At 45.6% G+C, this 288358-nt stretch overlaps 1 pseudogene; it reads left to right on the top strand.

Moving 5' to 3' along the window:
* Positions 1-105117: 105117 nt before the first annotated feature.
* On the top strand, positions 105118-286561 carry LOC125930367 (transcription factor BTF3 homolog 4-like; annotated as a pseudogene).
* Positions 286562-288358: the final 1797 nt, after the last annotated feature.

Genomic DNA, 288358 nt, shown 5'->3' with positions numbered 1-288358 from the left:
AGAGAGTTGGCTAACGATGCCTGGAACTATTTGAAGATAAGCTCCCTCCCTGTGCTTCGCTCGCTCTCCTGAGAAAACCTCCTTGCCATAGGGTAGAAAATGCCCAGCAAAGCAATACTTACAAAGTGCAGAAATCATGCTTTGGAAATAGCCCTTCAAACCTGGATTCCATGGCTAATTGCATTGTTTCATCCAGATTTTGTTAGCACTCATTCTTGGGGGCACTTGGCAGCTCAGTGATCCATCTTGGTTTCCTCCTTACAGTGTCCCTCTGACTGCCTGTTCACCCTCCATGGCTAGGCCCCTCCAGAGAACTAATGTTTATGGTTTGGTAAATAGGTTCCCATTTGCATGACATCTCTGATCGATTGGTGGTGTCTGCCAGAGAGCTATGTGGGGAAGGATTCTGCTGCCTTGACTGGGCTTAGTGGGGAAGAGCCATGTGATTGATTAATGATGCCTGCCACAGGTATAGAACTGGAGAGTAGTGGGGTGCGTGCCATCTATTTGCAATCCTGGCCGGTGAGGTCATCTGGCAATGCATTTCAGATACGACACGGGAGTGTGGCTTGATCTGCCAGTCAATCGCTGTTTTTGTTTGTTTGTTTCCTGTTCCAGTAGTCCAATAGTGTAGGGTAGAGTTTGAGACAGTAGAGGGAGTTGCGGTTATATAAGGGCCCTTTTAAGCGTTAGATGGAGGTGCTATCCCCTATTTTCCCCTATGGTACCACACAGCTTCAGCTACCAGGTCCACAGTGGCTCCTACTCTGAAATCTCAAGCTTGTCTTCCTACCTTGTTTCTACTGCAAATTTCATACAATGGCCAGTGAGGCGCAGTAAGATGGTGAGGTCAGTTTCAGGGATTTAAAGAGAGTAGTGACTTTGAAGGTCCCTAAAGGTGTGGTTCCAGATGTGGAAGAATGGTGGGGGCGTGGGTGGGAGGGGATGGAAGAGCCACTATGATGCCAGAGACTTTACTCATTAGTTCATCTTCCCCTTTAAAGGATTCTGCGACATAGTTAGGTTTCATCAGTCTCCATTTTCCAGACATAGAAACGGGAGCTCAGAGAGGTTGAGTTAGTTTTCTGCATTACGCAGCTGGTAGTATTTGCTGGAGCTGGGAGTCACGCCTAGGTCTGGGTGATCTCCAAATCTGGGCTCTCTCCTTTCTGAGTCACCCAGCGCTACTCCAACCTCCAGGATTCCAGTCTCCAGGGAGTGGTGGCCGATAGCATCCAAAGCCCCAAAGCTAAAGAAATCAGTAGCAGGTGATTTCTTGCCCTACCCAACCTCTTCATCTGCCCTAGCCTGGCCCTGCATGGATACTGGTCCATCCCACCTCCCTCAGGAGTGTGCAGCTGTCTCCCTTGCTGCTTTCTGGGGGGGGGGGGGGGGGGGGTGATTTCCAGGGTATGGCACCGTGTTATGTAAAAGGCACCGTTTTAGAGCTCTAATAAATAGCTATTCCATTCAGTCAGCCAAATTGGGGAAGAATCACTCCAAGAATATCTGCTCCCTGCTGAGCTGATTTGAGTGCAACTATCTGGCTTCATGGAAACCAGGCTGAGGGAAGGGAGGAGTTGCCGAGACAGTAGAGGATTCTCCTTCTAAAGAGGCCTCGGGGATTAAATTAGTCACTTCTGAGGTCTGCTGTCGGACGAGTGATAGAATTTCATCTCCTTGTCACTGGAGCTAGCAGAACATGATGTGCTAGATATCTTCCTGCTGTTCCCCTGCAGAGAGAAAGAGAGAATAGAAGATGCCTCCTTCATACCCTTAGGAGACTGGGGAGGGCAGGGGTAGCCCTCTGAGCCACTCTTTCCTTTCTTCTAGAGTTGTGGCACACAGTCTAACTGCTGTCAGTAAATCCTCCAACAAAGGCCCTGGGACTCCCCAGCTTGTTCTTCTTGGAGCAAGGAGAAGGACATAGCCTGCTCCCACCTCCTACTATTGTGTCAGCCAAGAAAGGCTCTTGACTCCAACAAATAACCCCAGTCTCAGTAGCTTTAATGTGCAAAAGTCTTACTTCTCGCCCAGCTCACAGTCCAGTGCTAGTCAGCATGGTGCTAGGAAGTGGGGCTCTGTTCCACTCACTCAGGGACCCAGCCTCTTTCCATTCTTTGTTCTTCCCCCCGCTTAGGGTCCTTCTGTGAACTGTCTGGCTGATGATGGAAGACAGCATGAAGAAACACGCAGGAGGTCTAGCACGGGCCAGCCCTGGAAGGGATGTCTGTCACTGCTATCCACATTCCAGGGACCAGATGTCAGTCACATGGTCCCATCTCTCTGCGGGGGATACTGGGAAGTGCAGTCTAGCTGTGCCTCAAGAAGAAAAGGAGATGAGATTTGGTAAAGTCATAACATTATTGTCTCAGTTTCCCTTGAAAAGGGCCAAATCCCTATGTCAAGAAAACCAACAGATCCATAACAAAGGGACTAGCACCAGCACCTATATATATGTGTATATATATATATATAATATTTTATATATACATATATAGGTACATATTACATATACATATACATGTATATGTGTGTGTGTGTGTGTGTGTGTGTATGTGTATTTTATAGGGATTTTACAACTCTAGAATCTAGGTCATTGCTTCCGAAAAAAGAGGTATGCATTCAGTGTCCTGAACGTATGTGATGGGTGCTTTGGAACACATGTATGCACCAGGGGCAACACCATGTAGGTGTAGCAATTTTACTTGGAGTTTAAGGGAATTGAAGTTGTTGAATTTTGGCTTTCGTTAAAGGTTTCAGCCCAAAGTGTACCCACGGGAAGCCAGGAGTTCTCAGTGTTCCCCAGGATGGTGGCCTTACATATGTTAAATCTCCTCTTGTGGCCCCTGGGGATGTTCCTGCTCTTTTCTTACCTTTAGGGGAAGTCTGGGAAACTGTGAAACATTTGACTCCAGATGTGTTTTCACCATCCTTTCCTCAGTTCTCAGCCACAGGCATTCCAGACCCAAGGGGGAAAGTGAGCTGGGAATTTACCCAGATCTGATGATACCAGCAGTATGTTCTGAACCAACGATGAGTCAGACACACTGCCTAGGGCTTCCACGTGCTCTGGTTGTCTGTTGCTGAATTGCAAACTGCTCTGAAACTTAGTGGCTAAAACAACCATTTCATCATCTTGTGATTTTTGTGGGCTAGAAATTCAGGCAGGGCTCAGCTGGGTGATTGTTATGCTCTACAAGACATCAGCTGAGGTCACTTGGTGGCATTGAACTGACAGGCTAGTCTGATGGTTTCATGATGGCTTTACTCCAATGTCTGGCACTTTGGCACAGACAACCGGAAGACTGGGCTCAGCCAGATGCCTCTCCGGTTTAGGTGGCAGTTCACGGCTCCAAGAGCAAGTGTTCTAAGAGGGGTGAGCAGAAGCTGCAAGGCTTCATATAATCTAGCCTCACAAGTCCTGAAACATTACTTCTGCCACATTCTATTGGTCAGGCGGGTCACTAAAGTCCCCCAGATTCAAGGGATGGGAATTAGACTCACTCTCAAAGAGAAAAGTCCAAAGAATTTGTGGCCATCTTTCACCTGCCATCCTGTGGATTATCTCATTTAATCTATACAGCATTACCTTTATTTCCATTTTGCAGTTCAATAAACTTTATTTGGTCACTTATTCACAGTATCTAATAATCCACATACTATCTAAATAGAGTTAGTACTTTCAAAAGCTTAATCTAAAGAGAAGGGTCCACTTATAAAAAGTTCCTTAATCTTCTAAGTAATTTAGAATTTAAGATGATGGTACTAGCATTTGTGATAGCCAACTTCTGGAATTTTCAGTGTGCCCCTTACCTTCCATCCTCATAGCAGTCCTGTATGTCAGTGTGCTAACGTGTTATTATTAAAAACATTGACCCTTCTTCCATGTGGGAGGGTTATGTTTCCCACCCTATGGCATCAGTCTTGGCCATGTGACAAGTTTGGGGCTCTCAAGCATGAACAGAAGTGATGTGAGCCACTTCCAAGCAGAAGCTTTCACAATCATCATGTCATTCTGCCAGGATCTCTTTCCCGCTCCCATGAGGTCAGCAGAATCCAAAATATAGGCTGCTGTGTTGGCTACATCGTGAAGTGAAGACTATCGAACCAGGCCACAGCCAACCCACAATGGACACAGGACTCAAGCACGTGTTGTGGCAAGCCAACGAGATTTGGGGATTGTTTGTTACTGTAGCATAACTTAACCTAAGCTGACGGGTACTATTAGGTTTCCCATTTTATAGATGTTGAAAGAAGTATGGAACACTTAAACAACTCACTCAGAGTCAAGGACTTAACCCTAGGCTGTTTGATTCTTGATCTTGGCTCCTATTCTACTACGTAATGGTGAAAATAAAGACCCAGGCAAGAGACGCCATGTGCTTGTGTTACGTTTGGCCACTGTCTTAGTCGTTTTTGGCTGCTATAACTAAAATACTACAGACCAGGTGCCTTAAACAATAAACATTTATTCCTCACAGTTCAGGAGGCTGGAAGGTCTAAGATCAAAGTGTCTGCAAATGTGTTGTCTGGTGATGACCCACCTCCTGGCTTGTAGACAGCTTGCCCTTACATGGATAAGAGAGAGGGAAAGAGAGAGAGAGAGAGAGAGAAGCAAGCTCTCTCTTGTCTCTCCTTTAACAGCACTAATCCTATCATGAAGTCTCCACCCTCATGATCTAATTACTTCCCTGAGGCCCAACCTCCAAATGCCATCCCCTTAGGTATTCAGGCTTCAACATATGAATTTGGGGCTGGCAGAAACATGCAGTCCATAACAGCTACGTAATGCATAGACATCATTCTGCAGCTGGTGCACTAAAGGCGCCTCTGACTTTGGAGAGAGCTACTGAGATGTTGCATGGCCTGGGGATGCAGCTGAGGGGTTTATTTCATCACGAGAGGGCAAAACTGTATAAATATTTTTTGAGCATCCTATAGTATTTTACAGTATTTATGAGATAGACATCACTTGGGATGATTTAGCCTTTCCTAGCCTGACTGCTTCTCTTCTATGTAACAAGAAAAAGGAGAAAGTAAAACAGAAGCATGGCTGGCTTGTGAATTATAAGGTGTCGAGGGGTTATCTGGAGATCCCTTCTTTCTCACGGCTGTGCAAAGAATCACCGCTTCTTTGTAGTTTCTGGCTTTACTGGGCCACAGTGGCATGAAACGAGGAGGGGAAGTCACACCACAGTTAGGATGAGGGACTTCATTTGGGTTTGGAGGAGTGTCCTAGCTTGTCACCTGTGTGTTGGGTTTCTGGAGCCCGGGCTGCTGTGGGCATCTCTTCTTTGTCTTGGAGTATGTCCCTTTGCCTCCTACTGATGTGTATTATGTAATTTAAAAACAATTTTGGCTACAAGTAACATATAGTGACTCCATGACATGGAAGACCCACGGTGTTTCCATCTTTTTGAGTCATCATCCTGTCTTCTTAGGTTGGTTCCTCTCAAGGTCCCCTGCTATAGTTCCACATGCAGAAAGTAATGTCTTCTACTGAAAAAGGAAACTTGCTCCTCATAGGTTGGCTTAGAGCATTTCCCTAGCATGCAAATTGGCACCCAGGGAGGTTAAAGGCCAGTGCCCCCAGGAACAGTGACTGTTGGGGAGTGATGGGCAGGATGGGCCAGAAGGAGGAATCAGCCAGCATGCAGTTGCATCAGAGGCCTCAGCTGACCCCCACGGGGCACTCTGGAGCTGGCTGAATCTTAACGGGTTCCCAAGTTGAGGCAAGAGGCCAGCCCTCTGTGCCTCTGCATTGCCCTGTCACTGGATGTGGGCTGACCCTGAGGAGGGGGCATAACCTTGGACAAGGCCGTCCTGGAAGCTATGAGAATGAGTGCCTCTGTCCTGAAGAGGAATCTGGGTGTTATACCCAACATCTACTATGCATATGTCTTTTCATGAGCACAGACATGTTTCCTATATTTCCCCTTCTGTCCCCCTGGCCAACATTGTGTTTCATATCCATTTCTAAACCATTTACTGGTAAAGATAATGGAGTTACCATGGTTGATTTTGACTGAAAATGGGTCACACTCTGGGGATAGCTTGGGTTTCTCTTGAAGGATACGGCTGTTCTGAACAAGGTGAATAAAATCCAGTTATGTTAGCAAGCAAGATGGAGGGTGGGATGGCCATTCGGTGGCAACAGAACCTGGTCCATGTAATTCTGACGATCTCTCTGATCTATTACTGGAGAACACAGTGAAGGGAATCCCAGATGAAAGGTGCATAGAGATGCCTGCCTCTCTCAGTGCTTACAGGCAAAGCATACAAGGAGATAAAGGGCTGCCTCCCATGGTAAGTGTCAAGCTGCAGTTGCAGGGGAAATACGGGAGGCAAGCTTGTTCTCTTCTCCATATAAGCTTTATTCAAAGTGGTTCTCCTGGAGGTTGCCTGCTGGCCCCATTGACCTGGTTCCCGTGGAATCCAGATGGCTCTTAGAACATCTTACATATCTCTGCTGTGTGCAGACATGTTTTGTTCCTCATTATGTTACTCTGCATCATAGTTTGAGGTACCCCTGGGACAGACTTTGAGACATAGACTCAAGTATGAGCCATTTGTATGGGAAATGGAGGTAGGGATATGACACAGGAAAGGGATGGCAGAAATGTTGCCAGGTGAAATACAGGATGCCAGTTAAATCTGCATTTCAGATAAACAATGAGTAATTTTTTAATAGAAGCATGTCCTATGCCATGTTTTTCAGATAAATAATTTTTTTGTATGTATCCCAAATAATGCCTGGGGCATTCGCACACTAAGAAAAAATATATCAGTTTTATCTGAAATTCAAATTTAACTGGGGTCTGGTGATTTTCATTTGTTAAATCTGATAACTCGAGCTGGCAGCCCACATTGGTTCCATGATCAAGTCAGCTGCTACCTGGGGTGACTAGAGTTTTACCCCACTGGGGACTCCGGGAGCCAGGGTAGAATGCACATACCCAGGAAGCAAGGGAGCTGTGGCATTTGTACACCCACTCTAGTAGTCTTTAGTTGGGAGTTAGGGGTGGGGTTGGGGTTCAGTGCTGGTCCTGGATGGTGATCTCCTGGTGCTGCTGACTTCTCTGAGCATAGAGCAGCATCTCTTGAGTGGTTTCCCAGAAAGCCCCGAGGCAAAGAGATGAAGGTTCTGACAGGGGGCAGTTGGCTGATGCCCAATGAAGTGGTAAGGCCCCAATGGTATGAGCAGGATACCTGCTCCCCAACAGGGACTTGGGGCCTCAGTTACAGAACAGATGGCCTGGTACTAGAAATCGGTGGAAGCATAGGCTTTGGAGTCAAAAGATCTGGGTTAGAATTTTAGTTTTATCACCGAATGTGTGACTTTGAACATACTACTTTTTGGCCCCTTATTGTCAGTAAATCGGGGCTAATGATACATACTTCATAGGATTATGATGAGAATTAAAAGCAAAAAAGAAAAAAAAAAGCATATACAATGGCTGGCACCCAGCACGTGTGCAAAACACATCTGGTCATGACGATGTTAAAATGTGTGGGCGCTGAGATCAGACAGACTTGAGCTTGAGTTCTAATGCTATCATCTACCAGCTGGTGGCCTTGGATAAGCCACTTTACCTCTCTCAGTTTCCTTTTCTGGAACTAGATGATACCCACCTTCCGGGCTCCTGTGAGAGAGGAGAGGTCTGAGGTGTGGTAGGTGCCCAGTGCCTGGCACAGAGCAGTCGGTGAGATCCACATGGGTGTTTGTACTGTTCATTATTCCTTCCAGGAGGTGTGAGCAGGAGGTAAGTTCCCCACTAAATTGTTCATGTCTGACCTGGGATTCAACTCTGCTCGGGTCTATTCCAAGACTTGATGAAATTCATAGATTGGATGTATTAAGGATAGGGCTGGGACTTCTAGGGTGGGGGGATCTGGGTAGTCATTAGGAGCTACACATCCTCACCCTTGAAGTCAGGCTCGAGTACGTGACTTGCTTTGGCCAATAAAATTTGAGCGAGGTGGGCCACACCACTGGGTGGAAGCTTTAGGAGCCCACGCACACCCAGCATGTGCACTGCATGTGCAACACCTATGCTCCTCTCTGTGCTGGTCAGTGAAGGTTGAAGAAGTGGACGCAGAGACCCTAGGAAGGGCTTTCCGCCAACCCAGAATGGATGCACTGTGTGTGCATGAAATGATGTCTTTGTATTCTATGTTGGGGGTTGTTTTCATAGTATGATCTTGCCCAGGGTGGCCAAGTAATGTCAGCCAAATGGCTGGAGCACCACCACACCCATTCATTCACACCTCGAGTATGCCTGCTTTCACACTACAAAGGTCTAGCTGAGTGGTCGTGTCAGAGGTCATCTGGTCCTCAAAACCTACTATATTTACTATGCAGCCCTTCACACAGAGAGTTTGCCAGCCCTACCCCAGTCCATCCTGAATGACATGGGGGTTCTTCATTTTCTACTGTGTCTCAGAGCGGGGTCTACGTGGGGCCAGAGATCCCACATGTATTTTTTTTTAAGTTTATGTTTTTATTTTGAGAGAAAGAGAGAGCAGGGGAAGGGCAGAGAGATGGGGGAGAGAGGATCCCAAGCAGGTTCCATGCTTTCAGCGAGCCCAGTGTGGGGCTCAGTCCCACGAACCTTGAAATCATGACCTGAGCCGACATCAAGAGTCAGACTTTTAGGGGCACCTGGCTGGCTCAGTGGGTCAAGCATCCGACTTGGGCTTGAGTCACGATCTCGTGGTTCATTAGTTCGATCCCTGCATCCGGCTCTGTGCTGACAGCTCAGAGCCTGGAGCCTGCTTCAGATTCTGTGTCTCCCTCTCTCTCTCTGCCCCTCTCCCGCTCATGCTCTGTCTCTGTCCCTCAAAAATAAATAAATGTAAAAAAAGAAAAACTTAAGAAAAAAAAAGAGACATTTAACTGACTGAGCCACCCAGGTGCCCTGAGTTCCTGCATTTTTAATTGGTTCCGAGGGATGTCACTGCTGCTGGTCCATGGGCCATCCTGTGAATAGCAGCCTCCAGAGCAGGGTTTCTTATCCTCAGCACTATTGATATTTTGGGTTGGATAACTCTGGGTTGTGGGGCTGTCCTGTGCACTGCAGGATGTTTAGCATCATCCCTGGCCTGCATTCATAGATGCCAATAGTTCCCCTCAAAATGTGACATCCAAAAACGTCTCCAGACATTGCCAAATGTCCCTTGGGGGACAAATCACCCCTAGCTGGGAGCCACTGCTCTAGGGTGTCTAGGGTGTGTCCAACAGGCTCGCAGTTATCTGGGGTCCTGATAACCAGCTCTTGGGCAACAGAGCTGGTATCTCTCTTGCCTGTTTGGTCCCAAGAATGATGGCAAATTGTAGAAGATGAGGACCATCTCAGGCAGGACAGGCCAGGTACTAGGGAAACGCAGAGGATGCCAGGCAGGAAAAGAGTGAAGTTAGACTTTCTGCTCTGCCTAGAAAATGTGGATTTTTAGAATGTTCTGCTGAAAAACCTGAATAAGACAAGCAGGTAAGTGTGACTGCTGAGAAATTTCAGAATTGAAAATAACAAGCGTAATTTGCGAGTTATTCACCGATAGCTAAGAGCCTTGTCAGATGTCTCTGCTTAATGGACAGAAGTTTGGTCATTCTGGCGCCTGCTGCCCCCTTCTCCAAACTGCCCCTTCTCTTTCCCCACTGCACGTGCACGGCGGGGCTGACTGTCATCTTCACCGGACCCTCCAGTTTCGGGGAGAGTCAGGGAGCAACACCACCCTTCCCCCGCTTGTAGCTCAGTCCCAGGGGAATGCCAACTTGCATTTGCCGCGAGAGCAAACCTCATACTGGATCTATCAGAGGTGGATGGCCACTGTGCACTTGCAGAAAGAAACAGCACGAGCGAGGGTGCTTGGAATTCAGAGAGTGAGAATTATCAACACATCTCAATTTTTACCATTTGCATCTGACCACGAGAATAACTCCTTGACAATGTGTTTTAATATTTTCTGCAGGCCCTGTGACATGTAATATGGTTGATTATTTGTTTTTCTGGCTCATCTAAAATTACTAAAGCCATACAATTTGAAACTTGAAGCAGCACAGAAGTGGGTGGACTTCTCAGGGAAGGTCTTGACACTTCCGGGCAATTCTGCTCCACAGGATGAACCACAGTAACAGTTTGGGGATGATCCTGCTGGATCTTTCTATACATTTAGCCCACATGTTAGTGTTCACAAGTATTTGGGATGATCCTGTTTTATTGTCTTCATAAGGGCCTTCTATCAGGGCCAGGATAGGGTGAGATGAATGCGACAGCTAAGGTGCAAAATTGAAGGAGAGACTCACCCTGAGGAATTTGCTGGTACAGGGTCAGCACTTGTTACCTGGGAGAATGAGTGCCTCCTTCAATTTTGCACCCCAGACATCTCACTTAAACAAAGACTTCTTCTCAGGGTCCTGTAAGTGTGCCTTAGACTGGCTTCCTCTCTTCTTGTTACAGAGATCTTTCTGTTTCTGTTCAAGCAGCTCTGCCTCACCTTTTTTCATAGAACAGCTTAAATGGTAAGCAGTTAGGGGCTCCTGGGTGGCTCAGTTGGTTAAGCGTCCAACTTCGACTCAGGTCATGATCTCTCAGTTTGTGGGTTCGAGCCCCGCATCGGGCTCTGTGCTGACAGCTCAGAGCCTGGAGCCTGTTTCGGATTCTGTGTCTCCCTCACTCTCTGCCCCTCCCCTACTCTCTCTCTCTCTCAAAAATAAACATTAAAAAAAAAAAGAAGTGGTAAGAGCAGATATTAAAAAAAAAAATGGTAACTGGTTCCTCGATTTTACTGATTTTATTTCTACTTACCCAGCCAGTGTATCACAGGAGCAAAACTACTTGGATACAACTTTTGGGATCAGCTTGCCTCCATCATCTTCTAGAAACTTCTATGCTGGTGTTGCTGGGCTCCTGAATCCCTGTTCTGAGCTGCCCAGGTTAACGGGTGGGAGGAGAATGTTGAGAAGCTCAGAGAGACAAAGTAGATTTGTATCAGACAAGACTCAAAGCTACTTGGGAAAAAGGCAGTGAAGAGGGAAGAGAAAAGGGCAGAGAGAGTCTTTAGGAAGAGGCGGAAAAGGGGAATTTGGGAGGACAGCTGCCTCTGTAAGTGAACATTTAGGAAGGGAAATGTCTTCAGAGGAAATTTAGCATATGTGACATATGGTGATTCAGTCTTTACTACCCTTTCAAGTCTTCTTGGAAGAGCCATACATTATTCCTTTAAGTTTTCTGGAGGTGACTTTGTGTTGTTTGGGGTACATCATGGCCTAGAACCCAGCTCCACTTGGCCATAATTGCGTTACATGTATCTCTTTGGTCAAGTTGACGTGGGATCACTGGGGTCTGGGAAGGTTGCTTATTTTGCAAATAATCACCACTCCTACTAATAGGGAGCAATTAAGATACGGGTCATAGACCACTTTGGGAAGCTGTGAACCAACTCAGAACAGTGCAGGTGAATAGATACACACACAATTTTGCCAGCAGTATTCAGGGGATCCTTGAACCCCAGAAGCCCATGCTAGGACCCTCTGTCAAGCACACTGGGGACACTTCTGCCTAATGGTGCAGTCCCAGCCACCTGTAGATCCAATCATGTTGAAAATTTGCCAATTCAGTGAGCTTCACAGTCTCCAAGAGGACCTGGTGGAGACAGATATGAACTTGAAACCTGAGTATTTTGGTCTCTCCCACTTGACCAGAGGAATACTCAGCAGTTTGGCAGACATTTCTGACCCAGAAATCTTACAATGGGAGTTTGTCTCTGAAATCCCAGTGGAGACCATTAGTGGAACTATTGGCAGCCCCTTGCTCTGCTAGGTGTGCCAAGAGCTGTTCTGTTTTTAGAAGGCAGCCATCCAGGACTGGGAAGGGGCACGTTAGAATATTCTAAACCCCACGGAGGGGTCCCCAGTGGAAGATGAAGAAAAATGAAGATGTAAATCCCTGGTGTCTGGGAGGAGCCTGAAAGACTGGAGGTTAGGATCGGTCTTGAAAAGACGTAACAGGACGCTGCAAATGGGGGTTGCTCTCATTGTTCCAGAATAGCCGCCAATGGCCCAGAGTTAGGGAGAAAAGGCATTAGCTATGCCCTGCTTTCTGATATCTGTACTGCATGTGAATGGGGAGCCAGCACACTGTCCTCAATCCTCACTGAGCTTTCAGAATTGGCCGTAATCATCACTACTGCCTTTCTACTCTCCAACAGTTTATAAGAACAAGACGAGAGAGAAGAATTCTGTGGTTTTATAGGGACTCTAGTTCCTTTTCTCCCTCCTCCCCCACCCCCTTCCTTGTCCTCCTGTACTCCCCCAAGGCCTACTCCTCCTTCTCTTTGCCTTCCCTCTTCTTCTTCTTCCTCGCCCCTTCTTTAAAATCTATGTCCTCCTTACTAGGGACAGGAAGGGACATTTTCCCTTTCTAAGGCCAAGTGAGGGGGGTTGCAAGAAAATCATGGGTTGTTTTAGTTTGAGTTCCTCTAGATACAAGTCCTAAGACCAGAATATTATGCCACATAGTTTATTTGGGAGGGGATTCCAGGAAATACTGGTAGAGGAATGGGGAAATGAGTCAGGGAAGGGAAGGCAGCCTCCAAAAGGCTGTGTTACAGAGTGAGATGTCACTGTGGGCAATGAGAACCTAATTCTCATGGAGGTCTGTGAATGTCAGTTGAATGTGCCCTCAGAGGTATTCCAAATAAGGGGCTGGGCTATTTATTCACCAGCTCTGAAAGGCCATTGATTAAGGGCTGGTCCTGGCAGGTGTTAATTCCCTGGCAATTTCAGCCTCCTGAATGCTAGGCCCGGTGGATCCTAGCAGTCAGTGAAAGCCTTGAGGCAAGGAGATTCAGGTGCTGGCTATTGGAAGTCAGGCTCTTGTATCCTAAAATAGTAACAGCTGAAGAGATGCACAGGGCACCACAACTTCTACTCTATTTGTGAATGTCAGAAGAGCACACAAGCAGCAGAGACTGGCCTCATGTTCCCCAGTTGCTTGTCTGCTGAGATCACCCCTGGTGTCACCACTGAAGAGGAGTGTGCCGAGAGAGTTGTTGCAAGAGCTCAGGAGTTGGGGGTGAACTTTAACAAGGAACCCTATGACTACTTCTGGACTGTAGATGGCCCTGTGACCAGGGCTTGAAGGGGCCGTGGTGTATTGCAGTTGGAGAAAGGTTAATTCCAGGACAAGGCTGTGGAAATTAACAAAGGGAAGCCTCACGAGAATTGGAATTGGGAGTTTGGGTGGGGGAGCTCTCACGCTCTGCCTCTCATTACTAATTGCAGACCCAATAGGAAGAAGGAACCTTGCAGGTGGATACTACTTTAGTACTCCAGCAGGAGGAGGAAAGGCTTTCCTCCTCCCCCAGCAACAGCCCAGCCAATGAGAAGCCACTTTACTTCCAACCCCCAGTTTACTCCAGTGGACTTTTTGCTTACAACAGCCTTCTCAGCCGAATCCCCTTCCTCTGTGAGAGAGCCTTACTCACCTTTGCTCCTTGGACTTGTCTATGGTTTTTGCCATAGCTGTGTTGTTCCGGATTGTAACTCTCAGCTATTCTCGAACAAACCTATCTTTTGCTGGTAAAATAACTGGCAGTTTTATTTTTAAGGTTAATAAGCCCTGTTCTCCACTGCAGCTGGAGAGTGCAGATGACGACCCAGCAGTTCCGGTAGCTCTGCACCAAGAAGCAGCGAGGTCCGAGTCTGGGAAGGAACTGTGCGTAGGGCTCACCCACGTGGCTCCTGGACCCCGTGATGGGATGTCTGACATGGACTAGTGCTTTCAGCTCCAGTTCCTGTTGGTGCTAACGGAGTCATGGCTTCTCCTCAGGAAGAAATCCTCGTTACTGCAAAGGGACCTGGAAAAGCTCACCTCAGCCCCGTTGTGGTGTCACTTGTTGCAACAGGGGCGGTGGGTATCACGGGAGCCCAGGGTACCAGTGATGCCACGGACACTCCAGCAGCACTGAACATGGGCACTCAGGTAAGGAGACCACTGCCTTTCTTCTTCCCTTTCTCAGGTCCCAAAAGTTCACAGCTAAGGGTGCAGGGAGGAGATCTTCTTCTTTTTACCTTTTTTTTTGGGGGGGGGAGGGGTGTATTGAGATATATTTAACATGTAACATTGCCTCAGTTTAAGGTGTACAACATAATGATATATGTGTGTGTTGTGAACTGATTAGCAGAATAAGTGTAATTAATGTCCATCACCGTACATAGTTAGAAAATGTTTTCTCCCTGGAGATGAGAAATTTTAAGATCACCTGGCTTAGCAATTTTCCTATACACAATTCAGTATTGTTGGCTCTAGCGATCATGTTGTATACATCCTGAGGACCTACTTATCTTGTACCTGAAAGTTTGACCACCTTTATCTAATCCCCACACCTCACTTCCCCTCCTCTGGCAACCACAAATCTGATCTCTGTTTCAGTAAGCTTGGTTTTATAGATTCTACATATAAATGAGATAGACGGCACTTGTCTTTTTCTGATTTGTTTCACTTAGCATAATGCCCTCGAGGTCCACCGTGTTGTCACAAATGGCAGGATTTCCTTATTTTTTTTTTTAAATGGCTGAATAGTATTCCTTCGTGTAAATATATGCCATATTTTCTTTACCCATTCATTCCTCAATGGACACTTAGGTTGTATCCATGTCTTGGCTATTGTAAATGATGCTGCAGTGAACTAGGGGCACAGATTTCTTTTCAGGACAATGATTTCATTTCTTTTGGATGTGTACTGGAAGTGGCATTGCCAGATTGTATGGTAGTCTTACTTTAAATTTTTTTGAAGAACCTCCATAATGTTATGCTGCACCAGTTTACATCCCCTGTGACAGTTCACAGGGTTCCCTATTCTCCACATCCTTGTCAGCCAGCACTTGTCTCTTGTCCTTTTGCTGGCAGCCAACCTAACAGGTGTGAAGTGATTTCTCCGTGTGTTTTTTTTATTTAATGTTTGTTTATTTATTTATTTGAGGGAGAGAGAAAGAGCGCAAGCAGGGGAGGGGCAGAGAAAGAGGGAGAGAGAATCCCAAGCAGGCTCCACACTGTCAGCATGGTGCCCGATGCAGGACATGAACTCACAAACCATGAGATCATGAGCTGAGCTGAAATCAAGTCAGATGCTGAAGGGACTGAGCCACCTAAGCGCTCCCCTCACTGTGTTTTTGATTTGCGTCTCTCTGATGATCAGTGATGTTGAGCACCTTTTGAATTACTTATTGACCATGTAAATACCTTCTTTGGAAAAATGTCTATTCAAGTACTTTGCTTAATTTAGAATTGGATTATTTGTATTTCTGCTATTAAGTCCTTATATTTTTTATTAATTCTTTATCAGATGTGTGGTTTGCAAACATTTTCTCCCATTCCATTGGTTGTCTTCATTTTGTTGATGGTGTCCTTTGCTGTGCGGAAACTTTTTAGTTTGATGTTGTTAATTTGTTTATTTTTGATTTTGTTGTTTGTGCTTTGGGTGTTGTAGCCAAAAAATCATTGCCAAGACCCGTGTTAGGAAACTTTTTCCCTATGTTTTCTTGTAGGAGTTTTGTGGTTTCAGTTGTTACATTTAAATGTTTAACCCATTTTGAGTTAATTTTTGGGAGTGGTATAAGATAGGGGTCCTGTTTCAGTCTTTGACATGCTTATGTCCCAATTTTCCCAACCGCATTTATTGAAGAGACTGTCTTTTCTCTACTGAGTGTTCTTGGCTCCGTTGTCCGATATTGACTGTATTTGTGAGGGTTTATTTGTGGGCTCTCTGTCCTGTTTTGTTAATCTTTGTGTCTGTTTTTATGCCAGTACCATACTGTATTGATTATTAGGGCTTTGTGATTGAGTTTGAAATCAGGAAGTGTGATGCCTCCAGCTTTGTTGTTCTCTGTCAGGATTGCTTTGGCTATCTGGGGTCTCTTGTGGTTCCATAAAAATTTCAGGCCTTTTTTTTTCTATTTCTTTTAAAAATGCCATGGGAACCTTGATAGTGATTGCACTGACTCTATAGATGACTTTGGGTAGTGTGGATGTTTTAACATTAATTATTCCATTCCATGAACAGAGATACTGTTCCATTTATTTTTGAGTCATCTTCAATTTCTTTTACCAGTTTTGTCTAGTTCTCAGTGTGGAGATCTTTCAAATCTTTTGTTAAATTTATTCCTAAGTACCTTATTGCTTTTGATGCTATTGTAAATGGGATTGCAGTCTTCTTGAAGTATGTTAGTTTTCCTTCCCCACCCCTGTTCCATTCCCAGCTTTAAGCAAGTGAGAGCCACCATGCTGGCTTGCACCAAATGTCTGCACTGTGTCTGAGACGGAAATGTTTTAAAATCGAGAATGAATCGAGTAGAACCATATAATGGAATGTTACATGGCAGTAAGACTGAACAAACTGTTACAACATGCCTAAGTCTCATAAACAAAATGTTCAGTGGGTGAACATGAGTATACGCATTATTAGATTCCATTCACATGAAATTCCAAAAGAAGCAAGACAAAAAGACTTCTGGTGTCAGAGGTCAAGGTAGTGGTTACCTTATAAGTGGCAGAGATCATAGGAAAAGGGCCCAAAGAGGTTTTGAAGATTTTGATGTTGTTTTGTTTCTTGATCTGAAGAGAGTTTACACCGATGTGTTCATTTTATGCAGAGTCGTTGAACTGTATGTTTGTGATGTGTGTACTTCTCTATATACCTTTTGTACTTGAATATATTTACACAAATTCACACAAAAGTACTAAGTCTTATACCTCAGAATGAGCTCTTCTAGTAACTAAAAGCAGCTGAAAATTCCTGGGATTGGCCCAAGATGACACCAAGGGAGCCATTACCCAAAAGAAAGTGGGAATTCAGCCAAGTGGAGATGGATACAGCAGTATACAGACATGACACGTGACCTTTTACTTCAACAAAAACTTTGAAGAATCAAAAACAAAGAAAGGAAATGGATAAGAAGTCCATTCTGATATTATACCCTTCAACAGCCTTCGATATTTTCCACAGACCAGTTGCAAATGTTTGGCAACAGCTTTGCCAAGACTTCCCTGTGAGAAAAGATTCCAAATGAGTAGGACATTTTCCAGTAAGTCCCCTGTCTCCAGGCTCTGGAGAGACTTGCGGCCGCTGGCCATGATGCTGCCCAACACGTATGAGAGACCCATTGGCTTCTTCAAGCTTCCTGCAGAGTGTTGTGATTAACCACGCTGTGGCTGCATTTAGATCAAATAAAAGCAACATGTGAAAAGAATAGCAGTGGGAGGTCATGTGCATATCATGAATGAACAAGTTACAAATGCAGTCTTTCCGTGGACCTGATGAAGAAGTGTCACACAGAATCGAGATGAAGGTAGAGTCTGCTGGTTTAAGGATTCACCCTGAGTTTGCCAGGATTGGAGAAGGGGCATGAGAATGGAAATACCCATGCAGCAGGTTATATCAGTCCCATTTATTACTGAAGATGCTGAGGTCCTAAGCAGTTCAGGAGAATTGATAAAGGTTCACCAGTTAACTAGTGCTTGGGTCTGCCTGTATCCAAAGTCCTGCTGCTTTATAATTTGTATTTATTTATTTTTAAATAAAGTACAGGGGCACCTGGGTGGCTCAGGCTCAGGTCATGATCTCACAGTTTGTGGGTTCAAGCTCTGCATCAGGGTCTGTGCTGACAGTGCAGAGCCTGCTTCAGATTCTCTCTCTCTCCCTCTCTCTCTCTGCCCTTCCTGCGTGCACTGTCTCTTTGTCTCTCTCAAAATATATAAACTTTAAAAAAAATCAAGTACAATTTACATACAGGAAATCACATGCATCTTAAGAGCAGTGGATGAATTATTACATGCATGTACACCCATGCAAACACCATCCATATCAAGATACGGCACATTCCCATCATTCTGGAGTGTTTCTTTGTGCCTCTTCCCAGTTACTATCGCCTGCAAAGTAAAGGCTGTTCTGATTTCTATTACTGTAGATTAGTTTTGCCTATTCTTGAACTGCATGAATGGCATGATGTAATGTGTGCTGTTTTTTGTCTAGCTTCTTTCACTCCTAATGTTTCTGAGATTGACCCATGTGTATACTGCTTGAATCAGTAGTTGTTTCATTTTTTATTGCTTAGTAGTATTTCATTGTATGAATATACTATACACTGCTGTTTCATTCTTTCTGATAGATACTTGGCTTGTTGCCAGTTTTTAAGGCCAAGTGCTTTTAACACAAATACTTCACTGCAGATGGTTCAAGGCAGCTGGGTTAATTGTCATAGCAGAGAGGACACTAACATGAAAAAGAAGAGGGTTTCAGAGGTCGAGACAGTGAGCACTCAGGCTAAGAAGAAAATGGAAGCTGAACTGGTCCCTCTTACCCTTGGATTTCTGTGGGCTCCCTTTCTGGCTTCCTTCCTTCAGACCTCTGGTCAGATGTCACATCTGCAGAGGGACCACCCTGTTTAAAAGGGCACCTCCCACTAGGCTAGATGACAGCACAGGGGTCCAATCAACAAAATCCCAGACTGTGAGAAATTCGATAGGCAAATGACCTGGTCATTTCAACAACAACAACAAAAATCTGTAAAAAACAAAAACAAAGAAAGGAAATAGATGGGCAACCTAGAGACTGAAAGATGTATTTCCTCAGTATCGAAATAAGGTTTGCACCATGCAAGCAAACAAAATACATAAGACAATGAGGATGTGTGAGTCTTCATTGGCTATTGGAGCCTGTTAGGAAATCCTTGTTAATGTCTTAAGTGTGATAATGGCGTCAGGGTTATGTTTTCTAAAAACTCTATTTTAGGTTTGAAATAAATGACACCCCTCCACTCTTACAGTCTGTCTTTCTCATTCTGCTTAATGATACTTAGCAGCACTTAACCTCCCCCTGACATTATTCCTTTCTCATTTTTGAATAGAAGTTTCATAAAGGCAGGGACTTTGTCTTGTTCATAGCAATTTATACCAGCACCTCAAACAGCACCTGGCGTACTGAAGGTACTCCATACATATGTGTTGAATGAGTGCATGAAGTGTTTGAGCAGGGTCCCCCTGCAAATAAAAATGTCAAAGAATTGAGGAACAGAGGAGAACGATGAGGCTAAGGGACATGGTTTCTGCAATCAGAGCATCTTGCTGTGATAATGGCTTGTTGCAAAGTGGCAGGTTTGTTACCAGTACTGATGAAAATCTCACCTGTGCTTGACCAGAGGGGAGACAAAAATCACCCTCCCCAGAGGATCCTTGCAGTTGGGTTGTGGGCTGTTTTGTTTTGTTTTGTTTTCAGCAGCTGGGATCCACAGGGCCAAACGGTGACAAGGGCGGGCCACAGCTTTTGAAGACATGCTCTGTTATTATTTAGCTAAGTCATCTTGGGCATGCCTTCTCTGAGCCTGTTTTTTACTCTTGTTAAAAGGGTTTCAATTGTACAGCCACCACACAGGGATTTTAAGAGAAGCAAACAAGGATATTCATGTGTGGTGGGCCCTAAGGACACCCATTGGATAAGCCTCATTCTTCCCATTGCCCAGTAACTTGGAGTAGGTGTCCCTGGGACCACCTTTGGAGAAATGACACAGATCCAACTCACTTGATACACAGAGAGGAAGTTCTTTTTTTTTAAATTTCTTTTAATGTTTGTTTATTTTTGAGAGAAACAGAGCATGAGCAGGGGAGTGGCAGAGAGAGAGGGAGACACAGAATCCAAAGCAGGCTCCAAGCTCTGAGCTGTCTGCACGGACCTGGATGCAGGGCTCGAACTCATAAGCCATGAGATCGTGACCTGAGCCGAAGTCAGATGCTTAACTGACTAAGCCACCCAGGTGCCTCTACAGAGGGGAGGTTCTAATGTTTTCCTCAAAGAAACTGCTAATAGGAAGAATTGCCTTTGAAAATTCTTTGGGAAGGTGCCCGATTGGAGGGGACAGCCATGTATCCATGAGTGGCACAGATTTTCTGTGTCCTAGATGAGCTCTTAACGAAGGAGGTAGACCCCAGGCTTGCCCTCTGTCTTAGGGGGGCCCTCACTGAGGAAAGCACAGAGAAGCTAGGTCTGGCTGGGGAACATGTAGTCATTGGCACGGGCAGGATCTGAACCCAGGGCACTCGGCCCCAGAGGCTGGGTTCCTAATCACCCTGCTACGTAGCCTCTAGCGGAAGACCTCCAGCGTCCTCTCTGGACGCAGTAGTGCCCGGCACAAAGTGGATTCAGCACACAGGCTGACCTGAGGATGGGGAGGGGAGAGGTGTGGACACAGTAGTGATGACCACTGAAATACAGGTGATGGGGAGGTTTGAGGCCTTGTCACTGGTCCCAAAGGGCAGGAGTAACTCAGGTCAGCCTTGGTTAGAACTGGGCTCAGCCACCAGTTCTGGTCCCAGCTGCTTGCACGTCAGAGGGGTTCGCTGCTTGGAGTTTCTCGTTCGTTTCTTTTCTTTTCCTTCTTGGGTGTAGGTGTTAAGAGGTGAAACAGCTCTCACCAAGACCTTGGAATGAATAAAGGGTGTGGATTTATCTTGACTTGAAACTCAACAAGGGGCTGCCTGCCATGGGTCAGCAGGGACTCCCCCAGACATGTACGCATGTCCTTGGGGGGCTTGGGAAGAGGCTGCACGGGATTCCTGGTTCCCCTCCAGATGCTCTAACCACTTACCCTCCCCCCTCCTAGTAAATTTCCATGTCTTTCCAAACATTCTGTCTTTGTAAAGGCAGCAACACTCTGTTTCTGCTTTGGCTATTACCTCTGAGAAACCAGGAGCAAACTGCCAGATAGCTCCTGGTGGCTCTGAGCCTGGACTCCAGCCTACCCCTTGGATGAGTCATCTCCTCTAGGAAGGGCCCTCCCTCCCAAGACCCCAGAGCTGCTTCAAAAAGGGCCATAAAAGCTTGCATTGGCATTGAGCTTGTCTTTTTACCCTTGCCCTGACCTTTCCACTCCTCATCTCGCTGTCCTCTGTCTATCCTTCACCTGGATTCCAGTTCATTCATCCATATAGTCTCCCTCAGACGCAGATGGTGCCCTGCCCGTGTCCGCTTCCTTTCAGGCCTGGGCACGCAGATCTGACGCAGTAGCTTCCTATTCCCACCATTGCCAGAAGGCTTTCTCTGGCTACCCCAGGCAGCTCAGCCCCAGTTCAGGACAGGCTAGAAATTGCAGGGCGTAGATGCCCCCCAGGCCACTAGTAGCCCTCTGCAGCTCTCAGCCAATGTGTGGTGGGGGTTAGTGGATAAATGCCCAGCTTCCTCGCCTTCTATTGGGGTAACCTTAAAGTGTGTTCTAAACCGTGTGCCCAGGTCCCGCACAGTAGTCCTATGCAGGACATATCCTACGCAGCTCCCTCTCTTCCCTTTCTTACTTTTCTTCCCTCTTAGTTAACTTCCCAACCTAACTACATGCACAGGCATCCTTGTCAATGGCACCTCCCCCTTGGTCAGCATTTCAGATGTGACACACAGTGCAGTACCTGGTGCCTTCTTGGCCCTGACTTAGGCAGTGGAGGTATGACAGCAAACGGACCGGCCTGACTCCAGACATCATGGAGAGTATACTTGAACAGGTATGAGAGTTGCCGAAGCACTATTAACAGATTTGCTAATTCATTAAAAAAATTTTTGAGTTCCTACCATATGGCAAGCCCTGGGCCAAGCCCTGGGGATGTGGGGATGGGCAAGTTAGATAAGGACCCTTCCTTTACTGGGGAGTACACGTCAGCATCACAATGGAATGAGAAACCGTCTCCGTTGTAAGTGTTACGCTGCATGTAATGTAGCTACTTTAAATTGGGTGCTCAGGGAAGGTGGTGCTGAGGCTGTGGTGTGAATTACAAAAGGAGGCAGGTGGATAAAGATCAGGCAGAAGGAAGTCACAGGTCGAGGGGGGAAAACAAGCCAAAGCAAAATAGATGGGAAAGCATGTCTGAGTATTAACAGTGAAGTGGTTCCCTATAAGTGAGGCGGTGACTAAGGGTAGTGCCCCTTACAGAGTTCAGTCTTAACCAAGGGAGCCGAGCTGGTCTGGGAATTAGGGCAGCCTTCTCTGAGAAAGTAAGAGGGAAACATAAATCTGTACAATCAGAAGGAGAAATAGAGGATTGGGAAGAAAAAGATGCTTCCAAGCAGAGAGAGCATCATGTGCAAAGGGCCTGGAGATTCATGCTCCATTCAGCATGGTTGAGTAGGAAATCAAGGGCAGAGGGCTCAAGACAAGGCTGGAAGGGTCATGTGATTGTGTTGTGGTTGAACAAACATTCACTCTCCTGCCTGCCCCTTCAGGGATAAGCATACTTCTTCCCCCATTGACTTGGGGGTTAGTGTGGTAGCTTGCTTTAACCAATGGGATGTGAGCAACCATGACATGAGCAGAGACTTAAATGTGTTTGAGCAGTTGCATTGACGTCTAGCATTCCTGGATGCACGAGACCATGAGGAGCTTATGTAGGAAGTCCTTCTGCCTACTCAGGCTGGTGCGTTGGGTAGGGAGGCCACTTCTCTGTAGTTGTCTTACAAAGGTGACATGATAAAGATGGATAGATGATTAATGGGAAGCTTAAAAGTTGCTTTTTTGGTAAGAGAGTGGGGCCAGGCTGCTGGGGTATGCTTTCATAGGGCATGAATCCTGAGCTCGTCCTCACTCGTCAGTCCCTGGGGATTCCCAGGTAAACAGTCCGTGTGCATGGCATAAGGTGTTTGTTTGGTGGGAGATCACGTCCAGACTCTCATTGCCACAGTGGACTCCTTGCAGGCAAAGACTTGAGCATGGGCATAAGTGAAGGCACGCCTCATGGCAAACAAAGAGAAAAGCAGCCAAGCAGAGGCGTACAAAACTCAGGAAATAAAATGTTACACCTTTCCGCACGATGGTAGAGGGCTGGCCTCCATCTTGGCTCTCCGCAAAGGGTCTGCTGCCTCTTGGGGTACATGCCCCAGCCGGATCAGTGGCCCTGCAGTGGGAGAGCCTGTTCAGGAATCTTTGGTGTGGGAGAGAGATTGGATAGCTTAGGAATAACCAGAAAGGAAAGTGTCTGGGGGAAGCTGTTTGAAACCAATGTCAACAAATCCAGACTTGGTCTGGTTTGGAGGCTGCGTCAGAAAGGAGGAGAGAGTGTTAGGAGGCTTATGTGCTCATAAGCCAGGGCTCTTAGGAGGGCATTTCAGCAAACGTTACAGCTTTCCCTCATCAGCTCTTGGAAGAACTAGATTTCCGTCATCATCTTAGAAAAATGCTTCTAGTCAACTAATATCAATTGAAATAGTAAAGCCATCTAGTTTTTGCCAAAATCTTGCTTTCATTGCAGCCCTGAGCCTTGGGCCTAGAGTGGCTTCATGGAGCTTAGGGATCTTGTGAAGTCATACTGGGTCCTTTGTAGCCAGGACAGAGGCGGGAGAGGGAAAGGATGAAACTGGTGGGGTATATATACAACCTCTCCCCTCACTGGGGATGGAGAAGCTCTTTCTCTTGCCAACATGTACTTGCAAAGAAGTCCTCCCAAGGGGGGGCGGTATAAAAGCCTGACTTCCGTTTCAAGAAGGTTCTTCTGTCTCTTGTGCGGCCACTTAGGGCCAAAGAATGTTTTCACCTCCGAAGACTGGACCCCCATTTTATGTCTCCAGGGCAGCCCCCAACTCACCTTGCTAATCTTAGTATTGCGCTGTTCTGTGTCTTGATTATAGAATTCGAGAGTATTGAGGCACAGATGCTCTTTGGCGCAGGTGAGTTGCCTGGTCTCATGTACTCAGCTTGGCAGAGGTTCAGAGCATTAATCAGTTACTCCTTTTATTCATGTAACAAATATTTATTGACATTCTATGTGCCAGTCACTGGAGCTACAGAAGTTAGTGCACATTCTGGTGGGTGAGAACATTGCCGTTGAAATTTTTGATGCCTTGCCACATAGTAAGAATGATCATTTTATGTGATACATTCTGAGATGCTCTCATGCAAATACAGTCTCTTCTCTTTTTTTGGCTTTACCAAAAACCCTATTCTATTATCTTTGTTTGGTTCAGATCATGGTCCCCAAAGAGCATATTCATATGCTAGAATCTATAAAGGGGGTCACCATGTAAATAGTTAGAAATTTGAAATAATCTGAATGTCCCTTTTAACAGAAACAGATTCTGAGACAAATACTTGAGTATATTTTTCTGAAGGGGGGTGTGGAGACAATACTGGAAGGGAATGGAGAAGTGATCTAGGGAAGAGCAGGCAGCTAATGAAATATGGGTCACTAAGTCAAGTACCACTGTGGTGGGCAGCTGGAGCTTGTTTCCAATGGGAAAGTTCTGGGACCTAGTGTAGAGCACACACCTCAGAGTTGCCCCACCCAGTGGTCAAGGCAGCTGGAGTATTTATATGCTAACCCCCTCACCTCCATTAATGGCCGAGAGCTGTTCCTGACAGGTGTTCATTCTCAGTACTTGCCCCCACTGCATTCTGCAGGACTGGAGTAAGACTTCCAGTCCAGAAATGCTTATGTCCACAGTGGCATTTGGCTGGAGCATACAGAAATGTTAGGGGCATAGATGGCTGGGACCCTGGCAGAGATTGCTGGACCCATCAAGAAGGGGTCGGGAAAAAATTTTGTAACACATGATTTCAGGCAACAGATAATGTAGAACTATGTTCAGCAACACAAAAATGCTCAGGAACATATTGTCAAATGAACAAAAGCTGCTTACAGAACGTGAAGTAGAATTAGACCCTCATGTGACGCATGTGCGGGAAGACAAGGCCAAATCTAGCCTAAGGCAAAGAGGTACTTGCAGATTCTATGGAGGCATCAAGAAAAATCAGTAATCAAGACAAATAATTTATCCATGCAATATTTTTAAAATATGAAAATTAATGCAAAATGTTATGATGAGCAAAATATCAACATTAAATTTTTTTAATGTTTATTTTTGGGAGAGAAAAAGAGAGAGAGAGCAGGGGAGAGGCAGAGAGAGAGGGAGACACAGAATCTGAAGCAGGCTCCAGGCTCTGAGCTGTCAGCACAGAACCTGACATGGGGCTGGAACTCATGAACCACAAGATCATGACCTGAGCTGAAGTTGGACACTTAACTGACTGAGCCACCCAGCTGCCCCCAAATATCAACATTTTAAATAAAGTCAGGTTCTGGCCCTGTATTTGCACAACTTGGCATCATTCATACTTCGTCTTCCCCTGCCCCTGTTGGATTCTGGCTTCTTAAAATTTGGATCACTTGAGGTGGAGAGAGAGAGGGGGAGGTGCCCTAGTACGCTCTCTTCCAGCCCTCCGACCTCTTGTAATGGCTCCCTTGGCCAGTCCCTGCCACCGCTGACTTTGGAGCCTGAGAAACCCAACCCGCAGGGGGCAGTCTCTCCTCCTGTGTCCTCCCCTTCCCTGTTGCTGGCTCAGCCCTGGGGCTTCCCTTCCCAGCAGGGAAGCTGATGGGCAAGGAATGTATATGAGATTCGAAGACCCAGGCCCAGTACAGTTCCCTCAGGAACAGGATGATTTGTAGGCCAAAGGAACTGGTTCCAGAGCAGGCCAACAAAAGCCCTAGCAGCTGAGGCTTTTGTCTTCCAGGCCTGGTCAGCAGTGGCCAGTTAGTTATTTCACAGTCCTCTGGGGCGACAACCTGGGGTCAGGCTGACCTGGCCAGGCTGAGGGCTGAGAGCACACAGCCAAACGTCAAGTAATCAGAGCCAGCTTGTTAAAACCAAGCCATCCTGACCCCTTGCTCCCAGACAGTCGGTCCAGTGCCAAGAGCTTTCTGATGCTTGCTCCTTGGGGAGTCTGCGTACTGCATGCATGTGCAGCCAGCCCCTTCCTAAGTGAGGACCTCAGTTAATCAGGGATCAAGGGCATGGTGTATGCATCTTCTCTCCTGTAGCTCAGTGTGGTGCTCACCACTTCCTCTTGTGAGAGAATGGAGAACCATGAGTTCTGCCAGGTCTTTGCAAGGCAATGAACAGAAGGACCAGAGTAGCTTTGAGGAGTGTAAACTGAAGGACAGGATGAAATTCTCTGTCATTCGAACATTCCGTTGATCCTCAGTAGTGTTCTTTTGGGGGGAATGTTGGCCCACACCAGTGCGAACAAACTAATGTTTCCGTCTTGAGTGAGTCATTTGGCCAGAGTATCAACTTCATAGCCAACATTCAGACTGATGCACATGACCTTTAGTTTTCTTCCACAGAAAACTGAAGCATTATGACTTGTTTTCAGGTCCTTGGCAACTGGCGGTGGTGGGCTTTCTTTGTCTTGTTGTACACAGTGGCTTCCTTTCCCCTCTACCTGATGTATCTGTAATGAATGTGTGGGGGTGTCTTGAAGTCAGAAGAGTAGAGAAAGGAGGTGGGGGGGTTGCAATATTATCCAACCAGTATCAGTACCTTGTTGAAAACAGAAAAAAAATCAGAGAAATGCTGTTTCCCAGGATAATTGAATGTTGATCCTGTGGTCCAGGGGGCCAGAGAGGAAGAATTTGATCTATGAGTTTTCATCATATTTCAGAGCCCAGCGTGTTGGCAGTTGTGGCTCCGGAGCATGGGCTCTGAGTTCGAATCCTGACTATCTCACTTAGCTGTGCTGTATATCTTTGCACAGGTGACTTAACTTCTCTGAGACTCAGTTTATTCATCCATAAAATGAAATACAATAGTACCTACCATAGAGTGTCATGGCAACTGAATTCACCCATGCCTTTGATCACAGTATCTGACAAAGAGCAAGCATTTAATAAATGCTGTTTTTTATTATTACTACCAGAAAAGGACCATCTGGAAGTTCCATATTAAACGCCTGCTCCATTTTCTCCAGTGAACCCATAACTCTGGGTCTTACTAAAATGCTTGCAGTCAACATTTACAAGTTTGATATATGTATTGCATGTCACAACCTAAGAAGGATGGAGGGAGACCCCAAGATGAATAACTATTTATCTGGAATCCCAGCCTGCTTTGCCATTCTTCACCCTGCTCTGTTCATCTTCTTACACTTATCCTCTTCCACCCTCCGTGTAACACCAGGTCCACAGAGGAAAGCACCAAATACTGTCTTGCACACAGTAGGTATTAAATAATGGTATCCATTAGTCTTTGGTTGGGTCCGCCGTCCCCACCACCACCCCTATCCTGAGACAAAGCATTGAGTGTCAGTACTCTTTTTGGGAGTTGAGCCCAGGAAGCACTGGTAACAAGCTGAAATGAGGGAGGGAAGGGAAGTACATAAACAAGCAGGTCACTGCTGTGGGTCAACTGCTCTGAGCTCCGTGGGCAACCGCTCTAGGCTCTATCCCACCGGTAACTTGGGTGAGGCACTGTGCAACATGCCTCAGGGTTATCTCATCCCAGGAGGGAGGAAGCTGGGGATTTAGCCACCAACTCCCATCCATTGGCTGTGTTCTGCTTCCAGGGGTGTGCCCCTATGGCAGAGCCACAGGTGGCTGTGAGAAAGCCATCAGGAGTAGGGAAGCCGGTCCCAGAGAGACATGGGCAGGGCACTGGTAGCTTCAGCTACGCCATTGTAGCATTGCTGGTGTTCCATTTAACCCTTTGCATTTGCCTCAGGATATGTACCGCATCCTAAATAATTGTCATATCTGATGGGATGATTTCATGTCCTTGTAATTCCCCTGGGGGCGTGGGTCTTGGTCTTAGGGCAGTGTGATGTCTGCTACATGGACACAGCTACCTGCTAATAAATCTGCCTTAAATGGATTGTCTTTTCTTGAAGAGAGCTACAGAGGCCAAGATCCAGTGCTCACTTTCTGAGTTATCCGTAGAATAAGCCAGCATCTGGAGCCTCAGGTTTCCATTTGATAAGCCCTGAGCGGAGCAGTGAATTTCCTTAAGAGTTCACCAAGAACCATAGCTTTTGGTCAAGGTGACCTGATAGGGCTGGGCTGACAACTAAAGAGTAAACCATTGAAGTAAAGTCTGTCGACATGGGGATGTCATGACTGTGGTCTCCAAGACTGTTTTTGGGGCTTTTCTACATTTCCTGGTTCTTGCAACGTAACAATAGCTATCATTCATTGAGCTATTTTTATATGCCAGGCTCTGAGCCAAGCACTTCTCACATTTATTATGTCAAGAGGCAAGTAAAAATGTTAGTCCTGTTTCACAGATGAGGAAATAGAGACAATAAGAAATTAAGTAACTTGCTCAAGGTTACAGAATCAATAAGGGACAGTAGATCTCAGACTTTACAACCATAGTGTTAACTACTACACTATAGTTTATTAGTGTACAGGTTTTCCCTATATTTTTTTACTTAAAAATTTTTTTATTAAAAAATTTTTTTCATTAAAGATTTTTTAAAAAAAATATTTATTTATTTTGGGGCACCTGGGTGGCTCACTCGGTTAAACATCTGACGTCGGCTTTTTAAAAAATTTATTTTGAGGGAGACTGAGCGAGCATGAGCAGGTAGTGGGCAGAGAGAGAAGGATACAGAGAATCCCAAGCAGGCTCCATGCTGTCAGCACAGAGCCTTATGTGGCCGCGCTCGAACCCACAAACTATAAGATGATGACCCGAGCGGAAACCAAGAGTTGAGAGTCTGACGCTTAACCAACTGAGCCACCCAGGTGCCTCAGTTTTTCCCTTTTTAATCCTGAAATGCTATTCCCAGTAGTACAGTAGTAAACAGGTTCCAAGAAGTAGAATTGAGCAGGTAAGGTGGAGGGAAGGTAGGAGGTACAGAGACTAGCCCTGATTTATAGCATCTGCCAATTTCTGTGGTGTAAATACTCCTACTATGGTCACTTTCAAGTTCCCAAGGGTTTAAGAACCAATTTACAAAAGTTGGAAATACTTAACATTTGGCTTGCACAAGCCCATTTGCACCAGCTCCAACACACCACTGTTGATACATTCCCAAAGGTCTTCATTACCAAGATTTCTAGAGACTATCGTCAAAATAGCTTCTTTCCTTAACAATTCCACTCCTAAATCTTGCCGTGGAGCTCTAAGATTATAAATAAGATACCAGTATTCATTCATTCGACAAATGGAATAAAGTGTTGAAGAGGCACGAGGGGCACAGAGGTGTTGGAGAGTCCAAGTCTCCCTGAGGTTGAGTTTCCCAGAAGCAGAGCTCGAGGCAAGGATTTGAGTGACTAGGAAGTGTCACAGGAGGAAACCGATAGGGTGGTGGGGAAGTGGTGTGGTAGGAAGCCAGATCCTGTAGAGGGTGTGTTTGTCTCAGTCCTGTTGGGCGAGTTCTGGAAAGAAAGCAGGGTACACTCAGTGTCTTGATGGGGGAGGAAGAGGGCTGAAGTTTTTAAAACTTGCTACCCTCAACTGTTAGTCATTGGTTAAGGGCTGTCCCCAGAAGGACATAGATTTTCCAGGTGCTTCTCTCTCTGCATGGTACAGGCTAAAGCTGGCTCTAGCACCCCCACCCAAGAAGCACAGCTGCAGATTGGTGGGGGCCACAGCACATCTGGGGTTCATGCGCCTGATAACGGTAGAGGGATCTGAGGGTTTAGATGTAGCGTTCTGAGAGTATCTGCTTTCCAGCCATTCATATAACCAGTGTTTACTGAGTAGCTACTGTATGCCAGGCACTGTCCTTGACTCAGAGGATAGAAGGATGAGTGCAAACAGCCAGTGTCCTGTTCTCCTGGAGTGCATGGTGTGAGGTGGAGGGAAGTCTGAATAATCCACACTGCCAAAAGATCATTACCAATTGGGATAAATGCCATAAGGAAGAGTTTGGGGTCATGGGAAAGCATAGAAGAAGACAGACCCTGGATTGGGGAGGGGTGGGGTTGGGGAGGTACCCTTCCCAGTTTGACAGGGAAACCACTGGTTTTCACTCAGGATCTTGAAATAGTGTACAGGACAGTAGTTCATCATTCCCTGTCTTTGAGCTTGTTCAGGTAGTGGAAAACCCTGTGCAAAAACACAACAGGTCCACCACAACCACAGGTTACTTACAGTGCTTGATGATTCGTGGTACCTAAATCAGCTACTCCAAATGATGTTATAATTATTCCTAACTAAAGCCCTATACATTACTCTAGTCATTTATAACTACTCAGTGTGCATTTATTCATAGAAATCTTGGGACATCTGTACTTTGGACCACTCTAAACCCTCCAGACTCTAGAATCAGAGTGCCTGCGTTCAAAACTTGCTGGATCACCTGATGAGCTGTGTATCCTTGGGCAAGTAGCTTACCCTCTCTGTATTGGTTTCTTCATATGTAGAATGGGAGAAATAGTACCTAACTCTCACAAGTTCTTTTGTGAAGAGTAAAAGGAAATGAGATGTATGCCAACTGCTTAGCACAGTCTCTGAGCACATTCTAAGCACTTACTAAGAGGTAAGTATTATTTATATTATCAGATACTAGCTTTGGTATGAAAAGATATCCTTGATGCTTTTCAAGTGAAAAAATAATTTACACATAAAATAGTTTGAGTAGATGTTGTCAGAAATCTTTATACCTTTAAAACTACAGGATCCCCAAAACCTGTTTTTAAACTGTGATTTTAAGATATTTATTAATTCATTAAAATAATAAAAACAAAACAATTACATGTTCACACATTGTCTTAGTTTGGCTGGTATAACAAAGTATCGTAGGAGCACCTGGGTGGCTCACTTGGGCAAGCATCTGACTTTACTTTGTCTCAGGTCATGATCTCGTGGTTCATGAGTTCAAGCCCCATGTCGGGCTCTGTGCTGACAGCTCAGAGCCTGGAACCTGATTCAGATTCTGTGTGTCTCTCTCTCTGCCCCTCCCCTGCTCATGCTCTGTCTGTCTGTCTGTCTCTCAAAAATCAGTAAACATTAGCAATTAAACACACACACACACACACACACACACACACACACACACAAAACAAAGTATTGTAGAAGAGGCAGCCTATAGATAAGAAATTTACTCTGATGGTTGTGAAGTTTGGAACTCCTAGATCCAGGTGCCTCAGTGTTGGAGTCTTGGGAGGGCCTTTTCCAGGCTGCAGACTGCTGACTTCACATGGTCCTTTGACGTGGCAGAGGGCGCAAGAGCTCTCTGGGGTCTCTTCTCCTTAGGCACTGGTCACATTTGTGAGGGCTTCCCCCTCACAAGCTCCTAAAGGCTCCACCACCTAATGACTCTTATACTGGGGATTAGGATTTTAATTTAGGAATTTGGGGGAGGACACAAACATTCAGTCCACAATACATTTTTATGGAATCTATTTTTATGGAAAATATCAATATTTTTAAGACAAAATCTAGTTTAAGAAATTTGATTGTTTTACACCTTTGGAACTCTTTTCTGTGCCTATATTAATTGAAAATAGCCAGATTTTCATGTCTGTTCTGCATTCCATCTGTTGTGATGTGTTGTTTTGGTTGAAATCTATGAAAAAAAATCTAGCTTCACACAGTTGGAAAAGGAAAGAAAATTTTAATAGCCTTTTTCAGATAATTGTGATAATTTGATACCACATGAAAATACACCACGTGGTAGTTTTTTAAAGGTTAGTTGCAGTATGAAATCTAAAACCTGATCAGTGAACTTCTTATACCATATTATATTAAAATCAATTGGTCTATGTTGTGTTTTAAATGGATCTTTTACCCATGCATGATTTTGTAAAATCATTTGGAAAATACTGGTTCACTGAGTTGTGGAGATCTTTCAAATGTTGACACATTTCATTATACAATATCAAAATGTCACATTTGTTAATATCAACACTGATCTCATCAGAAAAGTCTTTAAACACAGGAAATCTGTCAAGCACATAGTAAAGGATCCAAGTTTTTCAAAATTCCAAATTTTGCTTGAAAGCTCAATTTTTTTTTTCATTGGCAACAAATATTGTCAGTTGCTTTCCTTGAAATGACAGGCCACTGTGTAAATTTTGTAAAAAAATTTTCTGCCACATTTCCAAGAATGCAATAACCAAAGTCTGACAGTCCTATTTTTAAGTAGAAATGGTGTTCCATGAAAAATGTGGCTAGTTGAGCTGGCAACGCAAATATTCCACAAATGCTTTTCTTTGAGACACTATCATACACGATGTGCAACAGAAGTGCTTTGTGCGTTCTTGCTGTTCCATCACCAAAATATTGGGAAAAATGTGTTCTCAAGGGTAGGGATTTAATAAAATTAATAGCTTGTAATGCTCCTGCAAGAAAAATCTTTAGAAAAACCCAGTTTGACTGGAAATGTGTGGAATAAAGAACCCGATGACTGACAAGGACAATAACTATTGGTGCTGTGCCTTGATTGGGGATAAGGTGCTAGTTTTAACTCCCACTGCTTTTGTACCATCAATGCAAATAACACAGTGAAAAGGCAAATAATGTTCTAGTACTATTATGAAAATAACTTTGCCCCGAGAAGTCTCTGAACAGGTCGCAGGGCCTTCAGAGTCTGCAAATCACATTATGAGAAATGCTGGCTTAGAAAAATGTACACCAAACTGCTGAAGCATTTATTTTGAGGAAGAAGCATATGACACTAGGGGCCTTGGAGTAGGTGGTAGATTTTTACTTCTGTATTCATTTCAGTTTTTCCAGTGATCATATGTTGTCAGAAATAAAACATATTCCCAGTTTAGAAAAAGTATGAAAGAGACTTTCTTTCTGGCCTTAGGTCTTGGTTTCCCATCTGAGAAATGGGCATCCTTCCATCCTCCTTCAGGGGGCCATGAGAACTTAGGTCCCAAGCATTGGAAGGAGTGCTAGATTTGTCTCTTCTAGGCAGAGTGGTGGGCAAGGTCAGTGGAGGTGATGAAGACCGAACCCTAATGGACTCCCCAGGTCCTTTGATTACTCTTTGTGGTATACTTCCTAGATTTGTAATCTCAGCTCCAGCCTTTCCTAGCTGTGGCCTTGGGAAAGTTACCTAACCTTTCCATCCATCATTTCTTTTTTGGCAATAATATTTTCTTTATCTTGTAAGGTGGTGAGGACTGAATACCTGAAAAGTATCTGATACACAATTCATGCTAATAAGTGTCAGCCTTTATGAGGATGATCACTCTAGCAGTCAATGTGGTTTTTTGTTTTTTTGCTGCAAGTTTCCAACATGGCCAACAATTCCACGTTTTCTTCCCTGCTGGAATCAATGGGAAAAGTCTCTGTAGAGATGGGTCCTGGCCATTGAACAAGAGCTCACTTAGGGCTATATATGGAAGTGTCTTCTCTGGGCCTTTAGGGTCTAAAGGGGTTGAGCAGAAGTGTGGTCTATATTCCCTTTGCCTCCAGAACCAGGCTCTGAGGACACCCCAGAGAACTGGGCCCTGGTTGAGACCACCTGGCCTTATTTGACAGTTCAGATCTGGTTAGGGCAAAGAGACGTCATGATCTCTCCACCCAACCTGAATATCACCTAAGCTTGAAGCTTCCCTCCCATGACCTCTCCTGCTCATTGTCCCTACCTTGTATCAGAGGTCCTTGTTCTCACGAGGGTTCAGCGGGGCCCTTCTGCAAGTGAGTTGACAATTTATTAGCTTTTGTGAGTGACCAGTTGTTTTCTGTTAACTTCTTTCCATAGAGTGTGGGCAAGGTCATTATTTTTGCCTCCAACCACTTCTAGTTTCAAATGACATTGTCCGCTTCTCTGTGACATGGTATGTTTGTTCCCATGAGCAGTTAAAGACAGGATAGGGAACCGTGTGTCATCACCTACTGAATAGCTCTTGAATCAGTCTGCTTCTCTTCCTTCCATCTGCCACAACTTACCTGGAAGTCATTATTTTCTTTGCTGGGATTTTGGCAACAGCCCGGCAGCTGGTCTGTAAGTCTCTGCTGATATACTCCCCTTACCAGCCAAGAAGCAAATGTGCAATAGCCCTGCCCCTGATATTTTCTGGGGCCTTGAGAATGGTATAAATGGAGGCCCAGCCCTGCCCCCTTCCCACCTCCAGCTCCACATGTATTTGGACACCCCAAATCTGCATGTCCAAGCATTGCCCCCTGTACACACACAGCTTCCTCTTAGACCAGCTCTCTGTCCCAGAGCTGTGGACAAGGCCACAGAAGCCTCCCTGGAGAAGGAAGAGAGACCAGAGACAGAGGCTTGCAGAGACCCTAGAGGTAGGTTTGGGGTCTTGGGGGCAGGAAATTCCGAGTTATGGGTACTAAGAACATAGTCTGGGAAGGAGCACAGGCTCCAGGTCGTGTGTCCTGTGGCACCACGAACTCCTTGACCCGTGGGGAGGGGACAGAGAAGGCCAAGGGTGGGCTCTTAGAAGCATACTCTGAGAAAAGATGTGGGGACCCCTGTGTGAGGGCAGGATAGTCTGGAAATGGAGCACAGGCCTGCAATGCTTACCTCTACCAAAGCCCTTCAGTGGCTCTTCTCCAGCCCCAAGCTGCAGCCCTTGGTCTCCCAGCCCGCTCCCAGTCTGGCTCCTGCCCACTTCTTAATTGACCTTGCCCTTGACCATTCTAGCTCTAGCCTTACCCTTCCAGTGGCGGTCCCCACATCCCATGCTTTCTCACAGGCAGAGACTTTGCAGGATGTTGTGTCCTCTGGATCTTCCCCTGCACCCCTGGTGATGTCTTATCTTTGCTGTTTCCTGCACAGGAACAGTTGTTGCCTGACACCCTGTTCCCTCAACCTCCCAGTCTAGGTCGGGTCCTATTCTTCAGCCTTCATAACTTTTGTCTTCTGACTCTCTGTCCTCTATCAAGAATCACAGCATGGCAGTTACCATTAGGAAGCGTTTACTGTATTTATGCCCATTTCACGGGTAAGAGAACTGAGGCCAAAAGTGGGAGCTAATTTTGTCAAATGACTAACCAAGTAGGAACAGAACCAGGCTCTGAGTTTAGACACCAAGCTTTTGACCACTGTGACAGGAATTTTTTTATTTTATTTTAATTTTTGATTTAAAACAAAACACACCTATTGCGTTACAGTTCTAGGGGTCATGGATCCAGTGCAGGCCTCATAGGGCTAAAATCAACGTCTGGTTTGGTGGGGCTGTATTCCTTGGTGTCAGCTCTAGGGGAGAATATACCTCCTTGCCTTTTCCAGCTTGTAGAGGCTGCTTGCATTCCTTGACTTGTGGTTCTTCCATTTTCAAAACCAGCAGTGGCTGGTTGAGTATTCTTAGAGCATTCTGGTACTAACTCTTTTGTCTCCTCCTTTGCCATGAAAGGATTCTTGTGATGACCCTGGCCCACATGGATAGTCTAGGGTAATGTCCTTATCTTAAGGTCAGATGATAAGCCTCTGAGTCTTGATTCTTAAGTTTTTGAGTACAACAAAATCACTGGTGGTGATGGGGGTAAGGGGAGGAGCCTTGTGGAAAATACAGATTCGTGGGCCACCACTCCAGTGATTCTGAACCTATGGATAGAGGGTAGGGCCCAGGAATCTGCATTGTTATAAGCTTTCCAGGAGATTGTGATGCAGGGGCAGTTCGGGTGAATCACATGATTTACTGCCTAACTGCAGGGCCTAAACTGCACCCTGCTAAATGTGGGGCTCAGTGGGGCCCAGAGGTGGGGGAAAAAGGTAGAAGATACTGCCTGCATCCAGCCAGTTCTCCATGCCCTCTAGGACAGTGGTTGGCATAGGGTGCCCTCCTCTGGGCAAGAGGTACCCTACAGTCCTAGTTGTACCGTATAGTATAGATGCCACACCAGAGCCATTGGCTCCCCCCTGTCACATCCTGTCTCTTCCAGGAGAAGAGAAAGAACCACATTTTAGAGATAGTGTTCAGATCTGGCTTGGCCTTAATTACCTGGACCCTGCTCTGTCTGGTCACTTGCCCCCACCCAGGCCCACCAGCTCTGCTGTTCATGGGAATCCAGTGATCAAATGGAGAAAGTGGGTTGAGAACGTAATTATGGAGTAGTCAGGCTGTGGCTGTTGGCGCCCATTCCAGACCAGCCCACAGGAGCAGTTTTGTAACCTCTTCTACTTGTCCATCTCTTCTCTGAGGCTTGGAGACACCTAAGCAGTTGAGCAGCGGTCCCGCATAAGTGCCATAAAGCCCACGCACATGTGTACTTGCACGTGGGAGTGTGCGTGTGAGAGAGAATGTGTGTTTGTGTGTGCGTGTGTGTGCACGTGTGTGTGTGTGTGTGTGTGTGTGTGTGTGTGAAGGGGGAGGCAGAAACGATCAAGGCACTGTGTGGTGACCTCATCAGGTGGGCCTCACTCAGACTTGACACAGACCTTCCCTGCAAGAAGGCTCCACCAGGAAGAACGGAGTGATAGGACCCCTCCTTGCAGAGGAGAGGAGACATGCCCCCAACTCAGGGGACCCCCAGGACAATCAGGGAGACACCAGGCTTTTCTTCTGTCTGATCATTTCCTCCACTATGAATGTTACCTGCCCTTCAATCCCTTTGTCAATTCTGGATAATCCTCCCAGCCCACTTCACCTTCTGGGAGAGCTTGTTCCTAGAGCTGCTGCATAGCACTCCATACCCTTGACTCCTGCGCCCTCATTCACAGGCTGGTGACCACCTGGCCCAGACGGGGCCAATCAGATTTCCCTCCTGGTTACCTGGCATTAGAACTCAGATGTGAAGCAAATAGCTCCACAGAGTAAACTTTTAAGGTGCGTAGATTCTGGCTGGGACTGCCCATGCAGGACCAGCTCTGGCTGTGGTCTGAATGTTTGTGTCCCCCCAGATTTATACGTGGAATCCTACCCCAAGGTGATGGTATTAGGAGGTGGGGTCTTGGGGAAGTGATTGGGTCACGAGGGCAGAACCTTCAGGAATAATGTTAGTTTTTTTTTCTTTTTTAAGTCTATTTATTTTGAGAGACACAGAGATAGCAAAAGCCAGGCAGAGGCAGAGAGAGAGAGAGAGAGAGAGAGAGAGAGAGAGAAAGAGAGAGAAAGAGAGAGAAAGGGAGAGACAGAATCCCAAGCAGGCTCCCACTGTCGGTGCAAAGCCCGACACGGCGCTCGAACTCCCAACCTTGAGATCATGACCTGAGCCGAAACCAAGAGTTGGGCACGTAACCAACTGAGTCACCCGGTGCCCCTAGAATTAGTACTTTTAAAGAGATCCCTTGCCGCTTCTGCCTGTGAAAACCGTGAGACGCTGGCCATCTGCAGCTAGGAGGAGGGCCCTTACCAGAAGCTGACCACGCCAGTACCCTGGTCTTGGACTTGTGCCTCCAGAGCTGTTTCTCAGCTCCCAGGCTGTGGTATTTTGTTGTGGCAGCCGGAGCAGACCCGGACAGCCATGCTGGCAGCCATGTTGGAGCCCCGAGGTGTGAGGAAGGAATAAGAGCTGGAGGGCTTTTCTGAAGCAGGAAGGGGGAGAACGAAGCGGAGGAAGAGGAAAGTGTTCCCCAGGGACCCGAGGAGAAAGAGCCGATTTGGTTCCTGCCAGTTTTCCAATTCCCAGTACCAGTCTCTTGTGAAGCATTTCTCGTCTTAAATGAGTGGGTACCCAAATGAATTCTTGCCCTTGGGGCCCACTAGATAACCTCACTCCTCATAATTGCTTTCCCTTTATTTAAGTTAGCTCAAGTGAGTTTGTTTTTGCCAAGCAAATGATCCCTGATTAAGACAGCCCTTCCGGGAGAGGTGAGGCCTGGCCTGACGCTCTGGAAAGTTAACGCAGGCTGTCTGAGCCTGGATGTGTGCCAGGCAGTAGGCTGCAGATGCAGGTCTCAGCTGTCTCTCCTACAGTGAGAGAGGAGTCTGTGGTGCAGGGGAGCAAGGAGGGTGCTTCGTGAGCAGGGAAGGGCATTGGGAGCAGAGAGGGGGCACACGTTTGAGAAGCCGCCCTTTGGTTTGATCTGTTGTGTACTGGCCAAAATGTAAGGCAGAAAGTTCCTGGGTCAGCGTCAGAATGCCCTGGACACATTTCTTAGACCTTAGAGACCTCAGTTCTCTAAGTTGTACATAGTGATGGTAACTCCAAGAGGGCGCTTGACTTCAAACAGTGCCTGGTGTGTAGGAAGTGTTCAGTTATTTGTCAGCTTTGGTTTTTTACTGGGCTGGGGGAGGGACTGATAAGGACCAAAATGTTAGCAGGGCCATGTCGCTGAAGGTTTGATAGACCCAGCAAAGCAGTTGGGATTTTGTCCAGAGAAACGATGAGAAACTTGAAGAATGTTAAGCAAGCAAGTGGTCTGATCTAATTTTATACCCTCCCCCTGAAACACACATATCCAGGGGACATTTGACAATGGGTGTGTGAAGGCGCTGTTGGTTGTTTCAACTGGGGTGGGGGTGCTATGGGCCTTTAGTGGGTAGGGGCCAGGGATGCCCCTCAACATCCTGCAACGCATAGAACAGTCCCACGCAACAAAGCATGATCTGCCCCAAATGTCCACAGTGCCAGGCTTGAAGAAGCCTGGATTCATGTATTGTGAAGAAGGGAAATTAATCATGTCCCATGGTGGGGACTCAGTTTCCCATCTTTCAGAAGGTGAACTTGGAAGGACTTGGAAGAATTGGCTGACTTGTTCCTTCCACAGGAATCTGCGTGTATTGTGACTGACCCTGTAGCCTAGAACCGGTGACCTGGACCCCTCTTACACCAGCTCTGGTACTTTAAGCCTCTCTTTAGAGATAATCCTGACAGAGCCAGAGAGTTTGTAAAGAATCCAGGCTCAGGATCCCGGCCACCCAAGGGATGAAATCCTGGCCCCACCCCTTGCCAGCTACAAGACCTGAAACAATTTTCTTTGCCTCTTGGAACCTCAGTTGCCTATCCATAGAAAGGGAGTGACAATAGCACCTTGCTTGTAGCAGAGTTGAGTGTTTGAAAGCTTTTAGCTGAATACCTAGCCCATAAGACGTGGTCCATCCATGTGAGCCACAGGGGTACTGACTGCCCCACCTGTAAGGGTATGAGATGGATAAACACAGGAAATTTGTGAGAAATTCGGACAGGGCTCTCTGTGGATGCCTGTGATAACCCCCTCAGAGGAAACTAAAGGCACACATACTCCTTTGAGTATTTGCTGAACTAATCACAAAGGCAGGAAAGAGCAGGAAAGGAAAGGAAAAAGGAGCCATCAGCGTAGTGCAGAGCTCGCAAACCCAGTGCCTCAGGGGCTAGGGGGGTGATGGCAGACTGCAGGGTTAATCAGTCAATTAATTACTTGACCGAAGGTAGCAGAGACATGGAAATAAGAAATTATTATCCCAGACGTGCTGGATGGCAGATCTGGGAGCCTAAGTGGTGGGTTCAACTCCCATTTTAGCCTCAAACTATCTGTGGGAAATTAGGCAAGTTATTTTACCTCTCCATGCCTCAGTTTCCCCAACTATAGAAATAGAGGTCTAGAAATAATAATAATAGCTACCTCAAAGGGTTCTGTAAATGAAATATGTGTGTGTGTCTATGTGTGTGTGTGTGTGTGTGTGTGTGTGTGTGTGTATAATATATATATATAAAATAGACATGAAAGCACAAATGCCTGTGCCTGGCACAGCATGAGTACTAGGGATGTTGATTGCTGTTACCTTTCTCACTCAGCCTGGGATTGAAGCAGCGTGGTCTGCAGACCAGTCCATCAGCATCACTGGAGAGCTTCTTAGAAAGAGGATTACTCAGACTTCACCCCAGAACTACCCAGTCAGGAATTCTGCTCTCAGGTCTCCAGTGTGACATTAGTCTTCTGTCAATTTCTAGACTGTGCCAAGCTTTGTTCTGCCCCAGGGCCTTTGCATGTACTGTTCCTTCAGCCTAGAATGCCTGTTCCTTGGCTCTCCCCATAGCTGACCCCTGCTATCTATCAGGCTTCAGCTTAAATGTTGCCTCATCAGAGAAGTCTTCTCTTACCACCCTCCATCCCATCCCTTGTTATTCCGTGTCTCTATGTGATATATTTCTTTCCTGGTGCTAATCCTGGTCTACAGTTCTCTTGTTTCTGAGTCTGCTTATTTGCTTCTTGTTGTCTTCTCTCTAAGTACATAAGCCCCAATAGGGCAAGGATTGGTTCTCTGTGCTCATTGTTTGACACAGGGTGAGTAAACATTCATAGAAATCCATGGAAGCAATGACTGTGTCATATAATGATAATGGATATAGAGTGCCCATCACACTGCTAGGCACATGGTGAAAGTCCCATTAGAAAAATAGTATTACAATAGTTTGAGAACAAAATGGGCTTCCATGCAGGCCTGGGCTTCTTGTGATTACGGACTGTGGCTTTTGCAAACGGCTCTCCGAGCAGCGCAGAGGCCAGCAGGCCTTTCTGTCACTCAGCCAGCACCTGGGTGTCTCTCCTGCTCAATCATGTAATGGGGCCACACTGAAGATGCTGTCTCATTCAAATATGGAAATGGCTGTCGTATTGCCATCACCCACCCCAAGCCATCAAGCACTGCAAATTGGTTTTTGCCTTTTTATTCGGCACAACATACATTTGTTAACTTTTCAAACAGTAAACACCACCTGCAAAGTGCCTTTAATATTTAATATAACCATAAATTGTTTTGAAAATAAATCCATCCATGTGGAAAAGCAGCAGAAGAGACAGGACGGAAATCCAGGAACCTGCTCTGGGAGGGGCAGAGCTGGTGAGGCCAGCCCTCGGCATGACCCTGGTGAGCTCCTGGCCAAACCAGCTTTTGACCCCCCCGACCAGCGACACTGGCCATTATCATGGGGAGCGTGCTGTGTCTTGTGCCCAGTGTTGAACTTGTTCACCAAGTACTGTTTTTACTCCTTCGTGTCTCTTTCTGACCCTTCTCACACACGGGTGTAGGGCCTCAGAACTAAGTTACTTACTTCTTTTTGTCTTACTCACCTTAGATGTAAAATTGGGTTGCTAATAATGTCTGCCTTGCTGCATTGCTGTAGATCTGAATGGGTGAGTGTATGTAAAGATGTTCGAGCAGTGCCTGGCAGACAGGGCAGTTTATGAATGTTCACTGTGGTTGTGCTGCTGGGCCTGACAGGCATTGTGCAGCCAGCTCCCCATGGCTCTCTACACCTGTTCCAGCTACACCCACCTCTTTCTGTTCCTGCTCCCTCCCACCACTGGGCCTTTGCACCAGGTGGTCTTCTGCTGAGAGCACCTTTTCTTCTTTGTTTGCCTGGCTGCCTCTTGTTTATCCTTCAGCTGTCAGCTCCATGGGCTAAAATGTTGAGCTTTTGTGGAAAGGCAAGCTACTCCTCTTGGTGTCACAGGTGCTCAGTGAATGCCTGGGGCTGGGAAGGTGGGAGTTCTTGGATTGGCCTCCGTGGCTTCTCTGCTCACTTGTCACTGAGGCCAGAGCACTAGTATCAACAGCCCTGTCAAAAGCCCTGTGCTGGCGCTGAGGGGCTTGGCCGAAGAAGGGAGCTGCCATTCTTGGCAGAAAAACTGTCATTGTCCGTCACAATGGGATCTGTGTCCTAGGACAGGCCCCCTGGGGACCACATGAGGAGGGGTTAGGCAGCTTTTGGTTTGGTTGAGGTAGAAGGATGAGGGCTGATCATCTGGAAGACCTTTCAGAGAAATGAATGAATGAGAGGGGAGGGAAAGAGGAGAATTCTGCGGCTTCTGAGCGCATGGTAGTACCTGGAAAGGGAATGCCTATATCCATGTCTTACCAGTGACCGTATGTGATGTGGGTAATGATGTAGGATATCTGAGACATGTACCCAGCTCAGACAAGGGGACTGCTGTGAGAGCAAAGAGGGAGCCCAGAGGGACTCATCTCGCACCATTTAAGTAGACAGATAAATAGAATGCTGGTACTGACTTTGCTACTTAGTAAAGGGGTATTAAAGCCACCCTAGTCATTGCTTGGCCCTTCTGGCTGAATTCAAGCTAAGTCTCACTAAGTCATCTTGTTTGCTTCGTGATCTTCCCAAGAACAGTGAAGGTTCCCGTGCTAAGTACATCTCATCGTCTGTCCCCTTGGTTCTTGACTCTCCCAATAATCATGCTCCTTTGTCTGAGCCCGTTGGGTCCCTTAATGAACGGTACTGTAATAGCTGCTGAGTTATCTAAATGGCATATGGATGCAAATGGACCTGTGGATGGGAAGATGTTCTTGGTTCTGCTTGTCTGTGGCCATCAGACGTCTCAAAATAGCATGCCCAGAGAAGACTTCTTCACTTTCCTTCCCAAACGTGACCTTCTCGTGTCAGCACATGGCATCACCATCCACCACGTCTTCAAGCCAAAAGCTAATAAATCCTCTTGGCTCTGACTCTAAAATCTGTCCCAGTGTCTCCCTGTCCAGAATAATCCCCACCACCCCGACTCCTTTCTAGTGCAGGGGTTGGCAAACTTTTTCTGTAAAGGGTCACATAGTCAATATTTTCAGCCTTAAGGGCCTTAAGGGCCATATGATCTCTGTTGCAATCACTCAACTTACCTTTAGTGCAAAAGCAGCCATAGACAATAGTAAACACAGGCATGACTGTGTTCTAATAAAACCTTATTTACAAAGATAGTGGCCCACAGGCCATAGTTTGCCAATGGCTGTTCAACTCTAAGTCCCCACTATGTCTGGACCAATACAAAACCTCCTAACCGGTTTCCCTGCTTCCACTCCTACATCTCCTACGCATGATCCCATGGCAGCCAAAGCAATGTTTAAAAAGTAGTCAGATGGTATCTCTCATTGCCTTAAAATCATCCAGAAGCTCCCCACTTCTCTTCAGTGAAAATCCAGATTCTTTCTCTATTTTCTCTTTGCCCTCCATGCTCCTGCCTTCTCTCTGACCTCTCCTCCTGTCCCCATCTTTGTGCACAGTGCACCTCACTCACTGGTTTCCTTTCTGATCTGCTTCCCTCTGTCACCCACTGGAACATTCTTCCCCTAATCTCCTCCTCATTCAGTTCCTGACTCTCCTACCTCCTCCCCAAAGAGAACACCTGTGATGGTTACCAAATGCTGCCCATCCCTTCATCGTCCCCCCTTTGAATCTGTGTTATTTGTGGATTTGTTGAGTGTTTGTTCCTCCTGTGACACAGAAGCTTCTTGAAAGCAGGGACCTGGTCTTTCTCTTCACCAGTAATCGCGGCTCACAACATGTAGGAAGTCCTCAAATACTTGCTCACTGAATAAAGAGAGGTTCCGAGCTGTATTTCCAGCCAATGGCTGTACCACTGTCTCTTCACCCTCCATTTTTCCACCTTTTACCCAGCCCTTCTTTGCTGGCCCAGGAAAGGCTTACTAGTAGCTCATTCAGTGCATGTGATAAAGCAAGAAAAAACACTGCTTGCCCGAGTCACTGTGCTTGTCCCGGGACCCCTGTGCAAACTTCTGTGTCCTCCCACGACAAGCCAGGAGAGGGGCTGCTCTTCTGATGACTGAGCTCCACTTGGGGGCCTCTTTACCAACAGCTGTCATGCCCTGGAAGGGCAGTGGGGGCCCTTCATCCTATGGAGGCTCTGGTTCAGGAATCTGCCCTCTCTTCCCGGTGCTCCCTGATGTGTACTACAGGGTTACTTGAGCTTAATTTCCCTGTTTCTAAAGTGTTCTGTCTCAGGTGTTCCTGTGTCTCTCCCACCCCCTCCCACCTACTCTTTTCATTACTGATGCTGGAAGCCAGGGACTGCTAGTTGCCACCAAATATCTTTTCTTCCCTATTCCTTGGTCACAGGACCCCAATTTTATTGGGAGTGGCAACGAATCCAGAAAAAGACTACCTTTGTCTCTTTTGCAGTTAGGTTTGGCTGCGTGAATATGCCTGGTTAATGGGATAGAAACAGAAGCTCGGATGGAATTTCTAGGAAGGGTGGTAAGAGGGTGCAGAGTCAGCTGTGTCTTACTCTGCTCAGGCTGCCATAACAAATACATAACCAATACTGTAGACTGGGGGCGGGGGGGCATAGACATTTTCTCACGGTTCTAGAGGCTGGGAGTCTAAGGTCAAGGCTGGCCAACTTGGTTTTCTGGTACTGACTCTTCCTGGCTTACAGCTGGCTGTCTTCTCAGTGTGTCTTCACATGGTGGAAAGAAAAGACCTCTCTCTGTTCAGAAGGCCACCAATCCTATCAGATTAGGACCCCACCCTTCTGACCTCATTTAACCTTCCTTACGTCCTAAAAGCCTCACGTCCACCTACAGTCATGATGGAAATTAGGGCTTCAACTTGTAAACTTGGGAGGGGCACAGTTCAACCCATAGCAGCTAGGCATGACATCATTTGGCTTTTTCCTTTCTTCCTGCCTCCTTCCTCCCACTTAGAATGCAGATATGATGGCTGGAGCTTCAGCAGCTATCTTGGACCGTGTGGTGACATTGAGAATAAGTGCCAGATGCTGATGATGGAAGTGTAGAAAAAAGGAAAGGATCTGGGTTGACTTTGTGGAGCCACATTCTCATCCCTGGAATGATGTTGGGATTTGCTTTATGTTAGAGCCCTGGTTTCCAACTGCAGCCGTACACTGCAATAACCTGGGGAGATCTGAAAAATACTGGTGCTTAGGTGTCACCCCCAGAAATGCTGATGTAATTGGTCTTTTTAGGGTACAGCCTAGGCATGAGGAGGTTTTTTTTTTTTTTTTTGAAGTTTCTCTGGTGATTCTCATGTGTTAAGGTTGAGAACACTGTGTTAAAGAATAAACCCTTGCATAAGAGAATAAACTATATTTTAAACTATGGTATTTTAGTTTTGTTATATGAGACTAACACAACTCCTAACAATCAGCAGTCTAATTTGGGGAGATGAATCACTTCCGTCTTCTGAGATTTTTCAGAGCAAGAACCAACCACAGCCGGCAGAAGCACTGGACACATCCTACCGTTTAAGAGCATGGACTGGCAAACCTCAATTGAAGCTGAATGGTGACAGAGCTGTGAAATATTAACTACTATTTTCTGTCCCTCCACCCACATGAATAAAACAGTGTGCACAACTAAAAATAAACTTCAGGATTAAAATAAACATTCAAATTAAAAATAGTCAGATGTGACACTTTTGTCACTACTTCCCCCCCCCAAACCCCGGAAGTGACATCCGCTGGTAAGGATCATGAGAGGCCAGTGAACTCTTCCTTTCTGTGACCCAAATGACTGCCTGTCTGTCCCTGTCCTGAGTGAGAAGAGACGAAGGGTAGGAGGTCTGCCAGCTGGTGACAGAGCTGGTTTAAAATAAACTGGTGCCTGGGGCGTCTGGGTGGCTCAGTCGGTTAAGCATCCGACTTCAGCTCAGGTCACGATCTCGCGGTCCTTGAGTTCGAGCCCCGCATCGGGCTCTGGGCTAATGGCTCAGAGCCTGGAGCCTGCTTCCGATTCTGTGTCTCCCTCTCTCTCTGCCCCTCCCCCGTTCATGGTCTGTCTCTGTCTCAAAAATAAATAAACGTTAAAAAAAAAAATTAAAATAAACAGGTGCCTGAGTTCAAACCCCAGCCGTGCCACTTAGAAGCTGAGTGCTGGGAGTGCTTCTGATGCCCTCTGCACAAAACAGGGTGACGGTTCCACCCAGGACCTAGGAGAGTGGTGACGATGACACAAGAGCGTGCAGGAAAAGTATTTTGCCTCGTGCCTGACTGTAGTGACTGTTCAGGAAGTGTCAGCTGTCACTCCTAGCTATGGCCGGCTGTGCTTCCTCACCTACCTGTCCCTGCTAGGAGTGGGGATGCGCTTCCCCTTCACTTCTGGGAAACGGTGCCAAAATAGGGCTGCTTTTATGAATCGGGTGCTAAATGAGCAAACACGTGTCTGGAAATAAAGGTAATTCATCCCTGGGGAGATAGCATCTCCCAGGTTCAGGGGTTAATGGGCTCGGAGGATCCGTAACAAACGGTGCCCGAGACAAATTGGCTGAGCAGCTATTGTTTGTCAGACGGCCCTTCAGCTGTGTCCCATTTATTAGCATGGCTGCCCGAGAAACAAATTAAAAGGCAGGCCCCCTCAAAGATAACAGAAACCGAGCACGAGGGGCAGAACGCCCTGCAAGTTTGAGCCGGCGGCAGGGAGGCTGTGCTGCTTCTTGTGCTGCCAGCCTGCAAGGCTGTCGTCGCTCAGTATGGACGCGGCCAAGAACTGAGCCCGCGCGAAAGCACTTAACGGATGAGAGGGGAGCCCATGGCGAGCGTGGTTCTCTGCGATCGTAAAACGCAACATGGAGGAAGGCAAGAGGAAACAGACCATTCTCTTTAGGACCATCCATCTGGAAGCGTGCGGTCAGGAGCCTTACTGCTAATGAATGTGTCCAGCCCAGCAACGTCTGGGAGTAAGCGGGTGTTTTCATCCCCCTGGAACACGTGGAAGAGCTCCTTACACAAACAGAGGTCTTGAAAAGCCCCAACAGGTGCCCCACCCCACGCCTGTGGACTGGTTCAGCCCGTTTTCCAGGGAAGGACAATGCGTGGCGAGGGCTTAAGATTCTAGAAGCTTTTGAGTGGGAGTGGGGGTCTGGGAGAGAGACAGGAGTCCTTGCAGACCGGTGGGAAATGTGGCCTCTGTGGGTAATTGGCTTCTCTAGGGTTCCTCAGACTTGGGCCCTGAACCGTCTTTCATCCTGGAGTACTGGCTACTCATATGGATTCCTGTGCCCTACTCCAGACCTCCAGGATTCCACCCTTTGGGAGTGAGTGCAGCAATCCTGCATTTTAATACAGCTTTTTGAAACATTCCTATGCATACCAAAGTAGTCTTTTCCCAGCTTGAGCCTGCATCAGAATCACCCACAGAGCTCGTTAAACACAGAGTGCCGTGCCCCGTCTCAGCGACCGCTCCTGATTCAGTAGATCTGGAGCAGCACCTGCGGACTTGTATTTCCAACAAGTTCCCCCTAATGCTGCTGTGCATGGTCTGGGGACCACACTTTGAGTAGCTTAGTGCTAAAGATGAGAAGCCGCTGGAGTACAGCGTTTGCACTGTGACTGAGCAAATCCTCTTTGTCAAGAAACGTAAATGGAGCTCAGGCATCAGGCTCTCGGGGCCAAAGCTTTACTCCCAGGCCCCCAAGGGAGTCTGAAGATGTCCCTCGAATTAATAATGACTCCAGGAAGACTTTGTGCTGGGGCTTCCTTTGTGGAGACAAAGGGCCTAGACAGTGGTTCTGAGCTGAGTGAGATTTTAAAAACATTCAAGTTCCTGACAAGAACATTAACCCAATTCATTTAGAGTCTCTGGGGGTGGGACTCAGGCATCATCAGGGTTTTTAACGTTGCCCTGGGGAGTCCATTGTGCAGCTGGGGCAGAAAACCATGTACAAATGTTATTAACCCTGACTACTGTTCAAACCGCCCAGGGAGTGATGAAAAGACCTCACCGCTGTGCCCCACCCTGCCCCGAGATTCCAATGTCCTGATTTGGGGTGGAGCCTGGACACTGGCATTAAAACAAAGCCTGCGCAGGGTTCCCAGTGCAACCAGATGCCGGGCTGCACACCTGCTGGCCTAGTGGGAAGAGACTTGGGAGCAGCAGATGTGGGGAAGGATTAAGGGGTGGGATGGGCCAGGGACTAGGCCGGGTTCCTTTGGGTCCCAACAAGCCGTGAAGTTGGTAAAGCAGATCACAACAGCGGAAAGCAGATCACAATAGTGGAAAGCAGTTCTGTGAAGTGTGATCAAAACAGACTTCTGGACCTGATACCACAAACAAGTGCGAAGTGTGCCCTCCTCCGTGGCTGGGGTAGGCATTTGTGGGTGGGGTGGGGAGGAGAGGACAGGAACTTCCTCTGAGGCTTCAGGCCTGCTTGGGATGCACAGAGAGGGGAATGTGCCGGCCAAGCATCAAGCCCATGCGGCTGGATTTCCACGGCGTTTCAGGGGCCAAGGAGGAAGTTCTGCTAGAATTGCTTTCTCGCCGATATTATTATTATTTTTTTATCAACATGCTGATTCCCTGGGTGCCATTTCAGCCTTGTAAACTTGGGGGGGGGGGCCCGGAGCCTGCATTTTAAACAGATATTCTGGGTGATTCTAATGTGTATTGTAATCACAGAACCGCTTGCGTGAAGGTTTTAGCTCTCTGAGGAAAGGGGAATTTTAGAGAAGAGGCCAGAGAACAGAAGGGGTAGTTGGTTGCCGATTTTGGTTTACCCAAGGTCTCTGCTGGGCCCAGGATCTCTAGAAAAACCTTTCCCCCAAAGATAAGAGCCTGACCTTTTAACATGATTAACATCTGGGCCCAGTAAATGGAGCTGACTTTTTTACCCATTGAGCCTGGATGTCATAGTCAGCTGTCTTTGTTCTGATGTGTTTTTAAGGCCTCTCTAATAGGATGAGCTAGATTTCTGGGAAAGAAGTGGGTTTCTCTTCCCTGTGGAGAATTCTAGATCTCCCCACTAGAGATTTAGGCCTCCCTTCCCAACAGTGACGAATGTTTAACGGCCCAGCTTTGGCCGATGGTCCTGGCCTGCTGTGTCTGCCCATGACACATGTTCCTTTGTGATTTGCTCACTCTGGGGTCACCCAGGATTTCAAATGGAGAGCGGGGTTGGGGGGAACTGTCTGAAGTCCGCTCTGACCTTGGTATTCACAAACCAACTGAAGCATCCAAAGGTCTGTGACCCACAACCATTGGACGAGGCACAAATTGGGACAGTGTGTGTCCTGGGGTCACTGAAGGTGAGTGGGTCATGTAGCTGCAGCGGGGGCAGGGATGACCACCAGCACCTTAGCTTTGCGGACTTGCAACGTGGTGCAGCTTTTGTTTCCTGGTAAAGATGGCCATGTGGTCGGACAGAGAATTTCAGAGAATAGAAATCATCATCAGCTTGCAGTACAGAGAGCACAGGGTGCTCACGAGTCTGAAAGGCGCGTGATTGTGACAAAGCCAGGGATCTGTGTCATCATCTCTAGCACTCTCAATCCAGGATTCCTGGAGCTCTCAGAATCCACCCTCCCAAATATCTGTGGTCTACTGTGTGCAGGGTCATAGGGGAGGGAACAGTAACCAGAACTCAGATTCGAGTGCTTATTGTATGCCAGGAAAAGTGCCGAGAGCTTAGCACCTATCATCTCATTTAATCCTCATAGCAACCCTAGAGGTGCATACTTTTGGGATCCCGCTTTCTAGATGAGGCACAGAGAGGTTAGTACAGTTCCAACAAAGCCCCCACAGCCGGACAGTGGCAGAGCTGGAATTCGAACTGGCAGATTCTCTCTGACTGATTTCCTGGACTTGTGCAGCTCAGTCTTCGCAAAGAATCCTGCTGAGTCATGGAGAGAGAATCTTCCCCCATCCTTGATATGTGATCACCCTTAATATCTGGTTAATGTAGTCCATCTTTGATGTGTAAGTCCTTGACCTGCCCTTAGCAAGAATCCTGCAAAGTCAGTTAGCCAAAAATCCTGCCCCTATTCTTGACATCCCTCTTTGTAATTTTCCCTCATCCACCGATCCCCTCTCTCTGCTTATTGGCTATATATTTTTTAAAATTTTTTAATGCTTATTTATTTCTGAGACAGAGAGAGACAGAGCATGAGTGGGGAAGGGGCAGAGAGAGAGGGAGACACAGAATCGGAAGCAGGCTCCAGGCTCCGAGCTGTCAGCACAGAGCCCAACGTGGGGCTCGAACCTACAAACCGTGAGATCATGACCTGAGCCGAAGTCGGATGCCCAACCGACTGAGCCACCCAGGCGCCCCTCTGCTTATTGCCTATAAATTCTTGTTTGTCCTGCTGTATTCTACGTTGAGCCTCATCTCTCTCCCCTGTTGCACTTGTCTTGAATAAAGTCTTTCTTACTATCTTAACAAGTATCCAATAATTTTTTCTTTAACAGAATACAGGCAGCTGGACTCTGGTCCCTGCATTTTTAATCTTTACGCTGTCCCTGCAGACCACTGGTGTCGGATGCAACTATAACGCCAGCCACATTATCACTGAAAATTTTCTGGTGCCACATTAAAAAAGAGCAAAAGAAACAGGTGAAATTAATTTTTAAAATATTTTTCTTACTGAATCTTTCTGAAATATTTCAACATGGAATGGATACCAAAAAAAGGATTGGGATATTTTACATTCTTCTGTTTTGACTAAGTCTTTGCAACCCAGTGTGTATTTTGCATTCACATCTCAGTCTGGACGAGCACACTTCAAGTGCTCCGTCATCACAGGTGGTGAGTGGCTACGGTACTGGGCAGACCCCAGCAGGATACTTGAGTTGGAGGGTTTGTTTGTGCAGGAGGCTGGGGCGGTTGGGGGGGGGTGGGTACTGCAGAGAAGGAGAGAAGGAGAATAAAGAGACAAGGAACTAGCTGAACAAAGGCACTACCGACACCTGCTAACCACGGGAGGTTGGGCCTAGGCTGTGGAGTGTGCCTGGGATGGAGATAAAAATCTGACCCAGATTAGGAAGTGAGAACAGGGGGTGGTGAGCAGGCAGGAGGAGCTGGCTCCAAAGCTGGACCAGGGAAGGCCTTGTGTGGTTGGGAAGGGCAGGCTGGTGATGAATGAGGACAGTGTCCTTGCACTTGTAATGTGCACTCGTATCACCTGGGATCCTATTCAAATGCACATTCGGACTTGGTTGATCTGGGATGAAGCCTAAGAGTCTGCATTTATTTTATTTATTTTTAAGAGAGAGAGAGAGAGCACAAGTAGGGAGGGGCACAGAGAGAGGCAGACACAGAATCCGAAGCAGGCTGCAGACGTTGAGCACAGAGCCCGACATGGGGCTTGAACTCACAAACCTAAGATCATGACCTGAGCCTAAGTCGGACGTTTAACCGACTGAGCCACCCAGGTGCCCCAAGAGTCTGCATTTCTAAAGAATGCTAAGGCATGCTGATGTTGCTGGTATGTGGACCACACTTTGAGTAGCAAGGACTAGAGCACATATTCATGCTTTGAATGGTTGACATGCAACACAGGAGGGGATGAAGTTGAAACTCTTTTAAGCCACAGAGAGCTTTTGGCTCAAGTTCCTTCTAAGGTGTGGCAGTAATTACAGCTCGTGCCTATTGAGCGCCTACTATGAGCCAGGCAGTCTGTTCTGTGCTTTATACTAGGGGTCAGCCAACTATGGGTGTTGGGCCAGATCTGGTCACTTCCTGTTTTGGTGAATAAAGTATTATTGGAATCCAGCCACACCCGTATGTTTACATATTGTCACAGCTGCCTTCATGGTACAATGGCAGAGCTGAATAGTTGCAACAGAGACCATATGGTGTGTGAAACCTAAAATACTTACCATCTGGACCTTTATAGAAACATTTTCCCATCCCTTCACGTGTTGTCTTCTTCACTTCTCATCATACTGCACAGTGAGGTAAAGACAGTTATTGTCCCTTTTTACAGATGAACAAACAGAGGCTTAGAGGCATCAAGGTGCTTACCCACCAACTCACAGCTAATAAGAGAAACAGGGCTGGTCCCAGTGACCAGGCTGACTTGTGCCAAAGGGGCTGCAGCCCCAGCTCTCCACTTTGCTAGTCTCGTCGGAATAGGAGTGGCTTCTCCAAAGTAAAAATGTCTATGCGGAGCAGCAGAAGTCAGAGTGGGAACAGGTGGGAACCTACGGACACACATATTCCGTGGGCACCACCTCTGTGTCCACACAGGCTGGGTGTTTTCCGTTATAGCTCCTCCCCTCCCCCTTCCTCCCCCCTTGCCTGTCTCTGCCTTACCTGCAGCAGTGATGGCCTCTTACCTCAAACTGGCATCTCTGTCCCTGAGGCCTCTCTCTCTGCTGTGGGATTTATTGGCATTTATTAGATAAATACCCCAACTTTGTGTCCCTTGCTGGAACAAATCAGAGGCGTGGTCTACAAGCTTCTTTGAGGTGTCCATGGTGGCGACCTGCTCACTCTTGACTCCCCCCACCCCCCCCCCCTCCCCGCCAACCGTCTGTGCCTGCACATCACCTGCCTAGTCCCTGACTTGTGCTTCTGGGGATTAGCTCCCAAGGAAACTGCCTGCACCCAGACCCCATGTCAGGCTCTGCTCTTAGGGAAACCCAAACTAAGACCCATAGCTGGTCAGTTAGATACCATGATAATTGTGTAGGTGTTTGCACAGCCTCACTTTACAGGTGAGGAAATGAGGTGCTCTCGAGGCGAGGAGGTAGCTTGTCTTGCTTGCAGGGCTTCAGAGCCAGGTCTGTCTGACTCACTCCCTGATGAGTCACACTGCCTGCTCTTTGATGATGATGGTGATGGTGTTGATTGCTGAATGCTTGCTGTGAACCGATGAGGAGTCAGGGGCTCGGAGCAGTTAGGAAACTTGCCCAGGTTTTGTGCACACGTGAAGAGATTTGACCCAAGGAAGCCTGCAGTAGCAGAGAGGGAGACCCATGCACCAAGGCCACTATGGGCGTGGCGTTGTCTCCTCCGGGGGGCGCCCTCATTCGGCATTGGCGTCTCTCAGCCCTGCCTGCTGGGTGGGATGAGCATCTTCTTCAATGACTGCTCCTAGGGCCAGTTGCCATGGTTACCATGGAGGTCGGTGATGGTAACTGCAGCCACATCACCACCTCTGTTTGACATTCCCCCCCAACTCCCCAATTCCTAGTGCAGCTGAAGCTGGGGAGTGGGCAGGGAGCAGCCTGGTTGCCATGAGAACCCAGGGGAGCAGCTCTCATGATCTCATCTCTAGACACTCGGTGAACTTCATTACAGCGCCTGGGAGTTACTGTTGCTGTCCCCTACCCTTGCTTTACTTTTCCCGTGACCTGGACCTAAGCAGGAGCCCCCCTGCCACCTGCGGATAGCGCTCCTCCTCCCACCCTCTGAAAAATGCGGTCTTATAACAGCTACAAACCCAGTGCTGCGTTAGGAGAGAGGCTTGCCGGAGTCCTGGATTCCCCCTCCGGAGGCTCTGAGCATTGCAGTGACTATCCCAGTCTTCTCATCTGTAGAATGGGGATGCCGGCTGCCGTGAGGATTAAACTAGGGACAATGGCAGGAAAGTTAAGAGCCCGATCCTTCAATTGACCTGCCTTTGAATCCTGGCTCCACTGCTGTGTGCTCCCGTAGGCCAGAATTTTCTGAGCCTCTGCTTCCTCTTGTATACAGTGGGGATCACAGCTGTGCCCACCTTCCCTGGATTTGCTGTGCTGATGGTTCTAAAGCATGGAGCACAGGACCTGTCTGCTTGTCTTGGTTCCCTTGACTGCCTGCCAGTGACCCTGTTAGGCCTTGAGTCTGCTAAAGGCAGTGACTTTCTCATTCTAAACCAAGCACAGTGACACAAGACTGTGCCCTTTGTTGAGAGGGAGCCACTCGCCTTCCAGCTGGATGCAGGGAAGAGAGATAACACACCTCGGTCTCCTCCCCTGACTCACTGTGCCTGTCACCCTCATCAGATAAGAGCACCAGGTGGGTGGGACCCTGTGGCTCCAGAGGGAGATGAAGAGTTTGGAGCTGATATGGACACAGAACTTCTGGAAGCACCCTTCATCACTCTCTGGCATGGGGCCAGGGTGGCGGAGGCCGAGGGGGAAATGGGAAAGATCTGTACAATTCCTTTCCCCAAAGTATACTGATTCTTCCTTCCCTCCTTCCACCAGCCTTCAAGATGCTCTGATAGTGCAGGAGGGAAGAAGGGGGACAGGGGCCCCTTCAAAATCCACGACGGGATTTGGGGTGTCTTTGAAGTCTCCAGAAATTTCAGGACAGTTTTGCAAAGATGTGCATTTTGCCAGGGAGAGAGGGAGCAGAGTATTCCTGCAATTCTCATAAACAGGGTTTTTCAACTCTGGTTCCTGTGGCAATGTGTTGGGGCCACACTCCCAAGAGCCAGTTGTTACACTTTCAGGGATTTTGAGAGCTGGTTGTTAAATAAGAACATTAAATATTAAACGACAGGGGGGCCTGGGTGGCTGAGTGCGTTGAGCGCCCAACTTCGGCTCAAGTCATGATCTTGTAGTTTGTGGGTTTGAGCCCCACGTCGGGCTCTGTGCTGACAGCTCGGAGCCTGGAACCTGCTTCAGATTCTGTGTCTCCCCCTCTCTCTGCCCCTCCCCTGCTCTCAGTCTGTCTCTGTCACTCAAAAATAAATAAAAAATGTTACAAAAATAAAAGATAGTAAACGACAAAAGCTCACAGTGAAATAAGCATATTGAAAGCAAAGGTAATAAATACCTAATACTCATCCCTTCCTGTTACCCTTCTCTCCATCCTGGAGCTGTGCACGTCCTTCTATCTGTAGCACCGTGTAGCAGTGTGTTGCTGAACGTCTCCCAGCTCTGCATCAGCGATGTCACGTGGATAGCCTGATGTTGGCCAGGGTGGGAGTATTCCTAGCAAGTGCTACAAACCAGCCCTTCCCCATGCCCCACACTCGTGCTAAGCATTGACCAGTGCACCACAGTGCCTGCAGCGGCCACCACAGAATTGTCTGAGGTCTTCTGTTACAGATAGAGATCCTGGAGCTCCTCTCCAGACCCATGGAATCCTTAGGTTGGGGGTCTCAGAGTCTGTGTTTTTAGGGAGTGCCACAGAAGATTCATGAATGCTTTGTAGACACTGAGAGCTTGGAAGGGATTAAGGAGGGGAAGGAGATGTATAGGGAAAGTGAACATGAAGGGGAAAAAAAAGGTTCTCAGGATCAGCCGTAGGATGATTTTAAAGTGGTTGAAGACTGAATTCCAGCATATTACCCTTTTGTTATTATTAGTATATTAGAGATAGCTGTTGAGCACTTGCTATGGTTCAGGCATGGTGCTAAGCGCCTTACATGTATGTTGCGTCTAGATCTCACCTCGACGTAAGTCATTTATTGTATCCATTCTACAGATGAGCAAACTGAGCCTCAGGCTAAAGCGCCTTGCCCAAAGCCCAACGTAGTAAGAGGCAGAGACAAAATGCAAACAACAGGAGTGACAACAGAGCTGGTGATTTTATTCCAACTCCTGTGGCTGGCATATAGTAGGGCCTTGGTGTATGTCAGTGGCTAGACTTATCCAGAAGTTACCACCTGGCCAGAGGAGCATTTACTCTGGACTGGGTCTAATGGCTCAAGGTGGTTCCTTGAATGCCATCTCACATAAGGAAGGAGAGGTACACATCCTCCCGAGACATGAATGGTCCGGACGGAGCGCCGCCCTGCAGGGGTCAGGCACGGGCAACATGCCCCACGTTGTGTTTCACGAGGCAGACGGCTCTTCACTGGCTCACTCTCCTCAGCTCCTTTGCTGGGCTAAAGAGCTACACTTGAAACATGCTGGCGGGACTGAACATAAAGATGGCAGTAAGAACAGAGCTCCCAACCTGGTCTGGCATATTCAAATTAAATGACACGAAAAATTAAAGACTGCAGGAGGGGCGCCTGGGTGGCTCGGTCGGTTGAGCATCGGACTGTTGATTTCAGCTCAGGTCATGATCCCGGGGTTGTGGGATCGAGCCCCATGTCAGGCTCTGGGCCGAGCATGGAGCTTGCTTGAGATTCTCTCCCTCTGCCCCTGTCCCACTCATACTCACGTACGTGCTCTCTCTCTAAAAAAATATTGAGTAAATAATCCAAAACACTGCAGGAGTCAAACAGGAAACCAAGTTGTTCCTTTAGTTTACAAGCATATTAAGTTCGGGAGACAGCAGGCAATCTGGTGGGGGGGGGGGGGCACAGGAGGACCAAAGTGGAGCAGCGAAAGATTGAAATGCAGAGCTGGGTTGGTGTCACATGGGGGGAAAGGTGAGTCAGGAATGCTGACTCTGGAAGTCAGGGATGCATGTTGTGGTTTCTAAGAGCGGAAAGAAGTTTGAAAGGGCTGTCCTTGGGAGGCCCACAGGGGGCCCTGGAGTTCTGGGGCACTCTACAGTGAGCATCCAAGTGGGGCCAGGAGGCCATGGTGGGTGGAGACCCCCCTGGAAGGCCTGGCACCCAGGCTGGCTGGCTTCCCCCGGGGTTTCAGAGGACTCCAGGATACAGCTTTCATTTGAGGCTGAGGGAGAAACCCTTTCCTGCTCTACTCTCCCACCATGCACCCTTAAGGGTGCTATTACCCAAAACTGGAATCTTTGGGAATTCTGGGAAAAGAGAGACTCCTGGGGTAGGTTCGGGAACTGCTATAGATCATATCCTTTACCATAGAGATGATAATGATCACATTATAGGTTCTGAAAAAGTCTGCAGACCACAAACATGTTTAGCTTTGTGAATCATTTCGAATTGCAGATAGCAAACACTTGCAGGCTCCACCCAGATCCCTCAGATCCCTGGTTCCTGTTTCTGTCCCACATCTCATGCTGTCACTTCTAATGGCACCCTAGGATTTTCTTCAGAGAATTCCCCTCTGGCTATAAGACCTAATGATGCCTTGGACTTTACTTGCCCCAGGGCAGCCCTTAACCAATGACCAATATGCCGTCCTAGTTGGGGCAGCTCTGAGGCTAATTTACAGCCCAGAGCTTCCCTGTGGGACCAGCCCAGAGCTCCCCTGTGGGACTTTGCTTTATGGGTTGTCCCAGGAGCATGCCCTTAATCGCTCTCTCCATTCAGGGTCAACCTCTGGGGAACTAGACCGGCAAGACCTCGTTTCTGTGACATCAGGACTGTTTGTTTCTGAAACCCCTATCAGTATGGTTTGGATCGCAAATTCTTCTATGGTGTGTGTTTTGATAAACTCCACCCTGGAGAATATCCTTCATGCCACGGAATTGATTTTCTGGAGAGGAAGAACCCCGACTTGATGAGAAAGGAAGGCATCCATCGGGGCCTGTTTCTTGCTCAGTCCCTTGTTTCTGAAGCCTTCCTTTGCTGTTTTCAAACCCCAGCAGGGTTTCTGCAAGGGCTCTGAAAACAGATTTCCTGTCTCCATGACCAGCCTGGTCGGGATTTCAGGAACAGAACCTGGGGGATTCAGCAGATTGGGTCACACGGACTGGATTTCCAAGGCAAGCGTAATTCAGCTCTGTCACAGGGTACTTTTATTTTTGGAGAGTGGGTCCCCAAAAGCTACACCTTTCTTGTCATCTTGAATCCATGTCTCCCTTTGTGGCCTGAGATTTGCTTGCATAAGCAGTCAAATGCGTGCCTGGGCCAGACAGGTAATGAAGGGCGAGTCAGGGACTGGGAGTGACAGGGCCTGGGACAGAATGGGGAGAGTGCATTCCATCTGAGGGGCCAGGTGCCCGCGGCTCCAAGCTAGCTGTTGCTGTGTAGGAATTGGACTTATAGTCCAGGAATTTTTTTGAGAAGCCAGAGATCCAGATTTTTTTGAAATCCCTTAACTTCCGTATATCAGCAAATAGTTCCAGTGTTCTAAAACATTGTGGTACCAAATAGTACAGCTGTGCAGGCTCAGTGAGAGACACCAGGTATGATCTTGGTCTTGATTATCTACCGAAGGGCACAGGTCTATGGGGAGAGACACAGCTGTGGATTCAGAGGGCTCTGCAGGTTGACCCCCCTCTCAGATGCTTTTCACTCGCTTTGCATGTGCTGGTCCCTCTGCCTGAAACACTTGTCCTCCAACTCTTTACCTAGCTGATTCCTTCTCATCAGCTGACCCCAGTTGACCCCAGTCAACTGACCCCAGTTTTCAGAGTTGGCCTTGCCTCCCTGCAAGAGCTCCCATTGCATCACAGCTTTACCTTTCCTAAGATTGATCCCATTTATAACTACCTGTTGAAAGTCCCGTCTTCCCCACCATTCTGCTAGTTTGACAGAGGCCAGAGCTGTGTCTGCCTTGTTCTCTGTTACATTCCCAGGGCAAGACACACACCTGACCCATAGTTGGTGCTTAGAAGGTTTCTTTTCAAGGAATGGAAGAGCAGAGCATCGAAGAAGTTTCCCTAAGGAGTAACAAAGATCCCACACTCAGCACAGAGGATTTTGCTCTGGTCCTTGAAAACCGCGTCCACCTGGACGGTGGCAGGCACTCCCTGTGATTGTTCTTGTTTTTCCAGAATTGGGGCCCCAAGGACACCAAGGAGAGCCACAGCTTAGGACTGGGCATGATGGGCTTTGTGAATAGTGTCTCCTAGAGTGAGGGGTGAGGGGTGACAAACTGTATCCTTGAGCCAAATCTACTCACCATTTGTTTTGGTAAATAAAGTTTCCTTGAAACATAGCAACACCCATTCATCTACATATTGTTTGAGGCTGCTTTTGTGCTACAGCAGCAGATTTGTATAGTTGAGACAGAGTCCATGTGGTCCTCAAAGCCTAAAATATTTACTATTACAGTAACAACTTGTAGACCTGTCTGCCCTAGAGTGGTGCAGTGTGCAATCTGTACAGCCGTACATGGCAGCCGTGGTGCTAAGTGCACCTCAACCCAAATTCTGAGAGCCACCAGCTAACTGAGACCACGCAGGGCTTGTGAGTAGTCCTGTTTTGGCAGAGCCCTCACTATCATCAGCGCCCTTTCTCCCTTCTCATCCATGGGTGGGAAAGAGAACAGGAGGTAGTAATTTGGGGGCCATAGCTGTATGTGGAACAGCAACCACATCCACCTCTTACGCGATGGAAAGTGTGGAACAAGTCAGAGACTAGTGATGGTCCTTTTGGCTGAGAGTTGTCAGGCTCTAGGCAAGGGGGTCCTGAAGGGGCAGGAAGGAACCAGAAGAGGTGGGATAGTAACTTTTAGGAGAAAGGTAGGGTGGTCTTCAGGCCCGCTCTTCAGCCTAACCAAGATAAGTCAGTCTCCCATGGTTCTGTGGATTCACTCTTGGCATCACTTCCCCCCACCTGCTCCCCCAGCTCATATAGTGAAATTCCAACCCCCAAGGTGATGGCCTCTGGGAGGTGATTAGGTTATGAAGGCGGAGCCCTCATGGATGGGATTTGCGTTGTTATAACCAAATCTTCCAGCACCTTGATCTCAGAACCCCCAGCCTCTGGAACAATTTCTGTTGTGGATAAGCCACCCAGTCTGTGGTGATTTGCCAAAGCAGCCCACACAGACTAGGACACATGGGGCAGTGGCTACCAGTGACAGTAGCTGGCTGCTCCCACCAGGACGGTCGCCCTCTGGGCACAGAGATCTCAGCCACAAGAAGCTCTGAGACAGATGGCCCAAAGCAGAACCTGGGAGTATGGGAAGGAGGATGGGAGCCGGAGCCGGATCTCCTATGGCGAGAGTCTGTATAGCAGGGACGTCCCCACTGGGCTCTGCAGAGACCCAGTGACTGTTGCTGTAGTTTTCTAATGCCGTATAACAGACCGCCCCATGACCGGAAAGCTGACCAAAACACCAAGATTTCTTTTACTTATGAATTTATGGTTTGGGTGGCTCTCAGCAAGGACAGCTGGTTTCTGATCTACTCATTCTCAGCGAGAGGGCCTCCTGGGCGGGGGCTGGAATCACCTGACACCTTCTTTGCGGGCCCGTGTGGTGATGGGTGCCGCCTGAAGGCTGGAACCTTCCAGCTGGTCCACCTCCACGGGGTGTCCCCCTCAGCTGCTGGCTTTCCTCACAGTGCGGTGTCTGGTCCCGGGGCAAGTGCCCCTGTGAGAGAGCTGGATGGAATCTGGAGTGCATGCTCTACCCTAGCTTGGAAGTTGCACGGTAAAATTCCTGCAGCATTCTTTTTCTTAGAAATAAGTCACAAGGGCTGGCCTTTAAGGAGAGGGCAACAGGAGAAACTGCGGGCATGTTTGAAAACCTCCACCGATAACGCTTTACCAAGAATGAGTCTTTGGAATCATCCTACAGAAAACCCAGAAACACTGAAGCAGGAGAAGGCTGCAAGCTCAGCCCCAGCTGCTGAAGGAAAAGGAAAAGGAAGCCTTTTTTCCTTCTCCCTCCATCCCTGGGGACTTGTGTGGGAGGTGGTGGTGGGGGAGGGAGGGGTGGCAGGGAGGGGAGGGAAGGGACAACTTCTGTGATCACACACAGTCCCAGGACACTACTCTCAGTCCATCCTTCCTGGAGAAGTAGGCAAGTTTTTCAATCGAATGTTAGATTCAAGCTTTAAAATGAATAGGGCTGGGGTCACCTGGGTGGCTCAGTGAGTTAGGCGTCTGACTTCAGCTCAGGTCATGATATCATAGTTTGTGGGTTCAAGCCCCGCGTCGGGCTCTGTGCTGACAGCTCAGAGCCTGGAGCCTGCTTCGGATTCTGGGTCTCCCCCTCTCTCTCCCCCTCCCCTGCTCATGCTCTTTCTTTCTGTCTCTCTCTCTCTCAAAAACAAACAAACAAACAAACAAAATTAAAATGAATAGGGCTAAGCCTTAAGATCCACAGTGAGACAGCTTTCATAATCAGAAGGGATGGCAGAGTTCTGGAATGAGATGAAAAGTCAGTGAATCCTTTACCACTTGGGGCAGCCGGGATGAAGTTGGGGTCGGGCGGACAGGTGTCCACAAGGCAGTGTTGGTAGCAGTGACTACAAAAGTAAAAATGGCCCATATTTACACCCCAGCACAGATGCACTGTGACTCTTCTCCTAACTGTTTTCTTTGAAAGGCCTTGCGCAGTGGTCTGGTTCCCTGAAGTTTGCTTTTCAGGCCCTGCATTTCGGGAGAATTGGATAAATTGATCTCTAGGGGCCCTTCAAGGACTAACCCTCCCTGATTGTCTTGCTAACAGGGGCTGGGTGCTGACAGTTTACTTACTAGGAAATGGTGGCTAAGAATGTATTTAGTGCATTAAGGCATCTCTCCGTACAGAAATCACAGTAGTAGTGGGAGAAATTAACTTTGTTCTCTGATTTCACTGGAAGAGAAGTAGTTACATATGGTCTTTCCCTGTCTTCCTCTCTGGAAATGGCTGTCTCACATACCCCCTGGAGTGTGATTTGACCGGAGGGTTTCACAAACTTGCAGCAGTGGAACCAAACTTTGGAGGCAGACTTCTTGACGACTAGGAGTCAGTTTTACAACCCTTGGTCTTTGGAGCTTTACAACTCAAGATGTGGCCGGGAAGCCATCAGCATTACCTGGGAGCTTATTAGAGATTTAGGCTCCCAAGCTCTGCCCCAGACCCCCAGGATCAGAATCTGCATTTTAACAACATCCACAGTAGAGGGTGGGGGTGTCGGAAGGGGATTCAAATCTACTTGAAAGTATGAGAAGCCAATCCTTGCCTTGCTCTTATTCTTGTTTTGTCTCTTTCAAGACACCTGGAAGTAGAAGGTTCTCAGAGGTAAATTTCTTCCATTTTTGATCCCTGGAGTCCCTGGCCACCCCCTTTCTGGCTGGCTCTTCAACGGTGGCTGGAGAATCTAGGCGTAGCTTGCTGTAAATCAATAGCTAACAAGAATCAAGCCGCACTACCAGGGCGTGAATTTAAAATGCTCTTTTGTACTGTGTAACTGGAGAACGCTAGGTAGAAATACTAAATGGTAAACGTTTATATTCAAGTGGCCGTGTTGTGGAAAACAATTGTAATTTTTTTTTTTTTTAATCCAGTCTGATTCTGGAGCTGCTATAGCAAGGTTTCCCAACACCCAGAGCCATTTCCAGACTCATTTGCAACTGTGTATCTCACTCTTTAGTTAATGTCAAATGGCTTGTCCTGTTGCAAATCTCAGAAACTTTTCTGTTACAAGGTGGCTTGCCTATAGCTATTTGTCTAAGAAGCTAAATGAGCATTGGAAAGGTACAATAAAAATCCTCTCTGTACTAGAAACATCACACCATTGTGTTGGGCTGTTGGCATACTTTTGCCATCGCCCACCCCCCCAAACTGAGAGCATAAAAACCAACAGGGAGGGGTTTATAAGTTAGACACCCACAGCTCTATATACATTTAGGAGGGGAAAATGCTCTCATCTGACCTGACGAAATTCTGCAAGCATTTCCATTTTCATTTCCAGGCATTTCCATTTTGAACAGATTTCTGGCTTCATCAAGGGACAACAGTCTACAGGTGGACTTGGTCCATTTTTAGGCCAAAATGGCATCTTACTAAAAGCCTATCAAACCCCTTGGGCACCAGCTAGCTCTCTGAGATATCCCACCTTAGAAACAAGGTTTCCCAGTGCCCGTGAACTGTAGACCTCAGATGAATAAAGGTAACAGTGGACATTTTTAAAATGCCTGCTTGGCATTTGCTAAGCTTGGTTGTAATTTTATTTTTTAAAGTTTATTTATTTATTTTTGAGAGAGAGCACATAAATGATGTAGGGGCAGAGAGAAAGAGAGAGAGGGAGAGAGAGAGAATCCCAAGCGGGCTCTGCACTGTCAGTGCAGAGCCTGATGTGGGGCTTGAACTCATGAACCGTGAGATCATGACGTGAACCAAAGTCATACGCTGAACCAAGTGCACCACCCAGGTGCCCCATGATTTTAAATTTTCATAGGGACTGAAGCAAGAGTTTGGATTCAGGGGATTTACTTGAGAGGTAGTCCTGGGAAGCAGGAGTGAGGGCAGGGACTGGGGAGGGTGATATGGAGGAGACCAGGCCAATGTAAGGGGGCTTCCCAGGTTCACTGCAGTTTGTCCAGGCCCTTGAGAAACAGAGAACACCTCTCAGAAAAGCACCCTGAGGCTCAAGAAGTTGGGAGCACTCAGGCACTGCTCTCAAACCTAGCTGATAGAAGTTTGCACCCAGGGGCAGTGAGCCCTCCACTGTTCGGGCCTGTGCATTAGCACGAGCCTTGCAAGTTCCTGCAGCATAAAAGCCCCGGAGCCTAATGCAGAATGATCCTTGGCTTTGCATGGGTGAAGTGTGGGCAGATAGAACCGCTGCTCACTGTGAGCACATCCGAGGCTGTTACCCGTCTCGCCATATCTGTATGAGGCAACTCTTGTCACCTCCGTGGTAGGCTTTAGGAACGCGAAGCTCAGAGAGGTTAAACAGTGTGCCCTACTGTGCACTAGGGGCTTGGGGGTCCTAGCACCAGCTCCCCGACTCCAGAGGCTCTTCTCAGAACCTCCTACACTGCCCTGCAGAGGACTGGAAGGAGACCAACCCTCCCGTTTGTCCAGTACTGTCCCAGTTTTAACCCCACAAGTGGCCCATCCGGGAAACCCTCGATCCCAGGCAGATTGAGAGGGGTGGAGGCCCCTGATGCGTTTCTGGATGCCTGTAGCTCCTGGCTTCCTCCCTGGGCTCCCTCCTGAGCAACAACACACAAATGGGTTCCAGACGGTCTTTCTCGCATCTCTTGCTCCACTTCTGCATTCCGGTGAGGCAGTTTCCAAGTAAAACCCAGATAAATTTGGATTTCATATGGTGGTTTCCCCTGAGTGAACCTTTATGTAGAAAGTGGGAGACCAGAAAGTTTTGATTTTTTTTTTTTTCTTTTAAAGGAGGCCCTTTATTCTCATGGTTGTAGGGGAGTGTGATGGATGGCTACAAATGAAATTTTATTTATTTTCTAAGTGTCCATTATTGTTTTGTTGTTTTACTAGGGAGTTTTTTTATTTTAATGGAAAAAAATGTGTGTGAATGTGTGTATGCATGTAGGCACACACATCATAAGTCTGCGAATATAGCTTCCTAGGGCTGCTGCATCGAAGTGCCACAGACTGGGTGGGTAATACAATAGAAATTTATTGTCTTGTGGTTCCTGAGGCTGGAATTTCAAGGTCACGGTATTGTTAGGGTTGGCTGTGAGAGAGAATCTGGTGCAGGCTTCTCTCCTTAGCTAATAATTATCACTCTTCCTCCTGTGTCTCCACATCATCTTTCCTTATGGCTGTTTCTCCTTTTTATTTATTTATTTAAACAGTTTTTTTAATGTTGATTTGTTTTTGAGATAGAGAGAGACAGAGCATGAGACGGGGAGGGCCAGAGAGAGAGGGAGACCCAGGATCCCAAGCAGGCTCCAGGCCCTGAGCTGTCAGCACAGAGCCCGACGCGGGGCTCAAAGTCACAAACCGCGAGATCACGACCTGAGCCGAAATCGGACGCTCAACAACCGACTGGGCCACCCAGGTGCCCCTGTTTCTCCCTTTTAAAAGGACAGCAGTCATACTGGATGGATTAGGGCCCACCCTAATGAGCTCATTTTGACTTGATTGTCTCTGTAGGGAATTGTCTCCAGATACAGTCCCATTCTGAGATACTGGGGCTGGGACTTCAACATATGAATATGGGGGTGGGTGGTAGAGACACATAATTCAATCCATAACACCGTGGTCCAGAATAAGTAGGAGGGTGTCCGCAAAACTGAGACGTATCCGTGCCCCCCCTCCCTTCCTCTCTCCCCATCACCTTTGACGCTCCTCTGTAAGCCTGTCTTGGAGAATCCCACTGACTCAGCTCTGTCCCCTGTCCGAATAGCTCAAGCAGAGAATCCTCAGGTGTTCCTGAGGAATGACGTTCTTCCATTCACTGACTTACACCTTCAACAACCATGCACCGAGCACCTGCTGGGTGCCATGCAATGGAGTAGGTGCTGGAGGACAGGTAGAGATGAGCAGGACTCAAGCCCTGCCCTGGCTAAGCTCACACAGGGTTGTGGGAAGACCAGCCCTTGGAGCCCAAGGACCTTTGGTTCGAATTCTGCTTTTATTTTTACCCAACTTTTGGTGGCCTTGCCATGTGAGGTCTCTGAGCCTCACTTCTGTTTTTGGTGGTAGTCGTCGTGGGGGCGGGTGATGAAAGCACTCAGCCTGCAGGGTTGTTGGGAGGCATAAGACACAGTCTAATTAAGTGCCCAGCACAGCGCCTGGCACATGGTAGCTATTTACTCAATAACTGTTCAGTGAATGAAAAGTATGTCCTCAAATAATAGAACCTTGTGATTGTTTGGAATAGCAAATTGTATAAACAGGTAAAGGGAAATATGAACCGGTAGGTGCTACCCTAGGCTGTGGGGGTCTCTGGCAGTATAACTTTGGTCTGTTCAGCATTTTTCTTTGCGTATCCCCTCCCAAGTGCTAAGCTGATCTGAAGTTCCCTGAATCCTCAGTGCAAAGTTAGGCCCATGATCTGAGGTGGCCAGTGACTGAAAAGTTTATCTTCCCTACCACAATATTGGGTTCATTGATGGGCAGGGGAACAGTGATGCCAATGATATCTCCCTGGGAGAGCCATCTTTGTGTTGAGAGAGAGGATCCTGTTTTCCACCTGGCTTGCTAAACTGGGATTATATGTAGGTGGCAGTCATTGCCCCACCCTGTATACAAGTGGACATATGGGAAAGGACAGAACTAAGAAATGGGGAGACGGAGAAGGAGAGAGGAAACTAACGAAACTGACCCAATTGTCTGGGACCCTGGATCCAGCCATGCCTGAAGCTAGACCATTCTTGAACATCAGCTGCTAGAATCTGGCAGTTCTCTACACCCTCCTAATATGAACTGGGCTTGGGCATTTGTATCTGAAGGATCTCTGCCTAACAGTGATTGGGATGAACAAAGTGATTGGGAACCCAGAGGCTGTTGTTCCCACTAATCCTGATGAAGGGAATCAACTTAGGTTTCTTGAAGGGCGTGACACGCGGGCCTTCTTCAAAGATAAGTCAGTTCTCACCCAGCAGAGTAGCCCAGGGGCATTGGAAGAAGTGGGGTGTTTGCAAAGACTGATATGTGGGAGGGCAGGGTGTGTTTAGGGCTGGAGAGGAGCCAACTGTGGTTGGAGCTGGGCTGTGTTATTGGGGATGGAAGACATGGTCGGATCACAGAGGGCCTTGAACGCCAAGGCAACATGTCTTTTTACATTCAAGTCAGGATCCTCTGTTCTTTTCTCTCCCTCCCCTTGGGAGTAAGACAAGGAGCTGAGGGGAGCTGTTTGAAAGGGGGAGCAGTCTTGTCTCTAGACTGTCAAATGTCAGACGAGGTGCCCATTTCCTCTCCCCCCCATTTCTCCCATGTCTGAGCACCCAACCTGAAGACAATAAACGAATGAGAGGAACCAGTTCATTAGGATGTGAGGGACCCCATTCTGTTGAGGGCCCGTGGTTCCTGTGCTAAAAATACTAACAAATACAGAGGGCAAAGGCCCAGAAAGAGGACTTGACACTGAGTGAAAACCTTGTAATGCTTTATCACAGTTTGTCTTCAAATGGAAATGTGGGAGCCCGAAAGAGCAGGTAGGCAGGTATTGTAGCCAGACCTCCCGTAGAGGTCCACGTGGAATCCCCAGGACCTGTGGCTACCTTACCTTCCATGGCATAGGGACTTTGTAGGTGTGATTGAGTGAAGGATCTTGAGTTGAGAAGATTATCCTGTGGGCCCAGTGTAATCTCAAGAGAGAGGCTGGAGGGTCAGAGCCAGAAAAGGAGGTGTGGTCATGGAAGCTGATGCCACAGTGATTTCACTGCTGGAAGGGGCCATGAGCTAAGAAGTAGTGAGTGATCCAATCTCATGGGAAGGTCTAGGTTAGAAGTGGGTGTTAGAATTTTATCCCCCTCCCCGTCCACCCAACATACCAAATCAAACTCATGGATCAGGGTGGTAAACTATTTCGGTGAAGGCCACTGAATCAGGCAGGGGCCATGTTGAAAACAAGAATACACGGTATTTTAGCAGAGGGAACATAACGTCGAGCAATGGTTGTTAAAGTGGGGTCCCCAGGCCAGCCGTGTCTGCATCTCCTGGGAACTGGATAGAAAAGCACATTCTCAGGCCTTGCCCCAGGCCTACTGAATCCGAAACTCTGTAAGACTGTGCAAGCAGGAAAAGGCAAGGAATAGAGTCTCCCCTAGAGCCTCCGGAAGGAACACAGCTCTGCAGACATGTTAATTTTAGTCCATAAGATCTATTTTTGGACTTAGAATTGCAGAACTGGAAGATAAAAAACTAGCATTGTTTTAAATCCCCAAGTTTGTGTTAATTTGTTACAGCAGCCATAGGAAACAAAGTATAAAAGAAGCAGCAGAGTCACAGTTACAAAACAGTAGAGTGAAAGTGCATGGGTTCCAGGGCCCCCCTAACCTGGCGTGACAAGCCAGCTCTGCCCCCGTCCAGCTTGCAGGGTAACTCGAGCTCTCTGGGCCTCAGTTTCCTCCACTATCACGTGCCATTTCCTGATACCCACTTCTTATGAGAGCTGGAAAAAAATTAAATGAGGTAATGTACACAATCACAGTGCCTTTTATGTGGTAGAGGATTAAGGAATAATAGCCATTTCCCTTTCACTTTTTAAATCAGGATGTGCAGAAAAATTTTAAAAATAGGATGGGTAGCATTCAGTGTTAAAAATAAAAGACACTTTTTCTTGTTCCTCTCCTTTTAAACGTTTATCTTCCAAATCCTTTTTCCTGGGGTGTTTAGGGGTGTCATATGTAACATAAAACAAGAGAACTCTGAAGAAGCTTTTATGAACACTTTTAATAACAATTTTTACATTCATATGGTGTTTCATGGGCTGTGCCTAAACACATAAACTGATAGGAAAAAAGAAAGCCAGCGCAAGACCGAGTTATGTTAAACACAGTCAAACCACAGCTTACTTTTTACAACAGTTGGTTATAAAACATTTCACTTGACTGGATAAAGGTAATTGGTTGTTTCAAATTATTTACCGTTTGATGCAGAAATAAGGACTGTTTGCATTTTTAAAGCACTGCATGGTGTCCCACGCACTTTCCCAGACATGTTCCCATTTTACCCAGCGGGGAACTGAGTGTTTCAAGGATTCATGTACTTGGTCCCACGTTGGAGTGCGTGAAGGCTTTGTCCTTAGCGCCCACCCCCTTCCGTCCCTCTCTATCTCCTCTTTCATTTGTATCTTCCACAGGTGATTTTATCTAGTTCACTGATTTTAAATGTCATCATGTGCTCAAGAATCCAAAAAATACGCATCTAGCCGTGACCCTATGCTTGTACACCAGACGCGTATGTATTAACTGCCTGTGCGACATCTCCATTTGGGTGCCTGCTTGGCATTGCTGACTCATCCTAAAAAGAACTCCTGATTTTTTTCCTTCATTGGTTCGCTCCTCCCCCAGCCAGTCCCCTCTCAGTTAGTGGCGCCCCCATCCAAAATTCTGGGGCCTTTCTGACAACTGGTATTGTTGGCTATATATCCGCAGTATGACTCAAGTTTGTCCTTATCTTAGCATCTCTATTTTTATCCCCTTTACCTAGACGCCTTCAGCTGTCCCTTAAAGTCCTGCAGTTTTCTCCCATCTAATCTCCCAGCTTGATGCTTGCTTCACTACAGTCTGTCCTACACAGTAGCCATGGAGAACTTTGAAAACCACAGATTTGATCTGGTCACTCTCATGTTCAAAACCCCATAGTGGCTTCTCATTGTGCAAACTACAGCCTTTACCGTGGCCTGTGGGGCCTCCATAAGTAAGTTCTCAAAGGGCATAAAAGAGCGTGTTCTGGCTGAGATGATGTGGAAGGGGAGGTGCAGAAACGGTCTCAAGGTCTGCTTCAGGGGAACCCAAACTAAGACATCTTAACCAAGCTGTCTGTAGAAGGGGAAAATCAAGTCCCTAATCAGGAATTGACAACATGCTCTATTCTCTTCCTAATTTCTGCTGTATTCTTTTTCTGTAGGAATAACAGTTCAGATTTGTATTGTGCATGTGACTGGCATAAAGACTAAATTTCCCAATCTCTCTTGCCACCAAGTGTGGTTATGTGAGTAAGTTTTGGACAGTGCAATATAAAAGTTTGTGTGTACACTTCTGGAAAGTATCCTTTACAGGAGAGGGCGTGATCTTCAATCCTTTCCTTACTCTTGCTAGCTGCGATGCAGATGTAATGTCTGGAGCCCTGGCAACCATTTTGAACCATGAGGTGACCCTGGAACAGAAGCCACACCAGAGAACATAAGAATGAAGAAGGCTGGGTTTCTGGCAATTGGAGGAATGTCATACCACCCCTGAATTGCTAATCCCCACATTTCTCTACACTTTTATCTTGAGTTTGTCTGTTACAGCAGAAACAAATGCTAACTACTGTGGGGGAGGGGCATGACCGGACTAGAAGCTGGGAAAACAGTTTTGAGGTGCTACAGCTCACCAAGTAAAAGGCCTGAGTGGGCTGGTGGAGATGGAGAGATGTGGAAAACATTGAGGAAGGAGTAGGATGCAGAAACCTTGATAATAAGTTAGAAGTAGAGTGCGAGCCCATGAAGGACAAGTGTCAAGGACGTTCCCCACTTTTCTGGCTTGAACAACCACATGGTTACGAGTGCTAGTTACTGAATCAGGGACCCAGAGAGCACACGACTAGCATTTCTGTGCAAGAGCTTTGTGATGCTGTTTATCTCTGGCATTTTGTCATCTGAATCACTGTTTAATGTCACACATTTGCAGTGAAATGACCCACTGTTTAAATCGATGCATATGATAGTGCTGTTGTATACATTCCGCTGCTTTTCCAAATATCTTTAATTGCCATTTCTCATGAAGAGAAATGCCCTTGTTAGAGTCTGTTTTTAGGGGTTCCTTCTCAGGCCTCGGTGTTATTCTCCCTTTGAGCTCTGGGTCAGTACAATATACACCACACACTCATTGAACCCTGGGCTCTGGGTGAGTGAGAGAAATGCCATGAAAGATAATCTCCCAGGCCCTTATCCACAGGCCTTCCTTGTGTTAGATTTATGATTTGGTGGGGGCAGGGGTGGTTCTCAAATGTGCTTGGCGCTTGAACTCATTCGGCCTTCCCACTTATTTGGGTTGGCAGAGTCATCTTGTCTCTAAAGGCTTGGCTCCTTGAGGATGGTATTTTATATTTTTTATGTTAAGCTGGAATTTCCGGATTGGGTTCTGCAGCATATGGCTCTATTTTTACTAGGTTCTGGTGGGCTGACAAAGGAATTTTCCCTCTTTTGTTTATTTCGTGCTGGGGTTTAGGATCTGATCCCCACAGAGGAGGAAGGGAAGCATCGGCAGTGGAGAGATTGTCTATCCAAACACACGGTGATCCAGCCCGATTCACATTTTGGTTCCAGCTCTGGAGATCTGGTTATCCTCAGACCCCCAGCCAGAGTCCTAAGCACAAATAAAATGAACTCTACCAAGGTCCTTCTTTGCACAGAACAATTGGGCTACATGTTAAACTGTTAACGCTAAGACTTCTAGTTGTGGACCCACTAAATGTTAGGACAGGGAGTCCCTGACTCCACTCGGTAGAACTATCATTCAGTCATTTTCTTAAAGACTTCCAAAAGAGTTGGCTGCTTTAGGAGAAAGTGGTACTCCATAGCCAGCCTCTGAAATGGCCCTTGGCATGCCCCACCTCCTGATATTTATGCCCTCAAGTCAACTGCTTCTACTTTGAATAGGGCTGACTTGTGTAACCAGTAAAATTCTACAGCCACGTGTCCGGAGAACATTCAGGCAGTCCTGTAAGGAAGTCGATGTGCGAGGAGCTGAGGCTCCAGCAGTGGGAACAAGCCATCTCGGAGGCTTCCGTCTGCTGTAGCCCCCCACATGCTGACTCTCATGAGACCCTAAGCCAGAACCATCCAACTAAGCTGCTCCCAAATTCCTGACCCACAGAAACTGTGAGATAGTAAACGTTTATTGTTTTAAGCCACCAAGTTTTGGGAATCGCAATTGATAACTGATACAGGTGTACTTCCAAAGATGTGATGGTACAACTTGAGAATCTTACTCATTTCATCTTGAAATAAAATAGCAAATTAATGCTTCTAATAGGAACCATCTTCTATATTTTTCCCCTTCTTAAAGTATTAAAAGCTTTTTTTTGTTTTCTTTTCTATCCTTGTGAGTCCATGAGGTAACTGTCTGCCATTTGTATTTCTTCATCCTCAATTACTTTCATCTCATAGCCATTCAAATTCCTGTTAGGAAAAAAGTCTGAGAGAGTGTGGATGTAGGATGTGGAAAGGAGGAGGCCACCATCTCTCATTTGCATCAGACCTTCAGTTGTCACCTCCAGTGGGCAACTGGGCTCAATGTCACTGAGGACCTTCCGGGAAGGAACGCACTTCACATTTCTTTCTGAAGGGCAAGGGAGCTGGATTGTTGATCTTGCAGACTCTGTCCCTTGTTGGTTAAGGGTGGCCCCTGGCCAGGGAGAGGAGAAGTCTGCTGATAGGTGAAACTCTGAGTAACTTCTGGCATAGGACAAGGGATTAAAGGTATGCATTGACTACAGCTTCTGCAGAGGGTAGTTCATGGTGACTGCTTCCTGCTGGGGAGGCCAGTTGGTGGACAAGGAGGGGGAGACGTGAGAGAGAGGGTGTAAGACCTCAGCCGGTTACCCAGGCACTTTCTCTGCATACTTTAAGTCCCAAGCAGTACAAGAAGAGGGACAGCTCTCATGGAGTTAAAAGCATTTGGATCCGACTCTTGTAGGTTCTGGTCTACAGCTCTCCTTCCTGCTTCCTTGATCCTTGTCTGTCCCAAACCTACTCCCCATCATTCATGGAGGTCTCCTGTAAATTCCACAAGCCTTGGACATCCTTTCAAAAAGTTCCTCTGCCTAGGTTGGCCAGAGTTGTGTTCTGTTGCCCACCACAAAGAAGTCTAACTGAGACAACAATGGGTCTCCCTGAGATTAATAGTAAAGTTCACAGTTTTCCAACCCAAATCCCAGCGGGATAGAATAGATTTAAGAACTTGCTAAATGGAGTCTAAAGGTCATCTATATGTGCAAGATATTCAAGAAGGCTTTGAAAAAGAAATGTGAGGCTACAAAGATCTATGGTGGCATTAAGTGGGGACTGCAGTTTATAGAACCACTGGTTTAAAGATAAAGGGCCGCTGGCTGGTCTCATTTGGCAGACAAAAATTTCATTATCTAGAGCACATAGGCCTCCCCCTCTGTTGGACAAGGGATGAGATCCTGTCTCTAAAAGCTTGCTCTCAGTTTCAAAGGTCACCACTCAAAGCGTGTACATCTCCCACCCTCTTAGTGAAGACCAAAGACTGGGTAGAAATGACTTGATATTTAATCATGACCTGCCTGTCTAGACCTTTTCATTCTCTCGCTCTCTCTCTTGCTACCACTTACACTCCAGCACCTGTGGACCTCATAGATGCAGAACTTTTATTAGCTCATCCGAAAAGGATGAGGAAAGGCTGCTTGCATTGAGTATATCTGAGAGTCCTCAGCAATAATGCTGGTCATTTTCATCAGGTGTAGACCAGCTACTAATCTCTTTCTGCCAGTTTATTTGGTGCTGGTAGAGTGGGGGGTGGGGAGGACCCGTTTCTGAAAACATATGATTGACCTGCTGAAGGTGTGGGCCTGGTGAGGTTAGACTGATCATCGCACCCTAGCATCGTGATTCAAATCAGAGTTGGTGCTTAAACAGCCTGGGTTCACTTCCTGCCTTGTTATTTTCTGGTTATGTGATTTGGAATTTTTCTAGATCTGGAAGTCATCTTCCATAAGGTGGAATAGTAACACCCACTTCATGGAATCCTTGGGGAGGAGGATTAAATGAAACAGCGCTTACCTAGCTTATAGTAAATGTTGCATAAACCCTGTATCGTTTATATCAGTGAGGGTCACAGCAGGAAGCAAGTGGTAGGCTCAGAATGAGTACCTTGGGGAGAATTTAGTAAAAGGACAGTTTACAAAGTGTGAGCAGGGTATAGGGACATCAAAAGGGAGACTATAGTCACCTAGGGCTGTTACCACCTTCCCCCGCACCGCCCCACTCCCCCTCACCGGCAGGGAAAGAGCGAGGGGAGAGGGGCTCACTGGAACCCTGACTCTGAGAGTGTTTTGTAGAGAGGATCGCTTGACTAAGCGGTAATGAGGGGCGCTGCCACATGGTGGACCTTGAGGAGAAGGGAGGGGAAATCACCCTCCTTATTGCCTTCTCTCCCCTCCTTCTAGTATCCTCTTGTTGGTGCTCTCAGGTGGTTGACCCAACAAGAAGCCAGAGAACAAGGAAATCTGGGAGAAGATCCCAACAGGGCCCAGAGCAAGATAGGAAAGGGTACAGAATGGATCTGGAAGGGACAACAAGAAGTGTCCAGGCTACGACTCTTGCCGGTGTTTTTGGGAGACCTAAAAGAAACTTATAGGAAATCCAGGGGCTTCCAATCAATGTGTCTATGGAATGGCCATGAAATTCTTCTCTTCTGAAAAGTCTCCATTGCCTGAAGGTATTCTGTGTTAAGCTTTCTTGGTTTAAAATTATTAGGGTTCCTCTTTTTCCAACCTCTTTCCCTTACTTTAGAAGAAGGCTAGATTGGTTGAAGCAACTTCTCCCCTTCTTTGCTCATCTCTTTCTAGAAGTTTCTAAATCCTGGCAAATTTCCCATCACCAGCTTCCCATTGAGCTTGTGGATGCAAGTTCGGTTATAGTGGCTACAAGTTTAATACAGTGTCCCCTGGTGACAGCTACATGAGGTGGAAGCTTGATAGGTAGACTGAGGACACACAGATACCACAGTTGGGCCCTGAGTAGCCAGCTTTTCCTGGCATGCCATGGCAGCCAGCCAAACTTTCAGGGTTGGGTGAAGTTTGTAGGTATGGCTTACCCAGTTGGTAGCACTTAATAGTTATTATATCCTCTTGTATTTATCCTTTGGTTGGATTCTTGTGCGATTTAAATAACCACCTGTTTGAAAATATACTGGCTTGTTTATAATGATTTAAAATATTTCTATTTTCAATTTATATAATTAATTAGTAAACTAGTCTTTATTCAAAAGATTTACTAAAATCTTAAGCTCTACCTAAATATTCGAAGACAAGGTACATCTTTTGACTTTAGCAAACTACTTTGAAATGCCCTCATTGAGTCTCCAATTTAAAAAGTTTAGAGAGAAATGTTTGCTGACAACTAGAAATTCTGAGTCTCAGCTCTTTGGAAACAGCCAGGCCTTTATATCCCTCATGTTGATCAGACTTAGATGTGCTCCCTCCCTCAAGGGCTTTCTGCAGCTGAGGCTGTGCCTCAGGGCTGACCAGTTTTCCACCGACTGCCAATAGCACTTCTGAGCACTTGGGCACCAAGGCCTTTCTCGAAGAGGGATTTAGCAAGAGCATCACCGTGTCCTTCACAAAGACCTTGAGGGAAGATGTGATTTTATGCCCATCTTGTAGATGGGAGACCTGAGATTTAAGGAGCTGAAAGATCTTACTCAAGATCATACAACCATAAATCCATAAGCCAGTATCTGACATTTTCAGGAAAAGAGTTTTATATTCAAAATTTTCTCTTTTAGAAAGGAAATTAAGTGCATCCACTGTATATTATGCTGTATCTCTGTGTTAGTTTCTGTTGCTTCTGTAACCAATAAGCACAAACTTAATGGCTTATTGCAACACATATTCACTATCTGACGGTTCTGGAGGTCAGAAAGCCTGACATCAAAGTGTTGGCAGGCATGCCTTTCCTCTGGAGGCTCTAGGGGAAATCTGCCTCCTTGCCTTCTCCAGCTCTAGGGACCACCTGCATTCTTTGGTTTGAGCTCCTTTCTCTGGCTTCAAACCAGAAGCATAGCCTCTTTGAATCTACTCTCTCCCTTTGACCTCTGCTACTTTCATCTTGGCTCTTGTATCTCTGAGCCCTCCACCTCCCTCCTGGAAGGACCCCTGTATTCACACTGAGCCCACATGGGTAATGCAGCTTACCTTCCTATCTCAGGGTCCTTCATTCAATTAGATCTGCACAGTCCATTTTGCCATGTAAGGTCGTGTCTTTGCAGGTTTCAGGAATTAGGACATAGACATCATAGACGTATTTGGAGGCCATTATTCTATCTATCACAACCCCAGAGGTGTTCAGAAGAGCAGTCATAATCAGAATCAGTAATATTTCTGCAGCAAAATGTGTATATATTCATGCCAAATCGTACACATCGGTGGTTAGCAAACTATAGCTTGTAGGCCAAATTCTACCTGTTTGATAAATCTGTTGTATTACAACACAGCCCTCCTCACCTGTTATGGCTGCTTTTGTGCTACAGTGGCAAAGCTGCGTAGTTGTGACCTGCAAAGACTGAAATACTTACGGTCTGGCCCTTTAAAGAAAACAAAATATGCTGACCCCTGGTATAAATAATATCGCTGGATAGTTCAGATAGAAACAAGACTACCTGTTAGTGAGTGAGCAGAGCGCTCAATCCCAGGTTGCCATGAAGCCCTTGGTTTTAACGCAAACCGTCCTTGACCTCGTTTCCTTTGTATTTGAGGCAAGAGTGTGATGTGTCTCATTCTGGACCCATTTTAGGATCTCAGACACCCAGAGGCTTAAAGCAGAATGTGGCCCTGGGCACCACCCAGTCCATGGCTCTGATGATAATAGTCCAAAGTCTGCTTCAGACCAGAGGTGTGTTAGCTAGATCAGTGATTTAACAGCCATGCACCTGAGAGCATTCGGCCAGGAGCATGAGCACTGATCAGCTGGGTCACCAGAGTACCCTGCCTTTCTTGCTGCCTCACCCAAGCTCCTTCATGCGTTGACAGTCCCAGTTTGGTCCCTGAAGGCCCTGGAGATTTAACTGCTGACCTCTTCTCCTCCTTCCCATCCTATAGAGGAAGAAAACAAGATCCGGAGAAGCTTCTAACCTAAGGTCTCAGAGAAAAGAAGTGACAGAGCTGGGACCAGAACCCCGTTGCCCAGTTTTCCTTTACTTCGCTATCAGGTACTTGGTCTTGGCCCAGGGCCAGCTGTGATTCATACACACAGCCTTTACTGGCTTGTTCTCCCTGCCACGTCAGTCCCCTCCTCTGCTTGACTTTGTTTTCCCCGCAGGTCACCAGTAAATCACTTGCCTAAACAATCATCACCTTCAAATGTACAGCAGTGGTCCCAGATGTTGTAATCTCTCTTGGCTTCCTTTGGTGCTCTGGAGAGAAGTTTCCTTGGAGATCTTCCAGATTCAGGGCTGAGAACTTGTTATCACATGAATTTCTGACTATGCCAGGCTTGGGCTTTCAAAATCATCACAGCTCACCTTTCCCCTAAGTCAGGGTTGAGTTGTGGCCTGAGGACAGAGGCACCCGAGTCTGGGTGGGTCCGTTCTAGATGGGGTCTTGTTGTTAGAAGGAAGAATTTTTGGCCCTGGGATGATGATCCACTGACATCATTCTCCCTGAGGTCATTCCTGAAGGGATTCCAGAAAGAAAGAAAAAAAAAGAAATCCACCTTAATGAGAAAGGGTATAAAATCTCTTCCAGCTGTTGGACTCTTCTTAAGGACGATAAAGTTCACTTATTGAGTACTCCTCCTCTGGTTTGAACTTAGCCAAACTTCCTCCATAAAGTATCCACCATAGGGAAACAAATCACTTTTTGATTAGAATCCTCAACGATAAGTTCAGGGTTAGGGCCAAGAACACCCTGGTATGCTCCATTACATCTTCCTCTTGAGAGGCATTGCAGAGAGCTGGATGTTTCTAGAAGCTGAATATCTGTTTTCTCTGCATTTGTACGTAGGTATTATTTTCGTTATTATTTAGTTCCTTCAAAAAGTATATGGTCATTGACTGAACTTTGTATCTGGAAGAGGTTTGGTACAGGGAGGAAATTAAATTCCCCCATAATTTCCGTCAACTAACCTTCTTGCAAGCCATTCCAAACGAACATGTAAAGTGATCAAAAATAAGGAGCTTCTCTGCATATGTACTTCCATGCCAAGGCCTCAGGCTATTTCCTTCCCTTCCCCCATATTGTCCCCAAGCATCTCTGGAGGGAAATTGTACAGAGCCCCTGGCTGGAATTCGGGCAATCTTCTTGAAACTTTATTTGCTACTTGGATAATTACTGTTATAATCTCCCCCATTTGATAAAATAGCATTTTTCTGGAATACATGCAGAGATGTTTTTCCATAGCCCCAAACTGAGGGAGCCCTGTAATGTATAGTCGCCCCCCGGTATTTCCTCTGGGCTACCCATGTTGGTGGGCATTCCATCACATCAGGCCTTCACTGGGTTAGCCCAAAGTTTCGGTGCGGCTCTTGTGTATATTATTTGACGTCTTCATTTATTCTCCAAGTGTGCTTGTATACCTACTGAGTGTCCTAGGTTCTGTGAGGATTCTTCTACTGCCTCTACTATAGGTATTACGAGTATATAAACAAATACTGGATTTCCTCCTACACCCCAGGCACTGTTGTAGGTACTTTCTCTGTTAACTCATTTAATCTTCCCGAGAATCCTATAAAGTAGGTACTATGGTGTTATTGTTCACATTTTACAGAAGAGGAAACCGAATCAAGGAAAGGTTAGGTAACTTGCCAAAAATCACACAGCTAATGAGCCTCAGCATTAACCAGGACCTTAAGTGGTTTGGACCAGAGTCCATGCTTTGTAACCATCACACTCTTTGAAGGTTAAGAGGGGATGCTTTCCACCCTTGAAGTTATTATAGCAGGGCTGCAAATGCAAATGCTGGCAGGGAGCAGGCAGGAAACGGAAAGGAGTGAAATAGGCCAGTGGGCATTGTGGGGAAATGCGGCCCCTTGCTGGGGGAGGGGGAGCGGCTGCTTCATAGACCCAGCCCGTCATAGCTCCATCAGCCCAGGATGGCCTGGGCTTACCATAACATGCTTTCAGAGAAGCCAGAAACACAGAGGTTTGGAATCTGAACTCTCTTGCTAAAATAATAATAACAATAATATAATAATAATAATAATAATAATAATAATAAATTCAGGTTTAGCAAGCATCTGTAAACTGAGTTGAGTTGTAGGTTGTCATTTTGCTAATCTAAGTTAGATAACACACGTATGCTGGTACCCGTCTGGTGATAAGGCAGTGCTGCGCCCTAACTGGGGCCCTTGAGGGAATTGCTGTGGGAATTCAGAATGATAGGGAAAGGTGACTTCTATATGGCACTCTGTAGAAAAAGTGGCAATTAGGATGGGCTGTGGAAAGGAGCCAGATTTGTAAATACAGAGAGGCATGTAAAGGGCATGTAAGGGGAATAATAAGTTCTGTTTGGCCCCAGGGTGCTCTGGTAGTCATCAAGTGTTGAAATGTGCTGTCCTGGTTGGTAGACAGCCGTTCCTCCCTCGGGTGTCCTGCACCAGACCTTTCCCAGAACCAGAAACTAAGGGGTCAGTGGTGAGCACCAGTGACGTCTAGTCCGGTGGGTGTCTGTGGCTCCTTGTCAGGTATTTCAGTGCCACTTCCCTTGACTGTAGAAAGGGTAACGGAGTCAAGGCTGGCCAGGGAAGCCAGGCCAGTCATAGTGACCCTGTGCACGAAGCCTGGGTGTGTGGACCTTGACTCTGAGGAGCCACGTAAGGTTTTCGCACAGGCGCCGACCTGGCCAGTATCGGGTCTTTCACTTCTGGGTCAGGTTATTGGGGAGGCAGGAGACTAGTCGGGAGGTGGAGGATGGGAGACCTGTTGACAGGAATTAGGGCAGAGGCAGTAGGAATGAAGTGGGAGGGCCCAGGCAGAGGAGGGTTCAGGCTAGCGAGGGGTGAATGTTGTGCACAAGGGTCACTTCCTGATTTATGCCCAGGTGTGTGGTGGCATTCCTAGGTACCTGGAACTGGGCGTGGGGGAATATGGATAATTTTCAGGACAATTTGGTCACTCATATGAGGGCTTTAAGAGACCAAACAGATGAACATAAGGGATGGGAAACAAAAATAATATAAAAACAGGGAGGGGGACAAAAGAGAATAGACTCCTAAATATGGAGAACAAACTGAGGGTTCCTGGAGGGGTTGTGGGAGGGGGGCATGGGCTAAATGGGTAAGGGGCATTAAGAAGTATACTCCTGAAATCATTGTTTCACTATATGATAACTAATTTGGATGTAAATTTTAAAAAATAAAAAATAAAATTAAAAAAAACATATCACAGCTTTGAGGAAATGGAGCATGGGACTGCAAGTTCTACTTCAGAAGATAAAACATTATGTTTGGGAACTTTTAAAAAAATGTTTATTTATTTATTTTGAGAGAGAGAAAGAGAGAGAGAGAGCGAGCAGAGAGGGGCAGAGAGAGAAGGAGAGAGAATCCCAAGCAGGCTCTGTGCCGTCAGCACCCAATGCGGGGCTCAAACTCACGAACTGTGAGATCATGACCTGAGCTGAAAGCAAGAGTCCCACGCTTAACCTTCTAAGCCACCCAGCCCTGCTCCCACATTTGGAAACTTTTTGATAAAAAGTCCAGGTAGGCATTGTTTCTTGATAAAAAGTCCAGGACTGAAGGAGGTAACGTTTATTGAATATCTGCTCTGTCCCAGGCACAAGGCAAGGCTTTATGCAGATTATCTCATTTGATATTCAGAGCAGAATGACCCTGTGAGCTAGCTACTCTGATTATTCCCATTTTAGTAAATGTTTTTCACTATTCCTCATTTCGAAGATGAGAAATGAGGAAACTGAGGCCCAGAAATGTTAGGTCATTTGTGGGAATCGTCCAAAGGAAAGACAAGGACTTACAAGGCAGACTCGACTCACTTCACGTTGTGTTTCGGAGGTTGCCCTAATTCCAGGCGACACTGTGAATCCAGCATTTCTACGTGTGTCTCAGAACCACGACTTTTCATGAGACCACAGCACTGGTGGTGTGTGATCTTCGAGTCTTGTTGATACAGGAAGCACGTGGCTTTTCTTAGAGTTTAAGGCGCCTTCCTTCAAATTTTACATAATATTCAGAGAACTTCCATATTAAGGGATATTTTTATTTGGTATGAAATCATGTTGGGGTCACCCCTTAATGACACTGTGGCTTCTACGCGTGGGATAAAGTTGAAAAGCATGGACTTTGTCTTTTGTTTTGTTTTGTTTTGTTTTTGGAAAGCATGGACTTTGTAGTCAGACAGACCTGAGTACCCATCCCAGGTCCATTACTTACCATCCATGTGACCTTGAGCAAGTCATTGAAGCCTTCTATGCCTCAGTCTCCTCATATTTCGTGCCATCCTCACTGGATTGCTAGGAGGGTGATGCAGTGTTTTAAATATATGCTCTCCCCCCTTATTGTCTCCTATAATTCTCTTACATTTTTCTCATATTTTCTCCTATATTCTCTTTTTTCCACTCATATTCCCTTTTGGATGTAATCTAGACCAGGATCAGCGAACTTTTTCTTAAAGGACCACATAAGAAACAATCTTAGGTTTGGAGGCCCTACAGTCTCTGTTACAACTACTCCACTCACTTTTGTAGAAGAAAAGCAGTCGTAGACAAAGGATTCATAGGTGGGTGTAGCTGTGTTCCGATAAAACTTTATTCATAAAACCAGCCAGCATCTGATGTGGTCCATGGGCTGTAGTTAAACAACCCCTAATCTAGACTAGTGGTTGTGGGAACCACCCTGGCAGTTTAGGGAATGAACAGTGCTCTGCTGGCCAGAAGCACAGATTTCCTGATGGAGGGGGAGGATTCTAAGGAGCTGCATTTTCTAACATCCCTCGTGAACATGACGGGAACTCTGTTTCTAAGGAAATACACAAAAAGGCCTTAGGGATTTCTGAAACAGCTTCTAGAAGATGAGATTTTAATCACTTTTAATGGTTCTCAGATTAATCTGATCAGATTTACTTTCAAAGAGGTGCTTGTTAAAACAAACAACAAAACAAAACCATAGAGCATTGGGATTTCTGCTGCACTGAGAATGTGCTCTGCCTTACAACTCACAGAGAATGGGGGTGGGGGACGGGAGGAGTATTGCCTCCAAATGGGCTTTGCTCACTGCCTGGTTTTCTCCCACTGACCAGAATACTCTGTTGCAGGACATTCAATGCCACAAATGTCTCTGGTCCCTGGGGTCTGATTCCCCTGGCTCTTGCGCATTTTTTTTTTTTTTTGAGTGCCATATAGATCTTCTGAGGCTCAAACTCAAACAGGTACCACGAAGCATCTCAATTCTCTGAATATGTGGGGGGTTCTTTAATAATACATGTGGTGGCCATGAGTGTGAGGCATTGTAACTGGTCAGTGACCCTGTGTCCTAGGCTCTGAGATCCATCCCTGTGTTTATGCCAAGGCCTTGCTTCCCACAGATTGCTCCCAGCCAGTGACTGAGCGAGGATACTGAGGCAGACTTACTCCTGAGACATATGGACTCCTTTGATGCTGACTTTCGCTCTAAGCCTTCTTCAACTTTGCTTAGTCTGTACACATTCTAGGATGCTTTTATCTACGCTTCCATCCTTCTTTCCTTCACTCGGGGTCAGATGGGCCCCTGTGGTCTGAAGGCTCTCTCTGCTTTTTCGGCCTCGTCTGTTTTCTCTCATGAGTGTTTTCCATAATAAAAATCTTGCATATCTAATCCCATCTTGGCATTTGCTCCTCAGAGGACCTGGACTAACACAATTATATACTTCAAAAATTACATGAATTCCCAACACCAGGGTAAGGAGGCCCTCTCTGTGATAGCACCTTTTAAAAAAAAAACCAATTCTTTTTTTTTTTTTTTTTTTAAGTTTATTCATTCACTTTTAGCGAGTGCACTGGAAGGGCAGAGAGAGAGAGAGAGAGAGAGAGAGAGAGAGAGAAAGAGAGAAGGAGAGAGAGAATCCCCGGCAGGTTCTGCAGTGTCAGCGAGGAGCCTGATGTGGGGCTCGAACTCACAAACAATTTGCTCATGGCCTGAGCCAAAATGAAGAGTCAGACATTTGACTGAGCCACCCAGGTGCCCCATGATAGCAGCCACCTCTTACAGACAGAGCATTTTGAGTCCCCAGCATCCCTGCCCTTAGTTTGGGTCCCCCTTGAAGACCCCAAAGACTGGGGCTTGACTGTAGTAGTTCCTTTGGAAGACAGCTGCAGGAGTCAGCAGCAGGAGAGGGGCAAGTGAGACAGGGAGAACCAAGAAGCCAGTAAAGGGTGTGTTAAAGTCACCATCATGGGCAGCTAAATGGAGTCCTAGGGGGACCCCTGGGAGACAGTGCAGAATCCCCTCTGAGTTGCATCATTAATGGAGGGGTGGGCGAGGAAGCTGGTGTATTTGCCATCCATTCCTGTGTGCGATTGGTTGAGGGCTGTTCCTGGGGGTATTGATTCCCTGACACTTCTGCCCTCTCTGAGCATGGGTGGAGCATGCTCCCCTGTCTAGTGGAAGGTGCTTAAACTAGGTGCTTCCTCTAGGAAGCCATGGGTGTAGGAATGGTGAGTGCCAGAACTTATGGTTGGCGCCCTGATAGACCTTGCCCCAATCCACATTTTCAGGTTTTGAGGTTCGAATGGCACTGATCCAAGGAGTGGTCCCATGACTCAGGTACTGTCACCTCCCAGTCACAGTGATGGGTTTGGGGCCCCAACTCGAACTGGACCAATCACAGTCCTCCCTGGAACTTTTGCTGGCACTATCTGGAAGGAGGTGCTTGCTTCTGAGATTAAGAGGTAGGTCTGTCCACCACCAAGTGGCAGCAGCTGGCAGTCCTATGGCCCTGACCATGGAACGGCCACCCTGAGAAGGAAATTAAAGTGAAGGGAGGGAGAGAGGCAGAGAGGGGCTGATAACTATTGGTGACATCACTGAAACATCTGGATCCTGCTGTGTCTGAAGGCAAAGCATTTCTGGACTTGTTGATGTCAGGGTGATTAATTCTATTTCTTGCTGAAGCCAGTTTGGATGGGGTCTTCATCATTTGAAAACAACAGGATTCTGCCTGATATGAGTAGACCCTATCTCCCTCCAAGGGTATTAATGCAGGATCTTGATGCATTGATTTGAGAAAAAGAGAACTGTTTCTTAGTGTAGAATCTTAGATTTCATTGAGAAGACTTGCCTACAAGATGTGATGGTCTACCCGGAAGATGGAAATGGCCCTGCCTCATTTGTGAGGGTATAACAGGAGCCAGGAGCCCTTAGAGGACATCACAAGCCACAGATATTTGAAGGATGCCTTCCTAGACCCTGTTCTTCTCAAATGAAAACTTGATGGAATGACATTATGGAAGTTCTTAAATTTTATCATTTAAAGCTTTTCAGTAATCATAAAGTAAATGAGCACCTCAGGGCTAGATTTCCAGGTAGTCATGCCACAGGTGTGTGCTGAAAAACTATTGGAGTGTTCACCAACTTGTCATTCCATTTATTGTGAGTTTTTTTAATGTTTATTTATTTCTGAGTCAGAGACAGAGCATGAGTGGGGGAGGGGCAGAGAGAGAGGGAGACACAGAATCCGAAGCAGGCTCCAGGCTCTGAGCTGTCTGCACAGAGCCTGACGCGGGGCTTGAACTCACAAACCATGAGATCATGACCTGAGGTGAAGTCAGTCGCTCAACCGACTGAGCCACCCAGGCGCCCCTATTGTTTTTTTGTTTTTAAAGTTTATTTATTTATCTTTGAGAAATAGAGAGCATGAGCAGGGGAGAGGCAGAGAGAGAGAGAGAGAGAGAGAGAGAGACAGAGAGAGAGAGAGGGAGAGAGAGAGAGAGAGAGAGAGAGAGAGAATCCCAAGCAGGCTCTGCACCATCAGGACAGAGCCTGATATGGGGCTTGAACGCACTAACCGTGAGATCATGACCTGAGCCTAAACCAACAGTCAGATGTTTTATCCACTGAGCCACCCAGGTGCCCCTCATTCTACTCATGTCAAAGAATTCTCTGAACTTGACTTTTTTGCTGCTGGTCCCCATCTCCTAAAATTACTTCTGTGGCTGAGGCCCGTGGTTACATGCTTTTCAGCCAAAGTCCTTGAGTTGCGTGAAAAAGTACACAGCAGTTTGCCCTTTCTGCAAGGCTCACACAGCCATTAAGTAGACCTTGCAATGAAGGATTTTGCCACCCCCGTTCGTATGTTAAGGCCCTAACCCTCAGTGTGATATATTTGGAGATGTGTCCTGTGCATAGCTGTTAGGTTTAGAAGAGGTCATGAGAATGGAACCCTCATAATAGTATCAGTGCCCTTACAGGAGGACACACAGCTTGCTTGCTCTCTTTCTGCACATGTATGCACAAAGGAGAGGTCATATGAGCCCACAGAGGGGTGATGGTGGTCTATAACCAGCGTGATGATGGCCTTCACCAGGAACCAAAACAGGAAAAACCCTGATCTTGGACTTTTCAGATCTCAGAACTATTGAGAAAATAGATTTTTTTTTGTTTAAGCCACTGAGTCTATGGTGTTTTGTCATGGCACCTGGAAATGTCCCTACCATGGTTTCTCAACAGGGTTAATAAGGGTATTTGGGGCGGGACAGTTCTTTGAGGCAGGGTTGTCACATGTATTATGAGATTTTAGTGGCCCTTGCCCACTAAATGTCAATAGGGCCTCCCAACCACTGGGACAATGAGAACTACCTCCACACATTTACAAACACCTCCAGGGTAAGGTAGCCCTGCTCCTAATAACTACCAACTGGAACACCTAGGTTCTAAGTTTTCAATCACCTTGCTTTATTACCAGTCTAATACTTGACATATTAAAGCTTTCCCCGTGGTCAGAGCTGCCCAGTGGGTTCTGGGGGAGAGCATTTCATTCCTTTGGGATCTGGTGAGAAGGTATCCTTGTGCTGTAAGATTTCCAGGGCTAATCAGAGATAGTAACATCTGTCTCTCCAGGGAGAGGCAGAATGGCATGTGTCCAATGGGCATGCAGTCAATATTGTACCTTGAGAAATTATTTCATTGATTTCTTGCCTCCAGACAGAAACAAACTTATAGAGAATGTCACCTTTTTCCCTGGCTGACCCTTTCCCATATGTCTTAGTCTCTGATCTCAGGAATACCTTCATGAAGGAGTCCTGCTGCAATTTAGACCACCTTCTACTTACCTAGGCACCCGAGTCTTATCACTCTCAGAGACGTTGTAACACACAGTGGTCTAGAGATTGATCTCTGGAGTTAGATCATAGGTTCAAATCCTTATTAATTGCGTAACTGTGAATTGTAACTTATTAATTGTGTAACTGTCCTTATTTGTGTAACTATTAGTTGTGCAAGTAAGGGCAATATATATATTTTCAGTCTATAAAGCAGGGGTGGTGATAATAGCTCCTACCTCATTGGGCTGCCAGGAGGATAAAATAAAATTCCTGGCATTCATGGGACAAAAAAGCAACAGTGACCTAAAAGTCTCCTTGCACAGAACATTCTGTGGTTTTACCAAGACGCAAGGAATTCTCAAAATTCTGTGTCATTCTTGGGCTAAGTTATTTAAAGCTCCAGTTTAAAATGCAAATATTGAGGGGCATCTGGGTGGCTCAGTCGGGTGAGCGTCCGACTTCGGCTCAGGTCACGATCTCGCGGTTTGTGAGTTCGAGCCCTGCGTCGGGCTCTGTGCTGATGGCTCAGAGCCCGGAGCCTGCTTCGGATTCTGTGTCTCCTTCTCTCTCTGCCCCTCCCCTGCTCATGCTCTGTCTCTCTCTCTGTCAAAAATAAATAAACATTAAAAATAATTCTTTAAAAAAAATAAAATGCAAATATTGGGAAACTCTTGGAGCACAGAGGTGGTGTGTTATTTATCTTTGTATTCTTTGCATGGAACCCATAGAAGGTGGGCACCGACTGTTGAATGAGCAGTGTCCAGAGGCTTTGTTAGGCCATTGTGATGGTAACGATAACAGCAGCTAACCTTGAAGGAGCACTCACTAAGTGTCCCACTATGTTCTCGGTGTTTTACATATATATTGAGTTATTTAATCCTTATAAGGTAGACAGTTTTATCATTTCCATTTTTTTTCAGGGAGGAAACTGAAACAACGGAGAGATTGATTTGCCCAAGTTCACACAATTGGTAAATGTGACCTTGGAAAAAGACAAAGCAGCTTGGGAGGGGATGCTAAGCTCTGTCCCAAGAACCCTTGCCTGATGGCAGCTCCCCAGGCCTGAGTGAGTGGGTGGGTGGGTGGGTGCTGAATGGCAGAGCGAATGGTAGAGGCGGTGGGTGGTGGCTTTTCTCCAAAGACTGATCGCACAGGATGTCATCTGTTCTCAATTTCCACTCTGGTTGTCCTCCGTGGCAGCCCTCCAGCCCAGCACACGTGCTCAGGCTGTCGGCCAGAAGCTAAATTTATTTGCAAGCTCAGGGTTCAAACAGGTACATAAATTACACACACGCACACCCTCATTCCTCAGTTTAGCCTGACACCGCTGAGTACCCATAAAGGTTTCACAGGCTCTGTACTCCCAGGCCTAAGCCCTTGTCACACTGCCTCCAGCTGCACCTGCCTCCTGCCGCCGCCGTCCCCTGCCACCTCACCCACAGCAGGCACCTTTATGGCTGACAACTCTGGCACATTTCCACCCTGTCCACAGTCTTCCATCTGAAGTCTGCCCAACTTAATCCTTGTGTCCTGCTTCATCACGCCCTTACCTCCTCTGACCTTGTGAATCGTCCAAGTCGGGCTTCTTCATGCTTTTCTGTTGCTCCTAAATCAGAGGGTACCCCGTTCAAGAAATTTACAAAGCCCTTTGCCCTGTGGTTCTTGCCCACCTCCCCAGGCCACCACCAGTGGCCTCTCTGCACCTCCCTGACCTTCCTTGGTTTTTTACGCATAAGCAGGATGTTTTGTTGTGACAAAGTCACTTTTCCTTAACTATTAGGGAATGGTCTTCTAGTGATGGAAAAGTCTGTGTCCACCAATATGTTTTTCTTTTTATTGTATTTATTTTTTTGGTTGGAACCGGAGGAATACCAGCAAACCGCTCACGGTGTAAATCACATTCTTGTTAAGTCTAGTCAGCCACTGAGTCGGTCCCTGCTTCTGTGTTTACTTCAGTCACATCATATGTATGGCTTTCCGAGGGCATTTTAGGGAGGTCCACAAGACAGAAATTTCAGGTGCTCCTTAAACATTTGAGAAAAGACCTCGTCTCCCCCAGCTACAGTTGTTGGTGTTGTTTTGTTTTGTGTTTTCTTTTCGGGAGGTTGAAGAGTCCAGTAGCTGAACTGCCTTGAGAACAGGGCCTTAGTTTGGGGATCTTTTGCCGAATTAGGCATTTGCTGAAGTGCATGGAAAGGGGTGGAGGCTGGTTAGGACCTTTTAGAGGATAAGGAGGAAATCCTGGTTAACATTTGTGGCAGCTCGAACCTGCCGCAAGTGCTTTACATTAGACCCATTAATCCTCAACACAGTTCTCTGAGGACATAATATTATCCCCATTTTGTGAAGAAGGAGGCAGACCCAGAGAAGGTAAGCGAGTTGACTAGGGCCATACAGCTGGTCGTGGGCAGTGGCAAATGCACAACTCAGGTCTTATTTTCCTTCTGGGGTGCCGAATTCCTGTTCAAGTTAGTTAAAGCATCACCCCCTTTTCCAAACCTCTAGTGAGGGCCTCTTGATATCCCAAAACCCTACAACTCACTCCAGTTTCAAGTTTTGTCAGAATTCTGAAATTTTGGAAAGCAGGCGGATCGGCAGATTTTTAAGACGGAGTTCCGGTCGTAGTCAGTGTTCGGAAGTCACTATGTGAACATTCAGGACAGTGTCAGAAACCTAGCTGAGTAATTTACCGAAGTTTCATTCAAATGTGCCTTTAACGTGAAATTTCAGTCTTTTTGCTTTTTTAATTATGGGAAATACTTGGGTTGAACTATTTCTAACAGGGAGCATGTATTTATTTATTTTTAAGGGAGCTTCATTTTTGTTAGGTCCCGAAATACCTTTGGGGGCTCTAATTGCTGCAGATATGGAAATAGGACCACTTGGGTTACATGTTACCAGTTGCCAGTCTCACTCGCGCTTCAACAATCTGTCTCCCTTCAAAGTATGACAGCTGGCAGAGATTCTTGGGCATACGAGACTGTGATTGTTTCCCGACATTAAAAATCAGCCTTCAGATCATTGTTCCCGCATTCCAGCTCCGTCCCCCGCTTGCCTTTTCCACACAGCTGTAGCTCATCGGCATTATCGCTCACAGAGGAGACCCCCTTGTGTGTGCACACTGGGGGCGTCGGGTTTGATGCTCCCTACCTTCGCTCTGGGGTGGCTAACGGCTGCGATCCCCTCATGTAGAGAATCCATCAGCTGCCTGGAGAAGGCAATGGAGCATGTGAGACCCGGGAACTAACTCTATTTCCTAGCAACCAGGAAAAACCATTTCTCCTCTGTCAGCAGGAATGCTCAGATTTATGTAAGCTACAAACGCCCGTTATCACTATAATAAACCATATATTTGCAGGCGGTATTTACAGCCAGCTAATCGTGGCACTCCATCCTGGCAGCCCCCAAGCTTGAGGGTCTCCCATTTGGAGCCCCCCAAAACACGATTAGGTGGATGCTGAGTACTAATTTAGTTAACAGCGGTGCCTGACAAAGCTACTAACCACCTAATTATGAAGGAAGATTACTGATACCATTAATTGAATGGTTGTAAAACTCCGGGTAAAGTCAGATGGTAGTAAAGTCCATTTTCAATTTACTAGGCTATTAAAAGTATTTCCGGCTATAAAATAAACAGACACAAAGCATACTAAACGGGCTAATATGGAAACATAAAAAGAGAAGGGAGAAGCTTGTCGTAGCAATTAGTGGTCGTGATTAGCTGCGCCACAGACCTGGCAGTGGAAATTAAAGATTAATTTATGACAGTGCTCTGGCGAAGGAGATCTGCTGGTGACTTTGCGGCCTACAGGTGAGCTGGGTGCTGTCATTTTGATTGCCAGAACCATCCTTTCTGGCTTAGGCAGTGCTTCAGACTTCCTTGGGACTCTTGTGTCTGTTACCTGTCACTGAACGCTGCTTAATTGATAGTTTCTCATTCGGAGCCTCAGTTTCCCTACAGGAATGTGCTGGTTTAGAGGCATTGCAGCTGTAGGAGACCCTAAGATGACCTGTTCCTGCCCCATGCTACCAGCCTGCATCCTTACTGACCCTTAAATACAGCTCACCTGTTCATGGTGTTCCCACCCGGATGCTCCTCTCTTTCCACTCTTGGGGAAGCTAGCTCTTTTTGGTTTCCATAGTTTGGGGAGTTCTTTTAGAGAACCTAGTCTCACTCACCATTTGCCAGCATTGCCTCTTCCTGCCCATATTTTCAGTTCACCCAGCTGGTAAGTTCCGGGGGTGGGGTAGGGCTCAGTAAAAATGTGTGGATTGATTGAGGGGAGAACATTCCAGGGCCATGAAGCATGTCACATCTTGGTCTTTTTCACCTGGAAGGTGTGGGAAAGTCGAGCCAAGGTTACGTAAGAAGCTGTTAGTTTGCAGAGATACCAGGAACAATACTTGGTGTGGAATTTTGCTATCAAAACACCTTTCATGCTCTGATGTTCACAAGCAGTGATAAAATAGGCTGTGATAATCATGGGCATTACGCCATTCTGGCTACTGAGAGGATCGACGCTCAGATAGGAGTGTTGACCTCTTTCCAGGCCTCAGAGACAGCAAATGACAGAGCTAGGAATAGAAGCCACGTCTCTGGCCCAGGCTCAGGTGGGTTGGGCATAATAAGAACTCCTCTGGGGGTTAGTATTAAACCCTACAAATGCACAGAGGTCCTTGTCTACAGAATGCAGGGAGCACTGTGAAGGAACTTTTCAGACTCCATGTAGAGACTGTGTTACCTATAGCTTAATCCAGTGTGGAAGTGGGACTTGTTATGTTCCCCAGAAGCTTGGGCACGTTGCCTTTTTTTCCAACATCTTGGACTAGACAACTGGGGATCGCTTCGCCACAATTTTAGCTACCCCATCACCTTCTTATTTCTCCAGCCTAGATCTGGGCTACTCAAAATGTGGTCCCTGGGCCAGCAGAATCAGCATTCCCTGGGAGGAAGGGAGAAATGTAAATTCTTGGGTCCTACCCAAGACTGACCGAATCAGAATCGCTTCCCTAACAGGATCCCACGTGTTTCCTGGGGGTGTTTAGTGCACCTTAAAGCTTGAGAAATGCCACTCCAAATGGTTTCTCCTCAATTGTCCTGGGATAAGAATCACCTGAGGTGCTTGTTGAACACACGGCCTCCTTGGCCCCTCTCTGAAGATTCCCCACAACCCTGCTCTAGATGGGTCCTGCGTGTCTGTGCGGGTAATACCTTTGGGGGTTCCTTTTCCTGAGCACAAGTCAGGATTCTCTGCTCTAACCCTGTGGTTCTCAGTCCCAGCTGTCCATTGGGATTACCTGGCAAGCTTTCCAAAACTACTGAAGCCAGCAATTCCACTCCACTGGGTGTGGGTGGGGCCCAGGTACTTTCATGGTGATTTTGATTTAAAACCTTTGTTCATAGCCACTCTCTCGATCATTCGTTCTCCAAAGGTGGTCCGTAGACCAGTAGTACAAACATGACCTGGGAACTTGTTAGAAATGCAAGTTTCGGGGGGGAGGGGGGCCCACCTCCCAAACCTACTGAATCAGAAAGTCTGGAGGTGGGCCCAGTTTTCTGTGTTTTAATAAGTTCTCCAGACAAGACTGGCTACATAATTTGTGGGGCCCAATGCCAAAGGAAAACACAGGGTCCCTTGTTCAGAAATTATTAAGAATTTCAAGAAGGTGACAGCAAAGCATTAAACAAAACGTGGAGCCTTCTAAGCACCCATGAAGTCAGCCCTGCCTCCCAGTGATTCTGCTGCCTGCTAAAGTTTCAGAATCACTAGTCCACATTCTTCTCCAGGTTACAGCTTGTGTCCATGGGTGACTCTTGGAACTCACCAGCCATTGTTGCTGGGATGATGCTGATAGCAGTACTATTCATTGATCATTTGTGAGGTACCAAGCTTAGCACGTGTCACACATTATTTCATCCAGATAGCACCGCAACCCTGGGAAGCAGGTTCTGTTCCCATTGTACAGACGGGAAAACCGAGCAACAATGCCAGGGGCCATTGGTTGGTTGACTATGCTTGATATCAACTGCCTGCCCCCCCTCGTTACCCTTCTTCCTGCTATAGTAATTACCAGCCCTAAAACAGTCTTTAATCCTAACTCCATGGGTGAGGAGAGATTGGAACAGGAGGGTTGAAAGGCTTTGCTTTGATAGGATAGAAGGGTTTATAATCACAACTTTTCTACTGAACATTTTGCCCATAGGGAGCTGGAGGCTCAGACAGGGGGCAGAGCTAGAAAGTGACAGTCAGGATTTGAATCCAGAACCTTATAATCTCAAATTCCTCCCACTGTTCGAGGGTGCCAGAGTCCTAAACACTCATTTACAGGATGGATAATTTTCCTCCTCTTGTAGTTCTGAAAGGGAGAGGATGAGTAACAAACCCAGAAAAGAAATTAAGTTTCCAGGGAGGTGGAAAAAGAGAGCAGGGAATAGCAAATTACACTAGAGAAGAAAGAGAACTCTCAAGTGAAGTGGTCTGGTCATTGTTGGCTAGGCATCCCTGAGCAGATGACTTCAGCTGAGTCTGATTCCTCTCCTGCAATATGAATATAATAATGCCCACCTTTATCAGGTTATTGTGACAATTCAATGAGATTATATAAGTGCTTAATGTGGTATGTGCTCCATAAAAGGTGGCCTTTTTTGTTATCATTGAGGAGGCCTTTGCTCCAGGCCAGTGGAACTATGAGTACAAGTCTTTGCCCTATCTCTGTCCCCAGCCCTCCCACCCATTTCTGCCTTCCTCACAGTGGAGTTAAGTAAATGAGAAAATTCAGGACAGAGCTGGGAGATCTGGGTTTCTGTCTCAACTCCACCACTGTCAGTTAGACTCAGGACTTGTCTCTCCCCAATTCTGGGCCTTGGTTTTGTCAGCTGACAATGACAGGCTTGAACCCATGACCTGCAGGTGTCTCCAGTGCCCCGCTCTCCTCTGAGCATCACAGAATCCATTTGCACTCGAAGCCTCATTCCTGAGCACTTGTTTTTTTGAAAAACGTGTGAGGGGAAAGCTGGGAAGGGAGAAATTCCAGAGGCAAGTTGGCTTGAGGTTTGAATCTGGTCTCACCCAGCTATTAACTGGAAGAAGCTTGGGAAAGTGGAAATCGCTGCCTCCACGTGCCGACCCCTGGGGACCTGGTTTCAAGGGTTTTCCTGGCATTTCCATGAAGACCATCAGGATCCCTGAATCTCTGTGAGTCCCAGATCTGAATTCTGAATACCAAAAATTGTGATGCAGCTCATTTTTTCCCTGTCTTCCTTTTGCCTGTTGGGTTCCCCCAGAAGCGACTCTGCGGTGGAGATTGGTGGGTAGGAGGCAACATCCCTGGAAGGGAAGGGAAGGGAATGAGAGGGAGAGGGAAGGGGAGGGGAGGAGAAGGAGGGGGGTGAATTGGGCAGAGGGAGAAGTAGAACTGCAGTGCAGTTTTCCCAGGGAATTGTCCCCTGGGAGCGCCCTTTAGAGTCATGTCAGTTGGAGCTGGAGTGGGGCGGGGGGCGGGAGGGGGTCAGGCCTATGCACCCCCATATCTGTCAGTCATTGGATGCAGCCCTGTGGAGGGGGACAGGGGTTTGGAGAGGAGGGAGGTAGCCCTCTCTGGCCAAAACAGTCCCTTACAGCACTGACCGCTGAGGGCCAGCTGCTGGCAGCTCCCAGCACCCAGGGACCTAAGTGCCTCCTTCCTTAAGGGGGATTTTGATGGCTCGTTGCCACACCCACCACTCCTTATTCCTACTAGTGCTCCTTGGAAATAGACACCTCCTTGATCTTAGCCTTTGCAAATGCTAATTGGGGGGAGATTATACAGCCTCCTAGTTTTTTACCAATTTGGCCTTTTCCTCTTGAAAATAGATCACAATGTAGAAGAGACTCTTAAAAACTGAGAACAAACTGAGGGTTGATGGGGGGTGGGTGATGGGTATTGAGGAAGGCACCTTTTGGGATAAGCACTGGGTGTTGTGTGGAACCAATTTGACAATAAATTTCATATTTAAAAAAAATAAATAAATAAAAGAAAAAAATAAAATAGATCACAATGGGGAGTCAAAGCTGGGTAAGAGGATGAGCAGAGGCAGTGATGTGGGATGATCCTGTCCCAATAATGTTATTAAGAGCTGTTAGTTGCTCTCAGTTACTGAATGCTAACTGTATTCCAGGCTTAGGATACCTCTCATTTTCTTTTAAAGTCCTTTCTCATATCTAGTGTGATATTGTGAGCGCTCAATCTATACTTGGTAGTGCTAATAAGAGCAGCCTGATCAAGAATGCGTCGTCCAAGAAGGGCCAGAGAGGCTCGTGCTAGCGAGGGCTGCTACAAGCCCTTTGGTTTCCCACATCTTGTGTGACAACCAAAGCTTTCCTCCTTAGCATCCATACTGTTGGAAATGACGTTGTGTGTGTGTGTGTATAAATTTGAGCCTTTGACCAGCCTCATGAATATCAGAAATGTGCTCTCTTTGGTGAAACTAAAGGCATTCACAGTATATGGATTGGCTTAAATGCCTTCACAGCGTGTGTTCTACAGGGTGTAAGAATTCAGGGAGGTCTGTAAACTTGGCCTTAAGAAAATCGCTATGCACAATCACTAAATGCTTCTGTAAACGTTCATGCCAAGGTATGGTTGCGACAAAATAGATCACATGAACTGTTTTGTGCTCAGTTGTTAATAAAATAATAGTTTGATTACTCTCCTTATGCGTAAGAAGAAAGTCCCTTTCTTTAAAACTCAGAAACAGGGTCGCCTGAGTGGCTCAGGCAGTTAAGCATCAGACTCTTGATTTTGGCTCAGGTCATGATCTCGCGGTTAAGTTCATGGGATCAAGCTCTGCATCAGGCTCTATGCTGACAGCTTGGGATGCTCTCGCCCTCTCTCTGCCCCTCCCCCGCTCACATGCATGCATGTGCGCTTTCTCTCTGTCAAAATAAATAAAATTAAACTTAAAAACCCTCAGAAACAAAGTTGTGCAGGGCATGGCTAAACCTTGGTACCTCAAGGTTTATCAGTGGCTGCAGTCTATATAATATTGTGAAGGGACATAGCACTTGTCCCCCAGCCACACTGTCTCTGGTCCGTTGGCACCTGGGTACTAGGCCAACCACTGTCTGCATGTACTTCATTTAATATCCACTGCATCGTGAGGAGGTGGGCTCTGTTGTTTATATTTACTTGATTAGTGAGAAAACCAGACCTCAGGGTGATGCGCCACCCTAGCCCAAGTTCCTTAACAGTGAATAAGCAGGATTTGGACCCCTGCCTATTTCCCAAGCCTGTGTTCTTTACTTGTGGCCCATGCTGCCTGCCAGAGGGTTATCTTGGAAGGAAAGAGGGAAAATGAAGTGGGTCTCGTGCTGTTTGGCTGGTGGTTCTCTGTTCCCATGTCACTCTGTGCTAAAATAATTTTAGGCAAGTGGCCATTCATGTACATCTGTGTGACACGTTTCTAAAGGATTTCTGCCAGCCCCTGTGTCTCAAATTTCACCAGTTCCAGCCAGGAGAGCTTATTTCTGTTATTTGTCAGGCTGGTCAACAGGTCAGTATTTTCACCAGAATAAATGAATTAATTAATTAATTTTAAAAACCTCATTTCGGACTCTGTAAAAGCAAAGGCCTGCACCTGCCTACCTCTCCATCACCAGCCATCCATGTGACCCTGAGCAAGTTTCTTTAACCTTACCAAGTTTGTTTACTTCTTCCCAAATGGAAATTGTTCCTCCTGCAGATTTATGTTTGCGATATGTGTGTTTATGTATTAAGAAGTATAAAGTAGGATACTGAGGTGCTGGAACTAATCATGGGAATATTCAAAACTGGCAAAAATACCCATAGAAGATGCATCTCCTGCCCAGACATAAGTAGCACTGGCCTGTGGTGTGATAGAAAGAGGAGTGGCTTTGGAATCAGGTGTCAAAGACAATGTCAGCCCCTTGCCCCAGCCCCCAGCCCTTTGACACTCACCATTGCTATGTGCAAACTCCTATCTGGAGCCTTCTCTGGCCACAGGAGTGCGCTTAGCTTACACGTGGGCATGGTTGGATGTGCCGAGGGGTGAGACCCTTGACCGCAGCCCCAACCAAAGATGAGTAGGGGTTGGTGCATAATCACCCCAGCTTCCTTGCCCCGGAAGCATATTCTACATAGTCTTCCTATGGTCCCCGGCAGGACTGTGCCCCACTTGCCCACAGAGGTACCCTGTGCACTATTGCATTCCACTGGCCTCTTCCCTTGTTTCACTTCCTCATTCCCCTCCAGTGCTCCCTGGGACCACCTCCCAGATGAGCTATTTGCTGTCGGATATTTGTTTCAGGGTCTGCTTCCATGGGAAGATATGTGGTTTAAACCACCAAGATATGTGGTTTAAATCCCTTCTGTTCCACTAACCAGTTGTTGGTCTTTGGGTATATTACTCCAGCATCCTCACCTAGAATAGTGAGTGATGATTCCAGAAAACATCCTGGGTGGATAGTTTAGAACAGCTTCTGGCATATGGTAGGCACTCAATAAATGCTACCATTGTTGTTGTTGTTGTTGTTTTTTTATTATTGTTGTTTTTATTACAAATGATAGCTCCTGAAATTCCCTTGGCTGAATCTGAATCCATTCTGAGTGCTCTGAGCCCTCAAACCTCAGACTTACTGTGGCTGAATCTCCCTGGTTATTTCGGGGAATTTAACTCATGTATTCATTTAACATATCTTTAGCAAATATTGACTTAACACCTATTATGTTGAAGACACAGTCCTACGGTGGATATGAAGAATAAGATGAGGTCACTGTCTCCAGGGAGATAAGACATAGCCACACATAGCTCTGGTCTAAGATAAATTGTGATAAGTGCTCTAGTCTACGTGCCAATAAAGTAGAAAGTGAGTTCAGAGGAAAGTGAAGATGATTCTATCTGGTGTAAAAGAAGAAATGGTATTGGAGGTGGGTTTGAAAGTTGGGTAGCATTTCAGCGGAGCAGAGGGAGGGAAGAGAATGTGATAAAAAGTGGGAGGAGTCTGGTACTCTGAAGAGACCTCATCACGTCTTACAGGAGCACCAAGAGACCGGTGACTCTCCATCTCTCAGCTAAGGAGACAGCAGATTCTCCAAATTATGATAGTAACAATAATAATACCTTACACTTACATAGTACTTACTGTGTGCCAGCAGCCAGCGTCAATGTGCTTTCTACGTTAACTCCTTTAATCCTCACCTTCAAGATCATTTCAACTATCGGCTCCATTTTACAGATGAGGAAACTGAGGCACAGTGACTTGCCAGTGTCTTGCCCAAGCTCACTCAAATACTGAGTGGAAGGCTGACATATAAACCCCGGGGTAGTTTGGCCCGAGGGTTCACTCTCTGCACTGCGTCTCAAGAATGGCACCTTTTCAGAACTTTCAGGGAGTATGTTCCTGGGATGTTGACAATAGAGTACAGAGTGTGAAAGAAAACCTTTGAGCTCCATAGAAGAGGTCTCCAAGGGATGGAGATGGTTCTGGAAATTGCAGTTACCATGACAACGCTCCCCTCAGCCCAGCCACACCCCCAGGCTCACTCTTACTTCCCAACTCTGGCTCTGCCCCTGTGCAGAGTCCTCTTTCCTGCTGGGCCCACTGGGGAAGTATCCATGGCTTGTGGTGGCTGCGGTTTGGCGCTTGGGACCCGTATGTAAGAGGAGCTCCCTGGGGTAGAGGCATGCATTTGTCTCCAGAACTCGAGCCCTAGAGTGCCTCAAATAGGTGGTAACATCACTGGCTTGATCCAAGTCAAAACAGCGCAGGATTTTCCTGTTTGTTTTCTTTTCCTCCAGCGGGGAGAGGAAGGAATGTGCAGAGGCTGCTAATTGGATAGTGAAGTGACCGATTTATTATTTTCTTATCCATGCTGAGCAGAGTTGCAGGAAATCTCTAGGGCGAGGAAGGACCCAGTGGGGAGTCTCTGGGTCTCTCTGAGACAGAGTTCACAGTCTGGACCAAAGCTGTCAGCTGACATGTTTTATTTGGCCTGTCCGGTGTGTAAAAAATGTTTTTAAATAGATGCTGACGTTTAAAAATGAGGGAGATTATACATAAAACTCTGCGTTCCTGGCTTATATTGAGATATTGGAAGATCTGAGGCTAAACCCCCCAACTCAACAACCGAGGCTGCTCAGCTGGGACTGCCCGTTTAGACAGAAGGCCAGAGTCCCCACTGCCAGTTTCACTCACCTGCTTTACCTCTCTGGCGCCTCAGCGTTGGAGTCTGTGACCCCCGAAGAAAGAAAGCCCTTCTTCCTAGGACACCAACCAATCTCAGGACAAACGCTACCGTGCAACTGTCATGGTTCAGCAAGCAGACCAATGGCCAAGGCATCTGGCGGAGTCCGGCAGTGAGGGGTGCTTCTAGAGTCAGTTTAATGGCAGATTAAGTTGCCCATTACGAAGCCATTAGAACGCAGCGTGATGCATCACTGGGTAAACGAGAGGGGCTGAAGTCAGAGACAGGTTCCTGGAGTGCTCCATCCAATTTAATTCTCTCTCTCTCTCTTTTTTTTTTCCTCCAACCCGAGGCAGATGAGACTAGAGACTGTAAATCACTCTCTATGCAATGGCTCATCATAAAGGATATGGAGAGAAATTAGAGGAGGCAAGAGAAGGAAAAGCAGTGATGAACAAGGCAGGGTTGTTACAGTGTGATTGAAGACAGGCAGACGGCACGTGTGAAGCTGCTGGAAATCCAGCTTGGTCTCCTGGCCAGGTTTTGGCCATCCTGAACTAACTGGAAAAACCTCCAGCCCAGCCTACTGCTTTGCCTCAGCAAGTGTGATGTGGGAAATACGAGGGCCGAGAAAGTCCTGAGATGGTGCCTGACAATGCCAGCTACGTGGAATGTTTCTTAATCCTGGTTCTGTCACTTGGGGCTCTGTGACTTTGGATAAGTTACTTAAACTCTCTGAGCCACTTTTTCCTCATCTGTTAGTTGGAGTAAACATCATAGATGCAAACGGTGGTGCCAGAAGTCATTGCAGGCACTTACTAGGTGATGCTTTCTTCAAGGTAATGTAAAAGCTATAAATTGAGCAGTCTCTAGATGAAGGTCGAGTTCATGACCCCCTATTTCAGGGGGCAGTCATTTGAACAGGGACCTCAGCAGGCTCTGTTTTGTTCCTCCTGTGGAACGGTGGGAAGGCTTTCCCTTGCAAGGTTCTCTGAGTTTCCTGAGTGGTCATGGGCTTGCCATGAGGTACATGTGGGCAGTGTTTGAGTGGGACAGCTGGCTGCCCTAGGCTTGCTGTACTTCTCCGGGACTCCCCATCCCTGGGCACGGGCCATGCTTGGATGGGCATGCTGGTCCCCCCCATCCAGGGTTCCATACCGTGTCCCCCTGCTCGGTGCCCTGGGACACCGACCCCAGTAGTGCACCACCCTCTGGCTTTGTTTGGGCTTCCCCCAAAGCAGAGCCTTAGATGAGGACCGGGGGACTTGTCTGCCAGTTTCACAGAGGTCAGCGAACACGGACCTGCCATTCTGGTCCCCCTTCAAGGAAGGACCGAGTGCCCCAGCAGTCACCTCCTTCAGCATCTGGCTCAACTGCAGAGAGCACCGCTGTACCGCCTGAGGTCAGGCCCTCCTTTCTGGGGGCTGCTAGCATCCTCTTCTGTACCCACACCCAGAGACTGAGTGAGGTGGGGGTGGAAAGGCCTGGCCATTCTGCCCAAGAGGCTGGCTCCAAACTCCGCCCCCCACCCGCATCCCCAGGCTGCCAGAGGCTTTGTCGACCTTGTGTCACTTCTCAGCTTTTCTCTCTGCCCAAGCCTGCTTCCTTCCCTAACTTTCACAGGTGTTGGTTTCCTAATAGACATCTTGCACCCTTAATTCTGCCTGAGAGTCCCCCTCCAGAGAAACCAGGCTGTGGCAGAGCTGGTCCCAGGAATCAGGAGATGGGGAGCAGAGGAGCAGGGACAGGCAACATAAAGGTGTGTTGTGCAAGGGTCTGCTGGGGGACACCTGGGTGGCTCAGTCCGTTGGGTGTCTGACTGTGGCTCAGGTCATGATCTCGGCGGTTTGTGGGTTCAAGCCCTACGTCGGTCTCTGTGTTGACAGCTCGCTCTGCCTCAGATTCTGTGTCTCCCCCACCCTCCTCTCCCCTGCTCATGATCGGTCTCTCTCTCAAAAATAAATAAACATAAAACATAGATACACAAACACACACACACACACACACACACACACACACACACACACACACAAAGGGCCTGCTAGGATCTTCGAGGAGGACCCCAGACTTCCTGGCAGTTGTCTCTTGAGGGGGTATTTGCCTTTGTCCATGAGGTGTCCATGGGGGCTCTAACAGCCCCATGTTCCTGGGCATCACTGTGCATTGGCTGAGGGCACTCCCCACCTTCAGAGAGGACCCTGAGCAGCAGGTGGGTATGCTGGAAATAGGATGCTGTCAGCATGAGTCTGAGCTTATATGAATCTCACTGTGGCTGAAGTCAGCAGAGGGTCCAGGGGAGCATGGTACAGGACACCCCAAGTTATGGGACCCCTTCTGCCGGGGTCCAGCAGAAGGACCATCAGGAGTTCAGAGGGCGAGAGAAGAGGATGGGGTGGTCATTTCTGCCCTGCTCCTTGCTATCTGCACAGCAGCGCTCGGGCAGTAGCTCAGCTTACACAGCCCCTGGGTGCCAGCTCTCCCTGCGGTCAGAGACCCCAGCCCCCCTCACCCCTTCGGGCTGAGGAACGGAAGGGCTTCCCTGAAATGCTGGTCTTGGGGTGTCTCCAGCCGCTTCCTGCTTCCTGCTTCCTTTCACCCTGCCCCCACCTCTGTCAATGGTGTCCTCAAGAAAGGATCTTCAGTTGGGCACTCTGTGCGGACCCTGATTGACATGGTGGACAGGCTACCTCTTGAGGATGAAAGCCTTGTCTTTGAGTGACCCGCCAGACCCTGTCAGCACCCCAACCCCAGCTCCTCGGTGTCTCCTCCTTGCCTGCCAGTATGGGTCCCCCCACAGTGTCTGCTTGCTTTTGAATCTATTTCTTGGAGATAAATTTACGCCCTCCTCCTTCACGGCTTTGCCTTTTGATTTGGAGGAGGAAAAAACCCATTTCTATAAAGCTATTAAATGTTTTCCTTTCACAGACACCAGTTCTGTACATCAGAAGCCTTGCCTTTCATGACTATTGAATTCTCGGAAATGGGCTTCAAGTGCCTATTTCGGGAGTTAAAATCTGAACATCAGCTCTTTTTCCCTCTGTGCATTCCTGCCACGCAATCCTAATCCTCTCCGTGATGGATCCCTCTAGCTGGGTAGAAGGAGGATCATTTAAAGGAAATGTGAGAAAGAAAAGAAGAGTACTCCATTTCAAGAGATTTTTTTTTTTCTCCCAGTAGTTATTTTCCACAGGTGAGAATGGCAGCAGGTTTTTCAGTAAATATGTAACCCCTGGTCCCCAACACATACATTCTCCAGAAATGCTGGCATACCCTGTTCATGCATGCATTTAACATGTATTGAGTGCCAACTGCATGCCAGATAGCCAGGTGAACAAAGTGTGTGATTCTGTTCCCCTACCACGGAGTCCATAATCCATGTTGTATGTTTGAGGCGAATCGAGTGATTCGCAAAGCGTCACATGGCAGTTTTGTATTTGGTCTGGCTCTTCCCTCTGCCCGGAATGCTTTCCCCTCAGGTATATGCATGGCTTGCTCCACATCTCCAGGGTTGGTTTTTGTTTGTTTGGTGGTTTGGTTGTTTTTGTTTTTCCCAGTCATCACCCTTCCTGGAGGATCTCCGTGGCTACCCAACATCCCTGTTCTCTTTTCTCTTTGTTTCCTTGCGGATGGTCACTCTATCCCAGAATGTAAGGGTTGTGACAATAGAGATTTTTCTCTTTTTCTCTCTCTCTATTTTTTGTTGTTCTCTTCAGTATTCTCAGAGCCTAGGATAGTACATGGCACATAGGAGGTGCTGAAATAAAGCTGAATGAATGAATGAACTGCACCAAGTACTAAGAAGTGTGGGGCTAAGATGAGCTGGAGGAGAAAGGCTTCTCAGGGGCAGTACCAGTCAGGCTGATCTAAGAAGCATCCGGAGCAGTAACCATGCCTTAAGAGGAAAGGACTGATTGCATGCAGGAAGCACAAGCCTGTGGGGGGGGGGGGGGGGGGGGGGGGGGGGGGGGGTGGGGGGGGGGGGGGGGGGAGGCTGGACTGAATGGGAGCTGGGGGCTTCAGGAGCTAAAAGGAGTTCAGTGAGGTCAAGAGCAGAGGGTGGGGCAGAGATGTGATGGAATTGTAGTGACAGCTGGCATAGTGACACTGCTCATGCAGTGTTGGGAATGACTCCAGTCTTCACACACTAGAGAGGAAGGCGAGATACTTATCCCCATTTTAAAGGTGAGAAAATCAAGGCTCAAGCAGTTAAGGTAACTTGTGCGAATCACAGACCTAATAATCGGCAACAGAGTTTGAATTCAAACCCAGGTAATTGGACTCCAGAGTCTGTGGTCATCTCCCCTCTGGGCTTTGGTCCCTGTGGAAGGAGAAGAATTAGCTAGTATCTTTGGTGCCATGGCATGACACAGAATCTGGCGTGGGGGCTGCAGAGGGGTGGGCAGATACAGGTTGAGTGTCCCCTGGAGGAATTCTCATAGCCTTTCCAGCTCTGCATGCCTCACCCCTGCCCGCCTCCCCCCCCTTCCATCCTGGCTCTCCAGAGCCACATCAGCTCTAATTGGATAGACTGTCAAAAACTTGTTTCCCATTTCTAGTCTGGATGGGCAAAATCATCCTAAACCCCCTAAAGGTTTGGCTGTGTACCAATAAGATCCCTTCAGAAATTATTATAAAGCCAGTGCTCTGTTCTCCGGGATGAGGAGTTATTTTAAAAAGCATTAACTAGGTCATTTGCAGTGCAGTGTGGGTGGTTCTCAACCTTGGCTGTCCACTAAAATCACCTGGGGAGCTTTTTAAGCATGTCTGTGTCTAGCCACCTGCGCCCCCTCCCCGTGACCATTTGTATCAGAATCTCTAGGGGTCGGACCCAGGCGGCAATATTTTTAAAGCTCTCCAGGGAAGCCCGGTGTGCAATCAAGTTTGGGAACCACAGCTCCTTGCTGATCAAAGGGTAGACCAGTAGCCAGTATCATCAGTGTTGCTGGGAGCTTGTTAGAAATGCAGAGGGGCACCTGGCTGGCTCCCTTGGCAGGGCATGTGACTCTTGATCTCAGGGTTGTAAGTTCGAGCCCCATGAGGGGTGTAGAGATTACTTGAAAAAATAAAATCTTCAAAAAGAAAAAGAAAAAAGGCAGACTCTCAGACCCTCATTCCAGACTTCTTAATTTAATATCTGCATTTTAATAAGATGATTCCTGCCCATACTGAAGTCGGAAAAGCATTGCTCTAGAGCCACACTGTGCAGTACTTTGGCCACTAACCACATGTGGGTATTTGGATTTAAATGAAATAAAAAAATGCAGCTCCTCAGTCGCACTAGCTACATGACATGTGCAATTGCCACATGTGACCAGTGACCACCATATTGGACAGTGCAGATATAGACTATTTTGATGATTGCAGTAAATTCTGTTGGAGAGCATTGCTCTAGAACATTCTGGAAAGGGGTGGTAATTAGCCACCGTCTGTTTCCTTTGGCTGCTACGGGCATACAGGCAGCAGACGATGCTCCTCGCTTGGGTGGACAAAATTGAGATACGTGCACCTTGGCACATGGGGCATATATCTAGGTTATTTTCCATTCATATCTTCCCAAGCCCCAGATAAGTGCAGTTTGTGTGGCAGTGGGGTGGAGGAGAGAGGGGGCACTGGGAGAAGTAAGACCATTTCAAGTGCTAGAACAGAATGCAAGACTGTTCCCCTGGTCCCCAGCCTCCCCTTCAGTCCGCACCCAGGCAGCAGGAACACACTCCGATAATCACCATGCAGAAAAGCACTCGGCAACCAGATGTGACTGATTGGTGACTCCAGGCTCCAGGTGCAAATAGGAAAAGTGGGCATTTTGTCAGCTGAATAATAGCCAGGCAACAGTGTGACGAGGCTGGGGGGCTTAGGTGGTTTTCCTTCGCAGAGGAGAGTTTTCCTTTTTGGGAGGGAGTTCAATCCCTTCAGCAGAACCCTTCCTTTTTAATTTTTTTTTTTTTTTTTTTTTTTTTTTAAAAAGGCCAGGCAGTGTTTCTCCTGGAGACCTTTGGTTGCTGATGGCAGGCTGCATAATGCGGCAGGAGCTGAACAGTATGATAATGGCAGCCCACGCCGGCAGTGGAAAGTGACGTGCATTTTCCTGAGAGAAAGCTGCTCTCCACTTAGAGGGCCACTTTACCAGCTGGCAGGCAGAGAGGGGCAGCGCTCAGCAAGCACATCATTTATTTACTTACAGTCTTTTGGGTGCTCATCCCCCAAATTACTGTGGGGCGGGGGAGCACGATGAGAGAATGTAGCGCCAGCACGTACCCCTCTGAGTAACCATGTATGCCATTGGGTGCGGTGTAAATCTTTACAAAATGTCAACCTCACGACTCCGTTAATATTGGTAAACAGTAATGCTTTGCATTTTGAAGTTGTTGTGTGATCGTTTATGAGGTCGGTCCTCAGGACCACCTCAGGAGGAAGTCAGAACAAGTTTCACCATCCCCTTTAACAAAGCCCTTGGTGGCCCAGTGATTTTTCTAAAGTCACACAGCTACTGGGGAGTTGAAAACTCAAAGCAATCATTTATTTATTCATAACTATTTATTGAGAATCCTACTAAGTACCTGGCTCTGGGGAATGCTTTTGGATAGTTTCAATATTCATGGAGCTTGGATTCTAAAGAGGCAGATAGATAAAAGGGGGTGGAGGGGAGCAAATTAGCCAGTGATTATAAATTATGGTAAATGCTATAAGGGGAAAACAGACAAACAAAAACAAACCAAATGGCTGAAGGTGGAAGGATTGGGAGAGGGGTGGGCTAAGTCAGTAAGTGGATTTGCAAAGGCTTCTCTGAAGGGGAGACGTTTGTGCTGAGGCTTGAGCGATGGCCAGTAACCAGCCAAGGCAGGAGAGTTTGGGGGGGGGTGGGGACGCTGCAGGTGGAGGGGACTGTGGAAAGGAAGGAAGGCTGTAAGGAGGGAAAGTGTGTGCCTCTGGGGGGAATGCCTGAGGAAGACCAGGAGACAGAGAGTATGGTGTGAGATGGGCCACTAGCTGCCCCCGACTGTCCCTCATACCACTGCACCTGTAGCCAAGGGGGATTCTCTCTCCCCTGGCTCAGTTCCTCCTCCTGGAGGTCTTCTCCTGAGAGGCAGATCTGCACCCGTTCCAAGATTTGGTGCTATAGCATCAGGAGCATGGTGGAGAGAGATGGGTCTGGAAAGGTAGATGGAAAGGCATTAGGGCTTCAAAGACCCTGAAGCCTGGATGGAGGAGCAGAAGGTTGAGAATGAAGAATCAAGAGAGTCAGAGGGCAGAGTTTCCAGAGCAGTAGTCGGCTGTGGGGAGAGGGGCAGAGAGACTGCAGCAGGCTGGGAGCGGAAGCCTCTTCAATCTCATCTGAAAGGTCACTTTTGGCTGTGTCTTTCTGTTTCTGCGGACAGACTATTGCCCAGAGACTGGATTACATAGGTTTATGGGGGTTATTCTAAAATATGATTAATCAAGGCTTGACTCCCAACTGAGAGCCCTGCAGAGTCTCTCAAAAGACAGTCATAAAGATGGGCTCCTGCACACAGAGATACGAGCCAGAGCCATTCAGCAAATAACAGAGTGTTTTTCTTCTCTATGCTTATGCCGGTTGGCCCAGCACGGTATCTCCAGTGACTGCTGTATCTGGGAATCCTAACTTAGGGGATGGAGCTGTAAAGCATTGTGAGGTTGGCCCTTGTTGAGTCAGTAGAGGAGTAGAAGGGCTAATAAATACTAGTTCATTTCTTGAACTCTCTCTAATGGCACCATTCTCAGCCTATTACATGCGTTGATTTATTTTAATCCATGTAACAACCTCGCAGAATCGAGATATATGTGATCGACACCCCCATTTTACAGAAGAGGAAACCAAGGTACAAGTTCTTAAGAGTTAGTAGGTGGCACAGCCAGAACTTGAACTCGCTGTGACTCCAGAGCTCTTGCTCTTTAGCCCTGTAGAGGTGATGTAAGAGATCCCTAAGGTCTCACCTGACCACAAATACCACTCTCTTGGCTACAGTTCCTGACCAAATGTGACAATCACTTCTAGAAAACTTATTAAGGGCAACATTATGTAACTAATATTAGTGGAAGCTCTCTTCTCCCTCACAAATATGATACATATGGAATTTATTGGGAAGGGCAATTGGTAGGGAAAGGGTAGCTTACAGGTACGGAATGACAAACAACCAAAGGTTTAGAAAATTTGAGTTTCTGCCAACATATTTGCAAAATACATTGCAATGCAATAAACATTAAATATTTTCTAAAAGAACAAGTGAGAAAAATAAATGACCACCATGTGGATTCAACAAGCCACTGTCTGTTACCTCCTCTGCCTAAGGCATCGCGTGAGACACTTAATGTTCTGGTTTGGGTTGCTGTGACAAAGTGCCACCAACTGGGGTGCTTAAAGTAACAGAGGCTTTATTCTCTCCCTGTTCTGGAGGCTTGAAGTCTGAAATCAACGTGTTGGCAGGACCACACTCCCTCTGAGGGTCCTAGAGGAGAATCTGTTCCAGGCCTCTCTTCTAGCCTCTGGGATTGCCAGCAACCCTTGACATTCCTTGACTTGTAGATGCATTGTTCCAGTCTCTGTCTCTGTGGTCACCTGTTGTTCTCCCTGTGCATCTTCCTTCTATGCACGTTTGTTTCTGTGTCTCTTCTCCTTACAAGGACACCAGTCATATTGGATTAGAGCCCACCTCAATGACCTCATCCTAACTTGATTATACCTGCAAAGACCCCATATCCAGATAAGGTCAAAGTCACAGGTACCAAGGGTTAGGACTTCAACAGCTTTTGGTGGGACACACTTCAGCCATAGCCCTTAGAGTTAGTTAAGATGAATCGGATTCTTTCTGGACCATGGTAATTAGAGACCTGGGCATATCTAACAGTAACCCATGTGGTAAGCAAAAGTGTAATTTGGGAATGCGTCATGGGCAAAGTGGCAATGTCACTGGCCTTCAAAGGATGAGTAGAATTTTGGTGGTTGGAAGAGAGGAGGCAGAAGAACCTGAGTGAGTAAAGACAAACAGACTAGAAAGCAGAGGGACTGTTGAGGGCTGAGGAATGGCTCTGTGGCTGAGTAGGAGGGAAGATCTGTAGCCAGGGTAGAGGTGTACTGATTGCTAGTCTAAGGAATGTGCCCTAGACTCTTGGCACAGGAACTATAACTGCCCTACATGTATCCTTCACCTCTCTTTACCATTTCCACACCTGAGGTCAGGTGAAGGTGGGGGTATTGGGATCTGGCAGGAACTTCTGGGTGAGGCGGCACTGTCTTTGCCCAAGGGCAACACTCTGGAGAAGGTTGCAGGCAGCAGCTGGGAAATGGGAAACAGAAGGACCCTGTGGGATGTGGGCGGGCACCCCAGCCTCCGCTACACTAGGGAGAATTCAGGTGCCAAGGTCCTGGCAGCAGGTGGAACCAAGGCAGTGGAGATTTGGTACCAAGTCTGGGCTAAAGATGTGAGCTTGGGATTCATCCACACATGGGATACCTGGGAATGAGTGAGGTCACCTAGCAGACATGAAGAGTTCAGAGAAAGGGGGCCAGAAGACAGAGATGGAGAGAATCCTGAATTAAGGAAATCAGTGTGCCTGCACTTGTTTAATTAGGCAGCTTCAGGTGCTAGATTACTGCCAGCCAGGGTGAAAGCTAGTGCCTTGGGAGTTTCAGAAGAACTAATCCCCAACATTCTTAAGGGACTGAAAACAAGTCACGCTTCTACATGGCTGAGGCTTTTTTTAAAACGGACCTTTGAGAGACACAGGTCTTTATTCAAAAGTGACCTGTGTTAGTTCAGAACTCAGGCTCTGGGATTTGACTCTTGGATTTGGATTTTGACTCTATCGCTTATTTAACTGAGCGACCGTGTGGAAATTACTTACTTTTTTGAGCTTCCACTCCCTATCTGTCAAATGGGAAGAGTAACATTACTGCCCTAGAAGAGCTGTCAAGAAGATCATGAGATACTGCATGTAAAGTGCATGGCACAATGCTGTGCCTATAAGAGGAGCTCTATAAGTGAGTGTCACATTTAGTCAGGCCCTGTGGCCGCACTCTTCAGAGGTTCAGTTGCAAGTCTAGGTTGTCACCTATGCCTCTAACCTACCTGCTATTGACTGGAGAGGTTCCAATGACCCTCTCCTTGGGTTGAATTAATTTGCTAGAGTGGCTCACAGAACTCAGAGAAGCACTTTGCTTACTAGATTACCAGTGTATTATAGAAGGATAGAACTCAGAAACAGCTAGATGGAAGAGATGCATAGGGAAGGTATAGGGAAGGGAGGTGGAGTTTCCATGCCCTCTCTGAGCAAACATGACGCTTTCCCCAAATCTCCACGTGCTCCCCAACGTGGAAGCTCTTGATCCCCTCCTTTCAGGTTTTTATGGAGGCTTTACCACACAGGCACGGCCGATTAAATCATTGGCCTCTGGTGATTGTACTGGATCTCCAGCCCCTCTCCCCCCCACCCCCCAAGAGGGGGAGGGGTGGGGTAGGACTCAGAGTTCCAACCCTTGAATCACAAGAATCACATGGTATGTTCTCCTTGCAACCAGCCCCTATCCTTAGGTGCTGTCCAAATGTCACATTATTAAAATAACAAAAGACACCTTTATCACTCTCATCACTTAGGAAATTCCAAGGGTTTTAGGAGCTCCAAGCCAGAAATGGGAGGGGGACCAAATGCACATTTCTTATTATAAATCACAATATCACACCATCCCTTGAGGGAGAGGGGAGAGGTGGCACTGAGTTAACTCTTGAGCCACAGAAAAGCTGGGTTGATATCAGAAGCTGGGGGAAAGATCGCGAAAGGGCAGAAATAACAGACGTCTGCTTGGGGGATTGTGAAATACTGCCTGGTCCTAACAAGCCTAGATTAGACAGCAGTGTGGTGTGGGTACTAAGACTCCTGGGTGTGTGGACAGAGAAAAAAAGGACAAAAGATCATCAGCCATTTTACTGTGCTGTTTGGGGAGAAGGCTGTTTCTCTTGATAATGAAGAATAGTAAGAAAGATAGGGCTCTGTAGTCTGATAAGTATAAATTCAGCACCAAGCTCTACCAGTTACTAGCGCCGAACCTCTCTGACCTTCAGTTTCTTCATCTGCAAAATTGGAGTAATGATACTCACCCTATAGGATTATCACCAAGATTTGGTGAGGTTGTGCATGTAAAGTAGCCAACAGAGCATTAACATATGTAGCTACAAGATGAGAATAGGAGGAGAAGTATAAGGGCTGAAGGATACTTCCTTTTTCTGGAGAGGGAGGACATTTCTCCACTCCAAATGTGTTCTATTCTTATATCACCTTATTCAAGGTTAATATCCCCAGGAGAGATCCTGAGATTGGTCAACCTCGAATGATGGGGTGGCCCAGGTGAGGCCAGCACACCTTGCTTGACCAACCCACCAAGATTGTCCAAAATGGGTGTGGAGGGTTCCGCAGAAGAAAATTGGGATGCTGCTAGGAGAAGAGAGGGTTTGAATGCTGGGTAGGAAGAGCACCAATGTGCACTGCAGACATTCTCCAGTGTAGGGTCCCAGAAAGCCCTGTGATACTTTGGCCCCTGCCTACATACCTCCTTGTGCCAGTTTTCTCTACTGGTGGAACCCAGAGAGGAGGAGGTGTGAGTGATTGTGGCTGACACTGTCAGTAGCCTCCCCTAAGGACCTTTCTCCACCTTCCACGTAGTTGGCAGGACCTTGGTTAAATTCAAGAGTTCACTGTCCCATATTACGAGGGGAAATTTGTTGGCTCTCATTTGATTGTGGTAGGTTCACCACCCTTGCTAACAACTGTGGGCATGTGGCTATCATAGCCAGTGGGTTTTAAGGGGATATCTGCTAGGAGGCTCTTGGAGAGACATTCCTCCTGGATAAAAAAAAAAAAACCAAAAACACATGGAGGAAAACCCTCCGCTCCTTCCGGTACATGTTAATGAGTTCCTGTGGCAGCCTCCTTGTAATTATGAAGAGCAACGTGTACATGACGGCGATGGCAGGACAGAAGGATGGCAAGAGGCTGATTCTTCATCACGCCATCATTTGCTGATATGCTTCTTGCAATGCCTGTCATCCAAACTATATTTGGACAGGATTTCTGTTACTTGTGGGCAAAGCGTCTGAATGATACATGCCCTTCCACTTCTAAATCTCTAACAACAAGGAAGACTTTGAGATCAGTGGTTCTCCAGCTATGGTCCCTGGACCAGGAGTATGAGTAGTCCCTAGAAACTTAGAAAAACCAATTCTCAGGCCCATCCTGTCTTCCTGGATCAGAAAGGAGGAGTGGAAGCAGCAGTTAGCTGTGTTTTAATAAGCCCTCCAGGTGATCGTGATTCAGGATGGAGTTTGCTGATCCCTGCTTTATACACCACTCTGTTGTCATACTTGTATTAGAACTAACCACTGGTAGTGATTTCACACATTATTCCTTCCAGTGCACCCTGTCCTGTTATTGCTTCATTTGATTCCACCACTATCCCTAAAATTAAAAAAAGAAAAAGAAAAAAGAAAGAAAAAAAAAGTATTTGAAAACTGTTGGCCAAATAAACTTTGTGCCCATCATTTGAGTTTGCTTATTTGAGGTCCTCACCTCCTTCCAGACAGTACATTTAATTTCTTAGGAAGTCTACAATAGCTAGAATGTGGCAGATATTTACAAAAGGTTTTAAAATGCTAATAATCTGGGGTGCCCAGGTGGCTCAGTCGGTTAAGCATCCGACTTCGACTCAGGTCACGATCTCGCGGTCCGTGAGTTCAAGCCCTGCGTCGGGCTCTGGGCTGATGGCTCGGAGCCTGGAGCCTGCTTCCAATTCTGTGTCTCCCTCTCTCTCTGCCCCAACACTGTTCATGCTCTGTCTCTCTCTGTCTCAAAAATAAATAAACGTGGGGCGCCTGGGTGGCTCAGTCGGTTAAGCCTCCAACTTCGGCTCAAGTCACGATCTCATAGTTGGTGAGTTCGAGCCCCGCGTTGGGCTCTGTGCTGACAGCTCAGAGCCTGGAGCCTGCTTCACATTCTGTGTCTCCCTCTCTCTCTGCCCCTTCCCTGCTCTTGCTGTGTCTTTCTCTGTCTCAAAAATAAATAAACATTAAAAATAAATAAATAAACGTTAAAAAATTTTAAAAAAATAAAATGCTAATAATCTTTATTAATAATGGTCCATGGAAGTATCCACTGAGCTTTGGGAAGTAAATTTAGTAAGGAAGGTTGGGGATTTATACAAGGCGCGAGGTAAGCAAATAGAAATCAGAGGAGCAAAAGAACTCTTAGAATCATAGATGAGGAAAAGAATGAAGTTACTCCAAAAAAGAAAAAAAGAAAAGAAAAAAGAAAATTAGTCTGGTTAGGACACTAGATGAAGATCATTTGTTTTCTGGGACTCAATGCATTTAAACAAACGGGTTCGGGGGGAGGGGCGTGTCTGGGGAGGTGATCCAGTTTGGGGAGTGCTATGAACAAGGCATCAGGGAAGGAGGGCATGAGATGAGTCTGGAAAAGCAGGCAGCCATGGATAGAACAGTCCACAGGATGCCCTGTGTGGGATTGAGTACCACAGCAAGACTGACCTCTGGCACCACTACCTACTAACTGTGGTCTTGGACTGCTTCCCTAGCTTCTCTAAGCCTTAGTTTTCTCAATAGTCACCAGGCTCAATAATACAGGCTTGGTGGGTGGCTTACATGAACCAACATACTATGGACTGAATTGTGTCCCTCCTACCCCCATTCACATGTTGAAGCCCTAACCCTCAGTGTGATGGCATTTGGCATAGGGGGCGTGTGGGAGATAATTAGGGTTACCTAGGGTCATGAGAGTGGCTTTATAAGAAGAAGAGAGCAAGATCCTGCTCTGTTTCTTCACCATGTGAGGACACAGTGAGAAGGCGGTGGTCTGCAAGCCAGGAAAGGTCTCTCTAGAAACTGAGTTGGCCTGCACTTTGCTATTGGACTTCCAGCCTCTAGAACCATGAGAAAATAAGTATCTGTTGTCGAAGCCACCCAGTCTATGGTATTTTGTTATGGCAGCCTGAGCAGACTAATACACAGCATATGTTAGGGACCTTGCAAGATGTTTGGCTCAGTGTGAGTGCTCAATAAATAAATAAGATTCATGACAATAAACACATTAATAGGCAGTAAGTTTGGAGGATGAGATTGGTAAAATCTTTGAATGCTAAACTAAGTATATAATTTATTCTGTAGACAATGGGAAGTTTGTGAGCAGGAAACCAAAAGAGGAAGCATATGTGTGCTGAATCCGAGGTCACTATGACAATGGAGCATTATATAAGGCAGGATTGGGCAAACTTTAGCATCAGAATCACCTCGAGGGCTTGTTAAAACACAGATCTATGCTGCCCTCACTCTCCCTTTCAGATTCAGTGGGTCTGGGACAGCGTCCAAGCATTTGCATTTCAAATAAGTTCCTAGGCGGTGCAGATGCTGCTAGACCAGAGACCCCACTTCCAGGGAGGGGGTAAGAGAAAGAGATCAAAACTGTCGTGACCTCTGGCGTGACTTGCTGCCTGGAATGGCAGCAGAATGCTTGCTCTGCAAATGTTGTCCACCCTGTGGTAGATGATGGATAATGTAGGTGGTTCGTGGAGCTGCCGGGAGAAATTGCTACAAGTACGGCAAGCAATTACGGCATTGGGTTTCTGTTTGTGTTTTACGGGTAAACCACTATAATTATAAAACTTGCAAAACCCTGACTTATGAAGTGAGTCGATACTGGAATTGGAGAAACACTGCTTTCTGGCCTTCTCCAAGTTAGGGATTTCTGTTCAGGGCTGGCAGTCTGGCGCCAACTGCTAAAATGACACACCAGTTGCAGGCTAATGTCATAAATAATGCCGGTGAAGTTAGTTGAACGGCAGCATCATTAAGATGTTTGTTTGCACGTGGGATGGTAGGCGTGAGACCGTCCTTCGCGTTATATTTTGTGCGACCCTGAGGTGAATGGTGGCTGTTTCGTCTTCTTTCATTGCTTCATAATATATCTGCAACCTCCCCTCATCTTTCCTGGGAAAACGCTTGTCACCACGAGCTGCACGTGGCCCTGATCAGGCTGCCATACTCTGTGGTTCTCCCTCCTGGCCACAGGATGGTCACGAGATTGAGGTCTGACCAATCACAGAGCCCCATCCCTCCTGCCCCAGTGATTGGGCTGAGGAGGCACGTGACCCAGCGCAGCCTATCAGAATCCTTCCTTGGGGATTCGTCCGTGACTGGCAGGGAGAGAGCCTTCTTCCTCTGAAGGCACGAAGCTGAGGTGATGTGAGTAAAGTTCGTGCCACTCACCCAACCGCCCCGACATGATGGAGTTCTCTTGTTATAGGAGGGAATGAGGCCAACCCTTAAAGAAAAGCAAGCCTGACACTCGGAGAGATCTTTATCATTTGCATCACTTGAATCCCAAGGCCAATACTACAGGCAGATTTTCATTTGTGTGAGTCAGAAACTTTGTGCCTTTTACTTAAGCTTTGAGTTGGTTGCTGGCACTTCTCTCTTTCTTTCTTTCTTTCTTTCTTTCTTTCTTTTCTTTCTTTCTTTTCTTTCTTTCTTTCTTTCTTTCTTTCTTTCTTTCTTTCTTTCTTTCTTTCATGTTTATTTTTGAGAGAGAGAGCGCGCACAAGCAGGGGAGGGGCAGAAAGAGAGAGAGACAGAGGACTAGAATTGGGCTCTGCTCTGACAAAAGACTCCAACTCACAAACCTGAGCCAAAGTCCGGTGCTTAAGGGACTGAGCCACCTAGGTGCCCTGGTACCTGGCGCTTTTAATTAAGAGTCTGAACCCCAAAGTTCGTGCATCTACCTGTGACCCTGTAGCTTCTAGAAATCAAGTTGTGCCCGAGACACTGCATATTCCGTATTCAAATGCCTACATCAGCATAGGAAGGAGTCGTTTGGAGGTGTCTGAAATTTCAGGGCATTGTCCCCCCCAGGTAGCTTGGAGCATTCCCTTTGGAAATGCTAATGAGAGAGAGGGAAAAAGAGAGAAAAGGCTTACCAGTCTTCAGATGCCCGAGTTGGTTTGTTTAGGAGAGAAAGGCGGTGGAGGACCTTGGTAGTGTTTTTAGCCGATGAGAAAATGACGGGTGTTTATTATCAGGTAGTGGAAAATCCAGCGTCAGGTCCTTTTCCTACAAAAAGCACCCTTGTACTTCTCATGTTGGTAGTGGGGACGGGCACTCCCGGGGCTGTCCGTCAGGGTAAAGTTACATAACCTACATTTTTGGCTCAAGTGAATTCACCTCCATGTCCTCAACAGAGCGAGCAAGAAAAGGGGGTGCCAGTGCAGCAGTGGACGGCCGGTCCTCCCTCCCGCCTCACCTGACGGACATGTGGATGGTGAGTTCCTGCCTCGCACAGTTGAGCATCTTGCTGGACTTGTGGGCATTTGTGGGGCTTTCCCCAAAGCTCACTGTAGCTAATTTTCATTTTTTGTAAGAATTGGGAACCCGACTCCACAAGATGAGATATCCCTACAGGAAGCCCCATATTTCAAGTTTTTAATGAAGCATGTTCCGAGGGCTTGGGGGGCGAGCCTCTGTGTGTGTGTGTTTCTCAAACATATATCTGCGGCTTAGTTGAGGCTCGGTATTAATAAGCCATATAATTACTGGGTTCAGTAGTGTTTGGAATCACAATCACTTTTCGATTCCGCTCCTCCTGTGGGCCGTTGTAAATGATAAGCACATCAAAATGCTTTGTGACGGCTGTGTGGGAAAAGAGTCCTCTCAGTGCAAATTACCAGGCACCTTTTATCCTGTTGAATAAACTCCGGGCAGTGACTCTGCCATCAACAACACGTAGGAAAGGCTGAACTCTGTGGTTGATCTGTTTTGTGTGAGGTGGGCCCTTGCTGTTCTATTTGCCCGGTGGCGCTTTTTAATTGGAATGATTTTTATTTGGTCTGATTTCCTGAAATAGAATACATTGCCTGCTAACTCCAGAACACCTATCCGCGTGGGGAGCAAACTGTCCTGGGCTCTTGGCTTAACTCTTTGGGGAGGAGGCATGGCCTTGGGGGTGGGGGAGTTGCAGCATATTCAGATCTGATATTGAAACAGTTGGTGTGTGTTTAGGGAGTAACCACAAAATTTGACATGCCATCTCCACCCAAACCCCAAACCCCAAACCCCAAACCCCAAACTGGTTCCATTCCAATAGCCAAGCCTGCTCCAGGCCGTGGTCTCAAACCTTCTTTTGAGTAGTTTATTTCTTCCTATTTACAACTCCCAAAGTGAGCTGTTTTTTAAGGGAAAATCAGTTTCTATTAATGTCTAGGACCCCGAGCGGGTCTTTGCCTCTAATTTGTCCTGCTTTGTTTAGGGCAAAGAACACGCCGAACCGGTAACCAGGCGAGCAGGGGCCTGTGACAGGCACAATCACCTGAAGTTGATTTATGCACAGGGATTCAAGGAGCAATCATATTTTAAATAAGGCTAATCAAGCTGTCTTTTTGTGAAAGCCCCCCAGACCGCACACAAACCTCACCCTTGGTGTGTTCTCATTTCCACCGAGTAAAAGCAAAGGGGAGAGGCTTATTAGGAACCTGACGCTGGCACGTAGAATCAAGCAAATGCCACCCAGTTGTGTGCACAGCAGAATTCTTGTTGGAGGGAGGATGACAAGGAAGCAACGTGGTTCCTGCAAATTGAGGGGCTTTATGCACCACTCCACGTGCGATTTTTCTGTTTCAGTTGAGCCCACTTTGGGTTTCTTTCCTTTCTTTTGGTTGACTTTTTCCTTCATTCTGTTTTTGCTCCTTATTTGCCCTGGCTCCAGGCTTCCAAGGCAGCGTACCAAGATCAAGTTTACTTTTCAAGTTCTGTCCTCTCCTGTTCATTCATTCCTCACCTTGTCTCACTTCCCTCCTAGCACTTCCCGCAACCACTTCTGAAACACTAACCACCTCCATGTGGCACTGGTTTTGTAACCCACCGAAGCCTGTCTTTTTTTTTTTCCAAACTACTACTTACTTAGTTTTTCCTCTGTCCCAAGGATCAGCAAACTTTTTCTGTTAAGGGCCACAGTCAATAGCTTCAGCTTTGCAGATCATATTCTCTCTGTTGCAACTACTCCACTCTTGTTACTGTATAATGAAAGTAGCCTGGCCATCAACAATACGTAAACAGGTGTGCCTGTGTCTCAATAAAACTTTATTTACAGATGGAAGCAATACGCCACATTTGGCCGGAGGGCCAGATGGAGTGAATCCCTGTGACGTATATAGGAGACCTACCAGACTTTTGAGAGGATTCTATCAGCAGAAATACCATCAGCCAGACAGAAATGGACAGAGAGAACAAAGTGAAAGAAGACTGTCAAACCCTCAGAACTCTACAAGCAGGAAACAGGCTGATAAAACTACTCAGCTGCAAACAAATGCTACCCATCACAAAAAAGGAAGGAGAGAGCCAATCCCTGGGCTCAGGGCAGAGCTGGGAGCCAGGCCTTGAAACCTAATGGAGTTTGCCCAGTTGGAGTTAGAAATTGCTTGGGACCAGTGACTTCTTTTTTCCTTTCATTTTTCTCCCTTTTTGACCAGAAATGTCTGTAATCATTATCCTGGTGGGATCTGCTCCAGGAGGGACCGATAACTTGTTTGCTAGTTTCGCACGTCCATAGATGTTGAGGAATTGTGCCCCTAGATGGGTCATACCAAGAGTCTTGCTTGCACCTCCTTTAAATTATTTAGGGGATGAGATCTGAGACTTTTGAGCTAATTGAGACCTAGATGAGATTCTGGACTTGAGTTATGCTGTTAGGGGTTGAGAGTTTTGGGGAACTTGGAATGGGGTGCATATGAGGGAGACATGAAGTTTTAGGGACAGGTAATGGATTGCTATAGGTTGAATAGTGCCCCCCCCCCCCAGAGATGTCCACATCCTAATCCCTAGAACCTGTGAATATGTTATCTTACATGGTAAAAGGGACTTTGTAGATGATTAAGTCAAGGATCTTGGGATGAGGAGATTATCCCGGTGGGGCCAATATAATCGCAAGGGTCCTTGGGTGGGGGAGGGAAGGTGGCACAGGAGCATCGGAATTTTGCTGCGGTGATTGTCAACAGTGGGTGACTTTGTCCCCCAGAGGATATTTGGAGGTGTTTTGGGTTGTCACAACTGGTAGAGAAGGTCACTGGCCCCTTCTTTTAGGTAGAGGCCAAGGATGTTGCTAAACACAGAACATCCCCTACAAGAAAGAATTATCAGACAAAAAAGTCAACAGTGTTAAGGTTGAGAAATCATGTCTTATCAGTCCTGTTAGGGTAGGTGTGGTTATGATGCATGGTTCATAAATGACAAGATAAGAGAGGCTGAATTACGGAAGGGGGGTAGGAGATCCAATAGGTGGTATGTAGGAGAGCTGGAGTAGAAGTCCTTGTCTCCAGGCCTCCAGTGCACTGCTGTTTCTTCATACCCACTTTTCCTACTAAGCCTGGCTGGAGGCACATTGATTTCAACCTAGAGTCAATAGATGAGATGTCTCAGCCCACAGGTAGGACCGTAATGGCGGATATTTCAGGCACTGGAGCAGGGAGGACAGAATTGTTTCAGGCAAAGGTATTTTCAGTGTCCATTGGTAGGTGGGTAGGAATAAGGCTGATAGGCATATTCCACCAGTATCCATGCCTTTCAGCTTCAAGTGCAGATTGATTTCCACCATGGAACTGAGCCCCTGTACGTAAGCCTGTGTGTGTGTGTGTGTGTGTGTGTGTGTGTGTGGTGGGGATTGTAAAATATTCCCTACTTCTAAGGAATTTGTTACCTAGAAGAGGAGGTGGAGTCAATAGCAGGTAACTAAAATATAAGTAAAAGTGAGAACACATGTTTCAAATGGTTTCACACCCCCACACTTCCCCAGGAAAGAGAGAGAGAAAGGTTCTTGGGGGTGGGTTGATAGACATCTGGAAAGTCTACAGGGAACAGGTGCCACTTGAGCAGAGGCTTAAGTTGCAAGCAGAACAGAAGGCCAATGTCCCAGTCAAACAATAGATTCACTTCTTGAAAGCGGTTTCTGCCTCCAGATGCTGAAAGAAAAACTTCCTCATTTGACTTTCAGCCAGCCCTCAGTGACGAGCTTTGGGACTCCATGCATGTTCTGATTATTGCTCTCTTTTCTCCATTCATAATTGAAGAGCCAAGCAATCTAAGTTCTGTAAGCTTCTGATCGGGGCTGAAGATTTGCCGTATTTGGCATGCCTTGCGATTTCCATTGTCATCATGGTTATACTAAGTTTATGAGACAAGCCTCTTACCACTGCCATCAGCACTTTTGTCTTCCCATTTTCTGCTCATTTTTCCAAAATAATAAGAGCCAACTGCTCTTAAAACAGTCAGATAATCACACTAACTAACACTCTCCTGGGCACTGATAGTGGCAAGGTAGAAAGGGAGACCACACACTCTTGATACCATCCATTCAACTACTCATGCACAGAAACCTGATTTCTATGAGTGAGGGATGATTTGAAGCTCTCAAAGCAGAAAGCATGAATGTGCAGATAATATACATTCATTTATTCATTCCTCTATAGATATTTAGTAGATACCCTCTCTGTGCCAGGCACTATTTTAGGAACTAGGGATGCAGCCACAAGACTCTACATACAGGGTCCCGGCCAGAGCTTCCAGAGTAGATGGGGGAGACCGACAATAGCAAGCAAGCAAACCCATAAACAAGGGAGACTCAAATTGTGACAAGTAGGGTTGTCAGATCACAAAATTGCCCTCCTGCCTTGCCCAGTGCTGAGTCAGCTGCCTTTTAAAGCTCCGGGCTCCAAGCCCCACTGGTTATACAAAGTCAGGGAATTCAGCCCCTCTGGTTTGCAAAGCCAGAGTCGTGGGGATTTGTCTTCCCGTGTGGGCTCCCTGGTGCTGTCCCCTCTCCGTGCCTGCCACTCCTTCCCTTCTCCCCTTCTTAACTGCTCAGATGTTGCTGCTTCTCTATATTTTCATTGTGAACTTTATTCTGCCAGTCTTCAAAGTTTTCTCCAGGTTATTTACATGGATGTGAGTGATATCTACTCCTACATGTGGGCCAACACGAGCTTAGGGTCCTCCTACTCGGCCACGTTCTGCTCTTCTCCAAGGTTGCCAGGTCAAATACAGGAGGTCCAGTTAAATTTAAATATCAGATTTTTATAAACCAGTTTTTGAAGATGTATTTACCCAAATTGGATCTCGCTTTTTTTATTTCCTAAGTCAGGCAATGTTAGTACTGAAGAACTACGTGGAGCACCTGGGATGGTGTATCTTTCAGGGTTCCACCAGAGGAAGAGAACCAGTGGGATTCTGTTCTGAGATTACTGCAGGGAGTTGGCTTAAGCAATTATGGGAGCTGGATGGGCAAATCCAAAGCCTGTAGGGCAGTCTGTGAGGAATGGTAGGCTGGAACAGGGCATATCCTGAAGCTGCTTTCCACTGGCAGAATTTTTTTTTTCAGGGAAGCCTGAGCTTTGCTCTTAACACCTTTCAACTGATTGGATCAGGCCCACCCAGATTATGGGAGATAAACTGATCATAGACTTAATCATATCTATAAAATACCTCCCCAGCAACAGCTAGACTAGTGTTTCATTGACTCAATGGGGACTTTAGCCAAGTTGACCATCACAGATAGAAAGGGGAAGGGTGTCCACAGTCATTAGGGAAGCTTCTTTGAGGTAGGGTCATTGCACCTGAGACTTGAACATTGAGACATTGAACGTTGAACTGCATCTAAGAGCCAGGACATCAGAACATTCTAGATGACAAGAATAGCAGGGGCAAAAGCCCTAAGGTAGGAAAGAGCCAGTTTTGTTTTAGAAACAACAAAAAAAATCGATATGGTTGGCAAGGAGTGATCAAGGGGAGAGTGGTACCTGGTTGGGTGGGAGAGGAAGGCAGTGTCTGGGTCACACAGAATTGTGTGTGAGAGTCAAGTTTATAAAAACTCCAGGTCTATGACTATTTGCAAAAAGATATTGCCAGGTAGGGAAAAGAGAGCATGCCTTTGAAAAACATCTGTCTGAAGTATTTCTGGGTATCTGGTTGGTATTTGTTTGCTTAAAAAAAATTCCTAGGGGTCATTTAGGCATGGGACTTCCCCAAACTGATGTTATCTGGGACTCTACAAAGTAATACCAACACTTATTTCTGAAAAGGAATCTTTGCAAGAGGTGAAGGAGCAGCCCAGTAGGTAGGCAACCACCGTAGGGCATCTCCAATTTATAGGTTTCTCCTCAACCAGTCTTTGTATTCAAGAATCTTCCTTTTGAAGACTGGAATAGTCACGTGGTAAGCCAGGTGTTTTCAAGAAATAGCTGGATATGAGTCAACACTTTCTGTCTGAGTCTCAGAACTTTATGATTTGTTTAAGGAAAGATTCTAACAATTTTCCTTAAGCAGAAAAATCAGTTTTACATATCAATCCTATATTGGACTTCCACTGGTAGTTTGATCTCTTAGCAATTGTAAATATATCTGTGAACCTTCAGTGTTGATGCAGAAAAATCACTGCCTGGACTTTTGGAGTTTCCTGGAATCCATGATTCCTCCAAATTTGCCTGTTGCCTCCAAGTCCGACCAGGATCCTTCCAAAATGGATGTGATGTCTTCGGGGAAATCACCTCTTTTCTCTTGAATATAAGTTTTTCTATCTATTATTTATTTATTTTTCTACCATTTTTTTAATGAAGATTTTTCTACTCTGAATTTTTTTTCAGCTCAAAAACTCTGGTTCCATGAGAATTCTCTGTATTTTAAATTTTCTCCAGTGTCTCACCTTGGTTTGGTAGAGAATAAGAAAAGAAATATTGGTCTCTGTTGTATGTCATGTGTGAAAGCACTTCCACTCCCTGAAATCTTTATGGTGAATTCTTCCTGTTTGTCTCTCCATCCCCACTAATAATCAGATAGTATGTAGCCGTCTTGGTTGTCTAATTGCTGGGTAACACATTACCTCTGAAATTCAGTGGCCTAAAACAGCAAGCATTTACTATCTCACAACTTCTGTGGGTCAGGAATTTGGGAATGACTTAGCTGGATTCTGGTTCAGGGTGTCTTGTAATTGCAGTCAAGATGTCAGGTGATGATGGGGCACCTGGGTGGCTCAGTCGGTTAAGTGTCCAACTTCAGCTCAGCTCATGATCTCATGGTTCGTGAGTTCAAGCCCCATGTCGGGCTCTGTGCTGACAGCTCAGAGCCTGGAGGCTGTTTCGGATTCTGTGTCTCCCTCTCTGTCTGCCCCTTCCCTGTTCGTGCTGTCTCTCTCTCTCTCTCTCAAAAATAAATAAACCTTAAAAAAAATTTAAAAAAATATGTCAGCTGAGGCTGTGGTCATCTAAAGGTTTTGCTAGGACTGGAGGATCACGTGGCTATTGGTAGCAAGCCTCAACTGTTCCTCACCATGTGGGCCCCTCCATAGACTGATGTGTCCCCCATGACATGGCAGCTGGCTTCCCCCTGCATGAGTGACCCTAGCAAGAAAGGAGGCAGCCACAGTGCCTTTGACCATCTAGTCTTGGAGGTTGCACATCATTAATTCCAACCGTATCTGTTTGTTAGAAATGAATCACTACTTCTAGTCCCACACTCCACAGGGGGGAAATTAGGTTCTGCTTTTTAAGAGAACAGTGTCAAAAACGTGTGGACATATTTTTAACTATCACAGTTGTGTCTTGTGTGTATGCATGCTGGAGACATTTCACTCCCTAAGATCTTATGTTATCCTTCCAGCTCTACCTGTCTGCTCTTATCCTCACTAGCAATTAAATTGTATATAGTCTATAACTTATCTATCCTTCTGTCTTCTATAACTTCTTCCAAGCACAGTGCAACCTGGCTTAAGAAAGCCTGAACATCACAAACATTGTTGCTTTGCTCCTTTCAAGTATTACTTAACTGTCAGGATAGTAACTGACAAATCTTCCTTTCCCCCAATCCTTTGGTAGTCCATTGCTTGGGGACAGATAGAAGGGAAAGCAGAGGTAAAAGAAGGTATTTTTTTCCCTGTAACTCCCTTAGATAGATGAGCCATTTTATGCACCACTGCATCCCATGACAGATTGTGCAGAAATATTCAAGAGCCAGGATTGGCGGAAGATGGCCTTCTCAAGAAGCAGCAAGCTGTGTGGCTGGGACAGCAGGAATTAGCTGCCCATGGGCGACTCCCACCTCAGGCTGAGCTCCCCTAGACATACACATGAGACAGGATTTGTGTGCAAGTTGTTTATTTGGGAGATCTCAGAAACATTGGTAGGAAGTAGAGACTTGAAGCAGGAAGCCATGGGTTATGACGCTGTTTACCCTATGGGTGACTGGAGCCAAATCCCACTGAAAAAATCCTGGAAACAGGTTTCTCCAAGCCCACATGTCAGAGTTTCTCCTACTAAGGGAAGCAAGAGAACTGGACTATTTATCTACCAGATCCCATTAGACTTTGGTTGAGAGTTGCTCCTGATTAATTCCGTAGCCTTCCTGTCTGAGGTTACTAGGGCTGCATAGCAAAGACCCACAAAGTGAATGGCTTAACATAACATCTGTGGTCTCACAGTTCTGGAGGCCAGAAATATGAAAGCAAGGTGTTGGCAGGGAGGGCCCTGCTTTCACTCAAGGTGCTAGGGAAGAATCTGTTCCAGGCTCCTTTCTTAGCTTCTGGTGTCCTCTGTTGTTCCTTGACTTGAACACATGCCATTTTATCCTCTGTCTTCACGTGGTGTTCTCCCTATGTGTCCTCACATCATCTTCCCTCTGTGTACGTCTGTCTTTGCGTTCCAGTTCCCCCTTTTCTATAAGGACGTCAGTCTTAATTGATTAGGGATCACCCTAATAATCTCATTTTGTTACCACTGTAAACAACCTGTTTCTAAATAAGGTCACAGTCTAAGGTGTTGGAGGTTAGGATGCTGTGGCAGGGTGGGGGGTGGGCAGCCACAGTTAAACTCAGAACACTGCACATTCAGAGCTTGGGTCCGTTGTTGGGAGCAAGAAGATGTGTCCAATAGAGATCCTGGCTCAGGATCTTTGGGGTTGGCTTCTAGACGTGGAGCTCTCTGGTTACTGTTGGAATAGCCAAGGGTTCAAGCGCAGCAAGACACAACATAGGAGGTGGAAAGTCTCAGCTGCATGAAACCTTATGGTCTAGGTGCTCAAGGAATGAACCTCAGAGTCATCCCCGATCCTCTTTTCATTTACCTACTACTTCCAGTCCACAGCGGATATACCAGTTCTGCCCCAAACTGTATCTGGAATCCATCCTGGCTCTCTGTCAGCACGTCTGCCTGCTCCAGGCCATCTTCACCTCATCTCAGTTACAGCTGTAGCCGCTTACCTCGCCTCCCAGCATCTGATTGGACCTGCCTGGGAATCCAGGATTCTGGTAGAAGTTGTTATGGGATGCTTTGTATCCCCTCAAAAGTTAAATGCTGAAACCCTGCCTCATTCTGTTTTTTAAAAGGATGCACCAAATTTGCTTTTCAATCTTTAATTCAGTTTTACTTTCTTTTTTCTAATCCTTATCCCCTCTCCCTCTCTCTTCTCCACTTCCCTGTCTCTCATTTCCTCTGAATGCATAATAGCACTCTGAAAAGATTGAAATGTCAGAGGCATGGAATGTTTCCACAGAGTGACGTTAATATAAATATTCTAGAGAGAAAACCGACCCAAACACACAGACCCATCTGACGTTGATTTCGGCAAAATGAGGTCCCAAACTTCCAGACTATCATTCCCTCTCCTGCTGGCTTTTCCCGTCACTGCTAAGACACATTTTCTGCTGTCCTTAATGTTGCACCACGATGTCCCTTCCAGAACTATATGTATATAATCATATATGCCTTCTCCTGGGATAGATTATTTCCCCCTGAAGTTATGTCTGCCCCCAGAACAGAGATAGCAAGGAAGTAATCAAAATCGAAGCATTTAAAACAGGTGTTTTGAGCTGCGGTGTGTGTGTGTGTGTGTGTGTGTGTGTGTGCGCGCACGCGCGCGCCCCACCAGGCTTGGCCTGTCACGCACGCACGGGATAGGAGATGGATAGGATCCCAACATTCCCACAGAGCCTGACTTTACAGCTGAGCCTTCCAGCCACCGTCAGAAACCATCATGAAGCCATCAGAGAGGGATGTGGGGTCATGTCTTTCTAGGGATCCATCCAAAGGCATCTGTGGGTCAGGGTCTAGGACAACTCACCATATGGGTCCATGAGCCCATGACGTAGCTCATTCCAGTTTTTCAATACTAGTGATACCTGGTTAAAACTGAGCAGCAGATATGACTTTAGAAGAATTCAAGAGCTAGGAATTAAAGGATATGGTGAAGTGGGCATGGATCTAGTGTATCATGTCAGTTGCTGCCAGGGCTTCACCTTTACCACTCTCCCTTACCAGTTCAGTGTATACTAATCTGCCTTCCATCTGCCACCACCTCTATTTCTTTGCTTGGGAGCTTTCTCTTGCTGCTGGAATCTCCTCTGAGGTGCACTCAACTCATTACTGATAGGAGTTGATTGATAAATAAGAAATAAAATCCCAGCTCTCTCACCCCTGGGGCAAGGTAGCTCAGAAGCACCTGCTCTACACTGGGCTGCTAGAGTACAAGATACGGGAGATAAGGCCTATATCTTAAGGACTTTAAAATCTAGGTGGCTGTGCACCTGGGTGGCTCAGTTGGTTAAATCTCTGACTCTTGATTTCAGCTCAGGTCATGATCTTTCGGTTTGTGAGTTTGAGCCCCGCATTGGGCTCTGTGCTCACAGTGCAGAGCCTCCTTGGGATTCTGTCTCCCTCTCTCTCTGCCCCACCCCGACTTGCTCTCTATCTCTGTCTCAAATAAATTTAAAAAAGGAATAAACTTTAAAATCAGGTGGCAAAGTTTTAAACCAATGATAAATGTTAGGACCTCTATCAGATGGCCCCTTTGTTACACTGAACGAGAGAGAGAGGAAGGAAGAGAAAAGGAGTCCGGTTAACTCAACAAGAACCTCAGGGCAAGGAGTAACTTTTTGCATCACCCGAATCTTCATCTTTGTACACCCAGATACCTCTGGGGGGTGTGCATCCTGAGTTGACCCAGCTTGGAGAGTGACTCACATTAACTAAGTCTCCAAGAGTCTTGGGTGTAGATCAGAATGCCAAGTTGTGAACTAAGAGTAAGTGAGTTTTTGCCAATTGCCAGGCAGACTCAGGAATAGTACTAGAGGCTCAGTAGTGCTTCTCCTCCTCCACAAGAAGCTTCCCAGCTGAAGCCAACTTGCAATCCAGAAGTCATGAGGCTGTTGGGGAAGCCATGAAGCAGAGCCAAAGTCAAGGCCTAACAAAGATGCACAGAGATTTTCAGACTGAGAAGAGACCATCTGAAGTCATTCATGAGTGATGGTTTTGAATTTCCCTTAAAAAGGGGCGGGAGAAGGAATTTTCAGAAGGTCTAGTTGGTGAGGCTGGAGTTCAAGAACAGCAAAATGTATAGCAGCCATTGTGAGGAAGACCATGCAGACTGAATAAATCAGAATGGCAGGATTTTTGAGCAGGAATAAGTGTTTCTTGCAGCCACCACACATATGCTAAAACTACTCGAATTTGAATGTGGTCAGATTGTGGGCTTGCCAATCAGGTAGATCTAGGATTTATTCTCACTTTACCAGAAATGGACTGTGTGTGGGCAGTAGTCTCTGACCCTCATCTGTAAAATGGATATAATAATGCACCAGGCTCCTCAAGTAGATGAAGATTCAGTGAGATTATGCATGAGAACTGCTGAGCGTGGAGCCTGGCTCATTGTAAGTGCTCAATGAATACTAGCCAGGCTATGGGTTTCATTTGTTACTGTTTTTCAATTTCCACTCACTTGGCTTTCTGCAGTATGGGGACAGTAGCAGATAACACAGGTGTCAACTATTCTTGGCAGTAGCCAAAAGTTCAATAGTTGGGCAAGGGATCCAGGTAACAAGGGAGCCCAGGTTTGAAGTGAAAGTCAAATGCAACCCCAAGAGGGAGGGGAAGTGAGAGGGGTCTAGAACAGTTTGCTTCTTAGGCTTCACTCTGCATACAAATCACTTGTGGAACTTGTTGAAATGCAGATTCTCATCTGGAAGGTCAGGGCTGGAGCCTTAGATTCTTCATTTCTAACAAGCTCCCTGATGACATCAGTGCTGCTGGCCCTCAGCCCATTCACAGAGTTGCAGTATCTAATATCAAGCCCAGAAGAAAATAAGGATTGGAGGTTGGAGTACAAAACCCACATGTGGTCAAGGAAAGCCAATGGTATGCTTGGAGTTACATTTTCTATCATTCATCTGGATCCGTGCTGTCCAATATGGTAGCCACTAGCCCCATGTGGCTATTGGCACTTAACCCTGATTGAGATGTGCAGGATGTGTAAAATAAACACTAGACTTTGAAGACTGGGTGCAAAGAAAATATCTCAGTACTCTTTTATGTTGATTACATGTTGAAATGATAATGTTTTAGATATAATATTAAATAAAATATATTAAAATTAATTTCACTTTTTTTCTTACTTTTTTTTTTTTTTAATGTGGCCGCTAGACATTTTTAAATTACATTTGTGGCTTACGTTAAATTACTACTGGACAGCACTGGTCTAGAAAGAGCCTCTTTCTCCCACCCAGCTCTGAGCTCCTGCCCAAAAATCCATCCTCGGCAATTCTCTGGGTACCTTGGGGAAAGCCTGAGACTAGAGAGGTTCATTGCTCTGAAAGGGAGACAGGCAGGCCCACGCAGGGGAGCTGTTTGGGAGGAACAAGACAGAAACATGCCAAGTCATTCTCCGCAACAGCAGAGCTATTGCCATGGGGCCGGCTGGGCGGCCTGGATCCCGGAGATGCCAGCCTGCCACGCTCCAGTGCCTTCTGTCTGGGCCTCTTCAGTTCTCTCTCAAGTTCCCTCCCCATCCTGGGCGACAGGTAATTAGCAGGGCCAGCTGGCAGGCTCCACTGGGCACTGCCGCCAGAGAGCCGGCAGCCGGCCTGCAATTACTGTAATCCTGGCGTGGCCTTGCAAAGAGAGCTCTGTTCAGCTCTCGCTCTGCAGCTTGGCTCTCGGGTGCCAGGGCTTGTAACCTCTACATTCTCAGGGTGTCTCTTGGCAGCGAAAGACCCACAGAAGAAAGTCTCCCCTGTGTGTACCTGCCGCAGACTTCCCTTGGTAAATAACTGGGCAGTCGGGCACACATCGCTGCCTGCTGGTGGTATTTGAAATGTCTGAAACGAGCCATATATTCCTCAGACAGTTTGTTTTACATATTCCCAGTATCTCCTCTTTCAGGAAAGCGCTTCCCGGGATTAGCAGCTAGTCCTTCCAACTCCAGGAGGCTTGTCCAGGGCAGATCCCAGGTACCTCAGAAAGTCATTAAGAATGATGTTTGAAAATCCATGAATCTTAGGTTCCGTGAAGCTAGAAGGGAATGAGAAGTAAGGCTGTTTTACTGAGTGGGATCTCTAGGCAGAGCTGGGTCTGCACAGAGGCAGCAGATAGAGCCTCACAGTCAGAGGCTAACTTTTGAATTTCTCAAGCCTCAGTCCCCTTATGTGTAAAATGGACATAGTAATACCATGTACCGTGTAGGGGCTGTTGTGGGGCTTAAATGAGAGGGTCCCTGCAAAGGGCTTAGTATGGCAAGTACTCAAATGTGAGCATTAAAAACTAAGTAAAAGAATAGGGAATGAAATCTAAGAAGCTGGACAGATGAAATACATGTAGGTCTCACCCATCAGAATGTTCCAGATTGGAGCCCTGAGATTTAAATAGGGAGGAGCTTCTTTTAAAGGAGTGGTCTCTCCCTCTGGGTCAGGAGTGAGAAAAGATTGTCTTGGAGGCATAATGAGTATAGGAGCTCTCTCCACCCCATCACCAGAAAAGTTCACACTAAATCATTTGTGAGGTTCAGCATAAGATGAAAATGCAGGGTCTCTTGTTAAAAAAGGTGCCATTGAGGGGTGTCTGGGTGGCTCAGTCGGTTGAGCATCAGACTTCAGCTCAGGACATGATCTCACAGTTCGTGGGTTCAAGCCCTGCACCGGGTTCTGTGCTGACAGCTCAGAGCCTGGAGCCTGCTTCAGATTCTGTGTCTCCCTCTCTCTGCCCCTCCCCCACTCATGCTTTGTCTCTCTCTGTCACTCAAAAATGAATAAATGTTAAAAAAAAAAGGTGCCATTGAAGATACTAAAATAGAAAACTTTTTCCATTCTTCTCCTTTTCGTCTTTCTTTGTCTCTCTGGCTCTCTCCCCCGATGTTTCTGTTTGCTATGTGATGTCCCACTCCCTCTGGCAGGGGGATTCCCACTTGGCCAATGCAGAGCATCACAGGCACCTGGGACCCTGCAGCTCAGCACTCCCCACTCCCATCCCTCCTCTTCCAGCAGCCATCAGACTGAAGCCCCCCGTGCCCCAACCAGGGCTGGAGAAGTCAGTCCCCAACCCACAGAGGACAGGTAACCCCTGACTCTTTGGGTGCTGACTCCCAGGCCAGTCAGGTGAGGCTGGAATAAATTGCTGGTGAGCACCTGGAGTCTAGGTGGTGGGGATGGCTGCAGCCATGGGCAGTGGCAGGGTGGGGGAGGCCAAGTAGGGTTCTTAGGGTGCCAGAGGGTACAGGAGCAAGCAGCAGAGAACTCATCCTGGAGAGACAGAGGTGGAACTGCAGCAGGAGGTGGCAGTGCAGATGCCCTGCTGTCCCACTGGAACTGACCTCTGAAACCCCAAATCAAATGTACAGTTGTTGGGAATTTCAAGATGGCAGCTGTAGAGCATTAGCGCCCCAAGTGCAGGGCCCCTCTGAGCACGGGCCCCGGGTGACACCTACTAAGGCTGAGACACCTAGTAAGCAGCCCTGGATGGAGATAACTAGTGTCTTGTAATTCCACACCTTGTTTCCCATCCCAGGTAGAGACTGGGATCCAGATCCCAGCTTGGCCGCTCACTAGTTTTGTGGCCTTGGGCAAATTGTTTAACGCCCCCAAGCCTCAGTGTCTGTATCTGTAATATGGGAAAAAATGATAGAACCCAACTCATAAAGTTGTTGTAAGGATTAAAGGAGATCATGCAAGTTGGGTTTAGCTACTTTTAAAGGGAAGCACCCTTCTCCTGGTTTATCTCTTGGAGAAGCAATCTTTCACACTTTTTTGAAGCTCAGTCAGGGATCCTGTGTTTCCCTTCTTAACAGTACCTGGTGAGTAGCTGAATGAAACAAATCAATGGGAAGGGTTCCATTAACACAGATAAGAAAGTGGATATATTTAGTCCCACCCAAGCTTATTTGCTGGCAAGCACTGCTCCTATCACAGTTTCAACTTGGTCCCATTTGCTAAGAGAAAAGTGGAGAAGTTATCATATAGCTTCTATCTAACCTTACCTGTTCTTTTTTTTTTTTAATATTTTTTAATGTTCATTTTTGAGAGAGAGACAGACAGACAGAATGTCAGTGGGGGAGGGTCAGAGAGAGAGGGAGACACAGAATCCAAAGCAAGCTTTGGGCTCCAAACTGTCAGCACAGAGCTCGATGCAGGGCAGGAACTCACAAACCCTGAGATCATGACCTGAGCTGAAGTCAGTTACTAGCTCAGCTAGTAACTGAGCCACCCAGTTGCCCCACCTGTTCCTTCTTAAAGCTGATTTCATTCTCCATTTTCCTAAAAAGCCCTGCTCTAAACTCCTCATCAGAACCCACAATCTGCTACACCTGTATGATCTTGAGTGACCACACGTAGTAGCTTCTGTCATGTGTTTAGCAACAGTCTGTTTACTAGAAGGTAAGCTACCCAAGGACAAGATCTATGTCTGGTTTTGCCTAGGAATGAATACCCTAGCATGATCCCTGACTTGTGGGAGACACTCAATAAATGTTTGTCAAAGTAAGGGAATACTAGATGGAAGGATGGATGGATGGATGGATGGATAGACGGATAGATGGAAGGAAGGAAGGAAGAAAGGAAGGAAGGATAAATGGACAGATAGAAGGAGGAGAGGTTATATTTTATGACCTCAGAAGTCATTCCCAGCTCTGACAATCTATTCTGTAAGTCTACTGCATTTTCTCAACTTCTTCCCTTGAAGGATGAAGTTGAAAGCTTCAGAGCCTTCTCTTCACATGATGGACCATGCAAGGAGGAAAGTAAATCAAAAGTGTAGGGTGGGTTGTTTGGATGTCCATGACTTGGTGAGGGATTGAGAGCCAGGTATACTAGTGCCATTTTGGTCCCAGTGGAGCTTTTCATCCAGGTCACATTGTCTCTTTAGGTATCTATGGCCCTTACTGCATTCCGAGGGGCTGGACTCACAAGAGTAGTGAGTGGATGATCAGATGGGGACTGAGGCAAATTCTTTGAGCACAGAAGAGCTGCATTCCTCCCGTATGAGTGGCTGGCGATATGTCCATGAGCATTCCCCAGCAGATGGCCATAAGAAGGGCAGCTGAGCACTGACTGGGCTGTCATGTGGCTCCCTGGCACTGGAATGGATGGCATCACTCCCTGAGACCTGGACTCTCTTGATCTCACTTAGCTTCTGTCTCCATGGTCCTTCTTCTCTCTCTCAGAGGTGGATTCCTTTAATTTATCTGGCAGTGGGGAAAAATGTGTTCCATAAATATGCATGCAAATATTTCTGCCTTGAATTAACATTAGTGGGTTTTATTTTTAACTCAATAAATTGGAATTTGTAACTCCCCCTACCTGCTCCACCCCCCCCCCCCCCATGGTGACTGCTTTCCCGCAAACCAGTGGGTGACTCAGTCTAGCTGTCTGGGCTAAGGAGAAAGACCCCTAGGCTAGGGATTGCTTCTCAAACTTTAATGTGCATATCCATACCCAGGAGATCTTGTTCAACTGCAGTTTCTGATTCTGTATGTCTGGAGCAGACTGTACGGTTCCAGCAAACTCTCAGATGACGCTTTTGCGGATGGTCTAACAAGCTCACATTGAGTAGCAAGGCTCTATGGAAAAAAAGAAAAGTTCTAGGATGAAAGAGAAGAGAACAGGCACATCTATCTAATATTTCACAACATTCTTGTACCACACAGAAACAAGTTCTAGGAACAAGACTGAGAGGAAGGGAGAGAGAAGGAGGGTGGGAGGTGTGGAGAGAGAGAGAGAGAGAGGGAGCGATTGAGAGTGATGAGTGCAGCCAACTGGTCTACTTCTCTTTTATTGCTCCAAATTGAGGCTGAAAACCAGATGGTGAAGAATTTGTTGTCACCAGTCCATTTTCACAGGCTGGGGAGGTCATAGTGGCCAAGGGAGAAACAGAGGCACCATAGCAGGGCAGCATTTCCTCATGTCCTCCAGAGACTGCCCTTCTAAGACAGGATGGGAGCTGCCTGTGTTCACCACCCTAGGCCCTCCTCGAGACTGAAATCAAATGCTGGCCCTCTTCCCGTCCATCTGCCCACCGGCTGGAAGGCACTTTGCTTGCCCTGCTGCTGGTCTCTCGCACACAGCTTCCACAAATGCTCTGGGCTAATTGGATCTGAGACAGGGAGATGGCTTTGGGCTTGAAGTGGCATTTTCCTCCTGCTTCTTGGCCAGGCTCCAAGGCCACGGGATCATTTAGGACCACAGAAGAGAAAGGCGTGAGGGCCCTTGAGTGGCCAGCACTCACACTTCTGAGTGTCTAGTGGGCTTGGACTTTGAGCCCACTGGAGGGATGGATGGAAGCTTTCATAGGCTTCATGTTGTCCTTTATTTTATATAGCAGGGAGGCAGTGACAGTCCCATATGGATTAGACGTTCAAGAGCCCTTATGGGCCACTTCTCCTTCATCCATTTCAAAGACCCACAAGTGTCCTTCCATATTCCCTTTCAAGCCAAACTCCAGCCAGCCCTCTAAATCTTTCCAAAGAAACGCTGAGTAGGGCTTAGGAAAAGACTGCCCACTCAGCTAACGAATGAGGATCTTGGCCTGCCTTCATAGGTGAAGGTCAGAATTGAGGTTGTGCTGGACTCTGCAGCTCATCAATCTAGGATTCAGGATTGCAAACCCAAATGCTTACAGGGGCCTGGCGGGAAATATACATGAGCAAAGACAGTTGGACAGGAGAAAATCTGAAGAGAGCCTCAGATGATTGTTATCATATGAATCTGTGGGCCCAGCTTTCCCCAGGTCCTAGGCTTTATGGGGAGATTCTAGCAGTCTTTTGAAAATAATAACAAAAGGCTTTGTGAAGTATGTACAACATGCCAGGCACTTCTCTTAGTACTTTAGATATTTTACCTTATTTTATTCTCACAGTAACTTTATGATGAAGGTACTATTACCACCATTTCACAGATGAAGAAACTGAGGCCCGGGGGGATTGACTCACTTACCCAAGGTCTTCCAGCTCAGAAAGTGGCAGAACTGGGATGTGAATCTAGGAAGTGTGGTTCCCAAGTTCCTAACCACCATGTTCTACTGGTAGCCAGAAAAGAAACTTCTAGATTCTTATGTTCACATTGTATTAATTTTCTATTGCTGGGTAACAAATTACCACAAACTTTGTAGCTTAACCCAGCACCCATTTATTAGCTCATAGTTCTATAGCTTTGGAGTTGGAATGGGCTCATCTGGGATCTGGGCTTAGGATCTTACAAGGCCAAAATTAAGGTGTTAGCTGAGCTGGGCCCTACTCTGGAAGCTCTGAGGAAGAATCAGCTTCCCAGCTCATTCTTGTTGGCAGAATTCAGTTCCTTGTGGGAGTGTGACTGCGTGCCCATTTCCCTGCTGGCTGTAGGCCCAGGGTTGATGTCAGCCTCTAGAGGCTGTTCTTGGGTCCTTCCCTGAGACCCACTCCATCCTGTGGAGATCCTTGTGTCAGATCCTTCTTGTGTTGTCAGTCCCTTTGACTTCCCTTCTGCTACCCAAGGGGGACAACTCTCTGCTTTTAAAGGACTTGCCTGATTGGGTCAGACCCACCCAGATAATCTCAATTAGGATGATTGACTTGGAACTTTAATTTCATTTGCAAAATCGCTTCATGGCTGTGCTCGGATTCCTGTTTGAGAGAAGAACGGGATGGGAATCTTGGGGGACCATGTTTAGAATTCGGCTTACCATAGCACTTAACTTTAATAGGTATTAAAATCCTGTTTATGACAAACAAGACATCTACAGGAAGGGGGCTGAGGGCTTCTGACATTTGGACTTTTATTCTGTTTATTCAACAAATCTTTTCTGAGTGCCCACTGGCTGTCCACACCATGCTAGGCTCTGGGAATATAGCAGCAAACAAGACCCACCACCCCTGGCCTTGGTCTTCCAGGTACCATGTCACTAGGGCATCTGTGGGAGTCCATTTGGTGAGGTGGCAGCCATGATCCCTGGGCTGTGTTCCTGTTACTCTGCTTGAGTATTTATTTGTCTTCAGTTACATGCCCCACAAACCCTGTTTGTTTTTCTCTCCTTCCTGAATATTCATGACCACGAACTGCTCAGATTCCCTAATCAGTCTCCCATGTGAGCTACATTCAAACAGGGACCACATCTAACACCTCTGTTCTGTTGTTCTGGCCAAAGCAAATAGAATTACGAGTGTACAGGAGCCAGCTAAATTCCTGGTCCCATGAGACAGCTTTCTATAGGCAGGGCGACTGGGAGTCCCAGAAGCAAGACAGCAGATGCTGGCTGGCACTGGGAAGGCAGGAAGAGAGGCAGTAATTTCCCGACTGCCAGTTTGTGAGTCCTGCCTGTGGTTTGAGGGATTGGTAGCCTTGTAAAAGAAGGGAATTTCTCCCTCTGTTTTAGGCTTAATATCTGTTAGAGCTTGAGCTGTTAGCCTCCTAAAGAAGGGAGTTTCTCTCTCCATTTTGGGCTTAATATTCCTGAGAGCTTGAGCTGTTACCTGCTGCTAAAATATGGTTATGCACAGTCAAATGGTCTGATCCAATATGCACAGCCTTATGGTTTAATATTCTCATTAGTTCAATTTCATTAGTATTTACTGAGCCCCTTGAGTTAGATGCTTTCAAAATTCAAGTAGTTTCCTCACCCCCACCCTGTCTACCCTTCTCTGCACATACTCTACCTACATGCCACATCCTGTACAGCCTAGCAATTGATCTGTGTATCTAAAAAGATATATCCATATGCCAGTGTCCCTCAGAGTGTGACATCCAGGAAGAAATGGAGTAATGCAGATGTGGTCTAAGCATGCCCCTTTTCGTCAGAATTAATCTCTCCTTCCTGCACACTTCTCTTCACACTGACTCCTGAATGCTGGGATCATTGTGGGATGAAACCAGACCCTGAGAGTGTACTTGCACTTGACTGAGCATTATCTGCCCTCTCTTGCTTCCTGGATAAATGTACCAGGCTCTGGGCAGGATCCTGCCTTGGGACTGCAGCATGCGTAGGAATTACAGGCAGGCCACCAAGGCTTTTTTGCATAAAGATTTCATAACCTATTGAGAGGGTGGGTCACCAGTACTGAGTGAGACTCAATGGACCAAAACGATAAGCAGAGAAAGAGTGAGGGGCTTAAGCCCCACACTCTACCCCCAGGATGGAAGTTTTGACATGCACTGTGCTCGGCGTGTGCCTTTATTATCTCATTTAATCCTCACAATAACCTCCAGAGGTTGGTCCTGTTATTACCAGCACTTTAAAGATGAAGATACGGAGTTTTGAGGAGTTAGGCATCCATGTGATGTAGCGAGTGTCAGTGCCAGGGAGAGAGAATCAGGACACTCCCGATACAGTCTAAGACCTTGGTTTCAATCAGCTGGGGAAGATCATCTGTAGAGAACACTGCAGAGCAATGCTCGTCTCCTTCACCAGTCCAGCCTGCCAGTCTAATGAGAGAGGGATAGAGATCTGCAATACTGAAAAAAAAGCCGGGGGGGGGGTGCTTTTTAAAACAAATTTCAATATTAGCATTGAGAGGGCTGGCTGGGAACAGACAGAGAAATGAGTTTTGGGTTTCTCCCGGGAGAGAGTGCTCATGGTTTTACTTTGTTTTAATTTTCTCTCCTGATGAAAAATTTGCCATGGTTAGAGAGGCATCGAATAAACAGAACTGTGACTGATGTTTTCCAAGTTCCTTAGCGGATTCCACATATTTTTTAGAGTTCCATCAATATTTCAACAGTTTCGACATGGTTCCCCACTGGGAGACTGGGGTGGAAGGAGGAGTCCCTGACATCTCCTTTCCCACCACAGTGGCCAATGCTGGGCTTGTGTCTAGGGCCCTGGGGTTCAGGAATTTTTTGGAATAGGGGCAGGCAGTATTGGGGACCCACTGTATGCCCTTGGCACTCATCTTCATCTATGAAGGCAGCTACCCCCTGCTGCTGGGACTCTGCTTAGGGGCATTCTCCTCCTAGGGCAGATCCTCCAGGCAGGGCAGAGAATGACTGTGTGGAAGCAGTCTGTTATAGACTGAATATCTGTGTTCCCCAAGTTCATAATGTTGAAATCCTAGCCCTCAAGGTGATGATATTAGAAGAGGCCTCTGGGAGGTATAGCCTCATGAATGTGTATAGTGCCCTTATAAAAGAGACCCCACAGAGCTCCCTTGCCCCTTCCACCATGGGAGAACATGTGAGCTAGGAAGCAGGCTGTCATCAGACTGAATCCTTCAGTCCCTCAGTCTTGAACTTCCCAGTCTCCAGAACCATGAGAAATAATGTTCTGTCATTTATAAGTCTCCCCTTCTATGGCATTTTTTATAGGACAGCCCAAATGGATTAAGACACCCCCTTAGCCAATATGATGGATGGACAAGACCCAGCCCTGCATCTTCAGGTGTAGAAGTCTGAGGCCCAGTCTGTATAGTCTTCCCAGAGCTCCCCAAAAGGGGGCTCAATGGAACCTTGCTTAATAATAATGCCCTCTACTGGCTTCTTTCCCCTTCCCCCACTCACTTCCCCATCCTCTCACTTATGCTTCCTCCCAAATGCACTCAAATCTATGCCTAAGACAGGGGAGAGGGTTCCACACCAGAGAGGGACACCTGGGAGATCCAAATCAAAAAGCAAGAACTGGAAACGTAGGAAAGTGTTGTCTGTTAGAACAAATGTCTCGATTCTCATACTGTCATAGGCTTGAGGGCACTTCTCAGAGGTCCACCTGCCATCTGCCTTTGTTTTCCTTGGCCTCTTTTAGTGGATGGACAAGACTGCCAGAAAGCAGGGCTGGGCTGAGGTTGACATACCCACGGATGATGGGTGTGTGTGTGTCCATGCGCACAGGGGTGGGGGCTAACCTGACACAAGAAAATCTCCAAGGATTAGCCTCAGCTTCCCAGGCAGGGCACAATTGGAGTAATATGGGCAGAGAGCCCATCCGGGCAGCAGAGACAGATGTAGAGTTTGAGAAGAGTTACTGGCAAGATTGTTCCACTTGATCACGCTTGGCGTAGCACACTCAAAGTCTTATTATTCCTTTCCTTCTGAGTCAGAATGACCCAGAATCATTCCTGGGAGCTGGGCCCTTCCCCCTCCACTTGCAGATCCAAGCTCCCCCAACTCTCCAGATCCATTCTCTGTCCCTGGCTTTCTCCTCTTCCAGATCTCTCTGGGATAGAGCCATATCAGTCAGGAATCATTAAGTGGTGAGCCCTGTGGTAAGTAGCTTAAATGATGATCAGATTAAATTCTGTTAAAAATCTTGTTTACTTCCATTTCATAACTGAGAACACTGAAGCACAGAGAGGTTGAATAATAGGCCCAATGTCACACAGCCAATGTGGCCCATCTAGGATTTGACACCAGGGCTGGTTGCCTCTGGAACTTGGATTCTTAACCACTTTGCTCTTTTGCCTCCTAAAGGTTTGTTCAGTTATAGGTATAAATATGTGAAGCAGATAGTAATTCTAATTAGACGTTGGATTTTTATAGCACTTTGTAATTTATAGGCAGGACAGAGAATGACTGTCTGGGAGCGGTCTGTTATACACTGAATATCTGTGTTCCCCAGGTTCAGAATGTTGAAATCCCAGTCATCAAGGTGATGGTGTTAGGGTCGTGTGGGGCAAGAATCATTAGGGTGTAGTTCTTAGCACATAAATGGTAGCAACTAGTCATGAGAACATCTCCCTCCTTTTACAAGTGAGGAAACAGTCTCAGTTCAAGTGACATGGCAGAGAACCCCAATAAATAAAGAGCCATGTCTTGTGAACTTGCACACAGCTCCCCTGTCACTCTTTCTCTTTGCACACTCAGCGATGGGCCTGGTACATTCTACCCATGTGTTCTTGGATCCAGCTCTCTTTTTCAGAGCCTGCTGACTGATTTTCTCTGGTATGCACGGGGTTTTCAAAGAAGTGTTTATTCTGTCCGTACTGTAAACCTAGCACAGACATCAGAAACAGGATGTCAGAAACACAAACGGCTCAGGTTGCAATGCTTCTGGAATGCAAAATGAAGGAACTTTCCCTTCTTGAGAGGTGTAGTGGGACGGCTGGAAATTAACTTGGACTTTTCTGGGGCCTGGGAAGGAGAGGGAAGCACAGACACAGTTTGCAGGGACCTGCTTTGATTGGAAAACAGGCGCCCCACCCATTCCAGGAGGACACAGGTGGGGAGGGAGAAGAAGGGAGGTCTGGTGATTTTATAGTCCATGCTTCCCATCTTTACAATGAAACATGAGTGTACAGAAGACAGTGGCTCTCACGTGAAGGTAATTTTGTCCCCCAAGGGATGGATATTTTTGGTTGTCAGAGGTAGGGGGAGGAGGTAGGCAGAATAGTTCCAGCCTCTAGTGAGTAGAGGCCAGAGATGCTGCGAAACATTCTATAATGCACAGGACAGATGATCTGAGCAAACTTCCGTCCATAGTGCTCACATTTAGAGGCCTTTTGCGAAGACATCTTGAGCATTCCTTCTGAATTAACCCTTGTCAGCAGAGAGCAGCTGAAGAGAAAAGGCATGCCCTGAGGGTGCAAAGGGCATATTTCATTGAAGCGTTTTATCTGAAAATTTCCAAATATTACTGTGAAATTGTGACTTAGAGTAAGAAAAATATTTTGGTCTTTGTCCCATATCTGGCACAGAGCTCCTAAAACTCTTGGAATTTCCTGTGAAGAGAGCAATAAAGATGTCTTCTGTAATGTTAATGCAGGGACTTTGGGGCCACACCTAGGGCAAAAGGCTGGTTGCCAGGAGAACAAACTGTGTGATTAGAAAGTTGGAGCTCTTGGTCCCACCCCGAATCTTCTGGGAGGGAAGAGGGGCTGGAGATTGAGTTCAGTCTTCGGTGGCCACTTGATTTCTTCAGTCATGCCTGTGAATGAAGCCTCCATAAAAACCTAAAAGGAGGGGATTTGGAGAGCTTCCAGGTTGGTGAACATATGGAGACTTGGGGAGAGTGGCATGCCTGGAGAGGACATGGAGGCACTTTGTGTAATAAACCAGCAATCTAGCTAGTAACATGTTTCTTTGAGTTCTGTGAGCTGCTCTAGCAAATTAATCAAACCCTGGGAGGGGAACATTGGAACCTCCCATCTATTGCCTGTTGTTCAGAAGCACAGGTGACAGTCTGGACTTTCAGACAGCTCCTAAAAGGAATCAGGAGGGCAGTCTTGAGGGACTGAAGCCCTTAACCTGTGGGCTCTGATGCCATTATCAGTTAGTGTCAGAACTAAGTTAAACTGTAGTACAGCCAGCTGTTATCTCAGAATTGCTTGGTGGCGTTGGAAAAAAAACCATGAATCACAGTTGTTGTCACAATCTTAATTACGTCATACCCCAACCACAACTCACTCACCACCTGCTTATTCTCAGCCTCTTGGATGATTTCAGTTTAGCATTTGCACAATTCATGATTATTTTAGTTATTGTGTGTCACCTATGTGGTGGGTCATTTCCATAAGGACAAGGGCCGTGCTTGTCTAGTGGTAGCCCAGTTCCTTGCTCTGAGCTGTGTTTTAAATGTAAGACCTTATTATCCCATTTTACAGTTGAGAAAACTGAGGCAATATTTTCATTTATTTGGTAAATGAATGAACAAAACTGAGATCCCCTCCCCTAAAAAAGGCTGTAGTTATGCAGCAGGTTAATATATACCGGCTGATCTCATGTTCCTAGGAGGCACAGCGTCCTCTGAGAAGTTTAGAGAAAGGAACATGCTGAGGATCTGGTGCGGGACTGCAGCTCCCTCAGGAACTGTTTGATCTTCTGTAAGTCAAGTCCTCATTCTGAGCCTCAGTGCATTGGTGTGCCAAAAAGAAACCAAAACAGGACTGGATTAGGTCCACTTTCTTAAAGCATACCCCTTAGAATCCTGACTCCAGGAAATGTGACTCGATTTTCCTCCAAAAAACATAGAGTCCCCTCATTGAATAAATGTGGGAAATGTTTTAACTAAACAAAGATTTTGAAATGCAGGACTTTTCAGAGCCTTTCATACCACTGTATGATGTGAATGCCCAAGAGGAATATGTCTTTTTCATTGTTTCCCAAGCAAATCTGTTCAAGGAAACCGGTTTTGGAGAAGGATATTGTAGGACTTGAGTCCTGTAGCATACGCCTTGGGCAATTTTGGATGGCACAAAAGCTAGGAACCCCCTTACTCTTACATTTAGAAACTCTCCAGTGAATATAGGTAGGTAAGTGTCTGTTATTATCAGCTGGGACCCAGTATTTGTGTCAGAGCCTCTTGCTGTCTGTGATACCAGAGGTCCCCTCTCCTGCCCTGGCACATTGTTAGCAAGCATCTCTCACCTGCCTTACCTCTAGGGGCGGTGTTTGTGCCTAGTCCTGGCCCATGGGAAGAAAACAGGAGACCTAGCCTTGGGAAACTGCCCCTCTCCCCAACTCAGGTCCTTGGCTCCATACTCTGCACCCCCTCTTCCACATCAATTCCCAGTCAGATGCTAGGATCCAGAAAGGTGTCCCAATAGCTGAGGCTGCCTAACAGTGCTTATTCTGGAAAGCATTCCTTTTTTTTTTTTTCCACCTTTTTAAAGTTTATTTATTTACTCTGAGAGAGTAGGGGCAGAGAGATGAGAAAGAGAATTCCATGCAGGCTTGACACTTTCAGGGCAGAACCCGATGTGGGGCTCGAATTCAGTAACTGTGAGACCCTGACCTGAGGTGAAGTCAAGAATCGAATATTTAACCACCTGAGCCACCCAGTGACCCCTATTCAGGGAAGCATTCATGCACAGCTTGTACCACTCCTATTAAAAGGGAGTGGGAGAGGGGCGCCTGGGTGGCTCAGTCGGTTGGGTGTCCGACTTCGGCTCAGGTCATGATCTCGCGGTCCGTGAGTTCAAGCCCCATGTCAGACTCTGTGCTGACAGCTCAGAGCCTGGAGCCTTCTTCTGCTTCTGTGTCTCCCTCTCTCTCTGCCCCTAACCCACTCGCATTCTGCCTCTGTCTCTCTCAAAAATAAATAAACATTAAAACAAAAAAAGGAGTGGGAGAATGTACAGATGATTTCGCCTTTTCCACTCCTAGTGTCTCTGACCGCGAGGCGACTGCTGACATTAACAGGTGCCTTGTATTCATTTCCCAGTGTCAGTCACCAGAGGCATGGAAAGACACCTGAGGAGGATACCACTACGGGTCTGAGGTGGTAGGCCCTTTAATAGCAATGACCAATGCTCACAGGGACACTCTCCTACCTTCCTTCCTTTAATTCAGGACCAAAAACAGGATGAAAAAGAAATCCTCAGAAATCTGTGAGCTGCAGTAGCCCAAGCTTCCGTTTGCTGTTGTCAGTTTCCCGAGGATAGAGGACCTCTTGACACCTGTCAAGACCCTGACACTTCCCACCCGCCTATGGTTGCATGGGAGGGCACTGCAGGGATTTGGTCTCCGCTGGCTGCCTGGCCCTGAGATGCCCGGGGCTGCTGTGGGCCTGCAGAGTCCCCTGCTCAGCACCCGCACACGCTGTGCCCTGCCACAGGAAGAGGCAGAGTCCTCGCCGCCTCTGCCAGCAGCCTGCGTGTCTGGTATTTGGCACCAGGCAGTCTCAGGGAGCAGGAGGCGGACCAGGCCAGGCTGGGTTCAGTTCCATCTGTCTCCGGCTTCTGTTTGGCATCTTGGCTGTGCTGATAGGAGCCCTCTGCAGTGCCCTGCCTTTCTCAGTAGCTGTTCAACAGGACACAGGAAAATTGCTCTCCTTTCCCCTGCACAGATCTAGGGAGGAGGCATCCCCAGGAAGCCTTGGGCCAGAAGCAGCCCCTGTGGCCAAGACAGAGAGAGGCCAGACCAGGCACACATTGGAAACTTCACACCGAGTCGTGTGTTTATTCCTTCCCCATCCAGCGTGGCCGTTCCAGGCTGAGATATTAGCTCAGCTAAACTCAACCTGGAAATCATAATCCAGCAAGTCATGGCCATTCTTGTCAATTCTCTTAAAGGTTAATCTGCTTTTCTCCTTATTAATGAAGGCCCTCGGAAATGCAGCCAGGCCTCTCCCATGTTTTGGTAGATTTGGGCTAATAGGCTGTTTTATTTCCATGGTAACAGCTTCCAGTGTTACAGGAAGATAATTTTCCAGACAAAAGATGTGTGGGTCTTATTATTCTGTAGCGATCTGACTGTGAAGGCTGAGAAAGTGGGTTCAAGGGCTGCCCGAGATTGCAAGTTTGACCCATTCTGGAGCACCTGTTTGCCTCTGGCTTCTGGGTCTCAAGGCTTATTAGAGGGATGCATTGTAGGAAATTGGCAGGGACTGAATAGGAAATTGGCAGGGACTGAATAAAGATACTCTTTGAGAGACAATGCTGTAAATTCATTCTCTTATCAGCCAATGGGATTTGAGGGAGAAGTGGCTCAAATTATAGTGATCGCCAACACACCAGGAGCTTCTGCCCTGTGGAGTGAGCTAGGAGCCAGCCTTCCTACAGTGAGGGTCTCTTGGGGAGGTGCCTCTCAGGCGTCATCACCCTCCTCACCTCCCAAGTCTCAGGGCAGACAGGCAGAATTTGCTCAAGGGCTCAGTACATATATTCTGCAACTACCTCATACCAGTCAAGTGACAGGGAGACAGAGGACCAGACAAACAGGCATGGCCCCCTCTCTGAAGGAGCTTAGAGTTTACTGGTGTGTTAGGGAATGGGTGGGTTGAATAGAAGAAACCGGACAATGGCAGTACTTTGTTGTACATGTGATAGCAGGGACATCCAGACTCTGGAGGCACATAGTAGGGCCAGAAAAGGCACACAGGGAAAGAACTCTTTTAGAAGGACTTGAGAGTTTTGTAGGAGTGAAAGCTGCTCAGACATTCACTAAATGACCATTATGACCAAGCACTATCATAGGTCCTGGGGGATTCAAACAAACAAAACCAGACAGGTTTTCTATTTATACCCTGGCAAAAAGATAATTGATCAGCATTGCAATTTATAATTGCAACTGTAATCTGTACTACCAAGGGAAAGTCCTTAATGCCCCGAGAACTAGTGAGATGGGAATTTGACCAAGACATGTATCAGGACACTTGTGTATGGTTGAGTAGGCTGTGCACTGCACAACGCTAGGGAGAGCCCTTCATCATAAATTTGAAAATTTATTAGGATAGTTTTCTGGAAGATGGCATCTAAAGTGTCTTAAGAAAGGGGTACCTTTTCCTAAATTTCACAAAAATAATTCTGCAGCCTGATGAAACTTCTGTCAGGGAAGGAAGGAAGGAGAGTCTTCCCCAAGTAAGTGACACTGTCTAGGAACTAGACGGTAGGAGCTCAGTGGGTAAAGAAAGGTAAGGAAGGGTGTCCTGGGAACAGGCAACAACAGGCACTCCTTAGGAGTAGTTGCATCCCAAAGTCTGAAAAGAGGCCAGGAAGCTAGGGCAAATGAAGTAAGGGTAGTGCAGTACTGGCTGCATGGGTCAGGAGAGAGGGCCAGCTCAGAATTTCACATCCCCGCCTTGAGCTGCCAGTGATGCTGGACATTTGGCACTCTGGGCCTTTAGATGGAAATAGGTGGGTATTGTAGATGCAGCTGTGGGAAGGGGACTTTGGTTAGTTAAGAAAATAAGGCAGACTTGCCAGCCCCCTCGTCACACCAGTGAATCTGTGAGTCTGGTCCATGGATCACCCACTTCAGAATCACCAGAGATACATGTGCCTCTACAGCCGTGTAAGTCCCACCCGAGACCTATCAAAACCAAATCTCTGGAACAAGGCCCAGAAACCTGCATTTTATCCAGCAGGCCATGTAACTTTGTTGGGACCTAGGTTTGAACGTGGTGGGTTATGCTTGTGCCTGGGGCAGTGACATTCTGCTCGTTAGTCTGCCTTAGCTGAAGTACCAGGCTTCCTTTGGATCTATTGCTTTATTGCCAACGAGTTCCATAACATCTGTCCTTTCTTCCCAGAGGATGGTGTGCTCATTCTTCCCCCATGTTCACTGAGGAACTACTACGTCAAGTTGGCAAAACAGTTGCATTTCATGTGTAATATCCAGTTCCTCGGGGAGTAGCTGCAGAGAGAACAGTGTCAAGAAGGATTCTGCAGCTGGATGCAGATGGGTTACGAGTGTCTGTCATAAGCATTGGAAGGGAGATGGTGGCACATCACTTCTCATGCTAGGGCTGTCTTGGATGAGATGCTACACCCTCAGAGTAGCTTTCCCTGACCCCATCGAGTAGCCCTGATCACCTCCCTCACATCGCTAACACAGCCCATGTGATTTCCATCAGAGCCTTCATTACCATACATATCTCTCCATTTATTTCTTTTTCTCCCATCTTTTTCACTTCATTGACTGTAAGATCTGTGAAGGCAGGATTATGCCTCTGTGTCACTTTCTCCCTCCCTTTTGGCACAAAGTGGGTCCTGAGTAAGCATGTGTTGAGTACATGGACAAAGGCATCGGGGAATTGCCATCCTGGAACTCAGTGTGTGACACTTCAGGAAGTGCAGAAGATAGGGGCACCTCGGTGGCTCAGTCGGTCAAGCATCTGACTCTTGATTTCTGTTCAGTTTGTGAGACGGACCCCCAGTCAGTCTCTGCACTAGCAGCACGGAGCCTGCTCCGGATTCTCTCTCTCTGTCTCTGCCCCTCCCCTGTTCACATTCTCTCCTCCCTCTCAAAATAATTTTTTTTTTTTTTTTTTAAAGAAAGCACAGAAGATACAGTGACACTTGACAGAGACCAACATTCAGACAGGGAGGCAAGACCTGCTTGGAAGGAAACTAACACTTGAGCCAAACAAAGGAAGCTAAAGGGTGTTGTGGGACTACGGGGCGGGGGAGGGAGAGGAAACACTTAAAAACACAAGGAAATATCTCTTCAATGAGAATGTTCTTGAAATATATAAAAAGCTATCAATGTCCATTTACTCTGAATGGTCAAAAATGCTTTACAAACACCCGAGATGGTAAGGTCAGCATCAGTGAGGTCTCAGTAGGGAGGTCATATAAGTGAAGGTACAGATATGGGTGGGTCAGAGTACAAAGTTAACCAAAGTTTCAGGGCATCTATTTTGTGTGAAAACTTTCGTTCACAAAAAAACCTGTACACAGATGTTTGTAGCAGCTTGACTGGAAAGAAGCCTGACATCCTGCAAGGGGTAAATAGTTAACCAAAGTGTGGTGCAAACATACCATTGAATACTACTCACTAATAAGAGGGAAGAAACCACTGATACAGGAAACAACTGTATGAATCCCCAGGGAATTACCCTGCGTGAAAAAAGCCAATGCAAAAAGTGGCATAACATTCTTGAAATGACAAAATTATAGAAATGGAGAACAAGTTAGTGGTTGACAGGGTTAGGGAGGAGGGAAAATGAGCTTGTCAGGAGGAAGGTGGGTGGGGTTATAATTAGGCAACTGGGTGAATCCTTGTGGGAGTGGAATTGTTCTTTATCTCCGTTGTGGTGGTGGATATGCTGACTTACACATGTGATGAAACTGCATAGAACTAAATACACAGATGCACATTCAAATGAATCCAAGTAAAACCAGGGCAATCAGAGTAAAGTGTGTGGATTGTATCCATCTGGAGAACCTGGTCCTGATAGTCTGCTAAAGTTTTGCAAAATGTTACCATTGGGAGAGACCGGGGACTGCTGTACCTGGGATCTCTGTGTATTACTTTCTACACTTTCATGGGAAACTAATTATCTGACAATAAAAAAGTTTAAGTGGAAAAAATCAAATTTTATATCTTCCCACCTGGTTGAAAGTTGAAAGATTTCCCAGAGTACATTTCAGCTCTGCAAATGCCAGGCCACGGCCCCCGGCCCCCTGCCACAATGGGATCAAATTGTTTACAGTCCGTTCTCTCAGAGCTTCTTGGCATTTCACATAAGCAGCACAATCTGTTATAGGCTATAGCTCCAGCAAAGCTTTCTGGAAGACAGCATTGAAACTCTGAGTGTCCAGTGTGGATACAAAGCTAGTTTACTGGCTTCCACAGTGGCCACATCTGAGGACATTTGGGTATCGCTCCTATCGCAACTGTACTTCCGCGCTGATGAGATTAACATCTTTGATTCTCAGTGCTCGCTCCCTGCCAGGCTTCCCTGCTAGAGTGTAAGCATCTTGAGGACAGAGATTGGTGTATGTTCCTGCTATGAGCCCTGGTCCATGATGCCGGTCACATAGATATCTCCATAGTAGCCATTTGTCATTTCTGCTTGTCTAGCATCCTTTTGTTCTGTTTCTGCCAGTAGTTCCTTGTTTTTCCCTTGAGGAATCACCTCTCCCCCACTGCAGACAGTCTTGGGGAGACTTTGAAATAGGTTGACCTGTTTTTGCTCCTTCTCTGGCTAAGGAGAGGCAGGAGACCCAGGCCAGAGCCATCAGAGTTCAGTGATGAGCCCTAGATTTTCACAAAAACTATTTTAAAAGACAAGCTCTCTCCTTCCCCTAAGATAATTGTTCTGATAGGATGTCCATTGGGAGCTACTGGGGCCGTCTCGCTACCCTCCCTTGGAAGAGTTTATCTGCAGTGGAATCGACACAGTGGAAAGCAGAACTGAGAAATGGAGAGACAACAACTCCTGATGCATCGCTCAAACACCTGGATATAGCCATGCCTGAAACGAACACATAGACTTTTCAATCACGTGGGTTACCAGCATGTCTTTTTGCTCGAGTCAATTTGATTTGGCTTTCTGTCACTTGCAGTCAAGACTCCTAAATCATCCAAGTAGTTAGTATTCGACAAATGAATGCATGAGCAAATGCAATTCTGCAAATATGTATTGAGTGTCTCCTGTTTGGCAGGCATTATTTTACGTCCTGCAGAAGGAAGCAGAGGAGCAGCAAAAATGACTGGCTCCCTTGAAAGCCAAGTATGTGGCCTGACAAGCTAGAATTTGGGTCAAACCATCCAATTACGGTGGCTGCTTAGAAAAAGCCCTTTTCCTCTCAGCCTCTCCCTTTCTTCTCCCACCAATGGAACTATGGCTTCTGTCAGTTCTAAGACATGGCCCACGAATACACTAACACCAACATTCACATTCACTCTTGTGGCCAAGTGACTTGGTTCTGTCTGGTTATCAGATGCAAACTTTGTCACAGCAGGGACTTAGACTAGACATTAGGAGAATAGTGTGGTACCAGATGGTGTTTCTGAAGAAGGTTGTCCTATTTTTGCAGTTCTAGGATTTGACAATAAATCTGCCTGGCAGGCCTCGGATGTGATTTGGCCTCAGAATGGTCTCTGTTAATCCTTAATGCTGTGTGTAATCTGTTCGGGTCCAACCAGGAAAACAGAACCCGCTTTAAGTATGTAGGCAAAACGAATGTAATACAAAAAACTGTTTACTCAGATGAAGGAAGGGGCTGTTAGCAAGGGACAGGGAACTGACAGGCAACCCAGAGCTGTGCACCAGTGGGAAGATGTTACTACTACCAGGCTAGAGAGAGGAAGGGAGCAAGTGGTGTTACCTTTGTCCTGGAGCCACCCGGCAGAGGCTAGAGCTGGGCCGCTCTGTGAGGTGGAAGCTGATGCCAAGAAAAGACATATGGTCACTGCAAGAGACACAGAACGAGGAGGAGACAGAGCCTGCCTTATCCATTTCTCCCACCTTCTAAACTCACAGAAACTTCCTCCCAGTGGCCACACCCAACCCAGCACCTCCCAGTGGCCACACCAAACTCAGCACCTTCTAGTGGCCACACCCAGCAAGGATATTTGAGGCAGGGAGCCTCCTGTGATAACCAGCAGAGCAGGGGTGGGCTACAATGGGTTGGAGGGCCAGCAGACCCGCCTGCACACTTCTGTCACCCCACAGCTGCCATTGCTGGGTTCCCACCTGCATCACTCCCTTTCCCACCTGGGAAGAAAAGGATCTTTGGGAAACAAAGATGTCCCCAAGTCTCTGTCAGAAATGGGGATCAAGTTCTAAGACTCTCATAGGCTGCTGATGGGAGTATAAAATGGCACAACCACTTTTAGAGAACTTTTTAGCAATTTCTGCTCAAACATACGTCCACCCTAATGACATAGAGATTCCATTCCTAGGTACTTGCTCAAGATCAGTGAAAATATTGCATGAAACAAACTATACAAGAATGTTTATTATATTATTTTTTTAATGTTTATTTTTGAGAGAGAGAGAAACAGAACACGATCTGGGGAAGATGCAGAGAGAGAGGGAGACACAGAATTTGAAGCAGGCTCCAGGCTCTGAGCTGTCAGCACAGAGCCTGACGTGGGGCTTGAACCCACAAACTGCGAGATCATGGCCTGAGCTGACGTCAGATACTCAACCAAATGAGCCGCCCAGGCACCCCTCCGTTATTTTTATAATAGCCAAAACTTGGAAACAACATAAAGGTCTTTCTGTAGGAGAATGGGTGAACGCAATTATCATATGGTCATAGGGTGGAATCCTACTCAGTAATAAAGAGGAACACACTACTGCTACACTCTACAATGTGGGATGGACCTTAAAACATTGTAAGTAAAAGGGCCAGACACATGCTGTCTCGTTCCATTTGTGTAGACACTAAGAAGAGACAAGAGCCTAGTGCACGGCAGTAGAAATCAGATAGTGGTTGTGGAGTGGAGGCCAGGGATTGACTTGGAAGGGACGTGAGGAAACTTTATAGTGTGATGAAAATGTCCCATAGCTTGTTTGGGGCAATGGCTCCCCAGGTGTATTTAATTATCAAAACATTAAACTGAAACCTAAGATTTGTGCATCTCCTATACATTATTTATAGGTCACATTAATCATAACAGCAAAAACAAAACCAACAACCAATAATCCATTTTTAAGATAAAGGAAAAAAAAATCCATGCTAATTTACTTGGTCTGTACTCTCAAGAAGGAACACATTCTTACATCCTGGCAGATTTCTTATTCTATTTTCCATTCTGTGGGATGTCACCCAGGGGGATGTTGAGGGCACTCTGTTTCTTAAACCAGCTAATATGACTGACAGACCAGGAGTCAGATGCAGCCCTAATGCCCCACCATCCACATGACTCACGAGCATCAGGTGAATGTGTACTTTACCTTACACTAAATGACCATAAATGTTTAATCACATGACCACTCCTTTTAAATAAATCACTGATGACTGTGCATTTCTTTTGGAAATGGTGCTCATCCGGCTTCATCCAGATACTCAGTAAGGATCACTGAGAAAAGATACTGATGCAAGAAACATGTTACTTCTCCAGAAGTCACTTCCTGTTTTCCTATGCCCACTGCCATTTTGTACTAAGGGTCCACGTGGTTCTAGGGAAGCTGCCTCTCCCCACGGGCCTCTGATCCCACCAGTCCTAGGCTTGTAGCACATGACCTAGACTGAGCCAATCACTGCATGCCAACCCTACCATCTCCTTTCACCACAGAGATTGGGTGAAGGTGGACCTTTGACCTAAACCGGTCCAGTCATATGGGATCTCAGTACTTTGGTTTACAAGGACTCTGTTCCTCAAGATAGCTGTAGTTTGGAAGTGTGAGGCACTGCTGTAGCTATTTCTGCTTCCAAGGGGAGAGCTATGATGGGGATATAGCAGAAAGAGATGAGAGAGAGATTGGAGCTTCACCCTGCTGACATCATGATATGTCGGAGATCTACCTTCTGTCTGTCTCATCTTTTTGGTTACACTGGAGCCAGTAAACCCTCCATATTGTTTAGGTCAGTTAGAGACGTATATTATTTGCAACCCATGGCATCATATTGTTTGACAAACAGAACATGAGACTCATTTGGGCAGCAGGCCAGAATCTATGAGGGGTCAGACTAGTTCTGGTGCTGGTGGGTCACCGCTGAGCTGTATAACCATGGGCAAGTTCATTTAACCTGGAAGGATCATATTTAGTCCTCTGTACAATGAGGCAATTAGGGAGCAGGGTCTCCAAGTCCTTTTGCATTAATAGGAGTGAGAGCATTGATAATAATTATAATAATAACTTATTAAGGGCTTGCCGTGTGCCTTGTGCCGTGCTCATTGCTTTGGATTCATTATTTTATTTGATCCTTTTAAATGTTGATTTTTGAGAGAGAGAGAGAGCAAGCAGGGGAGGGGCAGGGAAAGAGGGGGACAGAGGATCTGAAGCAGGCTCTGTGCTGACAGCACAGAGCCCAACACGCAGGTGGAACTCATGAACCGCAAGATCATGACCTGAGTCAAAGTCAGACGTTCAACCAACTGAGCCACCCAGGTGCCCCATTTCATTTGATTCTTATATCACTTGGGGTTTAAACGGGAAAGCACCACCACCGTGAATACTGTGGAATAAAGGATTTATTTGAAGAAAAGGAACCTCACAAAAGTGTGGGAGACACTGAAAACTAAAAGGAGGAGTTGGAGGATCAGAGTAAAGTTGACAACCAGTTCTCCAGCCAGTCCCCCTGAAGTGCTGGTGCAGGGGGAAATAGTTTGCATGGGAGTCCAGGAGATCCGGTATGTCCCGCTGTCACAGGGGGTGGCGGTGGGAGGCAGCAAAGGAGAACCTGGTGGGAAGTCTCCCAAAGTCAGAGTCTGGTGGGAGAGCTGGGGTCCTTGTTGGTACATAGGACTGGCAGTCAGGAAGAGGAGGTGGAGGTCAGGTAGGAAAAGGGGAAGTCAGGCTGGAAATACCCATATCTCTCCATCCATCTCTGAATGCGTCAAGCATAATGACCCAAGAGTAATGGTTGTTGCGTCACTGCTCCCTTCCAAATATATGCTTTTTTTAAAAAAAAAAAAGATTTTGAAAAGCTAAACAATTTGTCCAAAGTTGCCCATCTGCCTAGGACTAGAACCAAGAGTCAGACCTAGGACTTTTTTCTTCTTACCCCTTTGTCTCTTGTACTTGATCACTTGTTCCCCAAGTTTGTCTTTGTAAATTTTAGCCATGAAATGTTGATCTTGATCTTCTAGGTTAAGATGGCAGAGAAGTAGGGGGACCCTGGACTTTCCTCATCCCTCGAACACAGCTATATTGAGGTCAGATCCCTTGGAACACCCAACTGATCCCAGTTGATCTGGACTAACAGAAGGATCTCCCCTGTTGGAGGGAGACAGCGTGGCACGTGCGATGTTTATTTTAACAAATTAAAGCACACATGATCAAAGGTCCAAACACTCCACCAGTGCAAGCAAGGAGGGGCTTTGCAGAGGACTGACCAGTGGGAAAGAGCAGCCAAAACACAGCAGCAGAGTGCACACAGCATGCAGCAGAAACATTTCCTGGAGTGCCAGGCCCTGGGCAGCGTATGAACGTTTTTTAATACAGTGGCACTCTGACGTGCAGGGCACATAACAAGCTTTGAAAACACACAAAAGACAGGAACTTAGCCAAAATGACAAGATGGAGGAATTCTCCCTAAAAGAGAGGTCAAGAAGAAATTGCAGCCAGGGACGTGCTCAAAACAGATGTAAGCAATATATCTGAACAGGAATTTAGAAACGTTGATTTTATTCATTCCTCTTTTCTGTCATTTTCCTCTTCCCTGATTGATTTCATCATGACTTTGGTTCTTGCTTCTTTCACTTCACTGTCCTTAGCTTGCTGATCCTGAGTCTCACAGCCTCGTGGCCACAAGATGTCTGTTGCAGTGCTAGGCACCATAAGGGACATGACAGCAAACTGCTGAAGGAGAGACAGGGGTGTTCTCGAGATTCTTAATATGGGCCAGGAGCCTCTTTCCCAGAAGCCCCCATCCCTTGGACCTGGGTCAGTTGCAAAGGAGGCCAAATAAGCAAGTACCCAGATTTTAGCCTCCATCTTGGGAAGTCACTTGGCTAGAACACTCTTAGAGGGGGAACTATCAGGCAGACATCCATGACTGTGTCTGCCGTAGCTTCATCAGTTCCTTCTTTATTAACCTTAGCTTTCAGTCAGCAAGACTAAATGGTTTTTTGTCTGTGTTTGATTTACAGGGTAGAAAGATCCCTTTTCTAGTTGGAAATCCCTAAAATTGTGCACCTTAACATCCCTGTGTAAAGGATCTGAAAACAAACCCCCCAAAGCACGATGCCCTCCCAGAAGGGTGTATGAACACTACACCAAATATATAGGTCAGTGTTTCCCAATAGTTTTTTATTATCATCCTGTCCAAGTAGCTGTTGTAGCATTTTTTTTCTGATCAGCCTCCTATGAAAGTTTAAGGTGTATGTCTGTCTCTGTGCTGTATGAGTATTTGTGCTTTAAACCTAGAAACAGGAAGATGTTTTTCTATCTGAAATTCAGTTTTCTCCTTTTTGGCTGTCATATGGTTCCCATTGGGAAGGCATGATCTAGATGCCACCTTGAGCCCTTTCACACAGTTCATATTTTCCAAGGACATGGATGTTAGTATTTGTCCACAGTATTCAGATGTGTCGACCCAGCCCTGAAGAGAAGTTGAATATTTGCTTCCGTTTCTGACTTTCCATCTCTTTTTTTACCAAAACTCTAACGCATTTACCTTAGTTTATGAGCCTTCCCATGTGGACCTTTAGTAAAGTATAATTAAAAGGTCAAGGAAGGGGGCTCGGTAAAATGAAGGAGACCTAATCACACTGTAAGAAAAAACACATTTATTAGTTGAGACTCTTGGTTTGCTGGATACTGGAAGAGTTACTTTGGGCAGTGTTGCATCCACACAACTCCTGAAACAGAATGCTACGGGCACCAGTGACAGTCACAACAAAGTTTATTGCAATGAGAGGCAAGGCCAACCAATTGGGACCGACACTCTTAATTTTTTTTTCTTTAAACGTTTATTTGTTTTTGAGACAGAGAGAGACAGAGCATGAACGGGGGAGGGGCAGAGAGAGAGGGAGACACAGAATCGGAAGCAGGCTCCAGGCTCTGAGCCGTCAGCCCAGAGCCTGATGCGGGGCTCGAACTCACGGACCGCGAGATCGTGACCTGAGTTGAAGTCGGACTCTTAACTGACTGAGCCACCCAGGCGCCCCGGGACTGACACTCTTGACCAGAGTGTGGTCTCGAACAGCCAGGGTACAGAGTTTTTATAGCCAACCACATCGTCTTATCATCACCTGGGAACAGAACAAAGAAATGGTTCCCAGATGGGAGTGGAAACAGTTCAGACATGCCCTTGCCCCAATCCAATCAAACACTAATCCACTTGATTTTCCTTGAACTTTTTGTTCCCTTGATTGATAGGACAAGGCTGTTATCTCTTAATCTATAGTGTTAAAACAAAGCTGTTATTTCTAAAGGCTACAGGTTAGCCCTACACTACAATTTAAACCTTACAGGCAGGGGGTGGAGACTTTCCCTGTCAGGATACTGTATTGGGCTATTCTGGCTGCCATCAAAAAGGAAGGCAGACTGGGTGGCTTGAACAACAGAAATTGACTATCTCACCGATCTGGAGGCTACATGTCTTATCAAGGTGTCGGTAAGGTTGATTTCTTCTGAGGTCTCTCTGCTTAGCCTGAGGATGGCCACCTTCTTGCTCTGTCTTTACATGTCCTTTTCTCTGTGCATGTGTATCCCTAGTAACTCCTGCTCAGACGCAGTCATATGGATTAGGGCCCACCCTAATTACTTTATATAGCCTTGATTACGTCTTCAAGACCCTGTCAATAAATACAGTCACCTTCTGAGGTACTTCAACATATGAATACAGTGGGGATGGGTGGGACAGCCCATGACAGATATAGGATCCTATGTGGACTTCATCAATAAGATAAATAAACAGGCTGCAACAGAGTAGATACCAAAGCTGTTCCACCCGCTATTTGAGATCTCTGGTTCTAGAGGAAAAACCTCCAACTGAAATGCTTCCTAGCACTAGGAGGTGGGATAAATGAGGGAGGCAGTACTAAATGGTGTGGTGGGGACTGTGGATGATGGGAGAGCCAATGCCCCATCTGAAGAGGGTGCTACCAAACTCCAGCTGATCACTGCTTTCTAGGAGCACAGGCCCATGTGGCCAGAATGTCCGTGTTTGTTTATTTTTGAGAGTGAGGCTGAGCAAGGGAGGGGTAGAGGCGAGGGGGACAGAGGATCCAAAGCAGGCTCTGTGCTGACAGCAGACAGCCCAAGGTGAGGCTCTAACCCACCAGTGGTGAGACACTAATCTGAATGAGCCACCCAGGCACCCCAGATTGTCCAGTTTTCTAAGAGATACTGAAAATCTTTTCTTTTTTTTTTTTTTTTTTTTTTGGGGGGGGGGTAAAGTTTCCTTTTTTTTTTTTTTTAAACCTGCTAGCCAAATGAGATGTCTGCCAGCTGGATTTGCCCTGCCTGTCATTCCTTCTTCAGTGCTTTGCTGGGATGTGACCCAGCTCTGTTCTGTGTGGATAGGTTCTGACTCGCTGAACTGTGGTCAGGTGTTCCTGGGAAGGATAACTCAGCTAAACTGTTGCTAGTGGTGGGGAGTGTGACAGAGAGGGTGGTACCCAAGAGTAGGGTCTTGTCAGAAATCCCCTAATGGGGAGGGGTCAAGGTAAAACTAGTTACAGCTGCTCAATGTCTTTGGGAGTTGTATCCTCAGTTGGAAGCAACTTTCCAGAGCTCCCAGAAAAGTAAGATCAAGATCGAATAGGCTTAAACTGGAACACAAGTAATTTAAGTCAGGCTTTTGGGAAAACTTGTGAAGGAGTTGTAAGGCTCTGAGGATCTACCATGGTGTCTCAGGTACTATCCAGTGGGGTCCAAACAGGCCTGCCTTGGCTGGTCTCCTGGAAGACCTTGTCAACCCTCAGTCTTTGTCTCTCCTTGCTCTCCCCTGACCCAAATCCCATTCACTGCCATCACCCAGAACAGTGGGGGGCCATTTTGTATCTCACCAACTTGCAGATCAAAGTGTGATTTGGGCCCTGAGAGCCAGTGTCTCCTCCCCTATTTTTTGTCTTCCCATCCATTGAACTACTGATAGCCCCAGTGAACCCTTTGATGTTGCTGATTCTGTATTTAGGTGATGTCTTCATTTGAGAAAAAAAAAAAAAGAAAAAGAAAGAAACCTCTCACTGTGATAGGCTGACGCCTGTGGGAGAACTGGCATTGTCAACTGTTATTAAGGAAGAGGATGTGTGGAGGGTGATGATAAATTCCATGCATAATTAGTTATTAAGAAACAGGTTGGCACCCCTGTTCATTTACTCTGACATGTCTTTTCCCATCTATTAACTTGTGGCTCTTTGAAGGTTTCATATGCAAAACAGAGCCAGAGATATCAGTGGGGGGCACAGCTGTTTGGGGGAAACAAATTAAATCACATCCACTGAACTATTTTGCTGTTTAAATCCATTCTAAAGATATCCGAAGACCAACGAGGGTTCTTTCTTTCTTAGTCAATCAAACCCAGCTCAGGCTCCAGAACATTCATTCTGATGGTAGTACTGTCCAACATTCAGAGGACAGCAGCTGCAGAAGGGGAAATTATAGCATCGGAAACTTCCCAGCTGCTAGATTCTGTGCAGATCTGTTTCCGGTGACTTTTCTCTCTTTTATTACTTTTATAATTAATTCGCATAATGCTTTACAGTCAACAGAGTTGACAGGATGCTTTCCAACCTTCATTTGTTAGAATCAGTTCATAGGGTGCCTGCCCTGTGCCAGGTTCCATTGTCATGGTGACAGGGAGAGGCAGAAAAACAAGTAAATAAACGAGCAAGATCATGGACGTTGGAGGTGGGACTTAAACAATAAGAAGGAGCTATGTCCCTATGTCCGGGAAGATCTAGGGAATGCATGTTCTAGACCAGTGGTTCTCAATCAGGGATGATTTCCCCACCCCCTGCCAGGGCTCATTTTGCAATATCTGGAGACATTTTGGGTTGTCACAACTGGGGAGAGGGAGGAGTTACTGGTATATAGTGGGTAGAGGCCAGGGATGCTGCTTAACATCCTACAAGGCATAACACAGTTTCCACAGCCAGTATCCAGCCCCACATGTCAATAGTGCCAGGTTGAGAAATTCTGTTCCAGATAAAGAATAGCTTCAAATAGAACAACAAAAAAATTGCAGGAACCAAAAAGAAAACTGAGAACCCGAGTAATTAATCAGCTCTTGTAGTAATAATGCTATGGCGTTACCACGAAAACTCAATGGCTTATAACTGCAAGCATGTCATTTATTTTTGTTGCTCTGGGGTCTTTGGAGATGGTTCTGCTTCAGACCACTTATCTAGGCTTGGCTCTAACCTATAGATTGGGCTCAAATCTGCTACACAGTTTCACTCACTGTCCTTGAACAAGTAGCCACCTGGGGCACGTTCTTCTCCTGAGAAACCACAGAAGTGCAGGAGGCTGTGCCAGACTGTATACACTAAGTGCAAGGCTCTTCCCATGTCATAAACGTTAATAGGTTAGTGGCCAAAGCAAACCTGATGTCCAAGCCCCAAGTTCAGGGGTGGAAAAGTCTATCATGGAAAGGCAGGGCTCTCAGGGAAGGTTAAGAATGGAATGCAAGATCAATCTCCATCTCACTGGGCATGGCAGAGAGGGAGGTAGAGCTGGAGAAACAGGCTGGGGCAAGCAAGATCAGAGAGGTGCCGACTGTGGATTTTATCCTAAATGCACTGCAGTGCCGTTGGATGGATTTAATCTAAGGAGTTATGCATAATGACATTGAACAATTTTAAATGGCTGCTTCATGAAGCACAGATTGTAGGAAGCATGGGGAAGGAGGGGAGAGTAGGCAGGATGCCCTTTCAGTAGAGGAGGGGAGACACAGGAGTATGCTGGTCTAGGATCCAGGCAATGGAGAAAAACCACAGTGCACACATTTGGAATGTGTTTCAGAAACAGAATAATCTGGGCATATTGATAGATTTGGGATTTGCGGAACGGAAAAATATCAGGGATGACTAAGCCATTTGTCTAGAGTGACTGTATTGGATGGGAGGCAGTGCCATGTATGGAGCTAGAAAACTAGGGAATGAGCAGGTATAGGGAAAATCAATCTTCATCCTGTTGAATTTATTTGTCTCAACAACTCTCTCTAGAGGTGCTTTAATCATCTCCTCTTCCTAGAAGAGGAAAGAGGGACTTAGAAAACTAAAGTGAGTTGTCCCAGACTGCAACCTGTCAGTGGCAGAGCCAGAATTTGACTATAGTTAGTCAGTACTCAGACTATACAACTATACACTTCTTTCTGCCCCCGAAGGAGGAGACTTGATGGTTTGAGGCTGCTGAGAAGCTTGACTGCTTCTGAATCTATTTTTTTCCAGACCGTACGTTCCAGAATTAGTCATCTGTGTGTCGGGGTAGTAGGAAGCACGTATGGGATTGGAGCAGCGAGGCCTGGCCTCATGTCTTAGCTCATCCGTATTCAAGCTTGTGTATAAAGAATGCAGTTCTTAGAAGAAGCATGAGGACCAGACTCCTTCTGTGACCCTGAGCCATCTGACCCTGCTCTCTCTGCGGTCACCACAGTCCTGTTCTCCCTCCCTCCCCTGCCCCAGCCACAGGGATTCTTCTTGATCCCCAGGAAGGGCTGAGTTCTTTCTCACCAGGTGGCTTTGTGCCTCCCAACCACTCTGTCAGGGTCCTTGTTCACAGCCCTTCCACAGTCACTCTGTCTCCTCCATAGTGCTTAGAGCTGTGAGGTTTCCAAAATGGTTCTTTTCCCCCATTGCCATTCCAGGAGCCTGAAGCTATTTTGTCCCTACTTTCACTGTGAGGTCCTGGCAAGGTCCCTGGAGATAAAACTCACAAAAGGATGGGACTCCCTTGGAATTTCTAACTCTCAGGCTGGTCCATGTGGAGCCCCCAGCAATTCTTCAACCAGAGTTTGACATGTTCCTACCCACTGGATGCAGTCATGGGCCCTTCTGCTCTTGGTAAGCTGTGATACGTCGTGTCCACCTGCCCGTCCCTCCGGTTCTGGGGGAGAGGTTTTCCCAGTGATCTCACTTCTCCCATGCATCTTAGATCTGCTTACTTTCATTTTTTTCAGCCTTTTTCTTGTAGTGATGGTAAAAGTGATAGCTTCTGCTCCTTAATGTTACCCAGAAACCAACGATGTTTTTTATTTTTTATTTTTTTAATGTTTATTTTTGAGAGAGAGAGAGAGAGAGCATGAGTGGGGGAGGGACAGAGAGAGGGAGACAAAGAATCTGAAGCAGGCTCCAGGCTCTGGGCTGTCAGCACAGAGCCCGAGGTGGGGCTTGAACTCAAAAACCACGAGATCATGACCTGAGCCGAAGTCAGATGCTTAACCTGCTAAGCCACCCAGGTTATTAGGATGTTTTGTCTGTCTCTCCACTTGACAGAGACTTTCTCCATTTTATTTACTTTGTTTCCTTGAGATCCTAGAGTACAGGTTTGTACATCATAAGTGCTCAAAATTCTAGGTTCGTTGATAGGTAGGAGAACCTGGGTTCATCACTTCTGGTCAAAATTTTTAGCTAAGAGTTGAAGTACATAAGCTGTCAGAAATCCCTTCTAGTATATGCATGCTAGGATAATGAAGCAAGGGGAATTTCCTTGCAAAATGTGACCTGAAGGATCATTTATCAAGCCATGAAGTCTATTAATATAAATGAAATCGTCCAGTTTGCTAGCCAGTCTCCTTTCGAAATTTTGTATATGCATAAGGACCTCAACTACCAAATGGGGATTCCCCCAGCTCCTAGGGGAGCCTGGCTGGCTCAGTCAGTAGAGCATGCAACTCTTGATCTCAGGGTTGTGAGTTTGAGCCCTATGTGGGTGTAGAGATGACTTAAAAATAAAAATCTTAAAAAAATGTTTATTATGATTATTATTTGAGAGAGAGAGAGATGGGGGAGCAGGGGGAGAAGGAGGGAGAAAGAGCCCCATGGAGGCTTCACACTGTCACACTGTCAGTGCAGAGCCTGAAGCAGGGCTCACGCTCACAAACCATGAGATCATGACCTGAGCCAAAACCAAGAGTCGGATAACTGAGCCATGAGGGTTCCCCTAAAAATAAAACTCCTTTTTTTTTTTTTTTTTTTTTTTTTTTTTTTAAAGAACAGAAGGGACTAAAAGCTCTTTTTTTATATTTGGGAGAACCATTGGAAAGGGTATGTTTCCCTATTGTTAAGTGAACTAAATAATGCCATTTATTAATTTTTAAAGTGTAAGAAAAGAACTAATTACTTCTGACTACATGCTGTTTTGTTTGGATGACATGATATTTCAAAACACAAAACAAGGGGTTATAATGAGGAAGAATATTAGAGAGCTTCTTGGTGATTTAAAATGGGGGCCAGTCTAGGCGCCTGGGTGGCGCAGTCGGTTAAGCGTCCGACTTCAGCCAGGTCACGATCTCGCGGTCCGTGAGTTCGAGCCCCGCGTCGGGCTCTGGGCTGATGGCTCGGAGCCTGGAACCTGTTTCCGATTCTGTGTCTCCCTCTCTCTCTGCCCCTCCCCCGTTCATGCTCTGTCTCTCTCTGTCCCAAAAATAAATAAAAAACATTGAAAAAAAAAATAAAAAAAAAAAAAATGGGGGCCAGTCTGGAACACTCAGAAAATGGAATTTCAGGTTCCTTTAGCATTAAACTCCTGTGACCCCCACCCTCCACCAAAGTGAACCTACATCATGTTTCCCTGAACTGTGTTTGCCTCTGTTTAGGGACCCACATGCTGTGGACACCCAGTGATTTGACCTGGTACTGATCCTTACAGCAATGACCTGGTAATAGGCATCCCGATTATTCATCAGGAGTCCATCCTTCCTCTTCCCCCAGACCATGGAGAATTAGCTCCAGGCCTTTTGCCTCCCTGATGAGTAGGTGGCCAGATCTGGTCAATGGGTATATTGCAACCCAGGGAAGGAAATGTGGCCGGCCGTGAACAATGAGAGTCAGACTCAGGATTTTAAATGGAACTGTTTAGGGGTGCCTGGGTGGCCCGTTCGGTTAAGCGTCCCGACTTCGGCTCAGGTCATGATCTCATGGTTGGTGGGTTTAAGCCCTACATCGGGCTCTGTGCTGACAGCTTAGAGTCTGGAGCCTGCTTCAGATTCTGTGTGTGTGTGTCTCTCTGCCACTCCCCTGCTTGCTTTCTTAATCTCTCTCTCTCAAAAATAAGTAAACATTAAAAACAAAATTTTAAATGGAACTGTTTACAAGAAAGTTCTCTCTGTATTGGATCCGAAACTGGCAGGGCACAAACCTACAGTTGTTTGCAGCCATTTTGCTACTATGTAACTAGGGTTGACTTAGACTGGGCCCCCCAAGAAGAAGATTCGGGCAGAATTTTATGTTCAAGAGGTTTATTTTGCAGGTGATCTTGAAAGGCATGGGTGGAAGAATGGGGGAATGTGATGGGAAAGGGAAGTAAGCACAAGCAGAGTGCATTAGTGAGTGGGATGCCACTGTGGGAAGCTAGGGCTTAGTCCTAAGATATCTAGAGAAAGGTATAAAGTATAGACCATAGCCCAGAGTTGTCCCACCCAAAGACAATTCATATACACATCTACTAGTTCTGCCCTTCAGTGGCTGAGGACTGCTCCTGGGACTGTTGGATCCCTGGCACTTCTGCCTGCCTGCCACAGCCTTAACCTGCTCTCCTTGCTGGAGAAACTTCTCCAGCTGAGAACCACAGGAGCTGTCACTGGGTGCCATGGGTGTGCACATGGGAAGGCTAAGTGTGGAAGGGCTGTGTACAGGAACCCAGAAGTTCTGCTGCAGAGACCCTAAGAACAGAGCTGGCCCAGATCAAGCAGAGGGACTGAGTCCTGACTCCATTCTCTGGCCCCTGCATCCAGCATGCATCAGCTAGTGCTGTGTCCCTGGACTTTCCTTTATCTGGACCAATATCTCCTCCTCAAACCTGTTTGAGACTGGTTTCTGTCCCATGTAATGAAAAGATCCTGGGTACGCAGCCTTCCGTCCCATTTTACGAGTACTTGAATACTCATCTCCCTATATCTCCCTTAGGAGTAGACTCTATAATGAATTAACTTTTGAGTCTTCTATAATACCTGTTACAAGGTTTGTATAGATTTTAAGAAATACTTGTTAAATGAATGAATGAGTACTGAAAAGACCCGCCAAAATGTCTTACAAATCTGTGTACAATAGTAGCCCATTTTAAGGCACATGGCAGGGGGTAAGTGACATAGGGAGAAAACAGCTAGAGCTGCTTTTATCCTGACACTGGTACCCACTAAGTTGGGGGTGGGGGTGCTGGGGATGACAGGTCTCACTGGGGCTCCCAAGTGAAAATGTCCAAGTATTAGTTCCTGCTACCCAGGAACATAGAGCTTTCTTGGTTCTGTTTTTTTCCAAAAGCCTCATTTCCAGCTTTTCATTCATTCCTGAGAGCTATACCTCAGCTTCCAATCAATTCTTTATTTTTCCTTAATTTGGCCTGATATTGCAATTCAGTCTCTGTCACTTGACAGCCTAGAACCCTAACAAGCACAGAAAATACGGAGCACAACCATCCCCTCACAAATCAGTGTCCCTTGGCCTCAAGTCTCAGACGCTGTCTCTAGTGGTGGCAATGAGCAGATTGTGTCATCAAGCCTGCTTCCCTGCAAGATGCTGACTTTAACAGATTAGACATGTTCCCGGCACATCCCACGCTTCCGCTAATAAATGATTCCGTATCTATCATGAATGAATCTTTCAAGTCTTCCATTACTGGGCTGTGTACCTACTCACGAAGTACATTTCCAGGCGATTTTGTCTGAATTACATGGTTAATTGCCTCATATTTCCAGCTCATGTTACAGGCCCCCTGAGTTAGAACGAGGGAGAGAAGTACCATGTATCACTTCCTCTACAGAGAACAAATTCATGGATGGAGCACAGCACGCACGTACTAACGCTGAATGCTAATTTGTTTCTAGCGTGCAAGTATAACTAAGTTTTTTTAAAAACCCACAGATAGAGAGGTAAAAAAGTCAGTCAGTTATCTAGATAGACGTTTTAGCTTCCAAATTTTATACTGTTTCATTCATTAATGCTTTCATCAAAACGTGCCCAGGTGCAAGGCTGTGTGCTGGAAAAGGTGGAGGGTGAAAGCACAGAAGTGCTGTCATATCCACTCTAACGGAGGCTGTGATGTGTGCACCCATTAAAAGCCAGAAAAAGAATGAGAGCCAAATAATAAAGTTACAATACAAAGCAAGATAAGATAAATGGCTTCCAGAAGTTTAGGCAGTAAATCCTATGGGAGTTTATGGGAAGGTAAGTGTAGCCTTTTAAGTGGAGGTTCATGATCAGAGTTATCTCCAAAGGCAGGAGCTGGATGGATTGTAGAGGGATGGGCATCTGATGGATGAAGCAAAAGGTGATACCGTTCCAGGATTATGAACTTTCTAGACACGGGGAAAGTTGGGGCAGTGTGCATTTCCGGTGTCACTTATGGTCGACCTCCTCTCTGTAAATGTCTTGTTGCCTCTGCTTCTTGGCTGTACATCCCCAGCTGTCTTAACTATATTGGGAGCAGAGTTGAGGCTCATCTCTGTCCCCTACAGCAGTCCTCTTGACATGCATCACAATAGTCTTGAATCAAGATGGGCCCTTCTTACATTGGTTGTACGGTATTCTCCACCCTCTGCAGGTGAGCCTAAGGTTACCTCATTCAGGGTGGCAGCAGGGAGCAGAGGGCACGCTCAAACCAGTGGCTGGGGTAGAGTTGGATAAGGGGACCATCCGCAAAGGTACGGGTGGGAGGGACACACCAAGACATGGAACGGCACAGGGGTGGCTGCTGATAACTAAACAGCTGTCACCACTACTCGGCTGAAGGGGTGAGACAGCCTCCTGCACCTGGAGGCAGAAGGGGCTACCTTACATGGAGACCACTGCGATGCCTACCTTTCAGATCTCATTTAGTGACAGTCTTGCTACCCAGCTGCTGGCGGTAGTGTCCTACCAAGATCACACCCTTTCCCGGTGCAGCCCACATCCAGTGACCAACACATGTGGAGCATCTTGGCCCAGCGCTGGCCGATTCTGAAGAGCAATTCTAGCCCCAGGTTCCCCAGTGGGATTGGCCGAGACTGTCACTGGGCCTGCATCAGTGGGGGCTACACTTGGTTACAGCGGCCTGAGGCAGTTCTCTTTGGGCCCAGCTCTCATGAAGTCCTTCTTGAGCAGTTCAGTTACATGAGTTCTGTCTTTACACCCTCTCTCTGAATCGAGGGGTTCAAAGATGGTCCAGCACTTGGCTGTGGACAGTGGCCATTCTGCTGCCTTCATTCTATATCCTGGTTCTAGTTTATGGTGTAAATATATGTGAAATACCTAATGTGGGCCAGATACTCTGTTAGGCACTGAGATTCAAGGGTGAGCAAACACAGGCACAGTCGCATCCTTTCTAGAGCCTGCAGTGTAATGAGGGAGCCACGCTTTATCCAATACTCCCATAAATAATGCACATCGCACCTGTGACGCGTGGTCTTGCTGGAGCGTTACCGAGTGCTACAGAGTGGCACCAGTGTGGGGCGTGTCCTAGTCAGAGACGCAGATGAACCCCTTCCTTCCCTCCCCCCATACCCCTTCTCCACCTTTCTACCTCCTTCCTCCTCCCCCAGGAAACCAGTCCAAGTGCAGGAAGAGATCCAAGGGATAATTAGGAGTTAAGTAAGTGAAGACAGAGTTCTAGGCAGAGCCAGCTGCATATGCACAGGCCTTAGGGGAAGGAGTATGGTGGGGACAAGGGACAAGTCACAGAAAGGAGGCCAGGGGAAGCTTAGGTGGCCCCGTGGCGCAATACAAATGCGTGAGTGCCAGTGTAAAAGAATAGCAATTCAGGAGAGTAAAATGAAGCTATAGGAGAGAAGAATTAACTCCAAACCTGATCTGGGTAAAAATGCATCTGTTCTCTCTTATCCATGACTTGGTTTTCCTGTTACTGTGGTCAGCCACAGTCTGTAAGCAGGTGACTCTCCTAACGTATGTAAGTTGGTCAGCAACAGCCTGACATTGGGTCACAGTGCCTGTGCCACTCACCTCACTGCATCTCATTATTGTAGGTGTGTCGTCATTTCATGTCATCACAAGGAGGAGGAGGGTGAATATAGTACAAGAAGACATTTTGAGAGAGAGAACACATTCACGTAACTTCTGTTACAGCATATTGTTAGAATTGTTCTATTTTGTTATTAGTTATTGTTCTTAATCCCTTACTGTACCTAATTTATAAATTAAACTTTATCATAGGTGTGTATGTATAGGAAAAAGCATAGTAAATATAGAGTTTAGTACTGTCCACGGTGTCAGACATCCCCTGGGGGTCTTGGAATGTACCCCTGCCCCCCATGCATAACAGGAGACAACTATAATCTCACAATATCTGTTCACATTTCTGAAGACTCTCCATTTACAACTAGTCTGGCATACCATTAACAAAGTCCCCTTTGAGCCCTCTTTTCGAGGGGGCCTCATCCTTGGGTCTTGTCTTTGGACTGCTGAGTTTGGTTTTAGCAAGAAAACTGCTAAGTCAATTTAAAGAGAATTCCACACACCCTCAGTAATTGATTATGCTGGCTTGCCTTCAGCAAGAAACCTATTAAGTCAGGTTGGCAAGAATCCATGTACCCTTGAAGTCTTCTCTTAGTAATATTCTATCCACCAAGTGCCCTGCTCCCGCTCTGCTCCTTGGCTATAAATCCCTAGCCATTGTTACTGTATTAGGAGTGAAATTAAGGCCCTTCTCTCTCCCTTGTTGAAATAGTCTTGATAACTATCACAATTGTCTAAACTCTTCCTACCATTTAAAAATTTTTTTAATGTTTATTTATTTTAGAAGGAGAGAGAGACAGAGTGTGAGTGGGGGAGGGGCAGAGAGAGAGGGAGACATAGAATCTGAAGCAGGCTCCAGGCTCTGAGCTGTCAGCACAGAGCCCGACGCGGGGCTCAAACTCACAAACTGCGAGATCATGACCTGAGCCAGAGTCGGGGTGCTTAACCAACTGAATCACACAGGCGCCCCTCTTCCTACCATTTTAACAAGTGTCAGAATCATTTTTTCTTCAACACATACAAGACTGATTTATGTTTCATCAGATCCATGTCAAATTAATCTTGTCACAGATTTTGTTTGATTGCAATGCTGAATTGCATATATTGAAGCATTCTTTGTCTCTGTCATCCGCTGGTCATGTCGAATGGATATCCACAACTTTAAAAAATTAGAGCAGATACCATTTGGTACTCCTCAGCTCAGAAATGAAATTTGAAGTGGGGTGCCTGGCTGGCTTAGTCAGTTAAGCATCTGACTCTTGATTTCGGCTCAGTTCATGATCTCATGGTTCGTGGGATTGAGCCCCACATCAGGCTTCACACTGACAGAAAGGAGTCTGCTTGGGATTCTCTCTCCTTCTCTCTCTGCCCCTTTCACCCACTCATGCTCTCTCTCTCTCTCAAAATAAATTAAATTAAATTAAATTAAAACATTTTTAAAATTTGAAGTAATAGAAATCGATATTTGTTTGTTTGTTTGTTTGTTTGTTTTCCTCAGGTGCCTGCAGAAAGATCAATTGAGAAGATTAAAGCCCAGGCTTTGGAGAATGTCCATGGTTAAGTTCAGCCTAGGGTACTCAGGGTTAAGTGAAGAAAGCATCTCAGGAAGAGCAGACTGTATCCTGATGTCTAATAGAGGAGGAAGTCAGTGACTGGGATGGCTATACTGATCAGCATTGTTTTGGTTGCAAGTAACAGGGACTCAAGTATAACTGGCTTCAGCAAAATGATTAACTTAACCAAACAAAACATCTCAGTGAGATCTCTTTGGGAATGGTGGACCCAGTGTCTCAGCATATACAGCATGAGGACTTGAGCTGTCTACACTACTTAGCTCTACTTCCCTCTGTACAAAATCAGAGTTTTGCTAAAATGGCAGAGTGGGGAAAATCTTGCTATACCAGAAACCAACGGATTACTTTGGTTTATAAACCCTCTACTTTGAGGTAGCCTCTCTTCCTATTATGGCACCCAACCACTTTTAACTTGTATCCTCTCAACCCCAAGTCAAGCCTCTTCAGAAAACAGAGCCTCTGTCTTTGCTACCTTAATGGGTCACACTGGATGACTTGGGTTCTACCGATTATGAATCAACTGTGCTGGGCCAGAGAATACAGTGCTCCACTAACCAGTTTGAGTAACATGTCTACCCTAAAGACAAAAGCAGCATTAGGTTCAGTGTAGACTGAGCCTCCATGAAGGCTGGTTTTCCAAGGGAAATTCTGTCACCAAACTTTGAGGAATTAGATGTTAGAGAAAAATAATAAATGTCTTCTGTAAAAGTGGGACAGCTAGAGATTTACCTCTGGAGCATTCTTCATGAAACCCCATGATACACCATGCTTAAATTTATAGGTAAAGCATCTGCATAGTCGGGTCAATTGTGTGTTCTCCTCAGGGGGTCTTGTCATCATGGAATCACACAGCACCTATTATCCCAGTAATTCTGTGCATTCTGAGCTCTAGAAATAATGTCAACAGATCCACAATTGTTGAGCTGTTGGGAGGTAAACCCCCCCACACACACACATATGCAGTGCTATCTTGGAATAAGAATTGTGAGAACTAAAAATGAATCCTTTTGGCAGATGAGGGTGGATTAGTACATACAAATGACTTTCAGGATAATGGCACCTCCTCCCCCAAGTGGATCAGATGGAGGTGCAATGTTCTGTGCTCTAAATCTTACAAGTGATTCAGGCTCTCACTGAACACAAGTCATGTGACTGACCCATGAGTAAGGTGATCGCCTGCTGCATGCTTTATAGACTTTATTCTAGAGGAGCAAGCAGGAAGAGAATGTGGGAGAAAGCTGTGGTATGCTGAAAAGGCCAAAAGGAATACTTGCTTTCTCTTTAAAGCTTGCTCATGTCTATTGTTGGGTAACTGGTAAGGAGTAATGGGAGTTTACTAGTCTCAGGAATCTGTTGTTTCCTATCCAACATCCATTCCCCATCTTGCCACGTTAGCGGCTCCCTGATTTTGTACGGGTATGAGCAACCATAGTGTCAGCGAGGCTGGGTCCTCCTCAGTCCTGTGATGGAGCCGTGGTGTGGCATAGACTGCTGGTGGACAGTATCCATGCTTTCTACCACCCCATTCTTTTCTGTAGTAATAGAAATCCCAGGTTTTAGCTGGTACCATAGCTGTGCAGAGTAAAGACATCTCTCAGCCTCTGTTACAGTTGAGTAAGGCCGTGTGGCTAAGTTATGCCCAGTGGGAATAAGCAGATATGGTTTGTACAATTTCTGGAAGTGTTGTTCATAGAAAGGGACTTTGTCTTTCTGCTGCCTTTTTTCCTTCCTCCACGATGGAATGAGGCCTAGGGGATTAGAGATGGAGTAGCCATGTTGGGCGGTGAGGCAACCTGGGGCAAAACCACAGAGGAGTGTATTACTAGGAAGAGAGATTCCCAGGCAGCCTAGTCACACTTCTGGACGTGAAAGTCACCTCCTGTCTTTCATATGTGATACAAGGTTTCAATTCTTTCAAGCCAATGTAATTCTTGTGTAGGTGACAATTCTGTGTTTTTATGCTTGATTCAGCCTTGGGCATGTGAATTTATTCTGAACAGGAGGTAGAAGGGGACATTTAATGGGGCTGTAGGAATTGTTTCTTACCCTTCAAGAGTGAGACAAACAAAGCTCCCTTTTCCTTTTCTATCTTATTTTTGTTTGATGTGATACACAAGTGTGAAGTGACCTGGGATGCTGAGTGGAACCGGCCCAAAGCTGAGCAGAGTCTGGTAGAGCAGCCAGCGGGAGAGAACCGAATCCTTGGTGTCCTGGTTGAGCCATGTGATGAATCTCTCCTGTCCCACAGCCTCCAGGGACCCGTCTCACATCTAGACTATTACAGGAGATAAAGCTTTCCTTTACCTAAAAAGTATTTCCCCTTGTGTTTTCTCTGTCTCGAAGCTGGAAGCATTCTCAAAGCTACGTCAGTCTGTTTCCTTCTTTGTAAATCCAGGCCTGTGAGTCGGGCATGAATAACAAGAATACAGTAGTTGGAGTAATGGTGGTGAACCTGACTGAGCACTTAGTGGCCGTGTCTTGTGCTAAGTTCTGGGCACAGATTTTATCTCAGTCTCCTCCCCAAGGAGCCTCCCTATCCTTTCATTTGCCTGATGAGAAAATTGGGGGCTAGAAAAGGTAAGTAGCTCACTCAAGCTCTACAAGGTGGCGGGGCTTGGATTCAGAGGCAGGGGGTGGGGGTGGGGCGGGCACAGGGGCTAATGCATTGGCTCGGGGTCCAGCAGACCTAAGTGGCTACTCATCTCTGGGGTCTCAGGACCTGGGAAGTGAAAGGAGAGGGTCATACTTCACACTCTGTAAGGCCCCTTTCAGGTCTGGCCATTGGCTTGTGGGAGGCACTCAGGATTCCTCCCTTCCCTAGCCCACACATTCCTCAGACCATTGTGGAGTAGGGGTTGGGATGATAACTTTTTATTTTGAAATACATTCAGATTCAAAAAAAGAAAAAAAGAAAAAGAAAACAAAGAAATTCAGATTTATAGAAAATTCATACGAATAAAGCCAAAGATAACTCCCCAATGCAATTCACCCAGGTTCCCCATTGATGAACATTTTACCACATCTGCTTTATAGAAGGAAGGGAAAAAGGGAAGAAAGAGAGAGAATATGAATATACTCCTTTTTACCTTAATATTTTAGTGTTTATTTCCCAGGAGCAAGTCTTTTTATACACAAATAATAGTTACCAAAATCAGAAGATTAACATTGAGACAAATACCACCATCCAATCCAGGGCCCCTTTCAAATGGGGCTTCTTGCCTCAATATTGTCCTTTATAAATATCCTTTCCTCTCTAGTCTAGGCTCACATCCAGGGCCAAGCACTGCTTTTGGTCCTGGTGTCTACTCAGCCCCTTTCGGTTGGGAATAGCTCCTCAGTGGTTCCTTAGCGTTCATGACCCTGACACTTTTCAGGAAAACGGGCCAGTTATGTTGGAGAATGTCACTCAGTTTGGTTTTGTCTGATGTTTCCTTATGATTTGATTTAGGTGACACATTTTTGGCAAGAATGTCACAGAAGTGCAGTGCATGATATCAGAAGGCAGACAATGTCAGTGTTGCCACCACAGGTGACATTAAGCTTGCTAATAACATTGATTCAAGAGGGAGTCTGCCAGGTTCCTCTGCTGTCAAGTGACCATTTTCCTCTTTATTAGTCACACACATTAGTAACAGTGGGAGGAGTCTCTGAGACTGTGTGAGTAGCTGTTCTTCAAACTTTTACCCATTAGTTACAGCACCCATTAATGACTTGCAAAGGGAACAAACATCAGTTACTCTGACATTGGCCACATGCGGGCTTTCCTGAATCTTGAGTATCAGGGGGCAGTTATTCAAGAAGTGAGTGCCCCCTGTTAGGATGAGCCCTGGGTGTTGTATGGAAACCAATTTGACAATAAATTTCATATTATAAATAAATAAATAAACAAATAAATAAATAAATAACAGTTAAAAAAAAAAAAAGAAGTGAGTGCCCCCCTTCTAAGCAGGCCGTGTTCACCTAATGAGTCCCTCTGCCTGCCCAGAGTGTCTAGACAGCCTGGCTTTGAGCCCAGGGTTTCAGGGCCCAGGCCCCTTCTCTTCCCTGGGCATCCTCAGAAGTGTTCTGCTTTCCTACCCCTGAGAGGAGGGCTTGAGATTCTCTGCTGTGGGCTTAGGCACTGGGGGACAAGAGGGACCACTACAGGACCCCCGGATTTGGGGTTTTTACTAACTCCGTGAGTTGCACCCTGCTCTTACCTACTTGCCCACTGTCATTCCTAGCACAGACTTTTGATGCCTGTACCACTAATGTTCTTTGGCTCTTCTCCTGGTCTCTCTTCCCCTTCTCAAAGTGGTAGGCTTGTTTGGGATATAAACAGATGCTATTGCTTTGCAGTATTTCCCACGATGGCCAGTGCTTCCCCTACTTCGGACAGCTGGGTCACCTTTTATTTTCTCAGGGAAAGGTTATGCAGAGGATAGGACACATGATCCTGAAGCTTTTGTGTTTGAAAATATATCTATTTTTGTTTAAGTTTATTCATTTATTTTTGAGGCAGAAAGAGCAAGTGCCAGAGGGGCAGAGAGAGAAGGAGAGAGAGAATCCCAAGCAGGCTTCTCACTGTCAATGCAAAGGCCGATGCAGGGCTTAAACTCACAACCATGAGATCATGACTTGAGCCGAAACCAAGAGTTGCAGGCTTAAATGACAGAGCCACCCAGGTGCCCCCAATTATATCTATTTTTAAAAATAATATAAAGTGAGAGAGAGATTATCTTGTTCCTTTTACTCTCTGCCCTTTGTAAAGTTCGTCCAGCCTGGGCTGCAGTGAGGAAGTATGGGGACCAGAGGGAAAGAGAAGGCTTAGATTCTGGGCATTCCTGCCCCTACAAGAGAGCTGAGTGCTATTGTAGAAGGGACGGAAGGCCCCCCACATTGATATACATAATCTGAAAACAGAGGCTTGCACCCTCATTCTGGGGAGAATGCAGGGATGTGGCAAGGGTCCAGTGAATGTCCCAGGCCTGAGTGATTCAAGGAAGGGGCACAGCTGGAGCACAGAGAGGTGGTAGTCTTTCTGAAGCACAGAAAGGCGCTGTGGTTAGACATGAAGGAGGATACACAGCAGCCGGCAGGACCTGCCACCAAAGGCAAGCCGGAACAGGCATGTCTCCAGACACCAGGGTGGAGCTGGAGAGAGGACAGCATTGGATTACGCCCATAGAGCTCACCCTGGAGAACTTAGAGACGATTCTGCACCAAGAAGAGGCAGGACTCTGAAGAGACAGAAATTAAGTTTCTGCCACTATGTGGGATGGAGGCTTAGCATAAAGTTTAAGTTGGTAATTAGGTCTAAAGAAGGGTATGTTTCTTGCATCCTGAGTTTGCAGTTTGAGACTCAAACTCACTCCATAGGTCTTGTCTTCCTCTTCCCTTCCACTTTTCCATCCTTGCCATGACTTGTTCATTTTCACCTCCTGTATCAGTTTAGGTCAGCTGCGGGTAACAGAAAAACAGAAATGGCTGAAACAAGAAAGAAGTCTGTCTCTTTCTTACCAAGAGAAATCCTGAGATAACAGTCAAAGGCTAGCAATCTTGTCATCAGGAACCTCAGTTCCTTCTATCTTTGTGCTCCATCATCCTCAGCACTGGCTTCGTCCTCCACATCAACTCATCATCCAGAATGGCTGCTGGACCTCCGGCTGTCACAACCAAATTCCAGGCTCGTGTAAGAAGAAAGCAGGGGAGGACAAAACGCATGATGAGTGAGACGAGTCAGCATCTTTTAAGGGGCCATCCTGAAAGCCCCACGCAAAACTTGCACTCTTTAGCTCATTGACTAGAATGAGGGCCACACCTAAGTACAAGGGAAGTTGGCTAATGTGGTCCTTTGGCTGAGCATTGAATTAAAAAATGGGGTCTGTTACTAAGTAGGAAGCAAAGATGGATATTGGGTGGCACCTAGCCCTTTCTTTCAAGCCACCCCTTTTCTGTCCCTACATTTTCTTTCATCCTCTCCTTTGTATCTCTCTGGGCCTCATCTTTTCCTGTCCTACTCTGAGTTCCAGCCTCAGTTTGTAGCACCTGAAAGAGCCACCAACCTCCCAATCATAGTGTCCATTCGTAGCTCCGCACAAAGGGGCATTATTTCCATTCCATTTTCCAGAGCTGGGACAATACACAGTGCCGTCACGCTTGCCTTGCCCACATGTTTTCAGTTTCATGAGGTTGCAATGGATACGCTTCCTTCCTGACGCCGATTAAAATTTCAGCCCATCTCTTGTTGCCTGTTGTATGGGGTAGTCTGTGTGTGGACACGTGCCAAGGATGTCATTCCAGAACCTCCAGGAAAATGACCAGATGGCCCAGTGAGCTGGAGCTGACTTTACAGAAAGCCTGCAGTGCAGGTGTCCTGGAAAATGCTGGAGAGTCTCCCCTTTGCTAAAGGAAAAGGGAGGAAAGGGGAAGGACAATCTCATACCAAGTCTGGTGGTAATAATTCTCAAATGTGACCTCAGGTGGTTTTCTCTTACACCAAAGCTGTGGTGTAGGTAGGCACTTCTCTTAGTTTGGCTTCCACTGAAAGCCAACCCAAGACCAGGGCGTGGGTGTCAGTATTTGTTTCAGCACAGATGCCAGGAAGGACAAGTGAGGAAGTGATGTGCTGTCAGTGTTTATCAGCTGGCTCTCCAACAAGAACAACCTGATTTGTAGTGCTTGGTGATCTCCATGGTGTCAATATGCCACCATGACATCATTAAAGCCAGAATTGGAAAGAGTTGTAGAGTTGGCTCTCACAAACCAGTACAAGGTAACACCAGCAAATCCTAAGTGAGATAAAGGGTAAAGCCAGTGAAGGATGCCTTGAACGAGTAGATCCCTGCTGTGGGCTAGGGAAGCAGGTCACACTGGTGCGTTGTGTGAAGCAGTGTGAAGCACCTCCTTGAATCCATCCACAGGGACTCTGGGACACTTTTCAGACGCCCTCCTCCTATTGGTGTGGTTGCTCCTGACTTATTAACTCTCCTTCACCTCCAGTTTGGCCTTCAGGCCCTTGAACAAGCTCAAGTCTTTAGACAGAGAAGGGAGAGCACAGGTCGGTGAGGCGGGAAGCTGGCGGGATGGTGGATAAAGCCTTTACTTGCAGCTGCAGGTGAACTCAGATGGCCCGGAGCACAGGAGATAGAGCAGCATTGGCAATAGCATGTGCAACAGAAGGAGCCAGCACACTTCTGTAAAGGACTAGGTAGTAATAAATATTTTACTGTCTGGCTTTGTGTGCCACATATGGGCTCTGTTGCATATTCTTTGTTTGTTTATTTGTTTCACAACCTGTTAAAAATGTGGAAAAACATTCTTGGCCTGTGTGATTGAAAAAAGTCAGGCTGAAAGCCATAGATTGCCAACCTCTACCCTCCAGAAGAGCAGCAGGACCCAGAGTTGTAAAAAATGCAGACTTTCAGGTTCCATCCTGGTACTGAATCACAGTCTGTGTGCAAGAAAGGTTTGACAACCACTATGCTACTACACTACTATGTTCGTTATCCAGTTAGGGAAACCTAACAGTCAGAGAGATTGAATCACTTAATAAAAGTCACACAGACAGGACTCAAACCCAGGTCTGACTGATCCTGAGGCCATTCTTTTTACAGACCTAGGTATAATTATAAACAAAGTGTAAATTAATAATTTTTAAATTATTGTATTTAAAGTAAGATGGCTAGTTCAGGACAACAGCAAAGAGATTTAGCACTAATGTCATTGAGGGAGCCCTGGATGTGGGGAAATGATTCTTTTCAGCAGTCAATTTGTAAGAAGACAAGCAAGGTCTAGATCCAAGGGGGAACTTCTATGTCTATGATGACCATCTTTCTTAAACAGGATCTCAGGTATCCTAGGAGTACACTGCCTCCCTCAATAGGTTGGAACCTCCTTGAGAGCAGGAAAAGAGTATTCTTTCTCCTTGATTACCTCCCAGAGGATCAATATATTGATCTACATTGGAATACAGATGAGATTTACAGACTCCCACTGCTGGATTGACCTCACGGTTACCGTTTGGCAGGATAGAACCTAGTTTAAGACCCTCAGCCTCTGGGACTAATTCTTTACAAGGCACCTGCCAATGGTGTCCATTCTTCTATAAGTGAGTCATGGTATGGAGGTGACAGCACATGACAGGCCCTCAGGTTGCCTTCTAGGCAGTCTGATCTTTTCTTTCTATCTAGGGGTTCTATTATATGTGTGTTGGATCTAATGGACTTATGGTTTTTAGCTCTCTTTACAAACTCTTTACTCTTTTTTGCACAATGATTAAAGAAGTCCTTAAACATGTTTATCTGATCTTGGTTTTCTGAAGTATACCAGGGAAGATGCCACTTCTAGTGTGCATATGTGTGTATGTATTTAACAGCTTTATTGAAGTATCTTTGATGTATAAAATCTATCATGTTTTTTAAATGTGACATCCATCATTTTCATCTCCATTCAATCTTTATCAGATATTAGATTATATTTTTTCTTCATGACTATCTGCCCTCATTTCAAAGATACAATGTCCCCTTGAGTCACGTTGAAAATACTAATGATAAATTACCTGTTTTTTCCTTTTTTTTGTCTTTCATAAGAAGACATTTTCTTCTTGTTTCAGATTGGTCCTCTTTCCACTGCTATAAATAGTAATCTCTGTTTGTTTACTGATGCTTTTTTTTTTTTTTTGAGAGAGAGAGAGAGGGCACAGGTGAGTGAGGGGCAGAGAGAGAGGGAGAGAGAGAGAATCCCATGAAGGGCAGAGAGGGAAAGAAAGAGAGGGAGAGAGAGAGAAGCAGGGCTTGCCCGAAGAGGGGCTCTTGCTCACCCGTTGTGGGGCTCGAACTCATGAACTGTGAGGTCATGACCTGAGCCAAAGTCCTTTGCTTAACCTACGGAGCCACCCAGGTGGCCTACTGATTCTTACAGAGAATAGTCTCTCCTTGTGAATTATTGGGGGCCAGGATGGGTTCTTTCAGAGACTGTGTTCCACCATGTCTCAATCACCGATACTCAGATGAAGGGAAAAGAGAATGTGAGGTAGTAGTGTTAGCTGGCTGGGCTCTGATGCTAGACTGCCTGGGGTTAAGTCTCAGCGTTGCCACACCCTACCTGTGTGATTTTGAGTAGTTTGCTTAGCTGCTCTAAATCTCAGTTTCTTCATTTGTTAAAAGGGGATATTAATAGTACTGATCTCCTGGGTATGTCTTTAAGATGAAATGAGACACAAGGTAATTAGGAGAGTACCTAGCACATGACAAGCTCTGAGAAAGTAAGTGTTAGCCATGGTGATGGTGGTGGTGGTGGTGGTGGTGATGACATCTCTGATCCTGGTTATACTTTATTCTTTGCAGACTCTTCGACTTTCAAGTTCATTGTTTCTCTGCACTCAGACTAAGTCAGTTCCTGAATCCTCTCTCATATCATCACATTTTGTAGAAGTTCTTCAGGGTTTCAAGCATGTGGATATGGGCTCACTCCCTAGTATAATAATGCAGTAAATTTATTATTTTATTCAGAGCAAAATATACCCTGCTACGAAAGACTTGTTGTTCTTGGGAGATATTTTAATTCACATTCCATAGGAAATAGATCCTGAGACAATGCTTGACTGGCAATGATTTGTTGGAGGATGCAATCCCCAGTCACGAGAGTGAGGGAGAAAAGAAATGAAGCAGAGAAGGAAGGAAAACAAGTACAGATTTGCATCACTGAGCCAGCCACAGCTGCACAACCAAGCACAGCAGGTTGATCATGTGGGGTGTGTGTATGCAGGGGGTGACGGAGAATCCTGGCGTCAGAATGGCCCTCTGGGAAAACAAGGTCCAAGGAATTTAATGGCTAGCTCCTTCACTTCCCACTCTCTGACTGCTTGGCCTCAGCCCCATGGGGCACTGATTGGTCGTGTTAGCCCCAGCCAGGCGGCTGCTGAGGATGTCAGCTTCCATGCCCCAGAGTGTGCTGCTTCTCCTGAGCCTGGAAGTGGTGGAAGAGCCAGAGCCTCAGTGGGGCAGGCCAGTTCTGGACCCCAGAGCAGGTGTGATGGAAGCCATGTGTAAGCTCTGCCTTCACTTCAGGGGAGACGGGGCCCCTGCAGGGGTTGGAAGAAGGGAGCCGGTCCTATGGATGTGGACCCTTCACTGACAGAATCGAGAAAAGAGAATTTTATCTTCACTACAGCATATGCCCAGCCATTCAAAATATAATCTGTTTTATTGGCAACCCTTGGGTTGCCTGAAGATTGAGGCTTTGAATTGTGGAGCTGAGCAAATATGGGAAGGCCCATAAACTGGATCCCATACCGTTCAAGTGCCCAAGGATCTTCACACATGTTTATTGAACTGCTGTTTAAAGGACTAAATCCAGGGCTCTTGTCTGTTGAATAGGGAACATGACCTGAGGGCCACAGTGGAATTGCAGAGAAGTGGGGGTGGGGGGGAGCCTGGGGGGAAGGAAGGGAGTGTGGGGCAGCCATCTCCCTAAGAGAAACCCGGGGAAAGACAAACAGGCTTTTCCAGAAGTTCCATGAAGTTCTGTCTGTTCTCTGCTATAAACGTCCTTTCTTGTTTTCCTTGAGGTCATCAGCAACATCTACATTATTTCCAGTATGTTTCAAAGTCGATTTATTTGGAGCAGGTGCATTGGTCAGAGTACTGAGTTCAGACTCAAAGTGGGCACAGGGAGAGCTGAGGGCTGCATTGAGATGTCTGCTTGACTGGCTCTCACCAGGTGCTGGCTTTCCCCCTGAAGCTGCTGGATTCTTGATTTTGAACAACAGAAATTAACTCTGACTTCCTTCGGTGGAAAAGGAACCTGGAAGGATACTGGGGACTGGATGTTAGAAAATGGGCAGGAACCGAGGCAGTGCCCACAGATCAGTCAACAGGAAGACCCACATTGGGTTTTAACGGGACACATCTGTCTGGGATGCCACCACTGCCACTGCCAGGAATGAATCGGCCACGCTGGGACTTTGCCTTGCTCCCCATGGAGTGAGAGTCCAGCCTAGTGTGGCAGGTATACATCTTGCTTGCCAGGGAAGGCAGGAACGCATCCTATTCCAACTCATGCCACATGAGTAGGAGCGGGGATTTCTTGTAATTCCAGATAGAGAGGCAGAGACTGTGTTGAAGAACACAGTCATCAAAGAAGCGGACTCTAGGATCAGGTGGCCAGGATTTGAAGCCAAGGTCCACCATTTGCTTGCTAAGTGTGCTTGGGAAAGTCACTTAAACTCTGTTTCTCCATTTCCTTGCTTCTGAAATGGGCAGAATTCATCCTTAGCTTCAAGTATCCTTATGAGGTGAAATGGTTAAAGCCCTCATTTCTAGGGGCATGGTTTTAGGGCCAAAAGTTGTTTAGCAGCTTGTAACCGATTGCCACAAACTGGGTAGCTTTAAACAACAGAAATTTATTTAGAAATGTAGGCGAGATGTGTGAAATGAAGGTGTCGGCAGGGCTGTGCTCCCTCTGGGCAATTCTGTCCCTTGCCTCTCCCAGTGTCTGGAAGATCCTGGCATTCCTTGGGTTGTGGCCACATCACCCCACTGTCTGCTTTTTTTTTTTTTTCACACAACCTTCTGCCCCTCTGTGTTCTCTATTGTCTGTAATGATGACACTTGTTATTCAGTTGGGGGGGCTCACCTAGATTATCAAATACACGATGATCTCCTTTCAAGACTCCAACTTAATTACATCTGCAAATACCCTTTCTCCAAAGACACTCCAAGTTCACACTCACAGTATCTGGTTGGAGTGTTCAACCCACTACATGGCTCTTTTTGCTTTTTCTCAAAAATTGAAAAAGGAGTTGACTGCTGATAACCAAGGCAGTAGACCCCTCATTTATTTATGTGTTGATAGTCCCAGTGGAGGGTGGCATTTAAGGGAAGGGTTGCATAATCCAAGTTGGTCACATGAATCTGCGCCATCAGTAAAGTTTTGATGAGAGTCCACAGGGTGTTTTTGGAGCTCATGTCAGAAAGACCTCAGAGGAGTGAACACGTAGAAATGACAGATGATTCCCCCAACATACTGTTTCCTGCCTTAAGACCCAAGCTGTCACCTAGATAAGGAGCTGGGTGATTGAGAGCTTTTCAGCCTTTGGTAAGATGACTTAATGGCTTAAGGCTGGAACTTCAAAGATAAGCTCCATGGTAAGATCTCAGTGACCATGAGCTCTCCCACGCTGCAATGAACTTCACATTCATGCAAAGCCAGTCCTGTGTTCTGGAAGAATAGGATTCCCCTGGAAGAACCTAAGAAGGGGAAACCAAATGTCCAAAGAACCCAGTTTTTTATTCTGTTTGTACCCTCTTGGACAATGGCAGAAGAGAGAAAATCTGAGATCTTTCATTGAAAAGTCAGGGATAGTGAGATGTGGCTGCCTTAACTTTGTGCCATCAAGGGGTTCCTGGGTGGCTCAGTCGGTTGAGTGTCTGACTTCAGCTCAGGTCATGATTTCACAGTTTGTGAGTTTGAGCCCCGTGTTGGGCTCTGTGCGGACAGCTCAGAGCCTGGAGCCTGCTTCAGATTCTGTGTCTCCGTCTCTCTCTCTGACCCTCGCCAGCTTGCACTCTGTCTCTCCCTCTCTCAAAAATAAATAAACATTAAAAAAATATTAAAAAAAAAAAACCACTTTGTGCTATCAAGGCCCATCCTACCTCTTGAAGGAATCCAGAATATACCATTGTGATATAGAACGTATTCCGAGCATTTGAGTACCTGAAATTTCTTACTGTCTAAAAGCAGAGCCTCCCAAAAGAACTCAAAAAAACTCACTTCTAATAAATCCTCTCCCCAGGAGTTACCAGAGAAGATTGAGTCATCACCAGAGGTTAGAAGTCTCCATACCACACCAAACACATGTTGTCATAAAACTATCTTGTCTCCCATCTGTTCTCTTAAGAGCCTATTTACCATCTCAAAAAGTCATTTATTTTTTGGTAGGTGCCTTCCTGTGCCTCCTCTTCCCCTATTAAGGTGGTATATAAACCTCAAATTCTAAGCACACCTTTGAGTCACATTTTTCTAAAAACTTCCATTTATACATGATTAATTCTGTCTTTTCTCTTGCCAATCTGTTTTTTGTCAGTTTAATTTGCAAGCCCCCAGTGAGTAACCTAAGAGGGTAGAGTAAAAGTTTTTCCTGCCTGTCATTTTCATACACAGTGCACCCCAGTTCTATCTTCAAGAGATAGTCTTGGTTCTCTTGATTTTTTTCTGTGTGTGTGTGTGTGTGTGTGTGTGTGTGTGTGTGTGTGTGTGTGTTTTCTTCTGAAATAAGGAATCAGATCTCCCACTGGGGCTTTTATACACACATGCCCATACTCCAGCCCTAAACAGACTCTGAGACAAGGATTTAAGTGCAAGTTTTTTATTTGGGAGCTGATCCCACCAGGGAAGGGGAGAGTGAGTCAGAGAAGAGGAGGAGGCCAATTATGTGTATTGCTGAGCATCCTATCCAATGTGGCCAACTGGGTCTCAATCCTGCTGGGACTTTTAGAAAACTGGGGAGGACATGCCTCAGAGTTAAGGCACCCAGGAGGTGAGGAACCTGGGTATTTATCCTCTGACTCTCATTCGTCATTGACTGAGAGCTGCTCTTGGGTGGATCCACTTGCCAGCACTTAAAGCCCAACACATGTGCTGGGAGAGGAAGTCTTTAGTCAGATCACAGGTGTTTGCAGAAGATACCACAGGCATGTATGGACCATAAGAGCCAGCAAGATGTGGGTGGGGCACCATGCTCCTGACTGGGGGCTTCGCAGTTAGGAAGTCCTGGATCCAAATCCAGTTTCAGCTAACTGAGATTCTGGCTAGTTTCTTATCAATCTGAATTTCATTTTCCTCCTCTGTAAATTGAGGATAATAATATCTACCTCATAAGGTTTTGATCAAAAATGAAACACTTACATGAAATGTTTGGTATATGTCTGGTATGAGGGAAGCACCTGTCACCAGGAACTACTTTGTACCATCATCAGGTTAACACAGCACTAACACTGTAGATATTGTTTGAATGGACTCTGAAATTGCAGAGGGCCCTGGCATAAGACATTACATTGTGCACACCTGCTGGTACATCATCATTTAAATGAGTCCTGGAATAACTACATTCTTGGGTATTAGATTGTGGGTGAGTACCAGCATGGTGTTCTGCAGTTCAGTTCAATTCAGATATTATCTACCTAGAGTTAGCCTCAAACCCCATAGGTTAAGAGGTCAGTCCCACAAGACAGTCGCCCACTTCAGAAGCCAATCGCAAGTAGCGGGTACCTAGAGTACCCAAATTTCTGTAAAACTGGGCTACAAATCAGGGGTTCCATGATCCCCTCCAGTGTTTCAGTAATTTGCTCTAATGGCTCACAGAACTCAAGGAAACACTTACCTACACCTCCAGTTTGTTATAAATAAATAAAGGATATGGTAAGGATCTAGATGAACAGCCACATGAAAAGTTACATAGGGTGAGGTCTGGAAGGGTCCTCAGTGCAGAAAACTTTGTCCCCAGGGAGTAAGGGTATGCCCCTTCCTTTGGCATGTGGATGTGTTCGCCAATCTGGAAGCTCTCCAAACTCCATACTTTAGGAATTTTTGGAGGCTTCATCCTGTAAGTATGACCAATTATTAACTCAATCTCTAGCCCCTCTCCACTCCCCAGAGGATGGGGGATGAAGCTGGAAGTTCTAAGCTTCTAATCATGGCATGGACTTTCTGGTGACCAGTCCCCAAGGCTCCCCAAGGAGCCTGCCAAGAGTTGCCTCATTAGAATAAAAGACACTCCTATCATCTGTGGAATTCCAAGGGATTTAGGAGCTCTGTGGCAAGAACTGGGGCTAAAGACCAAATACGTGGAACAAAACATGCTCCTAGCACCTTTATCACTTAGGAAGTTACAAAGGTTTGAGGACCTCTGGCCCAGAGCCAAGGATGAAGACCAGAATATATTCATGAATCACAGTATCACAGGGAGTGCGGTACACAGCCCCTTCCCTTTCTGGGTCCTGGTCCATGACAAGTTAGGACAAAGCAAGGAGGTATTCACCTATTCAGAGGGTTTAAAAGGCCAAGGAAAATGAAAGAGGAACCACAGAGGAGACCATCTGTGTGGCCTTCTGAGACTGCCCATCAGTGTGGACCGATGGTTACCGTGGAGGCACAGCCTGCATCATCCTGTGCTGCTCTGAGTGTATTTGCACTGCTAGAAGTCAGACTGTTGAGAAGAAGGACTGTGCCTTTCCACCCCTCTCAATATTAAGAGCCCAAGAGAAGGGCTACAGGTGAAAGCCTTCCTAAACAGAGCTAGCCTCAAGCATGATAGAAGTTTTAATCCTAACTTAATCCTGCATCACATAAGGTTTCTGCTGGGCATGAAGGTCTTTAAACATATTACTTTTGGATTCCCAGTCTCCTTTGAGACTCATGATGCTAGCTGTCTTAGCCCAGATTTTTTAAACAGAGCCTGAGGCAGATGATTATATGCTAATCTTTTATGGGGAAGTGCAATCACAGGGATGCTAGAGTGAGGGAAAAGGAGAATGAGGCGAAGAACAAATACCAGCAGATTGGAGAAGGTGCACACCTAGTCAGCAAGAGGAGAAGCCAACTTCTCTGTCTCTAGTCACCATGTTCAGAGAGACCATCTCAGGTCAGTGTGCTTATGGAGAAGACAGGGAAGAGTTTACCCTTCAGTTCCTGTCTCCCAGTGGTCAAGGGTTGCTCTACAGGGTGTTAACCCCCTGCCCACTTCTGGAGGTTGCACACATAGGGGTGCAGGGACATCTATATCTCAGCAGCAATAGGGATGCCCCTGGGCAGGAGAGAAGAGGGCCATGTAGACATGAGGCAAGAGCTTGTTTACATCATGCTCTGGTTGGTAAAGACTCTTCTTGACCAGGCTCTTCTCCTCTGAACATTTTGTTGCCTAGGCTTTGCCCTTGGGCATGTCCTCAAATGCCCACTTTTACCATGAATCCTATTAAGTCAGTTTTGCCAGAATCCATCATCTTCTTCCTCCTCTGACTGATATTTGATCACTGTGGCCTGCCTTCAGCAAGAATCTTGTTAGATCAGTTTAGCAAAGAATTACCTTGCCCATTTCATAATTTTCCATCCATCGATGCCCCCTTCAACCTGCTCCTTGGCTTTAAATCCCCACTTTTTCTTGATGTATTTGGACTGTAGCCCAATCTCTCCCCTACTGCAAAGCCCCATTGTAGTAGTGCCCTTGGATAAGGTCTTTCTTCCCACCTTTCACAAGTGATAGAGTAAGCTTTTTTTGAATGGTAGTTGGACCACACAGAAATGGTTGTCCTGGTGAGTTCCAAGTCCATGCAAGGTACCTGATGCACTAGCTTAGACTCTACCACTGTAGGAAAGAATGGACTCTGGGTAAAAATTAAAAACTAATATTTGTTGAGAATTTTTCAGAAAGGAAATCTGAACACCAAGAGTTCTAATTAACTAACTCTAGATCACTCAGCTAGTAACTACGAGAGCCTCAATCTGAACCCAGGGAGACTAGTTCCATACCCTGCTGTCTTACCTGTTGCATTTAACAGACACAAAAGCACTTTACAGTACACAAAAATATACACTGGCTCCATCCCTTATCAACCATGTGATGTAGGGCATCTCTGTGGCCTTAGTTTGTTCATCTGTCCCATGCAAGTGGGCATGCACTGGGATTTTATGGAAATAAATATTTTGGAAGATGTCACTGAAAGTGTTCCTCTCCATGCCTGGCTTCAAATAAACACACACTCAATTTCCTGTGTTATTATTCTCAAATAACTTGGAAGTGTTTGCCCTTGAAATGGTACTTGCTGAACAATATACTTTCTTTGGCACAAAAAATCGCAACTAGCTTCTTTCAGGTTTTAATTTTAGTCACCTGTACCTCCCCAACGTGTACAGCGGATGCATATACAGTGTGTTGAAATGATTAGTGATTGAGCATGCAGTGACCCCATCTACTTTCTGTGAAATCCAAATTGAGTGAGCTGACACACCACAGGGACAGAGGAGAGCTGTTTGGATAATTGCTGATCATTCATGAGGATAAAATAAACCTTTGCAGGAGACCTCATCCTTATACTAGATTATTGTAATGCTTAAGCAAAATCTCTCCCTTTAAAAATGTCTTATAAATTTAGTTTGAACGCTTGTATTAGATTTAATATCATCTTATTCTTCTGTTTTATGAATCATGTCAGTTTTTCTCTGGAGCTTGAAAGAAACACTATCCATTAAGAGAAGGGAAAGCCGTTAAGTGACTCATCCTGTCACACCACAGGGAGGTGTTCACCCCAGGTTTGTTTTATGTGCTCATTTGGGTGTGGGACACAAAGATACTAATCCCATAGCTGACCCTCAGCCCTCAGCCTGGCTCCTTTGGAAACCCTCCTGAGGCTCTTTCCACAGTGTTCCTCATCAGCATACACATCACTCTCCTCTGGCTTCGGTAGGTGATTTTGCATAGCCACACATCAATAGTTCATTGATCGACTGAGTAGAAAAAGGTAGAGTTCCCCAAAATTAAATTGTTCAACTAAATGGAGCTTATCCTTGCAAACAACACATTTAAAATTTTTAATCATATTTGAAAGAAACGTTTCTAGGAGGTATGTGTCCTAGTCAGAAATAATTTGGTAGTAAGTGATAAAAACCTACTGACACTAGGTTAAACAGAATGGAGGATTCATGGAACAGATGCAGGGGCATCTCATGGAATCCAGGGCAAAAAATGGCCAAGGTTTCCTAAGGAGCAGGTAAATTAACACTCCATCACTTGTCCAGCTTATACACTTGGGGACCATGTAACTACTGATCTATGATTCTCTCTCTCTTTCTCTTTTTTCTTTTTTGAGAGTCAGAGATTGAACATGGGTGCTCACACTCACATGCAAGTGGGGGAGGGACAGATGGAGGAGGAGAGAGAGAATCTTAAGCAGGCTCTGTTCTCAGCCTGCAGCCTGACATGGGGCTCAGTCTCACGACCATGAGATCATGACCTGAGCCAAAATCAGGCATCCCTGACCTCTGATTCTCAACCAACAAACTGTAGTGGACATGACTCAGGGTCCTGAACACTCACTGAGGAGGTAGAGAGCTGGATTTGGGTACCAGCTCTGGCTCTAACCAATACTATCATATTAACCATTTGTTTGTAGTTTAGTTAGTTAGTAGTAGAAGAGCATCATCTCCCTCTACCCCAAAGAAGTATTAGAAAATAGATCAGAACATTATTGATTGTCACAGTTACTTGGAGAAGGGGTACTGCTGATATTTAGTAAACAGAAGTCAGGGGTGCTTGATGACCTCCAATGTGCACAGCAGCCCCACAAGTGAAGAACTGGTCTCACTCACACCACTCCCTCCCCCAAGCCCCCAGATGCCAGGGGTGTCCTGAGAAACAGGGAACTCCTTTGAATCTTGATTTCACTTTCTCATAATGAATGTGTTTAGCTCTAGGGTCCATTGTAGTTTTTAAATTCTGTGACCTAACCATGACTGTGTGGTGTCTTAGCATAGAAAGGCCCTCTGGTAATGATTGTGCTGTTAGACAAACATTATGATCATCCCCTTTCTGAGCACATAGAAGGGTGGGAGCATGTGACTACTGCTGGCCAGTGAGCTGTGAGCCAGAAAGTATGTCACTTCCAAGGTGAACAATTAATTGTCAGTGAGTTATCCATGAAGGTGCTCTTTTCTTTGCCACGGCAATAAACGTGTAACATGGTGGCTGTTGCGTGAGCCATGGGTACCAAAGTGAAGATAGTCATGATTCAGAGTAAAACCTCCTGCCTATTGATGATGGACATGAGTATGAGTGAAAAATAAACCTTTACTTCAAGTCATTGAGATTTGAGGAACTGTTTGTTACTGCAGCAAACTCAGCCAATCCTGACTGAGGCTCTCAGAATTGCTCTGCACCAGGAATTCTTAAGTACTTTACAAATATTAACTCATTTAATTTTTACAATACCTTTGAAGGAGCTGCTACCATTATCCTCATTTTACAGATGAGAAAAGTGAGTTGCAGAAAAGGTTGAGTAGTTTATGCAAGCGGCAGTAAGGGATAGTGCTGGGATTCAAACCCAGGTAGTCTGGCTCCAGAATCCATTCTGTACTGCCTCTCATATCTTATATAACAGTTGCTCCTACACTAACTGACCTTAAACCAAAGTGCTTCTGTTATCTAATTTCTGATTTTAATATTTTAAAAATTACATTCTTTATTCCTCTTAGCTGTCACTTTTTTGCCATTCCTACCTCTAGCAATAACCTCTCTGTTTTTCTCTTCTAATATGCTATTTCTAATCCATTACGTACCAGGAAACCAGACAATTAGGCTTGTTATGTATGTTATAATTGTGACTAATTGAGTCTGGCCACCTTGATAGCGTCGTTCTTTTCTGCACCCACTTGCCTCAGTCACTCTCTGGTAATTGTGTGATTGGTGGCTCTTGTATCTGTCCCCCCTCTAGACAGCGTGCTCTTTCGAGGGAGGGTAATAAGCTTAATTCACCTTCGTGTCTTTCTGTCCCCTTCCCCCAACAGCTAGCACAATGCTTTGCATATGTTAGGTGACTAATAAATATCTGCTAAGACTATTAAGTAATTAGGTTCTGAGTAATGGCCTAAGAGCTTGACTATAAGTTAATTAGATGGGCTCTGCTACTAGCCTTTGGGACATCCGTTCTAGCTGTCTGGAGGCCTCTGGGACTTTTTTATTTGTGTCTTGGATACTTAAGATTATGGGACAAAGAGATCAATGAATTCCTTCGTTTAGTTCCCCAGTAGATATTTATTGAGTTTATTTCTATTATAATATTAAAACTACTAGCAGCTTGTACTTCCTTGAATATTTACCATGTGCCAGGTAAATGTTTGAAACGCTTTATAAATATCAATTCATTCACTCACGACAACCCAGTAAAGTAGGCAGTATTATCATCATCCCATCTGCTAGCTGGGGAAACTGAGACACAGAGAGAAATTTTCTCCACATCCCACTAGCTATGAGGAGTTAGACCGGCGAGGGACTTAGGATACAGATGGACAAAACAGAGAATGTGTCTGTCCCCATACACTTGGCAATCTAGTGGGAAAGCAGCAGTCCACAAGGGAAGATCACAAGCAAGCTGAAACCTGTGTTCGCTCCTGGTGATGAGGGACCCCTCCAGTAGCCAGGGTCTTTCAAGACAGATCTGCACACGCATGTCTGGCTCAGTTCCTGCTTTACACCAGCAAGATGAGCCAGCAGACCAGCAACAAAGTGTATGTGGTACAAAACTACCACTGCCCACCTTCTGCCCACAAGTCTCTGAGAATCACTATGTGGAAATACACAAAAAAGGGAATTCATTAGTTTACCCTAGTCAAGTTGACACGTTGCAAAGCCGTTGCACCATCTCAATCTCTCCTGTGGCTGTTCGAGGGGCTCCTGACAGGAGTCCTCAGGCCCTCACTGCAAGGACCTCTCATTAGGGATGCTCGAGTGTCCTTGTGTCATGGCAGCTGGCTGCCCCCAGAGCGAATGATCCAGAGAGGGAACAAGGAGGAAGCTGCAGCATCTTCTATGGCCTAGTCTTGGAAGTCACGTATCACTTCGCACATTTTCTGTTCATAAGAGAGTCACTGAGATCAGGACACACCTTTTGCAGAGAGCAGTGTCTAAGAATTTGTGGCCTGTTTTAAAAGCAGCAGCTCAGCCAGCACAGAGCGTTTGGGACAGATGTGACAGCCAGAATCCCTGAGGAGCTTGGTGTGAGCAGGACCCTTCCTGAAGGTCATTGTGGCCAAAGCTTCAAGGGCAAACCCCAGGGAAGAACGCCCCGACTTGGGGCCAGGGCTTCTTGATCGTGATGCAGAGTTTGTGTTTTATACTAAGTGCCATGACTAGAAGTCATGGTGAGGTCTTGAGAAAAGTGTCCGATTTACATTTTTAAAGTGCTACTGGGTCCACGCTATGAGGAGTGGAAGGTGGGGTCAGAGGGGAAGTGGGAGCCCACAGGAGCATTGAAACACCTGATCTGTTCTTGTCCCAGCTCAGCCATAGATGTGATTGGTTCACTTAATAATCTTTCTGAACCTCACTTTCCTCATCTGTAAAACTAGGTGACTCTTCCCTGCACCCCTCCCAGTGTGATCCCAGGACACACAGAGAGAAGGCACGTGGACACATTTCATAACTGCAAAGCACTCCATAGTTGGAGAGCTTTTGAATGACCTGCTCTGGGTTAACACCACTTCCAGACAGAGTTCAGGGATTTTAACTCCAAAAGAGCACAGTGGTCACGAGAAGACTATTTTTGTTTCGCTAAGTCTGTTTGTACAATTGCTACTCAGTGTTTTAACAGAGTTAGTACCCACTGTGATGGTTAATCTTAAGTGTCATTTGACTGGGTCGTCAAATGGGTCTGGTTAAACATTATCTCTTGTGTGTCTGTGGAGGTGTTTTTGGGTGAGATTAGCATCTGGATTGGTAAACTGAGTAAAGCAGATGGTCTCTTCAGTATGGGTGGCCCTCATCCAGTCTGTGGAGGGTCTGAACAGAAGTAAGGAGGAGAATTTTCTCTTTGCCCGACTGTTGAGCTGTGACATCAATCATTTCCTGTCAGACTGGAACAGTACCACTGACTTTCCTATATCTCTAGCTTGCAGATGGCAGATCGTGGGACCTCTTAGCCTATATAGTCACATGAGCCAATTCTGTTTCCCTGGAGAATCTCACCTCACATACCCAACAAAGTATTTAAATACCCAAAGACCATCACATTTTGTGCAGTGCCTGAAGATCATGGTGTCATCCCTGCCACCATCCATGATGACTCACACCACCCCACCCACATGGCATCACCTGTCTTTGTTCAGTGCCCTAGAAGCAGGACCTAAAAGGGGAAGCTTGGTGCAAGTGATATGATAAGGGGGTAGTGTCAAAAGATACCGGCGGGGAAGAGAGGAAAGACGATAAGAGCAGGCAGACATGGATTCAGAAGCCTGGCCTATGCTTGATCCCACGGGCAGTTCTGGAGCATGAACTGCACCTCCCTCATTCCACCCAGAGGCACACAGGCCTGGCTGGGTTACAACAGCCTTGCCACTTGTGTGACAAGTCACCCCAAGACACAGTGGCTTAAATCAGCCGTAACTGTCTGCACACGTGTTTATAGCAGCATTATTCACCACAGCCAGAAGGTGGAAGCCACCCAAGTTTCCATCAGTGGGTGACTGGATCAACAAAATTTGGTCTGTATGTCCATCGGAATAGTTTTCAGCCTTAAAGAGGAAGTTCATCACAACATGGATGAATTTTGAAGCACTATGCTAAAGAAAATAAGCCAGACACACACACGAAAACAAATACTGCATGATTCCACTTAGATGAACTGAGGGAAGGGGAACAGAGGGTTGTTTCATGGGTACATAGGTCTCAGTTTTGCAAGATGAAAATGTCCCCAAGATTTGTTGCAGAACAAAGTGGATATACTTTACTGAGCTGTATACTTAAAAACGGTTAAAATGGTAAAATTTGTTTTATGTGTTCTTTATCATGATTAAAAGTAAACTAAATTTTAGGGGTGCCGGGGTGGCTCAGTCAGTTAAGCGTCAGACTTCAGCTCAGGTCATGATCTCGCGGTCTATGAGTTCAAGCCCCGCGTCGGGCTCTTTGCTGACAGCTCAGAGCCTGAAGCCTGCTTCTGATTCTGTGTCTCCCACTCTCTCTGTTCCTCGCTTGCTCATGCTCTATCTCACTCTCAAAAATGAGTAAATGTTAAAAAAATAAAAATAAAGTAAATTTTAAAACAGTGAGCATTTATTAGCTGTTAGTGTCTCTCTAGCTCACACATAAGGGAGTGGCTTGACTGGGTTGGGCCATTCTGACTCAAAGTCTGTCACAAGGTTGCAGGAGATGGCAGGCTGATGGGGCTTAGGTCCTCTCGAAACTTCTTCCCTTGCATGTCTAGTGCTTGGCTGGAGAACACTTGAAGGGCGGAGGCTCCTTCATGGCTGGTCTCTCCACACAGACTCTCTGAAGCATGGTGGCTTCAGGGTTGCTGGACCTCTTACATGGTACCTCAAGACAACAATGGCACACATTCTGAGAGAGACAGAGACAGAAACAGAGGGTCAGACCCAAGCTGTATCATCTCTTGTAATCTGACATTGGAGGGTGTATCTCCTAGGCCTGCCATAACAAAGTACCACAAACTAGGTCACAGAGAATGACAGAAATTGGTTCTGTCACAGTTGTAGAAGCTAAAAGTCCAGAATCAAGGTGTTGGGCCATGCTCCTTCTGAAGGCTCTAGGAAAGAATCCTTTCTAGCCTCTTCCTAGCTTCTGGTATTGCCCACAGTCTCTGGTCTTCCTTTATTTTAGACACATCGCACCAATCTCTGCCTTTATCATTTATCACCCTCTCCCTGTGTGTGTGTCTGTGTGTCTGAGTCTCTAGGTCTCTCCTTATAAGGACACCAGTCATTGGATTTAAGGTTCACCCTAATCAAATATGACCTCATCTTAACTTGAATACATCTGCTAAGACCTTGTTTCTAAATAAGGTCATACTGGGGATTACTGGGGTTGGAACTTAAACTTGTATTTGGGGGGATATAATTGAACCCAGAGCAGAAGGCATACAGTATCACTTTTATCTCATCCTGTTTCATAGAAATAAGTCATTAAGGTTGGTTCATCTTCAAGGGGAGAGGAATTTGGTGTCTGATTTTGGATAGGAGGAATGGCAAAGAACTTAGGGAAGGCATCTCTGAATCTGCTTCTCCTGCCAGCCATGGGCCAGGCTTCAGAGCGGGTGCAGGTGTGAGCTGTTACAGTCGGCTCCACACCAGCTTCCTGGTAGGCATTCTGGTCTGGAAATGGGGACCTGGGAGCCACCCCAGCAATGCCTGCTACAGAAGCATGACCACCGGCCCTTTGTAGACTGGCTCTCCCCTTAAATGCCATGCTACAGCAAACTCTTCTTCGATTATAAAAATGGGGCAGCCTTGGAAATGAAGGAACACTTAAAATTCTATCCAGACATTCAAATAATACTTCTCCTAGTCAAGCATTCATAATGGGTCAGATACTGTCTTAAAGACTTATTAGGTATTAACAGATTTAATCTTCACAACCATGGGAGGTCATTACCACTAGTATTCCCATTTTACAGATGAGGAAACTGAAGTCCAGAGAGACTAAAGGACTTGTTGAAGTTCACATGGCTGATAAGTGGTGGAAGTAAAATTGGAAGCTCAGCATCTGGATCTGTAACCTATGCTTTTAGCTGCACTACCGTACTGTGGTTCTAGAATAGAATCCAGTAAGAACAAAACAAAGCAAAACAAACGATCTTCTACTGCATAATCATTTAGATTTATAATTGAATTTAAACATAATTCCAAGAAATCAGGGACCAAACAGGTCTGCAGCCACCTTTCTGAGAAATTCCATGCACTCAGGCATGACCCCTGCATAAACACTTCTTCCAGAAGAAAGAACCCAGATCAGCCAAACCCAAGGCTGCGTAAGGTGAGGTTGAGGTATCTTAGAAGAGCACATCTGATTGAAGCTCCAGATTCTAACATTAGCAAACCCCTCAGCTGTAACTAATCTGCAACAGAGAAGAGATATGAGAGGGGGGTGTTTTGCAAGCAGACCCGTCTCCTGGTAGTCCGATGAGGTAAATCAACTGATTTCCCCAATGAGATATGTTTTTCTGTTGGGCTTGTGCTTTCAATTATCCAGATGAAGAAAAATTCCATTGTTTTGGCTTTTTACCAGATCTTGATTTTCTTGCTTATTCCCAGCTCCTGGACACTTCCTCTTCCTAGCTACTTGGAACCAGAGATTCTGATCTTTTGGCTTAGTGGACTGTGTTAGTGTGTGTGTATGTATGCCTGTGTGTCTTTGGAGTGGAGAAGGCAGGGGACCCTGAGCAGTCATGGACTGCCTGATTAAATGCCCTTGATCCGATAGGTTTGCTTCAAACCATCAAACTGCATCACTCAACAATCCAGCAGCCTCTCACCGATGGATTTGCAGAAGTGCTCAAGGATAATTGGCATTTTAATGGGAAAATGCCATGTTCCCAAGTGTCAGAATAGCAGTAAGACACCCCAAGGGCCATTAACACAGTTCTTGGGTAATTAAAGTTGCTCACCCATCAGTCTCGGTCTTAGAACCTACCGTATGCTTGCGGCACAGCTTCTGGGGATGCCCCATTCTCACAGACCACTACACTGGAACTCTAATGATCAAATGGCTCTTCACATTCAAGCCTACCCATGCGAAAGGCACTGAGAAGCAGTTGTAGCCCTGTCTGTTGCGGCCTTTCTTTCATCTTATCTTCGGCCAGGGTTGAGCTCAGGTGAGAGCTTTGAGAACTGCAGGTGATGGAAGGAATACTCCTCTCTCAATCTTCTTGTATTAACTTACTAAAGCCACATTTCAAAAGGGAATTTTGATTTATGCTGCCACCATTTGCTGAGAGTTTTCAGGTACCGGGTATAATGTGCATGGTATCCCTTGGCTTGGTGAGTAGGTTAGGGTGACAGTCTAACCTCCATTCAACCCCTTGGCTGGGCACCCTGGTGTCCACACAGTTGCATGTGCTGACCCTTGCCAGTATTGAGTGGGCATTTGTTATGTACCCGAGCATCACCTCATTCCACCTGTATAACTCTCGTTACCTGTATGGATGAGGAAGTGGAGGTTGAGACAGGGAAAATGGCTGGTCCAAGGCCACACAGGAATGGGAAATCAAGCTCAAGCTGACTGCAGAACTCAAGGTTTTCACTCTTAGACTGTCTTTCCCTCATTCACTTTTCAGAATTTACAGATGACTCATGTCTGTTCTTATTATAGAAGTGTATCCTCCTAGGAAACAATTTTTAATTCTCATTTTGCTCAAAGGTCCTTCCCTCTGCTATATTAGGAGCATAGAATAGGGTTCAAGCATGAGGACAGATTGGGGGCTTTGAGGAGAAGCTCATGTCTTAGTCCATTCAGGCTGCAAAAACAGTAATACTGCAGACTGGGTGGTGTAAAGAACAAACATTCAGTTCTCACAGTTTCAGAGGCTAGGGGGTCCAAGATCAAGGTGCTGGCAGATTTGCTGTCTGGTGAGGGCCTGCTTCCCGATTGATGGCCATATTCTCACCGAGTACTCACATTGTGGAAGGGGCAAGGGAGCTCTCTGGAGTTTCTTTTACAAGGGTGCTAATCTCATTCATGAGGGTTCCACCTTCATGACCTAGCCATCTCCCAGTGGCGCCCTTTCCCAATACCATCACGTCGGGGGTTAGTGTTTCAATATATGAATTTGGCAGGGGGGACACAGACGTTCAGTCCATAACAGCTAGTATGGTGGGGTGATGCTTTCTTTCCCCAGGAGGGACTGTCTTCAGTAGGAGAGATGCAACAGTCAGAGTTCTGACAAGAAACAGACGACTCGCTGAAATGGAGTTGTTTGAGGGCTGTGTAATAAAGGGACTCTACACAGCTGACGGTAGGGTTTAAATGGATCAGGAAGGCATGAGAGAAAATTCCAAGTCTGCCAAAAGTCAGAGCTGTTACCGCCTGTGGATGTGAAAGGAAATGGGACCACTGTTTCAGATCCCTAGAGATCTGGCCTTCAGGAGCCTTGGCCTTCACTGGAGGGGGACCTTTGTTTCAGATCCCCAGAGATCTGGCCTTCAGGAGCCTTGGCCTTCACTAGAGGGACAGAGCCAAGCCTCTGTGAATGGACAAAGAGGAGGACAAGAGAAACATCCCCAACCTCACTCAATTCCCACCTTGCACTCTCCTGCCAGTGCCTGCCATCAGCCGAACCCAATCCAAACCCAAGGGGCACGGGATCCCCGTTCACAGGGTTCACTTCATGGGGGCAGCCTCCCCAGACACACAGCAGGTGGGCCAGGATGAAGCTGGATTTGGAGTGGGAAATGAAGGGACCCAACAGAACACAGCGACAAAATAGAGGCTTGTAAGAGGACTGAATGGGGCTAACTCATTTCCTCAGAACTTACTGCTAGGGAAAATACTTTCTTACTGGTGTTTTTATTGGTTGGTTGGCTTTTTGTTTGTTGCTATTGTTTTAAATAAGGAAAATCTTGGCTTCCTTTTCTCTCTTCATGTATTCATTACAAGAGGAAGAACTAATTGAATGGAAAGCTTGGGACAGACCAGGCATGGTAGCCAGCCCCTTCCCTGTCTGTCCCCCTTGGCGACCTGCCTGCCTACAGAAAGTATGTATTCTGGTCTGCCATTAGCCAGGTGGTTATCTTAGCAATAAATCTCTGCCCCTAAGGAGAAAGGCCTGTGATTTTCCAGCATTGCCTGAGAATGGCTAGGTAGATAGATCAAATTCTAGGATGCAGTATTAGCGAGGCTTTCGGCCAGATCTAAATACACCTCTGGTCTAGCTTTATCAGAAATAAAACTGGTATTTTAATCTATGTGCCTTCCACGTTTGTCATTAGTCAGTTTCCAAACTGCCATGGAGAAGACAAGGCTATATTTATTTAACCTCAAATTAGCAACTGGGGCTCAAAAGTTGAGGACAAAGAAGTATCAAAGAGGTACCAAACAGACATGTCTCCGGAGCTTATTAAGAAGCACATGACTTGGTCTGCCACCATGCAGCACTGCTGTTGTGGTGCCTCCTCCCCCTGCATCAACCTGAGGTATTTGGAGGTGTCCCTTACTGGTGGGCACCTAGAATGTAGCATTGGTGTATCTCCTGTCCCTCATCATGGAGGACAGAAGGGTGGTACTTCATCCCCAAAGCCAAGTGAAGGGAGTTACAAATGGATCATCACAGGACTGGGTAGGTGGTAAAGAAGCAGAGAGAGATGGGAAGAGAGGAAAATCCACAGTGCAGAAGTGGGTCATGTATACACCACAGATTATGGATCCATCTGGGCCATCTTGCTACTAACCCACTGGAATTACTCCAGCACCATGGACAGGAGCCAGAAGGAGGGGGCTTGCTGTGTAACAAGCCATCCCAAAACTTACGGCTTAACACAACAACCATTTTATTCTGTGTCATGATTTTGCGGGGCAGGAATTCAGACAGGGCTCTGCTGAGAATTCATCTGCTCCACATGGCACTGACTGTGGTCCCTTGGTAGTATGCAGCAGGTGAATGGGCTGGTCTGCTGACTTGGGACAACTGGAAGGCTGGGCTCACACTATTGATCGGAGCACCTGCATGGTGCCTTGCCAGCAAGGCATTCTCAAAATAGACTTCTCACGTGGTGACTCAGGGCTCCCAGAGAGTGTTCCAAGAAATCCTGGTGGCAGCTGCAAGGTTTCTTATGACTGAGCCTGAGAAGTCCCAGAATGTCCCCTCTGTTGTGTTTAGTCAGGTTTAAGGGGAGAGGGAAGAGATCCCTCCTCTCCACAGAAGCAGTCGCGGAGACTCTGCAGCCATCTTTACCCTGGAGGCGTTTGGCAGATGTCTAGCCAGAAGGTATGTCTCCGGTCAGGGAAATGCGGGTAGGGAAGCCGCTCTCCCAGGGCCTCCTGTATAACTTAGTTATCTGCCCCAGGAGAAAGCCTGTATTGGCTGCCAGCCCAGCACAAGGCCTTGCCAGAAAAGCCGGGAGAGTCTTAAAGAGAAACAGCAGCATTGGTTTAAAGACGTTTGTCCCTTCTTCCCCAGGCTGCCTCTCAACCCCTGATGTCCCAGAGGAGGGGACTAAGAGACAGGGGGAATGAGACAAAAGAGAGACCATGTCCTCAGCCCTTGTAGGATGCCCAGTGTCAAAGTCACATGTGCGTGGGGCTGGGAAGTGACAGCCTGGATATGAGATGGGAACTTGAAGCGAGGCTGGACTGGACTTTTAAAGCCTGAAAATGACTAGAAATGTATGGGATGTGTTGAACTTTCATTAAGGGGGATTAGTCATAGCATAGTTAAAGGTGGCAAGTGAACAAAAGAACACAGTTGTTTGTCTCCTTGCTGAATCCAGACTGTTCAGTGACCTGGTAACATTTGCTTAATAACACGTGAGCTTGAAGCAGGTAGCGAGAGATGGGTTTGTAGGCTGGGAGGTGCTCCTTTCTGCACAAAGTGCAGGACTGACAGCTTTCCCAAACGAGCCACCATGGGGGCCCAATGCTTCTGCTGAGATGGGACAGGGACACAGCAGAGATATGCTTAGACACAGAACAAGGACAGTGGAACTCAGAAGGGGGAGATGCTGAGAGGGACCAGACAGTGCAGCCAGAGGACAGACTTCCCCCAATGCCTGAGTGCTGGGTGCTAGTTGGGGAGCAGAGAAGGAAAGGGCATCATATTGTACATCATCCCCTGGACTTGATGCATGCTTGGGATGGGCCGTGAACAGGAATGTTGGCTTCTGGGGAGGGACTGGGACGACGTACCCTTCCTGTGCCGTTGGCACGCTGAGCACTCACGTCTGACACTAAACAAAAGCACAGATTCTAGCACTGGGTTTCCAGGTGGCTCAGAGGAGCATCTTTCACTTAGGACAAGAGATGAACACAGAGGAATGAGTACTAATGGCGCTAATAACTGTGTCAGTCGGGGTTGTGACAGGACACAGATGGCGCTCTTGGTGTGGGTCATTTGAGGAGTGTTTAGTCAAGGAACTATTTATAAAGTGGTGGGTGGGTGGGTGTAGGGGCCCCACAATGGATAATGCACCATCCAGGGGTAGTAACAGGGAGCTATGACCCTTCCAGAGGGGGTAGGTTGGAGGCAGTCATGTTGACCTGGAGGTGGCAAGGGCTTCCTGGTTGGAGCTGGAACCTTTAAGGGATGCTACCAACCAAAGACCACTCCATGGAAGGGAAGAGGGGATGACTTGGTGAAACCCAACCAGAAGCTGGAGGACAAGGCAGTCAGCCTCCTGGGGCACAGAGCAGGGGAAGGCTGCTCCGTGGCCAGTGGATTGAGGGCAGAAAATGCAAAGTATCCAGCACAGCGAAAATAAAATATAGTATCAGTGACAGTGGTCAAACAGATAGCTCATTAAATTCTGAATCTAGTGCTGGTTTAAATTTTTTTTAATGTTTATTTATTTTTGAGAAAGAGAGAGAACAAGCAGGGGAGGGGCAGAGAGACAGGGAGACACAGAATCAGAAGCAGGCTCCAGGGTCCGAGCTGTCAACACAGAGCCTAACGCAGGGCTCGAACCCACAGACTGTGAGATCATGACTCGAGCTGAAGTCAGACTCTCAATCGACTGAGCCATCCAGGTGCCCCCGAATCTAGTGCTGCTTTAATCCTCATGACGTTATCAGGACAGTTTCTATTCATATTGCCCAGATCACATATGACAAAAACTGTCAGAGATCGAAAACTGGAGAGATCGAGTAAGTTGTACAGTGTCACACAGCTAAGAAGTGGTAGAATCGGACCCAAACCAGGTGTTTGTGCTCCGAAGCATGTGTCACTGACTTCAAGCTATACTGCCTCTTCTCCACGGGGGTAGCAGGTAGTCCTAGGCTTCAGGACACAGCATAAGACCCAGCACTCCTAGAGATCTCACATCAGCTTCTGGGAAGGGAAGAATTAGGAACAGTTGCCTCTCCCCAAATTCTCAGGACTCCCAAAGGGAGAGACTGGTCAGTCAGAGGGTGGGACTTGTAGGGTAGGAGGCCATGCAGGGGGACCGTGTTAAAGGGAAATACTTTTTAAAAGCTAAAATCATGACTCTTAGGCACATAAAATGAGCACAGGTCAGAGGGTTTCTTTAACTGATTAATTAATGAAAAAAATAGTAAAGTATTTCAACCAGTTCGAAGAAGAATGAAAAATTTAAAAAGCAGACACATCTGTGGGTAGTCAGAAATGCTGAAATGGGTTGTTGATAATGCAATGCCATCCTCTTCCAAGCGTGAGGGGTTCAACTGCATCTCCACTGAACAAAATGCATTTGCATTATACTCATATAATTGATTTCCTACAACATACAGAGCTTTGAAATAGCTCATTAATGACAATGGAAGGGACAGAGCCCTAAGAATCTGTTAACCTGCCTAGAAAAGTATATCTTGTATTCCACTGAAGGGATGTCAAGTGATCTTTTTTTTTTTTTTTTTTTTTTTTTAAACCTGTATCAAAGGTTTTCTCAGTCATTCTTGACAATTGTGATTGTGGTCCTCTGCGAGTCTACAGGCCAATCATCCATGTGTTACCCAGATTTGGCGGTGGGTGCCTCATGGGTGAAGCAAGAGGCTGGTGGAGGGGAACTTCACGGTCCCTCAGACTGTTCCGGAACTTTCCTTCTTCATTTCTAGGGAAGATCCCACCCTCTCTTTCCTTTCTCAGGCTTCCCCTCCTCTTATCTGTTAGCAATAAACCCTGATGTCTAATTCATTAGCAACTGAGAAACTAGTTCTTTTCTCCAGCACAGCTTACTCTTCAAAATTTCTTTGGAGAGTGAAATTCTTTGCATTCCGTCCTTCAGAGCCCCCCTAGAAAAGAAAAAGAACAAAAAAATTTAAATTTCCATATGAAAGTAAACATTAATTAATTGATCAAATTGAAACTGAAATACCATGTTAAAGCACTCACTCTTTCCGAGTCTTGAAATCAGTGTCGCCTTCTGAGTGACATCTTCCCCGACGCCTGTTTCATCTGTGAGTCTCCCACTTCCACCCGTCATGTACCCCCTTCTCAGCTCTGCTTTTTGTCATCTTGTAACTTATGATACTTATTTTTGAAGGGACTCAGAATATGCCACCTCAAAATATACCACGTTGGCATAGGATGATTTTGAGCTGAAGGCAACTCAGAAACAAGACCCAGGAAGAGTTCTGTCGTGTTCCTGCTATCTGCCTAAAATTAAGGCCTAAATTTCCTTTTCGTAAAGGAAATTTCCATTTGCAAAGGTACCCCCCTGGCCTATACCAGGAAGAGGAAGATAACTTATCATTCAAGATGGGACCTAGATACATGGGCATAAACAACCCTTATCTACCATGTGTTTCCTGTATGCATTTCCTAGTCACCTGCCCACATTTACCCCCAGAAGCCCAAACCCCTTTTTCTTTTGTCTGGTCACTTTTCCACAGTTCCATCCTTTGTTAAAATGATACAGAAGCCCCTAGGTCTAACTGCCTCTTTGGGGTTTTTCACTTTTTTTCTGGGAAGCCCTCATGTAGGTAGTAATATTAACATCAGTAAAATGTGTATGCCTTTTGTCAGGTAAATTTTCGCCCCAATGAAATCACCTAAGAGGGTAGAGTAGATGTTTTCCTTCCCTAGATTGTCTGTCTCCCTTTTCTAGAATATCCCTTCCTTGAAGGCAGTGAGTTTTGTCTCTTCTGTTCAGTGCCTTACCCATAGCACCTAGAGTAATGCCTGCCACATAATAGATGCTGATTAAAGATTTGCAGAATGAATGAATGAATGAAAATAGTTTGACTGTTCAGATCCTTTCATACCTGTTTTATTGGCTTGAGTGCCATGCTTCACACTGCCTATTATGTAACCAGTGAAGTCTCCTTCCTCAGTTTTCTCCCTTCCTCCTCTGTTTCACTTAGCCTCTAACTTTGAAAACTGCCTGAGATCATGGAGGAGGACATAGAAGCTGAAAGTTCCCAAAACTCCTGTTGTACAAGTCAAGATGCATGGGGCCCAGATTCTCAGAGTAAGATTCCAGCTATCTCAAACACTCTCAGGGAAGATCCAAGTTTTGTGAGATCTGAGGCTTATAAATTGGTGGGGAAGGCTGGGGAGAGGGTCCTTTAAGAAAAAAAACAGAAAACTAGGTATGAAAGTTTATATAAATGAAGAAGAATCCTGCGGCATTACTAGAGCCTCAGAGATACTGACATCCTTCTTCTGAGATCTTGTCCAATTTTATAGGAATGCTTACACAGAAGTACTTACATGGAAAGGCTTCCTAGTTGCAACCTGGCTGATCTTTGCAACCTAGAGGATCTGTTCTGGGTTCAGTGGAGCAGCAGGGGCATCACCTGGGAGCATGTGATTCTTGATCTTGGGGTTGGAAGTTCGAGCCCTATGTTGGGTGTAGGCATTACTTTAACAAATAAAATAAAGAAATGCAGAACCAAAATAAGATAAAATAGAAACTCAGAACCTCAAACCTTACCTTAGACTCAGTCAGAACCTGCCTTTTCACAAGGTCCTAGGGGATTTGGTACATATGCACATTTAAAGATGGGTTGACCCTGACTGAGAACCCTTTAGCACCTCATCAACTGATAGCACCTCACAGGGCCCATGCACACATGGGAACTCTGGGGCATTCTCTTAGCTTCTGGATAAATTCTCCTCTGCTCCCCAGGCTCTGGTTGGGGTTGCTGCTGGCTAATCCTGCCTTGACACTCTGAAGGACTCAGACACTGGAGTTCTGACTGAGATGCACAGTCTCCACTTGTCCTTCCTTGAGACACCATGGTGCATCCCAGCACAATCAAAAAAGGGAGCTAGTGTCCTCAAATAGACGATGAGCAGCCCTGCATAGGATTTCTGACACTCGCTGCAGTCACGGGGGGTGGGAAAGTAGCAGATGCCCACTTTCTGCATAGCACACTGGCCACCACTATACGTCTCTACCGAGGACCCTCTGTGACAGCTGGAACCCCTTTGCTAGCACAGGAGGCTGCAGTATCGGGGAATGAATGCCCCAGAATCCCCCCCACCCCAGTAGCCTTCAGCCCATGACTGATGAGATGGGGAGCACAGGTGCCCCCACTCCCTCACGTCCACCAGGTGACTCTGAAGTGCTTGTTCTACTCGGGCTCCCGAACTCCCTGGTGAGATCATGCTCCCATTGCCCACCATGGTCACTTAAGAGCACCCCTTACACTGGCATCTCCCACTGCCCTATGACTGTGTACTGGGGGTTCTTTCCAAATAAATGACTTGTGCTTTGGTCCTTGTCTTAGGCTCTGCTACAGGGGAACCCCAGCCTAGGGCAGGAGAGACAGGGGTTGCAGTGAAGATTCCAGGCTGATGTCTCTTACTCTGTTGACCATGACAGCATCTGAAAAACCAGATCACTTCCTGTGGAACAAGTCCATTCTATGGGAATAGAATAGAACTGTGGGAAAAAGTGGAGCCTGAAGCCCCTGAAACACTGAACAGGCAGGCCTTAAAATTCCTCTTGGGTTACCTCAGAACTTCTCAACTTGGGCATTTCAGACTAGATAATTCTTTGCTAGGGGCAGGGGGCATGTGGGGCATTGTGGAATGTTTAGCAGCATCCTGGCCTCCACCCACTAGGTGCAAATAATGCCATCCCTCCCCTCCCCCAGTATGTCTCCAGACATTGCCAGATGCCCCTCACCCATTCCCGGGGAGGGGAAACAAAAATCACCCCCACTGAGAATCACTGGGTTAATCGAACTCTTTTTCTCCTGAGCAATGGCAAGCAAAAGTCAGGCTCACCACTTTCCACCTGCAGTGAAACTTAAAGCCCTTTGGTTCACCTCTGCCGCATCTGCCCTTTGCCCCGCCTTGCCCCAGGCCCTCATTATAAAACGCATTTGTCACTGCTTCTTTCCAAGGATGGGTCTCCAGATTGTCTGCTGATGGTTAACTGGATTGCGTTTCCGGTAAAAAGGCCCAACAAATCAGCTCCCTCCCTGTCTCAGGATTCCAGAGTGCCCTCAAGTGGCAAGAAACCGCCATTACCTCTGGCTCCCCTTCGAATTCCAGGCCACTCTAGAAAGAACTGTAGTGGGGCAGGGACCTTCCCTTTGCTATGTCTTCTGGAAAATCTACTTCCTCACAGTTTTGTTTTTGAAACTGTAGCAGCGTCGTCTCCAGGCTGCTTTGATTTGGAGCTTGTTTTTAGTGAGTCCGTGAAAGGTTTTTAGCATATGGAGTGTGTGTGTTCAAAGGCGTGGGCATTTTCAAAGTCTAGTCTAGTAAGGGAGGAGTACAGATGAGGTAAGTCCTGAGAGAAGAGCCTGCAAGCCACACTGAATTGATCTGGGTGTGCATAAGTCAGCCCAGGGTGCAGGCAGAGGGCGGACAGGCCCGTGTCAAACTGTAAGGCCCAGGTGGGCTGCATGTGGCCCATGGTCCTCATTCAAGCGCCCGCATTTAGGTGCAGCCAGATCCCGTGGGTCCCGTGTTCTCTCTCGATACACCAGTTTTAGCACATGGCAGCTCTGAGAAAGAAGCATATCAGTTCTAGAGGTTTCCAGGCCTGCCTCAGCATACTAGTGTGCCTCTCCAGGAGGGAAGTGTCAGGGGATGAGGGATGGGGGCCTGTCCCAGAGGTGTGAAGCCTGCACAATCTAGCTTGTAAGGAGCAGGTTCATGCAAACCGAATGAACATTCAGTGCTAAGGGGTGCATCAGGCTGGGAGGAGGGGAGGCTTGGGGCACAGCACGGCATCCCTGCCTGCCAGTCACTTCATCCAGCACTAAGTAAGGATCACTCTGCTCTGTGAAACATATTTTAAAACTGCTACAGCTTGGAGATCTCAAAACAAGCTTTTCACCCCCACGAAGTCCCCGCAATGCCAAGTGTGTGTGGGCATTCAGCCTTGCCTGTCATTACTTTTGTGTAGTTACCCACGTTCAGCTGCCTGGTAGACACAGGGGAAGCCTCCCGTTACCTGTGTGGTGCAGTGCCAGAGCCCTGGTGCACAAGTGAGGAACAGCCCATAGAGGCGCTCCGTCTTCGCGTGTTGAATGGGTGTCTTAAGTCAGGGATGAGTAGATTTTGAAATGCAGAAGGGAAAGGGGAGGGGATTCAGGCACAAGGCAGTGCATTTGGACAGTTAGAAGCCTCATTTTGACTACAAAAGAAGGCTCTGACATGAAATAGGAAGTCGTGCTGGAAGCTTGCGCAGGGTATGGAGGGTCAGGAGAACAGCTGATCTTAGTTTCGTGGGTCAGTAAACTGTTCTCTAGTTGTTGCACCTTTTCCTTGAAAAATATTTTGTAATGCCCCTTTGTCACCCTGGAATGAAATTCCTCAAAAAACAGAACCGATTTCCGTCATTGAAAAAAAGGAAGTATAATGGCCCAGCTCTCATATGAAGGAATAAAAGACATGCTATTTATAGTATCGTAGGCCCTTGAATATATAACTGCTCAGACATGGATTTATTAAGAGACACAAGGAAGTAGTCAGATGCTTACGGCTTATAGAAAAGTTGGGATATAAGAAATGTAAGAGCATCTCAGCCGAATTTCCATTTCACGAGGGATCACTGTGGAAGCACCATCCGCACATGTATGTAGACCATTAGGAGTGTTTCCTTTACCGACTCGTATACCTTGAGAGGTTTTGCTATTGGTGATAATTTTCAGTGGAAAACAACTTTAAAAAAAATTAAATGTTTATTTTTGAGAGAGAGAGAGAGGGAGAGACAGAGAGAGAGAGAGAGAGAGAGAGCAAGTGTGGGAGGGATGGTAGAGAGAGAGGACAGAGGATCCAAAGTGTGGCTCTGCGTGGAGAGCAGAGATCTGGATGGCAGGGCTCAAACTCACAAACTGTGAAATCATGACCTGAGCCGAAGTCGGCCATTCAACCCACTGAGCCACCCAGGCGCTCCGGAAAACAACTTTTGATAAAGTTTCAAACAAAACAAAGTACAACTGTCCCTTGATATACACAGTAGTTTTGTTTCTAGAAACCTCAATATCTATTAAAACCAGGCATAAAAATTGTGTGCTATTATGTAGGTGGACTTATTTGCTCACATATTTGTTATCTACTGCTACATGGCATTAACCCCAAGACAGTAGCTGCCAACACAAATAACCATGTATTATCTTTCACTGTTTCTGAGGGCCAGGCATTCAGAGGAGGCACAGAAGGGACAGTTTGTCTCCACTCCACAATGTCTGGGGCCTCAGCTGTAAGATGGAAGGATGAGGACTAGAATCATCTGCAGGCTTGACTGGGGCTGGGCGATCCACTGCCTGGGCGGCTCAGTCACATGACTGGCGAGTTGGTGGTGCCTGTTGGCAGGAGGCCTCATTTCCTCCCTGTGCAAACTTCCCTACAGGGCTATGTGTCCTCATGACATGGCAGCCAGCTTTGCCCAGAGGGAGTGATCCAAGAGACATAGGGACAGACAGAAGCTTTTTATAACCCAGCCTCAAAATTCACATGGCATCCTTCTCAGCACAGTCTAAGCCTACCGCACATTCACGGGGAGGGACATTCGGCTCCAGGCTTTGAAGGGAGACATGGCAACAAATATTCAGACATCAGTCCCAACCACTAAAGCTCAGATAACACTAGTTTTCCATGTACACGAGCCCCACTCAGAAATTGTGTGGGATGTGGCACCAAATCTGTCCGTAGGAACAATTCCACCTATTATAGGATGTCGGACACTCTGTCACCCACCCCCTCCTGTACCAGATGCCAGTAGTACTTCTCTGTTGTGACAACCAAACACACGCCCTGCATTTCCATAATCCCTTCACCTTGAGAACCACCTGATAGATAACCGAGAGCAATGGAAAATTGGGGGCAAGTTGGCAACAAAATCACACGTAGGCATTATGATGACGATTCTAACAAAAGTGTGCAGGAAAATCCCCCAACTGCTTATAAGACGCAGGAATTGCGCTGGGCCACTGCCCCAGCCCGGCTCCTCCGCTGCCCTTCCCCTGCATACTGTCAGCTCACACCAGCCTCCTCCAGGTCCGGTGTGCACGCTAAGCGCCCTTGTGGCTCAGGGCCCCTGCACCTGCTCCTCATCGTCTCTAGAACGCTGTTCTTTCCCTCTTTTGCCCTTACCCTTCCTCACCATGTGCTCAGCATTTCTTCAGATTTGCCTTCCTTTTTTTCCCTCCAAAGACCTCGGATTCCCCTGCAGGCACAGGTTGCTTGATTTGAGCTCTACTGCAGCTTCTAGTTATGGATTTGTGTGATTATTTGTTCCATTTCTGTCTCCCCTCTACAAATGTGAGCTCAAGGATAGCAGGGGCAGGATGGGAGGAAGGAGGCAAGAAGATGGCATTTTTGCATTAGCCATGGAGCTGGGCAGCCTCGGATAATATAGAAAAGTTTACTATTCCTTTTGGGTTCTTTGAATGAACAGCCCCACATATCACCTGGTGAAGAGAAAAAGGGAGGGCTCAGGCCCTACTGAAATATTGGTGAAGATATATATCTGACTGTGCCTGTGCACACATAAAGAGGCGTATTATCTCCCCAGTTTGCAGTGAAAAGCCACAGCTGCTAATGGTGGTGTTGCTAGGTTGTTCTGTCGAGCATGATTTTCTGTTTCAATTACTGCGGTGGTGGTGATTTAGCAGCCAGACCGTCTGAGAGGTGCTCCTAAGAGGTTAGGTAGTAACTGCCAACAGAAAAGAGATGGCCTGGGTTTCATTCTCTCTCTCTCTCTCTCTCTCTCTCTCTCTCCCTCTCTCCCTCTCTCCCTCTCTCCCTCTCTCCCTCTCTCCCTCTCTCCCTCTCTCCCTCTCTCTCCCTCTCTCCCTCTCCCTCTCCCTCTCCCTCTCCCTCTCCCTCTCCCTGTTTCTGTCTCTTTTTCTGTGTGTATGTCTTTCTCTCTCTTTCTGCCTACCTCTCTGTCTCTGTCTCAGTCTCTGTCTCTCCCTCTCTCTGACTTTCTGTCTGTCTCTGGCTCTCATCCTCTCTTTCTCCATCTGTGTCTCTCTCTGCCTCTCATGTTATAACAGGAGCATTAGCCTTTTCTCTCCATCCAGATAGGCTCTCCAGTTTAGGCTTGGCCAGACCACCACTGTGGGTGAGCTGGGGTTTGTTGGAAGGTCATGTCATAGTTTGGATATACTGGCATTCACCACTACTCTAGAGCAGGGCCGGTTGGTCTACAAAAGACCTCAGAATATCACTAACACTTACAGAGCATTTACTGTGTGCCAGGCACCCTGGCATGGTGTGCTTCCCACTGCTTGCCTAAGATGTGGGCTCATTCTAGCCTCACAGCCGCCCCAGTGGCTGCAGGCTTTGGCGTGACTTCCATGGTGGCAGGGGGGTGGGGAGGCACTCGCCGTGCTAAGTGGGAGTAAGATGACACTCTTCCACTCCGTGGAGATGCCTTCAGGTAAGAATGCAGGTGCACACTCCATTTCATTGCCTTACCCTTGAGACTCCTGTAGTAGAAGGCTGCTCTGGCATCATGCCCTGGGCTGGAGAGCACCTGTGGCCCCACAGAGGAAAGAACGTTCACATAGATCTGCCCAGGAAACAAGACTGAAGGTAACAATCCCTTCCCTCATTACAGCCCTCACACCGTGCTTTTGTGTGTATCATTTACTTAGGGATTGAATGTTCTGAGTCTAGTTTCCAGCCTCACGGGGCATGAGTGGTGACTGTGGTGGCAGCAGGGGTGAGGCTTCCTAAACCCTGGACCACACCCTTGGTAATGCCCTTGGACTCTGGTGTCCAGTTGTGCCGCTGACCTTGCTCCTCCAGCGCTCCCCGCTCACAGTACAAACTCCCCGTGCCTGCATTCAATTCTTTGCTGCTTGAAATACCTGGAGTGGGTTTGGTTTCCTGAACTCTGATCTGTAGACTCTATTTCTAGCCCTGCAGCTCTTCCTTCTTGTTCTGAGATTTCTTCTGTGTCCTTCCCCCCAACATACACCAAAAGTTTCCCTCTCTCTGCCTCTCTCTCTTTTTTTTTTTTTTACGGTTTGGGCTTCTTCCCCTGCAGCTAAAGAATCATGATAAATCACTTATGTTAACTCACTTAATTCTCTTAAAGTAGGCATTATTAGCCCCATTTTACAAATAAGGAAACTGAGGCTCAGAGAGGTTAAGTGGAGGGCTTTGCCAGCTCTTATGGTACCTTGTGTGAATCAGGCAAGGGAGCCTCTTCTTGGAGGATAAATTTAAAAAGGGCACCCACTCAGCAAATGACTTACAAGAGGGCACTACTCCTTCTTCCAGGAAGATGGAGGCTGAGAGCCAAACAGCTCAGCTTGGTGAGCAGCACATGGGCTGATTTCAGCCCCCACACACCCTCTAGGCCAGACACCAATGATGGGATAAAACCTGCCCAAATGTGCATGGCAGCCCTCATTAAGTGTGTCACCCAAGGTCACACAGCTCTGAGCCATAGAGCTGGGCTCCAGACCTAGTTCTCTCTCTCTTAACAACTATATTGTATTGCTGAATGGAGACCAACTTGTCACTTAGCATTTGTGTGTTTGTGTGTTGTTGCTTAGTGTTAAATGTCTATCTGTGTATATTTGTGGATATCTCTTTTTGTGCCTGTCTGGTGCTGTGTTTGCACTTAGTAGATACTCAGTGCTGACAGAAGGAATGAATGAACGAATGTTATGTTTCCTCAAATAGATTGTAAATACATGACAGGTAGGGATTATGGTTTATATCACTTTGACACCTCTGTGCCTAGCGCTGTGCGTTTTATATATTGGTCCTTCAAGAAAGATACTTTCTTAATGGTAACGATGATTTTACACTATAAGTATTAGCAAAATTTGTGCTACTGTGTCATAGAATTAACTTGAGAAAGTTCCATGGAGGATATGGATCCTGACTGAGGCTTGAAAAATAAGATTTCCAGAGAAAAATGGGAAGGGCATCCCAACATGAAGGAATGGCCTGGACAAAAGTGAGAACGAAGGTCGGATATGATGGATATAGAAGTAATAGTAAGAGTGGCCCAAGTAGGAGAGAGGATGTGTGTCAGGGAGAGGCTGGAAATAAGATTGGCTGAAATTAATCCCAGTCCCACATCCAGCTCCACCATATGCAATTAACCCAGACCTCTGTTTACAGAGAGGAATTTAAAGCAAAGGCCACAAAACCAATATATCACAGTTCCCCAGGGACTCCAACCACAACTGATGACATGAACAACCATCAGTGTTCTTCAACTCTAACTTGGAGAGACCAATATCCATAAAAGACATCCTGTAATTAAAACTGTCAACCACTATCCATCTAATATTTCAGGCTCTGTGGGAGAGATTGGGGGTGGGGAGGGGATATATGCCATGTATTTGTATGACTCGGCCATACATTATACCCCTGATACTAACAGACTTAATCTTTGTCATACAAATTTGTCATGGTATAAATATGCGTGTAAGATTAGATAAATTGGTTAGGACCCTAACTGTCAAAATAAGATACATTTGGAGACCAGATTAGGTCCTAAAGAAAGAAAATTGCCAATAAAACCAAGAAACTCATCTTCCCAGTGCATAATTTCTGTGGTGCCCCAAAAGGTCATGCCTAGATGTTACCCATTATTGTCCTCAATTTGCCTGTCTGTGAAAAAGGGGGAAAACCAAGCCTTATTCTAAATGAGGTAAAAAGTGCAAGGCTCCTAAAATAATTCCTATTGTGCAAGTGACCATAGCAGTTGTTCTTTCGCTTTCCATTCACTAGTGCTGCAGTCTGGCCATCTTCTGGCTGAGATCCTATAAATGACAGGTAAGATTGGGGAGCAGCTAGGAATTACGGGGGTGTTCCTGAAATTCCAGGAGTCGGGCATTATACATTCATGCTTTTGGAATGTGCTGTGTTCTCTCGGTTCTATGGTACTTCTGTCCCCACTTCACCCTATTTGCCTCAGGTCTACTCCTTGACGTTCCCGTGCTCTGTTCTGTATCTCAGGGAGGCTGACATTCAGGGACTGTTTTCCATGCTCCCATTTCAGTTGATTTCACCTAAAATTCAAATGGAGGCAGAAGGGAGATGCTGGAAAGCAGAAGGAAGGGATAAGCCAAGGTATTTCACCTTGCACTCTGTCCAGCTCACATCTTGTATCTCTCCCAACTGCGCGTGTGACTGCAGATCCCACCAGCAGCCATGATTCTAGCTTCTGATAAGTGACCCCAGTGCCTAGGCCCCACTGGCACCTCTCATCGTGTGTCCCTCTAGAGTGAGAGTGGTGGTGCCCTCCTGCACCTGCTCATCTCTGGGGCTTCCTCACTAAGCCCCAGTTGCCTCTCTGTCCTACTCCGCCTCTTATGAATGAAGTGCTTGTATTCAATTGCCTCTTTTAAATATGTAGAGTGGAAGCCTGACTGATCCAGCCCCAGTGGGGAGGCTTTCGTGCAGTGTCTTCATCAGGATCTCTGGTTGCAAGCATAACCAATATGGATTTGCACACCAATTCTGAGGTTAAGGAGTATCATGTTTCTTTACACTTCTCCGATTAATTGGCTTAAAACTGGCTCATTCCCCTACCCTAGTGGCTAAAGATCCCTTATCAGGCATCTCTGGCATTTGTCTGCGTTCTAGGTATGAGAATCTCAGGCTCATTTTGTCTTCAGGGAGTGGGTAGGGATCTGGTCCTTGATCCACCAGGCCACCTATTGTTACCATCACTCCTTCTGCTTCATGACCACACTGTCAAGTTCAGGTTCTCCATCACTTATCATACTTTCTGAGTTGGCCACAGAAATGCCCCTCCCATTAGTCTTCTCTGCCCACAACAGCCTCAGCCACAAGGTACCCACGACAACACATTAAGGACCATCAAGTTTGGTGTCCCACCTCCTGAGCACCCCTTTCAGGTTGCTGCATAGGAGCGCCTCAGCTTTAGTGGAAGCCACCACCCTCCATCCCATCCGTTTCCTCGGGTCAGGCCACTCCTCCTCGTACTTGGCCCAAGTGCCTCCACCTGACATGCTGCACACTGTCCAGCTCTGTCATCTCCAGGGACATAGAGTCCCTGGAGTCACTCAAACCAGACAGCTGCAGACAGAACAATGTCCATGGATATGCTCTGTCTGGTGCTCAGAGTGTTTCTAACATTTTAAAAATTATTTGTAACATTTTCATATCAGTAGATTTTATACTGAAGTTTTGACTTCCCTCCTGTCCTAAAAAATCTGAAAAATCCAGCCTCAGGGATCCCACCCTGATGCCAAGAATCATGCAGAGCTCACTAGCAGGTGTCCCTTCAGAAGGGCCCTTGCTCCTGGCTCATTGGTCTCGTGGGGCATGACTGGCCGGCTAAGTAGCAGGTGTGCCAGCTCCAGCTTAGCCCTTCAGAGCAAAGGTCTGTTCATTCTCTCCTGGCACAGCACTCCAGGACCCAAGAGCTTGGATGGTCCTGGGGCGAGAGAGGACAAGCACTTCCTTCCCCTTTTGTCTGTGTGTCTGTGTGGTTATTTTATTAGTACAATTACATTTTTAAAATCTTTTAAAATTTATTTTTGAGAGAGAAAAGAGCGTGAGCAGTGGAGGGGCAGAAAGAGAGGGGGACAGAGGTTCGGAAGCAGGCTCCACACTGACCGCATTGAGCCTGATGTGGGGCTCAAACTCATAAACTGCAAAATCATGAGCTGAGCTGAAGTCAGGTGCTAAACTGCCTCATGAGCCATGCAGGTGCCCCAGTACAATTACATTTTTTAAATCAAGGCATATTAACTTATTAAATTGGTTAGTTTATTATGAAGGTAAGAGTAAACCCAGGTCATACTAATTGGGCAGAAAATGGAAATTTATAGGGATATAGGGGTGTCTCTAAGAACTCAGAGGTGAAAATGCACATGGGTCCCAGGAAGGGACTAGAACTGGCCTTAAGAAAATCTGGATTATCTTTCCATCTCTCATGTCTGTCCCTACATTTCTGCTTCATCCCTTCCTTCTCTTACCAGAAGATTCTCTTCTGCTTGTCAGTGAAAGATGCCCCATTCACAGTTACTAGGGATGCATGTAAAGATATAGACACTTCAAGAGAAGGACTCTCTGCCTGGCTTCCATTTCAGCAGTGCTGGGAAGGGACTTCATTGGTCTCATTGTGAGTCAAGAGCCCATTGGAAACCAATCACCCATAGCCATAGGAGGGGCCTCATGGTATCATGTGTTACAAAATGGCACTGAACCAAGGGTTTGTGGCTACAGGGAGTTGTTGTGAATGGGGCAGACGCTTGGAAGGTGTCCACTGTAGGTGACACTGAAGGAAGTAGAGAATAACACCATCGTCCCACCGTCCATCCCACCTCTTCCCTCAGAGCACGTATGCCAGGGGTGACGAACCCTTGCTCTGTGGAAGCCTCATGGTCTGAGAATCTGGCGCAGAAAATGGCACCGTGAGCAAGCCATGAAAAATTCATTAAATGCCTGCCTCTCTGTGAGGGAAGCGATGCCAAACCTCATTCATGCTCATCATTAATTCAGACTCAGGCTGGACTCTTTGGCTCAGCACTTTGAGTTTAAAACAAATGAGCTTGGATGTACAGTCAGCCCATGGTTATCTGCAGGTGATCTATGCCGACGCTGGCTTCTCCCTGGCAAAGCCTCCTTTCAAAGTTATTGCCAGTTAACAGATTCTACGCAGCCCTAACTACCCCTTGGAGGACATTTGGGGCTCCGGATTTGCAGTTAGCACCTTTCTCTGCTTAATTACAACATTATGGATATCTCTACATCCTCTGTTTATTTTGCCTGCCGAGATGCTTGCTGAAAGCCAAGCGCCACCTGCCTGGCTCCAGGGAAGGTTAGAGATGAGACCTTTCATCAAGCGGAGAATAAACTGTCTACCCCCAGGGAGAAGTGGCAGGGAGAAACAGGCCAACACCAGGTGGGAAAATTGGCTCTTGGTTCTCTGCCTCTCCAGAGTCAGGTCTTTACTGGGGAGGGAAAGGGGGGTCTCTTGTTATTACATTAAAAATTCTAGCTCACATTATTGAGCTCTTACTATGTGCCTGTCACTTTGTTTGGTGGCCATTCTCCAAGATGGCCTCCAAAGGTCCTTACAACCTTGAAGGTAGTCCCTTCACATAATGAAATAGAGTTGATCTCCGTGACCAATAAAATAGTACAGAAGGGACCATATGTGACTTCTGGGGTTAGGCCATAAAAGACACTGAAGCTTCTGCCTTGGCCTCTTGACTTGCTTGCTCTGGGGAAAGCAAGCCGCCATGTTGTGAGGACACTCAAGCAGTGCTCTGGAAAGGCCCATGTGCAGAGGGATTGAGGCCTTCTACCAACACCCAGCACCAACTTGCAAGCCATGTGTGTAAGCCATGTTAGAAATGGATGCTCTAGGGGCGCCTGGGTGGCTCAGTCGGTTAAGCATCCGACTTCGACTCAGGTCATGATCTCATGGTCCGTGAGTTCGAGCCCCGCATCGGGCTCTGTGCTGACAGCTCAGAGCCTGGACCCTGTTTCAGATTCTGTGTCTCCCTCTTTCTGACCCTTCCCCGTTCATGCTCTGTCTCTCTCTGTCTCAAAAATAAATAAACGTTAAAAAAAATTAAAAATAAAAGAAATGGATGCTTTAGTCCAGGTCCAGCTTTCAGAAGATTCCATATCCCAGGCTTCCAGTCTTCCAACTGAGCCCAATCATCATGGAGCAGAGATAAGCTGTCCCAAGTGTGCTCCATCTGAATTATCCACATAAACTGTGAGATACAATAAATAATTGTTGTCATCTTAAGTCATTAAGTTTTGAGGTAATTGCCACATAGTAATAGACCTCTAACATGTTCTGTTTGTGTGCTACAGCATTATTTGATTTAATCATTGTGGCATTCTATTATATACATAGACGCTATAGTCTGTCATTTCCCAAGGAAGGAACGAGGCAGGGAGAGTTTTCTTGCTTGCCTAGTCCACAGAGCTGAATATCCGGTGGGTTAGCAGCCCATCCATGTCCCCTCTGTACTCACCCTTCCAGTCCTTGCCATGTCCTCCTGTAAGTACCCACAACTCTCCACCTGAAAGTCTTGTCTCCACCTCCACTCAGGGCAGGCCAGAATTGCCAGGAGTTCATGTGTCTAGGATCAGCCCTCAACAGATAAAGGGTATGACTTAGAGGATTAAACACCCCAGCTTCCTTGATGTTTTGGGCAGGATCACTCTGGGTTGTGTTTTACATGATCTCCCAGATTCCCCAATGGGATAGAGTCTCAGTTGCCCATAGTGGGAATTTGATCAACAACACACCCTTAACTAGCCACCTTCCCTTCCCTGTTTTACTCTTCACTCCCCAGCATAATCTTGGGATCACTTCCCCAATTAACTACTTGCATGCAAGTCCTTATCTCAGGTTAGCTTCTAGAGACACCCAACCTGAGACAGCCAGGAAGTGTCAGTGCTGATTTCCATGCTAGCTCTCTGAACCATGATACCATTGAGCTCATACAAGTCCAACTCCTTAGCATCAGAGATTCCAATTTTCAAATGCAAATAGACCCACCACCTAATAAGACTTTGGAATTATCTGCCATTTGGGATTAGCCAAATTTGTTATTTCTTCATTCATGTAAATCGTTGAGAATTCACTGAGTAAATATGAGGCAGAGGGGATATTATTCAATGCTTGTTTGTGTTTTCCTCCCTAGTATCACACAGTCAGCCTTGAACTCTGTCATCATGTTTTCAGGGCCAAAGGGATGTATTAGCCCAGAGAACGGAGCCGGTTCCTCTGAGTTTCAGCCAGGGATTCCTCCTGTCTTAGAGGGTTGTGAGCTGGAGCGGCCCAAAGCCCTGGAGAGCATCGATGAGCAGTTGCCATATTATTCAGCTGGAACAGAACTGCCCAGGCTCATTTTTCTCCTTCTCATTTGCTCTTTTGAAAGCATCAGTGCCTTTGGCAGCCTCACGGGGGTTGACCAGGAAGCCATAGGCTCTGAAAAAAATCCACCTGGCTCTGAAGAAAGCCCCAAGCTTTTCATCCTCCTCTCCCCAGAGCCCTCTGCCCCCATCCTCCTGCCCATCTGCTTCCCCTCACTGAGCTCCAGTCTCCCCTCCCTAATTCAGGAGCTTTCACTTCTTAGAAACACTACCCCCATCTGCCTGCACCTCTTCTTGCCAGTAAGGTTCAGAGCCACGAAGCCTCCCCCATCCAACACCTGTCTCCTAATGCCACTTCCAGAGCCTGCCCAGGAATAGCTTTCCCTTTTTCTCAAAAATGGAAAGAAGCGAGTAGAAAGGAATCATGGAAGAGGTATCTATCTAGTGGGCCCGTCATTTAAGTTAGCATTTCCACAGGCCTCCAACACCTGCAGAGATGGTAATAGATGTTTTATAGTCAAGTTTCTTTGGGAAATACTGCACATAAAACCTCTTCTTGAAGATTAACCGTGCACATTGGCACATTAAAGGCTCAGATATGTCCTGCAGTCAAGGATTTTAACCTGGTATTTTTAAAAAATATATGACTGCACATCACTCCCACTTTTTAAAACCGAACACCTATTAACATCTGGTGGAACACTCATGTTCCATGAAACAGCTTGGCAATCGTTATCCTAAATCTTATAATTATTGCCTACAAGAGGATGTTTCTGATACTCATTCATGCTGGGCATCTTATGTTTGTGAGATAATAAAACAGATAAGGCCATTGTTCTTTGAGTACCTGCCAGCCTTTCCAGATTGCTGAGAAGATTAAGTGAACCTGTGAGTGTTGGGTAAAGTATAAAGCATCACAGATGTCTCTTATTATTACTGCTTATAAACTCTCAATTGTAGTTTTGTTTGTAAGGATTGATAATAAGGGAACCTCTAACAACTGTGGCAGGTTGAATAGCAGAAAGTCGACTCTGAGATGCATGGTGTGCCAGGTGTGTGTTAGGGTGTGCTCCCGACACCAACACCTGAGGAAAAGAGAAGGCAGCAGGATTGGGAAGAGGGACAAGGTGGGCCGTGGTGCATCCCAGTCATAATTTAAGCCAACCCTATGGGGCACACTGGAGCTAGGCTGGCCTTGCAGACTTGGCCTTAGTTAGGGTTGGGGAGGCAGGTCTTCACATCCCCACACTGATCAGTCACTGGATACAGCTACCTCTGGAAAGAAACATGGCCTTGGGTTAGAGGGCTCCATTCATGAGAGGCAGTCCCTGCATTGGACCATCAGCAGTTGGGGGAAATAAATTCTTCATTCCTGAGGGAGGACCTGGGTGGCACATAATCATGTCCACTCAGTAACATTCCCTGAGATTCAAGGATATTAGTGTTCCATGTCTTGATCCCTCTTAGAATACCAATTGGCAATCCCATCACTGACCCTTTATTGATTGGGGGAGTTGATTAATGTCTTGCCTTTTGTAACTGACCTTTTAATACTGAACAGGCGAATTTGCAAAAAGACTCCCAATCAAAACCTACCCTTGATGTATGGTCATTTGGGAATGCCAGATTGCCCTTGCCAATGGAGTCACTTCCCCCTCAACTAGCTAAGGGCCTCTTGGTATTTTTCTTCCTTGCAGATGGGTTTCTGTCCCCTTCTTCTTTGTAGGTAGTTGTGCTGGGTATTCTCCAACTTTTTCCACTGTGTTCTGTGTCCGAGGATGGCCTGACCTCCACAGACTGCATCAGTGTGCTCCCTTCCCTTCGAGCTTCTATTTGGATTGAGCCAATGGAAGGCACCAATAGGAGAATGAAGGGGTGAGAAAGAAGACAGAGGTTGGGATGCTCCCTCCTCCCAACACCCTGTGGACAGCCAAGGACAGTGGCTGCATTACTTCATCCAAGCCCCCAAGTCCTACCAGCCCCTCTCTCTTGCAGTTTGCAGTTGTTCTTTCTTTTGCTTCCTGTCAGGACTGAGTATGCATGAAGGGAAGCAGTTTCCCTCTGCCCTTAGCTGGGCTGTGCTTCCTTGCTGCTTCTTGGCTTCCCTAAAACTTCCATTTGTAAACTGAGACTTGAAGAAAGTTTCCCTAGCTGTCCCTCTTGAGTTTTTTTCTACCAGAATGCTGACTCTCTAAATAACCCCATTCATTTTTCTGGTACATCCCAACCTGTTGTCCAGAGATGAGGTGGCTTTGCCCAGCCTCTCTCAAGACTCCTGAAAGTCCAGGAACCGGAGAGGATCTGCGTGTCCCAGTTCTTGGAACCCCACGCTTACTTCCCTGAAGCTCATTACTCTAGACTTTGTTCTCTCTGTGTTTTATTTTTTAGGTTTTTTTTTTTTCAGTGTATTTATTTATTTTGAGAGAGAGCATGTGAGCAGGTGAGGGGCAGAGAGGGAGAGAGAGAGAAGGAGAGAGAGAGACAGTCCCAAACCAGCGCCACACTGTCAGCACAGAGCCTGAAGTGGGGCCCTATCCCACGGCCATGAGATCATGACCTGAGCAGAAATCAACAGATGCTCAACTGATTGAGCCACCCAGGCACCCCTCTCTGTGGTACTTTTAATTGTCAGCACAGTGTTTCTCAACCCTTTTAAAAGACACACTGCCATTAGTAATCATTACGAGGCCTGCTTTCCTGGACTTCTTCCTTGTCCCTCCCATCATGTCATTCTCAATAAATGTTTGTGGAAGGAATTAGTGGATGTCTTCAAGCCTCAGTTTCCTCATTTGCAAAATGAGGGTAATAACCCTCATACAAAAGCTTCTAAAGTAGGTGTATTTATCACCACAATTTTGCAAGGGGTAAGTAAATTAGGGATCAGAGAAGATGAGGCACTTGCTCAGGGTCACACAGCTAGGAAAGCACAAGATCGGAACAGTCTGGGGCTCTTGACTGTAGTAAAACCACAGTCCACTATCCTTCCAGAGTAATGCAGGTAGACCAGTACAGCTTTGAACGGTAGGAAACTCTGATTTCTTTCTCTTTCTTTTTCTTTCTTTCTTTCTTTCTTTCTTTCTTTCTTTCTTTCTTTTCTTTTCTTTCTTCCTTTCTTCCTTTCTTCCTTTCTTCCTTTCTTTCTTTTTCTTTCATGTTTATTTTTGAAGAGAGTGAGCCCATGCACTCATGAGTGGGGGAGGGGCAGAGAGAGAGGGAGACAGAGGATCCAAAGCAGGCTCCGCCCTAACAGCACAGAGCCCCAGGCAGGGCTGGAACTCAGAAACCCTGAGATCATGACCCGAGCAGACAGACGTCAGATGCTCAACTGACTGAGCCACTCAGGTGCCCCAGGAAACCACTACTTGTAAGACCAGAAAGCTATCTATCTTTTTCTCTTTCTAATTGTTCTTTGAAAAACCACAGCAGAAGTCTGCCCTTAAGCTCCCCTAGGATTTGGGTGGAAACATTCCTCTTTTCTTCCCATCATGGCCTCAGAAGTCCCTTGTCCCATGGGCCCCGTGCCTGTCCTTGCAATGTGCCAGGGCCTTACCTTACCTCCCTGCAGCTGTGGTTAAAAGGGGGAGTCACTGGGCTGTTGAAAGGTGGGCTGCAGTCCGAGCTACGCTGCTTACAAAAGAACGTGTTCTTAACCTTCACAGAGCTTCAGTGTTCTCACTATAAAAATGGGCTTTCACAAAGCGATGGTAAAAGTCACCTGAAAAACATACCTAGTCCAGTGCCTGGTGCAGGGGCCCTGCTGAGTAAATACTAAATTCCATCCCGCCCAATTCCTGGGGTCAGCAGGCTATCCCTGTCTCAGGTAGGGTGCGGGAGGGGAAGCAGGGACCCACTGCTGATCTACAACTTGGCTTTCGATGTTGCATTACAAATCAGCCAAGGTGTGGAAAGAACTTATGTCAGGCCCTGTTGTTTGCTGGGGCAGGTTCTGTTAGGTCAGGACACTGTGAGCAGAGCTCCAGAAATCCCAGTGTGCTCCCTGGCACCTTGTCAAACCTGACAACCACCGTCTGCTGTGAATCACCTCGAGCCACCGAAAGTGAAACCACTCTCAGAACTCATTCTGGGAGGGAATCAGAAATGGAAACGATTGGGAGAAAAGCCCAGTGTTTGGGGGGATTGGATATATGAATGCCAAGCATTTCCCAGTCCACCGGCCCTCCAGGCTCTGAGAGTGGAGGCAGAGGGATCTCGAAGCTGTTGGGTTGTAAATGACCTGCTCACATTGGCTCCTTGGGTGCAGTTTAAGGAAATGCTAAACCACCAGAGTTAGCATGAGGTGGGAACCAGGCACCTCTCAAGAACAAAAGTGTAGAAAGTCTGAAGTTTGGCTGTTAAAATAACTAAACTTCCAACTCTGTCACCTCCATTTCTTGGTTGGAAGAGAGAGAAATATTTGAATGGCAAGAAGCCAGCCAATGCTCTCCCTGTCTGGCTGGCTTTTGCACAGGGGGTGGGCTTGTGGAGGTTCAGTATAGCTGCAGGGCCCTTCCCGAGGGTGAAGGAAGCCAGTTCTCAGAGAATAATGAGGATGGATTGGCCAGAGTCCCAAGACTTGTCTGCAACAATAAGCAAATTCTTAGGCAAATTCCCATTTACACCTGGCTTCTTTTCTGCTTAAAGTGTATGAAGTACTACACCATTTGCTAAGAACTTTCTAGAACATCTTTTAATTTCCTGACTGTGCCTAGCTCAGTTCTGCCTTAGGGTTTTTGGACACTATGTCCCCTCTTTCTGGAAAGCCCTGTCTCACCTTTGACCCTTTTCTTTGCTGGATTTCCTGCTTCATCTTCCGACCTCGCATGTCATATCCTCAGTGAAGTCTTCACAGACCCTCAGACTAGCTCATGTGCAGTGTCACCCTCCAGGCATATTCTGTGCTTTTTTCCTTGCTGAGTTGATTGCAAGTAGAATGGCCTGTTCATTTGTCTAATGATTTAAGGTCTGCCCCTTTGACTAAACCAGAGGCTCGGAGAGGGCAGTGATTGTCTTATTCAACACTTGATCCCCATTATCTTGGAACCTGTAGGTGCTTGCTATGCGTTGTCTTTGTTTTTTGACCATTCCCTGCTGCCTATTGGATCCAAATCTCCACCAGTGGTCAGGATGTTTGCTTTTGATTACATCGCCCTTAGAAAGGGAGGTTTTCACAGCTCTTCTGTTGGTTGGTTTCAGGCCCCACAAAACCCAGGTATGCAAGAAGCTCAGTAAAAGCCCAGAGCCCAGACCCACTTGCAGGGCTTTGTCTCAGAAGGGCCAGGGGAGGCTCCACTACCTGTAATTTTTTTTATTTTTTATTTTTTTTTCTAACGTTTATTTATTTTTGAGACAGAGCATGAACGGGGGAGGGTCAGAGAGAGAGGGAGACACAGAATCTGAAACAGGCTCCAGGCTCTGAGCGGTCAGCACAGAGCCCGATGCGGGGCTCGAACTCACGGACCACGAGATCATGACCTGAGCCGAAGTCAGATGCTTAACCGACTGAGCCACCCAGGCACCCCCCAACTACCTGTAATTTTAACAAGCACCTGCAGTGGATTCAGATGCACAGCCTGGATGCAAAACCAGTATGCTTTAGGCTCTCTAGTGCCTCCTTTGATTGTTGTTTTGCCTCTGATTACCTGGAGGGAATTGGTAGAGTGAGTCCTGAAGTTTATCAGGAAGAAAAGCTGGACCTACTTTGTAATCAAAAGAAAATTTGTCCTGCTCCAGAAAGACAGCAGGAAGGGCCTCTGCTGAAGATTGGTTCTTTCCTGCTGGCTTTGGCCGCCTGTCTTGTACCTGGTGCGGTACGTAAGAACAGGTGGACCTCACAAGGAGGCTGATGGGCTCCAGAATCGGCTTGTAAATAAGTCATACAGCACACCTGGGTCTCTGGCCTCATAACTATTGACCAGCTTTGATTAAACTGTCCACTAATGTCACGTTATCTAGTAGGAAAGCTCCTTTATTAGGGTACTAAATAATCACGGAGCCATGCCTGTTCCGTAGAACAACTTTTCCCTGTGAAGTACAACCTTCTGGCCAGATGATGCATAACCAGGAAAGGAAGAGAGAACCATCATTTCCATTAAGCATGTTACTAATGGAGCCCTGATGACATGCTACGCTTTAAGCTGGGTGTATCATGGTGAATGAGAAATTTTATTAGTGAGAAAATAGGTTAAAAATAGGTTCGCTTCTCTAATACTACCTGAGATGATGTCAGAGAATGATGTAGAAGAGAAGGAACAGGAATACTGTTAGCATAAGCCTTTATTGAAAGATACTGTGTTAGTTTCCACTCAAATAAGAGCTTGCTATAGCAAAGGAATCAGCCCCCTGTCACTTGTGTTTGACAGACTCAAAGAGGAGAAGGAAAGCTTTTTAGTGGAAAATAGGGAAGACCTTGGGAGCGTCCTGATTGGAGGCTAGTGGCATAGAGAAGCTGGAGGCTTCTGGAACGCTAACTGTGAGTGGGGCGGTATCCTATGTAACTGGTTAGGTGTGCACGTTTAGCTTTCTCTGGTTGGTTCTGAGTTGGCAGCAGGGGTGAAATGTAGGGAAGTTGTCAGTAATCAAGTCCTGGCCATTTAGGGCTGTCTGCCCCAGGGGTTACCATTTGGCTTCAGGGGCTGGTTGCTTCCAGTTGTGGGTCAGAGTTCTTCTCTGATATATAGTCTGGCCATTGTCCATTTATATATTCGGCCTCTCATAAGGCTGCCATAACAAAGTATCGTGTACTGGGTGACTTACAAGAACAGAAATGTATTCTCTCATGGCTCTAAAGACTAGGAATCTGAAATTACTGTATCTGCAGGCAGTGCTCTCCGAATTAGCCCCTGTTGTTAAGCAACCCTTGGCATTCCTTGGTTTGCAGCTGCTGACTTTGGTCTGCCTCTGTGGTCATATAGCCATCTTCCCTGTGGATCTGTGTTTTCACATGGCATTCTCCTCTCTGTGTGTCCCTGTCTGTGTGTATTCTCTTCTTACAGGGATATCAGTCATATTGGATTAAGGACCCACCCTAATGTAGTATGATCGCATCTTAACTTGATTACATCTATAAAGATCTTATTTCCAAATCAGGGTACACTTACAGGAAGAAGTTAGGACTTCAGCAGAGATTTGGAGGGGAGGGAAACACAATTCAACCCATAACAAAGGGGGTATAGGAAATAATACGGGATTCTAGATGCTGTGATGGGCACATTGGGGAAGACCTTGGGAAGCCTGACCTGGCCTTAAAGGGACTGTAAAGGCTTCCTGGAGAAGGTGACATCAAAGTTGAGACTCCACAGATGTGAGCAGGCCTTAAACTGAGTAAAATGAGTTCCAAGTAGAACAGCCCATACGCAGAGCAGGAGACAGGAAAGAGCAGGGGTTCTTTATGAAATTGTAAGTAGTTCAGCCTGGCTGGAGCATGAAGAATGAGAAAATAGTGTCAGGAGAGGAGCTTGATGGCAAGAAATGGGACTGTGCAAATTACAACTTTTCCTAAACAGCGAACACTAGGAAAAAAAAAAAAGAGGGGTATGCCAAGGAATCTTTATTTGTAGGATTTTTTTTCCTTTAGCTCAAGTATCTGAGTGTCATTACCTCTATGTACAGTGCCTAGTGCTGAGCCTGGAGATCTAAAAAGAAGGACCCGGTGGCAAGCTTCTAGAGCCAATACGGAATGAGAGTGTATTTTTCCAGTGTTAGTGAGTACCTACTACACCCTGGCCATGTGGCAGTAAGCAAAAATCCACATTGCATCTGCCCTATAGGCTGTTGTAATTTAGCATGGAAGAGAGACAAGAATCACATAACCCCTCAAAATCCAGAGATACTGAGTATGATCTCTGTACAGTTACCAGGGATCCAACTCCCTTCTGTCCTTCTGGTCCACAACCTTTAGCCTAGCATCTCACAGTCCCAGATGGCTGCAGGTACCTAGCCATCAGGTTCACATTCCAGAAATGATGAAGCACAGAAGAACATACCCCTTTCAAGAGCTTTCCTGGAAGTACCAACAAAATTGTGTTTACATACCCTCCGTTAGAACCCAGTCACATGGCTGTACTTAACTGCAAGAAAGGCCGGGAGATAATGACTTTTAGTTGGGCTCATTGTCACTCCCAAATAAAATCATGGTTCTGGAATCAAGGAAGAGGGGAAGAATGGTGGGCAGCCATCTGCCTCCGCCGCAACAGGCTGTGAAGCAAAGAGATGCAAAATTAGGTGGGGTTAACCAGCGAAGGAGCAGGGAACATGGGCCCCCCCATAAAGTAAACAAAGGCTGGCATGGCTGGGCCACTGATGGAGGCCCCAAGTGCTAGAAGACAAAGAATGCAAGAAAGGCAGAGACCTAGTGACGTTGGGCCTTGTTAGGATCTGGGGCTTTGTCCTGAGACCAGTTGGAGCTGCTAAAGGATGTCAGCAGGGAGTGGGGTGGCCTGATCCTATACATGGGTTCTGAACTTCTATGATGTGCTTGGTGCCAGGCACTGGTGATACAGAGGTGTGGCATTCCCTTGGGGTCTACATGGCCAGTGTGTACTAACTACTTGCTAACCCTGGAACAAATACAATCTGGGGAGCCTGGATTTTCAGGAGGGCAGCCACATCCCAGATTAGCAGTCACAGACCTGTGTATCCAGACCCTGTGTGGAAGTACGAGTGTCAAGAAAGGGTTAACGGCAGAAATGACTCCAGAGGGTTGAGGGTTTGGGCAGGATGAAGGGAAGGCCAGGGGCATTCTTCTAGGCAAAGTTGGGACAAAGGCTGGATATGTCTAGTGTGGAGGTTCTGCTGGTAAGGGTTATTCCTGGAGGAAGCCAGGAGATGAGACTGAAGGTTGGGTAGGGGTTAGTTCACTGAAGGTCTGGTATATCAGGCTAAGGAGCTGAATGTTGGGGCATCATGGAGGAGTGTTCAGTCAGAGAACGACACAATACAAACTGTTTTAGAGCATCAGTTCTGGCAGCTGCATGCAGGAATGCAGAAGGAGGCAGAATCACATAGTTAATGAAAGAGGAGGCTCCTTTTCATGCACTTGAACTTCTACCTATTGGGATCCTGACTCCCATTATCCTTGCTGGCAGGCACCTACTGTCCTCCACCTCCTCTCTGTGAAATACAGAAGTTCAGGTCTAGAATCCCATACCTGCAGTTTTGAAATTCAGGAAGCTCTGCAAGCTTAATTTTTGTTATTGTTGTTGTTGTTGTTGTTGTTTTTGGTAACTCATTTGACAGCCAGACTTGAACCCTACCTAAACACAATGAGCTGCAAAACTTTGACTTCCTCTTGTAGGAGGCTATGACTTGTCTATTTAGACCATTTACTATGAATATTTATGTTTTGTTATGCAGAAATATTAATGGGGTTGATGACAGGTATTAAATAATAGACAGTATATATACAATACCACATCTCTCAAATATCAAAAGAATTCTGAATTTCACAATATGTCTTTTTAGATAAAGGATGGTAGTCTCTGCCCATAAGCAAGAAGGTCTGAACCCTGCCAGAGAGTTTGCTTTAACTAAAGGGTTGCATTTGGAGATTGTTTTAGGGAAGAAAGGAGAATCTCCTGGATGAAGTCAACAGACAGTAATGCTAGGGAGCCCATGTTTCAGTGGATCATAGAAGCTACAGAGTTTTCCTACCTTCATGGATGAGGGGTTAATGAGGAGGAGTTGGAGCTACCCAGGACACATCTGTTAATTGTATGAAGTTAATGTCATAGAAAAAAACCAGCATCTACTTTCACAAGTCCAGTGATACTATGGCTATATTTTGTTAATAATAATAATTTGCATGTATGTAATGCTTTTGAGTGTATCAGGTGCTTTTGGAAGTGCTTTCTCCTTTAATTCTTACAATAGCCATGATGGATGAATAGGTTGGCCTTCTCAGTTTACAACCAAGGAAGGACCACAAGCCCAGAGGAGTCAGGTGACTCATTCATGGTCATTTAGACAGCCTAGGGCCCAGGCTAGGCCCTTCTGATTCTGGGATCTGTCGTCTTATTTTCAACAAGCAATAACATTCTTGGCTGAAGAGTGCCAAACTTTTCAAACCCTGTATCTGCTGCTAAGGGCTAGCCCGATAAATTTCATCTTACAAGCCCAGTCTAGTTCATTGGCTGTGGCTGAATGATGTGCTTAGTTGTGGAATTTGAGGCTGTTTCTAGAATTCACAAGGACTTTGGTAATCTATCAGCCATGGCTACCAAGGTGCAAGGCAGACTCATGGCAGGTGGGTGTATTACCATCCATTTCTAAGGGCTGAATTTTCCTTTCTCCATTTAGTCATCAAAAACATATAGATTAGCTGCCAACTGGGTGCCAGACAGTGTAGGATGGTGAGGCTAACTAACTCCATGCACGCTCAGCTGCTGTCCTCAGGGAACTCAGAAAAGTCCCATCTGTCCCAGATGTATACTACGAGTGACGTGTGATATGTCTGGGCTACAGACTCATAAGCCCAAAGAGTGATTTGGAGAAGCAAACTGAAAGTCAGGTGGCCCACACAGCCCAGACTTCAGAAGACAGTGTGGTTGGTAAGTCTGGGAATGATGGTTAAGAGTTTAGGCTTCAGAATCCTTCAGGTCTATGTCCAAATCCCTCCTATGTGGACAACACCCGGGGCGGGGCTTAGCTTACCCAAGCTTTAGTTTGTCTATCCAAAAAAGAAAAAAAAGGAAATAATAATAATAGTTATTGCAGAAGATTGTTGTCATAGTTAAAAGGATCTGATGGTAATAATATCTACTATTGGTCAAGGCATTTTATGTGCCAGGCATGTTTTAAACCCATTACATGTGCTAACTCATTGCATCTCTGCTGCAACCCAATGAAATAACACATGTAAGACCCGTGCCTGGCACATACTGAGCGTTCAGAGTGAGGTTGTAACGGCCCTCGTGTTCTTGCTGCTGTTACTCATACTGGTTTTAAGAACCAGCCTGGGACTGGTGACTTAGATTCTGATCCGGTCTTCACCACTGGCTCTTTGTGATTTTGATGGAGTCACTCAACCTGTTGCCAGTTTCCTCAGTGAAAAAGAGAAGCTTGGATTAGGTGGGAGGTCAGCACCTGGGGATCTTTTCAGAAACACAGATCCCTGGGCTTCATTCCCTAAGGAGTCTGATTTGATTGGTCTGAAGCCAGCCCTAAGAATCTGGGTTGTTTTTAACTTAATACTGAAAATGTCCAAACCGACTGAAGGACACATCACCAATATCAACCACGTTCAATGTGTTGTCATGTTTGTTTCGTCTCTTTCATGCAGAATATTCTCCAGCTACCCCTCCAGGTTCACGCCATCCTCCTCTGGGCCTCGGGTAGGTGGGCTACTGCCTTCACCAGCTTCCCAAGACCCTTTTTCCCAGTAAGGACTGGGAAGTTACAATAGACCAAGGCTGGTGCATGTATTTCCCTGGCTGTCTCCCTCCTGGAAGGTTGGCAATGACTATGTTCCTTCTCTGGAGCCACAACTCATGGCAGCCTGACTTCTCCATCACTACATCTCTGTCTGCAGGTCCTTATCCACTCCCTCCCCTTGCCACTCTGCCTAGAGATGGCAGTTTCCCTGCTGTTACTTCCTCCATCACTTGGCCACATTCTTATAAACAGCAAATGCTCCCTGCTTACTTTCTTTGCTTGTTCCACTATTTCCTACCGGAACCCTTCCTGATATACACAACTCCTCTTTTATTTATGCCTGAATATTCTCAAGTCAATCATTATGTGTCTCCAGCACTGCTGCCACACTCTGCAAAACAATACTTCCTTAATATCTTCTATTAGAAGGCATCCGTGTATTTTAAATGCCCCTTTGATGTCTCAGGTTTGGGAATCACTGGAGTAGTCCACCTTTGAGGGTATTTCCAACTCATGTAACCTGCCTCCTAATACGTAAAGACTCTGCCAGCTTATAGATTTGAGTCAGTCTCCACCTGGTGGCAGGAAAGCTCATCTGGACTGTGGGCTGGTTAGTTGGAACCTGGTCCTGTCAGTGAGGCGAACGTTGCCATGGACACTGCCCTGAAACACTTGGGAAGTGATTTGTACACCTAGATGTGGCTGTATCAATGGGCCAAACGGTCAGGTGGATGCTGAGGTCAACATTCTACACCCACAGGTATCTTCTTCCAGGACAGGATGGCTGTCCATAGGACCAAAAAGTCATTATTGCACACCAGCCATAGGAGCATGGCTCTCCTAGTTCTCTCAAAAGAAATCTCTCCTAATATTTATCCTAGGGAGTCATTTCCTTTTTTGAGTCTTACCTTAGATCAAACTTGTAATTACACAGGGTTTAGTCTTTGAACATTTGATTAGCTTTTTCGAGTTTAAGATCAAAAAACATCCATTAACCACACTCCTTGGGCCTCTCCCAGAAAGAGGCAAATTGTGGAATCTTGCCAGTTGGAAAGGCAAGGGGCTGGCGCAATGGGACGTCCAGGCTCAGATCTCCAGCTAAGTGGCTGGGACCTCGAGCAGGCCACTGCCTGTCTCTGGGGCATGGCTGCACCTCTGCCCTAATTCTTGGGAATTCAGAGTCTCTCAGTGAGTTTCAAGATAGCATTTCAGCCTCGTTGTACTAAATTACAATCCCAGATGAAGAGCTTGGCCAGGAAAACTCCATTCAGATTTAGAGCCACAGAAGCTGGCTGGGGATCAAAGGGCCTCATTTCCTAAAAGCCATCACCAGGGGCATCTGACCGGGTGGGTCTGTTCAGGTGTTTTTCCATGTTAGTTTCTACATGAATGCATTTTTCGCTGAGGCACGTGATTTTGTATAATTCTAGTTCTTAAAGCAAACTCTAAAGTGGTTAGGCTACTAAAACCTAACTGACTCCCAGAGGCCTCTCTGGCCACCCAGTCATCCCACCGTGTAGCTACCACCAGAAGACAGAGTGCGGATTTTTGCGTGTAGGTACTCAAACCAGGAGATGAGGCAGGATTCAAGCTGCAGAATGCATTTTGGTGGGAGGAGAAAGGATCACTGATTAGCTAAAAGCCATTGTGACTGTTACCTCTGCCCCTGCCCATACTTCTCATCTCTAGCTTTGCCATTCGCCTTTCTTCTATCTGGGCCGCCACAGGTTACTTGATCTGCTGAACAGTAGCACACACAGGAGACAGGAAGGCTCCATGCCAAGAGCTGCAGCTTTGCAGGCAGTTAAGGGAGACCTCACACTTGAAACCTGTGCACACAGGATCCTTGAGCTTTAAGATGATGGAAAGAAGTGGAAGCAACAATTACTTCAGGAAAACCCCTCCTGGAGAGACAGGAACTGAGCCAGCTGCCTGCTCCAGGCTGATGTTAGTTAGGGGAAACTTGTACGGTGCAGATTCCAGACAGCGTACCTCAAGATCCTGATTTAGGAAGCCTGGCTGAGCCGAGGGAGTTTGCATATTTAATAAGCCTTCTTATGGCCAGAAGTTGCAGGAAGCTAGCTCAAGACTTTCTATCTTGTGTTGGTGATCTGCTTTGAGTTTGGAAGTTGACTACAAAAAAAAAAAAAAAAAAAAAAAAAAACGGCTCTGAATTTGCTGTGCAAGTCAGAATGATTTACAGGGGGCAAGTTGGTTTTATACCCTTAGATCATGCCACTGGGGCATCAGACATCTGGATCAATTAGGAAAAGTGATTGCTTTCCTTTAAGGTAACAGAAGGCCTCCATTAAAATGCAAACATTAGCTGAGTGATTAGTGATGCTAGCAGCCCCTAGGATGCAGTCTGAGGCAGGGAGGGGCAAACGCTTAATGGTTAGGAATGCTGCTTTTGCTGAGGTGGAGTCTTGATGCAGCCACTTAACTAGCTGTGCGGCCCCCATGTGTTATTTAACTTGGGTTGTTCATCTGTAAAATGGGGATAACAAAAGCCACGTAGGACGATGTTATGTGAGGATCTTTTTTTTCTTTCAAAGACAGTGCATGTAAAGCACCTACCTCTGTGTATGTCCCAGGCAGTACCCTCCTGTCTTTTCTCCTTTCTGGGTGTTGGCAGAGAGGAGATGCCCATGTATTAATAAATACACGAATAGCTCCTGCACTGCCCAGTCCCTGACCCACCCTGGCAATCCATCCTCCTCTGAGATGCTTCCCCCTTGGGTATCTCATCTTGTTCTACCACACCTGACAATTCTTGAGTGGTCTCTCTTGCCTGCATACTAAAAGCCCACACTGCCCTACACACTTTTGCCTGCCCTCACCTCCTTAGCTCACTACTCGGAACCTCTCAACTTTGATATACAGCGTGGTTTCCACTCCCTTCACTCTGTCCCCACCATTTCCCTTCTTCCCTCTGCCTGCCTTCTCCACCCCTTTCAGTTTTGACTTACTTGACCAGCTCCCACTCATTCTTTTTAAAAAAGCCCAGAGGCCACCTCCTCCAGGAAGCCTCCCTGGCCCTTGATCTCCCCCTTCATGAGGGCTGAGGGACACCGTGCCCCTGGAATAACGCTCTCTCATATTCTGACTGCCCACTGCATTAGTGGGGCTCACTTTTCTGCTCATTAGGATTACCTAGAATATCTCTTAAGTCCTGTAGGGCCCTGGCCTCACCTCAGGCCAATTAAATTACTCTCTGGGGATTAAGACTTGGGCATCAGGCATCCTTAAAATTTTCTGGGTGATTCTTTTGTGCAGCTAAGGTTCAAAACTAGTACTCCAGATGGTGAGCACCTTGAGGGCATCAAATGTATGTGCAGAAATGCCTGCTTATGACTCTTAGCACAGTGAGCGCATCATTGGTGGTTTCCATTTGACATCTGAATGCATGTAGGAAGGTGGGTTATTGTATTCAGGGACTTCTAGAGCTGTGTCACCATCTGGGAGAACAGGATGTGCAGAGATGTTGGGGAAGGTGGCTTGTAGACACTTAAGGGGCCACAAGCAGGTGTAGAAATCAGAGTCAGAGGCTGAGGTGTGAGGGCTGAGAACAAACTCCAGCCACTGCCCAAGGGGTATCTGGGGCTACCCTGGTGAGTGCAGGGCAGGGAGTATCTAATGAACTTGGCTATAACCACATCCAGTTCATTCAGACATCTTTGAACCTCCCCAGCTAGGAGTACTTATGAAGGAAATGTGTCTATTTGGTAGCTCTGCAGCCTTGCAGACAGCTCTTCTGCCCTTCAAGAGAGGGCTTTGGGGTCTTGAAGTCCTGGCAGATGGAAAATATGCTCATAGTTCATTGTCCTGGCCACACACTCTAGATGCTTCAGGACAGTGGGAGATGCCAAGTGAGTTCTGTCCCAGAAAGAAAATGTCGGGCTTCTAAGAGCCCTTTCTAGATCAATTCTTTTCAAACCCACTTCCATCCTGAGACTTCAATAGTTGAATCATCTTTCTCAGTAAGAAAATCTGAAAATTAACTGAGAAATTAACCAGCTTATTTTCCTAAAGGCCCACCCTCCCCCCACGAACAAGCAATTTTTTCCCTTACCTTCTCTGAAGAAGAGTCTTGTCCTTGTGACATGAAACCACTGATGCCCTTGTCCCCGAGGACTGGTATAAAAGCAAACAAAGAAACAGATTCTTCAAAAAACTAGAGTCAGGCTCTAGTTGATAAAGGGCTGGACCATCTACATTGGGAGGCACCTGACAGGTAGGTGGCTTGGATTTCCTGAGTCGAGGGCAACTGAGGGTTTAGGTGCAGTGAGCCATAGGCATTTCTGGTCCCTACTAGAGCCCTGGGAAGGGCAGGACCCCTGCTGGATGCAGTGGGGGGGAAAGGGTGCTCTCCCTACTGCCACCCTGAGCACTTTCTTCACGCTTGGTGGCTTCTGAACCATTTTAGACTTTTAGCAGGACCCTGCAAGGGAGAGGTAGGGTGGGCAGGGAGGAGTACAGAGATCTTGAATTCTGTTTTGGGCATGTCTATGAGATACTCTGGTAGAGAGATGCAGTGACTGTAAGTACTGACCTTTGCTGCCTGTTTACAGTTAGGGACTTTACATATAGGAGTCATTCAGTTCTCTATGCAACCCTGTGAAGCAGGGCTTCCCACTCCTTTGCAGACTGACAGAGACTGAAGCAGAGAGAGGGGTTGATTGTTCAAGGTAACATAAGCAATAAAAGGCAAATAGCCATTTGGTTGTATAATCCTGGATCTTTTCCTTTTTTTTTTTTTTTCTGTTTTGTTTTGTTTTGTTTTGTTTTGTTTTGTTTTTTGGTGGTGGTGGAGGTAGAGGTCTGGGTGGGGGGAGAGGGATGCTGTTTAGATCCATTGGTCCAAATACTGTTCCCTGGGCAAAGGATGTAGGTTGAGGAAAGGAGAGCTTCTAGACTAATAAGCTTTGGGGGCTCCCAAGTTAAGAGATGAGAATACAGAGGAGCAGGGGCCAGGATGGGGACCTGAGGCAGGCAGCCAGTACAGGAGGAAATTGAGTCAGCACGGTGTTGTGCAATTGAAGAATAGGAAATGTCATCAAGAGGATGGGCAGGCCACTTTGTGTGAAGCTTCTGGACTGCGACATAATAAGAGGTCTGAGGAGTCATTGCCTGGCATGGAAGACACTGTGTCCTTGACAAGAGAAACTTCTCTGGAGGGGAGGGGATGAAGTCTAGCTGCGGGAGGGTAGGAGGTGAGGAAGTGGTGTCAGGGCGGGTACAGCCCTGTGAGGGATCCCCTGTCACTGGCATTCTCTCCAGCCCTCTCCAACCTAATTTTATTCCCATGGATGCTGCAGAGCATTTTCTTTGGCCCACAAACAGGGTTGTGTCCCATTTGGTCAATAACCAAGATATGCTTGGAAAAAAGTACCAAGGAGGTAAAAGTGGGAAGCAAAATAGTAAAAAATAATAAGATGACAAGAATGGGCTTGGCACACAGCAAAGATCAATGAAGCCAACACTGTCTGAGAAAACATATCTCCCCATGAACCTCAGCCTTCAAGAAATCGATCAGCAGCTCTTGAAAAAAATGTGTCTCCTGTAAAAGTGTCATTGGAACTTTCAGTGTCACAATGCAGGTGCTGATGGCTGGGCACAGGATAGATAGCCCATTAATACTCATTGATGGGTTTATTGATTAGTGTGTCTGGTATAATTAGCCCCAAAGATCTTCAATCAATGCAGCCCAGGGAGGTGATGATGCAGCCCAGGGAGGTCTATGCATCGTGAACAGGGAATTGAGGGCCGGGCTCACTGGCTGTCTTGCTGTGTGGCCTGGATGCACCCCTGGATGCCTCAGAGGCTCAGTTTCCTCACCTATAAAATAAGATAGCAGTTTAGTATTTCTCAAAGTGATTTCCAGCAACTTTAGTTGTGTGGAATGTTGGTGGGTATTTTTTTTTTCCCCACCAAAATGTTAAATGGCCACATTTAGGCAACACGGATTTTTAAATAACTTGAACAAGACTTCTCGGAGCCTTTGGTATGCTGGACATTGTGACTCTCTCAGAAGCAGAATAGAGTATATGTTTCTTTATTCATCTGATCTGCATTATTGAGCATGGAACATATGCCAAGCACTATGCTAGGTGCTGGGGACACAGCAGTGAACACAAGATCCAAGCGCCTCCATCACAGTGTTTGCATTCTAGTGATGGAGCACAAATAGATAGTCAAGATGGCTAGTAAGACAGATGGTGCTAAATCCGCTGCAAAAATGAAAGAGTAATGCAGTATAGGGGTGGAAGGTGGAGCTATTTTGTATAGAGGGGAGATGAGACTTTCCTTTCTGAAAAGGAAACATTTGAGCCGAGATTGGTAGGAAGCCCAGGAGTAAGCCATGCAGCTGTCTGGAATGAACTACATGCACAAGGACCCTCAAGTGGGAGCACATTTGTCCTGGTCATAGAAAATGAATATGGGGGGCGCCTGGGTGGCGCAGTCGGTTAAGCGTCCGACTTCAGCCAGGTCACGATCTCGCGGTCCGTGAGTTTGAGCCCCGCGTCAGGCTCTGGGCTGATGGCTCGGAGCCTGGAGCCTGTTTCCGATTCTGTGTCTCCCTCTCTCTCTGCCCCTCCCCCGTTCATGCTCTCACACACCCGCCTAACTTAAAAAAAAAAAAAAAAAAAAAAAAAAAAAAAACGTTGAAAAAAAAAAAAAAAAAGAAAAGAAAATGAATATGGCCGGGGGTGGGGACAGGGGGACAGAGTCAAAGGCAGCCTTCCCTCTTTGTATCTTCATAGCCCCTGAATTTGGATAGCCAGAATTCATATGACAGGGGCTGTTGGAGAGGTACAATGTGTTTTCCAAATTCACGTCATCAAGCAGGTGACGTGTGTGTGTGTGTGTGTGTGTGTGTGTGTGTGTGTGATTTTTCAGGATTAGCACCCCACTGGAATAGATTTTGTTTTTTCCTTGAGAGAGAGAGAGAATGAGAGAATGAGCAGGGGAAGGACAGAAGGAGAAGAAGAGAGAATTTTAAGTGCTTCACACCCAGCATGGAGCCCAATGTGGGGCTTGATCCCACAATGGTGAGATCATGACCTGAGCCAAAATCAAGACTCAGACACTTAATTGACTGAACCGTCCAGATGCTCCCTGGAATAGATTATTTCTTAGTGCAACACTAATGATAAGACATGTGATAACCATGTGTAATGTTCTACACATGGGGAAAAATGAATAGTATGAATTATTAAAATCCTTTTAGAGAAATGCTATTTCACTGTTTTTTCCTGAAAAATCAGATTGTGATTTATTTAGGAATGACGTCTCTAAATCAGAAAGAGCAAGGGGCTAGTATCAACCCCACAAATAAGTCTCTGTATGACCTTCAACAATTAGTTGGCTTTTCTATGCCTCAGCTTCCTTATCTGCAGAATAAGAATTAGATTACTTCCTCCCACAATGACCAGAGTGAAGAATAATTGATGTAAAACAAATCAAGTACTTAGTACAGTGCCAGGCACGTAGTATGTGCTCAGTAAATGCTACCTGCTGTGATAATTAATGTTAATCACTGAAGGAATGTTAATAACTGAAGGAATCCAACCAAGTACCCCCTTTATACATGAAAAAGGGAGACTCAAAGATAATGTCAAATGCTGGGACATCCTGAGTGCTTTCAAAGGGCTCAGAGGTGTGCTGCATGATGGGACTCTATTCTACAGACTGTGGTTGCTATCCCAGCTGTCTCCAGAGCATCTATTTTTCTGATTTCACAGAGGGAAGCGGGCGCATCCTTGCCATGTTCCATGCCAGTTACCTGGACGTGGGGCTGGTCATCCAGTCAGAGTGAAGCTGGGTGCTCAGCTGGATGGTTGGGAGAAAGGAAGCTGTTCCATTCTCCATGGTGCGGAGGAGAAGCCATGCATCCTGGTAGCTGCACACAGTCTTCTCTCCACCACGAAGGCAGCCAGCCTGGGTACGAAGCCAACATACGGAGGAAGACAGAGCCAAGAGAAGCTTCATGCTGGCTCCCCATCGACCTCTAGATCAGCTCAATCCTGCAGTCCCTGCACTGTGGACTTTCCTGGTCCAGGAGCTGATAAATTGCTTTATTTTAAAGCCATGGTAAATTGGATTTTTCTTTTAGTTTACAGCCCAAAGCATCTTAACTGCTACCCACAATTTATCTCATCAGATCTCCATGACAACCCTGTTATAAGATGCTTTTATTCCCCTTTTACAATTGGAGAAATACTCAGAATGGCTGACCTGCTGTTGACTAGCTAGATATGGAAGTCTGGTAGAGTGGATTTAGGATTCAATCATTGGGGTTCCCATCTTAGGTCTGTTATGTAGTGGCTGTTTCCTCATCTGTAAAATGAATATAGTTGTTTTTTTTTTTTTTTTTAATCTTTTCTCCCGAGGTTGATATGGGGAACTGAATCAAGTAAGATTCCTTAGGGGGAAGATTTCATGACCATAAAATGCTGTGCTGGTGCCCCCCTTGCCTACACCTGGAGCCCACTGCTCCCCCCCTAGAAATTCATGGTCTTTGAATTATTCGGGTTATTGATTTAACAGGTCTCAGTGCCAGCTTGTTCTCTGAGACAGGTATATACTCTGATTTCTTGTTTGTACTGACAGTTAGCTTAGTACATCCTTCCTTCATGACTAGCAAAGATCTAAAGTCAAACCTAGCCCATTACCCAATGTGTTACAAATGGGAACTCAGCTGTATGCCCATAGAGGCTTTATTTATCAGTTGGTAGGCTTGTAGCACTCACACAGACACATAAACCCCCAATTCCCCTAGTTTGTTGGGTGCAAAGGCCTATACCATTTTCCATGATTGGTTGGTAGATTTTCCATGTTCTGGTAGCATCCCGAATGTATGTTTTGCATCCTCTGCCTTCACAGATTAAAAGGATAAACACATATCATTGTGTAATGTTCTCATGTTAGGAATAACTCAGAGGTAAAAGTCCCTGTAGTTCTCAAGGCTAATGGAAGTGAAAAACTGTTTATAATTCACATAAGAGGGGGAAAATTTGTCCTTACCATGAATATACTGGACTGCTTTGCCTAAATGATTCAGAGGTGATTTCCTAAATATATTAATCATGAGTAAGAAGAATTGTGTTCATCTTTGTACTGTTTATATTAGAATAAAGTGTTTGCCAAGCAAGGCTCTAGTTTCATAATCACAGTATACAAGGGGAAAAACGAAATAGATTTATTCTTGTTATTTGGGGAGTGTGTAGTTTATTATACACACTTTGCTTCTGGCTTTGGAGAAAATTATTTATCTGCAAGTCTTTCCCTTTCATTTGCCTTGAATATAAAGATTAACTGATGGTTTAACAATCTTGTTGAGGCCATATTTATGTAGGGTAGCATTCTTACTCATACAACTCCCAATATTAAAGTTGTAGCATTGTTCATAAAGATATGATGGTAAGGCCTTCAGCCATAGAAGTGAGATATTGTCTCCTGTTAACAACTTCAAATGAATATGAGCAGGAATTTCTTTTGTATTAATTCGCATGGAAGAGGACAGTGACAACCACTACAAATTGGAAAACTCATTCTAGCCATCACGTTGAGTTCGTTTGAACCTGTCCAATGCCCACGTGTATGCAGGTATGTTTAGAGTGAGCGTCTGTGACTCAACCTTGGTTATCCTCCAGGGCAAAACTAAGCAGTGGGTGTGACATTGAGTAGTTTGCTTGTTCTCTTCCCTTTGATCAAAGACCCCTAAAATATATTCAAGGTTGGTAGCAATGTCCTTGCGGTAGAAGGCAACCTGTTTATATTTTCTTCATCAGTGTCAGCTCTGGGGTTCCAAGGAAGAAGAAATATAATCTAGGTTCAAGGATAACAACCATTTAGACATGCATTCATCTCTGAAAGAAAACCTAAGTCTCTCAGTTTTGTTTACGAAATGCTTAAGTAATGTTTCTCTGCTGCTGGGGGAAAAAAAAAAAAACAGCCCACAGCTGGAACCACTTACAACATAGGTTTGATTGTTTTTTTGCAAATTGAACGATTAATTCAGGCAAACAACCAAAGATTTAATTTAATTTTAAATTGAAAGGGATGGACAGTCATGCTGACTGAATTCCTCGCTTGGCGGACTTTGGGGCCATGGCAATTAGTTTAGACAATATTGTGACTCTAGCAAGTCCACCCTGGGAGGCGGATCAAGCTCTTAAAAAGTGTTTTTGTACCACTGGCCTGCCTCTCTTTTTATTAATGGTTTCCCTGCTTTAAAATTGAGGACTTGGGATAATCTCAGTCCTAAATCTCTACCCAAGGGCTCTGTGCATTTGTCTTTACATTTCACTCCCACCCCAGGGGGACAAGTGAAGTAAAGAAAAATTGCCAGTAACCATGGACAGGAATTCTTAGAATTTGGGTTAAACCTCCTGAAGTTGGGCCTAACATAGGCACATAGCAGGTTTGGTCAACTCTTCTGCATCAGACACTTCCAAGGCTAAGCTGGACTTTGCATGAGCTCTGGAAGGGCACGCTAACTAGAAGTGCTAGCCTTGACCACCCCAAGGATGAAGCTAAGAATGACCCAGGTAGTGAAGTCGGACATGTGCTTCCGTCTTTATCCAGCATCTCTTGGTAAAGGAAGCCAGGATCCCAGCTGCAGGCAGTTCTGAAAAGTACTTTTACCTGATTACAAAGTCTAATTGGACAGTGAGGCAGAGAATAGAGTTAGCAAGAAAAAAGTAATACTACTGAAGCTGCTCTGAGAGTTTTTTTCTTTCTGGGAAAAGAACTGCATTGCATAGAATGCAGGGGATTCTAAAACTTTAAATTATGTCTTTCCATTATTCAAAAACTTTTATGTCTTTTTTTAAAGTTTTCATTTATCTATTTTGAGAGAGAGGGAGAGGGAGAGAGCAGTGGGGAGGGGCAGAAAGAGAAGAGGAGAGAGAATCCCAAGCATCTCTGCACTGTGAGTGCAGAGCCCAACATGGGGCTCAATTCCATGAACTGTGAGATCATGACCTGAGCTGAAATCAAGAGTCTGATGCTCAACCGACCCAGCCACTCAGGGCCCCAAGAACTTTTATGTTTTAGCAAGTCTGGTTGCTTAAAATTGTAGTGGGATTTCACCTCCTGGCTTTGGTCTTTTTTTTTGCCCCCCTGTCACTCCTCCTTGCCATCTTCCTCCCTTCCTCTTTTCCTCTTCTTCCTTCCTTCTTTCCTTCTTAAAATGAATCTTCTCGACTGACATCTGTCTGTGGTTTCCTCACAGGAACAGATCCAAGTGAATATATGGTACTTAATGAATATATTTCTAAAAACTGAGACCTAGACAATGCTGGGCTTGTCACGCTGCCGACCCATTCTCCTGAATTTCCACATCATCTCCTTTCCTGGACAAAATGCACCCAACCTTCCAGTTCAAAAAAAAAAAAAGTCTCCATGAATTTTGTCCCTCCATTTTGTCACTGTGTGATGGTGACTGCCTCCCCTGAAAATCCATGCCACCTCCAGACCATTCTTTGTACACTGCCTTTTGGCAATTGTTTCTCCAAAACTTTCTGTTCATTACACAAGTAACATGGGATAACTTGCTTGCTGAATAATAATGAAATAATGCAGAAGCAAACAAACCAAAATGGCCAAAGACTCCATTACTCCCGGAAGAAATAAGTTCAGAGCTCTGGATACACCTCCCCAAGAGCCCTTCTGGCTATGTACACCCTAATGCATGCATATCTACATATTTATAGATGCGTTATTTCATATATACATATATGAAATCATGTTTGTATGTCTTTTAACAGCCTTCTTGAGATAGAAGTCTTATAATACCCTTTTCTGTTTTTAACCATATGAGGTTAATTCACATCCTCGCTAACACTTGTTATTATCTGTCTTTTTGACGATAGCCATTTTAGTGGGTGTGAAGTGGTACCACAGTGTGGTTTCGATTTATATTTTCCTAGTGGCTAATGAAATATTGGGCATTCTTTCTTGTGCTTATTGGCTATTTATATATTTTCTGTGGATCCTTTGTCCATTTTTTATGGATTGTTTGTCTTTTTATTATTGAGTTCTTTATATAAGTTTTTATATATTAAGAGTTCCTTATATAGTTTAGATACAAGTCTCTTATAGCAAGCATTTTCTTCAATGTTATGAGTTGATCCTCTTTATTTCCTGATAGTGTCCTTTGAAGCTGTTAACAGTTTTTAGTTTTGATGAAGTCCACTTCATCTTTTTTCTTTTGTTACTTGCTTTTGGTGTCATATCTAAGGGGGCTTTGCCTAACCTAAGGTCATGCAAGTTTCCTTCATTATTTTCTTCTACACGTTTTATAGCTTTGGCTCCTCCAGTTAGATCTGTAGTCCATTTGTGCTTAATTTTTGTGGGATGCATAATGAAAAGGTCCACCTGTATTCTTTTACATGCAGTTATCTAGTTGTCCCAATATTTGTTGTAGAGACTGTTTTTTTCCTCTTCAATTATCTTGGCACTGTTGTCAAAAATCACTTAACCATAAATATAAGGGTTATTTCTGGACTCTTTTGTATTTTGTTGGTCTATAGGTCTTTGCTTATGCCAGTACCAAAGTATCTTGATTACTATAGCTTTGGAGTAAGTTTTGAAATTAACCACGAGTCCTTTTTCAAAAGTGTTTTGACTATTCTGAGTGTCTTGCATTTCCCTTACAAATGTTAAAATCAGCTTGTCATTTTCTGCAAAAAAAAAAAAAAAAGCCAGCTGGGATTTTGATAGGGAATCTGCATATTTGTTATCACTTGCTTTTCACTCAACTTGATTTTTTTTACATATATAAAACATGGCATGCTTGTGTATAAGCACAAAGTCAATATATGGGAATTTTGACCCTATGACCATCATTCAGATCAAGATTTGGAATATTTGCAGCACCTTAGGAGGCTCCCTCGTGCCCCTTTCCAGTCCCTAAGTTTCTATAAAAGCTGCTAAGCTGACATCTATCACCATTGATTGTTTTTCCTTAAACTTCCTATAAACCGAATGATTTAGTATGCACTCTGTAGTGAGTGACGTCTTTCACTTAAATATACGTGTTGTGGAATGCCTGAGTAGCTCAACTGGTTAAGCATCCAACTTTTGGTTTCAGCTCAGATCATGATCTCACACTTGGTGAATTTGAGCCCAGTATTGGGCTCCATGCTGACAGTGCAGAGCCTCCTTGGGATTCTCTCTCTCTCTCTCTCTCTCTCTCTCTCTCTCTCTCTCTCCCTTTCTCTCAGAATAAATAAAATAAACTTTACAAAAAAAATTTTTGTAAGTGGTAATAATGTTTTTAAAAAAATATATCCATGTTGTTGTTTGTATCCTTGGTTTCTTTGTTTTTATTGCTAAGCAGTATTTCATTGTTTATCCATTCTGCAACTGGAAGACATTTTGTTTGTTTCCATTTGGGAGGTATTATGAATAAAGCTGCTGTAAACATTCTTGAGCATGTCACTGGGTGGGTAGATTTCTGTTTGGTACACTCATTTTTGTTAGGTATATATTTAGGAAAGGAATTGGTGCATCACCGGTAGATATGTGTTTTGCCTCGGAAGATCTGTCAAACAGTTTCTTGCAGTGACTGCACCAGTTTACATTACCATCAGCAGTGAATGGGCATACCAGTTGTTTACATCCTCACCAGCAACTAGTATTAATTAGTGGCATTCTGGTTCATGGGTGGTGACAGTTTATATTTCCCTGATGACTCTAGATGTATAGCATCTTCTCATAGGTTTTGACCTTTGTATAATCATTTTTGGGGAACTGCCTATTAAAGTCTTTTGGCAATTTTCTTAAATTGGGTTGTCTTTTTCTTTTTGGTTTGTAGGCACTCTTTATATATTCTTGATGTAAGTCTTTTTTCGGATATGCATTATAAATATTTTTTCCCAGTCTGTGGTTTGCCTTTTCACTCTTACTGTTGTCTTTTTTGATGCACTTTCTAAAAGTGAGATATAATTTACATATCATCTGTTTAAAGTCTATAATTCACTGGTTTTCACCACATTGAAAAAGTTTTGCAACCATCACCACTGTTGAAATCCAGAATATTTTTGTCATCCCCAAAGGAAATCCTACATCCACTCCCTCCTTCTCCCCTTCTGCCAGGCCTTAGCAACTACTAATCTACTTTCAGTCTTTATGGATTTGCCTAATCTGGGCATTTCATATAAATGGAATCACACATTATATGGTCTTTTTTGACTGGCTTCTTTCAATTAGCATGTTTTTAAGGTTCATCCATGTTGTAGCATGTATTAGAATTGTGTTCACTTTTTATCATGGAATATAATAATCCATTTTACAGATATACCATATTTGATTTATCTGTTCATCAATTGATAGACTTGTGAGTTCTTTTAATGTTGCTTTTGATGAATAGTTCTTAATTTTCATGAAGTTCAGTTGATCAATCTTTTGTGGATTGTGCTTTACTGAGATCTAATGAAGGAATATTTGTCTACTTCTGTGATTTACTGTTTGAATACTGTCAGTGTCCTGGAAATCTTCCCACCTTGGGATATAAAGGTTTATTTCATTCTTTCTACTGACTCCTTGTAGCAACTTCTCTATTGTTGGATATTTCGGTGATTTTCAGGGTGTTGCTATTAAGGCACTGCTACAGTAAAAATTCTCACATGTATGTGTGTGTATGCATGTACGTCTGTAGGCAACTTCCTAGAAGTGGAATTTCTGGATCAAAAGTTTTTCTGTTTTCAGTTTTGATGGAGCCTATTGAATTGCCTTCCAAAAAGGTCTTCATCAAATTTAAGTGCCCACCAACAGTTGGAAAAGTGCCCATTGTGCCACATCCATGCTGTCCCTTGATATAATCAGTTTTTAAAAATGTTTGCCATTCTATAAACATGCTGATATTTCTTCAGGACCTCTTGCTTTCACAATCCTTGATGAGTAGGGACTCCTTTTACATTTATTTCTTTAGGTAAGTAAGCAATCCCCTAAGTTGGAGGTCAGTACTGTGACAGTGTCGGGGATGAAAAAGTTTCCTTCTACTCTCTTAGGTTCAGTGCTTGGGAACTTGCCAATTAAACTAACAAAGATTAATAGGAGAAAAGACATACAATTTTTATTGGTATTTATGTGCCTCACATATATTTATGTGAAGTAAAACTCAAAGAAGCAATGAGGGTTGGAGGGCTCATGCACCATTTTAATAAAGGAAAGGGGGTTAGACTTCAAGGAATGATAATTGTACACGAGTGCCTGGGAAATATATGGGAGAACTAGTGGAAGATAAGGGTTATTTTGGTAAGGTCTGTTTCTCTTTTCTGGTACTGGGGAGACACCTTCACAAAGGGAAATGTATGCCCTGCCTTTAGAAAGACACGGGGAGTGCAGAGAAAGCCATGTCCTTTTCTGTTGATTTTCACTTGCCTTTAGCTCAAAATGAGTGGTATATTTTAGAGTGGCACATTCTGGACCCCTTTAGCAGAAAAGTGAATATTTATTGTTTACTGTTAATTTAACAGATAAGGATAATTCACTCTCAACTTGACTTAAATATTTAAGTTTGAAATGAATGTGTATGTTGCTGAGGGCTGCTTAACAATTCTCTGCTGGAGGTGGGCCTTCCAGAGTCCTCTGTCATGGGCTGCTGAGCCTTGGTCGGTGCCTCAATGTCCATCTGTTCGAGTGAAGCCTCTACAGGTGTTCAACCTAAGCATTTACATCTGGTAGCAGATTGTTTGCACTAGGGCTGAGCACACACCTCTCCAGCCACTAAATTATGGACATTGTCTGACTCATAAGGCAGCCATTTACATGGTTTTCCTTTAGCAAGGTTAAAATGGACCAAAGGATGCATTGGCCACCTGGCTGTCTCCTCTCCCTACACAGCTTAGAGAACAAGTTTTTAATCCCAGTGGACTCACTCATTTGGAAGCCCTAAGTCCCTTCTGATTTCTGAGCATTATTGATATCTTTCTACCCCTTCTCAACAGTCCAGGTATATTGCTTTGGCTTTAAACTGCCCTTCTGCCATTTGTCATTGAAAAAGAGACAATATTGAGACATGATGAAATATATTTATCAGATGGCTCTGGTTTGCATGGCAAACCAAGAAGCCCAATTGGCGACTCCATGAATCAAGGTTCAAGTGACACTTCAACTGTAAAGGAAGCGGTTTGTTAGTTTCAGCCTTATGAGTTAATTGCTGGCTTCATTTCTTCAAACCATAGGCTCAGTGTGAGTGGTTTTATGCTAAAGAGTTAGGTCATGAAATTAACACCCTTAATTTACATGTGGCTTTAATTCACCAAGCACCTCAATTGAAATAAATGCCTTGGCAATAGAAATGGAAACAGGATGCTCATTCATCTGCTTACTAATTATTCTCTCCTTTCCTCATTTTCCTCTTGTCCCAAAATATATACATTAACTGATGGAGCAAGCACACTCAGCTCAGTGAGGTGCTCACACAAAGTGAAGTTCATGGACCAGCAGGGTCATGTCTCCTGTGACACACTTGGGCCAGGACTTACATGAACACATGAAAGGGTGACATCAGCCACAATATTTGAATTGTTATTTCTCTCTTTGTCCCTTTTTTTGTTTGGCTGAGACAACATGGTTGAATTTGTGTGAGTCAGTGTTGCCTTCCCAGGTCACTCCTAGAGTTTAGTTAGACTCTGCATCCTTAGTAACAGAAAGCTACCGCACCCGTTCTGGTAAAGGTTACCCATTCTAACTGGTGGAAACTTAAGGAGATTAAAAGACAAAATCCAAATATAGCCATGCCCAAAGGGAACAGAACTAAAGAGCCAGTCTAAAGCTTTCCACATTGAGGTAGGTCTGTCCCTCTGTCTGTGTGTCTTTTTGTCTCTCTATCAAACTCACACACCCACATTCTCTCAGCTTTTCTCCTTCATTCTGAACCTGTCCTCTCTTCCTTTCTTCAGCTTTCATGACCCAGTAGAGGTTTCATTCCCACAGTGACTTCTAAAAATTTCTAAAATAGTCCAGTTGGCCCACTTTTCTCTTTAACACACGACGACAGCCACCATGATGTGCCATCATGTCCTTCAGACATGCATGGCAGGCAAGGTTTGGCACTCTTCAGCAGCTTCTGCCCTCCCACCCCACCCTCTACCCCAGGTGGTGTTGCCTACATGCTCCGCTGAGCCTCACAAAGTCACTGTTGCACCTGGCACGCTGGATGCTAAGTATTTACTGTTTGTCTCCTTCACCAGTCATGAGCTCATAATGAACAGAAACTTCTTTTCTTGACGGTCCTATTTCACTATAGTCCTGGAAACATTGGGGTAGAGACAGGTGTTGTGGGGAGGGAGGTTCAAGAAATGTTTGCACAGATAATTGAATCTGAATAATCCCTTATCTGAGAAATACTGTGACTGTTTCTGTGTGTCTTACGCAGTTCAGGCTGCTACAACAAAATGTCACTGACTCGATGCCTTAAATGACAAACATTTATTTCTCATAGTTCTTCAGTCAGGGAGGTCTAAGATCAAAGTGCTGGTGATTCAGTTCCTGATGAAAGCTCACTTCATGGTTTGCAAATGACTACTTTTTTGCCGTGTCCTCACATGGCCAAGACAGAGAGAACTGTAGTCACTTCCCCTTTTTATAAGGATCCCACCCTCATGACCTCATCTAAACTCAGTTACCTCTCAAAGTCCCCACCTCCTAACACCATCACATTGGAGGTCATGGTTTCAGCATATGAAGGGTCGGGGTGGGGCACAAACATTTATTCCATAACAATGTACTGCATTGTCTGTCCATGTTTTTAAAATGCAGCTGAAATTAATGCTGTGTAAAATGTGATGTCCCAGGCTCTGGCTGATCTCCTCCAAAGATCAGAGAAATAGAGCAGCACTGTGTTGGGGATCTAGGTCTTACTCCTTTCACAACCTCATTTTTCCCTGTGTTCATCCCATATCTGTGGGGCCGTGCCAGGACAGGACCTCTGGTGGAGGCAGGACCTCTGCCAAATTCCAGGTTCGGAGGCGCCTTCCCCTGGATGCTCAGCGTGCTACTGTTCTGGGGGTTGCTGCCTGGGCCGTCTGCCTGCTTCCAGCACGAAGGAGCTTCATTCCTGGCCTCTGGCCCCGCCATCAGTTTGCTGTCAGTTTCCCCATTGATTTTCAATTTTATTATTGGCTTTTAGAGCACTCGAGGACCCAACGCTTTCCTTCACCATCGATTTGCTTGTTCCCAACGGAGGGAATGAGTTTTACCATCTTCATCCCCTGGCTGGTGACCAGCCCCTTTGCTTGCACTTGGAGATACCCTTGGCTTGCTCAGGGTCAAGTCTGGGAGACTGGGCTCGCTTCCTCAGACATCTGTGGTGCTGAGACACTTTGCTCCTAGCCAAGTTGAAAGCTCTGTTCACCATGACCGAGTAATGAGCCAACTTGTGTCAAGTGCACCCCCTTTGTCAAGTACTGTGCTAAATGCTTGACATGTACTACCTCATTCAATCTTCCAGAAGTCCCTAAGATATAGCTAATTCTCACTAGTTTACAAACAGTGAAACTGAGGCTTAGGGAGGCACAGCAACTTAGTGACCATAGAGGTAAATTAATAATCTCTTCAATAGTGTTTGTCATGCTCACAGCCCAGGATGTGGTGTGGCTGTGTGTGAGTAATACACATCTCAGGCCACAGGCAGCTCGCCCTATAAGTTCATGGTCATCAGCACCCAAACTGGTCTAGGTCACCATCAGTGAGACTAGTTTGGTGACAACACACAGTGATGTCTTGGCAGCATTAGATCGTGGTAAAAAAATTTCTCATCCTGTTCTGTCAATTCTTAACTTTATCACCAACTGGGAACCAAGACCTCACAGACCAGCTCCATCCGGTGGCCCACTGCCCTGAAGGACCTGGAGTACCTCCTCTTGTAGACAGGCGGTCATGTGGGAATTGTTTCTATAGCCACAGGTGGGAAGGAAAGGATCAGCCTTGCCGTGTGGCATTCTGGCTTCTTCCTGCCATATTGTCTTCACTTCCTTTTGGACAAAAGGAAGCTCCTGCAGGAGTGAGCTCTGTCTGCAAGCTCACTGCCCTCCTCTGACCACAGAGGAAATATCCACTCTGAAACTGTGAGTTATAATACTGTAGCTCAGCTCAGCGGTTCCTACTTTTAAAGACTCAGGGATGGGACAGAACTTTTTACAGCCTTCTGCCGTCTGATCTGCCCTGCCTCTCTCCTCTCCCACCACATCCCTCCTTCTCTTCCCTTTTTGTCTCTTCTCTTTCTCCCTTCCCTTCTCTTTCTCTTCTCTCCTTCCCCATTATGTAGTCACCTGTGTTTTTCTCCATGAAATACATGTCTAGAGTGTTAGATCCCAGGGTGGTTTTGGGAGCTGACACACCCAGACTGTGTGCCTAGTACCTGGGCAGGTGGTGCGTGCCAACAGCCTAGAGCTAAAAACACAGCCAGCGCTACCAGGGGAATGGGTACTTTTCATGGCCTCACCAGCATCTGCCACAGGCTGGGGAAGGAGTGCTAACAGGCTTCAGTGTGAGTGCTAACAGAATTGGAAGGGAGGAAGCCCTTTTGAAGGCTAACATTTTTCACAGTGCAATAATCACAGGGAAGTTGTCATTCCCTCAGGCAGGAGGCGCGTGTTTAGTTTATACACCCTGGACGTCAGGTTTTGTAATCCGTACTGGCTCTCAGTGTGCCTTCTGGAGAGCAGAGTCCAGGATCAGGTTGGTGCCGCCCTAGTGGGCGTGGTCAGAGGGCCCAGAGGGCCCAGAGGTTCTCACATGCAGCATATGGGTGTCATCATCCATCACTCACTACCCGCTCTCCCCTTTGCTAGTGAGTAATTTAACCTTCTAAACGTAATTTCCAAATATGTCCAATGGGGTTGTTAAAAGTAACCTCTTCCCAGGGACTTGGTGAGCATGAAAGGAGGTAAGGAATGTTCAAGAGCCGAGGCCTGGCACTTAGTAAGGACAGTAGATGTTAGCTGTTCTTATGGTTGTCATCATGGTCTGTAATTGACACATGAGGTCTAGAAAAAATCACCAAACTGCTCATAGTCACGTGACCAGTAAGAGATAGAGCCCAGACATTTTTAAAAAAATTTTTTAATGTTTATTTATTTTTGAGAGACAGAGACAGGGTGTGAGCAGGGGAGGGGCAGCTAGAGAGGGAGACACAGAATCCAAAGCAGATGCTAGGCTTTGAGCTGTCAGCACACAGAGCTTGACGTGGAGCTCAAACCCACAAACGACAAGATCATAACCTGAGCCGAAGTCGGACACTGAACCGACTGAACCACCCAGTCAGCCCATGAGATGAAGCCCAGATTTGAACCCCGGCAGTCTGACTGCCAAACCCAGACTCTTAACCACTGTATTTTAATGCCGTGTAAGAGTGAACTGTGTTATAGAATAGCTGGTGATGGATTTCTGGAACACTCAAGGACCAGATCATGTCATTTTCATCTTTGCATCTCATTGCCGATCACAATATCTGGCACATAGTAGGAGCTCTATAAATGTTGATTCAATGAATGATTGAATCAGGAAGATCCCAGGTTCTGGAGAAATACATTGGACTCAGTAAGTCAGGGAAGGACATGGAAGGGTAGGGGCCCACAGAGTCTGTTATTTATTAACATAGGTACTAGCACCAATACATGATCAACTCAGAAACCAGCAGCATGATTAACCTAACACTTAACCAGCCACATCTTGGATCTAGAGAATGCCATGCTTCTTAGGCTAGGGATTATCTGGTCTTACACCTGCCTTGTCCTTATGTACAGCTGGGTTCAGTAAGTGGAGACTGGATAGGAGCCAAAACTCAGGCATAGAATTGTAAAGCATGGGTTCAGAATTTTCTCAAATTCTAAAACCACTGGCTTTGAACTTTATTTGACTGCCAGCCAGGACCAGCTAGCTAGCAAATGCACATTGGTTTTGCTTGAAAGGGGTACCTGATTCAGGTGTGCACGGAGATGTTTTTTCTTCTAAAGAATAATTTCGTTTTGTGTTTTGTTTTAAAGCGTGTTCTTGATCATTATAGGAAATTTGGAAAACATAGCAAAGAAGGCAAAATTTTTGACTAATTCAAGCACACAAATTCCAAAGTAACTACTAAACACATTTGGCTGTATTTCCTTCTAGAACAGGATCACTTTGGTTTTAATTTTTTTTAACGTTTATTCATTTTTTTGAGAGACAGGGAGAGACAGAGTGTGAACAGGGGAGGGGTAGAGAGAGAGGGAGACACAGAATACAGCAGGCTTCAGGCTGCAAGCTGTCAGCACAGAGCCCGACCAAGGGCTCAAGCCCAGGAACTATGAGATCATGACCTGAGCTGAAGTCAGATGCTTAACCGACTGAGACACCCACGTGCCCCAGAACAGAATCACTGTTTAACTAGAGTTCCCTGAGTAGTTGACACTTTTTAGTTCTTACTGATCTGGTAAAGTTGTTAAGGTTTTTTTGGAAGGAAGAAATTTTAGGCTTCTAAAAAAGCTATGATGGAGTAATGGGAAATACTCTTGGTAGGAAATCAGGTGACTTTGAGTCTGTTCTGCTGTCATCCCAACATCAGACCTCTACCAAGACATTTCACCTCACAGATTTCAGTTTATCCTTGCTTCTCCCACTTCACGTCTGTCTTTCTTTCTGAGTGATCCGTGATGCAGACTTTAGGTTCGTGTACCAGATAGAAAGAGCAGCCTCATATAAACTGTTTAGACAGCTCTTCCAATTGTAAAAGGCCAAATGTCTATAATAAATCCCTGATACTATGTGTCTTCTAAAGGTTCTGCTTCTCTGAGTGAGCTCTAAATGATATGGTCGGCAAGGTGTCCACCATATCCATGAAGTCCTCCCCCCTACAAACTTAGCACTGAAAGAATCTTTTGTCATATGATCCCCATGTAAGTCTTATGATCATTCTCTGCTCCCTCTCTCCGAGAATGCAGACTCCCTGAGGGCGGGGTTGTTGAGGGAGCCCATAGCATTTATTAGTTTGCTAGGGCTGCCATAACAAAATAGCACAAACTAGGTTGTATAAAGCAACAGAAATCTATGCTGTTATAGTATTGGAGGCCGGAAGTCTGAAGTTAGGTGTTAGAGGACCTTCTTTGCCTCTTGTGGTTTCTGATAGCCTCTGATGTTCCTTAATTTGTGGCAGCATAAATGCAGACTCTGCCTCTGTCTTCACATGGCATTCTCCCTGTGTCTGTGTGTCTTCACATGGCATTTTCTCTGTGTCCCTCCCTCCTGTTATAAGGACACCAGCCATACTGGATTAAGAAACCATTTTACTTGAGTATGACCTCACCTTAACTAATTACATCTTCAGTGACCCTATATCCAAATAAGGTTATGTTCCTAGGTTCTGGGGGTTAGGACTTCACTGTATCTTTTGGGGAGGACACAATTTAACCAAAGAAGTAGCTGCGATGGTTAGTATTTTGTGTTAACTCGGCAGCCCCATAGTGCTCATATACTGGATCAAGTGTGTTATTTGGGATATTTCTGTGCATGTTGTTTTGGATGAGATTAACATTTAAATTGGTGACCTTTAAGCAAAACAGTTTTCCCTCCATAACATGCATGGGCCTCATCCAATCATTTGAAGGCCTGAATAGAACAAAGACTGTCCTCCCCCAGGGAAGAAGGAATTCTACCAGCAGACTCTCTTTGGACATGAACTACACTTCTTCCCTGCCACAATCATGTGAGCCAATTCCTTAAAACCAATTTGTCTCTCTCTCTGTCTATATATATATGTATGTATATATCCTGTTGGTTCTGTTTCTCTGAAGAATCCTAACAAATACAGTGGTTAAGAACATGAACCCTGAAATCCTACTTTTGAGGGTCAGCTATCTCTTCTCCCACTTACTGACTTTATAACTTTGGGCACATGAACTTTATAGAGCCTCAGTTTCCTCATCTTTAGATTGGAGATGATATTAAAACCCACTTCACAGGGAGCTGTGGGGTTTAAGTGGAGTTACTCAGAATCATGCCTGGCCCATAATAAGCACTATGTGAAGCATTAGCTGCCCAGTCAGGGTTCTGTCTCTGGCATCTGAAGCCAGAAGTGCCTGTAATAGGAGATGAATAGACATTTGTTATTGCATAGACCCCTCTAAGGCTCTTCATTAAGTTTTGGGCCAAATATGTTTAGTTCTAAAAACCTTAATCATCTCTAACTCCTGAGGCCTATGACATAGATAGTTCCCAATATTAGCAACTGATCCTGGAACGATACGTAATTTCAGGCACACTTAATAGGGTTACATGGACAATCCAAGCACCCATCTAATACCACAATTATAAATATGCCATGTACCCTGAATCTCTCTTCTCTCTCCCCACTGTCCCCTTTCTGTGGACATGTGCCAGATTCTCCCCTTGTCTCTATTCTCCCCTCTCTCCTGCAGTGGTTAACAGAATATCTAAAATGGCAGCCTTACCCAGCACAGGTGGTTTCAGAATGGATTTAGATAGATCTTGTATCTAAAAACAAAAGGAGGCAAGATAGACTCCTTTTCCCCACAATACAGTTAACTGTGGTCACCGCAAGAGCTCAGAAGCACTATATTGGCCAGGGCTGAGTACCTATAATTCTACTCCATTAATATTCAGCAGTGAAAACTAAACCAATAAACTATTACCAAACCTTCTAATATCAATCTGAAGGTGAAAAGTTAGCCCTCCTAGCTGTATTTCCACAGAATGTGCCCTATGTGGTGATTCAGAGCTAATGAGAGCTTAAGAAGAAAACTGGAATTAGGAAGCAGTCAAACAATAAGGTGGCCCCCGTTCACATAAGTTATCTCCATGGGTGGCTTGCTTAGGAAGCCACATATGAGTTTCTAATTAAAGGGATATTAGAAGAATACGTCCATAAATTTCAGAGCCAGGCTTAATTTTCTTGTTTGAAAACTGCCAGGGAGGAGAGTGGATTGCAAATATATGAAATATGAGAAAATTGAGACTTAATGAATTCTAAGTTTATTCACTGAAGTATTTAACTATCCAAGCCATCAAGTGGGGATAATAAATTTGAGTGTGTCATAAGACTGGCCCACTTTAATTCACATTTGTAAAATGAGCTATAAATAAAGGGCTTGATTCAGTGCTTAATTTTTAGAGATACATTAACTCATAATGCCTGTGCCTACAAGATGCCAAGCCCTGGAGGGAAGGGGAGAAGCCTGAAATGATCAGGAGGGCGGTAACAGCCCTTGTGCTTGCACCAAAGGGCAGAGGACTGGCTTCTGGAGATTCAGCATCTGCCATCAGTACAGGTACCTCCTTTTTCGACACAGAGGTCAAGGTCAAACCTGAGTCAAGCACCTAGTGGGAACGAGATGGCCCATTTGCCGGGGTAATTAAGGAGAGTTTAATAAAGAAAACCCAATTTAGAAAGATGAGGGCCAGGCTCAAGGAAATCAACAAAGCATGGTGAGGCACCTGGGGCTCTTTCCCCACCCCACCCCCACCCTCACACCTGGGGGTCCAAAGGAAGCTAAAAGACCCCTTCTGTTTCAGGGTCTCTCAATAACCCGCCTTTAGGGAATCAACATTCTTGGGGGTACGAGGTGTAATCAGCAAACTCAGAAACAATGTATTTTCAGATATTCATAAGTCCAAAGATGGAAAATAAAGTAGAAAAGGAGGTAACCAGTGGGAAAGAGGTAGAAGAGACCTCCAGAGGAAGGTGGAAAAGGAACGCTTCCCGGAAGTGGTGACATTTGGTTATTTTCTAGCTATGATGGGCAATAATTGGGGAGCTTTAAGCAAGGAAGTAGAGCTATCTCATTTCATTTTAAGTGTCACTCTAGCTACTGCCAAGGGGACACACAAAAATAGAAGCAGCAAGACCTATTAAGGAGCGACTGTAGCTGCCCAGTGAGAGGTGCAGGTGGCTTGCCCCAGGGCGGGAGGATTGGGGGGAAAAAGGGTGGTGATGAGTCCAAGATCTATCCCATCTGCCTGCTTACTCTTCCACAGTTAGTGGACGAGGTGCCTCCTGGGCCTTGAGAAAGTCACTATCTGAGAATAAAAGTTGTTTTAAAAATTGGGGGTGGGGAGCATGGTATCCTAAATATTCTGCATACTGCATTTGTTTTTTTTGAAATCGGAAGAAAATAAAAATTTGTAAAACATCCACTGAAGGAAAGATTTGGTGGGCAGTTGGCTTACTACATAGAGAAGAAGAAAAATCTATATAGAGGGCTTTATAAGATAATAGGCTCACTGTGGAGTGGGGGATGGCTTTCCCAAAAAGTAATGGAATTCGTGCTTGTGTAATTAGAAAGGTGGTACCTAGAATATGGAGATTGATTCTTTGAGCTCTTTGAGGGAATGACTGTATCATATACATTTGTCTCCCATTCATAGGTACATACTGCCTGGTACCTAAAAGGCTTGGAATGTATGATATTGTGATATACTAAGAAGTATATGTTTGGGGCGCCTGGGTGGCTCAGCAGGTTGAGCGTCCGACTTCAGCTCAGGTCACGATCTCACAGCTTGTGAGTTCGAGCCCCGTGTCAGGCTTTGTGCTGACAGCTCGGAGCTTGGAGCCTGCTTCAGATTCTGTGCCTTCCTCTCTCTCTGCCCTAACCCACTCGCATTCTGTCTCTGTCTCTCTCAAAAATAAATAAACATTAAAAAAAAAGTGTATGTTTGGTCTTTGTCCCTGGTTTTTGATACAGTGCCCCTAAATCCTTTGGAATTTCCTAGGTGATTAGAGTGGTTTTTGTTCTAGTGAGGTGATTCTTGGTGGTTCCTGGATGGGGGCTAGTTACCAGAAAGTCCAAGCTATGATTAGAAGCTTGAAGTTTTCAGCCCCATTTTCCATCCTCAGGAAAGGAGAGAGGGGTTGAAATTGAATTACTAATCTGTCATGCTTATATGATGAAGCCTCCATAAAAATCCCTGAACTAGGAGCTTCAGGGAGCCCCAGCTCCATGGGGACAGAAGCACCTGTGACTAGTACCCTTCCGGACCTCACCTGATGTAACTCTTCATCTTGTAATTCATTTGTACTCTTTCTAATAAACCAGTAAGCATAAGTAAAGTTTTTCCCTGACTTCCGTGAGCCATTATAGCAAATTTTTGATCCTAAGGAGGTGGTTGTAGGAATCCCTGATTCATGTAGCCAAATCAGACTGTAGTGTGGGTAACCTGAGGACCCACTACTTGTGACTGGTGTGTGAAGTGGGAGCAGTCTTGTGGAACTGAACCCTTCCAGGTGATTAGTGTCAGGATTGAATTAAATCATAGGATACCCAGGTAGTATATGCAGAGAATTGGAAAGTTGCTTAGTATGGGAAGCCCACACATTTGGTGTCAGAAGTGGTATGAGTAGAGAAACAGTTTTCCGAGAGAAGAGAGAGAAGGAAAGGACTTTTTTTTTTTTTCCCAAAACTTAGTTTCTTAAATGCCTGTTCTTAATAATGAGGTTGAACATCTAATGCCTTAAGAGGCAATCTCTAACTGGGACAGTACATGACTTGGGAAATACTCAAGAGTCTTGTCACAAAAATTAGAGAATGTTTTTATGAATAGAACAGGATCCAAACAACCATTTCTGAACAAAAGACCCTGAGTCTTGTGACACTCAAAAGCATTTTGTCCACTTTGGGAAAAAGTGACCAGACTGACTGACCCAGAGGTTGGGTAAAATCTCCCTCAAACTAGTCTATGTTCTCCAAAAAAATATTCTAATCTTCATTCATTATTCTAGGTGAACTATCTCTGGGAAAGATGTGTTCTAGGTAAAGAGTACAAGAATTCCCGTTGCTGCAAAGATATATCCCCCCCCCCTTATAAGTTAATTTACATAGTTTTATTTATCAATCTCTTTAAGATATAATAAGGAGGGGGGCCCCCCCCCCCCCCCCGCCTCTTGCAAAGATGACCTATCACATGCATACTGACCACATGGAGTTTCTTTTCTTTTTAATGTTTATTTATCCATTTTGAGAGGGAGAAAGAGAGCATAGGCAGGGGAGGGGCAGAGAGAGGGAGAGAGAGAACCCCAAGCAGGCTTCCCATAGTCAGCACAGAGCCCAATGTGGGGGTCAATCTCACGAACGTTGAGAGCAAAAAGTTGGATGCTTGACTGACTGAGCCACTTGACTGACTTCATTCCCCCACATGAAGTTTCTTGACCTGCGAAAACAAGAATGAAAATTTGAAGTATCAGAGTCCAGGGCCCCCCCACCTGTTAGGTACTTGTCTAGGTATCCCTTTGGCTTCTCACAGTCTGTTAGCTTACCTCCTGCAAAGTTTACACCTGCCGCTTGGTAGTGTGTTAATAGCATATATTAATAATAGCATTTTATACACAGCCTTCTTTCCATTTCTTAGATTCTTTACCCATCAAAATTCAAAGCGCTGTGTACTAGTCTTTCTCTATTATCTGCAACGTTTTAGTTTATTTTTAATTGTGATGCCCAAGTTAGATTCTTTAGTAGGAATTCTGATACAACTCCTGAACCAAATTACCGCTGGAACTATTGCTGAACCAGCTACTTAGATTGGTTGAGCCACTTTCACTTTGAAGAGACAGAAACCCAACTGAAAAGCAGCATAAGCTAAGTGATTCACGTAACTGGAAATTCTAGGGGTGGTTACAGCTTCAGACCTGGCTGGATCCAGAGGCTGAAGTGATGCCCTCGGAGCTCTTGCTTTCTCCCCACGACCTGAATGGGTTCTCTTCCTACAACCAGGGTTACAGATTTGTTCTGACCATTTAGCTAATGGAACTACATTTCCCCAAATTTACTTTCCTGCATAGTTCTGGGTTGATAGGAGCCACAGAGACATTTTGTATGAGATTTGCAAGTGGAGCCAGATGGCAGCCATATTTGTTTTTATGCTGGGAAGGCCAGTGCAGGCCGGGAGGTGCTGGCAGGGCTTGCTCATGTTGTCACTTATCTGTTCCCTCTCGTGTGGGGTTGGGCTCACAGCATCACCAACTTCTACCAGATCCTCCTTCACCCTGAGTCCTGGGCCAAGTGCATGTCCAGATGCATACTAAAGGAGGCCACCTTCCCCTCCAGCTTAATTCAATCATCTGAGTGGGTGGCTTGGAGATGGGAAGAGAGGAATGTGGGTCCTTGTCTCTCCACATGAACTCTTGCCCCTCCTACAGACTTCAGTTTATCCTTGCTTCCCCCACTTCGTGTCCATGTTTCCTTCTCAACAGGCTGTCCTGCAGACTTTGGGTTCCCACACAAGACACAGAAAGAGCAGCCTCACAGAGCGTTGAACAACTCTTACAACTGCAAGACGCTAAATCTCTTTAATAAATCCCCAGTGATATATATCTTCTACTGGTTCTGCTTTTCTGAGCAGACCTGGACAGCTATGGCGGGAAAGGTATCTGCCAGATGCATAAAATTCACAGTGTACAAGCTCGGTGCGAAGTGAATCTTTTACAGTATCTCCAACCAGATACTGAGGCAGCCTGATGCATGGATCCGTTCCTGCACCTACCATTGTGATTGGGGCACGTAGGAGGATGGGCAGAGCCAGAGACTCGTTCCCACCTGGCTAAAGAGAAGTAAGGCAGGAAGCCCCACTCAAAACATATAAAAAAAAGATTATTGTTGGAGAAAAAGGAAGTGGGTCCCCAGAAGGAGGAGTGATAGGCAAAAGCAAACATTCACAATAACCTTCCTGCTTTCTTGTTTCAGGTGATAACTGTGTTTACTTGAACAAGGTGAAATGGGATATAATCAAGTTATGGGAAGCGGTTCCTATGCCCAGGCACTGAGCTTAGCGCTTCTCATATATTATCTCCTTTGAAGCCCTCCAATGACTGTAGGAGGAAACCGAAGTTCAGGGAGGTACAATAACTTCTCAGAGGTCCCACAGCTGGGGAACCTCCAGTTCAGCTAGAACTTGAACTCAGGGCTGTCTGCTTGCTCACTCAGCTTTTTTCCCCCCATTCTGCCCGTGCATCTAAAAGTTGTTTTGAGTTTAATAATAAACATATTCTCACTGTTAGATTTGCCTAACCTTGGTGATCAGCTAGCTAAAAAACTTTTCTCCCTCACTGCAGAAGTCATTTATGCTGCCAGTGGAAAGTAGATGGATAGCTACAGTGTAACTCATTAGTGCTGGCAAGACAACTCCTACTTTAGAAACCTTAAGGGGGCGGGTGGTGGCAGGGGAGAGCTGGGGGGGTTGGAGAAGAGTTTCCATTTGAACAATCTAGAAAGGTTAGGACATTTTTAGAGTGTGGCAAAGAGAGTTGCTGTTCTCTGAGAGCCTCTGTAACATTACTGTATTATCAGGTGTTTATAATGTGCAACTTTTTGTGACTGGAGAAAACTTCACATATAGTTAGCTCATTAATAGATTTTGAAATGAACTGGAGCACAGAGGTTTCAGTTCTAACTCTGTATATATTCTATAGCATAGAATTGAGTAAGGGTTTAGGGGAAAGTAGACAATTTGTATGTTTCATGAGGCATGGAGAGTGGCCTTTGCTTCTTTGCACCAGTGATAGTTTCAGAAGAGTAAATCCCTTCCAAGGAACCGTAAGATCCTTTTCATAATGGAGGGGCAGAGGTGTTTATAACCTAAAGTTCTTTTCTACAGAACAAGGAATGTTAGTTGAGCACCTGAAAGGTGTTCAGGATTATTTAATGCATCAAATAGGTGTCTGACTATGATATGTCTCAGCTGGGGTTTGCAATTCTGTAAACCTGAAGCAATTGAACTGGAAAGTTCCAGACCAAAGATGCTAGGAGGTTATGAGGCTTTCCTCTCCCCTGCACATTTAGCTGGAGCAACCAAGTAAGCCCAGGCTGAAGCTGAGCTGCAACTCTTTGAGTGATAGAAACTCTCTGTGATCCTCTCACAGGTGTCTCTCTGATCAAGAACAAATTCTGCACGACTGTGGTCTTTTTCTGCCATGGTCATACGCTTTTCTAGGAATAGGAGCTCTGAGTTCTATTGCAAGGACTCTTACCAGGGTTTTGGAGCCCCTGACATCTTTTTCACATTTACTGGAGGGCAGGTTTCATTCAGAACATGCCGCGATTTGAGTTTAGGCAAATCAGATCTACACTATACTTGGCAAAAAAGAGAGAGAAAGAGCGCTTGGGAAATCCCATTTGACCGAATATTCTTTAACGCATGAGGGTAGAACAGAACAGCAGGTGAGAAACACAGCCCCAGCTCTTGCTCACCCACCTGTTCACTCACTGCACGATGTGGCCATGTTGGTTTAGGTCACCCCAGGAGCAGGCCTGAGGCAGGATCTGAATGCAAGGAGTTTATGTGCGGGATGATCCCAGGAAGCACTGACAGGGGAGTAGAGAAGTGGGTCAGAGAAAGGAAGGAAGCCAGTGAAGGGTGTGTTAGCATGCAACCATGTGAGTTAGTGGAGCTGAATCCCCCAATGATGTGGGGTGTCAGTGGAGAGCACCCTTGAAGAGTTTTATGTTTCTATCACTCATGGTTGAGGGCTACCCACTTGGTCTTTCTCTCTCTTTCTCTCTGTCTCCCGAGAGGGAGACTTCTGGCCTGCCATGGGCAAACAAGAGAGCTCTGGCTGCCAGAGAGAGCTCTTAGGCAAGAAAATGCAAATGGTGACACCAGGTGGCACGGTCTTCTGCACTGGTCAGGTGTGGGGGACACGGGTTGGCAATGGCAGTGACTACTGCCACCTCTGTTTTGGGGGTAGGAGGGAAGCGTCCATCCTGAGCAGTCACCTCTTATGTGGCTGTCTGTCCAATCACTCACTCCTTTACTGCTGTGGACAGCGGCCAACTTGGCCCACGCCCTGTTTAAGAAACTCTGAGTTCTCTCCCAGGCTCACTGAGGACAGACAATTAATTATTCACTAACAGCTTAGTTCTGCTGATAACTGTCTCCTTGGCAACCTAAGGCCCAGTGTAACAGAAATGAAATACATTAAAAAATATATATATATATGCATATATGTATATATATGTAAAATATGTAAAGGCTTTTCTATTTCATAGAAATGCCTTGAAGTTCAGTATGGTGTTTGAACAGTGATTAAACAGAATGGATTTTCCAGCACTGTCTGAGAAAGTCCTTATCACATCAGCCCGTTGTTGCTCTAGATCCATCTTGGTGATGTGTGTTTCTAGGAGACAGGCACGGATGCTTCATTCCAACTGAGGTGCCTGCTTCCCTTTATAGCAAATGACGCATTGCTACATGATGGCACCGAAAGAGTACTGCATTGCCAGGGACAAGCCTTGTCTGTTTTCAACCACTGTACTCATTTGCTGTGTGACCTTGGGCATGTCGCCTACCCTCTCTGGGCCTCACTGGCCTCATCTGCAAAAGCCATAACCTGGATGGTTGTTCTTACAGGTGTCTCTCTAATCTAAAACAAATTCTGCTTGACTGTGTCATCTTTTCTGCTTTGAGGTATACCTTTCTCTGGGAATATCAACATTGAGTTGCATTGCAAGGACTCTGGCTGTCTCACACTCTCACAAGGGTTTTGGAGGCTTTCACATCCTTTTGTGTTTACTGGAGGGAAATCATTCCTCCGCCTTCCCCTTAAGATCTCAACATGACAGCTAAGAAGTAAAGCCTCTGCCCACACTTCCTTTTGCTTCAGTGCAAAGAGCAAAGTTCCTCCTATCTCTGCCACTCTTTCACTGTGCGGGCTGTGTGATTTGGACAAGTTATTTAACCTCACCGAACCTGTTTCCTAATCCGAGAGATAGAATAAAAAATTGTACTGACTTCTTTTTTTTTTTTTTTTAATATTTATTTGTTTCTGAGAGAGAGAGAGAGAGAGAGAGAGAGAGAGAGAGAGAGAACGCGAGCGAGTGTGAGCAGGGGAGGGGCAGAGACACAAAACTCAAAGCAGGCTCTAGGCTCCACACTGTCAGTCCAGAGCCCAATGTGGGGCTTGAACTCATGAACTGTGAGATCATAACCTGAGTTGAAGTCACACGCTTAACCAACTGAGCCACCCAGGTGCCCCAATTGTACTGACTTCTTAGAGTTATTGGAAAGAGTTAAAGGAGGTAATCTCTGTAAAGCTACTCAGAAAATGTTACTTTCAAAAGTAAGAAAAGGATTTCAGCTTCTCAGGGTTCTGTCTTCCCTGCCTCTCTTCTGCCTCTGTCACTGCCTCCCTGCACCTGCTCCTGGGAATTGCTTTCCTAGAATTCTGGGAGTTCTTCTTTTTATCTCCTCTAGTGATTCTTAAATCTCTGTGGTTCAGTTTTGTTGAGGACATGATTACAGTTCTGTTTGTTTGGGTTTTTTGTTTGTTTGTTTCTCATTACCAAAGGAAGACGTACTCACTATAGAAAAGAAAAAGTGGGGAAAGAAAGAAAGAAAGAAAGAAAGAAAGAGAAAGAAAGAAGAGAGAAAGCATAAAGAAATAAGGAGGTGGAGGGGACATAATCCCCCAGCCTGAAGACAACCATAGTTAACAGGCATATTTATGTGTTTACCATTTTTTTTTTTTGAGGGCAGGTAAGTACACGGCTAAGGCCACAGAGCATGCAGGTTTTTGTCCTGCCTCTTACAGTTATCATAGAACTGTTTTACTCAGGCATTAAAACTTCTTGATGATGGTCTATTATGGGTGTGTGTTGTAATTTACTTAACCTGTCACCTGTTGTGGGATATTTAAGGTATTTCTATATTCTCACCATTAAAATAACACATGTGAGTCAGTCATAAATCCCCCAGCTTACCCTCTTTTTATTTTTCTTTTTTTCTCTCTTGTTTTTAAGTTTAACCATTTATTTAGAGAGAGAGCAAGAGTGGGAGGGGCAGAGAGAGAATCCTGAGCAAGCTCTGTACTGTCAGCATAGAGCCCAATACGGGACTCAATCCCACAACCCTGGGATCATGACCTGAGCCAAAATCAAGTCAGACACTCACCTGATTGAGCCTCCCAGGCACCCCAGCTCACCCTCTTTTTAAGCCCTGTATCGCAGTCGTGCCACGGGCACTTTTATTAAGAAATCTTCCCTGGGGCACCTGGGTGTCTCAGTCAGTTGAATGTCTGACCCTTGATTTTGTCTCAGATCACAATCCCAGGGTGATGGGATCTAGTTCCTGGTCAGGTTCCATACTGAGTGTGGAGACTGCTTAAGATTCATATTCTCTCTCTCTCTCTCTCTCTCTCTCTCTCTCTCTCCTCCCCTGCTTGCACGCTTTCTCTCTCCAAAAAAGAAAAAGAAAAGAAGAAATCTCCCCAAAGTTCAGCATGGCTATAGATGCAAGCTACCCCCTCTCTCAGTGCCCTGAAGCAGGTTTACTTGGTTCCAGGTAAAGTCTCTTGCCCTTGTAGTGGATGGTCATAGCTTTTTCTGCTTACCAGTCCAGCAAGTACACTGCCCTTTTTTTGGAAGGACCCATATTCTACCTGAGCTAGAATTGAGCATGTGAGTCAGGCCTGGCCCATCCTAGTGTCCCACCCAACCAGCAGTGATGAATTGGTTCAAGGAGTAGTGATAGAAACTAGTAAGGACCAATCAGAGTCCTACCTGGAAATAAACAATAGATGCTGTGAGATAAAGGACTACAGGCGGGGGCTGTGTCAGTGTTGAGCAGCATGAAGGAAACCTTTTGAAATGGCAGCCTGAGAGAATAAGATGGCAGAGACAGCCAGTAAGGAAAAAGAAGGAGCTTGGGGACAGGGGGCACCAGTTCTGACCCTGAGGTCCTATCTTAGATTTTGAGGACTGCTCCCAGATCCTTCCCAGCTGCCTAAGCCAGTGCCCTCTCTTTTTGCCTACACCGACCAGTGTGAGTTAGGATTGGGCTCCTTACCTAGATCCATCCCTCAAAATGGCTTCCCTAAATGTTGTTCAAGACTGTGATGTTTTCCAGGAGTGTTCAAGCTCAGGCATCTGTGGGACTTGGCAACAGCTGCCGGTTGCCCTTTCTGGGCTTCCCCAGGAAAAAAGGAAAAGGAACCTATGAAAATAAACCAGGAACCCCAGAAATCCTTCTGAATAACCCAAATGCCCCTGTTGACAATGCCTCATGATGACATGACCCTTCATTCAAGGTGAAGGTAAACGCCCCAGCCAAAGACAAGATCGGCCCAGGAAACATGAGCTTGATGTCTGCTTATCCCCATTTTTAAAGTGTGAGTTTCTCAACCTTTGCTTTTAGACTGCTGTTAACCTTTCTCGTCATTGGGTAAGAAGAAAATAAAGGGCTATTTTTGGTGGCATGATGCATAGGAAAATTCTCTGTAACTGTTTTCTAAACCTCTCCATTCAAAACGAGGCAGTGCGGCTCTGAAAGGTTACTAAGAGTGTGAGAAACCAGCTTTGCAAGGACTGTGCTGACATCAAGAAATGTCTCACATGGGTGAAAAACTTCTGGGAAGTCATTTTTGTTTTTGTTTTACCAAGTGGCTTCATGAAACAAAGGCTCACTTAAACAGAAATCCCCTCAGCAGGATGTGTCTTATGTCTAGGAAGGATAGGGGACCTCCTCAGACGTACTCTGCGTCAGAATCCCTGCGGGGGTTGGAATGAAATTCAGCTTTTCTGGCCTCACCCACCCACCCACAGACTAGGCTCTCTGGGTGATTTCATAACAAGTTGCCCAGTCTGCACACCAGCCCCCTAGTGTGATTTGAAGCCCTCCAGGGGGCAGACTTCTTCTAATAAGACCCCGTTTACTGGCCAACTGCAGGAAGTCCCAAGTTACTTTTTATACTGTCTCCAAAAGCCCAACCTGTAGAGGTCTCAAGTGAACTCTTAGTATTTTTCTTTTAATGCAAATGTTTTAGAGCTGGAAAAGTATCTTTTGATTAGTTGTAAAGCCGTGAGATTAAACCCAAACTACTGTTGAGTCCCACCCATGGTGCTTTTCATACATTATGTCACTTAGTGCTGGTCTTACAAAGTTGTTATGATGATATTGTCCCCAATTGGCAGAGGAGGAGACTAATATTCATTGAGGATCAATGACTTGCCTAAAGTCTCAGAATTTAGTGGGTGACCTATCTCTGGTCTGAGTACAGGGACACCTGACTCCAAAGCCTTTTTCTTTCCAGATAGACAGCTGTTTCCTATAGTAGGAAGTACAGAATGGGTAACCTTTGCCCACCCAGAGTAAATGGGTGGGCAGGCCTGGGAGGGTGTCGAAGGGAGGTGGCCCGGACAACTGGGCATGCCTTGAATTACACTGAGCAAGGGGCAGATGGAGAACAGTTAGGGCCAGGATCCCTGCCTTCACTTCTTGGCCCAGGGCCACAGACACCACTGCGAATTGGCCAAAGCCACACGTCTGGCTATTGTATCCAGATCCATAACAGTGCTGGTACCAGTGGGTGCCCAGTGATTGCCTGCTGTTGTTGGCAACAGAATAGCAATGTTTTACCATTTTATTGCCCTTCCTCCACTGGCACTCACACTAGACTCCCTTTTTCTTTTCTCTTAATCAAAGAGAGGTCCTGTTCATTAAACCCTCTGCCTGAGGCACCCTGATAGCTGGAATATTGCTCTCTTGGCTCCCAATGGCAATGACCCAAGAATGTCATATTTCTGGTTGAGTAGATAGAAAGACCTATTTCTAATTTAGTATGATACCCTCTGTTGGGTTCCCTCAGAGGATCTCTACCAGTCCATCTAGGGGCTCGATCCTTTCCACTGGTTCATCTGCCATTTCTGTTTCCTGCTGCCTGTTGAGCTGTCAACTTGACAGGTAGGATGAGTCAGGACAGCCCCCTAACTCTGTGAGAGGGAAATACTCCTATTCAGTGCTTCCAGTTGCAGCATGTAAGAATCATTTTGGGCGGAGCTTCTGGATAAACAAACACAAAAAGTCTAGGTCTCTCACCCAAGGATTCCTATTCCCTCACTCTGGTGTGGAGTCCAGATAACTGTAGCTTTTGAGAAGCCCCCCAGGTGATTCTAATGTACAGTGAGAGTTGAGAATCACTACCCTAATTCACGAAATCCAATCTGCAGTCGTTGGTATAGGACCCAAAATGCTGGACTCAGTGACCTCAAACTCCCAAGTTTGGGTTCTGTGCTACTGCTCAGTAGCCATGCTACCGACGATCTCCTCAGCACCACTCTGAATGGAGATTGCTGCATGCAGGGGATGGGTGAACACTAAAGCTTGCCACCAAAGGTACCCCCCAAATCATTTTTATTGGCAATTTTTCTATATAACAGGCCCAGGTCCATAGAGTACAGATCCATAATGTAATCCTACCAAGTCGTATACTCATAAGTGAGTCAACTAGTCAAAACAGAAGGTACTCAATAGAAGTCTCCCTTCAACGCCTGCATCTCACCTCGTGCTGTTTGTTAATCAAGGGGTCAAAGTGGAAATTGGTTGGAGGATACTCAGGACCTGGTTCTCCAAAACGCTAATTTCCCTACCATGCCTGTAACCATCCTGCAGCAGTACCCCGGAATGACATAGATGCCCCGGGTGCTATGCAAGGTGTGGAGGATAGTTGTAGGAATGGCCCACACCTTTCTCCTGCCATCCTGTATTCATGCCCTCCTATAGACACCCCCCCCCCCCGCCAATGGCTCTAGGCTTGGCCCTGTGACCTGCTTTGGCCAAGGGGACTGTAACTAATCTGACACAAGTAGCACTTGTGCATTAGGTCTTGCTCTCTCTTTCTGTTCTTTGAAACACTGAAACCACCATGTGACGAAACCCAAGACAAGCTACCGAAGGATGAAAGGCCATGTAGTGGCTCTCCTCCCTCAGCAGAGAGTCCCTAGGCCACCTAACCTGCCAGTCACCAGTTGTGAGTAAGGCTATCCTAGACCAACCAACCCCAACCCACCTACCTGCCATCCTCTGAAGTCAGCCAGGACAGCCTAGACCAGAAGAGCCACCCAACTAATCCATAGAACTGTGAGAAATAATAAATGTTTTGTCACTTTAAGCTACTAAGTTTGGGGATGGCTTATTATGCAGCAAAAACTGATACACTAGGCAAAGTCATAAATTCAGACTGCTCACTTCTTTGACCCTTAGCCCCAGTGTAGTTTCCTGGTGAACTAGTGCTGGCCAGCAAGGAGTGAATGAAAGTGCCAGTGGCCAGTTCTTAGAGTTGATACCCCTTAAATTTGTGTAGGTGCTTCCGTACCCTTTACACTTTTTGTTGTCTGGTGAGATGGCAACAATGGGGTGACCTTACTGGGATCAGAGTTGGAAGCCATGTATTAAGACATGAAAGTCCTGCCAACCTGCCCTGCCTCCCTCAGAACTGATTGGTGAGAGAAAAGAAAACTTATATCCCATTTAGGCCAATGTGCTTTGGGCTCTTTTTGTTACAGCACCTTAGCCTACCCTAATTAATATACCCTGTTACTAGCTATGTAACTTTTAATTTTTATTTATTTATTTTGAGAGTAGAGAGAGAGAGAGAGAGAGAGAGAGAATGCATGCGTACATGTGAGGGGCAGAGAGGGGCGGGGGGAGAATTTCCAACAGAGGCAGGGGAGAGATCTCACAAAATCTGAGATCATGACCTGAGCGGAAATCAAGAGTCAGATGCTTAACCAACTGAGCCACTCAGGTGCTTCTAGCTATGCACCTTTGAAGCAACTTATAAACACTTCTCTGCTTCCTGTACCTCAAAGAACAGAGTTAATTATAATTCCTTCATAGTGTTGTTTCAGAGATGAAATGAGAGCACACTTATAAAGCACTTAATACTGCCTCACACAGTGGCCTCTTTCAGTGAATGGCAGCTCTCATGACATCCAGCACTGGTTTTGTTTGTCAAATGTTTGTAGATACCTGGCTAAACAGTGTGTCCGTTTTACCTCTAGACAATGGCTGGAAGATTGATGTGGTTGATGGATGAGATTTTCTTTTACTAATTCTCTTATTCTATTGGGTATCCTTTGTCATGCATGGACCATGCCTAATTCTAGCTCTGGTAAATCCACAGGTCTGATTATCTATTGCTGTGTAACTAATTACCTCAAAATTTAGTGGCTTCAAGTGCCAGTTATTTTATTATTACCTCATGTTTCTGGGGGCGTTGCCTGGGCCCTTGAACTGGCTCACTCATGCAGTAGTAGGCAGCTGGTAGCTGGGCCTTGTATCATCCATAGGGCTTCCTCTCTCATATGTCTGGGCTTGGATTCTTGCCAGTTGCTAAGAGTGGGACTGTGGATCGCAGTCCTACACATCTCCCTGTGGCTTGGACTTCCTCATAACCTGGAGGCTGTGTTCCGAAAGCCAGTGTACCTGAGAACCAGGCAGAATCTCTACTGCCTTTAGTGACTTAGCATCAAAAGTCACATGAGCATTTCATTTGTCATAGAAACCTTCCAGATTCAAAGGAGGAAACAGACACCATCTCTTAATAGGATGTCAAAGAGTTTGCAGACAATACTTTAAAACTGTCATATCTACCCAAGAAATTGAAGGCAGGCCACAAAGCGTAGAGAAGATAGAGAGACAGAGTATACAAAAACACCTAGTCACTAGTAGCCTAGATTCTGGGGTCCAGCTGCCTGAGTACAGATCCTAGCTTCCCCCATATCTGGCTGGGTGACTTGGGCAGGTTATCTCACTTGCATGCTTTTCAGTGAATTATTCTTAAAAATATGGGTAATAATGGTATCATCCTCACAGTATTGGGTAGTGAGGGTTGAGTATAGCACACGTGCCTGACACATAGTATGAGGTCTGTGAATGTTAGCTGCTGCGATGAGATTTCCTTTTGGCAACCAGAAATGCATTTTCTAGTGGACTTCTGGCTCTTCCCCAATCAACTGAGAAGAAAACTCCACTCTTTGGACCTCACTGTAGTTACCCTCCCATGGCTTGGCACTCCAGGATTCTAGAAAGTATGGCTGCATTATCGTTTTAAGTCATGGTTACTGTAAGGATAGAAGAAATCACACAGACTTGTGAAATCTCAGGGCCATCTCTGAAACCATCTTCCTATTTCCCAAGAGCACCTTTTCTCTTCATTCGCTTGACCTGTCCTTCTGGCCTCAACCGACTTTTCCCAAATAGCTGTAGACGGTGGCATGGAGTATGATGACAAAACTCACCGTGAGCCAGAAATACAACTCACTCATAAATGTTTTACCAGGAGAAGGGGAGCAAGTGGAAGCCTCTTGAAATCATTCTGGAGGCAAACACTCATTCCCAGATGCAGTGCACAGCAGCTAAAAGCTGGCTGCCTTTCCCAAGGAAAGCCACAAGTTACTACATCTTGTTTTATTAATTTTTAATTAGACCACCAACCCCTGAATGTATTCTCCCAGTAAATAAATCTGCAACTGTACAAATAAAGCTGATATTTCTTTGACCACTCCTTGTAACAAATACTCAGACCCACACCACTCCTGAGGTAACCACCCTCATTTTTATCTGTATCTTTTCTGTGCCTTCATTTACATATGTGTAGAATCATTTGAAATACGTAGATTACTGTGTGTGTATATTAGTTATTTATTGCTATGCAACAAATTGTCCCAAACTTAGTAGTTAAAACAACAAATATTGTCTCCCAGTTTCTAGGTCAGGAATATGGGGAGGTGCTCAGCTGAGTACCTTAGTCTTGGGGTCCCCTATCAAGTGACAGTTAAGCTTGGCTCATCTGAAAACTGCATTTGGGGGGAGGGCCTACATCCAAGCCCAGCGACATGGCTGTTAGCAGGCCCATTCCCATGTCATCAGGACTCCTCCCACCGAACTGCCTCATGATATAGGAGCTGAATTCCCCAAGGCCAGAAATCCAAGGGAGAATAAGAGAGAACACCCCAGATAGAAATCAGTCTTTTATAACTTAATCTCAAAAGTGGCATCCTGTTATTTCTCCCATATTCTGTTAAACAAGTCAATAAATCCAAGGGGAGGAGCTTCCTCATAAAGGGGAGGAGATCACTGGGACCCATTTTAGAGGCTGCCTACCACTGTATGTTCACATAAAACATATTATACTGCAACTAATTTTCTACAACTTCCTCTTCTTAGTTAACAGTATGCCATGGAGATCTATCAATGTTAGCACATATAATCTCAGTGCTATTTCAATACAGCATAGTGTTCCATGACATAGATCAATGTTTCTCAGTTCTGGCCCATTTTTGTTTTTTGTTTTTTTTTTAACAATACTGATGTCCAGATTACAGATCCCATACCTGTCAATAGGGATTCTGTTGCTTCTGGGTTGAGGGTCAGCACAGGTCTTCTTAAAAGCTCCCCAAGTATTTTTCGGGTACAGAGTTGAGAATGACTGCTCTGGATGTACTACAATTCATTTATCCCCCTTTGTTAACCCATATTGATGGTCATTCAGGTTGTTACCTCTTTTTCTGCCATTACAAGCAATACTGCTAAGGAGTATCTCTGTTTCATGCCTCTGCACACCAAGTGGAATTTTAAGGAGGATATGTATTTTGTCTCCTGGATATGGCCAAATGACCCCTGGGGTTCCACTCCCACCAAAGTGTTCCTGTTTCCCCAAGCCTCACTAGCGCTTAATATTACCAAACCTTTGAATTTCAGCCAATTTAATGGTTGAAAAATGGCACTCATCATTTATACTTCACTACATCTTTAGAGCCATCTGTTTGCATTCATGGTGACAGTAGGGATCTTTTTTCTAAAGAACTGATTTTAGCTTCCTTACAAAGATAGGAGAAGGTCTGTGATGACCCTTGACTTTTTAGCCTACTCTCAAACGCTTTGAAGTTTGAGATTGGAGCTCACTTATGATCTTCTTTCTGTGGCCATCGCTCTTTAGGTGTGGTAACTCCTTTACTGTTCCTACCAGAGACAGGAAGGAACATTTTTCTTCCCCTGGAAGCCAATGTGAATCAAATCACTCATCCTACACATGATTATTGAGTGCTTGTTATGAGGCAAATACTGTGCTAGCTATCCCCTGACCTCAGGGAGCTCATATTCTTATAGGAAGAGACATTCAATAAGCAATTAATAGAACTCACAAGTCAATATCAAGCATGTTAGAGAGTGATAATTGCAATAAAAAAGACAAAGTAAATTAGAGTAACAGGGTTTGGAGAGTTTGAGAGCTGGAGGTAAGGGGGCAGAACATAGTATTGAATAGAGTCATGTTAGGAGTTTTCACTCAGAAGGTATTATGGGTTGGATTGTGTCCTCCCCAAAAAGATATGTTCAATTTCCAACCCCTGGTACCTCAGAATGAAACCTTATTTGAAAATAGTCTTTATAGAGGTAATCAAGTTAAAATGAGGTCATTAGGATGGACCTTTGTCCAGTATGACTGAAATCCTTCTAAAAGGGGGAAATTTGGACCCAGAGACTGATACACACTTGGGGGGGGTGGGAAATGATAGGAAGAGACATGGGGAGAGGGTGGCTATCTATAAGCCAAGGGCCACCTGAGACTACCAGAACCTAGGAGAAAGACTTGGGATGTATTCTTCCATAGCACCTTCAGAGGAAACAGGGTGCTGCTAACCCCTTGGTTTTGAACTTCTGACCTGCAGAACTGTGAAATAATATATTTCTAGTGTTCAAAGCCACCCAGTTTTTTGTGCTTCGTTACAGCAGATCTAAGAAACTAACATAGAAAATGAGCTGAACAAAACCTTGAGGGAAATAAACCATGTGGACACACTTGCCTCTAACATTTTTGGGGCCCCAGCCAAGAGTTCAAATGGAAGCCTGCGTACCATACGTCCAAAAATTTAGAAGTTATAAATGAAGCTAATACTCTGTTAAATAAGCAAGGTTCTATCTTCCTACCTTGAAATTTACTTTCATCATGACCAAAAGACTTTCCAGACTACTTGGAATTCTGCACCAAAACATGGCAGTACATGTAGAGCAAGCCCAGGCCCACAGCCCTCTCCCCTTCTCTTCCTGTCCAAAGCTCACTGCACACAGGTGCCCATTGTGGTTAGAGGTACACACAGTGGCCAGCATGAACCTAAGGAAGAGGCTATATGGGCTCTGAATGTGGACTCCAGGGTCCAGGGTACATGGTGTATGATCTCCAGGGGTTGCCGGCTCCATGTAGGTACCATTCCTTGTACTGCAGAATCCTGACTCCCTGGCAAGGAATACAGCCAGAGGAGGCCAGAGCGGGGTGCTTCAAAACAATGCTCCCCAGTGCATCTGGGAACCTGTGCCAGTCCAAAAACCATCTGTTTCCCATCTGTAAGGAGGTATGGAAGAAATTGAGAGTAAACCCTGAGAAATTGGCATAGCAGTTTCACTTGTTATAATATCCAAGTGTTTATGGGCATTGAAATTTGAGTTTCATGTAATTATCATGTATCAAAAATATTATTCTTTTTTAAAATTTTTGTTCCCTAACCATTTAAAAATGTAAAAGTCATTCTTAGCTTGCAGATAGTGGAACAACCAAGGCCAGCTAGATTTGACCTAGAGGCCATGGTTCACCTAACTCTGATAGAGAAGATAGTGGGGAGGGGTGCTGGAGCTTTGTCCTTGAAGGTAGGGGGACGTGAAGCCCAGTGTAGGTGGCACAGACTGTTCATCTATGATAGCAGGAACAAGGAATGGAAACAGATAGGACTTCAGCCACTGAAATATTTTGGTTTACATCCCCTTTGAACCTTTAAAGCTGCTTGCTTTCAGTAAAGCACATACATTCTCCAAGCTGCAATGATTTCCATAAAACAGGTGCATATTTACTTCATAGACAGAAAATGTATACTCAGTATGTTTATTGTTCGTCTGTCTCTTAGCTCCAGTGATTAAATGATCACATTAAATGATGCAATATTTGGTGTTGCTTCTTAATTTTTGAAAGAGAAATGCATCTTTTACCACCATGGGTTTTACTCTTTTTTTTGGACCTTATTCTCCCCCTGCTCCCACAACAAATCTGAGAATCGTCTTCTTGGGGGGGGGGGGAAATGCATGAATATATTCTCCAAACCATTTCAGTCAATTCACTGATGCTCCCACAGCCAAGGTTGGCCTCAAACCCCTAGTTAAGAAATCCTGATTTACAAGCTGACCAAGGTTCTGAGAGTTGTGTTTTTCTTTCAACATTGCCCTTGAGTTTTTTTGGAAGAAAAGAGCTACATGCATGCAAAATGATTATTATAATTACACACACTGTTATGCTGATTCCAAACAGCCTACCATGGAGTTCTATTCAGAAGACTAGAGAAAAGGGCGGAGAAGCTTCTAGGAAGAAGGGAGAGGGTGGGTATCACTCAACTCCATGCCTTTCAAAACCATTCTACTTGGGATCCACCCCATTCCTAGTCCTCTCTGTGACCTGGCTAATCTATCCTCCCATGAAAAGGAGAAATAGATAATGCTTTGTAGAAATACATTAGTTCTTTGATTATATATGCTTTGGGGGTCACACCATGAATAGTAACTTGCCATAGTAATAGATTTTATCCTTTCTACCATCAAGAAAGCTTTGTTTCCATTTGCCCAGCAATATCAGTATCTAATGCCCCAAGTGTAATTCTCCTAAACCTACTGCACAGCACTTACAAAATGTGCAGAATAAATACCAAGACCTAAGCCAGAAGAGAAAATATAAGAGGTGTTGCCTCAGACATTGAAAGTGAAAGAAAAGTCATATTCTAAAAACTTCTCATTTTCTTTCACGTATTTACATTAGCAGGCAAGACACTTTGTCAATTCTAATCCTTTCATAAAATTTAAGTTGGAATATTTCTTAATGGAATGTCACCACAGGAGGCCAGCTAAGGTCTTGGCTGGAAGACTTTCCTGGAATATTTTGTTTCCCTTGGAATTTACAGTACTGTCTGGTTGAATCTAATTTGACATTCTAACAATTGGAGCATTGTATTAGGCACAGTGAAGCAGAAAATTTACCCTATCCTACTCCCCATTCATCCTTCCTTTGCCCTTGTGAAAATTGCCCGCTGTTTTATCCCACTGAATCAAAGTGTTTGGGAGAAGACAAATGTCACATCTAATTCAGTCAACATTTCCATAAGAAGTAGGTTTTTAATACCTAGAATAAATCTTTCATTTATTCAACAAATAGTTTTATTTAGTGGTTGCTCTAAGGTTTGAAATGTGCATTGTTGACTCATTACAGTGTGCCTTCAAATAACATTACACCACGTCACACACAGTGTGAGAAACTGACAAAAATATATTTGTTTCCCCCCATTCTTTTTGCTATTGTTGTCAGATATTTTAGTTACATACATGGTATAACATCCATTATATGTTGTTGTTATTTTTACTGTAAATGGTCAATTATGTTGTAAAGAAGTTAGAAATTATTTAGAAGTTAGACATTTATTTAATGGTACTTACCATTTAAAGTGTTCTTCATTTCTTGGTGTAGATTTTGATTTTCATTTGTTACTGTTTTTCTTCTCCTAAAGAACTTCCATTTTCGTGAGGTTCTGCTGGTGATGAATTTGGTTAGTGTTTGTTAGTCTGACGATGAGTTTATTTCTCCAGTTGTGAGGGATATTTTCACTGGACGTAGAATTCTAGGTAGACAGACTTTTTCCTTTCACACTTAAAAATGCCATCTCACTGTTTTTTGGTTCATGTTGTAGTTTTTTTATTTGTTTTGTTTTATATGAGAAGTCAATCACAATTTCTGAGTCTTCTGTATGTAACGTGTCTTTTTGCTTTGACTGCTTCTACCATTTTATTTTCATCATTGATTTCCAGCCAATTTCTCATAACATGTCTTAGTGTAGATTTCTTTTTCATTTATCCCACATCAGGTTGGTTGAGCCTCCTGAATTTCTGGGTTTATATTTTTCATCTAACTTGTAAAGATTTTGACTAAAATTTCTTTTTAAAATGTTTATTTATTTTGAGAGAGAGTAATCACGAGCAAGTGAGGGGCAGAGAGAGAGGGAGAGAGAGATTTCCAAGCAGGCTTTGCATTGTCAGCTGAGAACCTGATGTGAGGCTCAAACTCAGGAACTGTGACATCATGGCCTGAGCAGAAATCAAGAGTCAGGCGCTTAACCGACTGAGACACCTACGTGCCCCTTGGCTAACATTTCTTAAAAAAAAATTTTCTTTCTGTCCATTTCTCACTCTCCTCAACTTCAAGAACTTGAGAATATTTGTTAGACTTGATGTTATCCCATAGGTCATTAAAGCTCTGCTCTGTTACTTTTATTTCAGCTTTTCTTTCTCTGTCTGCTTCAGTTTCATTAGTTTGAATCCCTGATATTTTCTTCTGTAGTATCTCACCTTCTGTTAATGCCATTCAGTGAATTTCATGGTGAATACTGTGTTTTCCAGTTTTTAGATTTCATTTTGGTTCCTTTTTATCGTTTCCATTTCCCTATTGAGACTCACAGTCTATTCTTTCATAATGTTTACATTTTCTTTTGATATCCTTGGCCACATTTATAATAGTAGTTTAGAAAGCTTTGTTTCCTAATTCTGTCACTTCTGTCTTTTCTGGTCTGTTTCAATTATTGACTGATGTTCTTCCTTCACATTTTCCTGTTTCTTCATGTATCTAATAATATGTTATTATGTGCTAGACATTGTGGATGATGCATTGTCAAATGTCTGGATTTTGTTGCCTTCCTTTAAATAACGTTGGGTTTTGTCTGGAAGGTAGTTAACTTCCTTATGGATCAGCCTGATCCTTTGAAGCTTTAAAAAATACTTGTTATGTTTGGTCTAGTATATTCTTAACTCTGGGTTGATAGCAACCCTTCCCCTAATGCATAGTCTTTCTTGTGTCAACTGAGTGCCCAGAATTATCAAAGTGGTCTCTCAATTACACATACAATCATCTCTGTCAATTTCCTTTGCCTCCCTTTGTGGATTCTTGTCCTGTGCACATGCCACTTGGTATTCAGTCAAAGATTCTGGGAGATTCCTATGCAGATTTCCACCCCTCTGGAGTTAAGTCCATGATATCTGCCTTAACTCCAGTCTCATCACATCTGCTCAATGAAATTGCCATTCTCTGCTTCAGTTTTCCCTCCCTCTGCCATGATGTGGAAAGAGCGTCAAAGCAAAAACAAAACAAAACAAAACCCAGGGCAACCAAAGGGTTCAACTCATGCATTTGAAGGCAAGTTTCCAACCACACTGTGTCATGCACATTAGACACATTATTTAAACATATTTTTTAATAAGCAGGCATAAAAGTGCTTGAACAAAACATTTTTGCAAGCTGCATGAGTTGTAGATCTCTGCCCTTTTAACTCCAGCTATTGTGGAAGATTCACATGAGCAGTTGGGATGCTAACCTAGATGCACCATCAAGAAATCAAATCTCCAGTATCATCTTACGAGAACATGCTCCAGTCTCCATTAGACTTTGCACTCTATTCATATAAGGACAGAGAACTATCTCTACAAGACTCTGGCTAAGACCTATATCTTGAATACCACTGATTTATCCAATGAGAACCCATTTATAGCATCTAATGTATTCATTTAAAACCCGTTATTTTGTCAGTGAAAACACGTTTCTGATATTTGTTTTGTTAATGAGCAAAGACTGTTCTACTTATGGACTGTAAGTCCTTCTGGAATCTGGTCTTTATGATTCAAAGCAAGTGCCTCTGGTGTATACACTTCTCATTTGGGCAGCATTCTTCACCTAGCATGTAGCTTAAGCTAACACAGGCAAGATACTGCACTGTCCGTGTGAAAGTATTTAAACTTCCCATAAGTTTATACACAATGAAGAAGTGGTATCAGGAGAATCTAAAATCTCTGCCCTTCTAGGATCATGAACTGTGGACGAAGGCAGAACAGAAGAATCTGGGAAATCTTCTCTCACAAGATAATCTGACTTTCAGGGCTATTTCTCCCTTCAAAATCAGATTTTTCATATTAGACTGGCATTACCTCAGTCTTTCTCCATCTGTCCTGAGCTGATGAGCGTAAATGTCTCAGGGCTACATGCTGGGGGAGTGGGGAGAGGCTTCCCCATTCTATGTGTCAGAGCAGGTTACAAGTCCAGCCCAGATGCAAGGGGTTTGGAAGTGAATTTGATTGGAAAAGACTTCATGGCCACATTTCAGCTACCACAAGATTAGTGCTCTGAAGGCAAAGAACAGCACACTACAGAAGTGTCTGAGGGATTAGCAGAAGCTCATTGACTGAAGGCTTAACTCTACCCCCAAAAAGTGATGCATCTCAAGATGCATGTCAGGGATAAGGAGGTATTTACTAGAAGGGGGGTAGTGTTTAGACAGTAGGACCATCGCTTGCAAAGTCTTGGGCAGGCAGTACATTTCATAAACCTGAAGAATGCAAAGGAAGCCTTCCTGTGCCAAGGACACCAGTTGGAAATCTCATGGGATTGTGGAAGGATACTTCTTTGTCAGTAAGCATGGTGAAGTGAACACTGAACTGAGCCTTCCAGCCACAGGGGTCCCTCTCAGCTCAGTGACTCAGTAGTTGCATCCTCTAATGGGAAAATGGTAGAATAAAAGGGCCATGGAATCATCTAGTGCTGCGTTTCCCAGAAGGTTTTCTGAACACTGTCAATTAAGTGGTCCGATTGTTTGAAATGTTTGGGAAACACCAGTTCAGTGAGTTTATTACTGAACTCCTTGGAGATATGAATAAGCTAACATGTATTCAAGTCAGTGGTGTGCTGATAAATGCTTACCAACAAGCTGAGAAAAAACATAACCCTGATTTTGAGCATTTGTCAATGTCTGGAGTTTATACTCCCACCATAACTATTTGAGGCTACCAGTGTGACCTCACTGAATACATAGCTGGTTTAGAGAAGTTTTGAAAACTTCACCATCAGCTCCAGCACACTCATTGTGGGACTCTCAGAGATGGAGGGAATGAAGCTTTGCCCAAAACCTCATGGCCATGGCTGCATTCCTATAGGACATTTAAGGGATGAATACTCTTTAGATGCACTTTAGGAAATTCTAGTTTGGTTATTCTATAAATGGGGAAACTGACCAGCTAAATATCTTGACCAAGAACTCAGATCCAAGCACAGATTAAGCTTTTCTGAGCTTCTATCCTGCAGCAAAACTCTTAATGTCCCTCTTTCATTCAGGTATCCTAGATTCACGACTGCCGTTTACTTGCCATGAACCATGTCATGGTCTCTGCTAAATGATTCCAGCTCATTGTGAGATGTGTAACATGATGTTACACATCATTGTCCCCATTTTACAGACGAGAGCACTGAAGTGCCGAGATATCAAATAACTCCACAAAATGAGGCAAAGGCATTGTTTGCTACCAGATACCTTGCTCTCAGTAAGACACCCTGGTACCGTATTGTTCCCTACCATGGCCAGATGTGATAGCACAAGAATAAGGCTTGTCATCTTCCTTTATCAGCAAGAAGAATGTCAGCTTGTGTGTGTCCCCTTTCTTGCTCTCATTCTTAAGCCAGAATATCTCCACAGACCAGCTTTGGACAATGGACATACCAACAGCCTGATCACTCCACCAGCATTTACTGGTGGGTGATATAATGGAGTGAATGTTTGTATGTTGAATCCCTAACCCCTAGTGGGATGGTGTTTGGATAGGAGCCTTTGGGAAGTAATTAGGTATAGATAAGGTCATGGGGTGGGGCCCTCATGATGGGATTAGTGCCCTTATGAGAAAAGTCACCAGAGAGCTCACTGCTTTCTCAGTGCACATATAAAGAGGAGGTCATATGAGCACTTGGTGAAATGGTGGCTGCCTACAAGTTAAGAGAAGAGGCATCAGAACGAAACCTACCTTTCCAGCACCTTGCTCTTGGACTTCCCTGTCTCTGTAAGTGTGAAAAATACAAGTCTGTTGCTTATGTCACCCAGTCTATGGTATTCTGTCTTAGCAGCATGAGCAAATTTAGCATCAAATTGTGAAATATTGAGCTCCAGGGCTGGAGCAAGAAGTGGGGGAGATAATTAGTTCAATGGTCATAGAATTCATGACCTTGCTTCTAGAAGTCCACATGGTAGTTATAGTTATAATAGCTTTCTACTTAAACTCTTTTACATCTATGATGCCATTTGATCCTCAAAGGACTCTATGAATGTTTTCTGTTTCAGAGAGGTCTGACTTTGTCCGGGGTCACATAGCTCCAAGGTCAGGAGCACTGAATCATCATCTGCCCCTGTGTCTTTCCCAGTACATCAAGTTGATTTATGCTTAACTATTAGAGTATAGCTAAGCTATTAGTTCTCCCTGAATCAAAACGTGAAAGGCATTAGAGAGGCCTTCAAGATTTCAAAAAAATATGGTATACATATCTTCAAATACGAGTTCAAACACAAGGAGGAACATTCACTTACACGTCACTGTTGCAAGAACTCAGAACGAGGGCCAACTTGGTAATTAACACAATGAACCCTTACGTTGTGCTTCCTAGATGTTGGACACTTTTGGAAAGTTTGACATGTATTAACTCATTTAACCCTCACAATAATAACCCTAGGACATAGCTATTATGATGATGATGCCGTTTTCCATATTAGCAAATGATAGCGTAGGGAGAAAAAGCTTAGTTCTGACTCCAGTTGTCTGTAACTGTAGATGACTGGGGAGGGATGTGTGTGTATAGAAGGTGGAGGTGAGAAGGGGGTGATTCCCAGTTACAAGGCATCGTGTTCTGCTTTCTGCTTCCTGCTTTCCCTCAGCATCATAACCATAGTGCCTCTTAGCTGCTCATTTGTACAAGCAACCCAATTTTCTTCTTGAAACCCTCTCCATTCCTCGCTCTTTGAACTTAAGGCATTGAGAAATTCTGTTAAAATGCAAATCTTACCCTGTAGGGGAAACACATTCAACTACTATTTTCCATTTACACTTTTTCTGTGAATTCATTTTCTTGACTGGCTTTTGATTCATTGAAAAAGCCCACCCAGACTGCAGAACCAAGAGATTTTTTTATTTCTGTGTTTGTTTTCGGGGAATGGGAAGGTCAGGACAGGAGACTGTCCTGAGAAAGCATAACAGTGACTGACAGAGTTGACTCTGTCACCACCTAACATCACCACCATGCTAGGCACTGGACTCCTCCCTGTGACATTCTCAGCAGCCTTGCACTATAAGCTAAATATCATTACACCCATGTTGCCAATGAGAAAACTGAGGCTTGGGGACGTTAAGTGATCACTTAAGGAATAAACTAGTTAATGCTGAGGAAGGATAGCCTAGCTATAGCATTGTAACTCTGAGGGCTCTGGCAAACTGGAAAACTCCAGAAAAGTGCTAAATATCTAGGGTGTGTCTGAGTGTGAAGCAAGAGGGGAGGCAGGTAGTTATTGTGAGAAGGGGACATTCAAAGGAGTATCAATAAAGAAGGGGCTCTGGCCACCCTCTCCCTTGTGCTCCACCTCCATACTCCATTCTGTGGTGGCCTCATGAGACCACAGGCCTTCCCCCCACCTCCTTCCCAAAGTCTCTGCAGCTTCCTTGGAGACAACTGCTTCAGCGGAGCCCCCACGGCTCATTGGGGGTCAGTTCCTGCCAGGAGGCCAGAACCACTTTCTGGTCCTGCCTCCCACGGCTTTCCTGGTCTAGGCCTATTTCTGTTTCCTGTGTCATTATGTCACCTTCGGCAGTGAAGGTACCTGAGCATGTAGACAGGTGTGAGGACTGCAGGCTATATAGGGAGGTGACGTTCTCTCAGAACCCCAGCAGGTTTGGGTCCTGGCTCTCCACCCTCTGCGGAGACCGTCCCTCCAGACTCTTCCCTACAATGAGCCCTGGGAGCCCTCTCTTGATCACCTGCCTTCTCAAAGCCAAGGAAGGATGGAAGTTCTGTCACTTCCAGCTTAGCGACTCCGAGCAGATTGCTCAGTGTCCTTGATTTCCACATGCATAAAATGTGGATGGTGAGAATATTTGCCTCATGGCCAGGAGGCTGTAAGGATTAAATGCATTAATCCTGGCCCAGGCCTGGCACATGGTAAATGCCCATCAACATCCTCTGCTCCTGGTGGCGATGTTATCATCTATAACTGAGGAGTTATATCAGTCACAGCAATTTTGGGCTATGTGCCATATTTTAACATATTTTTTGCTTTTCTTCACAGACACACAGACACACATGGACACACACACAGACACACACACACACACACACACACACACACACACACACCACTTCGTGGCTATGAGCGTAGCAGCACAGGCAGACCCAGCATTTGGAACTCCATTCATCTCTTGGCTATGCCCAACTCACTGGCTGGCCTTGAGCAAGCTACCCCCTCTCCAGCCCTGCTGAGGTCCTGCAACTTAGGAAACTGCAGTGAGGTGTCACTCGTCACAGGCTGAAGGGCTTGGGCGAATCCAGATGGCAGACAGGTTCTTGGGGGTGCCACTGTGCTTTGAAAACATGGTAGTGTCACACTGAAGTCCAGATATGTGGCTCCCTCAACAGTTGTGGTGACAGCACCCCCAATTCCTTGGAGCCAGGAAGGATTTTGGAAGTTGTTCATTACTGCCTGGCCCCAGGAGGCACTTGACTTTGCAAACCTTTGAACCTACGAATTCTCATGTCCGTTCCAGCTGGAAAATTCAGCAGTTGAAACCTCAGGTTTGTCTTGCAGGGCTGAGAAGGATCCCTGCTGCAGAGGGTTAAGTGGCTACTTTCAAAAGGACAAAGCAAGAGATGGCGATAAGATAAGGAGCTGTGTTTTCACCAGACACTCCTTGGAAAGAACAGGCTTTTGTTGTGATCCAGAGGATAAGAGCCTGAGCCTCGAATTCATCAGGCCATCCCTCCTCCCGTTAGCCAGGGCTCAGGGCCGCCAGGGATGTGTCTGCAGCTGCTGCCACCTGCTGGAGCCTGGAACCTCTGCAGTCTGCCTGCAGGTGTTTGCACAGACATTTCCTCCAAGCCTGGAAACACAGCTCTTGTCCTGATGGATGCAGTGGCCTTCACCTTTGCAGTTGGCTGGTATTTCTGGAGCACCCGCTGTGGGTCAAACACTATGCTTAGAACTTCCTTGCATTGTCTCATCTAATCCATTTCACTACAATGGAGGCCCACACAAGGGGAACTTTTGTCTCTTTTTCACAACCGTATCCCTAAGTGCCTACAAAGTGAGTGGCCCACAGGAAGTACTTGGTAAATACCGATTGCATGAGAACAGCCATAAAGATAGATTGTGTTATTGCTCTGGTTTTATAGAAGAGGAAGTTGTCACTTGGTGACACAAAAGCTCCAGGTATTGTGGATAAAGTGGTGAGGGAAGCTGGAAAGATTCTTGCCATAGGCAGAGTTCGTCTGTCACCTGGGGTGATTTTGTTTTTAAGTTTATGTATTTATTTTTGAGAGGGAGAGAGAGTGAGCAAGGGAGGGGCAGAGAGAGAAGGAGAGAGAATCCCAAGCAGGCTTCCCACTATCAGCATAGAGCGTAATGTGGGGCTCGAACCCACCAACAGTGAGATCAGGACCTGAGCTGAAGTCAGGAGTCGGAGGCTTAACTGACTGAGCCACCCAGCCTCCCCTGTTGCCTGGGGTGATTTTGAAGGCACAAAGTCAGGCAGCGCTAGGCTCAGGCAGCAAGGGTTCTTGGGGTGCCACTGTGCTTTGAAAAAGTCAGGGCTGCAAGCCATCAGGGAAGCAAGCCAAATCAAAATGTTGCCGTGGGCCCTGGTGACCTTGAGGCACAACCAGGGCTCTGGCCAGGGCAAGAGACCCCTGACAGATGTTTTGTGCTTTTTTTTTTTTTTAAGCAATTTTAGGTTTACAGAATAACTGATTAGAAAGTACAGAGTTCCCATCTATCCTCTCACACCCCAACCCCTTCCCCCAGTTATTATTAACTCTTCTGCCCCATTATCAACATTTTGCATTAGTGTGGTACATCTGTTATGGTTGAGGGGGTCAATATTGATACATAGCATTAGCTGAAGTCCACAGTAGTTTATGTTAGGGTTCCCTCTTGGTGTCTTACATTCTAAGTGCTCTGACAAATGTATAATGACATGTTTCCATGTTTGCAGTGTCATCCAGAAAGGTTTCACTGCCCTAAGAATCCTCGGTGCTCCGGGGCGCCAGGGTGGCGCAGTCCGTTGAGTGTCCGACTTCAGCCAGGTCACGATCTCGCGGTCTGTGAGTTCGAGCCCCGCGTCGGGCTCTGGGCTGATGGCTCGGAGCCTGGAGCCTGTTTCCGATTCTGTGTCTCCCTCTCTCTCTGCCCCTCCCCCGTTCATGCTCTGTCTCTCTCTGTCCCAAAAATAAACGTTGGAAAAAAAAAAAAAAAAAAAAAGAATCCTCACTGCTCCACCCGTTCCTGCCTTCCTCTGACTCCCTGAACCCCTGGCAGCCACTGATCATCTTTACTGTCTCCATAATTTTGCCTTGTCCAGAATGTTATGTAGTTAGGGACTTATAGTATGTAGCTTTTTTCAAATTGACTCTTTCACCAAGGATTATGCATTTAAGATTCCTCTGTGTCTTTTCAAGGCTTGATGGCTCTTCTTATCACTGCATAAAATTCCATTGAATGGACGTACCACAGTTTGTCTCTCCATTCACCTATTGATGGGCATTATTGGTGCTTCCAAGTTTTGGCAGTTGTGACTAAAGCTGCTATAAACATTAGTGTACATGTTTTGTATGAACGTAAGTTTTCAACAAATTGGTAAATACCAAGGAGTGCAGTTGCTGACTCATATGGCAAGTTTTGTAAGAAATCTTTCAAAGTGGCTGTCCCCGTTTTGTACTTTTGAGCATTGCTGTTCGTGACAGGCATGCTGGCCTGCATTTTCCCCTTCTTGGTGTTGGCAAGACTTCGAGAAGACAGGCCTACATCTCCTCCCTTCCTGTCTGCATCCACCTCCCTTGCTGAGCCAAACCCACTTCCTCTGCTGAAAGGTAAAGAGAACAGAGGACCTTCTTTTTCATCCTACAAAGAGGGACACATTTCAGACAAGGTGTGATAGTGTAGCTGCTCTGGTCGCTTGAAATCCCCAAGCCATTCCCTTGGGCAGGAGGCAGATAGACTGGGCCTACCTCTCTGGAAGGTCAACCTGTGGCTTTGGGTTCAAAATTCTTGGCATGAGCACAGCCATGTGAGCTGAAGAAGACAGTTGCCGTTTTTTTTTTTTGTTTTGTTTTGTTTTTTTTAAATTTTTTTTTCAACATTTTTTATTCATTCCTGGGACAGAGAGAGACAGAGCATGAACGGGGTAGGGGCAGAGAGAGAGGGAGACACAGAATCGGAAACAGGCCCCAGGCTCCGAGCCATCAGCCCAGAGCCTGACGCGGGGCTCGAACTCACGGACCGCGAGATCGTGACCTGGCTGAAGCCGGACGCTTAACCGACTGCGCCACCCAGGCGCCCCGACAGTTGCCGTTTTGATGTGTGGAGCTTTGAGGCCTCTGTTCATGAAACTCTCATGAAACTAGTGCCTTGAACAACCAACTCCTGCTCACTTTCCGCTCTTTCTAAAATGTAGGCAAGTCAGATAGCTGTTTGGTTCACATCATCTCAAAACTTAAAGTAATTGGAATGTTTTGGAAATAATAGAACTGTATGCAAGCTAGGAGTTTATTTCACTTTTCCTGTCTCTTATTAAGAAAGTCATGAAAAATTAGATGCGGCCTTTCAGAGTTACTTTAAAAACAAATTTGAGGGGCACCTGGGTGGCTCAGTTGGTTAAGCGTCCAACTTCGGCTCAGGTCATGATCTCACGGTTCATGGGTTCAAGCCCCACATTGGGCTCTGTGCTGACAGATTCTGTGTCTGCTTCAGATTCTGTGTCTCCCTTTTTCTCTGCCCCTCCCTGGCTGTGCTCTGTCTCTCTCTGTCTCTCAAAAATGAATAAACGTTAAAAAAAAAATTGAAACTAAGTTAGGCTAACATCAAACTGTAAGTGTAGGAAAGAGAGGGAGTTTTTTTAAATCATGGTTTTGACATTATTTCCCAGAATTCAAAATTCCATGTTTGGTTACTTCTATGCAATTGCATCTCCCTTCCTGGCCAGACCAACCCAACCAACAACAACAACCAAACTCTTAATCTTCCATCAGTAACTTGGAGCAAGTCATTTAATCATGGATTCATTTTTTAAGGCTCATGCTCTTTGGTGACTGCCTAGGAAAACTCAAGGAATCTCATTTGAACTGCCTTAATCTGTAAGGAGGAAAAAAAAGCTTCAGTTCTGCTGGTAGGAGAGGGTTTATTTATGTGTCTCAATTTACCAGCCTAAGCACTGCAAATATAAACTCTCTGAAGGAAAATTTTGTCCTAATTACTTAACTGAATCCAGAAGCATCTGCTTTGATTTACGGTAAGTCCAGTTGGGTCTTAATCAGGCATTTTACAGCATGCTGAGGTAACTTAACAACTAGTACCTTTTTTGCTCCAACCAAGTATTTTTCAAAGGGTAGGGATAGGGTGAGGTCCAGAATAAACAATGTTAACAAATTCTCCAGATGATTCTTATAAAGACTGAAGTTTGAGAATCACTGCTCAAGGCAATACTTCTTTTTAATTTTGTTTTCCCTTTCAGCTTTACCTACGAATAACACATTCTGGAGAAGTTTTGTATTCCTAATATGTTTGATTGTCTCGCTGGAAACATTTTTACTTTATAAGTTTCTTAAAATTTTACTTTCTAAATGAAGTTATAGTAAAATTGGCTTTTTGTGTGGGTCTACACATCTGTGAGTTTTAACACATGTATTGATTCACGTAACTACCACACCACACTCAGGACACAAAACAGTTCCGTCACCCGAGAAAACTCCCTCATGATATCCTTTTGTAGGCACACCCTTCCCCCAACCCGTGTCCCTGGCAACAACTGATCTGCTCTCCATCACCAGCATTTTATCTTTTCCAGAAAGTTATATAAATGGAATCTTACAGTATGTAGTATATAATCTTTTGAGACTGGCTTCTTTCACTCGGCATAATGTCTTTGAGATTCATCCAAGCTGTTGCTTATATCCATAGTCCATTTCCTTTTATTGCTGAGCAGAATTCCATTGTATGAATGTAACCCAGTTTGTTTGTTTCCCCATTGGAGAGCATTTGGCTGTTTCCAGTTTTGGGCAATCATGAGTCAAGCTGCTATAAACATAAGTGTATAGGCTTTTGCATAAATATAAGTTTTCATGTATCTAGGGTAATACCTAAGAGGATCCAGGAGTCAACTAGTAGGCACATTTTTCACTTTATGAGAAACTACCTCCCTGTTTGCTCCAAGGGCTGTACCATATTGTAGTCCCCCACCAGCAATGTGTAAGAGTTCTAGTTCCAATTTGTCTTCGCCGGTACTTGACATTGTCAGTTATCTTTTTTTTTTTCAACCCTTTCTAATAGGTGGTTAGTAGCATTTCATCGTGTTTTTTTATTTTTTATTTAAAAAATTTTTTAATGTTTATTTTTTTTGAAGAGAGAAAGCACATGAGCGGGAGAGGGTCAGAAAGAGGGAGACACAGGCTCATGATGTTTTTAATTTGCATTTCCCTAATGGCTAAGGATGTTGAACATCTTGTTATGTGCTTTTTTGTCATGCGTATTTCCTCTGTCTGTTCAAATCTTTTGCTCATTTAAAAACTGGATTGTTTGTTCTCTTACTGTTGAGTTTTGTGAGTTCTTAATATATTCTGGATACAAGTCTTTGGTATGTGGTATGTAAATATTTTCTCCTACTTTGTAGCTTGCCTTTTCATTATTTTAACAGTGTCTTTCCTGGAACAAATTATTAATTCTGATGAAGCCCAATGTATTCTTTTTCTGTTATGAATCATAAAGGTTTTCCCCTATGTTTTCTTCTAAAAGTTTGATAATTTTCTGTCTTAAGTTTAAATATATGATTTTGTGTGGCACCTGAGTGGCTCAGTTGGTTGACTGTCTGACCCTTGATTTCGGCTCACATCATGATCTCATGGTTATGGGATCAAGCCCTCCATCAGGCTACATACATGCTGAGTGTGGACCCTGCTTAAGATTCTCTCTCCCTCCCTCCCTCTCTCTCTATCTCTCTCTCTCTCTCTCTCTCTCTCTTTCCCCCTCTGCCCTTTTCCCCTGTTCACATGCTTTCTCTTTCTTAAAAAAGAATCATAGATATGTAATTTCATTTGAGTTAATTTTGGTATAAGACATGAGATTTATATTGGAATTCATTTTTTCACATATGAAGTCCAAATGTTTCAACACCATTTATTAAGAAAACAATCTTCTATTGAATTGCCTCTGCACTTTTAGCACAGACTCAATTGATAAATTTAGTGCAGGGAAACTTTCTAGAGTAATGGATATGGAAATATTTTTTATTGGGTGTGTATTATGTGTGTTTATGACTTGGTCATTCTCTTCAGTTTGCACACTTCAGGTCTATGCATTTCATTGTATTTGAATTAAACTTCAATTAAAATGGCATCATTTGGCTGGCCATAGCATCAGGTCTATTTTCAGAGTCTCCTCTGTCCCATTGATCTACATTTTTTTTTTGCCAATACTATCCTATCTTGATCCCAATTACTGAAGCTTTATAGAAAAGTTAAAATTGAAAAGTGTGATTTCTCCAACTCTGTTCTTCTTTTTCAAAATCATTTTGGCTATTTTTGTTCCTTTGCATTTTTATATCCGGTTGGGATCAACTTATATCTCTACAAAAAATCCTGTTGGGAATTTGATTGAGATTATGTTAAATGTATAAATAAATTTGGGGAGATTTGACATCTTTACTTGTTATTTGCCAGTCTATGAACATGGTATGTCTTTGCATTTATTGAGGTCCTCTTTGATTTCTTTCATCAACATTTTGTAGTTTTCAGCACACAGATCCTTTGCATGTTTTATTGGATTTATATTTAAGTATTTCCACTTTTGAGCTCTTTTATTCTATATTTCAATTTTTTTAATGTTTCTTTATTTTTGAGAGAGAGAGAGAGAGAGAGAGAGAGAGAGGGAGAGAGAGCATGAACAGGGGAGGGGCAGAGAGAGAGGGAGACACAGAATCTGAAGCAGGCTCCAAGCTCTGAGCTGTCAGCACAGAGCCCAATGTGGGGCTCGAACCCATGAACCATGAGATCATGACCTGAGCCAAAGTCAGATGCTTAACCTACTAAGCCACCTAGGCACCCCTGAGCTACTTTAAATAGCATTTAGAAATATTTGATTTCCAATTCCTTTTTGCTGTTACATAGAAATATAATCCTTTTTTAACATTTACGTAGTAAATTCATCTTGTCTTTATTTCTTCTTTTCCAAATTGGATGACTTTTATTTGTTTATTTTCCTGTTTTTGTTTTTTGTTTTTTATTTACTTGCACTGGATAGTTTACTTGCACCATTCCAGTATGGTGTCAAATAGGAAGGGAAGTAGAGGAAGTCCGCCTTGTTCCCATTCTTCAGAGGAAAGTATTCAACCTTTTATCATTAAGTGTAATGTTTCCTGTAGATTTTTCTTTTTTTCTTTTTTTTTTAACGTTTATTTATTTTCGGGACAGAGAGAGACAGAGCATGAATCGGGGAGGGGCAGAGAGAGAGAGGGAGACACAGAATTGGAAGAAGGCTCCAGGCTCTGAGCCATCAGCCCAGAGCCTGACGTGGGGCTCGAACTCACGGACCGCGAGATCATGACCTGAGCTGAAGTCAGATACTTAACCGACTGAGCCACCCAGGTGCCCCTCCTCTAGATTTTTCAATGATGTCCCTTATTGGGCTGACAAAAGTCCCTTCTTTTTGTAGTTTGCTGAGAGTTTTTAATTATGAATGAACATTGAATTTTGTGAAATGCTTGTACTGTATTAATTGGTATGATCATGTACTTTTTCTTTTTTTGACAATGAATAATACATTGATTTTCAAATATTGAACTAACCTGGCATAACTCAAGATAAAGCCCATTATGGTCTGAGAGCATACTTTGGATATATGTATTCTGTTTTTATGATTGTATCTCTTTGTATAGTAATTTTAATGATTGCTGTAGAGTTTACAATATATATAACTTTTCACTTTTAAGTATCTTAGCATTTCAGGTTGAATATAGAAACCTTACCAGTAGATATGGTTTTTTTGTTATGATATGTTTTTTGTTATTTACATACAGTGAAAACTCCATCAGACAGTGTTATAATTTTTGCTTTCAACTATCAACCATACTTTAAGAAACTCATGGGAGAAAAGTCCCGTTATGTTTACACAGAAATTTACTATTTCCATTTCTCTTTCCTCATTCTTGATGTTCCAGGTTTCCTTCAGATATAATTTGCCTCTGTCTGAAGAAACTACTTGGAAATTCCTTTAGAACAGGTCTGCTGGAAATGAATTCTCTTAGTTTTTTTTTTTTTTTTTCACCTGAGAATGTCCTTATTTCACCTTGTTCCCAAGGCTGTTTCCAGTAGAATAGAATTCTGACTTGACATTTGTTTTCCTTCTGCACTTTAAGTATATTGTTATACTTCATTCCAGACTGGTTTCTCATGAGTATTCTGCAACCACTTCTATTCTTGTTCTCCTATAGGATAACTATCGGTAGTGTGTCCATTGTTCTCTGTTTGCTTTCAACATTTTTTCTTTTTCTTTAGTTTTCAGGAGTTTTATTATTATGTGTGTGTGGAGGGGGGATTTGTTTAGATTTATGTTATTTGAGGTTTTCTGAGCTTCTTGACTGCAGATTTCTGCCTTTTGCCACATTCAGGAAGTTTTCAGGTTGTTATTCTTCAGATATGTTTTCTTCATTCTTTCCCACTTCTCAGACATAATGATGGGCATGCTAGACCTTCTGGGATTGTCCACAGGTTCCTTAGGATCTGTTTATTTTTCTATCTTTTTTCTCTCTCTTGTTCAACTTATATACTGTCTCCTAATCTATCTTCATGTTCGCTGACTTCTCTGTCATTTCCATTCTGCTGATGAACTCAGCCAGTGAGTTTGTTTGGGTTATTGTATTTTCCAGTCCTAAAAATTTTTATTTGGTTGGTTCTTTGTATCTTCTTTTCTCTTTCTGAGACTTTCTATTTTTCCATTTATTTCAAGAGTGCCCAGGATTCCTGTTGGAATGTTGGAACATTTCTTTAACAGCTGCTTTAAAGCCTTTTTTCAAATATTTCTAACCTCTGTGTTATCTCAGCATTGGTATCTTTTCCCATGTGAGTTGAAATTTCCCTGATTCTCTGCATTCAGAGTAATTTTGGTTTGTATCCTGGACATTTTAAATATTATGAGACTCTGAATCTTACTTAAATCCTATGAAGAGTGTTGATGTTTTTGTTTTAGCAGTTAATCAACCCAGTTGGGTTCGGTCCTCAATTTCCAACCAGTTTTTTGTGGGTTGTGGTTTCAAGGTCAGTTCGGTTTTCAAATCCTTTTGCAGTGCTATTTAGATCTGTTCCAGATGTTCACCACCCAGGGCTCAGCCTGGGACTTGGGTATAGTCTGTTCCATAGCTCAGTTCCAAAGTCTCTGTATGTTGGTTAGGTCACAATCAGGAATGCATAGCTCAGAGGTTAGCCTAGGAGTCCATGAGCAACTTTCTCCTCTCTCTTGGCTGTCTCTGACACTTTTCAGCTCCCTGAACACCTCTTTTTGCTGATTTGAATGGAAAACTGGGGTTTTATTTACCCCACTCTGGCATGCACAACCCCTAGCTGTGCTCACATCTGGAGCCAAGTTTTAGGGTAAGAAAGCCACAGGAGTTTGCCTTATCTCTGGGGACCACAGGGCCTCCTGTTGGAGAGGAAGTTCCCTTCCTCAGAGTTTTAGGCTCCTGGAGGCCTCCAGTGCTGCCTCTGACAGCAGCACCATTAGTATGCCAAGACTGCTTGTGGGATGAGGTACAGGAGAATAGAAAAAAGACAAGAAGGAATGAGAAAAAGAAAATAAGTCATTTCCTCCCCCCTTTCTAAGTATCAGGAAACCTCTTTCCCTGTCTTCAAGCCAGAACTAAAGGGCTTTTCCTCGAGCTCTCTCTGTTCACTCCCAGGTTTTAGACTGTGCTGAGTTCAGGCCAGTAGACACTAGAAAGAGAAAAAGAGTAAACTCCGGTTTGATGGTTCTTCAAATTCTGGTCTTCTTTTCCAGCCCACTTGCTACTGCTTCCTTTTCAGAGTCCTCAAATGGCTGATTGATGCAATCTCTCCAGGTTGTATAGCTGCATTCAGTGAAAAAGTGTATTAACTATATTTTCCTATTCTTTATGTTCTGGTATCTAGGGTCTTGCTAATTGGGGAGGGACTACCCCTCTCAGGACTAGCTAATTCTTAAGAGATTTTCAACAGTTCACCTGGGGGCACACTTTTCATATGCAAATTAAAGAGTCCAAACCCCATACCCCCAACCACCTCCTTTACTGAAGTCTAATGCTTTGGGCTACCGGATCCACCTTCTGTAAATCACCCCGGAGCCAGACACCAGACAGACAACTCAGGACAGCCCCTATACCCTAGAGCCTCCTGAAATTTTTCAAACTAGCGAATTCCATGCCTGCTTACCTTGACTCTCGTGTTCCTTCCCACAGAAACTAGAGTAAATCTTCTTGCCCAGTTTTCCCTGCTGCCTCTGCCTCTGCCTCCTGACCATCCCAGGTGCTTCCCCATGTGGCCCCTCATGGAATGGTATGACCCTTCTCTTGGAAACTGTGAGTAAAAATCTCTCATGTCAATAACGGTCATCTCCTAATCTGTTGGCCTCACCATAACTAAATAATAATGAAACCTACATTTAAAAACAGAAGGACAGGTTAGAATGTGCTTATTTCATCTCACATGGAACACTCTTTATTTATAGACATAATCAGCCACAACTTTTTTCAGTTATAAATCAGAGAAATTGGCTCTCCCAAAAGATGGACTTTTTATGCCTTGAGTAACTGAAAAGTTCAGTTTATTTGTTTTTCCTTGTCTGTACTTTCTCATTTTTAAAATTTTATCTATCTATCTATCTATCTATCTATCTATCTATCTATCTAAGTAATGTCTACACCCAACATGGGGCTTGAACTCACAACGCCGAGATCAAGAGTTGCATGTTCTTTCTGACTGAGCCAGCCAGGTGCCCCTGTCCTGGCGCCCCTTCTCCTTTTTAAAACAACAAGTCTGTTTTAGTGTTATAGGGGGTCATGCTTCTCTGTGTAGTATCCCTTCCCCTTCCTACTGTGAATTTCCTTTAAGGAACCACTCCTGAGCTACTGCCAGCCTGTATGGTTTGGGTGTGAGTCACCATGGCATCATCCCCCACTGCACAGAGGTCACAGATCTAGTCTGCCCAGTGACATATTCCAATGTCCTGACCACAGCTGTCAGTTCAGAAATTAAAGCCAAGCCCAAGACTTTGCATGAAACTATTGAGAAAGAGCATCTCTGTTTCTGCTGGTGTTACTTAGTGAATGGAATGTAAATCTGAAGTTGCCTCTTCCCACTGTTTTTAAAGAGGTTACCAAATGGTAAAAAAACAACCAAGAAGAAAGCAGAGCTGTGTGTTGGTAAACAGATTTTTGGTAATATTGATATGGGTCCACCACTGTTGAAGACCTTCCTCTTCCCATGGCACTTTAGTTACACAAATTAGTGAATTCCTATTTTGCTTGAGCCAGTCTGTGTTCGTTTTCTGTCACTTGCAGCCCAAATGTCCTGACTAATGTATAAATGAGCCCTTTGTCTATTATAGTTTGTTGTGGCCTGAATCTTGAGTTGATTATCTTTAATCAACAGCACATGGAAATTTTTATTGGAGTCATTTGTTGAAATCCATTGGAAGGAATTGTAACTTGCTGGGTGAATTTTATCTGTCCATACCCTCTTCTTGTTGTTTTTGTCAATGAGACTTGGTCTGTGTTGCTTAGAGTGCTGATGAGTTTGAGTTTTCCCCAGAAGCAGACCCTGGGTAGATTTGAAAGCCAATAGTTTATTTCAAAGGCAATCCCAAGAGTATCAGCAGGGGATTGAGGGAATAAAAGTGGAAAGAGAAGAATGCATTATTACAAAGGTTTCTGGGGCTCATCCCTGCCTGGGAATTCTAAAGAACATTGTAGAATAAGCTCTAAAAATACCAACTCAGAGTATATGGAACCAGAGGGTATTTATCCTCCAACTCATATCCATCATTGGCTGAGGTCTGTTTCCAGGGCTTTAATTCTCCCAGGATGTCTGGCCTGCCCTGCTCAGGAGCTGAGAGCAAGTCTTTAGGTGGAGAGTTGTAGATACCTGTAATAGAATGTGCTAGGCATGTGTGTGAGGGACCCAAGGTTCAGAGGGATGTGGGAGGCGCACAGCCAACCTCTGCCACCAGAACTATGAGTGTTCTTGTTTTACATTTCTTTGCTTCTAGCTTAGCCTCTGAAGGTGTATTGATTGCATGTGTATTGATTCATATGTAATGACTCTTCACAAACACAGTAGCTTTAAAACTTATCAGCTTCCTCCATGTTTGGGACGATGAAATTGAAGTCAAAAGTGTGGTGTTCTCTAGGATATTTCAGTCATTCATTCATTCATTTCTACAACAAATGCTTTGGGACGACAGAAATCAATAAGCAAAAGTCTCTGTTCTTGCCAAGCTCAGAAACTGATGGCAAGCAGATAGAAATGTAATTACTGGTGGAATGAAATCATACTTGCTTTCATAGAGGTGAGTAAAAACTGCTATGAGAACACACAAAGAAGGCTGTGTTTTTATCTTTAAAGATGAGGAAGGATACTTATTCTCCTTGTTATTGCTATGTAGCAAACCACCCCAAACTTGTGGCATAAAATAGCACCCATTTCTTTATGCTTCTGCTTTGGTGGGTCAGTAATTTGAAAGGGAGTGTAGAGGAGTTAGTGTGTCTTCACATTATGGTGTCTGGAGCTTGGCTACAAAGGCTTGAAAGCTGGAGGCAACACACTGGGTAGGGTGTGGAACCATCTGAAGGCTTCTGGCAGTTGATGTTGATGTTTGCAGAGACTACAGAGAGGTTGCCAACTGGTACATCTACACTTGGCCTCTCCATGGGGCTCCGTGGTATCCTTATAGCATGGTGGCGAGATCGAAAAGCAAGTGCCCCAAGACAACCTGTCAGAAGCTGCATTGCCTTTTAGGGCCAACCTTCGGAAGTCATGTAGTGTCACCTCCACTATGATCACAAGCCTTCCCAAACCCACTAGGAGAGATCTTAGACCCATCTCTCAGTGGGTGGAGTCTCAGTCATATTACACAACAAGCAGCATTTGGGAAGGGAAAGATTGGTGCATCCACTTTGGGTAAACACTGTCTACCACAGTATTGAAGGGATAAAATCATTTTGTCCATCTGCTATTTAGTAATATATTTTCTGGGCCACATTATTTTCTGAGAAGTACCATTTTAAATTATTTACGTTGCCTAAATCAGATTGCCTCATAAAGATATGAAGAGAGGGATTTATTATTTAATGCATTTGTCGCTGCTCCATTGCCCGCACAGACTTCCTCCTTCGTCCATATTTTGAGAACCAATGCCATAGAGCCTGGACACAGTGGTGAAGAGGGCACCAAAATTACCAGACCAGACTCTTTTTAGAGGTCAGGCAAGGGCAAAGACTGTAAATATTCTTATCTTATCTTAGTACTAAGTTGTTTATGGACATACAAACCCATATACCTGCTAAGTTCATTTCTTTTTTTTTTTTTTTTTTTTGGTCTTTTCATAGTGTTATTTAAATTCTAGTTAGTTAACATAGAGTACAATATTGGTTTCAGGAGTAGAATTCAGTAATTCATCACTTATATACAACATCCAGTGCTCATCATAACAAACACCCTCCTTAATAACCATCATCGATTTAGTCCATCCCCTGCCCACCTCCTTCCATCACCCCTCAGTTTGTTCTACATTGTTAAGAGTCTCTAATGGTTTGGGGTGCCTGGGTGGCTCAGTCACTTAAACATCTGACTTCAGCTCAGGTCATGATCTCATGGTTTGTGAGTTCGAGCCCCGCTTTGGGCTCTGTGCTGACAGGTCACAGACAAGAGCCTGCTTCAGATTCTGTGTCTCCCTCTCTCTCTCTGCCTTTCCCCTTCTCGTGCTCGCTTGCTCGCTCGCTCTCTCTCTCTCTCTCTCTCCCTCCCTCTCTCCCTCCCTCCCTCTCTCAAGAATAAATAAACATTAAAAAAATTTTAGCTCCCTCTAGCTGCCATCTTTGTGTCCCAGCGTGTGTGTGCCTAATCTCAGCTGGTCCACCCAAGATCCCCTGAGCACCAGCCCTAGTCCCCCATGCATGGTCCCATTTCCACTCCAACCAGGTGAAAGAAACTATCACGAACCAGGAGAAACTCGCCAAACTTGCAAGCACAAGTGCACGCTGGTGGGAAAGGAACTGCTCACGGAAAGAAGAAAGTGGTTCATAAAACAGCTACGGCAGATGATAAAAAACTTCATTTCTCCTTAAAGAAGTTAGGGGTAAACAATATCTCTGGTGTTGAAGAAGCAAATGTGTTCACAAACCAAGGAACAGTGACCCACTTTAACAACCGTAAAGTTCAGGCATCCCTGGCATCGAACGGGCCATGCTGAGACAAAGCAGCTGACAGAAATGCTACCCGGTATCTTAAACCACCTTGGTGCAGACTGTCTGACTAGTTTAAGAAGACTGGCTGAAGCTCTGCCCAATCTGTGGATGGAAAGGCACCACTAGCTACCAGAGAGGACGATGATGATGAAGTTCCAGATCTTGTGGAGAATTTTGATGAAGCTTCCAAGAATGAAGCCAACTGAATTGAGTCAACTTCTGAAGAAGATAAAACTTGAAGAAGTTACAGGGAGCTGGTATCTTATATTATGACTGCTTTTTAAAAATTTTCTTCATGGGTCTGATAAAATCTAGATCTGATATTTTTAAGCCCACGCCCCTTGGACACTGCAGCTCTTTTCAGTTTTTGCTTATACACAATTCATTCTTTGCAGCTAATTAAGCTGAAGAAGGCTGGGAATAAAGTTTGAAACAAGGTTAATAAAGTTCTTTGCCTAGTTAAAAAAATTTTTTCAAGAGTCTCTTATGGTTTGTTTCCTTCTCTCTTCTTTCTTCCCCCACCATATGTTCATCTATTTTGTTTCTTAAATTCCACATATGAGTGAAATCATATGATACGTCTTTCACTGACTGTTTTCGCTTAGCATAATACATTCTAGCTCCCTCCACCTCACTGCAAATGGCAAGATTTAATTCTTTTTTGATAGCTGAGTAATATTCCATTGTGATTATACATACCACATCTTCTTTATCTCTTCATCAGTTGGTGGACATTTGGGCTCTTTCCATAATTGACTATTGTTGATAGTGCTGCTATAAACATCAGGGTGCATGCACCCCTTCAAATCTGTATTTTTGTGTCCTTTTGGATAAATACCTAGTATTGCAATTGCTAGATCATAGGGTAGTTCTATTTTTTAACCTTTTGAGGAAACTCCATACTGTTCTCCAGAGTGGCTGCACCAGTTTGCATTCCCACCAACAGGGCAAGAGGGCTCCCCTTTCTCTGCATCCTCACCAACATCTGTTGTTTCTTTTGTTGTTAATTTCAGCCATTCTGACAGGTGTGAGTTGATACCTCATTGTAGTTTTGATCTGCATTTCTCTGATGATGAGTGATGTTTAGCATTTTTTCAGGTATCTGTTAGCTGTCTGGATGTCTTCTTTGGAAAACTGGCTATTCATGTCTTCAGCCCATTTCTTAACTGGATTATTTGTTTTCCGAGTGTTGAGTTTAATATCTTTATAGATTTTGGATACTAACCCTTTAATATCTGATATATCATTTACAAATATCTTCTCCCATTCTTTCAGTTGCCTTTTAGTTTTATTGATTGTTCACTTTGCAGAAACTTTTTATCTTCATGAAGTCCCAGTAGTTCATTTTTGCTTTTGTTACCCTTGCCTCTGGCCTGGTGACATGTCTAGCAAGAAGTTGCTCTGGCTGAGGTCCAAGAGGTTGCTACTTGTGTTCTCCTCTAGGACTTTGATGGTTTCCTGTCTCAAATTTAGGTCTTTCATCCATTTTGAATTTATTTTTGTGTATGGTGTAAGAAAGTGATCCAGTTTCTTTCTTCTGCATGTTGCTGTCCAGTTTTCCCAGTACCATTTGTTGAAAAGACTGCCTTTTTTCTATTGGATATTCTTTCCTGCTTTGTTGTGGATTAGTTGGCCATGTAATTGTGGGTCCATTTCCAGGTCTGCTGTGTTCCATTGATCTATGTGTCTGTTTTTTGTGCCAGTACCATACTGTCTTGATGTCTATAGCTTTATAATATAGCTTGAAGTCCAGAATCATGATGCCTCCAGCTTTTCTTTTCTTTTTCGGGATTGCCTTGGCTATTTGGGATCTTTTGTGGTTCCATACAGATTTTAGGATTATTCCTTCTACCTCTGTGAAAAATGCTGGTGGTATTTTGATAGGAATTGCATTAAATATGTAGATTGCTTTGGGTAGTGTAGACATTTTAACAATGTTTGTTCTTCCAATCCATGAGCATGGAATGTTTTCCATTTCTTTGTGTCCTCTTCAGTTTCCTTCATAAATGTTCTACAGTTTGTTTTAATAAGTTTATTTATTTATTTTGAGAGAGACAGAGACAGCATGAGTGGGAGAGTGTCAGAGAGAGAGGAAACAGAGAATACCAAGCAGACTCCATGCTGTCAGCACAGAGCCCAACCCTGGGCTTGAACTCACAAACCCGTGAGATCATGACCTGAGCTGAAACCGAGAATTGGACGCTTAACCAACTGAGCTACCCAGGTGCCCCAAGTATTCTCTAGTTGTCAGAGTACACA

Source organism: Panthera uncia, chromosome A2 (assembly GCF_023721935.1).
Source record: "Panthera uncia isolate 11264 chromosome A2, Puncia_PCG_1.0, whole genome shotgun sequence".
NCBI classification, from domain to species: Eukaryota; Metazoa; Chordata; class Mammalia; order Carnivora; family Felidae; genus Panthera; species Panthera uncia.
This window is presented reverse-complemented; position numbering and strand designations above follow the sequence as displayed.